The 236,189-nt window shown below is 59.9% G+C and overlaps 8 protein-coding genes across 11 annotated transcripts; 6 read left to right on the top strand and 2 right to left on the bottom strand.

Annotated features, from left to right (window-relative positions):
- Nucleotides 1-10,975: 10,975 nt before the first annotated feature.
- Nucleotides 10,976-18,578, top strand: PRDM12 (PR/SET domain 12). The gene is made up of 5 exons (XM_068156006.1): nucleotides 10,976-11,189; nucleotides 12,064-12,254; nucleotides 13,152-13,307; nucleotides 16,911-17,022; nucleotides 18,135-18,578. The coding sequence occupies exons 1-5, from the start codon at nucleotides 10,976-10,978 to the stop codon at nucleotides 18,515-18,517; spliced, it is 1,056 nt and encodes a 351-aa protein (XP_068012107.1). The 3' UTR covers nucleotides 18,518-18,578.
- Nucleotides 18,579-20,843: 2,265 nt separating this feature from the next.
- EXOSC2 (exosome component 2) lies at nucleotides 20,844-25,450 on the top strand. The gene is given in 10 exon segments (XM_068156015.1): nucleotides 20,844-20,873; nucleotides 20,876-21,027; nucleotides 21,117-21,218; nucleotides 21,308-21,353; nucleotides 21,590-21,679; nucleotides 22,404-22,469; nucleotides 22,629-22,697; nucleotides 23,432-23,608; nucleotides 23,788-23,916; nucleotides 24,691-25,450. Coding segments are annotated over 10 exon segments (942 nt in total). The 3' UTR covers nucleotides 24,772-25,450.
- Nucleotides 25,451-31,975: 6,525 nt separating this feature from the next.
- On the top strand, nucleotides 31,976-112,287 carry ABL1 (ABL proto-oncogene 1, non-receptor tyrosine kinase). Of its 3 annotated transcripts, none has more exons than XM_068155991.1 (12): nucleotides 31,976-32,527; nucleotides 32,749-32,998; nucleotides 89,012-89,185; nucleotides 89,772-90,067; nucleotides 93,525-93,797; nucleotides 98,372-98,456; nucleotides 99,296-99,473; nucleotides 102,001-102,185; nucleotides 104,561-104,713; nucleotides 105,432-105,521; nucleotides 106,025-106,189; nucleotides 108,841-112,287. In XM_068155991.1, exons 2-12 carry the CDS (start codon nucleotides 32,863-32,865, stop codon nucleotides 110,529-110,531), a joined length of 3,426 nt encoding a protein of 1,141 aa, XP_068012092.1. In that variant the 5' UTR covers nucleotides 31,976-32,527; nucleotides 32,749-32,862; the 3' UTR covers nucleotides 110,532-112,287. The 3 variants fall into 3 exon arrangements, with proteins under 3 accessions (XP_068012092.1, XP_068012091.1, XP_068012093.1); XM_068155990.1 differs by having other exon boundaries at nucleotides 32,746-32,998; XM_068155992.1 differs by lacking the exons at nucleotides 31,976-32,527; nucleotides 32,749-32,998 and adding an exon at nucleotides 78,857-79,695.
- A 6,337-nt stretch (nucleotides 112,288-118,624) lies between these two features.
- QRFP (pyroglutamylated RFamide peptide) lies at nucleotides 118,625-119,050 on the bottom strand. Its single transcript, XM_068155623.1, has one exon. It carries the CDS (start codon nucleotides 119,000-119,002, stop codon nucleotides 118,625-118,627), a length of 378 nt encoding a protein of 125 aa, XP_068011724.1. The 5' UTR covers nucleotides 119,003-119,050.
- A 2,703-nt stretch (nucleotides 119,051-121,753) lies between these two features.
- Nucleotides 121,754-139,011, bottom strand: FIBCD1 (fibrinogen C domain containing 1). The gene is made up of 7 exons (XM_068155987.1): nucleotides 138,884-139,011; nucleotides 133,757-134,233; nucleotides 132,358-132,517; nucleotides 131,443-131,579; nucleotides 125,853-125,949; nucleotides 125,343-125,522; nucleotides 121,754-124,439 (listed from the first exon to the last, which is right to left on the bottom strand). The coding sequence occupies exons 1-7, from the start codon at nucleotides 138,953-138,955 to the stop codon at nucleotides 124,180-124,182; spliced, it is 1,383 nt and encodes a 460-aa protein (XP_068012088.1). The 5' UTR covers nucleotides 138,956-139,011; the 3' UTR covers nucleotides 121,754-124,179.
- Nucleotides 139,012-153,467: 14,456 nt separating this feature from the next.
- On the top strand, nucleotides 153,468-173,495 carry LAMC3 (laminin subunit gamma 3). Its single transcript, XM_068155986.1, is given in 30 exon segments — nucleotides 153,468-153,539; nucleotides 153,542-153,608; nucleotides 153,611-153,979; nucleotides 158,066-158,370; nucleotides 158,526-158,656; nucleotides 159,544-159,710; nucleotides 160,144-160,332; nucleotides 160,508-160,625; nucleotides 160,705-160,803; nucleotides 161,092-161,228; nucleotides 162,712-162,828; nucleotides 163,187-163,385; nucleotides 163,598-163,710; nucleotides 163,973-164,191; nucleotides 166,023-166,211; nucleotides 166,302-166,547; nucleotides 166,943-167,096; nucleotides 167,206-167,348; nucleotides 167,430-167,608; nucleotides 167,707-167,845; nucleotides 168,249-168,454; nucleotides 168,735-168,811; nucleotides 169,110-169,232; nucleotides 169,554-169,698; nucleotides 169,805-169,966; nucleotides 170,284-170,386; nucleotides 170,499-170,698; nucleotides 170,813-170,959; nucleotides 171,150-171,249; nucleotides 171,919-173,495. Coding segments are annotated over 30 exon segments (4,848 nt in total). The 5' UTR covers nucleotides 153,468-153,485; the 3' UTR covers nucleotides 172,170-173,495.
- A 974-nt stretch (nucleotides 173,496-174,469) lies between these two features.
- AIF1L (allograft inflammatory factor 1 like) lies at nucleotides 174,470-188,633 on the top strand. Its single transcript, XM_068155985.1, has 5 exons — nucleotides 174,470-174,585; nucleotides 179,885-179,951; nucleotides 184,111-184,152; nucleotides 185,228-185,390; nucleotides 187,203-188,633. The coding sequence occupies exons 1-5, from the start codon at nucleotides 174,508-174,510 to the stop codon at nucleotides 187,288-187,290; spliced, it is 438 nt and encodes a 145-aa protein (XP_068012086.1). The 5' UTR covers nucleotides 174,470-174,507; the 3' UTR covers nucleotides 187,291-188,633.
- A 1,838-nt stretch (nucleotides 188,634-190,471) lies between these two features.
- On the top strand, nucleotides 190,472-235,760 carry NUP214 (nucleoporin 214). 2 transcript variants are annotated; one of them, XM_068155984.1, is made up of 36 exons: nucleotides 190,472-190,560; nucleotides 191,825-192,020; nucleotides 192,974-193,125; nucleotides 193,853-194,057; nucleotides 194,737-194,807; nucleotides 195,432-195,495; nucleotides 196,740-196,843; nucleotides 197,751-197,857; nucleotides 197,962-198,028; nucleotides 198,546-198,669; nucleotides 200,896-201,057; nucleotides 202,057-202,492; nucleotides 203,750-203,919; nucleotides 204,554-204,645; nucleotides 205,164-205,253; nucleotides 205,633-205,782; nucleotides 205,999-206,157; nucleotides 208,486-208,589; nucleotides 209,491-209,673; nucleotides 210,402-210,487; nucleotides 210,582-210,665; nucleotides 211,009-211,254; nucleotides 212,177-212,338; nucleotides 213,238-213,346; nucleotides 216,463-216,538; nucleotides 217,414-217,522; nucleotides 218,771-218,876; nucleotides 221,112-221,185; nucleotides 222,994-224,721; nucleotides 226,158-226,228; nucleotides 227,092-227,245; nucleotides 228,291-228,440; nucleotides 231,264-231,435; nucleotides 233,537-233,679; nucleotides 234,404-234,428; nucleotides 235,530-235,760. In XM_068155984.1, the coding sequence occupies exons 1-36, from the start codon at nucleotides 190,519-190,521 to the stop codon at nucleotides 235,561-235,563; spliced, it is 6,207 nt and encodes a 2,068-aa protein (XP_068012085.1). In that variant the 5' UTR covers nucleotides 190,472-190,518; the 3' UTR covers nucleotides 235,564-235,760. The 2 variants fall into 2 exon arrangements, with proteins under 2 accessions (XP_068012085.1, XP_068012084.1); XM_068155983.1 differs by having other exon boundaries at nucleotides 227,089-227,245.
- Nucleotides 235,761-236,189: the final 429 nt, after the last annotated feature.

Raw genomic sequence — 236,189 nt, 5'->3', positions numbered from 1 at the left:
AAACCCAGCCCAAACCTTTTTGGGTCCTGGGGGGGGTGGGGTGGGGGCTGTGTGTGTTCCTCACCTCTCTTCCTCTCCTCTCAGCCACAGACCCAAAGTTGTTATTTTTTCATATGAAAATGAACCTTTAAACCCCCTCCCCCCCCCAAAAAAAAAAAAAGACTAAAAATAGTAATTAATAAATAAATCATTAAATTAATTTTAAACCAAAACCCAAAGCAGTGTGGAACAGACTCAAACCTGGGGGGGGGACAAAAAAGCAAAGCTGGGACCTGCTTTCTGTGCCCCCCAGGGCGGTGTTGCTGTTGCTGTTGTTTCATTTTGCCTTTGGGGGGGTTGGGGATTTTTTTTTGGGGGGGAGGTTGAATTTCCACCTGAAATCTATTTTTTGATGTTGGTTTTTTGTGTGTTATCTAATATTTGTCAAATGACTTTTAGACAACTGATTTTTTCCCCCTCCCCCCCCTCCCCTTAGTCTTAACCACCCCTGGGTTTGGCTGCAATAAAAGGGAGGAGATGATTTCCTCCTCCTCCTCCTTGGTGCTGTCCCAAGGTGGTTTGTTCTTTTTAGGTTGTTTCTTGTGCAGAGAACCCAAAATGTTCTCTTCTAAAGGAGAAAAAGAGAGGGAAGAAGAAGAAGCCAAAGCCCCAAAAGCAAAGCTTTTAGGTTTTCCCTTCCACCAAACCCCTCCAAGCCCCCCCCAAACTCCCCCCACTCCTGCTGGAAATGTGCTGAAGGTTTTCCTGGCTGTGCTTGGGGGGCTTCAGTTGGGTTGGAGATTGGGCTTGGGGGGTTGGATATGTTTGGGGGGGTTGGATATTGGTTTTTATTGGGTTGGATATTAGGTTTTTTGGGGTTGGATGTTGGTTTTGGGGGAGGGTTGGATATTGGTTTTTATTGGGTTGAATATTTTGGGGGGGTTGGATATTGTTTTTTTTGGGGGGAGGTTGGATATTGTTTTGGGGGGTTGGATATTGTTTTTTATTGGGTTGGATATTGGTTGTTTGGGGGGGGTTGGATGTTGTGTTTTGGGGGGTTGGATGTTGATGGTTTTGGGGTTGGATGTTGGTTGTTTGGGGGGGTTGGATATTGGTTTTATTGGGTTGGATGTTGGTGGTTTTTGGGGGGGTTGGCTGGGGAAGGGCCTGGAGAACAGGGCTGGGGAGGGGGGAGCTGGGGGGGTTCAGTGTGGAGGTGACAAGGCTGAGGGGAGAGCTCCTTGCCCTCTGCAGCTCCCTGAAAGCAGCCCAGAGCCAGCTGGGGGTTGGTCTCCTCTCCCAGGTAACGAGGGAGAGGAGAAGAGGAAATGGCCTCCAGTTGCATCAGGGGAGGCTTAGGTCGGGCATGGGGATCAGTTTCTTCCCTGAGAAGGTTGTCAAGGCCTGGAGCAGGCTGCCCAGGGCAGTGGTGGAGTGCCCAGGTGTGCAGATGTGGTGCTGGGGGCCATGGTTCAGCACCAGACTCGGTGGTGCTGGGCCTGGGGTTGGACTCAGTGATCTCAAAGGTCTCCTCCAGCCAAAACAATTCTGTGATGCTCTCACCCCAGATGGATCTCTGCCCCTTGGAAACACCTCCAGCCGTGGGGATTCAGTCCTCTGAACTTGCTGCTTTGCTACAGCCCTGGGGCTGAACCCATCCAGGATTTGCTCCTACCCTGCAGCTTCCTTTCAAACAGGGTCCCTGGAGCTGGGACCATCCTCAGCCTTGGATCTGTTATGGAGCAGCAACCTCTGGTTGCAGCCAGGCTGAGTTTGGAGATGAAGATCTTACAGTGAGGGTGGCAGACCCTGGCACAGGCTGCCCAGGGAGGCTGTGGCTGCCCCCTGCCTGGAGCTGCTGAAGGCCAGGCTGGATGAGGCCCTGAGCAGCCTGGGCTGCTGGGAGCTGTCCCTGCCCGTGGCTGGGGGTTGGAGCTGGCTGATCTTCAAGCTGCCTTCCAACCCAACCCCTTCCCTGACTCCCTGGCCCTGGCTCCTCCAGAGCTCCTTTTCCTGACGAAAGGGGAGGCTTGTGCTCCCCCAGCCTGACTCTGCTGCCTTGCCTGCTGCCCAGCCAGCTGCAGGGGCTCACAGATGGGGCGGGGAGGAGGCAGCCAGGATCCCATCTGCAGAGCCGAGGGCTGGAGGCATGTTGAGAGCCGGAAGAAAAGGAGATGCAGCATCTCTAAATATACCTCCAGAGAATCAAGAGAGACAGTGAGAGATGGGATAGTAAAAGCCACTTGGAAAGAGGGGAGGGGGGGGGGTAGGGGAAAAAAAAATGGCTGGAGGAGGGCATAAAGGCTGCTGATGGGAATTGGGAGAGGGCATTACCGAGAAGACTTCCTTCTAATTCATCTCCCAAGCTCTGTGCCAAAACAGCATTTGGCATGGTTCACAGGGAGCAATTGTGTGATAATGAACCCAAAGGTGTCCCCTTAATTGAAGACTCTGAGCATTACAGCTCGTGCCAGTGGTCGTAAATGGCGCGGGGCTGGGGGAGGATGCATTTCCTCAAATGTATCTGTAAGTACAGATGAGAGGCTCTCCCCTCTGAGATTCCCCACTATAAATTATGGAAATATCTCTTTCTGATGCAACCTTTTATTGGGAGGGGAGGGGGAGGCAGCAGAAGAAAATAGTTTGCAAGCCTTTGGAAATTTGGCCTGTCATTAAGATGGTGCCTGCAGAGCTGGGGGTTCGGCAGCAGTCTGGTGGCCTGCGAGGATAAAGTGCTTGAAACCTTCCCAAGTTCAGCAATTTGCTCTCCATTACTGCTGCCTGCTCGGGGTGGAGGGGCCACAGCCATTAAACTTCTGCTGCTGCTGCTGTGAGTCCGTGGTGGGCTGGAGAGGGGCAGGGCAGGAGGGGAAGAGACTCCTTGGCACCTCCCGAGGAGCTGCTGAGCTCTGGGGTGCTCCAAACCCTGCTCCAGCCTGGCCTCTGGCTGTCCAGGGGGTCCTGGGGGCTGCTGTGGTGGTCAGTCCCTCCCCAGAGCACCTCACCTTTCTCTCCCGGGTCTGTAGGCAGCTCCTTGTGTCTTCTGGCCCCGAAGCTGCTGTGGTGCCTCCAGGCCAGGTCTGTGGTCTGCGAGGGGAACGGAGGCTCCTGCTCCGCTCCGGGCCAGTTCCATCCCCAGGCAGGTGCAGGAGGCAGCGACTGAGTTTCTGTGGCAGGGAGAGTTTGGCTGCCCCGGGGCAGGAGCTGCACACTGCAAGGGGCAGGACAGGTCCCCAAGGTGCTGGTGTGATGTGGGGCATGTCTGGGGCTCTGGGGTCCATGCATGGTGGTGGGGACAGTGCAGCCTATTCCACCTTGCAGGGGACCAGCTCCCAGCACAGGGCCATGCCCAAGAGGCCAGCGAGGAGCTCCCATGGGAGAGGGAAGGCTCTGCCTCTGCATCACCACAAGTCCATCCCAGGTGAGTGCCCTGGCAGGAGGTCCCCAGCCCTGGCTCCTGGGCTCCAGCTCTTTCCTGTCTTCTGCAAATCGAATTCCATCCTTCTCCTGCTGCCTTGGCTCAGGCACAGAGCAGCTTCGCTCCCCACAGCACAGTTCTGTCCTGTGGTGCACCTTTCACGGCAGGGTATGAGCCCCTCTGGCCCCCCAGGCTGGGTGGCACCCAGCTCGCCCTGCGGGCACAGAGATTCATTTCCAAGCAGACCTTTGCCGTGGTCCTTCTGCAAACCATTTCTGAGCAGCAGCCTGAGAAGCCCCAGCCCCAGAGCCCCTCTCTGGGCTCACCCTGCCCTCGGTGCTCTCCTGTGCTCTGCACTCGGGGTGTCTTGAGCAGGCAAAGGCTCTTCTGGGAGCAGAGAGAGACTTGAAGACAGTCAAAAATACTTTAATTGTGCCTGCTCCGAGCACCAAGCACATTATGGACGTGGAGAGCCAACCCAGAGCGATTATTGAAAGAGACAAGCAGGCGTGGGGCTTGGGTTTAATTCTCCAACTCTTAAATATTTAATTGCATCAAAGCAGCAGCAGAGTTACTGTAAGCTGGGTGCCAGGCACTGTGGTTGGAGGGAGGGCTTGGGAGATGGAACATGGAGCTTCTGGACACACACAGATAGGTGGTTGTGAGGTCCCAGCCGGGCTGCTGCTTCTCCAACCCCACCTTGGCTCCTGCCGCTCTTGGGCTGTGCCCAGAAGTGCTCCATGGAGGCTGTGGCTGAACACTTGGATGCCAGCTCTGCCCAGCCTTAGCTGCCACCTCCTGAGGTTGGCTGCTGCAGTCCCCCCATGGCTGTCAGCCCATGGAGCAGCACAGCCAGCATGGGGAGCAGAGAGAGGAGCAGTGGGGCTCATCCACACACCCCACCCCCTTCCTCTTGGGCAGCACACAGTGCCCTGGCTGCTGCCTTCCTCCAGGCCCTGTCTCAGAGCAGTCTCCACTGTGGGTCCCAGCCTGGCAGCTGGATCTGCTGCTGTGGGAGAGAAGGATGTGGGATGTGGGAGAGAGGGGAGTGGGATACAGGAGTGACAGTGGTGAGGTGCTGCAGAGAGTGGTGGAATGCAGGAGGTGGTGGTGGGACAGGACTGTCCCATCCCCAGCTCACTGCCAGAGGACAGGAAAAGGTGCAGAGGTTTCCCTGCTTCTCCAGTCCAAGTCCCCCCTCACTGCCTCCTGCTCTGCGTGCTCCAGGAGGATGCTGTAACACGGGAAGCACCTCTGGCATCCAGCCTGGGCTGCAGACACCTCGGAGGTGAGCGAAAGCAAGCAGGGGCTGAGGTTGGTCCCCTCAGCCCAGCCTCCCCAGGACCCCTGGGAGCACTCCCCTGCTCCAAGGAGGTTGCTCACCCCCGGCCATCGCTTCTGGTCGTGGGCAGGAACCCTGCTGGGAGGTTGTTTCACCCTCAGCGTTTCCCAGCAGCTCAGCCAGGGCCCCACGGTGCCAGGGCTGCCTCGGTGGGTGCTGGCATCCAGCTGCCTGGTGCCCCTGGCCCTGCTGGCCAAGCTGCAGCACCACAGCGGTGGCCAAGGAGCAGCCCCCAGGATTTGCCACAGCCAGGGTTGGTTTGGGGGTCTCCTGAGCCCTGCCAAGCAGCCGGCTGCAGCCTGGAGCCGTCGGATGCAGCAGGGAAGGTGATGCTTTTTCTTTCCTCCCCTCTTTGCTTTTGTGCTCTGTGACCCCTCGCAAAAATAAGCCTGGAACTGGTGCTTAAAAATGGGAAAAAAAGGCAAGGGAAAAAAAGGCAAGAAGGGGAGGGAGAGGCGAGGGAAGAGCACTCAGCATCGCTGCTCGCTCCGCGGCCTCCCGCAGAGTGAAATGGAGGCAAATAAAGCCCCGGAGCTCCTCTGCGAGCTACGCAATCATCCGCCGGGTTCCGAGGGCCTGCGGCGCTGACGGGGAGGGTCACAGCTCCCCCACACCAACCCCCCCTGCCCGGAGCTGCCAGGCACCCACCCAGGGGTCAGCACGGCTCAGGGGCACCCCAACCCCTCCCTGCTGTCCCTTAAAGGAAAGCAGGGACAGACAGAGAGAGCTTTGGAGGGGGATAAGGATCCCTTCAGCTCCAGCCCGGGGATGTGGCAGCTTGGGGACAGCCTCTGTCCTTTTTGTCCCTGGGGAGGTGGCAGCACGTCCTCCGTGCCACCCACCTGTGTGTGCCCTGCGTTGAAACAGGGAAGGGGGCTGCCAGGGGCTACCCTAGACTGAGGGATGTACTCATGGGGACCTCTGCTCGGTTCTCCAGGCCATCCAGGACCCCAAGCAGTGGGGCAGAGGTGCTGTGTGGGGCACAAAGGACAGGGTGGAGGCTCGGGGTGGGGGTGGTGTCTCACTCTGTGAAGGGGACATGAGGGAGCAGACAGCCCACTGAACTCCCCAGTGCAGGAGCATCATCCCCTCGTCCCCCCACGCCTCCTGCTCCGGCGCAGGTAACATTTGGGGACATTCCCATAACCGAGCGCTGCCAACTGCGGCGGCGGCAGGGCCGGAGCCCCCTCTCCAGCGCCGCTGTTTGCTTTGCAGCCTCCTTAGCCCCTATTGAGGCTTTTCAGCTCCGGCCCCTTCAGGGGGTTTAAGTAGGTAAAACCTGAGGAAGAGGCTATTTTCCTCCCTCCCTTTTGAGCCCTGCCTTGTGCCCAAAAGGCCCCCTTGTTTCACGCGTGCCAGTCACCTGGCTGGGCCCCCAGCCCCTTTCTCTCCCAGCCTCCCCTTTCTTTCTCCTTTCTCTCTTTTGACTTTTCCAGGAGCCCTCGCTCTCCAAACGAGCTTCAGATTGGATCCAGATTGAGGTCCCTTTGTCTTTCAAGGGTTGTACTAAGCTAATTAAATGTGATCCCAACAAATAAACGCAGATCTCCCCATTACATTCAGGCCTGCCTTTCAGGCAGCACCGGGCGGCCCCTCGCCCCCGCCCGCTGCGCGCAGGGTCCCCCTCATTGAGTCCCGGCCATTGAAAACACTGCCAGGATTTCTTTTGTGCCGGGGGTCTCCGAGCCCTTTTTCCATCAGAAAAGACCCCCAAACAGCAGCTCGGCCTTTGTGAGTTTGCAAGCAAACGCCAAAGAAAAGCCCCCTGAATGCTTTAATAAATGACACATTTAGCAACTTCGGAGGCGCCTGGCTCCTGCGGCAGCCGCAGGGGTGCAATGATCCCTCCTGCCCCGGCTCCCCGGCACCCGCGGGGCTGCCATGATCCCTCCTGCCCGCTCCCCCCGCCATCCCCGCCTTCCCTCCGGCTCCCGGGGCACTTGCAGCCGGCGTGGAGGTGCGGGGGCTGCAGCCGGAGCAGCTGAGAGCCCCTGCCCGCGGCCCGGCTCCGGCCGCCGCTGCCCTTCCTTCCCGCGGCGCTCGGCGGGGCGCTGGGGGCAGGTGATGAGGTCGGACCGGCAGCGCCTCGCCGGCCTCGGGCTCCAGGGCGCCGGGCAGCGGGCGGGGGGCGGCCGGCAGCGCGGAGCTTTTCAGCTCGGACCCCGCTCGTCCCTTCGCCTGGTGTTAGCTCTGGCAAATCCCAATTCGCCTTTAATGACACACACACCGCCGCGGGTCCGGGGGGGCTGCGCTGGACTTTTCTCAGCTCAACTAATATCTTTTTAATGACTTTGGGAGGGGGCAAAGCCCGGCTCTGCCCTAGAGCCTGGATTGCTCCAAACAGATGTTGGGGCAGAGGGAAGGGGGGGGGGGGGGGGGAGAGGGGGGATGCTCTTCCCTGCCAGGGACTTTCTTCTCGAGTTCAAACGAGAAGGGAGCTTTCAATCACCGCTAAAAATGTATTTCTAGAACCCCCCTGAACAATGGGCTCCTTTCTGCGCCCGGGGGGACTCGGCTGCGATCGCGTTTCTGCTGCCGGAGAGGAGAAACCTCCGTGTTTAGGGCAGGAAAACTCAGCTCCGCTCTTCCCGGAGCAGGTTGTTTCGCAGCTCCGCATCCCTCCTGCCTTCACCCCTCCCTTACAGACAAAAAAAAAACCAACAACCCACAAACAAACAAAATTGTACAATCCGTATATCGCAATAAGGGCAGAAATGATATTAATTATTCTCATTACTCCGCGGCAGCAGCCGCGCCCGGGAGGATCTTTTCGGTCGCCGCCGGCAGTTTGCAGCGGTACAGCAACGAACGTCGGATGGCAGCGCCCGGCCCCGCTCCCGGCCCCGGCCCCAGTCCCGTTCCCAGCCCCGGCCCTCGGCGGCGGCCCCACAAGAGTTAAATTTTAAAGCAAATCAAATTCCCATTGGCCACTGTATATTATCTCAGCAGTCTTCATTTGATACCTCTTTAATACAGAAAGGAGCTTTTCAAGCCCCTTTTCTCTCTTTTCTCCCCGCCACTCTTTAAGAGCAATAAATGTTCAACTGCAATAACTATAAATCAATCTCCGCTCTGTTCAAATCCTATTCATGGGAAGGGCTGGAAGAGGGGAGAGAGCTCCCCCCCTCCCCCCCGCCCCCCAAAAAGCAGCTGCTGGGCTCTAATCTCCTTTCTTGCACTGTCATTCACCCTCATTTTTCCTCCATCACCCCATCCCTGCAATCTTTTCTTGTTTTGCTTTTCTTTTCTCTCTTTGCTGCATTATGATCCCATGTCTCCCCTCATCAGACCCCAACCTTGTCCAGATCCTGACCATCCCCTTGTAGGCTGTGAAAGAAAAGAAGAGTCCATGGATGTCAAATTGGTCTCAAAAAGACCATGAAAGATTGATTTGCTCCACTTTTCTTCTGCCTGACATTATTTCTGAGGGTCCTGAATGGGAAACCAGAAAGTCTGGGACTGGAATAAAGATGTTCTCTCTGTAAGGGGGAGACGGGGGGGAAAAAATGCCCATTTACTCCTGGCCCATCAACCCTGCAAAACAGAGCAAAAGAAAAGAGGACTGTGGCTATTCAAAGTCAGACCAATATGTACACCTCCCAACAATATGCCAATATACTGAGGGCTTCTCTATTAACACCCATGAATATTAAAGTGCTCACTAAACGCTCAGAAGGAACTTTGGGAATATACACATGAAAATACGAGCGGCATTGTGCGGGGCTCAGAACAATGGGGCGGCGATAATGGCCCTTCTCTATTAACAGCCATGAATATTAAACTTGTTTCCTCTTAAATGTTAAAAAGGAGGGAGAGCGCCGATATTAAAAAAAAAGAGGAGAAGAAGAAGAAGAGAGGGAGAAACGAGAAGGAAGGGAGGGAGGGAGGGAGGGTGCGTGTGGGGTGGATACAGCAAAGCACCTTCCGAGGAGCGGGGAAGAAGCTTTGGGAAACAGCTGGGGATATTTAAAACCACGCAGAAAATGGAAGGGGTTTGGTTGTGTCTTGCTTTGGGGTTTTTTTCTCTCTACCTTTTTTTTCTCCCTACCTTTTTTTCCCTACCTATTTTTTCCCCTTCCCTACCTTTTTTCCCCCTTCCCTACCTTTTTTTCCCTCCCTACCTTTTTTCCCCCTTCCCTACCTTTTTTTTCCTCCCTACCTTTTTTTCTCCCACCCTTTTTCCCCCCTCCCCACCCTTTTTTTTACCCCTCTATCTTTTTTTTTTTCCCCTCCCCTACCTTTTTTTCCCCCCGCTCCCTTCCCACTCCATTACTCCCCTCCCCGCAGTCCCCCCCCCGCCCCGGCACTGGAGCGGCCAAGAGAGGTTTTAGAGCCTCTGTTTTAATTTCGTCCCGGGATAACTCGAGGCTGGCTGTGTTTCTTGATATAAATAAACAAACAAACAAACAAAAGGGACCCGAGGAGGATGTCAGAAGCTGCGCGGGGTGGAAGATTTCCACCTGATGCGTTTCAGGGAGCAGAGCTGAAATATTCCCACCTGCCCCCCGCGGCCAAAGTTAAGAAATAAAATAGAATAAAACCAACCCCAACCTTAAACCAAACTTCTGGTTTGTCTGGGTTTGTCGTTTTGTTTTGTTTTGCGTGGTAAAAGCCTCCCGCAGCCTGCCAGGTTCGTAACCTCCTCCCTAGGGCAGCGCTGCCTCTCTCCGGGCAGACCTCCTCGGAACCTGCAGATTGGGGCTGATTCCTGACATTTGTGCCTCTTCCCTGCTCGGGTTAATGAAATATTTACCCCCGGGCTGTGCCATTATTTTCTGCAGGTGGTCCCTGCGCCGCCCGGCAGCCTCACCCTATAAAATACCCACCCGGGAGCGGGCTGGGGTCCTGGCTGCGCCTGGCTCCTTCTCCTAGAGCGGTCTGGACGCAGCGGGGCTGCCTGGGGGGTTTGGGGGCACAAGAGCCGGCCTTGGAGCGCTGAAGGAATTTGGGGGCACCTCTTCCACCCCCCACCCTAGCCTTTTAGAGCCCCTCGTCCCCATGAAAATCAAAAGAACAAGGCTGAGGAGAGGGCTCTAAGCTCCGACACAGCAGGACTGGGTTTAAATCCAGGAAAGATTAACCCTTTGCTGAGCAGGCAAAGCTGCGGGCCCTGAGGGAAGGGAGCGTCGCGTTTGAGGGGATCGCTCCTGTGCCGCCTTCCTTGGGGACAGGGCTGGCTGCGGGGCTCGGAGGGCTCTGGTCGGGCAGGGTGATCTTAGCACCGTGTCTGGCCGCTGGGATATTTTTGGCTGCGGATCCGGGGGTGCTGCGGTAGCAAAGACCCCAGAGATGATGCAGCATCCCCCGGGGTGAGGATCTGGCCCTGGGGGGCCGCAGCAGGACACAAGTGTCATTGCGGGGATGTAGGGGGGGGGATCCGTTTCGCCACCCCCTTTGACTCGTGAGCACAATTCCCGGCCTTTGCCTCTTTGGCCGGGGAAACGCAACGAGGATTCGGTGTTAGGGACCAGCTGGTCGAGGCTGGCCCTGTGCGCAAGCAGAGACCAGTCCCGGGCGCTCGTAGACCCTCCTCGGGGTTTGGTGGAGCAGCTCCGTCTCCTCCCGGTGCCTCCGGTACTGCCGCTCCGGGCCGGGGGTACGGGAGGGCAGCTGGGAGCCTCGGAGGTTCGGCACCCTCGGAGGAAGCCCCGGTCGTTCCTCCGGGGCCTCGGGGACCAAACGCCGCCGTGCGCCGGGGGCTGGAGGCGTCGGGGCCACCGAATTCGTTGTAAAGCTCAGCGGCCCCGGAGCTCTGCGTTTAAAGCCCAAAACGAGTGCGGGGAGCGGGGCTGTGCGGGACCGTGCCCGAAGGTGCGGCCTGTCCGTGGGGCACCGGCGGGGGCATTTCGTTGTGGTTTTTTCCTACCCTGGGCGGGGGCAGGTGCTTGAGTTTGGCTTAGCCCGGGCCGAGGGTGCGGGGGTCGGAGGCGGTGCGTGTGTCTGTGTGTGTAGGTGTGTGTCTGTGTACATGTGCGTGTAGATGTGTGTATGTGCTCGCCGTGTCACTCCCTCCCTCCAACCACCCCACCCCCGGGGAGGGGAGGGAAGGAGGGGAAGGGGAGGGGGTTGTGGGGGGGGCTCCGACGGCTCGCCTGGCTCAGGCAGCCTCAGTCTCTCCGCCAACGTCAGGGAAGGTCATTAATAACCAATTAGGAGGGTCAATGAAGCTCATATATAGCCGGGCGGGAGCCGCCGAGCCTTACGGAGCCCGGCCCGCCCGCCGCCGCCTCGCCCCCATGATGGGCTCGGTGCTCCCGGCCGAAGCCCTGGTGCTGAAGCCTGGGCTGAAGCCGCAGGGGTTGTCGCTGGCCGAGGTGATCACCTCCGACATCCTCCACAGCTTCCTCTACGGCCGCTGGAGAAACGTCCTGGGCGAGCAGCTCTTCGAGGAGAAGAGCAGCCCCAAGACAGCCTTCACGGCAGAGGTCCTGGCTCAGTCCTTCTCCGGAGGTGAGTGGCAGAACCGGACACCCCCCGGACTCTCCCCGACCCCCTGGACCCTCACATCGAGCCCAGGGCCGGGCCCCCGGTGCCCGGTGCGGGCTGCGGCCGCCGGTGCCCCGCTCTCCCCAGGCGTGTAATAGCAGTTGACTGGGGAAGAAGGGGCTTTAAATTCATTTGGTTAACTTGGGCTTGACCTGAGAAAGTTCCCACTTAAACCGCGGGCTGAGGAGGGGGCCGGGGGTGGGGGGGGGCCGGGGTCGCCCCGCATTCACACAATATCTTTTCTCTCGGGCCGGCATCGCCGGGGCGTCCCGGCTCCCTTTTCCCCCTCTCGGATTTCTGTTCCTCTCTTAATTTACCATGAAGGCTAATTCCATTTCCATTCACGATATGTCAACCATCTCATCTCCCCATTTTGTAAGAGGAATTCCTGGGCCCTTTTAAACAAGCCCTTGCCCCATTCAGGCACAATGTAGCGCTACAGCATTCCTAAAGGACTAATGAATTTAGAATTAGCAATTTCTTTCTAGTTGAGTTTAATGAATGCAGATCACTTTAACAGCATGACAAATTGCTGGATGGGCCGAAATAGACACCATTTAACCTCCTTTCTCAGCCCCGCTCCCTCGCCCAGCCCGGGCTGCTTTTCCCAGGTACCTGCTCAATGCCCCCGGGGGGGACCTTGTACCGCTTTGTAGGAGCTCGGTTGGGCGTTTAAAAGGCTCAGTCCCGGGATTTGGGGAGGGGAGGCGGGGGGAAGGGGGGGTCCCCGCTGCTCTCTCCCTCCTGCCCGGGCACCCCGGTCCTTCCCCCGTGGAGCGGGGCGGTGGTGGGGTGGAAGGCGGAGGGTGCCTTTTGCGAGCCCTGTGCCCACCCGCAGAGGTGCAGAAGTTGTCCAGCCTGGTGCTGCCGTCGGAGGTGATCATCGCCCAGAGCTCCATCCCCGGGGAAGGGCTCGGCATCTTCTCCAAGACCTGGATCAAGGCCGGCACGGAGATGGGACCGTTCACGGGCAGGGTCATCTCCCCGGAGCATGTGGACCTGTGCAAGAACAACAACCTCATGTGGGAGGTAACGACGCCCCTCGCCCTCCCCGTACCCCCAGTCCCGGCTGGCCCGGGGTGCCGGGGCCGGGGGCTCTGTCCTGGGCGTTTGTGCCCGCGGGCACCCGTGCCGTGCCTCAGTTTCTCTGTTCACACAAAGATTTGGCTGCTTCCGGGGCAGGCGGGGTGAGGAGACCCTTGAGGTCAGCCCCCCGGGGTGCAGCCTGCTCTCGGAGGGGCCCCCCAAAAGCCGCTGCTCATGTCCCATGCAGCAGGATCACAGCTGCCCTGCACGGGGGTGAAACCTCCCCCTTTGTCCCAGCTCCGGTGTGGCTAACCCCGAGGGGAGCTGTGGCTTTTGGGGGGTCTGAGCCGCCAGGACACCCCACATCAGTGCTCAGCTAGCAGAGCTTTTCCTCAGGTTTTTTGTGGTGCCTGAGTGTCAGACTCACGCTCTGGAATTATTGTTTATTATCACAACTTCATGACTAACAGAAACTCCTTTCACCTTTCCTGCCATCCCGAAAAGCATCTCCCCCCGGGGCCAGCGCCGCCGGGCGCCTTCCCTCTGCACCCGGGGATGTCCTCTCCCTACAGCCAGCTGCAGGAAGGCTGCAGAGCCCCTTCGGGGCCCAGCTGCTGGTGAGGCTCTGCCGAGAAGGAAACTGAGGCAGGGAGCTGCCGGGTGGGCATGAGCCAGGTGTGCCCACCCAAGGACAGCAGAGCAGCCTTCTGCACCCCCGCTGCAGGCACACGGCCCAGACCCAGGCGCAGGAAGGGTTTGGGCAGCTCCTGGCTGCCGGCAGAGTCTCAGATCTGAAGCCACCCCGGCTGCGAGCTCGTCCCCAGTCAGGGACCTTATCCCCGAGGCAGGAGGTGCTCATTGTGGGCAGCATCTCTAGCAGCTGCTCCCTCCCCCACCCAGGTCTTCAACGAGGATGGCACAGTGAGGTACTTCATCGATGCCAGCCAGGAGGACCACCGCAGCTGGATGACCTACATCAAATGTGCGCGGAACGAGCAGGAGCAGAACCTGGAGGTGGTCCAGATCGGGAACAGCATCTTCTACAAGGCCATCGAGGTAAGCAGGGCCAGGAGCAGAGCAGGGGGCTGAGACCCCCCAACCCCCCAGACCCTTCCCTGTGCTTTGGGCTGGTGCTGGGGTGGCAGCTTTGCTGTCCCTGGCACCCAGACCTGCTGGGACAGGTGGCTGCCGCCGCAGGGCTCATTGAGCAGGCTTCAGGGAGCACCAGAGGGCTCTTCTCCCCTCTGCCCTGTTGTGGTGGGCATCATGGGGTGGATTCTGCTGCCCGGGTTGGGTTTGGGGTGCAAAGCATGAGCAGAGCTGCAGCCCTGGGCCAGGAGGAGCTTTGGGCAGCAGCAGGGCTTTGGTGCTCTGAAAAATGGCAATTTTTGTGCTTCTCTGTAGCAGGGGAAAGCCTGGGGGGGCCGTGGGGGGGGTGGTTCTGTGAAGCCAAGGTGCTGAGAACAGGCTGTGCCTGACTCTGACAGAGGGTCATGAGTGGCTCTGGCTGGAAAAGGATCATGAGAGGAGGGTCTTGGCTGCAGGAGCCAGGCAAGGACCTGCTGAAGTGGGCAGGGAGCCAGGCGTGGAGCTGGGCAGGGAGTGGTGCTGGTGCAGCTGTGCCTCAAGCTTTCCACAGCAGGGCTATGAGGAAGGGACTCATCCTGAGCAGCTCATCTGTGTGCTCCTGTGAGGCAGTGGTGGGTGCTGGCCCGGTGCAGGTGCTGGGTCCCAGGGATGTCCCTGGGCACAGGCTGCTGGGCTGAGGGGTGAAGGCCCCTGGGAGGTGCTGGGATGGAGGTTGGTGCCCAGCTCCCTGGCGGTGGGGATGCTCTGTGTGTACAAGTCAGGCAGTGCTGGTGCTGTGGCACTGGGGACCAGCTCTGCCTGTGAGCAGTGTCCCCACCAGCACATGCTGCTGCAGCTGGAGGAAGGTGGTGGCCTGGGCAGGTGGCTGGGCAGGTGTGTTGGCTTAGAGTCGTGTGAGGAGACCTCTCCCACCCCGTGCCAGGGGCCCTGTCCCTCTCTCGGGGCCAGGCTCTCACTCGCAGGGGTGCAGGGTCCCTGGCAGCTGGGTGAGGCTCTTGGCTGGGGAAGGGAAGTGCCCTGCTGGTTCCGTGGGCAAGGGCAGCTCCTGGATCTATCCAGGCTCCTCTGCTGGCTTGCAGAGGAGCAGATGCTGGAATGTTCCATGGCACAGGACCATGGCCCAGTCCTGCGTGGAGCCAGCACCGGGGCTGGGTGTGGGACTGCCGCAGTGGGATGGGACAGGCGAGTGGGTGGGGAAGGGGAGGGCAGCTCTGCTCTCCCGCTGCGGGAGACTCCTGGGTGCCTCCCGGGGCTCCGCTGCCTTTCCCTGTGCGGCCCTGCAAGAGCGCTGAGCGCTCCTGCGCTGCTCTCCCCAGCCTGGACACCCCCCTGCCGGCTTCAGCTGTACCCAGCCCCGCCGCTCCCGGCAGCAGCTGCGCCTGCGGTGACAGCAGCTTAATTGCTCTTTATTACTGCTCTTAAATTATGCAAAGAAGTAAAATGCTCCCAGGTAGCCGCGGTTTAATCGGCAGTAGAGGAGTCTTCCTCCCAGCTTGTGTGCGCAGGGCTGGGGCTGGGGAGGTGTGGAGGTCTCCTGCCGCCGTGGTAGAGCCACAGGCTTGCTCCCAGGGCTGCAGCACTGAGTGCCAGAGCAGGATGAGTTGAATTCCCTCTGCACAAGCAACGGCGTTGAGATGTTGGGAGTGCCCATGGGGTGGCAGTGAGGCTGCAGGGTGGCTGCTGTCACTCTCTCCTGTGCTCCCTGGGCACGGTGGGCACCTGGTTGTGCTCCTGCTGCCACTGCACCAGTGTGGATCTCTCCGTGCCAGGGGGAGCAGAAGGAGCTCTCTGTGAGAGGAGCTGGGTCACAACCAGACAGGGCAGGGAGAGGATCTGCATGTGGGGACACACAGAGTCCAAACCCAAGGCCTGGCTCAGACTCCCTGGGGTTTGTGCACCCAACCCAAAGGAGAAGCAGGAGAGGAGTTTTCTTGTGTGGCTCCCTCTGCTCCTTAACCCCAAGGGCAGTCACAGGCACAGGAATGCAGCACCTCAGAGCTGAAGCAGCTCGCCCCTGGCTGCTGACCTCTCCTGCCCTGTCACCTCCCTCACCCCAGGCCCTGGATGGGCAGCTCAGCACCAGCCAAGGGCAGCTGGGGCAGGACACAGGGACAGCAGCCTGAGCTTAGCCGTGCCCACCCTGGGCAGCACACCTTCGTGCCTGGGCACTGCCACCCTCCATCCCCTACCAGCTGTAAGGGAGCCTCACACCTCCTGCCCCACCTCCCCCAGCCTCCTGCCTCCCTTCCACAACCCCATGCCTGCTGCATGCCCTCAGTGGTGGCTCCCATGAGTATCTTCCAGAGCCTTGCCACCCTTGCAGTGAAGAGCTGCTTCCTAAGATCCAATCTAAACCTATTCTCATTTTGAGGGGGAAAAGAAGCCACAACACTGAGAAACAGCACCAGCTGGGGATGCTAAATGCTGTTGGCTTCCCCTGCTTCCCACATTCCTGCTTTGCAGCCTCAGTGAGGCCTTTCTACTTCAAAACACAAAGTCCAAACCCCCACTGCCTCCAGGGGCTTCCTGTGAGGCACATTTCCAGTGCCCAGCTGCAAGCTGTGCTTCCTTCTCCTGGGCTGCTCTGGGTACAGAAAGGGAGAGGTTGACTTCCTCACTTCTTCATGAGAATTTTTAACTCTAGGGACTGGAAAGGGCAGACTGTGCATTTTATTACCAAGTGCTGTAGTTATTGGTGTCCTCCATCCCCCCTGGCAGAGCCTCCATCCCCCCTCCTGCAGCAGCTGTGCTGAGGGAGGCTCCAGCGGCGTTCCCTCGGCAGTGCAGGAACGGCAGGGGAACAAGGGGAGGGGGAGTGGCATCATTTTGGGGATGCAGGAGTGTGGGAGGCCCTTCCCTGGCCCCGTGGCTCTCCTTGGGCTCTGCTCTGGGTTTGGTGTGGGACATGGGCAGCATCTTGCACCCACCCCATGCTCGCTGGTAGCAGCGGCTGAGCTCTGCCACCCCTGGGCTCACCAACCCTTTGCTGGGGCATCTGCACCTCCTGCTGCTCACACAACCCTCAGGGGGCTGGGGTGGGAGATGCTGTCCATGTCCTACAGCAGCAGGGGCTGATGGGCTCTGTCCAGAGCTGGAACACTCTGCAGGGGCGTGGAGCAGGGGCTCTGTGTCATGGCTCCCTGCTTTGGTCTCTGTCCCTTGTGCCATGCTGCAGTTTATGGATCCCTGAGTGGTTTATTTCTCTGTGTGCCACCAAGTCTTTGTCTCCCTGAGCTGCAGAGACCTCTGGGTCCTCCATCCTGTGGAGCCCAGCTCTGTCTCTCTGCCCTGCAGCCTGTCACATTTTGTGGCCCAGCCTGTGGGAGACCCCAGAGCAGGTTCGTGCTGGGGGTGCACGGTGCTGAGCCGTGCCAGCACCTCTAGTGCTGCAGCCTCAGCCCTGCTGTGCCTGCCCAGGGCTGCTGGGGAGGGTTGGCAGGTCCCAGATGGCAGCAGGGTCTCACAGGAGGTGGGATATGGCCAGGGCAGGGCTGAAGTGACCTGCTGAAGGTGCACAGAGGCTGCTCATCCCCTCTCCCAACACCTCCATCTGCATTTCTCTCTTTCTAGATGATTCCTCCAGACCAGGAGCTGCTGGTCTGGTATGGGAACTCCCACAACACCTTCCTGGGCATCCCAGGCGTGCCAGGGCTGGAAGAGGAGCAGAAGAAGAACAAACATGGTAGGTAGCATGGGAAACAGCCACGGGTGCAGCATCCCTGCCATGAGGCCATGGAGTGGGCATGGGGCAGGGACATTCCAGGGGCTGTGCCATGCCTCAACTCTCTGGGGACAAATACAGGAGCTATGAGACAGATCCATACAGCTTGATCAGGTCCCCAGGAATCTGGGAGGTGGCCTCCATGCCAGCTTGCCCATGACTGTTGCTGGTATGGTGCCCAGCAGCCATTGCCTGGCCCAGGAGGGCAGGGAGGAGCAGGGCAGGGGAGGAAAGGCAGCCCTGATGCAGTGGGAGCTGTGGGGTGGATGCAGCTCCTGCCTCCCCACGCTGCATTTGGCAGAGCTTTCCCCAGATCTCCACTGTAGGAGGTTTGTCTCTCCCTGGGCTTCAGCTCTCTGCTTGTCTTGGTAGTTCTCTAAGGGCAGGCAGCAGAGCTCTCAGGCACTTCTGGGGGATGCTGTGTTCAGAGCCAGACACCACCTGTGCTCTCCAGGCCCTCTCCCCGGTCAGAGAGAGCCAGGGTGGAGCCCAGCAGAGCAGCAGGAGAAGCTGGGACCAGCGCAGGGACAATGTGCTGCTGCTGCTGCTGCAGAGCCCAGGGCAGGGGGCTGTGGGCTGAGGGCTCCTGTGCTCATCCCTTCCAGCTCTGCTGGCAGCCCAGGAAGGGGAAAAGTGCCTTTTGTGCACACCTAGAGGGCAGACAGCTGGTCTCGAGTGGTGCCCCTCACCTAAGTGAGCTCCTTCCAGGCTCTGTCCCTGTCCCACAGCCCTCGGTACCAGCCTGCGACCCTGCTCTGCCAGGCTGGGCAGCCTCTGCCCCTGGGCATCCTCTGTGGGTGAGCAGCCAGCCAGGGGGCAGGGGGTGGTTATTGAGGGCAGTCACCACCTTTGGGGGGGGTCAGGATGGGGGTGAGATGCCATGCTGGAGGGAGGGCAGCACCCAGCGTTGTACCCAGAGAGCTTGTGGAGCCTCCTCCTCGGGAGACTTTCCAAACGCACCTGGATGCGTTCCTGGGTGACCCTGGTTTGGCCGGGGGGAGGAGGGGGCTGGACTCGATCTCCGGGGGGTGGGGGTGTCCTTTCCAAGCCCTTTACCGTTCCCTCATCCCCAGAGGATTTCCACGGGGTGGAGAGCGGGGCCAGCACGACGGGGCGGATGCGCTGCGTCATCTGCCACCGGGGCTTCAACTCCCGCAGCAACCTGCGCTCGCACATGCGGATCCACACCCTGGACAAGCCTTTCGTCTGCCGCTTCTGCAACCGCCGCTTCAGCCAGTCCTCCACGCTGCGCAACCACGTCCGCCTGCACACGGGCGAGCGCCCCTACAAGTGCCAGGTCTGCCAAAGTGCCTACTCGCAGCTGGCCGGGCTGCGGGCGCACCAGAAGAGCGCCCGGCACCGGCCCCCCAACGCCTCCCTGCAGGCTCACTCGCCCGCCCTGCCCGTGCCCCATCCCGCCTCCCTCGCCCACCACATCCCCACCATGGTGCTGTGAGAGCCCTGCCGCGGCGCAGACAGCGAGGACCGGCGCCGAGACCTGCGGTGGCCTGGGGGGTGCTGGCCCCTGGCAGAGGCGGCAGGGGCGTTTGGCGTGCTGAAGAGAGGGGCAGGTGCTGGTTTGTGTGGGGAGCATCGCTGCTTGCGTGGGGTGCGGAGGCTGTTTGGGAAGTGAGGGGACCCCCAACCCCCCCCTTCCCCAGCTCTGCAGGCTGCTGGTGCACCCCTGGTGTGTGGGGTCGGCCTAGGGTGGGCTGCCGGTCCCGGGGGGTGCCGGAGGGAGAGGGCTGAAGGGACACAGTGGCACCTCCCGGGGCAGACTCGGCGCCCGGGTGAGTCGCATCTGAGGCTTACAGACGGTTTGATCAGGGATAAAAAGGCTCTGACCCCTCCTCAGCTGCTCCAGCGGGTGTCCAGCAGACACAGGTGCCCTGCTGAGAGGCTGGCACGGCCCCTTGCACCCACCCCATTCGTGCCAGGGATACCCTTGGCCCCGGCGCCGCCTTCCGAGGGACACAATTCCCACCTTAGGAGCCCTGGTTTAGCAAACGGCCAAATTTTCACCCCAAACCCCTCTTGCCTGCCCTCCTCCATCCCGAGCCGCGGGCTGGGGTTTACCAGACACCTCCAAGCGGCGCCGTGGGCAGAGGGGACAGAGCCGGGGGCCGTCCCCAGCGTGTCGTGCCAGCTGGAGATGCCCATCCGCAGGCTGGTTTCGCGGAGGACCCTGCGCTCTGCCGGGCTCTGCCTGCTCCAGCGCCGGGAGCATCGCTCCCCGCAGAGCGGGAGGGACCCTTCCGGCTGCTGCTGCCCTCTGCGGACAGGGAACCTCTGTCCCTGGACCGTCCCCGTCCCCAAGGACAGCCCTAAGCGCCCTCTGGAGTCCTTCCACACGCGAGAGGAGGGCTGTGTACCATAGAGCTTAAACAAAACAACCCAGAGGAGGCATTCTAATGTTAATTACAAGTCTAAGATGTATAAAATCCTCACAAACGGTGTTTTACTCCCAGGAAGGGGAGGGAGGGAGGGGAGGGGAAGAGGGGAAGGCAAAGAAATAATAATAATAATGAATAAATAAATGAAAGCACCCAACTGTCACTTTAACTTTGTAAATATTTATGTAAACATTATTTACAGAACTTTGATATTCTATATTATTTGATTGTACAGGGACACAGTGTAAATAGCTTTGTACCTCTCTCTCTCTCTTGTATTCTAAATAAAAAAAGATGAGCTGGAACATTTATCATCCAGAAGCTGGAGAGGAGGGAGAGCTTTATTCCTCTGTCTGGGTGCTGGAGGGGAAAAAGGACCAAAGAGTGCAGCTGGGGAGAGGAGAGGTCAGCTCTGGGGATAAAACCAAAGCACTGTGGCAGGGTGGAGGAGGAGGGCTGGGTGCAGGAGAGGGTGGTGGGTTGGGGTTTTTCCCCCTCTCTCCCTGTGTGCCAGTCTCTCTTTGAAGCAACAGCTGTTGGTATCTGCTGATATATTCATGAACTAATGGCCAGGTTTCAGCTGTGCTGGGCTACAGGTGCAAATCTCGCTTGAAAGCAAAGCATTTGGTCCCAAGGAGGTAAATTATGTGCTGAAGGGCAGCGCTGGCTGCTCTTGCCTTGGGATTTTCTCAGCGGGGCTGGAGAACCTGTTGGAATTAAATGAATATAGTAATAAGTAAGTAAGAACTCCACACAAAGAGACTATTCCCAGGGGCAGGGGTGAGCTCCTGCTTGCTCAGAGATGTTCCAGCCCTACGGATTGCTGTCCTGGTGTGTGCTGCCCTGGTGTGTGCTGCCCTGGTGTGTGCCCTCCTGCAGCCCCCAGCTGTGGGCTGGCTGTGGCCAGCACCGGGTGACCTCCCCCAGCCCCCCCAGCTCCCCTTGGCTTCCCCGCTGGTGGGGCTGTGGGTGCAGCTCCAGGGCCCTGCTGCTCCCCTTGTGAGAGGGTTAAAGGATTATCTTCAGCACACCGGGGACAACCTGTCTGTGCACGCAGGTACCCCTAGAAATCGGGGGTGCTGCTTTCCTCCAGGGCAAGCAGCCCCGTTAGCTGCAGCGCTGCCCTTCAGCTGGGGATGGCCCAGGCTGGGCCCACGGGGGTCTGGTGCTGCCGTGGTGCAGCAGGGCTGGCTCCCAGGGACTGGCCCCGGCTGTGGGGGTCGCTGTCCCCGCTCAGACCGAGCGGGTGCAGCCACACTGCCCTCACTAAACGTGGCCCCCGGCTCACTTCACTGCCAGGAACCAAAATGGCTGCCCCGACACCACACCGCTGCCCCCACTCAATATGGCGGCGCCTGGGCTTCAGGCGCACTCTCGCCAGCAGTTAACATGGCGGGCGGAAGGCGCCTGTGGATGCGGTCGCCGCCGCCGCGCCGCTCGCGCTCAAGATGGCGGCGGTCAGCATGCGGCTGCCGGTGGCCCGCAAGCCGGCGAGGCCGAGCGCACCCCGGGGCGGCGAGAAGAACCTGGTGGCTCCGGGGGACACTATCACCACGGACACGGGCTACATGAGGTGAGGGCAGCGGCGGAAGGGAGGCGGCGCGGGGGGTCGCGGTGCGGCCGGCTTCCGGCTCTCTCCAGGCGGCCGCTCGCTCCCCGCAGGGGCCACGGCACCTACCTGGAGGAGGAGAAGCTGATCGCCTCGGTGGCCGGCGTCGTGGAGAGGGTGAACAAGCTGGTGTGCGTCAAAGCGCTGAAGACCAGGTGAGCGTGGCGGCCTCCTCCTCCTCGCAGCGAGTGGTGGAGCCTGAGGCGGTGGAAGCCTGATGGCTCCTTCTGCATCCCGCGCCCAGGTACAACGGCGAGGTGGGCGACATCGTGGTGGGGAGGATCACGGAGGTAAGGCTCGGCTTGTCCCGCTGTGCCGCCGAGGAGCGGGGTGGCTGCCGGGCGGCGCAGCCTCGGTGTGACCGGGGGCACGGCGGAGGTTCTGGTGCGGAGGGCATGGGGCTGGGGGTGGCTGCAGGGCTCCCGCTCTGCCCAGGGGCTGCTCCCCAGCCTCGGGGCTGCTCTCCAGCCTCGGGGCTGCTCTCCAGCCTCGGAGTGTACCTCAAGAGGTTGTTTTTCTCCTCCAGGTTCAGCAGAAGCGATGGAAAGTGGAAACAAATTCCAGGCTCGACTCAGTCCTGTTGCTGTCATCTATGAATTTACCTGGTGGGGAACTGGTGAGTGTGGACCAGGCAGAGCAGCAGCAGAGCCCTCTTGTCCTCAGCTTCCATGGCAGAAGATGAGGCCCTGGGAAGCTTCAGAGCCCTTCCCATGATTAGCAGCAGGGCAGTGGTGGGGGTGGTGAGTGGGTCTGTGGCACTCTGGTGTCTTTGGCTGTCAGCACCACTTGGACACAAAGATGTTGGTGAGCTAAAGGTGGGCTGGGCAGCCTGGTCCCTTCCAACCCAACCCATCCTGTGAATCATCATCATAGAACAGGTTGGGTGGAAGGGACTTTAATTAAAGATCATCCAGTTCCAGCCCCCTGCCAGGTGCTGGAGCACTTCCTTCTGGAGCAGCTTGCTCAAGGACTCCTCCGGCCTGCCTTTGGACACTTCCAGGCTGGGAGCCTCCACAGCTTCTCTGGGCAGCCTGAGAATCCAGCTTCTTCTAGTTTGAAGCTATCACCTCTCACCCTGTCACTCTCTGCCTTTCAAGCTTTGCTGTAGCCCCTTTCAAATCCTGGGAGGCTGCTCTAAGGTCTCCCTGGAGCCTTCCCTTCTCCAGGCTGAGCCCCAGCTCTCCCAGCCTGCCTTCATGGCTGAGCTGCTCCGTTCTGTGATTCTCCTCTGGTGACCTTGGTGTTTTGCAAGGCCTCTCAAGGTGCCCCTGCAAGGGAGGCACTGCTGATGCTTTCTCACTCTGAGCTGCACCTAACTGTTCCTGCCTGGTGCATTGCAGAGAAGGAGATCAGCAGAAGATGAGCTTGCGATGAGGGACTACCTGCAGGAAGGGGACCTCATCAGTGTATCCTTCCAGTGCTTGCACTCAGAGGAGCAGAGGGGCCTGGGGAGGGCAGGCAGCCCTCAGCCATCCTGGCTGGCAGGGGGAGCTCTCTGTGAGCAGCCAGCCATGTGTGGCACTGGGCAGCATTGGGCACTTTGCTTCCTTAAGTGGCACTGGCAGGCAGAGGTGCAGTCTGTGTTTTCTGACGGGGCTGTCTCGCTGCACACCCGCAGCCTGAAGTACGGCAAGGTGAGTTGGTCAGGAGCATGGGGCCGGATTCTGCTCCAGCTGATGGCACCAGGCTCTCTGGAGGGCTTTTGAGGACAAAAGCCATGGAGCAGAGCAGGTGTGCAGGGCAGGAGAAGCTCACCCCCTCCGTGGGAGCACCAAGAAGTTTCCCCAGAGCAGAGGGAGCTGCCCTGTGAGCTGCTTTCCTTGCCCACAGTTCCAGGGCAGTCCTGATTCAACCTTCATCACTCATCTTCTGCAGGCCAATGTCCCTGTGACTGGTTCCTGTCTCCAGGGCTCCATGTTAGGCTTTGCACAGCTGGTTTTGTGCATGGAAAGAAGGCAAAGGGCTGGTGGAGCACAGGCTGCAGTTTGGGATTATCAGAGCAAGGGAATTAGCTCTGAAAAGATGAAAGCCAAAGTGTGCTGCTTGCACAAAGGGTGAAGGACAGGGACTGGATTAGGAGGGGAAGTGTTCTGCTAAACTGGGCCTCCCCCCTGCTCCTTTTTCTGCAGGGCTGGGTGATGTGTGCTCCTTATTAACAGTCCTGCTAAGCACTTGAGTACTCTTCATCTTCAAAGGGCTGCACAGGCATTAGCTAATCCTCCCAGCACTGCCAGAGGCAGCAGGGTTTGTAGTCACTGTCTCACAGGAAAAGTTGCTAAGACTGCCTGGTTGCTGGCCCGGGAGGGGAGAGCGAGGCAGTGGCTTGGTGATGCCCACGGTGGCTGATGCTGAGTCCTGTGGTCCCCAGCTGGGCCAGGGGGTGCTCGTCCAGGTCTCGCCCTCCCTTGTGAAGCGCCAGAAGACTCACTTCCATGACCTGCCCTGTGGTGCCTCGGTGATCCTGGGCAACAATGGCTTCATCTGGATCTACCCAACAGCAGAGCAGAAGGACGAAGAGGCCGGGGGCTTCACCACCAACTTGGAGGTGAGGGGCGGGGGTATGAACCTTCTCCGGCCGGCCACGGCGTGTTGCTTGCATGGTCAGAGGCCTGTGCACAGCCTGGGGCTTCCCAGACTTGCTGCTGGGCTCAGGGCAAAGCTTTTTCATGCTGGGCTTGTGTTACTGCCCCGTGCAGTCACCCCTCTTGCTCTGCCCCTCCGCAGCCAGTTCCCCTGTCTGACCGGGAGGTGATCTCGCGGCTGCGCAACTGCGTCGTGGCTCTGGTCACTGAGAAGCTGATGCTGTTCGACACCAGCATCCTGTACTGCTATGAAGCATCCCTCCCTCATCAGGTACAGAACCACTGCTGCATCCCACCTGTGAGGAGGGGAGGGAAGGGCCCCATCCACTGCTGCTGCAGTGGGTGAGCCAGGTGGTGGGGCTGCTGCTTGGCTTTGCAGTGTCCTGCAGGAGGTGACAAGGTGAACTCCTCCCCTTCTGCACAAGTGGCCTTGCACGTTTTCAGGGCTGCTTTGAAGGGGGCTGCCTCTGGAAAAGTCCCAACTATGCCTACAGAAAGATAGTGCCCAGATTTGGGATGGTGTGAGGGCAGAGTGCACTTTGAGAGCAAAGGCAAATCCAAGTGCCAGGCACTGCACAGAGCCCAGCCCTCTGCCCTGCCCTGCTGGAGGACTCCCTCAGTTTGGCCTCTTGCTGTGCAGCTTCTCTCTCTGGTTTCCTGCCAGCTCTCTTCTCCTGAATGAGATCTGAATTGTCTTCTGCTTTCACTCACCTTGGCAGTGAAAGATCCCAGTGGATCCCAGCCTGCTCAGCTAGATGGAATGATTCTGTTTGAGTCATCTCTCCCCTTCCCACAGGCTGCTGTGGCCCTCAGGAGAGCTGAGGACCTGTCAGTAGCATCTCCTTTGATTTCTTGCAGTCCCTGTACAAGTTGCTGGCTGGCAAAGCTGACTTTGCCCTGGACCCTCTGCTGTGATCAGAGGATTGTGGTCATTCAAGATGAACTCCCTTGCTGCTCATTGTGGGGGGCTAGGGGCCTTGTCCCCACGGTGTGCAACGCTGCCAGTTGCACTCTGGTGCCAGTGTTCCCTTTCTTTCCACTCCAGATCAAGGACATTCTCAGACCAGAGGTGATGGAGGAGATCGTTCTGGAAACCCGACAGAGGCTGCTGGATGTGGAGGGCTAGGCCCAGCAGCAGTCCTCTGAAGTCCCAGCATGGCAGCTTTTGATTCTCAGTGTTACCTTTTCTTCCAGTGTTCTGGTCCCTAACCTCCATCCCACGCTTCAGAAGCCACCAAAGTTCCCCATTCTAACTCCCAGGAGCCCTCCTGGGCCCTTGCAGGACAACAGCATTCAGTAGGCCTTAGGAACAGCAAAGAGCCTTTGAGTGCAGCAGCCTCAACAGTTGGTTCCTGCCCTGTATGAGGGTGCAGAGGCAACTGGGACACTTCCCTCAGCAGCTGTTGCTGTGTCTGGTGCCCCTGGACTTTGTGCAGAGCACTGGGGAGCAGGGTATGTCTTTTGTGACCTCTCTCTGTCCCCAGAGGCTTTTCCTTGCTGGCCAGTCAGGCCTCTGGGTCTTTCCCTCCTTGAGACTGCAGGTCACAGGTAGAAGGCTTTAAGAGGACAGAGGTAACCACACTCCTGTTACCCCATTTTGGGTCTGGCTGTTCATGGTTTCAGAGCCTTATGGCAGGAGGTTGGCTGTGGCTGATGTGGCTGTCTCCAGGGGCCTTGGGTGAGCTGTGTGCATCCTGCTGGTCCCCTTGGGGTTTTTTATGCCTGATGTGGGGAGCTCCTCCTCTGAGGAGGCTCCAGGGCTGTTTCCTGTTAAAGATTTTACATGTCAATAAATGTTTGGAACAGATCAGCCAGTCAGCAGTGTGCTGCATTAGCTTGGCCTTCTCCAGGATGAGCTGGGGCTGGCTTGAGAGCTGGGGCTGGCCCAGGGTTCCTGGTGCCAGGACACTCAGAGTGGTTGCAGTGTTCCCTTAGCTCCTCTTCAGCTGGTGCTCCTCATCCCAGTCAAGCAGGACTTGACCTTCCTGTGTCAGCAGACCTCATGCAGCAGTGAGTCACACAGCAGCTGTGCTGGGAGGTGCCCAGCATGAGCTGGTGAGGGCCCTCAGGGCAGTGGTTGGAGCTGGGGATGCTGAGTCCATCCCCTGTGTGCAGAAGGGCTGAGGGAGTTTCCTTGGAGCATCCTCTGAGCCCTGGTGCCCTGCTGGAGCTTCCAGAGTTCTCTTTCTTGTGTTTGTGTCCTCCTGGAGCTGCTTGCACCAGGCTGCTGTGATTCTGCAGGAGGGTGACAAAGCAAAGTGTCCCCAAATCTGCCTCCAGCCTTGCAGAGTCTCTTGCTTGCCCCAGGCAAAAGGACAAATTCTTGGCTCCATCTTTCGCAGGGAGCTGGAGCTAAGCCTTCCCTGCTCAGCCCTGCACAGGGCACTAGGTGGCAGCTCCTGCTCGTGGCTCTGGTGCTTTCCTCGCCGGCAGCTCTGCCTCCCTGCCCTGCCAGACAGCCACTGGACGTCTGCCACTGCTGCTGCCACCCCAGTACTGGGGCAGCATGGAGCTCAGGGGCTGAGGACAAGCAAGGACATGGCAAATGCCTTCTGCTGTGGCACAGCTCAGACTTCTGCCTCTGTAAATGAGTAGTTAGCTTCCTGCAGGTGTTTCATCATAGAGGCACAGAATGGTTTGGGTTGGAAGGGACCTTAGAGGTCAGCCAATTCCAACCCCAAGCCACAGGCAGGGACACCTCCCACCAGCCCAGCTTGCTCAAGGCCTCATCCAGCCTGGCCTGGAACACCTCCAGGGAGGGGGCATTGAGAGCTGGGTCATGCTCATAGGTCCCAGGCATGAGCTGTCAGACCTGCAGTGCCAGGTTCCCATAACACAGCTCCTGGGAAGAGGCTGCTGCTGGCTGCAGGAGGCTGTGTGGGCTGCACAGCTCAGCTCTGACATTTCCTCCCCCCTCCCTTTTCACTCTCCCCTCTTTTCCTCTTTCCTTGTTCTCTCCACAGCAGTCTTTAACCATGCTCTATTTCCAGGCCTCTTAAGCTGTCCCTCTCTCCCCACTGGGAACCCTTTTGGACTATTTATGCTCAACAAGTGAGCATCCAACCTAAAAAGCAATGAGCTCAGGATCTGGACTGCTCCAGCTGTGAGCTTCCTGCCTGCTGCAGCACTCCTGGGCCTTTGGCCTTGGGGCTGTGTCAAACTGGGGCAGTCTGTGCCTCATCCAGTCCCCTGCCACTGCTGGTTTTCAGCCCGAGGAGCCCAGCAGCAGCTGCAGGGTTTGGTGGTGGATCCTTGCTGCTGGGGGGGGGCTGTGGAGGCCCTGGAGCTTTGCTGCCTGGCCACGAGGGGTCAATGCTGCTCTTTGCTCCTTCTGCTGGTGGCTTGCCAAGCCCAGACCTCGGTGCTGCAGCAGGGCTCCAGCGAGGGCATTGCAGGCAGCTCCTGCAGCCCATCCAGCACAGCTTGGCCAGCCAGCAGCCGACAGGAGATGAGCTTGGCAGACTCGAGAGGGAGAAGCTTCCTGAGCCCTTTCCAAGGTGTCAGAGAGGCAGCAGAAGCTGTTGAGTGGGGCTCAGTCCCTGTGACTTTTCACTCTCTTGACAAATGCTGAGGGCCACCAGAGCTCATCCATCTGGAAAGCAACTGGGTGTGCTGCTGGGGTCAGGGGTTCCAGCTGGAGAGCCTTCAGGTATCACTGTTCAGTCATGGCACACAACTAAGGAGTCAGGCAGGGGCTGGGGAGGCTCTGGCTTGCTGGGGAGTTATGGGGCTGGGGTCCCTTTCCCATAGGCAGGTCTGAATGGGAGTGGGGGTGGGCTAAGTGAAAAATGCCTTTGAAGACTGCTTTGGGTGGGAAGGGACCTTTAAAGCTCATCCAGTCCAACCCCCTGCAGCCAGCAGGGACATCCCCAGCTGCAGCAGGCTGCTCACAGCCCCAACCAACCTGCCCTGGGGTGTTTCCAGGGATGAGGCATCTCCCTCCTCTCTGGGCACCCTGGGCTGGTGTTTCACCACCCTCAGTGTAAATAAATTCTTCCTTCTCTCCAGTCTAAATCTCCCTCTTGGAGTCTAAACCACCTCCCACTTGTCCTGTCCTAACAGAGCCTGCTAAAAACACTGTCCCCACCTTCTTGGGGGGTGTAAGGAAGGACTCCAGCCAAGACAGTGTCCTCTTGAAACAGCCTGTGGGATTTTGCTAGGCCACTTTTAAGCAGGAAAGGTGAAGAGGAAGGCACAGTGGCTTCTGTGGGGTAAGAGCAGCACCACAGCTGAAAAGCAGGGTGGGGGAAAGAAAAACCCCAAACCAGTGAGTGTTAGTTTTGATGTGGGGAACTAAAATGCTCAGGTAGGCCCTGGACCAGCTTAGGCCAGCCTGGCTTGGGGCATGGTTTGGGTCAGCAGTGTCTGCCAGCGTGGAGCCTGTTTGCTGCAGGGTTTAGTTGATTAGGTGGTGGTGGATGATAGGTTGGGCATGATGATCTTGAAGGGCTCTTCCAACCTGCTCTGCTCCCCTTCTCTTCCCCCTTCTTCTTCTCTTCCCCCTTCTTCTTCTCTTCCCCCTTCTTCTTCTCTTCCCCCTTCTTCTTCTCTTCCCCCTTCTTCTCCTCTTCCCCCTTCTTCTCCTCTTCCCCCTTCTTCTTCTCTTCCCCCTTCTTCTTCTCTTCCCCCTTCTTCTTCTCTTCCCCCTTCTTCTTCTCTTCCCCCTTCTTCTTCTCTTCCCCCTTCTTCTTCTCTTCCCCCTTCTTCTTCTCTTCCCCCTTCTTCTTCTCTTCCCCCTTCTTCTTCTCTTCCCCCTTCTTCTTCTCTTCCCCCTTCTTCTTCTCTTCCCCCTTCTTCTTCTCTTCCCCCTTCTTCTTCTCTTCCCCCTTCTTCTTCTCTTCCCCCTTCTTCTTCTCTTCCCCCTTCTTCTTCTCTTCCCCCTTCTTCTTCTCTTCCCCCTTCTTCTTCTCTTCCCCCTTCTTCTTCTCTTCCCCCTTCAGCCCCTGCCTGTGCTGCTTGCTCCAGGGTTCCCACATGGCACAGAACCGCTGGAGAGCGGAGCTCCTCCTGGCTGGCGAGCAGAGGATCCCTCATCCGGAGGGAGAATTTCCCTCTTCCTCGGTGGCAGTGTTTGATTCATGGACTCCTAAGGAAGCGTGGCAAGCCTCCCTCTGCTCCCAGCAATAAGCAGTGGGATTTCCAATCTGTGCTAATGGGTTATTAATCCAATTACTGCTGCTGCTCGCTGGGCGCTCGCCCGCACGCCGCGCGCTTCGGGCAGGTTATTAATAGAGAGCTCTGGGCGGGCTCTGGAAGGTGCTGAAACCCCAGCGAGGCTGCAGGCAGGCTGGAAGTGCTCCTCTCAGGTTCCTGAGGGTTGCTAATGGATGTGCTGAGGGTTATTGTTTGGTGAAGAGGTTGAAGCTTTAGTAGATCGTTAGGGAGGGAAACACAGTATCATGGAATCATAGAATCAGTCAGGGTTGGAAGGGACCACAAGGATCAGCCAGTTCCAACCCCCCTGCCATGGGCAGGGACACCCCACACTAGATCAACCTGGCCAGAGCCTCAGCCAGCCTGGGCTTAAACACCTCCAGGGACAGGGCCTCAACCACCTCCCTGGACAACCCATTCCAGGGCTTCACCACTCTCATGGGGAAGAACTTCCTCCTCACCTCCAGCCTGAATCTCCCCACCTCCAGCTTCATTCCATTCCCCCTAGTCCTAGCACTGCCTGAGATCCTGAGAAGTCCCTCCCCAGCCTTCTTGTAGCCCCCTTCAGATACTGGAAGGCCACAATTAGGTCACCTCTGAGCCTTCTCTAGACTGAACAGCCTCAATATCACAGCAGCTTTTTCCTTGGGTGGAACAACCCACAGGGCATCACAGAATGCCAGCTTGGAAGGGACCCCAGGGAGCAGCTGCTCCAAGCTGCTGCAATCCACTGGGTTGAAGGCAAACAGCAACTCAGTCTTGAAGTGTCTTTGGTGACATGCATGGGATGGACCCAACTGAACAGTTTGTAGGGGGTTAACAATTTATTCTGCATTCACACCATCCTCTCCTCTCTGACCTCACTGGGCAGCTTCAGTTTGTTAGCATGACACAGAGAGGGGTAGGGGACAGAAAATGCAACACCCTTCAGGAAGGAACAGAGGGCAGAGACCTTGCCCTGATGTTTGGGAATGAGCAGCTGGCCCTTCTGCCTCTGCACAGCCCCACATTCACTGCTCTGGGAAACGCTTTGGAGCAGCTGCCGAGTGGAAGGAGGTGAGGCTGGGGGCTGCTGAGTGGAAGGAGGTGAGGTTGGGGGCTGCTGAGTGGAAGGAGGTGAGGTTGGGGGCTGGTGAGTGGAAGGAGGTGAGGTTGGGGGGTGCTGAGTGGAAGGAGGTGAGGTTGGGGGGTGCTGAGTGGAAGGAGGTGAGGCTGGGGGCTGCTGAGTGGAAGGAGGTGAGGTTGGGGGGTGCTGAGTGGAAGGAGGTGAGGTTGGGGGGTGCTGAGTGGAAGGAGGTGAGGTTGGGGGCTGGTGAGTGGAAGGAGGTGAGGCTGGGGGCTGCTGAGTGGAAGGGAGGTTGGGGGCTGCTGAGTGGAAGGGAGGTTGGGGGCTGCTGAGTGGAAGGGAGGTTGGGGGCTGCTGAGTGGAAGGAGGTGAGGCTGGGGGGTGCTGAGTGGAAGGGAGGTTGGGGGCTGGTGAGTGGAAGGAGGTGAGGCTGGGGGGTGCTGAGTGGAAGGGAGGCTGGGGGCTGGTGAGTGGAAGGAGGTGAGGCTGGGGGGTGCTGAGTGGAAGGGAGGTTGGGGGCTGCTGAGTGGAAGCAGGCTGGGGAGGGCTGGCAAAGAACCTGCCCCCACTGTGTTGCTTACACAGCAACAGAATAAATCACAGACTGGTTTGGGTTGGAAGGGGCCCCCATGGTCATCCAGCTCCAACCCTCCTGCCACAGCCAGGGACACCTCCCACCAGCCCAGGCTGCTCAAGGCCTCATCCAACCTGGCCTTGAACACCTCCAGGGAGGAGGCAGCCACAGCCTCCCTGGAAAACCTGTTCCAGTGTCTCCCCCCCCAGTACCTGCCTGCAGGAGCAGCCTGGCCCAGCAGCAGCGGAGGACCTCGTGGTGCTGCTGGTGGAAGGTGAGCAGTGTGCATCTGCTGGGGACCTTGACTGTGGCACAGGAGCCGTGGAGCGTGTTTGGATTTGCCACAAGGGAGGAGTCAGGACAAACAAGCTGCTCTGTGTCCAGATGGTTACCCTGAGCAGGAGGCTGCTGCACAGAATGGTGTTTGTGTGTTCTCTGGTCCTGTGAGGGGAGCAACCACAGACCTTTGACCAAAGCACCCTGACCTCAAGCTGCTGCCTCAAGCCTCTTCTATTCCCAAGGAGAACTGCAGGACCTATGAGAGACTGTCCTCAGAGTCACTGTCTGTGCTCTTTAGCTCAGGGCACCACACTGCTGGCTGAAACGTTTCTGGGGGGGGTTTCATGTCATCTTTGTACCAAATGCTGCATGGAAGTAGCTCAATGAAAGCTTTCCAGTGGCATCCATTGGCCTCTGTGGCTGCTTTGGGGCTCAAGCTTTGGACATGCTCTGAGAGCACTCATGAGGACCTGCAGTCCTTTGTGCCAGCAGGGTGACTGATGCCAGACTGGGGGCAGCCAGACAGGCTCTCTCCTCCCTTGCCCGGGGTCCGGGGCTGGCCAGGGACACCACGGGTGGTGTCTGCAGCTGCCTTGGGCGAGCTCTTCAGAGCAAGAGGGAACCAGCCCGGGCGGCCCTTGCACAGGTGTGAGGAGCCCGAGCTGAGCCCCCTGGGCCCTGGGCTCGCTCTTGCCAGTGCTGTGACAGCAGCCACCCCCCCTTCCACCTGCCCGCTCCACCACCTCCCCTTCCCTGCTCTCCATCTCCTCCTCTCCCCCCGGGCCCCCCCGTGCCCCCTCCCGGCTTGACCCCGCACCACCTCTGCGCCCCTCGGCCTCCCGCTGCCCCCAGCCGGCTCGGTCCCCGCTTGCCCTCCCCGGAGGCCTAACCCCCCAGGACGCCGTTGCCCCGGGCCGGTCCCCGTCATGGCGGCGGGCGCGGGGCCGGGGCGGGCGGCGGCGGGGCCGGGGCTGGCGGGGGCGGCGGAGGGGGAGGGGCCGGAAGGGGCCGTGCCGCCCGCCCCGCCGGCCGGGGACGGGGCCGCGCCGCGCCGGGGGTTCCGGGAGCCCGCTCGCCGCCCCCCGCCCCTCTGGCCGCGCAGCGCGGGTGCCCCCGGCGGCCGCCCCCGGGCTGCCCTGCGCTCCCGCCGGCGCGCTCCCGCCGGCGCGCTCCCGGGGCGTGCCCCGCCGCCCCAAGCCCGGCCCCCCGCGCGCGTCCTGCCGGGCCGGGCTCGGCCCCGCCGCTCGCCCGGGCCTGCCCCGCGGGGATGCGGCCGCCCCGCTCCCCTCCCCCTCGCCTCTGCTGCCTGCCGTGCCGGAACCGGCCCCCCGGAGCGCGGCCCGCGCCTCGCACCGCGGCCCCGGCGGCGGGCTGCGCCTGAGGCGGGCGGCGGGACGGCCACCTGCGCCGGCACGGCGGCTCCAGCGGTGCGGCTTCGACGCCAGCATGGCCGCCCCGGCCCGGCCGGGCTGGCTCGGCGTGCGGCGGAGCTAGCGGCGGGGCGGCCGGCCCCGGCCCTGCGGTGCGAGCGGGCGAGGCTTGAGGCCCCCCGGCCCCTTCCCTCGCCCCCGCCGGCGTGCGGAGCCTGCCCAGAGCCCAGAGCGTCGCCTTCCGAGCTGCCATGGTTCCGGTGTGCTTCGTCCTGCCGGACCGCAGCCGCACTTGAAGCCCAATACGTGGCTCTTTGGCCTTCGCTAACCCAATGCTATGCAAAAGAAAAGGAGGAAAAAAAAGAGGAAACCTTGAGCCTGGCCGCGGTGGGAATGGCTGTGCCCTGCCCGGGGTGAGCCCACGTGTGGTTTCTTGCAGGTGAGACGAATTCTCCTTCAGCCGGTGGAAGACAAACTGCGTGTGGCCGCCTGGGACCTGGATAGCGCTCGGTCGTTCCTGAGCGGTTGGGACTTTTACTTGTTTTGGGTTTGCTTTATTGCCTAAAGTCACCCGAGGAGCCTTGTCGTCGTCGTCAGGAGTGTTGGAGGAACCTGTGCTTGTCTTAATTCTTCACCTCAAGTGACTTTATCTCGCAGCAGCCTGCCCGCCTGAAGGACGTGCTCCTCCAAAGCTCCTGCTCAGCCTGGAAGATCAGGGACCACAGGCTTCATCCGAAACTTCTCGTCCTGGGAGAGGCTGCCCAGAGTTGCTTTATGGGGCAGCAGCCTGGAAAAGTTCTTGGGGACCAAAGGAGGCCAAGTCTGCCTGCCCTGCACTTCATCAAGGGAGCAGGGAAGAAGGAGTCATCGAGGCATGGAGGCCCGCACTGCAATGTCTTCGTGGAGCACGGTAAGAGAGAGGTCTCTGTTGGTGCTTTTTGCGGGTGGGTGGTGCTGAGCTGGATGAAATATGGATTTGCTCGAGGGTATTGCTTCCTGGGACTCTTCTTTCCCTCTTGCTGCTTAGTACAGGTCTGTGGATGTTGAAGAAGAAAATAGTTAGCTTGGGTCCAACTGCTTGGAGCCTGGGCAGAGGTTGTTGTACAGCTGGATGCAAACTACGAGGAAGTGACTTTAATCTGGCACAAGTTTGTGACCTCACCTTTGGATGTGTGAAGTTTAAAGCCTGGGAAAGCGTTCCACCCGTTCTGAGTGGTCTGCTTCACACCTGAGGGTGATGCTCTGCTCAGGGACAAGTGTTCTTCTTTGAAGCCTTTACCAAAGGGGGCTCTGATACTCTGTGGGAAAAAAACCCTCAAGAGGCTTCCTTTGGAGAGTTTGTGGATGCTGCTGTTGGGAAAAGTGGTTGGAATAAAGCAGTTTCCTCTTAATTGGCTTCGTGCATTTACAGCACTTTTGGTTAGTGGTTTCTCCTGGCTGGTTAAACCTTCATCTCCTGCTGTGCTGGATTGAAGTGCTTGAGGCTAAAAGTGGCCGAGTCAGGGGTACAGCAACCCTGTCACTTGCTGGGTGTCTGCAAGTTAAGAGGGGACTGAGAATCCCAGGGAAGAAGGCAGATGAAAAGCTGAGCAGGACTCAGAGGTAGGCTTTGGAGCAGCTGAGCGGGATTCGGAGGTAGGCTTGGAGCAGCTGAGAGGGACTCGGAGGTAGGCTTGGAGCAGCTGAGCGGGACTCGGAGGTAGGCTTGGAGCAGCTGAGCGGGACTCGGAGGTAGGCTTGGAGCAGCTGAGCGGGACTCGGAGGTAGGCTTGGAGCAGCTGAGTGGGACTCGGAGGTAGGCTTGGAGCAGCTGAGCGGGACTCGGAGGTAGGCTTGGAGCAGCTGAGTGGGACTCGGAGGTAGGCTTGGAGCAGCTGAGAGGGACTCGGAGGTAGGCTTGGAGCAGCTGAGTGGGACTCGGAGGTAGGCTTGGAGCAGCTGAGCGGGACTCGGAGGTAGGCTTTGGAGCAGCTGAGTGGGACTCGGAGGTAGGCTTGGAGCAGCTGAGTGGGACTCGGAGGTAGGCTTGGAGCAGCTGAGTGGGACTCATAGGTAGGCTTTAGAGCAGCTGAGTGGGACTCGGAGGTAGGCTTTGGAGCAGCTGAGTGGGACTCGGAGGTAGGCTTGGAGCAGCTGAGTGGGACTCGGAGGTAGGCTTGGAGCAGCTGAGCGGGACTCGGAGGTAGGCTTGGAGCAGCTGAGCGGGACTCGGAGGTAGGCTTTGGAGCAGCTGAGCGGGACTCGGAGGTAGGCTTGGAGCAGCTGAGTGGGACTCGGAGGTAGGCTTGGAGCAGCTGAGCGGGACTTGGAGGTTTTTGCTGAAATTTTCTGGAGCAATCCTTGCTTTTGCTGAATGCTCTGTGAAACTTTAGTCTTCCTGGAGAGGGCATCCTGCTGGCCACTGCCTGTGGCTGCAGAGTGGGGTTCTGACAAAGCTGCCTCAACAGTTTTGTCCTCTGGAGGAAGTTTATCTGTGAACACAGGCTGCATCAGTAATTTCCCTGTAACTAGAGGCTGCAGTGTTTGCTGCCTCTGAGGGCACAGAGTAGCTGCTGGAGGAGTTTTGATTCAGTTTCACTGGAGCTGGGCTGGCTTTCAGACTTGCCCTCTGTTTCTGGAAGGGCCCAGGGAACTCTGTGCAGTGCTCAGCAGAGCCCCAGCTCCTGTGTGGCTGTTGCTGTGCTGCAGGAGTGGTTTGAGTTCCACCCATGTTACTTGCTTTAATTTCTCCCCTCTCCGTGTTTGTGCACTGAGGAAGCTGAAGGTGATAAAGGGAAGGTCAGAGGCTGCAAAGGGCTCCTTTGGTTCTCTGCTGATAAACTTGCTGCTGGATTTTTCCAACCCCTGCTGCGAGTCTCGCTGCGGCCGCTCCTCCACCCCCGGCTGGGTCGCTGCTGTCTCTACTTTGGTCAGGGTTTCAAGGTCAGCTGAGATACAATGAGAACATGAAGCGGGAGCAGGGCAGCCTCCTGCCTACCTTTGGTGTTGTGATGTAGCAGAAGAGGCAGGAATGCTGCTTTTTGATCATCTAACAGGCGCAGGCAGATGGCAACTTCTTGCTAGCACGGCCTGGGGTCAGAAGATCCCAGCCCTTCTGCAGGGAGAAATAGCAGCTCTGATGTCCACAGACCATCTGTCCACAGAGACCTGCCTGACTCGGCTTGGGAAAGGAGAAACTTGAAAGGGGACATGGAGGGCAGGACATCTGTGAGGAGAGCTGCAAAGGATCAGCCTGGCTTCCCCACACCAGGAAGAGTTTCCTCCCTTGAGTGTGTGAGCTGGGGCTGTGAAGGAGAGGCAGCAGAAGGCTGCACCACTGCTGGTGGTTCTGCTCTGCTTTCAGTTTGGGTTGCTCCTGCCCTGAGACACTGGAAAAGCAGAGGGGACAGGGCTGGCTTGGGGAAGTTCCTCATCTCCCTCCTTTTTAACTGACAGTTTGCCCATGCAGTACAGAGCCTCACATGCTTCAGTGGGCAGAACAGTACTGACTGTGTTGAGGCTTGGGTGTATTGATTGATGAGGAGCTCACCAGGAGCTGGCAGTGTGCTCAGGCAGCCCAGAAGGCAACCATGACCTGGGCTGCAGCCAGAGGAGTGTGGGCAGCAGGGTAAGAGTGGGGATTCTGCCCCTTGACTCTGCTCTTGCTGAGACCTCACCTCCAACACTGCCTCCAGTTCTGGTGTCCCCAGCAGGAGAAGGACTCAGAGCTGCTGGAGAGAGGCCAGAGGAGGCCACAAGGATGATCCAAGGGCTGGAGCAGCTCTGCAGGCTGAGGGAGCTGGGGGTGCTCAGCCTGGAGAGGAGAAGGTGCTGGGAGTGGGACGTGATCAAGCACACAAATGTGCAGCTGGGGCAGTGTGGCTCTCCTGGGGTGGTTGTGTTTCAGTAGAGCTGTTTCATGACCCTGTTCCAGTGGCACCGCTACCTGCTGAGTTCTGCTGAGGCTCATTCAGGTTTCAGAGCACTGAGTTGCCTCAGTGGTGTTGAGCCTTAGCTAAAGGGTGTAGTGCATGCCACCAGATGCTAACAGGGTAAGGCAAAACAGCTTCCAAGGAAGTAATCCCACTTCTCAGGCCTGCACTCAGCAGCACTCAAAGCATCCAGAGGCTTCTGAAAAGCAGGGAGGCAACTGGCCAGGAATTGACTCTGCTGGTGGTCAAATGGGCTGTGAGAATAATGCAGAAAGGCTCTAAATTTGCTCCTGAGTTGACAATGGAGGAGTGCAGTCGGGGGGGAGGGAAATAATCTATGGGCAAGTTTTGGGTGGCTGTCTTTGTGCTGCTGCTTTCCCCACTAAGGGGGTTTGAGAGGCTGGAGTTCGTGCTGGGGTGGTTACCCTGGGCAGCAGAGGAGCCCTTGGTGGGATCTTAGAGGTTCCATCCTGACACAGATGACTCCAAGCTCTTGCATTGTTTGCAAGCTTTACATTGAGAGGCAGCCTAGAGGCCACGTTTGCCTCTCCCCCTGTGCTGCTCTGGGCTGACAAATGGCTCTCTGGTTGCTGCTTTCTGGGGACATGCAGCTGAGAGGAAAGCTGCAGTGGGCCAGACTCTGTCAGTCATGCTGGAGCTCACACCTTGGGCCTTCCCAGAGCATTAATCTCAGCAGAACTCCAACTTGTGAACAGAAAGCTCTGTTCCTGCAGGGCTCAGCTCCGAGCCCAGTGTTGGCAGCACTTCACTGGGGGGATCAGCAAGCCCCATGCCCTCTCCTGCTGCCTTGGGTAGGTGCTGCTGTGCTGAATGATGAGCAGGCTCCCTGGAGCACCTCAGGAGAGCAGCACCCCCATGCAGAAGCAGCCCCTGAAGGCTTGGGAGAAGTCAATTCTAATCAGCACACCCGGGGTGCTGAGGCAGAGGATTGATGCTGGGATAGCTCTGGAGTGAGGTGGTGGAGTTGGTCCACAGCTTTGAGTTCCACTGACTGCTGTGGTGCTGCTGGCTCAGCAGCAGTGTTCTGAGGGGTGGAATCCTGAGCAGGGTCTCCACCTGGGTGAGCTGAAGGGCTGAGATTTACAGATCCTCTCTACTGTGTAGATTGTAACTGGGAATGGGAACCATCCTCCCATGGCCACCTTGGGGGGGCCTGGGTGTGGCTTTTGATTTGACCATGCACAAGGATGGTAAATAAATATCTTGAAGTGGAAGTCTGTGAAATGATCCAGAGGAGTGTGGCCAGCAGGGCAAGAGAGGAGATTCTGCCTCTCTGCTCTGGAGAGACCCCCCCTCCAATTCTGCATCCAGTTCTGGTGTCCCCAGCATAAGGTATTTGAAGACAGCTCTCAGGGCCCCCTGGAGCCTTCTCTTCTCCAGGCTGCACACCCCCCACCCCCCCAGCTCCCTCAGCCTGTGCTCAGGGCAGAGCTGCTCCAGCCCTGGGAGCATCTCTGTGGCCTCCTCTGGCCTCACTTCCCCAGCTCTGTGTCCTCCTGCTGGGGACACCGGGACTGGAGGCAGCATTTGAGGTGGGGTCTCAGCAGAGCAGAGTGAGCACAAGAGATGTGCAGATTCATAGAGTGGTTGGGGTTGGAAGGGACCTTGAAGATGCACCTGCTGCCAGCTCCCTTGCAGCAGTGCTGGTGGAGCAGCAGTGCTGGTGGAGCAGCAGTGCTGGTGGAGCAGCAGTGCTGGTGGAGCAGCAGTGCTGGTGGAGCAGCAGTGCTGGTGGAGCAGCACCTCTGCTGGCAGCCTGCTGCTGCTCCTCAGCTCTGTGCAGTGCTGACTGCCTGCAGCCCGGGGAGGGAAAGGCCGAGCTCCAGGAAGCTTTGTTGGTGTGTTTGTGCTGAGGGAAATGGTAGCCACCACCCTGTGGCTTTGGAAGCTGCTCTGATCAGCTGGGGGCTCCAGAGCAGGTGGTGATCAAGCACTAGCAGAGGGTCTTGTGGTCGTTGTGCTTCCTCCTTCTCCCACACTGTGCAGTGCTCAGCTGCCCCTGCCTGGGGATGACTGAAGTGAGATTCCCTCCACGTGAGAGCTGCTCCTGTAAGCCCAGGTGGTTACAGAGCCTGCATCTATCCCTTCCCCTTGTTCCTCAGGGCTTTCTTACTTCTCCACCCCTGCTTCACCACCTGCAAAACCCAAGAGCTGGAAGTGCTTTGCCACTCCTGACTCTGCTCCAGGCCTGGGCCGGTGTCGTTAGCCTCGGCCTAATTGGAGGGGATTTCCTTCAGCAGCTCAGCTCTGCACTCTGGACTGAGGAAACTTCCTTCCTCCTTGGGCTGCAGACTTGGCAGCTCCCAAACTTTAATTTCCATCTCTATTAGGAGAGGCTTATCCCCAGCTTTTGAGATCATTGCTTCTGTATCCAACTTCAATATGCTTTGCTATTAGCCTGGTTAATGCTGACATCTGCTGCACACCACATGCAGATCTGTGTTTATTGCCTCCTCCTGTAGCTCTTTTCATCACACAAAGCCTCTTGCTGTATTCCTCCCTGCTCCATTTACCAAATACCAGTAGGTTTTGCTAAGAAGCTCCTCCACAAAACTCCCATCTAGGGTTGGAAGTTGTTAGGCAAGAGACCCAAGGCTTGCTAAACTGCTTTTCAGTGTGCTGAGGTGGAAGGTGGTGATGATGGAGAGAGGCTAATCCTTGTCCTGGGCACAGGCAGCTCTGTTTTGTGCACTAATCTCTGTGTTTAAGCAGTTCATCTCCTTGAGGATGAAGAGGTGGTGGCTGCTCATGCTTTCATTAATAGGTTGTGCTGGTTCTGCATTTTTATTTAGGGGTTTTAATAAGAAGGCTGTGTGAGGAGAGCAGGACAGGGAGGCCAGAGGAAGCTGCAGGGGATTAGAAGGGAGATCACTGCTCACAAGTGATCCTCTGAGCCAGCATTGCCCAGCAAACTCCCAGAGCCTTCAACTGGAGAGTTTCAATCTGAAGTTTGAAAGAGAGGAGCTGGCAGAGTCCCACTGCTGAGAGCTGGGAGTCCTGAGGTTTATCCCATCCCTCTGATGGCCTCTGTGGCCCTTGGCAGCTCATGAAGGTGCAGGAAGGTGCAAGTGGCCTTGGGAACTCTTGCCCTGTTAGCTGTCATGTTAGGGTGAGGATGCTCAGCTGCTTTGCCCCCCCAGATTTGGCTGCAGCTCCATCCACCTGCCCTGCTGGGGGGGTGGGCACTGGGGGTGTTGTCAGGTCTCATCTCTTCCTGTGGCACCAAATGTTCTGGCTGTGTCCACCCAGGCTGGGGGCAGTGTTCAGGATCCCCCAGTCCTGCTGCAGTGCTTGCTGCAGGTGGGCTTTGCTGTCCTGTTCCATGGCAGGGGAGGGGGCTGCCTGCAGCCTGCAGTGCCTGTTGCTGGCTGGATAAAGAGCACCAATGTCCTCACTGCCACTGCAGACCTCCTGGGCCATTCCTGGGAGAAGCAGTGAAGTCTCCTTACAAAAAGCTCTGTTGTGGCCCTCAGAAGTCCATTGCTGCAGGACTGTGCAGAGCAGCTTCAGCAGAGGCCAGAGTGACTCTTCTTGGTTTGCTTCTGCTGACTCTTACCCTGCTCTGTGCTGACTGAAGGCCACAGAACAGCTCAGGTTGGAAGGGACCTCGGAGCTCATCTACTCCAGGGACACCTCTCCACCAGCCCAGGCTGCCCAGGGCCTCATCCAGCCTGGCAGGAGGCAGCCACAGCCTCCCTGGGCAGCCTGTTCTCTTGCTGGGGTTGGGTGGAAGGTTTGGCCTCGACCTTGGGAGGCCCTTTCCAACCCTGCTGCCTGTGTGATTAGCTCCTCACTGTGTCCCTGCAGGCTGTGCAGAGCCTGGGCCTGCTCTGCCATGGGGAGAGGGCTGCTAATTCCTCCTGTGAGTGAGGAGCCTGCCTGGTGGCTGTGGTGTCATCCCCAGGCTCTGCTGTTGCCTAATGAATAGCATTTCACAGAGATTATTAATCATTAAGGCTTTGGTTTCCTTGTGTGCAGTGAGGAATCAATACTGCCAGGTGCTGCCTGCCTTCAGCAGCCTCTCAGCCATCAGTGCCACTTCTCTGAGGCCTGCTGCATTTATCTTCCAGACTGACTTCAGTCCCTACTTTATTCCTGCCACATCCACTCAGGACTGCTCCTGTGCCTTTCCAGGGCCTGAGCTGTGCCCAGGCTGCCTCTCCCTAAGCTCAGCCTTTGAAGTGCTGTCTGATCAGCAGCAAATCCTCTCTGCTCCAAGTCTCTCCTTTAAAGCTCAGGAAACACTGCAAGGCTGAATCTTGTTCTGCTCTGCTTTTCACTCCACATTTGCATCACAGAGGGAGTGGTGGGCTTGGAAGCCAGGGAGAATGTGTGATGGAGGCAAGAGGGAAGGAGATGCTCTGCTGAGGGCCTGGCTTTGGGGTGGCAAAGCTTGCTGAGGGACAGGATTCCCCCTCTGCTGCCCTGCTGTTTGCTCCCTGCCCATCTCTGCTGGAAGTGCAGGGGGGCCTGGGCACACTCCCTGTGGTTCTCATCACACTGATGCTGGCTGGGGGGAAACTGCACTTCGTCTCCACATCCAGAACTTCCCAGCACCTCCCTGGCCTCAGCAGGGTGCTGCACCCCTGGTGCAAGTGATGGCTTCTCCATGGCCTGCTTTCCTGTGGTGTGTTCCCAGGATGAGCAATGCTGCTGGGCCCTGCCAGGGGCTGCATGTGGCTGGGAGGGGACTCAGGACATGGATGCTGTAAATGAGAAGTTGTTTGGGCTTTCAGCTCTAGGGACAGGGAGCTGCTGGAGTGGGGCCAGAGGAGGCCACAAAATGGTCAGAGGCTGCAGAACCTCCCTGTGGGGACAGGCTGGGAGAGCTGGGGCTGTGCAGCCTGGAGAAGGCTCCAGGGAGACCTCAGAGCTGCATTTCAGTGTCTGTAAGGGGAGCTGCAGGCAGGCTGGGCAAGGGCTGCTCAGAGGGGGCTGTGGGGACAGGATGAGGAGCAAAGGTTTGGAACTGGAGCAGGGCAGAGGTAGGTTGGGCACCAGGAGGAAGCTCTGCACAGGGAGGGTGAGACACTGGCACAGGCTGCCCGGGGAGGTGGTTGGGGCTCTGTCCCTGCAGACATCCAGGCTCAGCCTGGCTGTGTCCCTGGGCAGCCTGCTCTGGCTGGAGCTGTCCCTGCAGGGGGCTGGACAGGATGGCCTTGGAGGCTCCCTTGCAACCCAGGGCATCTGAAAGGTTGCAGCTCCGTTTTCAGAGCCCTGTTTGGGTGCTGTCTCGTTGAAGGTGACTCTGAGGGGCTCCTTCCTGAGCGCTGAGTTTGCTCAGGTGCTGGCATGACCCCGGGGGGTTAGCCCCAGGCCCTGAGCTCCCTGCTGGCCTCTCGGCAGTGCCTTTGGCTGATCTCTGCATAGCCAGGCTGGAGCAGCTCCCAGTGTCGTTTGCCGCAGCGGCCACGAGGTGTCTGCTGTGGGGCTGTGAGGAGCTGTGAGGAGCTGTGAGGAGCTGCTCAGAGCCCTCCCTGCAGCGGCAGGGGCTTGGGGACGGGCAGGGGCTGATGGCAAGGACCAGGGTCTGCTGTGGGGCTGTGAGGAGCTGCTCAGAGCCCTCCCTGCGGCAGCAGGGGCTTGGGGATGGGCAGGGGCTGATGGCAAGGACCAGGGTCTGCTGTGGGGCTGTGAGGAGCTGCTCAGAGCCTTCCCTGCGGCAGCAGGGGCTTGGGGATGGGCAGGGGCTGATGGCAAGGACCAGGGTCTGCTGTGGGGCTGTGAGGAGCTGTGAGGATCCCTCCCTGCAGCAGCAGGGGCTTGGGGACGGGCAGGGGCTGATGGCAAGGACCAGGGTCTGCTGTGGGGCTGTGAGGAGCTGCTCAGAGCCCTCCCTGCAGCAGCAGGGGCTTGGGGACGGGCAGGGGCTATGGCAAGGACCAGGGTCTGCTGTGAGGAGCTGTGAGGAGCTGCTCAGAGCCCTCCCTGCGGCAGGGGCTTGGGGACGGGCAGGGGCTATGGCAAGGACCAGGGTCTGCTGTGGGGCTGTGAGGAGCTGCTCAGAGCTCTCCCTGCAGCAGCAGGGGCCTGGGGATGGGCAGGGGCTGATGGCAAGGACCAGGGTCAGAAGTGACAGCCGTGGATGTCGGGAATAGAGGCTGTCAAATCCTCTTAGTGGCTCTTGGAGGCCGCAGTCTCTCTGAGCTGGCTTGCTGGTGGCAGCAGGAGGCTGGGAGGTGAGCTTTGCTTTTGCTGCTAATGGGAAGCTCTTGCTCCCTGCCCTCCAGGCTCCGTCTCAGCCCACCCTTAATGTTCTAAACCAACAGAAGAGGCTCTCAGGGCTGTGTTCCTTTTCACTTAGTGCTGCCTTCTGCCTTTGAGCTTCTGCCTCTACCTCTTCTGTTATGTCACACTGACTTCTTAAGGTCCAGTTCTGGTGTCCCCAGCACCAAAGGGTCACAGAGCTGCTGGGTGAGGCCAGAGGAGGCCACAAAGATGCTCCCAGGGCTGGAGCAGCTCTGCTGTGAGCACAGGCTGAGGGAGCTGGGGGTGCTCAGCCTGGAGAAGGCTCCAGGGGGGACCTCAGAGCTGCCTTCTGAGAGCTGAAGGGATCCTGCAGGAAGGCTGCAGAGAGACTTTTACTGAGGGGGTCTGAGCCAGTCCCAGGGGGAATGGTTTGGAGCTGAGGCAGAGCAGGGTCAGAGTGGAGCTGAGGAAGAAGTTCAGCAGGAGGGAGCTGAGGCTCTGGCCCAGGCTGCCCAGGGAGGCTGTGGCTGCCTCCTGCCTGGGGGTGTTCAAGGTTTGGATGAGGCCTTGAGCAGCTGAGCCTGGTTGGGAGGTGTCCCTGGGCAGGGTTAGGGTTGGAGCAGAGGAGCTCTGAGCTCCTTCCAGCCTGAGCCATCCTGGGATTTTAATCCTTTTTAAATCTTAAGCTGTGGTCCTCTCAGTTTATGAATGCATGGACTGCTTTGGGTTGGGAGGGACTTAACCCAAACTAACTGATTCCCTGCATCCCCACCCAGCATTTCTGAACAGGCTGAGGTCTTGGGGAGGATGCTGAGGGAGGAGCTGTGCCCAGTATTCCTGTCTGTCAATATCTGGAGGGTGGGTGCCCAGCAGAGGCTGCCAGGCTCTCTTCAGTGGTGCTCTGTGATAGGGTAAGGGGCAACAACTGCAGGAGGCTCCACCTCACCATGAGGAAAAGCTGCTGGAGCCCAGAGAGGTGGTGGAGCCTCCTCTGGAGAGTGCAGCCCCACCTGGCTGCATCCCTGGGTGCTCCTGCTTTGCAGGGGGGTTGGCCTCACTCCCTGGAGGTCCCTTCCACCCCTTCCACGCTGTGCTGCAGCCTGTTGGAGTGCTGACACAGCGGGTGTCCTCTGACTGTCAGCATCGCCAGCAGGGAGCTCAGGGGGGAGTGGAGCTCCCAGCAGGTCCTCCCAGCGCCCCCCAGAGCTGAGCTGGGAGCCAGAGCTGAGCTGGGATCCAGAGCTGAGCTGGGAGCCAGCCCTGCTCTCTTGGAGCCGAATCTCTTTGGGGGTGGGAGAGTTTTGCAGGGGTGAGGATGATTTAGTGCACCTAGCAAAACAGTTTCAGCTCTGACTGCCCCATGCCCGAGTGGATTTTTATTACTCTTTATTAGGCCTAAGCTCCCTTCACATCCTCTGTAAATCTGACAACACCTAATGTTCATTTCAAAGGAGCATTCTCCTCCAGCCAGAATCACTGCCACAGCCATTAGAGCTTTTGTTGTCTGCCTGCACCTCATGTTTGCAAATAACTCAGGGAAGCTTGAGTGAAAAACCTTGAATTAATGCCAGGCTGTTATTTCTTCTTTAAACATCTCTGACTTGATGGCTGAGGAGATGCATTTTGAGTTCTGTGCAATCAAACCTTCTGTTAAGGCTGCTGATGGATTGCACTCAATGTGTTTGCTGTATACATTTGTTATTTCTTTCCCCCCCCCTTCCCCTTGCAAAATGTGGCAGAGATTTAATACAAAATAGATGTCCTTTACTGGAAATGAACTTGGAGGGAAGACAAAGCTCTTCCCATCGTGTGAGGCTGTGGAGCCCCATCTGGGAGCTGCAAAAGGCTTTGGGTTGTCTCTTGTGCCTAGGCAGAGCCTCCCAGGCTGAGGTCTGGGTGCTCTCCTGGGCCAGGTGTGAAGCAGGAATGGAGGTGATCACAGGAGGCAGAGTGAGTGGTGCTCAGCCCTTCACATCCCACATCACTGAGGGGGGCAAAGAAAAAACCCTGCTGGGGAAGCTGCAGCGTGATCAGAGCTGGCTGCCAGAGGTGCTGGGGCAGGCTGGGGGTGTTCTGCAGTGCTCACCAAGTACAGCTTGCTGAGGGCTTCTAGGAGCTCATCCCAGGGCTGCCACAGTGATGGCTCTGGAGAGGGCCAAATCCTGAAGGCTCCTGCTGGCTAGCAAAGCACACAGGGCTAAGCACACCTCCTTAGGTCACAGGATGGCTTGAGAGGGAGGGGACCTCTAAAGCTCACTGAGTCCAACCCCTGCAGCCTGCAGGGATGTCTGAACCTGGAGCAGCCTGCTCAGAGCCCCAGACAGTGTGACCTGGGCTGGGGCATCTCTCACTTCTCCCTGGACAGCCTGTTCCAAGTGACTTGTATTAGAGGGCTCACACAGCCAGGGGCAGACAAGTCTCTTCCATCCTCTCTGTGCTTGTTACAGCTCCTTGGACAGTTCTACTGCTTGTGAGAGGACAGGGATTGACTCCTCACAGCTTTGCTCTCCTGCATTCCTCCCTCTGGAAAGCCTGAGAGACACGAGGCTGCACCTCTGTTTCACACCAAAGCTGAAGAGCCCTCCCAGCTTCACAGACTGCTTTGGGTTGGAAGGGAGCCTCAAAGGTCTCCTTGTCCAACCCCCCTGCAGTCAGCAGGGAACCTCCACCTAGATCAGGCTGCCCAGGGACCCAGCAAGTTTGGCCTGAAATGTCTCCAGGGATGGAGCCTCAACCACGTCCCTGGGGAGCCTGCAGGCCTCCACCACCTCTTGGCTTACAGGGTCACAAGGTTTTGAGCCCAGCACAGGGATGAATCAGGAGAGTACAGGTTGGGGGCTTGGAGGCAAGCACTTGAAGTGCTCATGCAGCTGTTGGGGGTGCTGCAGCTTTGCCTCTGCACAGCCAAGGTCCTGCATGGCCTTGCACTGAAGGTCTGCTGCAGTGCTGAGAAGCCTCTCCTGAGGGTAACTTCCCTGAGCAGCAGCAGTGTGGCCTTGTAATCCTGGGCAAAACCCGAGGCTCTGGGGGGCTGGAGATGAAGAGAGTGATCAGGGCTGTGTTTAGCACCAGGTGAGGGCTCAGAGAGCCAGGCAATGTTAACATGAAGTGTTTGCCTTCCCCAGGGAGCCAGCAGCACAAAGCCAGGGAGGTGGTTTTGCTCTAGTTGGATACCTTGGGTTAGCTTTTGCCCAGCCAAGTGAAGGTTTCAGTGTGCTGCCCACATCCCCAGTGCTCAGCCCTGCACAGCCACAGGGGCAGGAGGAGCCCCAAGGTGAAGGCTGCAGACACCCCCAGTGCAGATTCCTTCCAGCTCAGCCACCTCCCTGCTCTGCACTGCTTCCAAATTAGGCAGTGGTGGGCTTCAGCTGGACCTCAGGAGCCGATGATCTGCAGCCCCTGGTATGAAACACGTGGCTTGGCCAGCAGATAGCCCTGAATCACCCCGTGCTGGGGGGGCTCAGGCTGAGTCAGGGCAGGGAGGCTGGCTGGCAATGGGTGGGTGTTGTGGCTGAGGGGGGAGACTGCTGGTGAGCAGTTTGGCCATTTTACCTTTAAGTGAGTCTGAAAAGCTCTGTGGCTGTCACTGGTTTCACATTCCAGGGCTGGGAGGCCAGGAGCTGTGCTGTGGCTGGGAGGCTTTCATCTGCTGAAGTTGTGTCTCAGAAAGTTGCTTCTGTGCTGCTGAAATGCTCCCCTAAGGCAACAGAGCGCCCTTGGGGAGGGAGCTGGGGGCTGGAGCCAATCAGGCAGGCAGCTGAGGCCTCAATTATTGAAGCAGGGCTGCTTGTGATGCTCAAAGTGCAATTGCTGGCAGCTGAATGTTAAAAATGTACCACTGGTGTAATTTTTAGAAGTCAAACTAACTCCATGGCAGTGAAGGTGCTCTGCTCCCCCCCAGAGACCTCCTTACCACAGCCTTACACAACCACCCCTGGCTCTGGGGCCTCTCTCCAGCCGTGGGGGTGCTGGCTCCAGGTGGGCTCCATGCCTCCATCAGTGAGGCAGACTGAGACTGAGGGCACCCTCAGCAAACCTGCAGATGATAGCAAGCTGAGGGCTGGGGCTGGTGGATGGCATCCAGAGGGCTCTGGGCAGGCTGCAGAGCTGGGCTGAGGAGACTCTGATGAGGTTCAGTAAGGCCAAGTGCAAGGTCCTGCACCTAGGTCAGGGCAGTCCTGGATATCAATACAGGCTGAGGGTGATGAGATTGAGAGCAGCCCTGCAGGAAAGGACTTGGGGGTGCTGGAGGGGGAGAATCAGGAGTCATTAAGGTTGGAAAAGTCCTTTAAGATCCTGGAGTCCAACCATAACCCAACTGCCAGGAGTGCTAAGCTGTACCCTGGAGCCCCTCAGCCATGTTTCTTGTGGAGAGCAATGAGCTCTCCCTTCAGCCTTTCCTTCTCCAGACAAAACACCCCCAGCTCCCTCAGCTGCTTCCAGCCCCCTCCCCAGCCTCATTGCTCCTCTCTGGCCATGCTCCAGGACCTCAATGTCCTTCCTGTACTGTGGCACCCAAAACTGAACCCAGTGCTCAAGCTGTGGCTTGAGCAGGGCCAAGTACAGGGGCACCATCACTGCCCTGCTCCTCCTGGGCACTGCTTTTGACACAGAGCCCCACCAGAGGCAGGGACCTCGGTGCTGGCAGCTGCCTGTCTTCATCTCCTTGCAGGGAGCAGCACCTTCGGCTCCTGCCAGGTCCGGCTCGGCTGTCCTGGCTCAGAGGCATCCCTGTGAGCTCCTGGCCTTGCTGCTGTGAGCTGCTTTAATGCAGGAGCCTGGAACCTCTTCTGAGAGGGCTGGCTGGAGGAGCTGGCCTTGCCAGGGGCTGGCCTGGGGGTGTTTGATGCGGTGCAGAAGTGACAGCAGCTGAGGGAGGCAGTGGCGATGTGCTGGGGGAGGCAGTGGCAGTGTGCTGGGGGAGGCAGTGGCGATGTGCTGGGGGAGGCAGTGGCAGTGTGCTGGGGGAGGCAGTGGCGATGTGCTGGGGGAGGCAGTGGCGATGTGCTGGGGGAGGCAGTGGCAGTGTGCTGGGGGAGGCAGTGGCAGTGTGCTGGGGGAGGCAGTGGCGATGTGCTGGGGGAGGCAGTGGCGATGTGCTGGGGGTCCTGCTGCGGGGGCGGCCGGCAGCCAGCCTGGGCGGGTGGCAGAGCTCCTCTGGTTGTGCAGGGCAGTGCAGCACAGAGAAACTGTGACAAGGACCTTGGCTCCTGCTTTCCCTTCTGCCACCTACACTCTTCCTCCCACATCTGGCTCCTGCAGAAATGAGGACTCTTGCTAACCAACCCCAAACAAACCCGGGAGGGAAAGCAGCTCTTCCTTGCTGCCTGCTCTCAGCTCCTCTCGTGGTTGGAATCACAGCACTGCTTCAGCTCTCTTAGATCACTGAGTCCAACCATCTGCCCAGCACCACCATGCCCATATGGTTCTTGAGCCCCTCCAGGGATGGTGACCTCCCTGGGCAGCCTGTCCCCACCTTCCCCTCTCCCACTTTTACCTCTTCCCTTAGCTGGGAGGTGCTGAGGCCACTTAAAAAGCCTCACAAGCAAGCAGGTTCCTCCTTAGCTGTGAGCATTAACCCCAGCTGCCTGTTGCACCTCTCCCCAGAGCCATTATCTGAGCTATGACCTGACACAGAGACCAGGAGGAACAGAACTATTCTGAGCATATTAGCAGCATTTCACATCTTGAAGTGGTTTGTGCAGATTCCTCTCTGCTCAGACACTGCTGGTGGACAAAACAGGGGGAAGAATTTCAAGCAGGACATTTGCATAGGTGCTGGGAAGCTGGGGGGGGGGATAAAATTAATTAAGTGTAATGAATTCTCCAGTGCAAGGATTTGCCACTGCAGCCCAGCTCTCATTAGCTTCCACCTGCCAGAAAAGGCAAATTAAAACATCCATCAAATGTAGTGATCCAGGTAAGAAGTCTTGAGCTGCATTTTCAGTTCAGTAGCAGCAATTACTGTGTCACCCTTCTCAGGTTGGGTTTGCTCCTCAAATGAGATCAGAAATGACTACAGCATCAACCCCTCCCTCCCCCAAACCTCAGCAATACTCTGAGCCACAGCACCTGAGTGGCACCTGAGTGCAAGCCAGCTGCCAGGGAAAGGAAATGCAGGGCAGGCTCTCAGCATTGCTGCTGTGAGAGGCAGGCCAGGAAGATCCAAACAGCAAATGCAGAGCTTGCCCTGGAGCAGAATTGTTCTGTGCTTCAAGTGGAAGTCAGGCTTTGAGAGGTGGGCAAACACTTGGCAGGGCAGGGGGAAACCTTGGATGCTGCTGAGACAAGGAGGTGCTGGCACTGGAAGTGCAGTGCTGGCTTTCAGCTGGCACAGGAGGAGATTGGTTTGGGTTGGAAGGGAGCTCAGAGCTCCTCTGCTCCAACCTCCCACCCTGCCCAGGGACACCTCTCAACCAGACTCAGCTCCTCAAGGCCTCATCCAGCCTGGCCTTCAGCACTTCCAGGCAGGAGGCAGCCACAGCCTCCCTGGGCAGCCTGTGCCAGAGTCTCAGCTCCCTCCTGCTGCAGAGCTTCTTCCCCAGCTCCAGCCTGACCCTGTGAGCACATCTGCCTTGGAGGAGCTGGGCCAGGACTAAGAGCTGAGCTGAGCTGCTGGCAGCCACACTGCAGTCTGTGGGGCTAGGGCTGGATTCTGTGAGCAGCTGAGACCTGTTAGCAGTAAGCAAATGACCTTCTCCTCCTCCTCCTCCATGGGGCCTTAGGTTCTGCTTTAAGCAGGCCTCACATGGCTGACAGTCGGTGTGGAAGGGAGCAGAGGCCAAGCACCCGGAGAGGCTGTTCTGATCTAGTTGAGGATGCTCCTGCTGACTGCAGGAGGGGTTGGACTGGATGACCTTTGGGGGTCCTGGATGACCTTTGGGGGTCCTGGATGACCTTTGGAGGCCCTTCCAGCCCAGCCCACTCTGTGATCCTCTCGTGGCAGGGCTGCCCAAGCAGGCAGCCTCTGGAGGGCGAGGCTGGTGTACGTCAGTGGGGTTTGGGGACTGAATGAGTTGAGCACGTTGCTCTCTGCAGTGGTTTGATTTGTTTGTGCTCCTGTTCATTTATTCCAAGCTGCTGCACCTTCCCTGGGAGAGGTTGTTAACTGCTCTGCTAATGGCCACCAGCACTCCTTTAATTCCTGCTAATGAAGGCAGCAGCCAGCGGCGGAAGCCCTTATGGAGGCCCTCGGAAAGGGCAGGCAGGACTCCCCCAAAATTTATTGCCACAGGCTGCTGCTTGCAGAGCAAATGAATGGTAATTGCTTGGAACAGGCAAGAGAAGGATGATAAAATGTCCCCAGACATGAGTGGAATAAACCCTTCCCCCCTCCAAGTGCTATGAACCAAAATCTCAAGGCTTGCCGGTGGCCTCCTCCTGGCTTTGAGCTTTTGTAAGCCTTAAGATGTTTTAAGCTTGAGGAGGGCAGATTGAGGCTGCAGGTGAGGGAGAAATCCTTGGCAGTGAGGCTGGGGATACTCTGGCACAGGTTGCCCAGGGAGGCTGTGGATGTCCTCTCCCTGGAGGTGTTCAGAGGCAGTTTGGACAGGAACCAGCCTGGTCTAGCAGAAGGTGTCCCTGCCCATGGCAGGGGCTTGGAACTAGATGGCCTTCAAGGACCCTGCCAACCCAAAACCAACCTATAAGGAGAAACTTCTTTGCTGTGAGGCTGCTGGAGCCCTGGAGCAGGCTGCCCAGAGAGGTTGTGGAGTCTCCTTCTCTGGAGACTTTCCAGCCCCATCTGGATGTGTTCCTGGGTGCCCTGCTCTGGGAGTGGGGTTGGACTCCATCCCCAAAGGTCCTTTCCAACCCCCAGCATCCTATGGTTATGTGATGTGCATGTGTGCTGCTGCCAGTGCCACCAGTGCTCCCAGGACAGCAGCAGCAGGCTCTGAGCAGCATCCTCCCCAAACACAGCAGGGAGGAGCAGCCAGGCAGAGAAGGTGGCAGAGGAGCAGAGTGAGTGGGCAGGGCCCCTCCTGCCCTTTACATGAAGGGGCAGGAGGAGGGCAGACAATTGCCAGGAGCCAGCTAATGCCTCTGAGAGCTGCAGAGCTGACCCCTGAAGGCAAACAAGATTAACTTTGCTCCTGGTTTCTTTTTTGCTGTTTGGGGCAGACAAAGCCCCTCTCAGAACACTACCATTTTTCATGCCAGCTTTGACCATCTTAAAACCAGAGAAAGAGAGGATCAAATCCAATTTCTCTCTCCTAAATCCCTGGCAGGGTCACCTGGCAAGTGCAGCCCAGCAGCTCTGCTAGCAAGGCACTAAAAAGTTATTATTTTCCTTTCTGAGCAAGGATTTGAGTCCCCTCAGCTCCCCAGCAGGATTTCCCTAGTCCAGGGGAACACAAAGCAATCAGCCAGGCTGCAGCAGCATCCCATTTGGAGGTGGACAATTGCTTCTCCCAGAGGAAAAGCAACAGTTTGGTAAAGACAAAAAGGCAGACAAAAACCAGAGAGATATTAAAGAAAAGGGGGAGGGGGGGAATCAGCCTTGGCAGGCTGGAGGACAAAAGGTGATCAGCTGCAGGGTGAGAGTGGAGAGGCAGGGGATGCACTGCACAGGTGGGGGTCAGGTGGGCATCTCCCAGAGAGGGGCACACAGAGGGGCTTCATCCTTCCCCACCCTCCTGGAGAATCCAAGGCAAATGACCATGCTCAGCACTCTGCACATCGAAGCACTGAGTCACAGACTGGAAGGGACCTCTGGAGAGCGTGGAGTCCCAGCCCCCTGCCCAGCCAGGGGCACCTGGGGAGGGCCACACAGGAGGAACACATCCAGGTGGGTTTGGGATCTCCCCAGAGATGGAGACTCCAGCACCTCCCTGGGCAGCCTGCTCCAGGGCTCTCTCACCCTTACATCCGAGAAGTTCCTCCTCATGCTCAGATGGAACTTCTGAGGTTGCAGTTTGTGCCCAGGACCTCTTGTCCTGTCCCTGGGCACCACTGACCAAAGCCTGGCCCCATCCTGCTGCCACCCACCCTTGAAGTATTGATCAGCATTGATGAGATCCCCCCTCCCAGGCTGTTCCCAAGTCCCTCCAGCCTTCACAGGGGAATTTCAGGCAGTCCTGGTGATGAGCTCCTGTTCTTCTGGGGCCACTTCCCTGCTGGGAAGCAGCAGCCTGGCTGATTCTTGCTGTTTTCCTGCCCCAGCTCCTGTGTGCAGCCGATGAGGCATCAAACACACCCAGCCAGCAGCCCTACCCCCAGCTCTCCTGCTGCCCACTGCCCCTTCCCTGCTGGGGTGAGCTGCTGGGGCGAGCGGCTGCTGGTGCTGGGGTGAGCTGCTGGGGTGAGCTGCTGGTGCTGCTGGGGTGAGCTGCTGGTGCTGCTGGGGTGAGCTGCTGGGGTGAGCTGCTGGTGCTGGGGTGAGGAGCTGCTGGTGCTGGGGTGAGCTGCTGCTGGTGCTGGGGTGAGCTGCTGGTGCTGCTGGGGTGAGCTGCTGGTGCTGGGGTGAGCTGCTGCTGGTGCTGGGGTGAGCTGCTGGTGCTGGGGTGAGCTGCTGGTGCTGCTGGGGCGAGCGGCTGCTGGTGCTGGGGTGAGCTGCTGGGGTGAGCTGCTGGTGCTGCTGGGGTGAGCTGCTGGTGCTGCTGGGGTGAGCTGCTGGGGTGAGCTGCTGGTGCTGGGGTGAGCTGCTGCTGGTGCTGGGGTGAGCTGCTGGTGCTGCTGGGGTGAGCTGCTGGTGCTGGGGTGAGCTGCTGCTGGTGCTGGGGTGAGCTGCTGGTGCTGGGGAGAGCTGCTGGTGCTGGGGTGAGCTGCTGGTGCTGGGGTGAGCTGCTGGTGCTGCTGGGGTGAGCTGCTGGTGCTGGGGTGAGCTGCTGCTGGTGCTGGGGTGAGCTGCTGGTGCTGGGGTGAGCTGCTGGTGCTGCTGGGGCGAGCGGCTGCTGGTGCTGGGGTGAGCTGCTGGGGTGAGCTGCTGGTGCTGCTGGGGTGAGCTGCTGGTGCTGCTGGGGTGAGCTGCTGGTGCTGCTGGGGTGAGCTGCTGCTGGTGCTGGGGTGAGCTGCTGGGGTGAGCTGCAGGTGCTGGGGTGAGCTGCTGGTGCTGGGGCAGATCTCCTTCCCTTTTAACCATGCTGGAGGCTTTGGTGCCAGGCTTGAGAGGCCTGAAGGGGCTGCAGCTGGCACATGGCTGCCCCTGTGCTAATGAAAGCTAAAAATTGTAATAATATCTTTATGGGTTTGAAACAACCTCCTGCTCTTGCCCTGCTCTCCAGTAATGCAAACCCATCCAGCCCCTGACATTTGATCAGGAGCTCAGGCAGCTTGCTAATGGCTTTCTGATTGTTCTCCTGGTCCATTCTCCCCCTGATGAATGGTGCAGAGTCGGCTCTGGCAGGCTGGGGAGCTGATAAAAGCACTTTGCCGTCGTGTCATTGCCGTTCTCCCGGAGAGGGGAAGAGCAGCTTTCCTCTGCTGTCCCAACGGCTTTGCTCTCCTGCTCAATTAGAGAGATATATAGAGGAGCATCCTCCCCATTTGGAGCTGAAATTAGTTTTGCAGCTTAGATGAGGTCGTTCCTGGGAGGTTGGTGGAATCCCTGCTTGCTCTGGGGAGGCTTGGGCAGGCAGTGACATTACAGAGCTGGCTGATGCAGGGTTGCTGGTGGGGGAAGTTTCTCTGCCTCCAGGGCAGAACCACCTTTTCATGCCAGACCTCACTTCAGGCAAGTGCAGCCACAGCTGCCTGGGGGCAGCACAGAGAGTCCCCTCCAGAAGTGTCCTCAGCTCAGTGAGGCCACAGCTTGAGGACTGGCTCCAGTTCTGGGTGTCAGGCAAGACCCTGAGGTGCTGGAGCATGTCCAGAGAAGGCTGGTGAGGGGGTTGAGGAGCTGCTGAGGGAGCTGGGGTTGGTTTGTCTGGAGAGAAGGAGGCTGAGGGGAGACCTCACTGCTCTCTGCAGCTCCCTGAAAGGAGGCTGGAGTGAGGCTGGGGTTGGTCTCCCATGTAACCAGCAGTGGGGTGAGAGGAAATGAGCCTGAGCTGTGCCAGGGGAGGTTGAGGTTGGAGGTTAGGAGGAGAGATTTCTTTGCTGCAGGAGTGGTCAGGGGTTGGAGGAGGCTGCCCGGGGGGTGCTGGAGCCCCCATGCCTGGAGGGGGTCAAGAGGCTGTAGGTGTGGTGCTGCAGTGGTCAGGGCAGTTGGGTTACACCTGGACTGGAGGAGCTTAGAGGTCTTCTCCACCCTTAGTGACTCTGCTATGGAGGAGCTTTGTGCTGCAGCCTGGGGGTCAGTAGCTGAGGCTGTGTGGGTTTGGGATGCCTGTTGGAGGGCTCGTGGGTGCTGGTGGGGAAACTCAGGGTGAGCTTTTGATTTCACTTCCTTAGGGGCTGACAGGCCCCTGGAAAATAAAGCAGCAGCATAGAAACCTCCTTCATCTAAGGAATGATTCATTAAAATGTCTTCACTGACTTAAACCCAGCATCTGCAGCCCCTTTCCCATCCCCAGCAGCTTCACCCAGCTCATTTCTCTCCCTTGAAGGATTGATTCCCTCCCTGCTACTCCTGGTGAGCTGAGAGAGTGAATTTTGGGCTTTGTAATTAAGAGCTCTTGAGTTATTTCTGATTTGTCAACATAACTAATGCAAGGGGTTATGCATTGCAGCTCCTCTCACTGCCCCACTCCTGCATGTGGAGGCTGTCTGGGGGGGGGCTGGGGGTGTAAATCAGCAGTTTGCCAGCCTGCAGGCTTCGATTGGTGGAGTAATGAAGCAGCTTAGCCCAGCAAGATCCCCCTCGGGCTGTGCAGCAGCCTCTCTTGTTCTCTGAGCCACTCCGGGCTCGGCTGGGCTGGGGCTGGGAGCTTGCTGGAGATAGCTGGTGATAAACTGGGTCCTAACAGCCCTGCCTAATAAACATTAATAATGGCTTGCATTATGTTTTCCTCCCATTCATCCTTGGAGCACCTGCTGGGTGATTTAGCTGCTGTTCAGGAGATCCATCTTCTTCTCCTCCCAGTTTGAGGGGACACAGGAAAAAAAGGAGGAAGAAAGGAACTGATGAATGGTTGGCTCTCTGCTGGTTTGTGGCTGAAAAGTTGAGGCTCTGGAGTTTTCTTCCCATCACACTCATCATCGTGTCCCACAGTGTTCTGCTGGCTGGGTTCAGAGGAGTGCTGCTAGCTTGTGCTGCACACAGCAGCTGCACCCAGGTGAAGTCAGAGAGTTGTCAGGGCTGGAAGGGACCTCAAGGCTCAGCCAGTTCCAACCCCCCTGCCGTGGGCAGGGACATCTCACTCCAGAGCAGGCTGCCCAGAGCTGCATCCAGCCTGGCCTGAAAAACCTCCCCGCAGAATGTCTCAGTGTCCTTCTCCCCTCGGGTTAGGAAGGACATTGAGAGACTTGAAGGTGTCCAGAGAAGGGCAATGAGGCTGGGGAGGGGTCTGGAGCACAGCCCTGGGAGGAGAGGCTGAGGGAGCTGGGGTTGCTTAGCCTGGAGAAGAGGAGGCTTAGGGGAGACCTTCTTGCTCTCTGCAACTCCCTGCAGGGAGGTTGTAGCCAGGAGGGGGTTGGGCTCTTCTCCCAGGCAGGCAGCACCAGAACAAGAGGACACAGTCTCAAGCTGTGCCAGGGGAGGTTCAGGCTGGAGGTGAGGAGAAAGTTCTTCACTGAGAGAGTTGTTAGCCCTTGGGATGTGCTGCCCAGGGAGGTGGTGGAGTCCCCAGCCCTGGAGGGGTGCAAGAGGGGATTTGATGTGGCACTTGGTGCCATGGTCTGGTCATGAGGTCTGTGGTGACAGCTTGGGCTGGATGATCCTCCAGGCCTCTTCCAACCTTGGTGATGCTGTGACACTGTGATACTGTGCTGGAAAGTCCTTCCCCTGCGGGCAGCTGCCTCTAGAGAGAGCTGGTGGGCAGCACAGCAGCAGCCTGTGCTGGGTGGGCTTTGGGCTCCTCCTCTGCCGAGTCTGCTCAGCACATGCTGGCTCTGGTGGGGTTTGGAAATGCTGCTCCTGTAGCTGGAGCGAGCTTTGAAGTGAGATCTTCACACAGCAGCTTGGGAGGGGATTCTCCTGCTCCCTTCTGCTCAGCTGAGACCCCACCTGGAGTGCTGTGTCCAAGCCTGCACCCCTCAACACAGAGAGGACAAGGAACTGTTAGAGTGGCTCCAGAGGAGGCCACACAGAAGGTCAGAGGCTGGAGCAGCTCTGCTGTGAGCACAGGCTGGGGGAGCTGGGGGTGCTCAGCCTGGGCAGGAGAAGGCTCCAGGGGGACCTCAGAGCAGCCTCCCAGTACCTGAAGGGGGCTGCAGGAGAGCTGGGGAGGGACTTCTTGGGGAGGCCTGGAGGGACAGGGTGAGAGGAGATGGCTTTGAACTGGAAGAAGCTGGGTTTGGATGAGCCAGTAGGAAGAAATTCTTTGCAGGGAGGGTGGTGAAGCACTGCAGCAGGCTGCCCAGGGCAGCTGTGGGGGCTCCAAGCCCGGAGGTGTTCCAGGCCAGGCTGGATGAGGCCTTGAGCAGCCTGGGCTGGCAGGGGGCTGGGACTGCATGACCTCTAAGGTCCCTGTTCCCAGTTGCCCTGTCTTCTGCTGGGGGGGCTCTAGCCAGCTCTGAGGGGGCTCTAGCCGGCTCTGGGGGGGCTCTAGCCGGCTCTCTGGGGGGGGGGGCTTTAGCCAGCTCTCGGGGGGGGGCTCTAGCCGGCTCTCTGGGGGGGGGGGGGCTCTAGCCAGCTCTCTGGGGGGGGGCTCTATAGCCGGCTCTCTGGGGGGGGGGGCTCTAGCCGGCTCTCTGGGGGGGGGCTCTAGCCGGCTCTCTGGGGGGGGGCTCTAGCCGGCTCTCTGGGGGGGGGGCTCTATAGCCAGCTCTCTGGGGGGGCTCTATAGCCAGCTCTCTGGGGGGGGCTCTAGCCGGCTCTCTGGGGGGGCTTTAGCCGGCTCTCTGGGGGGGGGGGGCTCTAGCCGGCTCTCTGGGGGGGCTCTAGCCGGCTCTCTGGGGGGGCTCTATAGCCGGCTCTCTGGGGGGGCTCTAGCCGGCTCTCTGGGGGGGCTCTATAGCCGGCTCTCTGGGGGGGCTCTAGCCGGCTCTCTGGGGGGGCTCTATAGCCGGCTCTCTGGGGGGGCTCTAGCCGGCTCTCTGGGGGGGCTCTATAGCCGGCTCTCTGGGGGGGCTCTAGCCGGCTCTCTGGGGGGGCTCTAGCCAGCTCTCTGGGGGGGCTCTATAGCCAGCTCTCTGGGGGGGGGCTCTAGCCAGCTCTCTGGGGGGAGGCTCTATAGCCGGCTCTCTGGGGGGGCTCTAGCCAGCTCTCTGGGGGGGCTCTAGCCAGCTCTCTGGGGGGGCTCTATAGCCAGCTCTCTGGGGGGGCTCTATAGCCGGCTCTCTGGGGGGGGGGCTCTAGCCAGCTCTCTGGGGGGGCTCTAGCCAGCTCTCTGGGGGGGCTCTATAGCCAGCTCTCTGGGGGGGCTCTATAGCCAGCTCTCTGGGGGGGCTCTATAGCCAGCTCTCTGGGGGGGCTCTAGCCAGCTCTCTGGGGGGGCTCTATAGCCAGCTCTCTACTCCTTGATTGAGGATGCAGAGACTGTGACTCAATGCCCAGCTCTCTCCTGGGGGTCCCAGCACTGAGGTTCAGTAGCTGCTCTGGGGCCTCCTTTGCTGTTCCACCCAGAGCCTGGTGGGGTTTGTCTCTCTTTGAGAGGCTGCCAGCCCAAGAGGGCACATTCAAATGCTGCCAAGCTTTCTCCATCACCTGGAAAAGAGTCCCAGTGCCAGCCCCACCGGGACACTCCTGTCAGAGATGCTTTCCTGCCTTGGATGCAGCCTTGCTGAAAGGCAGACGTTCCTCTCCGTGCTGCCTGGGCCGTCGCTGGGGCAGACCTGCAGCCCTCCTGTTTGTTCACCTGTGCCAGTGGCAGAGCTGGCACACAGCAGGTCCTTTTCTGCCTTTGTTCACTCCTAAGCAATTAGGAAGTTATGGATGGCTTTGTTTCTGCCTGGAGTGCCTTCAGAAGCTGCTGGGATGTGCCCAACCCAGGCCCCGCAGCCCTGAGAGCTCTGCAGCAGGGGGAGGCTGCTCCTCGCCCACTGGGGCACTCTGCTGCTGCTTTGCCCCTTTGGCTGTTACTTAAAATGAAATGAATAATGGATTTTCCCCACTCAGCCAGGAGTGGGGAGGTGGTAGCAGTGATCCACGTGCTAGATCCCTGCCTGGGAGCTGCTTTGTGCCTGAGCAATGGAGTGGAGTGGAGGAGTGCTGGCTGGCGTGCAGAGCTGTGAGGATGTGGCACTGGTAGGACTGAGGCCAGTCCTGGTGTCCCCAGCGTGAGAAGCAGGAGACAGAGCTGTGGAGTGAGGCCAGAGGAGGCCACAGAGATGCTCCAAGGGCTGGAGCAGCTCTGCCAGGCTGAGGGAGCTGGGGGTGTTCAGCCTGGAGAAAAGAAGGCTCCAGGGGGGACCTCAGAGCTGCTGCCAGGACCTGAAGGGATCCTGCAGGAAGGCTGCAGAGAGACTTCTGAGGGGTCTGAGCCAGGCCAGGGGCAATGGTTTGGAGCTGAGGCAGAGCAGGGTCAGAGTGGAGCTGAGGAAGAAGTTGTTCAGCAGGAGGGAGCTGAGGCTCTGGCCCAGGCTGCCCAGGGAGGCTGTGGCTGCCTCCTGCCTGGGGGTGCTGCAGGCCAGGCTGGATGAGGCCCTGAGCAGCCTGGGCTGGTGGGAGCTGTCCCTGCCCAGGGCAGAGGGGCTGGAGCCAGACAATCTGTAAGGTCCTTTCCATTCTGTGTCTTCAGGGTTTCTCTGTCCCCTCTCCTGGCAGGTGGTTGCTGCTTGTAACAAGGGATTGAGTTTTTATCCTGAGCCAGTAAAAGGTCCCTGCCTTGGGGCTGGAATTAGTGCCCAGCGTTATTGATCATCAATAGTGGTCCTGGGCTCTTTAACCTGCTGTAGGTTAATTAAGAAAGGGAATGGCCAACACAGCAGCCTTGGTGTTCATCTGGGGCTGACTGGGCAGAGGGGGGAAGTGCTCTGTGTGCTGAAGTGGTTGATCAGCCTTCTCCAGATTGTCTGCCCTCCCCCCTGCTCTGTGCCTGGCATTTTTCTCCCCAGCTTGACACAAACATTTGGCTAAGGCTGAAGGATGAACAGAATTTCCACCATCAGCAGAACCAGAGGGGAAGCAAAGTTCTTCTGCCAGTCACATCCTGTGCTGGGCAGGGCAAGGGCTTGGCTTAAAGCTCCTCATTGTGCCTGGCATATGCTGGGCAGGATGCAGCTGCAGTGGGTGAGGGTCAGCGCCCACTGTGCGTTTCCCAGGCTGGGCAGCAGCCTCCTGCCAGGAGCTGCAGCAGCTTGTGGGGGTACCCTCGCTGCAGCCCGACCTCTGCTGCATTCCCCAGCCTCATTCTTGGCATAACTTGGCCTCTCCAGCCTCGCATCCCCACCCCCAGCCCTGGATGGGTCATGGCCAGGCTGGAGACCCGTGGTAACCCCAGCAGCAGCAGCAGCCTCTGGGGAGACCTCCCAGCAGCCTTCTGTTACCTGAAGGGGGCTACAGGATGGTGAAGCCCTGGAGCAGGCTGCCCAGGGAGGTGGTGGAGTCTCCACCTCTGGAGAGATCCCAAACCCACCTGGATGTGTTCCTGTGTGGCCTCCCCTCGGTGCCCCTGGCCTGGCAGGGGCTTGGACTCCATGGTCTCCAGAGGCCCCTTCCAAGCCCTTCCACTCGGTGGTCCTGTGGCAGGAAGCAGCCAGCTGTACCCCCTTGAGACCTGTGCAGCCTCACCACCTGGGGATGCTTCTCCTTGTTGAGGGCAGAGCCACCACTGCCACAGCAATTCAGAGAGCAGAAGGGATCCCTGGTGCCAGGGTGAGTGTCAGGTACTGGGCTGTGCATCCTCAAGCCTGACCCTTGGATCCTGGCTGCGTGGCTGACAGGCAGGAAAGACCTCTGGCCTTGGGAGTTCCTCGAGGGTGTGCTCATCAGCCTGGGCCACAATTAAGGCTTGATTGGAGCTGCCAGTCAGTGACACTGGGAGGAGGCAGAGAGAACAAACTGGGAAGGCTTAAAAGAAGAAAGTTGAGGGAAGAATAAGAATCAAATGAGAGATGGAAGCTGCTGTGGTGGAGGAACAAAGAAAGGGCTGAGGAGCCAAAGGGCAGCAGAAGAGCTGAGCTGATTGATCAGATCTCAGCCATGCAGGTGCCTGAGTTACTCTGGGATGGAAGTGCAGGGGAGCTGAGGAACATCAGGGCATGAATTTGAAGAGGGCAGGAGTGGGGTTTGGATGACAGAGGCACAGATGGAGGAGGGCAGGAGGCCTGCTGGGCTGCAGTGACAAGTGGGGAAGTGGAGAGCCCTGAGGCTGGTGCAGGATGTGTGGATGGCAGGGGCTGAGGAGCTGCTGGCAAATGCCTTTGCTCCACAGCATCACTGCTGATCTATCTTGGTGTCAGGGCTGGCTCTCAGTACAAGCTTCCAGCCCTTGCTTTTGTCAGGTTGGAGTTTCAGGAGGGTTTGTTTCTGTCAAGTGTGTTTGCAGTGGCACAGGGGAGGTGAATTGCTCTTCAAGTGGCACAGGGCTGCGTGCCCCTGCTGCTGCTGCTGCTCTGGGGGGAGCAAACCCAAACCTCATCAATCAGACCCCTGCAGTCGGCCCAGAGGACCTGCTCAGCACAGCAGCTTGTCCTGGTGGGGCTGGAGAGGAGGGAGAAAGGCTGAGTGCCCACTCCTCATCTTCCTTGTGGCTCTGTAGAGGCTGAGGCATGGAGAAGTGCGATCTTAGAGTCACAGAATGGGTTGGCTTGGACGGGACCTTAAAGCTCTTCCAGTCCCAACCCCCTGCCATGGGCAGGGACCCCTCCCAGCAGCCCAGGATGCTCAGAGCCTCATCCAGCCTGGCCCTGAACAGCTCCAGGGAGGAGACATCCCCAGCCTCCCTGGGCAGCCTGTGCCAGAGCCTCCCCACCCTCATGAGGGAGACTTTCTTCCTCATCTCTCACCCAGGTGCAGCTTCTTCCAGTTTGAAGCCTTCACCTCTCACCTTTCACTTCATGCTTTAGTAAAAAGCCTCTCCCCAGCTCTCCTGCATCAGAGTGCAGAGCTGACCAGCTTGGAGGAGACCCTGGAGATCATCCAGTCCAACCCAGCACCACCTGAGCAACTCAGCCATGGCACCAAGGGCCTCATCCAGGCTCCTCTTGAACACCTCCAGGGATGGGGACTGCAGCACCTCCCTGGGCAGAACACCCCAAGGGCCAATCTCTCTTGCTGGGAAGAATTTCTTCACCTCCCCTGGCTCTGGTTTACAGAAAGCACAGGATGGGACCCACAGCCCCCCTGCCCTGGGCAGGCACACTCCTACCAGCCCAGCTTGCTCAGGGCTTCATCCACCCTGCCTTTGAACACCTCCAGGCTTGCAGCCTGCACAGCTTCTCTGGGCAACCTGTTCCAGTGCCTCCCCACCCTGATGGGGAAGGACTTCCTCCTCCTCCTCCTCCTCCTAGTGGTGCCCCAAAGCAGGCAGCAGCAGTGCCTGCAATCACCAATCACTCCAGCAGGCTGCCTGCCTCAGCACAGCCCTCCCTGTGCCACAGCAGAGGGATCTGGAGGCTCTGCAGCTCTGGGAGGAAATCTTGCATCAGGCCTGGAGACCTCTGGAAAAGCTCTGGCAGCAGAATGAGTTCTGCACAGCCCTGGTTGTGACAATGCAATCTCCATAAGTGAGACAAGATTGAAGGCTTTAAAACTGAGTGCTGATGGCACAGGGCCCAAGAATGTGTCCAGCAGAAGTATTGATTAGCTCCAGTGCACAGCCCCTGCAAGCACTCTGCTCGGAAGGGGAGGCTGCAGCCAGCAGAGGCTCTCTGGAGCTCTCAGCCATCCAATCCATTCCCATCCAAATCCAGCCCCCCTGAAGGGGGTTTGCTCTGGGGAGACCCCACCCCAAACCCTGCCCCCAGCTCTGGTGTCCCCAGCAGGAGGAGCACACAGAGCTGCTGGGGTGAGGCCACAGAGATGCTCCCAGGGCTGGAGCAGCTCTGCTGTGAGCCTCTAGAGGCTGAGGGAGCTGGGGCTGTGCAGCCTGGAGAGGGCTCCAGGGGCTCCTCAGAGCTGCCTCTGAGAGCTGAAGGGATCCTGCAGCAGGGCTGCAGAGGAACAGTTCCTGAGGGGGTCTGAGCCAGGCCCAGGGGGAAGGGTTTGGAGCTGAGGCAGAGCAGGGTCAGAGTGGAGCTGAGGAAGAAGCTCTGCAGCAGGAGGGAGCTGAGCCTCTGGCCCAGGCTGCCCAGGGAGGCTGTGGCTGCCTCCTGCCTGGGGGTGCTGCAGGCCAGGCTGAATGAGGCCCTGAGCAGCTGAGCCTGGTTGGGAGGTGTCCCTGAGCAGGGTTAGGGTTGGAGCAGAGGGGCTCTGAGCTCCTTCCAGCCTGAGCCATGCTGGGACTGCAGTGGAGGTTGGCTCTCTCCTTCTGGCTCTGAACAAAGCCACATCCTGCCTTGTCCTCTCCTGGGTGCCTCTGCTCAGCCCCTGAGGTGGCTGTTCCATACCAAACAGTGCTGGTTGACTTTGTTGTTAATGATTTTTGTGCTTCAAAGGCAAGGATCAGAAACCTTTGTAGCAAAAGAACAACCTCACAGTGATTGAAGTTCCCTTCTGAGAGCTCTTTTGTTCCCCCCCCGGCTTATTGGGTTCTGTTGCAGGATCTCTCCTGACCTCCCCTCTGCTGTGCTGAGCTGCAGGGAGCATCTCTTGGCACTGGATGATGTTTCAGGTCTCTGAGGGGTGGGTGTCATGAGGAAGGGGGCAGCTGCTTCTCAGTGGTGCCCAGGGCTAGGACAAGGAGCATGGGCTACAGGCTGGACCCCAGGAGCTTCCACCTCAGCAGGAGGAGAAGCTTTGGTGTGAGGCTGCTGGAGCCCTGCAGCAGGCTGCCCAGGGAGGTTGTGGAGTCTCCTCTGGAGCCTTTCCAAACCCACCTGGATGTGTTCCTGGGGGCTCCTGCTCTGGCAGGGGCTTGGACTGGGTGACCTCTGGAGATCCCTTCCAAGCTGTGGGGCTCTGGGTGGTTCTGTCTCCTTCCAGCCCAGACCATCCTGAGTATGATTCTGCTATCTTGGGCTGCTGTGGCTCTGCAGCTGGTGGCCTCCTTGCTGTGGCTCTGCAGCCTGTCCCTGACCCCAGCCCTTCGTAGCTCTGCCACTTGGTGACAGCCTTTCAAAGTGCAACCATCACCAGCAGGCCTGAACCTCCCTGAACCTCCCTGCCTGCTCCCTCTGCCTCCCACAGCAAATCCTGGAGCAGAGATCTGCTGCTCTACAGGAACCTCCCAGGGAGCAGGTGGGGGTGGATTAACCCTTGCTGAGCTGTGCCTGCTGGAGGAAGGTTTCTGACTTAGCTGGCAGGTGAGCAGGAGGAGCCTGGGCTGCCTGCAGCCAGCCCCTTCTGTGTCCATCTTGCTCAGATCCAGGCAAAAGGCCATCCCCACACAGGCTCTGAGGGGTTTGCAAGCTGAGCTGCTCCATCCTGGCCTTGTGTTCTGCTGGGCTCTGGCCCTGGAGGACAGCAGCTCTGCCTCAGCTGCCTTCCTGTCCCCAGCAGCAGCTTTTCCTCTGTCTGGGCACAGGACACTGTCTGCAGAGCTGCTTCAGGTCTGCTCTCAGACTCTGTCAGCTCTCACCCTGTGGTCCTTAATGGTTTGGAGAGGACAGAAGGGGGAGGAGGGCAGAGGTCCCCATTCTGAGGGTGATGTAGGGTGGGCTTCATGCTGTCTGTGTCAGGCAGGGCCCAGCTCCCTGCTGTAAATCTCCTGATGCAGAGAGCCATAACTCAAGGCAGATCTTGACTCCTGAAGGTGGAGGGTGCTGTGGAGAGACCTTGCTGAGCTCAGGGCTTCAGGCACAGTGAAGGATGCTCCTGAGGCTGTGGGTTAGCAGCACCCAAGGGCACACTCTGGCCAGCTTTCAGACACCTCCCTGGGCTTGTGCAGGTGATTAGTGCCATGGAGAGAGGGCTGGGAACCAGAACCTGAGCTTTCTCTCCAAGGGGCTGCTGCTGGGGGCTGTGCTGCTGCTGCTGGGGGCTGTGCTGCCTGCCCTGAGCTTGTGCGGGGCTGGAGTTGGCTGTGCTCACCCCACAGCCCACCCCTCAGGAGAGCTGCTGGTGATTCACCAGCCTGAAGCAGAATTCCTGCTGCTTCCCTCAGGCCTCTCCCCAGTGTGTCCTTGCTGCACAGGCAGTCTGAGGGCTAGGAGCAGGCTTCCAGGCTGCTTTCCTGCAGCAGCACAGGAGTCCTGCAGCACTGCTGCCCTGCTGGCTCCTTGCCCCCTGTTGTTTCAGAGTGCAGCAGGAGGGACAGAGCTTTAGAAGCAGCACTGCAGTTAGCTGCAGGACTGTGACCAGCCTGCAGTGGTTTGGTGGTGAGGAGGCCATGCTGAGTCTGTGCAGCTTTCAGTTCCCCACTCTTTGTAAAGCTGAAGGCATTTATCTGCTCAGAAGACTCTGCTGCTTGTCAGGGACTGGCAGGGCTCTGTCATCTCAGTGCAAGGAGATTCTAACTGTACATGAAGTTGTTGGAGGCATCTGCACTGGAGGTGGCTCCCAGCTCTCTTCTCCCCGGTTGCAGGTGATGGGAGGGGAGGGAATGGCCTGGGGTGGTGCCAGGACAGGCTTAGGTTGGAGATGAGGAACAATTTCTTTGCTGCAGGAGTGGTCAGGGCCTGGCAGAGGCTGCCCAGGGGGGTGGTGGAGTCCCCAGCCCTGGAGGTGCCCAGGATACATCTGGACATGGCACTTGGGGCCATGGCTTCGTGGCCAGGGGCTCTCAGGCTGGCTGTTGGACTTGATCTCAGAGGTCTCTTCCAAGCCAAACAGTTCTGTGGCTCAGGGTCACTACAGAGCTCCCAGGGTCTGTGCAGGGGGTGCTGAGCTGGGGCTGTTTGGCTTGAGTGCCTGAAAGTCAGGATTGAAGCTCATTGTCCCCAGAGCCTGCAGGGCATGGGGAGTAGGAAGGGAGCCAGGGCACTGCTTGCTGAGCTCTGCCTTAGCCAGGCTCCAGGAACCCTCCTGCATGTCACAGCAGCTCCAGCCCCTCTGCTGCTCTCCTGGGGCCTCCAGGCTGGCTGCTGCATGCTCTTGGGCACAGGCACTGGTGGCTGTGGCCACAGGCTCTGATGGGGCAAGGTGAGTGCTGGGTGCTGGTGGTGCTGCCCCTGCCAGCCTCGGTGCAGGGCTGGTGCTGCTGCCTCGGCTGTGGCTGTGCTGAGCCTGCAAGGCAGGGCAGGAACCCTCTGCTAGCCCAGGATGTGCTGAGGGTGAGTGTGGACAGCTCTGCCCTGGACACTGACCTTCCCTGGGCTGGCTTGGAGGGGCCTGGCAGGCTCTGCAGCAGGGCTGCCTCTTGGCAGGGGCTGGAATAGGCCTCTGAGGTGATCAAGTCCAGCCTCGTCCCCATCCCACTGTGGGTGAGCAAGCCAGACCCTCTCTCATCTTCCCCTCTGGTGTCTTCCCCTCCATGATGCAGGTGCACACTTCCCTGTCACTTCCAGCTCTCTTATCACAGCCACATCTCTCAGAGTGGAGGAAAGCTGAAGGCTCTGAGCAGAGACCCAAATGTTTCAGCTGCCTCTGCTATCAAGCAGCAAACAGAAGTCAGAGGCTCAGTGTTTGTTTTGCTTTTGTTGCCGTTCCTGTAGGGGGAAAAATGTACATAAAAGGTCTGTTTGCTGAGCTGCAGTGGCTGGGGGAGCACTGAGAGCTGAGCACAGGGAGCCAGAAGGGAGGGAGGCAGAGCTCAGGCCTGGCCCCTGGCAGATGCCTGCCCTGAGCCACTGTTCCTTGCTTCTCTCTGTCCCCATGGTCTCTCCAGGGGGTCCACCCACAGCCACAGCTGCTTGGCCTGTTGGAGCCTTCCCTAAACCTCCCCTCCTGGAGCAGATTCCTCTCCTTTGCCTGCCTGCCCCTGCTGGCAGGGGGCACTGTGCTGGGAGGCTGTGCAGAGCTGTGCAGAGGCTGTGCTGAGGCTGTGCAGAGATGTGCAGAGGCTGAGGCTGTGCAGAGGCTGAGGCTGTGCAGGGCTGTGCAGAGCTGTGCTGAGGCAGTGCAGAGGCTGAGGCTGTGCAGAGGCTGTGCAGAGGCTGAGGCTGTGCAGAGGCTGAGGCTGTGCAGAGCTGTGCAGGGCTGTGCAGGGCTGTGCAGAGCTGTGCAGAGGCAGAGGCTGTGCAGAGGCTGTGCTGGGGCTGTGCAGGGCTGTGCTGAGGCTGAGGCTGTGCAGGGCTGTGCTGGGGCTGGGCTGAGGCTGTGCAGAGGCTGTGCAGAGGCTGTGCTGAGGCTGGGGCTGTGCAGGGCTGTGCAGAGGCTGTGCAGAGGCTGTGCTGAGGCTGGGGCTGTGCAGAGGCTGTGCAGAGGCTGTGCAGAGGCTGTGCAGAGGCTGTGCTGAGGCTGGGGCTGTGCAGGGCTGTGCTGAGGCTGTGCTGAGGCTGGGCTGAGGCTGAGGCTGTGCAGAGCTGTGCAGGGCTGTGCTGAGGCTGAGGCTGTGCAGGGCTGTGCAGAGGCTGAGGCTGTGCAGGGCTGTGCAGAGGCTGAGGCTGTGCAGGGCTGTGCTGAGGCTGGGCTGAGGCTGTGTTGAGGCTGTGCAGAGCTGTGCAGAGGCTGAGGCTGTGCAGGGCTGTGCAGAGCTGTGCAGAGCTGTGCAGAGGCTGAGGCTGTGCTGGGGCTGTGCAGAGCTGTGCAGGGCTGTGCTGAGGCTGTGCAGGGCTGTGCTGAGGCTGTGCTGAGGCTGAGGCTGTGCAGAGCTGTGCAGGGCTGTGCAGAGGCTGAGGCTGTGCTGGGGCTGAGGCTGTGCAGAGCTGTGCAGGGCTGTGCTGAGGCTGGGCTGAGGCTGGGCTGAGGCTGTGTTGAGGCTGTGCAGAGCTGTGCAGAGGCTGAGGCTGTGCAGGGCTGTGCAGAGGCTGAGGCTGTGCAGGGGCTGAGGCTGTGCTGAGGCTGTGCTGGGGCTGTGCTGGGGCTGGGCTGAGGCTGTGCTGGGGCTGTGCTGAGGCTGTGCAGGGCTGTGCAGAGGCTGTGCTGAGGCTGAGGCTGTGCTGAGGCTGTGCAGAGCTGTGCAGAGGCTGAGGCTGTGCAGGGCTGTGCAGAGGCTGAGGATGTGCAGGGCTGTGCTTGCGTCATCCAGAGAATGCAGTGAGTCAGTGGAGTCCTGAGGGAGCTGTAACAGCTCAAACAGAAACTTGGACAGTGAGGTGGGGATGGATTTAAAGATGCAGCAGTTGTGGCTGCTGCTCTCCTCAGAGAGGGGCTGCACTCCTGGAAGGTGCTGGGGAGGAAGGGGTTCGGGGAGGGCTCTGCGGAGCCTCGGCACAGCCACCCCCCCGGGGCAGGGTGTGGAGCTGGAGGCTGTGAGCTGCTGCTTGCCATGGTAGTCAGGATTCTGGTATTCAGGGAATCTCCATGAATTCCTCTTTGATATGTGTGTTTGGGTCTGGTGGTGAATAACTGCTTGGGAGGGACAGGAAGGAAGGCAGGGGGCAGCCTCTCGCCTTGGCCCCCACTCAGCCTTGCCTTCAACCTTTGCAGCTCCCTTCAGCCCTGGGCTGCTTTCTGCAGCATCTCAAAGCATGCTGGTGCTGCAGTGCAGCTGGCTGGGGACTGCTCTTGGGCCATCTCATCTGCCCAGGGACGACAAGGTCCTGCTGAGGAGCTCCTGTGTGTGCCCAGCTGGGCGCTCCGTGGTGCTGCCACCGTGGGCAGGTTTGCTGCTGAGGGAGGCTGTTCTCCAGGCTCAGCCCAAACTCACCCTCAGGCAGAGCAGGGTCAGACTGGACCTTAGGAAGAAGTTCTTCCGTGGGAGGGAGCTGAGACTCTGGCACAGGCTGCCCAGGGAGGCTGTGGCTGTGTCCTGCCTGGGGGCCAGGCTGGATGAGGCCCTCAGCAGCTGAGGAGTCCCTGGGCAGGGTTAGGGTTGGAGCAGAGGAGCTCTGAGCTCCTTCCAGCCTGAGCCATCCTGGGATTCTATGAAATGAGTTCTCATTTTCCCTCCCATTGTCACCATCTGCTTGCTTTCCAAAAGCAGTGATCAATGACTTTCTGGCCTTGGCAGCCTGAATCACTGGTGAGGCACAGGGAAATACCTCTGCACTGAGCTGGGGGTGGCAGAGCCACAGCAGATGGCTTAGGCCACGCTCTGAGGGCAAGTGTGAAGTCCTGCATGCTAGGAGGAGCAACCCCATGGTGGTGCAGGCTGGGGGCTGGAGAGCAGCTCTGAGGAGAAAAGTCCTGGTGGATAACCATGAGGCAGCAGTGAGCTCTTGTTGGGATCCCAGGGCAGGTTCTCCTCCTTGGTACCTCTCCTGTTTGTACCCTTAGCAAGATCCAGCCACAGGATCACAGAGTGCACTGGGTTGGAAGGGACCCTCTGAGGTCTTGTTGTTGAACCCCCCTGCAGTCAGCAGGGACACCTCCAACTGAATCAGGCTGCTCAGGGCCACAGCAAGTTTGGCTTTGAATGGCTCCAGGGATGAGGCCTCAGCCCCAGCCCTGGGCAGCCTGTGCCAGGCTCTCCCCAGCCTCCCTGTGCAGAGCTTCCTCCTGGTGCCCAACCTAACCCTGCCCGGCTCCAGCTTCCATCCACTGCCCCTTGTCCTGTCCCCACAGCCCCTTCTGAGCAGCCCCTGCCCAGTCTCCTGTGGGTCCCCTGCAGGCACTGAAATGCAGCTCTGAGGTCTCCCTGGAGCTGAACAGAACCATCTTCGAGTGCCCCTGAGTTCCAGCACTGCCTTCCCCTGCTGCAAAGGGTTAAGACTCAGCTTTGGCCTCCCTCTCACTTGCCTTTTTTCCCTTTTTCTCCCTTGTCCTCCTTCCCTGAACCTCTTCTGTCACCTCTCTGTTGCCAGCCAGCCTTGTGAAAGCAGCACCCCTGTGATTCAGCTCGGTGTCTGGCACCCCGCCGCCGTGCGCGGGAGGACACAGCCAGGGCCTGTTGCCTAACCCCCTGCACGGTGCTGAGGAGGAGGAGGATGGAGCAAAGCTTCCCCCCCTGCAGCAGGGAGCACCCAGGACAGCAGCAGTGTTTTCTTGGCACCACAGGCTCTGGAGCTGCAGAGGTAAACTCCTGGCTGCAGCCTGCTGCCACCTCCGTGCTGCTGATTGATCCTGGGGAAGGCAAAGCCCCAGAGGGACCCTGGGGCAGGTCCTGCACGTCCAGCCCCGGCTGGGGTTTGACCTCTTGTGCAGCTGCTTTCACTTAATGGATTGGGTTTAAACAGTCCCTGTTCCTGGAAGTGCTTTCAGAGTGGGCTGGCCCTCATTGCTCTTCGTGTTTGCTTTTGTTTGTGGTGCTGGAAGCTGGAAGAGAGCAGCTCTGGAGCAGGGCACTGCTCACAGGCATCCCTGGAAGCCTTTCTGCTGCCCAGTGAAGGTGCTGCGACCTCCCTGGCTCCTCAGCAGCTTTCCAGCCTGAAGTGCTGTGGAGCAGCTTTGCTGTCAGGCTGTAGAGCTCACTGCACTCCTGTCTGGGTTAGAGACCCCGGGGGGGCAGCACTCTCTCAGTCTCCTCTCTTCCAGCTCGAGTCCCTCACCCTTGTCCTGGCACTGCCAGCCCTTGTCCAGAGTCCCTCCCAAGCTCTCCTGGAGCCCTTCAGGTCCTGGAAGGCTGCTCTGAGGTCTCCCTGGAGCCTTCCCTTCTCCAGGCTGAGCAACTCCGACTCTCCCAGCCTGTTCTTCAGTACAAGGGTGATGAGACCCTGGCCCAGGCTGCCCAGGGAGGCTGTGGCTGCCTCCTCCCTGGAGGTGTTCAGGGCCAGCCTGGATGAGGGCCTGAGCAGCCTGGGCTGGGGGAGGTGTTGGAACTGGGTGGGCTTTGAGGTCCCTTCCAACCCAAAGCAGTCTGTGATTCTGTGAGCTCTGAAGCAGTGCTGGGGCTCAGGCTGTGCTGTGGCTGTTCCTCGAGGGTGTGCTGAAGCTGAGCAGTTGAGTTCCCCTTGATTTGCTTCTTTCTTTTCCCCTACAATCACTTTCACTTTAATCTGAGGGGCTGACAGTGAAGGCAGAAGTGACCCAAGCTATGGTCAGCCCTTGCCAAGCCCATCACCTGCTGTGGGGAGCTGAGATCCTTCAGGTTCCCCTGCAGGTGCAAGTGAAAAAGGGAGAATCAGCCAGGCTGGAGCCTTCCCCTGGGCCTTTGTCTCCCCTTATAAACAGTGCAGTCCATGGCTTCAAATCCTCGTGTGTCCCCTGCTCAGTATCTTCTCTTCCCTGTGAAACACAAAGTGCTGCCTCAGCTCCACCCCCCTTGACTCCAGAGCTCTGCTGGAGCCTTCTGGTCCTGTTCCTTCCTCCAAACCTTCCTCTGCTTTGAGATTAATTGGAAAATAGGCTCTCCTGGCACCCTCCCTGCAGTGTGTGCTGGAGGCAGGGGCTGGGGGAACACAGCAGCCCTTTCACCCTCTGAAAATCCTCTGGCCCCCTTCCAGGGGAGAGGCTTGCAAAGGCTGAGCTGAACCAAGAGCAGGGAGGGAGCTGGGACCTGTGGCCCAACCAGAACCACTTGGCTTCTGCTGTGGCTTTGCCCACTGCCTGCTGCTGCAGGCCACAGCCTGCCTGCTCGGGTGGTGGTTCATGTCCTAGGCTGCTTTGGGCACTTCCCTTCCTCTGCAGGCTTTAGTCTTCATTCTTGCACTTACTGAAGGGCCACAAAGGTGATGGAGAAAAGGGCTGGGGAGGAGCAGCTCAGCAGCTGTTGAGTCTGGAGAAGAGGAGGCTGAGGGGAGACCTCATTGCTCCCTGGAAGGAGGTGGGAGCTATGTAGGGGTTGGTGTCTTCTCCCTGGTACCAGGTGATGGGAGGGGAGGGAATGGCCTGGAGTTGTGCCAGGGGAGGCTTAGGTTGGAGAGCAGGAGCAATTTCTTTGCTACAAGAGTGGTCAGGGACTGGCAGAGGCTGCCCAGGGAGGTGGTGGAGGCCCCATGCCTGGAGGTGCTCAGGACACAGGTTGATGTGCACTCTGGGGCATGGTCTCCGTGGTCCCGAGGGTGTGGGGTAGAAGGCTGGACTTGATCTTGGGCAGCCTCTGCGATTGCATGACCTGACCAGCCTCAAGGCACAGGGCCTGAGGTGCTCCTGGGTTTGATGGATTCTCTGTTTATTGATGGGTGATCAGCTGTCTGCCGTGCAGGATGTGCCTTCCTTTGCTTTCCAAGTGCTGTGGTGGCTCCCGTGGCAGCAGCAGGTCACTGAGCTGTGCCCCAGGTTCAAGGCTCTGCTTGGGAGAGAGCAGGCAGCACACTGCTGCGGGAGAGAGGAAGGAAGAGGCTCCAGCTCCTGCCTTCAGCAGCACAAAAGGCTTCTCGTGGTGGCCAGAGTGGAGCTGTGGGTCGGTGTCCCTGCGATGTGGAGCAGCAGCTGTGGGTCAGAACCGCGCTGAGAGCCGGGGGACGGCGCCGGCCGCCCCCTCCCTCCCTGCTCCATCCTCCTCCCAGCCCCTGCGGGGTCCCAGGCAGCAGTGGCTCCCTGAGGCTTGTTTGCTTTCCTTCTTCTCCCCTTCCACCCCCTCCTCATCTGTAATTCGAGCTCTCAGGCCTGGTCTTCTGCTTTGGCAGATTTCTCTGCGCTTGAGTGGAGGAAGTTAACCACTTCGTGTCGGGCTGAGCCGCCTGGAGCTGATCCTGCTGGGCTCTCCCTGCCGACCTGCTGAGGCTGCCACAAGGTAGCCATGAAGTCAGCAGCCCCGAGCTCCCTCTCTCAGCCTCTCCTCCTCGGCCTGGGATTTTTCATCTGCATCCCCTTGCCTCTTCATTTAAAAGAAATGCAGCAGTGCTCCCACTCAAGGTCTGAGTCAGAGCTTGGCAAAGGAGCCTCTCTGAAATGTCTTTCCTGCTCCTTTCCAAGTATGTATCTCTGCTGATTGTGTCCTGGCTGGCTCTCAGCCCTCTGGCAGCAAACCCTGAGCTTCAGCAGGCTGCCTACAGTGCTGGGACCCAACCTAGCACACAGACACCCTCAGCCCCTGCTCCCTCCTGCACAGCCCTGATAACCTGCCCAGAGGTTGCTGTGAGTTTGGGGTCTGTAGGTAAGCTGCTGCCTTTCACAGAGCTGGGAAGTGCAAGAAGCCTTCTCTCTCTCTCTCTCTCTCTCTCTCTGTCTCCTTCTTTGCCTGCAGATGTTTCAAGAAAAACCTTTTGGATGGAAGAGGCCCAAAACCTTTTCAGTGATCTCTTCAGAGCCCCTTTGGGCTTGGGTTTAACCTTGCAGGCTTCAGGTGTGGTTCCCTGTGGAGCTCCAACCCCATCCTGCTCTTCTTTTTGGCTTTTTAATGCAAGTGTGGGGAAGGCAGAGCTCTGTGGCAGGAGTTGAGCAGTGGCCTCTGCCTCGTTGCTGCCTTCTCCAGCAGGATTCTGTCCTGTTGCTGGGAAGGAAGGAATTCCAAAGAGGTGAAGATCCCCTCTCTGAAATCCTGGAATCACAGAACTGTCAAGGTTGGAAGGGACCCCAAGGCTTAGCCAGTGCCAACCCCCTGCCATGGGCAGGGACACCTCACACCACAGCAGGTTGCTCACAGCCACCTCCAGCCTGGCTGCAAACACCTCCAGGCAGGAGGCTTCCACCACCTCCCTGGGCAGCCTGTGCCAGGCTCTCACCACCCTCCTGGGGAAGAACTTCTTCCTCACAGCCAATCTCAATCTCCCCATTTCTGGTTTTGCTCCATCCCCCTGAGTCCTGTCCCTCCCTGACAGCCTCACAAGTCCCTCCCCAGCTGTCTTGGAGCCCCCTGCAGATCCTGCAAGGCCACAATGAGGTCTCCTCAGAGCCTTCTCCTCTCCAGCCTGCACAACCCCAACTCCCTCAGCCTGTCCTCAGAGCAGCTCCAGGCCTCTGCTCCTCCTCCTGGCCCTGCTCTGGACACCTTCCAGCACCTCCAGGTCCTTCCTGGCACAGAGGCTCCAGAACTGGACACTGCTCCAGGTGGGGTCTCAGCAGAGCAGAGGGGGAGAATCAAACCCCACAGCTCCTCAGCCTTCTCCTTCCCTCCTCCCCTCCTCAACAAGGCAAATAACAAACATCTGAGAAACCACAGAGGGGAAAGCAACCGACCAACAACTGCAGAAGGCTGCCTTGCAAAGTCTCTGTGTTGCTGTCTGCTGTGGACTTCTAACCTGGCTTTGTGTGTTCTGAGAGTTGCTTCCCCTGAGAGTGAGACTCTGCTAAGGCCAAGTGCCAGAAGTGTTCCCAGGGCATTGTGTGTGCAGATTATCTCTGGGCTCTAGCTGAGCCTTTCCTGCTGGGCTGGACGGCTTCTGAAGGAAGGAAAACACTCTGTGCCCTCAGGTGTTCCCCAGCCCTGCTTCAGATCCTTGTGGGGCTCCTCGGGCTTTGCTTGCAGTGCTGCTGAGGAGCTGGGAGGCTTTTGTTTGTAGCAGGCTGTGGGGAGCTTGTAAGCAGCCAGCTGGGGGCTGGGGAGGCCTTCAGTGGCAAGGTGGAGTGGTGAGCTCCGTGCAGATGTTGTGTTCATAGAGTCATGGAATGGTTGGGTTGGAAGGGACCTTCAAGCTCATCCAGCTCCAGCCCCCTGCCATGGGCAGGGACCCCTCCCACAGCCCAGGCTGCTTAAGGCCTCATCCAGCCTGGCCTTGAGCATCTCCAGGGAGCAGCATCCACAGCTTCCCCGGGCAGCCTGTGCCAGAGTCTCACCACCCTCTAAAGAACTTCTTCCTCATCTCCACTCTAACTCTGCCCTCCTTAAGATTCAGTCCTCATCCTATCACCACAAGCCCTTGTCCAAAGTCCCTTCCCAGCTCTCCTGGAGCCCCTTCAGGTACTGGAAAGCTGTTCTCAGGTCCCCCTGGAGCCTTTTCTTCCCCAGCCCCAGCTCTCCCAGCCTGTGCCCACAGGGGAGGTTCTCCAGCCTCGTGGTCACCAAACAGGTAGGGCTCAGAGATCCTGCAGTGTCTTGGCTGCTTGAGCTTTCCCCTTAGCCCTGTGAACACACCTGGAGGGTTTTGCTGAGGCAGTCACTCTGTGCAGCCACCAGCAAGGACTTTCCTCACCCTCTCCATTACGTGGCAGGGATTAGCCATAACTCACCGATGCCATCTCCTCTCTGTGTGCTGCTGGCACTGCCAGGTGAGTGAGGCACTCAGTCTGAGTGTCCTGGGGACTTGTTCTCACTTGCCTGGAGCAGTTACAAGATGTCAGTGAGCACTTAGTGAGACTGAGAGGTGACTGACTCTGGGGAGTTGGTTCAGTCTGTGGTGGCTTTTCCCAGGGTGGGTGTGGGATGCTCCCAGCTCTGACTCTGTGGCTCTGGGACTCCCATTCTGCCCTGCTTGCTTTGGCATTCCATGGGAAAGCTCTCATGGCTTAACATGCCCAGCCCAGTGGATCACAGAATGTTAGGGGTTGGAAGGGACCTCTGGAGTTCATCCAGTCCAGCCCCCTGCCAGAGCAGGAGCACCCAGGACAGGTCAGACAGGAACCCATCCAGGCAGGTTTTGAATGTCCCTACAGAAGGAGACTCCACCACCTCCCTGGCCAACCTGTTCCAGTGTCTCACCACCCTCACTGTAAGTGATTTCTTCCTAATCTCCAGTCCATTCCCTTCTCCCTTCCTTCCTCCACTGCTGGAGCAGGGTTTCTCCCATGGCAGCACAGCAGTTCCAAGACAGATCAGTTGCTCTGCTTGTTCCCTGCCTGGCTTCGGATGGGGCTGCAGCAGAGAACTTGTGCTGAACTGCACTGGAGAAGGGGGGAAAGAGGAGTTGAAAGCAGATTTGGAGGAGCAGGGTTACATAAATCACAGGAGGAGCTCCACCAGCACGTGTCCAGGCCCAGTGTCAGGGCTGGGGAACTGGGATGAAGTAATCCTGCAGGAGCAGACCGAGCATCTTGCACGCAACATCTTTTCCCTCTCCTGCTGCTCCTCCAACTGCAGCTGCAGGAATGTGGAATTCCCATAGCATTCCCACCCCCAGCACACACACAGCTCCCCAGGAGCACCACCCAGCCAGCCCAGCCAAGGTTGCTGCAGTGAGGGCCAGCAGAGTGAGTGTGGATCCCATTCCTCCTGAGCTCCTGGGGCTCCTGCCTCATCTCCAACTGAATTACCCCGCTGCAGGAGAACCTCACTGAGGAGAGAGGCATCCACTGGGGGCATTCAGCACAAAGAGCTGGCCTGGGAGAGCTTCCTCTGTAGATAAATGAGTGAACTCCCTTTATGTTTCCATGCAGACAAGCTTGTGTGGTCCCTCTGCTCCAAACACCATCCTTCTGCCTTTTCTCCTTTGTCTCCTGGCACAGCAGGCTGGAAAGGACTTGGAGCAAACCCTCTGCCATTCCTGCCAGCCATGAAATGAGCTGGTGATCCTTCTTGGTAGTGTCACCCAGGCTCTGCTGCTCCTCTGGCTGACTTCATCCCTCTCCTGTCACATCCCCATCCTGCAGCAAACCCAGGCATGCAGAGCGTGCAGGCTCTTGGCCTGCGGTGAGCCTGATGCTCCTTGGTGCAGAATGGCAAAACCAAGCAGACTCAGGTGGTCTCCAGCAGAACCTCCTGCTCCCAGGGCAGCTCTCCCTCTGCATCAGCTTGTCCCAGGCTCTCTGCAGCTAACCTCTCCCCAGGCCTGCTGGGCAGCACGGAGCACTCGCTGTGCCCTGACATCTCCCCAGCTTTGCCTTGCTGCAGGTTGTAAGGGTTGAGTTTTCCTCCTGCTGTGCACCTCTGGGAGGAGTCTCTCTGGTCACCAGGTAGGTGGTTACAACAGCACTGGGACTCCTTCAGCCCTCCCATCCCCAGCTCCCTTGGCCCTGGGGAGCTGCCTTCAGAGCAAGACACCCGTGGCCATGGCACCTGGGCATGGCAGTGTGGGGTTGAGGGTTGGGCTGCGTGATCTTGGAGAGCTTTTCCAACCCAAACAACTCTGTGATGCTGTAGCAACATCTGCTCCAGCCCCCAGCAGCTCAGCCATGGGTAAAGGATGGGCCTGGAGGGAAGGAAGGAGCTGGACTCATGGAGTGAGGGAAGGAGAGAGCTGGACTCATGGAGTGGGGGAAGGAGGGAGCTGGACTCATGGAGTGGGGGAAGGAGAGAGCTGGACTCATGGAGTGGGGGAAGGAAGGAGCTGGACTCATGGAGTGAGGGAAGGAAGGAGCTGGACTCATGGAGTGGGGGAAGGAGGGAGCTGGACTCATGGAGTGAGGGAAGGAAGGAGCTGGACTCATGGAGTGGGGGAAGGAGGGAGCTGGACTCATGGAGTGAGGGAAGGAGGGAGCTGGACTCATGGAGTGAGGGAAGGAGGGAGCTGGACTCATGGAGTGAGGGAAGGAGGGAGCTGGACTCATGGAGTGAGGGAAGGAAGGAGCTGGACTCATGGAGTGGAGGGAAGGAGAGAGCTGGACTCATGGAGTGGGGGAAGGAGGGAGCTGGACTCATGGAGTGGGGGAAGGAGGGAGCTGGACTCATGGAGTGGGGGAAGGAGAGAGCTGGACTCATGGAGTGAGGGAAGGAAGGAGCTGGACTCATGGAGTGGAGGGAAGGAGAGAGCTGGACTCATGGAGTGAGGGAAGGAAGGAGCTGGACTCATGGAGTGGAGGGAAGGAGAGAGCTGGACTCATGGAGTGGGGGAAGGAGGGAGCTGGACTCATGGAGTGGGGGAAGGAGGGAGCTGGACTCATGGAGTGGGGGAAGGAGAGAGCTGGACTCATGGAGTGGGGGAAGGAAGGAGCTGGACTCATGGAGTGGGGGAAGGAGGGAGCTGGACTCATGGAGTGGGGGAAGGAGGGAGCTGGACTCATGGAGTGAGGGAAGGAAGGAGCTGGACTCATGGAGTGGGGGAAGGAGGGAGCTGGACTCATGGAGTGAGGGAAGGAGGGAGCTGGACTCATGGAGTGGGGGAAGGAAGGAGCTGGACTCATGGAGTGGGGGAAGGAGGGAGCTGGACTCATGGAGTGAGGGAAGGAAGGAGCTGGACTCATGGAGTGAGAGAAGGAAGGAGCTGGACTCATGGAGTGGGGGGAAGGAGAGAGCTGGACTCATGGAGTGGGGGAAGGAGGGAGCTGGACTCATGGAGTGAGGGAAGGAAGGAGCTGGACTCATGGAGTGGGGGAAGGAGGGAGCTGGACTCATGGAGTGGGGGAAGGAGGGAGCTGGACTCATGGAGTGGGGGAAGGAGGGAGCTGGACTCATGGAGTGGGGGGAAGGAAGGAGCTGGACTCATGGAGTGGGGGAAGGAGGGAGCTGGACTCATGGAGTGAGGGAAGGAAGGAGCTGGACTCATGGAGTGGGGGGAAGGAGAGAGCTGGACTCAGGGAGTGGGGGGAAGGAAGGAGCTGGACTCATGGAGTGGGGGAAGGAAGGAGCTGGACTCATGGAGTGGGGGGAAGGAAGGAGCTGGACTCATGGAGTGGGGGAAGGAAGGAGCTGGACTCAGGGAGTGGGGGGAAGGAAGGAGCTGGACTCATGGAGTGGGGGAAGGAGGGAGCTGGAGGCCCTACTCCAGATGTGGCTTCACAAGTGCCAAGAAGAGGGAAATAATCACTTCCTTCGACCTGCTGGCTCTGCTCTTGCTAATGCAATCCAGTATCCATTAGCCTTTATTGCTCATGCTCATACAAGAGCATAAACTTATTTACTAGCCAAGTGCCTTCATGGCTGAGCTGCTTCTAGCAGCCAGCCCAGTTATTTACTTTCTTAGAGCTACCCAAAAGCTGAGGGCAGGTTCTGCCAGAGGAGAATGGTCACACAGAGGCACCGCAGCAGCAGGGAAGGGCCTGGGCTCCATGAGCAGAGAGTGAGGCTTGGCACAGCCCCACAGCCTGAGCAGCTGGAGTGAATTTTGCTGTGATACCATTAAAAACAGCTTGAGTGCTCCTCACCCTTTCAGAAGCAGAGCTTCATTTCAGCTTAAAATCCTGGTGAAGGTAACAAGAGTTTGGAGCCCCAAATGCTGGGCGTTGTTTTGGGGTGGAAAAGGTCATTTGAAACAAGCAAAGGAGAGAGAAACCAGGGGGGTGTGGGGGGTGGGTGTTGGAACTGGATGGTCTTTTAAGGTCCCTTCCAACCCAAACCAGTCCATGAATCCATGAACTGTTGTCTTGCAGGCTGCCAGGGGTGGGGGGATCAGGTCTGTGGCCTCTCCTCTGGAAGCTGAGGAAATGTTGAAGTTGTTTTGCTCTTTCCTGCTTGGGAACAGGAATCTCCAGTCAGAGAATGGCTTGGGTTGGAAAAGACCTTTAACATCACTGAGTCCAAGCTTGGCCTGACTCTAGCATCCACCCTCACCTCTCCTGAGAGGAAGCATGAAAGCTCTGTGACCATCACGCCGTCCTCCTGGGATCATTTCTCTGCTAGGAGTGAGCTCACTTGTGGTATTTCGACACAAGTCCAGCGCTGGCCGGGGGGAGGGAGCAAGGCTCCGGTTCCAAGCTGTGTCTCACGTGTCCAGCCCATGGGTCAGAAAGCTGAGGCAGGGCAGTGCTGTGAAGCAGTGTTCAGAGGCTGAGCGATGTTTGGTGTTTCAGGGGCGTGCTCCTCAGATGCTGGAAGCAGGCAGAGATCCCTCTGAAGTCCTCAGTGTTTGAAAACGTTGGAGGGCAAGAGAGCACTGAGCTAGTCAGCCAGCCTGCCAAAACAAACTGTCAGAGGGGAAGGGAAGTTTGCAGGGACAGAACGGGAGATTTCCTCCCCCCCTTTGCTTTGTTGATCCTGTGAGGGACACACCAAGAGCTCCACATGTCAGGGTCACCTCCCTGTTTTGCACCCCTGATGAGGAGGGTACCCTTGAGCATCATTCCCCTCCGAGCAGCAACAGCACCCCAGGCTCTGAGAGATGGAAAGGAGGGGTTGGGAGTGGAGAAAAATACACATTTTTCCCTCATTTATATAAGACTATACTAAAAAAATATATGAGATATATGTATATTAACTATAGGCACAGATACTCACTGTGGTGTGTGGGTGTTGGGTTGATGGTTGGACTCCATGACCTTAGAGATCCTTTCCAACCACAACAGCCCTAGGAGTCTAGATATTAAAATAGACACAAGATAGGATTAAAACAGACACAGGTAGCTCTTGATACATTTAATGTGCTTGATATCTATTTGTAGACACCAAAATGTGTGTGAAACCTCCCTGCCTTTGTTGCCTGTCCATCTATGCACACAGGTGTGGAATGTCACAGCGGGGGGGGGTGGGGGTGGGGTGTGTGTTTAAAAAGGAGAGACACAATAATGCTAGAAAAGGGCCTCCAAAAAGTGGAGGCCAGCAGCCAAGGTGTGGCCTTTGGAGACCTGGAGGATGAGGCAGAGTGTGGAGGTGAGGAGCTGGCAGTGGGAGAGGAAGAACTTTTGGCCCCTCGTGCGGGAGGGGCAGCACCCCGAGCGTGGCTGCGACAGGAGGGTCCTGGATGCCTGCAGGGATTAGCAGGGGGATGCCAAACCAGCACCTTTGGGGGAGCTTCCCCCCAGCTCCCCTGGCGTGCTGGGCACTGGCCAGCGCTGCCTTTGCCTCTCCCCAGCAGCAGCTCCCCAGCAGCGCTCTCTGCGCGCAGTCAGCGGAGGCTGCGCCCAGCGCCCGCGCCGAGCCCCGCAGCAGCCTGCTGCCCTCACCCTGCCTCCCCTGCTTCCCAGGCCGAGGCGGGCGAGGGGAAAACTTGTTGATTTTGGGAGCAGAGGCGAGGCAGGAGGAGGGTTAAGGAGCGAGGGCGTTGCTGGCTGCCTGATGTCATGGAGGCAGGCGGCTGAAGGGGCCCTTTGTTGGCAGCCGAGTCCCAAGCAGCTCTGCCTGCACCCAGCGCCGGCGGCATGCGGGCGGCAGCCGCCAAGCCCGGGCAGAAGTGAGCGCCCAGCTCGCTCGGATTTGCTTCTTTTCCTCCTTCCTTTTGGACTTCTTTTGGGCTTTTTTTTTTTGGCCTTTGCTTTCTGTAATCCCTCCCTCCTCTCCCCCAGCCCCTCCCGCCAAAAGAGTTGGGAAGGAGGGAAGATGGCTGGAGTGAAGTCCCCGGGAGACGAGATGCGGGGCCCCAGGATTTTCCGCCTCCCGGGCTCGCCCTTGTAATGGTGTTCAGAGTGCCGGATCGCTTGGATTTTCCCCGGATATTTTCTTTTAAGACCTTGCCTGGATTGTTTCAGACTTTTTAAGGGTGTTTTTTTTTTCCCCCCTCCCTGGATTTTCTCCCCTCCCCCTCCCCCCCCCTTATTTTTTTCCCCTTTCAAACTTTTCCTGGGCTTTAGCCTTTGCCTGGATTGCTTTTTCAGCCTCTCCCCGGAGGAATCTTTTAAGGACTTTTCCTGGATACTTAAAGGACTTTTCTTGGATATTTTTTTGGGGGGGGATTTGTTTAGACTTTCCCTGGATTAGTTTTGTTTTGTTTTTCAAGACTTCTCTTGGATTCTTCTTTCCCTGGGATCATTCAGCAGCTCCAGAAGAAGTCGGGAGGGGAGGAGGAGGAGAAGGGGGAGGAAGGGGACAGCAGAGAGCCGAAGCCAAACTCTAACAAATGAAAATGTTGGAGATTTGCTTGAAATTGGTGGGTTGCAAATCCAAGAAAGGGCTTTCCTCCTCCTCCAGCTGCTACCTAGAAGGTGAGTACCCAAAGGGGTCGAGAGCAGGAGGTGCCCCACGGCGGGAGCCCCAGAGCCGGAGCCTGCCCGGCTGGGCACTCTTGGGCTGCCGCCATGGGCACCTCCTGCCTCCCATCACCATCCCAGACACTTCCCTCCCTTATTTCGAGGCTTGAGGCCTTTCTCCTGTGGAGCTTGCTGGAGCTGAGCAGCCTGGAGGACACCCCAAGTGCCTCCCATGAGCTGCAGTGTGTACAAAGGGAGTGCAGCTCTACCATTTATGGTTGTAGAATGTCAAATGATCTTCTCGGCTGAGCCCATCAACAAAGCCTCATCTCCCAGCCTCAGCTATTTGGTTGTTAACCCTCCCATCCTCTGTGGAGGTGAGGAGAGGGTGGTGGAACGGAGATGAGTCCATCAGTGGCATATTTTCAGCCTGTGGTCATCGCTTTGGTTGTCCCCCTGTGAGTTTGCTTTGCAGAGGCGTTCCTGGAGCTGAGCTTCCCTGGGTGTTTGCCTTGAAGAGGTGGTGTTGGGGGGGCACACTCCTGGTCTTTGGAGCTGCTGAGCTGTTAAACAGATGGATCCAGCTGGTCCAGAGTGAAAGCTGGGTGACAGTCACTGTGGTGGGCTGCAGGGGACTTCGGGTGAGGGTTTGCTCGGTGTGACCTAGGGTTTGGAGCTGAGGTTTTGCTTAGTTTGGCCTTGAGCTTTGGGCTGAGATCTTGTTTGGTGTGGCCTTGGTTTTTGGGCTGAGGTTTTGCTTGGTGTGGCCTTGAGTTTTGGGCTGAGGTTTTGCTTGAAGTGGCCTTGAGTTTGGGCTGAGGTCTTACTTGATGTGGCCTTGAGTTTGGGGCTGAGGTCTTGGCTTGGATTTGGCCTTGAGTTTTGGGCTGAGGTTTTGCTTAGTTTGGCCTTGAACTTTGGGCTGAGGTCTTGCTTGATGTGGCCTTGAGTTTGGGGCTGAGGTTTTGCTTGGTGTGGCCTTGAGTCTGGGGCTGAGGTCTTGCTTGGTGTGGCCTTGAGTCTGGGGCTGAGGTCTTGCTTGGTGTGGCCTTGAGTCTGGGGCTGAGGTCTTGCTTGGTGTGGCCTTGAGTCTGGGGCTGAGGTCTTGCTTGGTGTGGCCTTGAGTCTGGGGCTGAGGTCTTGCTTGGTGTGGCCTTGAGTTGTGGGCTGAGGTCTTGCTTGGTGTGGGCTGAGGTCTTGCTTGGTGTTGCCCCTTCCCTGGCAGTATTCAAGGCCAGGCTGGATGAACAACTTGGGGAGGTGGGAGGTGTCCCTGCCCATGGCAGGGGGCTTGGACCTGGATGATCTCTTAAGGTCCCTTCCAACCCAACCCATTCTGTGATTCTCTGCCCTCAGCCCATGGGCTGAGGTCTTGCTTGGCATGCCCTCAAGCAAGTTCTTCACCCCAGTGTGGCTTCATGCCCCATCTGTGGAGCACCATTATGCCCCTTAGTTGCCCTCCTGGGGCCATGTCCACCCCACTGGGGCCACGAACACCCCACTGGGGCCATGTCCACCCCACATGTCCATCCTGGCTTCCTCAACCTCCTCTGTGCTGCTGGGGGTTGCTGTGGTGAGGGCAGCCTGCGTGCCAGCTGGGCTCTGCTCCCTGCTCAGCGAGGAGGCTCCACAGCAGCAGCTGATTTCCTGGGGCCTGGGGAAGTGGCTGTTGCTCAACCCTGGAATATTCAGTGGAGAAAAAGGTCCTCGGAAGTTCAGAGCTGAGGAATCTGAACGCTGACAAACAGCTTCTGGTGGCAAACCCCTTCAAAGAGCTCTCAGATCAAGGGGCTGTGTTTATCAGAGGCACTGAGAGGCTCTGGAGAACTTTCTGCTGTCTGAAATCAAACAACAGTTTCCAGAGGATGATTTCTTCCCCTCCCCCCCCAACTCATTTCAAGTTTCAGAAACCTCCCAGTTGGGTGGATGCACACAAACCATTCTGATCTGAGTCCCTGGGTGATCTCCTAGGGCTGGAGAACCTCTGCCCTTGGCGCTGGCATTGCTGGGGCACAGCCAAGCCTTGAGCTCTGAGCCCTGCTGGACCTCTGCGTGCTGCACCCTTGGATCTTTCAGCACAGGCAGACAGAGTCTGGGGCCTCTCTTGCCTGCAGGAATGGAAGCTGAGGGATGATGTTACAAGGGTGGTACCCTGCGAGTCTTCTCTTTTGTGTGTGTGTGACAGCCACTCCCCCTCCCCAGTGGCCCTGCAGTTGTGTAATAGGATTAGAGCAGGAGCTGGGCCCTGTGGGCAGCGTGGAGCTAAGAACCTGGTCACTGACCCAGGGAACGTGGGGAGGATTCCACCTTCGGCTTCCCCTAGCCCCGGGGGGAAGACTTGGGCTTTGGGATAGGGTTGGAAAGGAGCTTTGGAACAACTCGGGAATGCTCTTCTCTCAAAGCAGCTTGGTCTCAGTTCTCAGCTCAGCAAAACCAAAGGCAGCATCCCAGGGATGTGGAGGTCAGCCTCAGGGCTGGGGCTCTTGGAAGAGAGGCAGCCCAGGACCCACTGTCAGCAGCTGTGGGGCTCCTGGGGAGCAGGATGGGAGGTGGTTGGTTGAACACCTTCTGTTGGGGCTGGGTTTGATCCAGGGCTGACTTGGAGGTGGGCACATGGTGCCCTCAGAACTGCTGGCTCTCCGTGGTGGTCCTCTTCTGAGAGGCTTTCTTGCTCTGCTGGGCTGCAGGAGGGAAGGTTGTCTGCAGAGCTGCTGCTGGTGGTGTGGGGGGATGGCAGGTGCCACATCCCATGGATGCTCTTAACTTGGCCCACAAGAAGTTTGGGCTGGTTCTGAGGCTGCTGAGGTCTGGCACTGATGTTGGAGCTGGCCAGTTGCTGCCCCCCCCAGTTCTGTTCCCACCAGGAAACAGCCTGCAGGGGAGAGCTCTGAGCTGCTGTTGCCTGCTTGCTCCTTTCTGCCCAGGCCAAGCTGAGGAGCTGCCTGCCCACTTCACACCAAGAAAGGGTAAAGAGGAGGAGGGAGAGAGGCACAGCAAAGGCTGCTGCCAATCTGATCTGGGTACAGAACGTGTCCCAAATAGGGCTGGAATGGTCCTGCTGCCTTTTTGGGCTGCCTGAGGGGCAGAAGCTTTGTGTAAAACCTGTCAGAGTTCTCTGGGATGTTCAAAAACCATTCTGGGGGCACTAGGGAAGTCCTGTGCTGGCTGCCTGCAGTGGTTTCTCCCCTGGCTCTTTTCTTTTCCCCTCTGTTTTTGGACACTATGTCTTGTCCCTGCTCCAGGAGCCAAGCCTGGGGAGGACCAGCAGCCTGCAGCTATTGCCCTCTCCCTGGAGAGTTTCTCTTCATGTGCTTGGGCACACAGCTGTGCCAGAGCCAAACCTGCAGTGCCAATGGCTCCTGCTGTCCTGGCTCAGCAGGCAGCCTTTGGTGCTGGCCTCCTGGCCAAACCATCCCCAGGATTCATCTTGAGAGAGGATCAGAGGAGAATTCTGCTCTCTGGGTGGTTCCCCAGCCTGGAGAGGTGGTGCTGTGTTGGGTGGGGTTCTGAGGCACCCTGATACACAATCATGGAATTGTTTGGGCTGGAAAAGACCTCTAAGGTCATTGAGTCCAAGCATCAACCCAACCCCACCATGGCCACTAAAGCATGGCCCCAAGTGCCATGGCCACAGGTTTCTTGAGCAGCTGCAGGCTTGGGGCCTCCACAACCTCCCTGGGCAGCCTCTGCCGGTCCCTGACCACTCCTGCAGCAAAGAAACTCTTTTAATCTCCAGCCTGAACCTCCCCTGGAGCAGCCTGAGGCCATTAGCTCTCGTTCTGTCATTGATTACTGGGGAGAAGAGGATCCCTCAGGGAGGGCAATTGCATCCAGGCAGCACTCCTGCCTGCCAGGGAAGAGCCTGCTGCTTGCTTCCTCTCTTCCTTGGCTATTTTTTGCTGCTCACCTCCTGGCCTCTCATCTCCCATCACTCAGCAGTGTTCTCTCAGAGCTGGCTCTGCCTTTCTCTGCTGGTTATCTGCTGCTTCCAGGCCTTCTCACCTGCCTCAGCCTCATTAAAACTCTGCCTGCCCTTTCTCCTGGGCTGTGGGGAGGAAAGGCTCACTCTGACTGTCCTCAGGCCCCAAACTGCTCATTCCCCAGACACATTCCTCCTTCCCTGGGCAGTCTGGGGGCTGCTTATGAAACCAGGGAGCTCAAACAGGAGATCTTGATGATTTTTTGGGGGGTTTGCTTCTGCTTTCTCTCCCCACAGCTCAGAAATGGCCACATTTCTCTCCCTGTGCTCCCTGGTGAGGCAGCCAAGGTGTCAGGAATACACCAGGGTCACTGGAATTCCCTTGGCTCTAGGTTCCCTTTCCCCTCCTCTCCCAGGGGTCACAGCTGAAGGTCAGACAGCAGGTTAGGAGCAGATACAGGACTAAAATCCACACTTGTGCCTTCCCCACTGCTGCTGGGGGAGCTGCTGGAGGAGGATGATGATCTTTACTGTGCCACCAAGGGCCTGGAGATGGAATCAACTCAGAGAAGGAGCTGGGGTGGAACCTGCAGGCTCATCTGAGAGAGCACAACCCCCACAAAGCCCCCCAGACCCCAACCAAAACCAACAGCACCAAAAGCCTCCAGATGACCAAACCATCTCAGGGAGCAGTGGGAGAAGCCTCCTGCTCAGGGTGCTCAGTGTCAGCTGAGATGAAGCTGTGCAGCTGGACCTGTTTGGGCATGGGCAGCGCAGCAGGAGCCATGGGGTGGCCTTGTTCTCTCCTCCCTGCATTCAGCAGGCTTGGCTGCCAGTGCTGGCAGTGCTGGGGGCTGCTGCTGGTGGCCACATGGGGAACCCAAGCTGCAGGGTGAGGGAGGAGGTCTGGATGGGGGAGGCTGGATCTGTCTGGGCACTTCTTCATCCCTCTGCAGAAATGCACAGTACTGGAAAGTGGTCATCTGGCCTCAGCTGCCTGTCACAGAGCCTTGGAACCAGAATGTCCTGAGGTGGAAGGGACCCCTAAGGGGGATCAAGTTCAAGCAGCCCAGGGCAGGAGCAGCAGGCACTGGCCCAGGGAGGTGGTGGAGTCCCCATCCCTGCAGGGCTTCAGGAAGCATCTGGATGTGGCACCTGGGGCCGTGGTGGTGTTGGGTTGGAGGCTGGACTGGGTGGGCTTAGAGAGCTGATCCCATGGCAGCAGTGGCCTGGGCTGCAGGAGGTTGTGAGGCTGTGCTGTGGGTGGCTGACAGCAGAGGCCTGGCCTGGGTTAGCCCCAAAGCCTTCTGCTGTTGGGAGAGGTCTGCCCTGCAGGTTTTGTTTTGTCAATCCATCTTCCATCAGGCTTAGAGAATCCCTGAGGACCCCTGGGGACAGCCTGGGACAGGGGCAGCTGCTGCCTGCTGTGTCTCAGTCAGGGACACTGAGCTGGATGCTTTCAGTCTGTAGCTCTGCCTTTGAGCAGGGGGGGTGCAGGGGAAGGAGCAGCTCTGGGCAGCACATGCTGTGCCCCCAGAGGGGTGCCAGCCTGTGCCCTGTGCTCCCCCACTCTGGAGACCTCATGGCAGAGGTGCCAGCAGAGGCTGCAAGCTCTCAGGATGTTTGCTTTGTGGGACACAGGAGGTCTCCTTCCCTGGGACTCTGTAGGAGCTGAGGCTGTGCTGTGCCTGTGCTGCTTTCCAGCCCTTCCCTGCCCTCACTTGAGGGAATTTGCTTCCCTTGGTCTGGAGCAGAGCTGTTGATGCTGAGAGCTTCTGCCATGGTCCCTTGCAGTGGCTGGTGGCTTGGTGCAAGCAGCCAGGAGGCAGGGAGGCTGTGAAAGCTTTGCCTGTGCAAACACAAACAGCTCCTGGGGAAGGCAGTGTGAGGGGGGATGGAGGAACTGCTGTGCCTCAGCATGGGAGCTGCTGGAGCCTGCTCCACTTCAGCCTGGGCTGCTGGGAGGTGTCCCTGCCCCTGGCAGGGGGGCTGCAACTGCAGGATCTTCAAGGTCCCTTCCAATGTAAACTGTTCTGTGGTTCCTTAAGGGTCAGCAGGCAGCTGCTGGTGGTGAGCTGGGGGCCAGCACTTCCCAGGAGCCCAGGTGCCACCTGGAGCATGCTGTGAGCAGAGTCCTGGCTTACAGAGGTGCTGGGACACAGCACAGGACAAAGAGGATGCAGGGCAGGAGTCAGAGCACAGAGATCCCTTGGAACTGTGCTCTCTCCCTGCCCCACAGCTGAGCCAGGCCAGCCTCCCGTGGCTGCTGCAGCCAGGCTGGCTTACTGGGAGGACTCCAGGCTGCTGGGGAGCTCAGCAGGGCTGCAGGGCTGGAGTTAGAACCAGCAGCAGGAGGTGAGCAGCTGCAGTGTGAGAGGGACTCTCATGGACAGCAAGCTCTGAGCCCTGCTCTGGGGGACTGCAGCTGGGGGGGATGGGAGCTGCTGGCAGCTCTGCTCCCACATGGCCACATCCTGCCTGCTCCTCCAGCTTCAGAGCTCTGTCCAGAGCCTGGAGGCTGTCCTCCCAGGCCTTCAGCAGTGTTTGGTCATGGTCTGTCAAGCTGCTGCTGCACTCAGGTCACCACAGCTCTGCTCTTCCCTTTACTCTCCTCTCTGTGTTGATTCAGGGCCTCATCCTGCCTTGCCCACTGCCCTTCAAGCTCCTTCTGGAAGTGCCAGGGTCTGGGTCTTGCATGTCTCCTGCCCAGCAGTGTCACACATGGGTGCCCTTTCCCAAGGGCTGGTCGGGACAGGACGAGAGGAAGGGGCTGGAGCTTGAGGAGGGCAGAGGCAGGCTGGAGGGTAGGAGGAAATCCTTGGCAGTGAGGCTGGGGAGGCTCTGGCACAGGCTTCCCAGGGAGGCTGTGGATGTCCCCTCCCTGGAGGTGTTCAGGGCCAGGCTGGGTGAGGCCCTGAGCAGCCTGGGCTGGGGGGAGGGGTCCCTGCCCCTGGCAGGGGCTTGGAGCTGGATGGTCCCTTCCAACCCAACCCATTCTGGATCCATTGGGGTGCTGGTGGCTGAGCAGGGCAGGGGCAGTCAGCTTGGGGGATTCAGAGGACAGGACCCCCTCTGTGTGCAGCATCCCTGGACTCACAGGGGAGGCCTGGGAGGTTCAGCAGATTCTGATACCTGCCTTTCACATCCCTTGCTCCTGCTGGGCTCTGGGTTCCATGGAGTCATAGAATTGTTAGGGTTGGAAGGGACCCCAAGGATCCAAGCCCCCTGTCTGCAGGGACCCAGCCCTGCCTGACTGTCCCCACAGCTGCTGGGGGCTGCTGGTTTTGGAATGGTGATGCCTCCTGGTTCACACCAAAGCATCTGTGTGTGAAGAGCCAGGCCCAGCACTGCTGGGGCACCGGGGAGGGCTTCTTGCAGGGCTCCTGCCTCTCCTCCCACAGCCCAGGGCTGGGGATCCCTGCCCATGCAGCAGCCATGCTTCCCCCTGCTGCAGCTGGAGGGGAGCCTGCCTGGGGTTTCCTGCCCTGCTGCTGGGTCAGTCCCCCCTGGGGGAGGCATTTCCCTTCCCAGCAGAGCTTCTGGTCCACCCCCCCTGTCCTGGTGTGTCCCATGTGTGGGGAGAGCCTCACGGGCTGGGGTGGTGTCTGCTGCAGCTCTGCTGCCTGCTCCAGGGGGGTCCTGAGGGGGGAACTCCTTGGAGTGTCTCCAGTCACTGCAGCACCCTCTTTGAGGAGGGAGCTTAATGGGCTTGAGAGCATCCAAGTGTTTTCCCGGGGAGATGATTACAGCTTCATTTGCTGTCTCTGTGGCTCATTGTTCCTCTCCAAGCAGACTCAGGCTGCTAGAAAACACATTCTGCAGGAAGCAGGCTTGGAGTGGTGCCAGGAGAGGTTGGGGCTGGGTATTAGGAAGAATTTCTCCCCTGGAAGATTGCTCAGGGACTGGCACAGGCTGCCCGGGGGGGTGGTGGAGTCCTCATCCCTGGAGGTGCTCCTGGACCCTGTGGCCTTGGCTCTTGGGGCCATGGCTTGGTGGCCATGGTGGGGTTGGGTTGATGCTTGCACTCAATGATCTTAGAAGGCTTTCCCAACCCAAACAATTCTGTGGTGCTCTGTCAGGGTGCTTTAGAAACCTTCAAGCACAAGGTTCCACTGCTGCCTGTCCTGGGCTGGTGGCAGCACAGCTGGAGGTGGCACCCTGGGGGCACAGCTCCCTGCAGTGGCACTGCCCCAGCTCTGGAGCCATGCCCAGAGGGGAAGCTTGGGCCTAAAGCCACAGAATGGTTTGGCTTGGAGCAGTCCGTTGAGCTCATTCAGTCCAACCATGATCTGACTCTAGCAAGGCTGGGGCTGAGCCCTGGCCCTCAGCACCACATCTCTGCCTCTTGGAAACACCTCCAGGGCTGGGGGCTCCAGCAGCTCCCTGGGCAGCCTGTTCCCATCTTGGAGAAGCCTTAGGGTGAAGAAGTTTCTTCTAATGGCCAACCTGAACCTCCCCTGGGGCAAGTCGAGGCCATTTCCTCTCTTGTCCTATCCTTTGTTACTAGGAAGAGACCAACCCCACCTGGCTGCAGACTCCTGTCAGGGAGCCACAGAGAGCCAGAAGGTCTCCCCTGAACCTCCTCTTCCCCAGTTCCCTCAGCTGCTCCTCCCCAGCCCTGTTCCCCAGGAGCTCCTCTTTGCAGCAGCCACTGCAATAAATCTTCTCTGATGTGCTTGGAGTTGTTTGATGCTCCCTGAGTGTCACACACCTCTCGGGCTGCAGTGTGCAGAACCCTTTGGGGCTTGGTTTTCCCTCAGCTGTGGAGCTCAGTTTTAAGGACGCTGTGTAGCTGGAGGTGTCTCAGGGTTCCTGAGGGTTCCTTGGGGGAAGTGTGCTCAGCACTGGGCTCCTGAGCAGCAGGCAGGAGAGAGGGCAAGGAAACCAAGCACAGCTTTGTGCTCAGAACAAGAGGAGAGCTGATTCAAAAGGCTGTGAGGAAGCCGAGGGCAGGGCTGGTTCTCAAGTACCACCTCTCCCAAACCCCCTCCTGCCTGCTGCTCCCTGCTGCACGTTGTGGCCATTCCATTTAGAGGCTAATTAAGGGATTTATCTTTGAAAGGTCTGGGGTTTGTTTTCAGATGTAACCACTCCAGCAGTTTGCCAGGAGCCAAAGGATTTGCAGGCAGCAAACAGCCGACGTGAGCAGCATTCATTTAGTGGAGGGAGGGAAGGAGGAAGGGAGGGAGGGAGGGAGAGAGCTTTCCCTCTCTTGCAGCCAGGGGAGGCAGGAGCTGAGGGACAGCGCTGGGACAAGGCTGCCCTGCCTATGTGGCAGGAGAGCTGCCTTAAAGAGCCAGCCTGAGCTGTGCTCTGAGGCTTGAGGAGCAGCCATGTCAAGAACCACTTGTGTGGGTGAAGCAGGTGGCTCAGCAGCAGCAGTGACCCTGCCCTCCCTCTCTGCTCCTGCAGAAGCCCTTCAGAGACCTGTGGTGTCCGACTTCGAGCCCCAGGCGCTGAGCGAAGCAGCTCGCTGGAACTCCAAGGAGAACCTCCTGTCCTGCCCCAGTGAGAATGATCCCCACCTCTTTGTGGCACTCTATGACTTCGTGGCGAGTGGGGACAACACCCTCAGCATAACCAAAGGTAAGGCAGCTGGGCAGAGGGGCCGAAGGAGAAGTCGCCCTGTGGTGACTCGGCTCCCCACCAAGCCCTGAGGGCTTCCTTCTCTAACCCATGCAGATGGCTCACAAAGCCCTCAGCCATCCAGGCCACCTGAGCTTGTTGCTCTGGGCAAGGAACTGGCTGCCAAAACTCCATTAGGAGCAAGAAATGCTCTGAGCTGGGCTGGGTTTGGATGCTGGCCTTGCTCCCTGCCAGCCAGCACAGGGCCTGCATGGAGGAGAGCTGTGCAGCTGCTGTGCCCTCCCTCAGTCCTCTTCCTGAGCTGTTCTCCCAGTCACACCTGCTCACCTTGCTAACCGAAGTGACCGGCTTAATGGCTTCTCCCCTCCTGGTCTCTCCCAGCCCCACCGAGCCGGCTCAGCTCAGCTGAAGTCTGCTGGCTCCCTTTCCCAAGCTCCAGCGGGCTGCAGGAGAGCCTGGCAGCGCCCCGAGGCTTGGCTCTGAGGGGCGCCTCCTGTGGCTGCTCAGCGGGTCCCCGCTCCCGGAGGCGCCGGCTGCCGGCTGTGGCAGCGCCCGGCCGCGCCTGAGCTCCCCTTCTCCTGCCCAGGTGAGAAGCTGCGCGTGCTGGGCTACAACCACAACGGGGAGTGGTGCGAGGCCCAGACCAAGAACGGGCAAGGCTGGGTGCCCAGCAACTACATCACCCCTGTGAACAGCTTGGAGAAGCATTCCTGGTACCACGGCCCCGTGTCTCGGAACGCCGCCGAGTACCTGCTGAGCAGCGGCATCAACGGCAGCTTCCTGGTGCGCGAGAGCGAGAGCAGCCCCGGGCAGAGGTCCATCTCCCTGCGCTACGAGGGCAGGGTCTACCACTACAGGATCAACACTGCCTCTGATGGGAAGGTAGGCTGGGGCCCCCCAGGCCTGGAGTGCAAACCTCACTGCTGCGCTCTGCCCGCTGGCTGCGCAGCGTCGAGCGGTAGGAGTGGAGCTGAGCAGCTCTGGGCAGTGAGGCTGGGGAGAGCCTGGCACAGGCTGCCCAGGGAGGCTCTGGCACAGGCTGCCCAGGGAGGCTGTGGCTGCCTCCTCCCTGGAGGTGTTCAGGGCCAGGCTGGATGAGGCCCTGAGCAGCCTGGGCTGGAGGGAGGTGTCTCTGCCCATGGCAGGGGGCTGGAGCTGGACGAGCTTGAAGGTCCCTTCCAACCCAACCCATTCCATGAGTCTGTGACTCTCTGAATTGTGCCTCCTGGGCACTGTGTTTCTCCTCTGCACTCACAGTAAACTCTGAGATTCAGCATGGCTGTGACAAAAGAGCTCTACACCTTTTAGCTCACATCTGCTGGGGTCTGATACAGCTCAGCAGTGGGACACTCTGAGGTAGGAGATACCAGAGCTGCATCAGAGCTGAATGCTACAGACACCACTCGGAAGAGGTTCTGAGGATGAATTCTTGTCCTGTGTCATAGAATGGTTTGAGTTGGAAGGGACTTGAAAGATCATCCAGGTCCAACCCCCTGCCATAGACAGAGCCACCTCCCACCAGCCCAGGTTGTTCAAGGTCTTATCCAACCTGGTCTTAAACACTTCCAGGGCTGAGATGTCCACAGCCTCCCAGGACAGCCTGTTCCAGTGTCTCCCCACCCTCCCTGTCAGGAGTTTCTTCCTAATGTCCAATTTAAATCTCCCCTGCTGTAGTTTCAGTCCATTCCCTCTCATCCCATCACCACATCCCCTTAGAGGAATTCCCTCTCCAGCTCTCCTGTAGCCCCCTGCAGGGATGGAATCTTCAGCAGACAGTCTCTGCCCCTGCCAGATCAGAAGAGTCAGTGCCTGCTGCTAACAGCTCAGTGAATACCAGGGACAGAGAGCTTTTTCTGAGCTCTCCTGCAGTATTTGTAACTCCCCTTCTGGTTCCCCTGCAGTACTCCAGGGTGAGCAGTGGAGGCTGTAGGCTGCTTCCCTCCCCTCCCCTCCTCCATGGGCCCTGGCTGTAGAGCCTTCATTCACTTGCTGTGTGCCACGGCAGTGGTGCCAGGCCATGCTTTGGGGGTGCTGCAGAGAAATGTCTTGGCCAGGTTTTGGGTTGAGTTTCATGGAAACATTGCTGCTGGCACTGGATTCCAGAAAATCTGCCCCTGGCTTGCCCCCAGGCTCCTGAGGTGCTGTGAACCATGGGGCTGGAGCATGGCTGTGCTGAGGCTCTGCTTGCCAGACTCCAGCAGGTAGAATCATGGAGTCAACTGGCTGGGAGAAACCTTCAAGTGATGGAGCCATAGAATCACAGGATGGCTTAGGCTGGAAGAGACCTTAGAGATCATCTAACCCAACCTCCCTGCCGTGGGCAGGAGGCCAACCAGAGCCTAACATCTCCCTGCACACAGCTGTTAGGCCCTCAGCACCTCATCCAAACATCATCTGAGCACCTCCAGGGATGGGGACTCCACCACCTCCCTGGGCAGCCTGTGCCAGTGCCTGATGACCCTTGCAGTGTCATTATTCCTAATATCCAAATATTATTATCCTATATCCTATATTATTCCTAATATCCAAAGTGAACCTCCCCTGGTGCAGCTCGGGGTGAGGCTTGGCCTTGATCTCAGAGGTCTGATCCAGCCTCAACAGTTCTGTGGTCTGCAGCTGATGGGGGTTGGAAAGACAGCACTGAGAAGCTGCACTGACCAAGAGCTGTGGCTCCTGGGCTCTGGCTCTTCATGCAGGGCTGAGCCAAGAGGCAGCCAGAGCCCTCCCCACCACCAGCACCCCTCAGCAGGGGCCATTTGCCAGGGGCATGCATCAGGTGCTGGAGCCTGCAGCCTGCTCCCTTCACCCCCCTGGGCAGGAAACTGTGACACCAGTGCTGCTGGGCTGGGGTTCACCGTGCTCTTCCCACCTCTAAAAGCTGAGGAGCTGGGGGGAGCAGAGCTAATGGCTTTGATTTTCCCTGTGTGGACTGGAGGCTGCTGCAGCAGGCCCCTGGCTCCGGGCCGCTCGTGTCACGCTCCATTAGCTGCGTCGCAGCGGAGCGTGGCTCTGCTGGGGGAGAGCTCTTACCTTCCACTCCCTCAGCACCTGGGGCCTTCCCAGCCAGCTGGATCATTACTCAGCCTGTCCAGGGGATTTAGTATCTGCTGCTGCTGCAGTGAGGATGAATGGTTTCTGTGGGATCGTGTCCTGTAACTAAGAGGAGAGGCTGGCAGGAGAAAGAGGTGTTGGAGAAACGTGTGGAGCAAGTGCTGCTGGGCACAGAGGTGTGCTGTGGCCAGGCTGAGCTCCTGGGGAGCACTGGAGGCTCCAGGCTTCCTCCTGGGGAGCACTGGAGGCTCCAGGCTTCCTCCTGAGGAGCGCTTGAAGGCTCCAGGCTTCCTCCTGGGGAGCACTGGAGGCTCCAGGCTTCCTCCTGGGGAGCACTGAAGGCTCCAGGCTTCCTCCTGGGGAGCACTGGAGGCTCCAGGCTTCCTCCTGGGGAGCACTTGAAGGCTCCAGGCTTCCTCCTGGGGAGCACTGGAGGCTCCAGGCTTCCTCCTGGGGAGCACTGGAGGCTCCAGGCTTCCTCCTGGGGAGCACTTGAAGGCTCCAGGCTTCCTCCTGAGGAGCTTGAAGACTCCAGGCTTCCTCCTGGGGAGCACTGGAGGCTCCAGGCTTCCTCTTGGGGAGCTTGAAGGCTCCAGGCTTCCTCCTGAGGAGCACTGGAGGCTCCAGGCTCCCTCTTGGGGAGCTTGAAGGCTCCAGGCTTCCTCCTGAGGAGCACTGGAGGCTCCAGGCTTCCTCCTGGGGAGCACTGGAGGCTCCAGGCTTCCTCCTAGGGAGCACTAGAGGCTCCAGGCAGAAGACCAGGGTCTTTGTGTCTGCAGTTTTCATGTTAGCCTTCTGTTGGAGTGTTAAAAAGGCCCCAGGGAGGAGGTTCTGTGCCTCACAGCAGGTTTGATTCGCTGCTAATGATTTTACTTCTGGGTTATTGATCGGTGCCCATCAGCAGGTGGAGCTGGCCAGCTGCAGAAGGCTCTGCAGGAGCCTGGGCCAAGAGCCCCTGGTTTGTTAGTGGCACTTGAAGGAGAATTCAGGGAGGTGGAAATGTCAGCACCCAGGCAGTGAGGATGGAATTGAGATGCCAAGGGTGACAGCTCCCTGCTGCCCAGGAGGTGTCCCAGGGGCTTCTGGGAAAAGGCACTGCCACCCTCCCAGCAGGCTGATGCTCTTCACACTCCTCCCTGCCCCGGCTCCAGCCCCACGCAGGGGTCTGCCCCGGGGTCGCTGCGGCGCTCGTCCGCGGCGCTGAGCCGCTCAGCCCCAGCCGCAGAGCTGCGGGGAGGCTGCCTGGGCGCGGCCTGCAGGGAGCTCTCTCTGTCTCCTCGGTCCCCAGCTGTACGTCTCCTCGGAGAGCCGCTTCAACACGCTGGCAGAGCTGGTGCACCACCACTCCACGGTGGCCGACGGGCTGATCACCACCCTGCACTACCCCGCGCCCAAGCGCAACAAGCCGACCATCTACGGCGTCTCCCCCAACTACGACAAGTGGGAGATCGAGCGCACAGACATCACCATGAAGCACAAGCTGGGGGGAGGGCAGTACGGGGAGGTGTACGAAGGAGTCTGGAAGAAGTACAACCTCACCGTGGCCGTCAAGACTCTCAAGGTAGGGGCTGGAGGCTCTGCAGCCTCCCTCTGTGTCCCAGCGGGGAGCCAGGCCGGGCTGGCTGCTGGCCTGGTGAGGCACCGGGGTGGTTGGGGTGTGGGTCCGTGGAGTGGGTTGGGTTGGAAGGGAAGGGAAAGGAAAGGAAAGGACAGGAAAGGTCATCCAGTTCCAGCCCCCTGCAGTGGGCAGGGACACCTCCCACCTGACCGAGCTGCTCGAGGCCTCATCCAGCCTGGCCTCCAGCACTCCAGGGAGGAGACTTCCACAGCTTCCCTCAGCAACCTCTTCCAGTGTCTCCCTGCCCTCCCTGGAAAGGATTTCTATAGAATAAGAATAAGAACAGACCAGACCAGGTTGGAAGAGACCTTCAAGATCATGGTGTCCAACCCATCAACCAATCCAACCCACCTAAACAACTAACCCATGGCACCAAGCACCCCAGCAAGTCTCCAGTCTTCAGTCTCAATCTGCCCTCCTCAAGCTTCAATCCATTCCTTCTCATCCTGTCACTCCCATTGCCAAAAGTCCCTCCCCAGCTCCTTCAGGTTCTGGAATCAGAGAATCATAGAATCAGCAAGGTTGGAAAGGACCTCAGAGATCATCAAGTCCAACCTGTCCCCCAAGACCTCCTGACTACTAAACCATGGCACCAAGTGCCACATCCAGTCCCCTCTCTGAGGTCTCCCTGGAGCCTTCTCTTCTCCAGGCTGAGCAGCCCCACCTCTCCCAGCCTGTGCCCTGTTCCCTGCCTAGTGGGAGGTGTTCCTGCCCATGGCAGGGGGTTTGGAACTGGATGATCTCTAAGGTCCCTTCCAACCCAACCCAGTTTGTGATTCTCTACCTCCTCTTTTCTGTGCTGCAGACCTGGGGCTGAGTGGTTTGGAAAGAGTTTGATCTTGTGGTGTGCTGTGGTGCCTGAGACCCCTGAGGCCATCCCCAGTGCCAGGGGGGTAAAGCTGAGTAAGCAGTGCCCTGGTGTGCAGGGGCTGGCAGGGGGGAGCTCTCCAGGGAGGAACACACCACCCCAGCTGGGGTTTGGAGGACAACTGGGGACTGGGAAATCCAAGGGCTGTGCTTCAGGGAGGCTTCAGATGGTTTGATCTTCTGCCTTCTGTGGGGTGTCTCCCAAAAGCCAACTCCCTGGGTACCTGGGAGTCCCCAGCAGCTCTTCCCAGCTGCTCCTTAAGCAAAAGATCCAAGAGGAGGAAAAAAGTGGAGGCAGGCTGAAAGCCATTAGAATTCATTAAGTGGCTTTAATGAGGAGCTGGGTAATCAGCTGTGTTGCTGGCTCTGCTCCCTGCTTTGTGTCTCCTGCTTGCCTTGTCTCTGGGAATGCAAATAGTGCTCTGTGAGTTCAGGAGGTCACTGCTTAATTCATTTATGTTTATGAAAACGTCTGGAGATCTTCTGGCACCTTCCACACGCATCCCATTTGATTGCTTAACAGCAGCTTATGCTAACTTGACACCAGGCTCTCCCTCCTCCAGTGGGGATGTGGTTTGGGCTGGCAGGAACAAACAGAGCTGGGGGGGGGGTGGTTGTTGGGGGTTGTTTGCTTCTTTCCTGCAATGGAAATGTTGAAGTGGAAGGAAGTGTGGAGATGCTTCGCTCTCGGGGGAGGAGCAGGTCCTCGATTTGGGGGAAAAGATCTCCTCTTGTGCTCCCAGCAGCAGCTCCCTCAGTGCTTCTGGGTTGCTATGGTTGCAGAAAGTATTTTCATGTTGGCCTCTTTTGGACTCTGGAGGTTCCTGCTGCTGCTCCCCAGCGGAGAGTCCGAGTGGCAGCTTGCGCAGGGAGCCAGTGACACCTAGTGTTGTCCCTGCTTGGGGACTGCGGGGCGTGCTCGGGGGCCGTCCCGGGGCTGGGTGGGGCTGGGATGGGAGCAGCTTCAATGGCAAATGGCTGTTTACAGCGGAAAGCAGACTCTGGCTCTTCCCTGGAGGGCTGTTTGCTGTAGCATCCCCGCTCCTGCCGCTGCTTGCGGGGCGAGGGTTGGTACCTGCTGCCTCCAGCTGCCTCCTTTGGCTCCCAGCTGTAGCTCGCTGCTTTCATTCCCTCCCCTCTGAACCCCCTCAACAAAAGCCAGCTGAATGTTATCCCATCAAATCTGTTTGTGCACAAAGAGAAAGCTTAACACAGAGCATGACTGTTTCAAACACCTCCAATAAATATTTGATGCAACATGACTCCAGGTGGCTCAGAGCCTGCCGAGGAGCAGCCACGTTCCACCGGGGACCGCAGGGAGAACCCAAGAGGAGAGCTGAGGAAGGCTTCAGCCCACAGTTATGCAGCCTTGAAAGCACATTGCTAATCTGCCTTCCCTAAACCCATCAGCCTGCTGCCTGGCAGGTGGGATTAGAGCTCCCTTCAAAGTTTTGGGAAACACTTTTCAAATCCCATTTAGATCCCAGGCCCCCCAGGGGGAGCACAAAGCCCTGGGCAGGCTCTGCGCAGCCCTGCAAGTGACTCACTTTTGTTTGCCTCTGAGAGCATCACTTGCAAAACTTTCTAGGGCTCCTCTTGTTCCTTCCTCCTCTTCTTGTTCCTTCTCTCCTCCCCCCACCCCACCTGCACCTCTACTTCAGGTATTGCCACAAGGAAGATGAAAGGGAGGGGAGGGAGGAGGAGAAGCGATGCTCGCTGCGGCTTCCCGGGGAGCAGCGCTGCTTGCGAACGCCCCTGCGCTGTTCAGCGTTCTGTCAAGTACCTAAATGGAGCTCCTGGCTGGCTCTCAGGGCTCTGGGTGCCACAAGGAGGCTCTCAGAGCGGCACAGCCTGTTCCTCAGCTCTGGGAAGTGCAGGGCAATGCTTTGCTGCTTAGATGCTCCCCATTAAAATCCATCCCTGGGAGCTCAGCGAGCCACACAGGACACATCGGCTGTCGTGAGGCTCTCATCCCACAGCACAGCTCTGTAGGCTTGCAGCCGGTGCTGGTGGAAGGGGCATGAGGTGGGCAGTGGCTGCAGCAGCTGATGGTGGAGCTTTGAGACCTGCTGGACTAAGCAGAGCCTGCTGTGACCATGGCCAGAGGTTGCTCCCCGTGAGGGCCATTCAGTGGCTGGGCTGTTGTGAGCTGGGCAGCTCAGCACTTCCTTAGTGCACACCTGGAGTCTGCAGGCAGCAGAGCTGCTGCCTCTTTCTTTTGCCCTCTTGTATTTGACATTTCCCCTCCCCACCCCCAGCAGAGAAGCTGGATTTGGAATCAGGCAGCTTGCAGCCCTGGTGTCCCTTAATGCCAGGGCTTGGTCCTGTGCTCCCCCAGGACAACACTCCACAGCCAGACTGGTTTGGCTGCTTCCCTGGCTTTGTGCAGGGGAAGCTGGAAGCTGGTTGAGCCTGGCCCTTTGCATGAGACCAGCTTCTCAGAGGTCACTGTTGGAGCTCCCTGTGGCCTCCCTGCCCCTCTGGGTGCTGCTCAGACGGAGGAGCAGCGGCGCAGGGAGCAGCCTCTCAGGGCTCACGCAGCACTCAGGGCACCGATGGTATTTAGGGTAATTTTGTCAACCTGGATTCATAACCTACTTCCCTCTGCCAAGGAAAACAGTTGAGGCTGTGCTCACCAGGCCCTCTGGGCGACTGCCTTGGAGGGGCTGTGCCTCAGCACGTCACAGCTGCCAATCAAGCTAATTGGCAAGGAATGGGCAATGATTGAGTGGAGCCTTGGCCGCCTGCTCGCGCCGCTAGCTGCAGAGCAGAGCTGGCTGAGCCTCCAGCAGCAGCCCACTGTTATCATTCTCACCAGCAGCAGTAAATCCTCTCCAATCCTGCCTTAAAACACTTCGTCCATGTAGCCTGTCAACATTAATCCATCAAGGAAAATAAGACAGGAGAATACAATATGGAGGTGGAAAGAAACCTCGCTGCAGGGAGAGCTCCGTGGGGTGTGCGCCGCTCTGAAGTGACCTCCTGGCCATTGGGGGCTTTGTGTGCCTCAGACAGGATGGCTTTGGAGCAGGATGGGCTCCTGCCTGGCTTTGTGTCGTGCCAGGCAGCTGTCTGGTGTTGAGCAAACAGGCAGTGACAGGTCTGCCCCGCACGGCTCCGGCGTGGGGCAGCCTCTAAATGCCAGCAAGGAAGGCTCAGACCTCAGGCTCTGACTCCTGCAGCGGCTGCCACTGCTCCTGCCTGAACTGGGAGACCTCCTACTCCCACCCAGTGCAGCTGGGCTGCCCACATCTCATCAGCCTCTGGGGCATTTGGCTGTGGTGTCCTTCCTTTGGTGCCCATCCCTTGCTTTTCCTCTCCTTGTTTCATCTTCTCTCCCTGTTTTTATTCCCTGGCAGGGACAAGTCCATTTTTCCTTTTCAGCTCCTGAGTGGTCCTGTGAGAGGCCCTTCACAAAAGGGGTATGGATTTTCCTGCCCTACAAAAAGCCTCCCTTAGAATAAGAATGAGAGCAGTATATGTTTTTCAGCTTCCACAGAGCCTCAGCCACAGCTCCTTGGCCATTGTGCTGGGGCTGCAGGGAGAGATTGCTTTGAAAGAGCTGTGCTGGATGCTGTCAGTTTGCAGCTCCAAAACTTCCCCCTCCCCTGTGCAGTGCCCTTGCCAAAGCTTTCCCCTTTGTGCTGCAGGAGGACACCATGGAGGTGGAAGAGTTCTTGAAGGAAGCTGCAGTAATGAAGGAGATCAAGCATCCCAACTTGGTGCAGTTATTAGGTAAGTGATAAATACCAAGCAGAGGGATTTGGACTAAACCCTTGTGCAGTGATAGGGATGTTAAGGAGCAGATAAGCTGCTTACCACAGCAAGGCTTTAAATACAGACACTCATTGTCTGGCAAAATTCACCATTTGTACCACTAAGCCATGAGTTTTAATGAGCTCTTCCCCATCCTGTTCAACTTGCCACAGCCTGGAGAGGAAATTAAAGCCTTCTGTTAACCACTTCTGAGCAGGATTCCTCCTCTCCTTCCCCAGCTCAGGAGGGACAGGGATCTGCTGAGAGAGTCCAGCAGGGGCTAGGAGGGTGATGAAAGGAGTGGAAGATCTCTGCTGTGAGGAAAGGCTGAGTGCCCTGGGGCTAGGAGAGGAGAAGGCTGAGAGGGGATCTGATCAGTGCCTATGAATATCTGAGGGGTGGGTGCCAGGATGGAGGTGCCAGGATGACGGTGCCAGGCTCCTCGTGGTGGTGCCCAGTGACAGGTCAAGGGGCAGCAGGTACAAGCTGGAGCAAAGGAGGTTCCACCTCAGCATGAGGACAAACTTCTTTGGTGTGAGGGAGCTGGGGCCCTGGAGCAGGCTGCCCAGAGAGGTTGTGGAGTCTCCTTCTCTGGAGGGATTCCAACCCCCCCTGGCTGTGTTGCTGTGTGCCCTGCCCTGGGTGGTTCTGCTCTGTCAGGAGGGGTTGGAGTCAATCATCTCCAGAGATCCCTTCCAACCCCCTGCCATTCTCTGTGAGCCCCATCCCTTCTGGAGGTCAAACTTGCCCTAGAGAGCCAAAGCTGGAGGCTGTCTGGCATTCTGCAGCCCTCACTGTGAGCATTCTGCTGTGCCCAGGGGTGTGCACCCGGGAGCCTCCCTTCTACATCATCACCGAGTTCATGACCTATGGGAACCTGCTGGACTACCTGCGGGAGTGCAACCGGCAGGAGGTCAACGCCGTGGTGCTGCTCTACATGGCCACACAGATCTCCTCAGCCATGGAGTACCTGGAGAAGAAGAACTTCATTCACAGGTAGGAAGGGAGGCCTAGCACCCCTGAACCTCAGAGCAGGAAACACTCCTGGTTTAGGGCTGCCAAGCTGGTCGCAGGGCCGGAGAACCTCTCCTACAAGGACAGGCTGAGAGGGTTGGGGCTGTTCTGCCTGGAGAAGGCTCCAGGGAGACCTCAGAGCAGCATTTCAGTGTCTGCAGAGGACCTGCAGGAAGGCTGGGGAGGGCCTGTGGGGGTGGGACAAGGGGCAGTGATCTGAATCTGGAGCAGGGCAGAGTTTGGTTGGACATCAGGAGGAAGCTGTGCCCAGTGAAGGTGAGACACTGGAGCAGCTTGCCCAGGGAGGTGGTTGAGGCCCCATCCTTGGAGCCATTCAAGACTAAACTTGCTGTGGCCCTGGGCAGCCTGATCCAGTTGGAGGTGTCCCTGCCCATGGCAGGGGGGTTGGACAAGATGACCTTTGAGGGTCCCTTCCAATCCGATGCCCTCTGTGCTTCTGTTTGTGTCCCTGCCTTTCAGACTACCATGGCACTGCCTTAGCTGCACTTGGTGCCCTGTGTTTGACACACTAGGGCATCAGCCTGGCTGCAGGATGCTCTCCTCATGCCTTTCCTTTCACCTCTGGAGTAGCTGCAGGGGAAAGCCCTATCAGTACTTCTGGATTTGGGGCAAGAGCCTCAACTGGAAACGCTTCCCCAAGTCCCCAGAGCACATCAGCCCAGCTCACCGCTGCTCTCCCTTGCTTCTAGCAGCCCTGAGACCCTGCTGCAGGTGCTCACAGACCCTCTTACTGCCTTCCCAGTCCCTGGTCCTCCTTGTTGCATCCTCTTTCCCCTCCCAGCTCTGTAGGGGTGGTCTCCCACCGTTGTGCATTGACTTCACCGAGCAGCTCTGCGCTGGCTGAAGCCTCAGAGTCTCTGACCTTTAAGTGTGCAGCAATTATGGCTGCAGCTTTGCATTCTTCATCGTGTGCCAGTGGCCTCCTAGCAATGTAATGACAACGTTCTGCACCGAGCCTGGAGAGCCACTGAGCTGCCTACAAGCCTCTCTCTGTGCCAGAGCTTGACCTTTCCTGCCCAATTAGTGGGAGTAGGAAATTAGCAGCTGCTTCTTCGTGGAGACCAACATGCAGCTCGTGTGGAAAGGGTTCTGGGTGTTCCTCTAAGCCAGGCCTCGTCCCTGCTGCCTGAAAGGGCTGTTGAAGTGCTTCTGTCAGTCAATAAAGTGAGGGCTGATGCTGCCAATTAAGATTCCCAGCCTTTGATTTGCTCTCTTCAAAGTGTCTCATCCCTGAGGCTTGTAGCAAGTGGACTTCCTGTCAGTCCCCTCCGCCTGCTCTCCTGCTCACTTGGTTTCTCCTTCCTCCTGCTGACCTATTTCTCTGAAATAAAAGGCTTGCCATCTTCCCTTATCACACACCCCCACACCCCACCCCCCCATTATCTTAGGAGTCAGCATTCCCATCCCTGGATTCCAGAGGCTTGGATGTGACCCTGTTTAATGACTTGGGGAAGGAGGAGGGGCTTGCTTCTGGAGAGGAGCTTTTGTTTAGCCCCACAGTGTGGTAATCAGCATTGATAAGGAGGTGTCTTCAAACCCAGGGAAGCTTTAATGGGCATCCAGTGAGACAGACTTGGGGGGGGGGGGAAGGGTTTTAATTTATTCTGATAGTGCAGAACAAGGCAACAGCAGCCTCTGCCTCCTATCTGAAGATCTCACTGGAGCTTGCTGTTGGAATCAATTTTGAGTCCAACCTGACATAATCTGGAAAAGTGTTTTTAATGAAACCTGTTATTAGGAGGGAGCTGCTTTGTGCTTCATGCTTTTTTATCCTCCTGAAGCATTTCCCAGGCTGCCAACAAGCCAAGGAAGTGGCAGAAGCAATGTTCACATCTTTCATCTGCCAGGCTTGGAGGCAGGTGATGAAACAGGGAGGAAAAGCTTAATTTGGACTTAATTTGAAGCTTAAAAGGAGAAAAAGGGAAGGCTGAGAGCAGAGCCTGCAACAGGTTGGGAAAAGGCCAGAAAGGTGGCAGGAGAAAGTTGGGTGCTGAAGTGTGGTGTGCTCAGGGGGAGGGGGGAAGCAGAGCTGGGAGCTAAACGTGGTGCTTGAGAAAGGACTGGAAAAGGAGTTCTGGGGAGCAAGTGGTGTTGCCTGGGGTGAGCAAGGTGTGAGGGAGGTGGGCAAGAAGTGAGAGGCTGCGAGCTGGTTCCTTCCGCGCCCAGCCCCAGCTATTGATAACTCCAGCAGCTGACATTTCTTGGCAGTATTTTTATCCTGAGGGTGGCAGCTTTTATTGAAAGTGAGGGGGCTTCTGGAAGCTTTCCCTTCAGATTTCAAACCCCCAAAGTTTGGATGACAGTCCTGCAGAGCCAGGGTGCAGAATAACTTTCCCTCTTCCCTCTGTGTGTGTGTGTGTGTGCATCACCACATCCCGCCTGGGGCAGGCTCTGCTGAAGAGCCATCACACCCTGCCCCAGCTCGCCTTGCCCTTGCTGAAAGTGAGCTGGGGAAGCCTCCTGCTCAAGGTTTTGTTGTTCTTTGCAGGGACCTTGCTGCCAGGAACTGCCTGGTGGGGGAGAACCACTTGGTGAAGGTGGCAGATTTCGGCCTGAGCAGGCTGATGACAGGGGACACCTACACTGCCCACGCCGGAGCCAAGTTCCCCATCAAGTGGACAGCACCAGAGAGCTTGGCCTACAACAAGTTCTCCATCAAATCTGATGTCTGGGGTAAGCCTCTGCTTGGAGCAGTGGAGCCTTCTCTGGCCTTCTTCTGCAGGGCTGTGAAGTGAGGCCGTTGTGGAGCAGTGCAGGAGGGGGCTCAGCTGGAGCCGTGCTGTTGAGAGGGCTTGGAACTAAGCTGTGCTAAGCCAGGCTTTGGGCAGAGCACTGAGGATGCTGACTTTAGAGGTTTGAGCTGGGGCTGTTCAGCCTGGAGAAGAGAAGGATCCAGGGAGACCTTAGAGCAGCTTGCCAGTACCTGAAGGGGGCTGCAGGAGAGCTGGGGAGGGACTTGTGACAAGGGCTGGGAGTGATAGGATGAGAGGGAATGGATTGGAGCTTGAGGAGGAGAGATTTAGTCTGGAGATGAGGAGGAAATTCTTGACAGTGAGTGTGAGGAGGCACTGGAACAGGTTTCCCAGGGAGGTTGTGGAGGCTTTAAGCCTGGAAGTGTTGAAAGCCAGGTTGGATGAGGCCTTGAGTGACCTGGGCTGGTGGGAGGTGTCCCTGCCCGTGGCAGGGGGGTTGGAAGTGGATGAGCTTTGAGGTCCCTTCCAACCCAACCCATTGTGTGAAGTGCTGGCAAGTGTGGAAATGAAGGAAACTGGGGGGTTTGGAGAGACTTTGGTGTTTAGAAATGCATCAAGTGGGGCTGGGGGGGCAGCAGTGCCACTGCCCTGACAGAGCTGTGGCACAGCACTGAAGCCACAACGTGGTCCATGGGCAGCAGCTTTCTAATTACTTGAAGGAGGAAAGTGCAAATCTGCTTCATTTGGTGTTACAAGGGGGGGAAAAGGAAGAATAATAATGTGTGTATCTGTCTGGTGATAGCTCCAAGCTCATCTCTCTGCATTCTGAAATAATCATCTTTGGAATGAGATGAGGAGAAACAGAGGGAAAATTTGATGACAAATGGTTATTGAGGAGCCCTGAGGTGCTGGTGATAAGAGGAGGCTTAGTGAAATGGAGCTGCACTCCCTCCAATCTGACCCCAGAAAAGCTCATTGAGCTTTTTATCAGCTTTTCTTGGGGGGTTATATCTCTGTTGGTCACATCCTCTGAGGTGCCCAGTGACATGAGATAGAACTTTGTGGGCCATGGTCCCAGAGGCACTTGCAAAACGTTATCCTGAGCTTGTTCTGACGAGAACAACCCAGCAGGGAGGCAGAGTCTGGGGGAAGCTGTGCAGAGAAAGGCTTGGGCTGGAAGAAACTTTCAGGCAGTTGGCTGATGCTGTTTTATAGACAGGAGGAAAACCCAAAAGAGCCTCCCAAGGAGTTTGCTCAAGGTGTTTCTTCTGCTGTGGCCTTGCCTGTGGTGGTGTGGGCTGCTGCCAGGCCTCTGCCACGCTCTCGAGGATGCTGCTGCGGGGCCTGCAGGATCCCTGCCTGGTGCAGACAGCAGAGTGCCCAGGGAGGACGGATCCCAGAGGGGCCCTGGATGTCTTTAATCAGGGTTAGTGTAACCTTGCCTGGTGAGAGCTGGGGCAGTGGACTCTGGGACCTGATCAGAGCAAGCCAGCTGTCCCCTCAGGCCACGGCTGCTGCTGGGCACCCTGGGGTTTAGCTGCTTTCACCTCGCTGCCTCCAGACAGCAATCAAAGGAAATTGTGCACAGAAATGTCTGATGGAAATTGCCCTTGGTGGTGTCACCACATAATGGGATGTGATTTCCTTGCTTATGCAGAATTGTAATGGCTTTCCCTTCAGGTTAAGCAGAGAATGGGGTGACTGAACTCGTGCCATGGAGGCTGCTGAGCTGCTGCTGGGGCTGCTCTGCCCCTGCTCCTCACCTGCATCCCCAGTCTCTGCCACCCCAGCGCCTTGCCTCCTTCCAGGGCCCTCTTTTGTGCTCACACACATCTTGCCCTCCCCCTGTCGTGTTGGCAGCAGCTGCTGCACCTTCCCTCCCACCTCTGCCTCCCTGGTTTCCCCTCCAGCCCGTGCTGCAGCTGAACAAGGGCACCCCAAAGCCAGCGAGCTGTTCAGAGCGAGTCCCCCGGGAGAGGCTGCGGTGAGCAGAGCTGTCAGGGCTGCACTGCAGCAGGGACACGGCTCCAGCTAATCCACTCTGAAGTCTCTTAATTGTGCCTTTAATAGGACTTGAAGGATCTCAAGGAGTTCAGGTTTAAGACAACTGATACATTGAAAATTAGTCTAATTCTCCCCTGTCACATCGTGGGAGGCCGAGGGGTTCGTTACGCTGCTTGAACATCTAAGCTGCTGCTGAGCCGCGGCTCTGAGCCACCCAGAGCTGCTTCCAGCCTGCAGCACCCAGCAGGGACTGCTCCCACCAAACAGCCTCCCAAATTCCAGATGAAAATCAAGCTCTATTGATTTTTTGTGTGTGTCTGTGTGTCCCTCCCCTTTGCTCCTCCGCTGCAGCCTTCGGTGTTCTGCTGTGGGAAATCGCCACCTATGGGATGTCTCCGTACCCTGGGATTGACCTCTCTCAAGTCTATGAGCTGCTGGAGAAGGACTACAGGATGGAGCGTCCTGAAGGCTGCCCAGAGAAGGTTTATGAGCTGATGAGAGCCTGTAAGTGTTCCTCAGCCCTGCAAATCACTGGATCACTGAGGGTGGAGAAGGCCTCTAGGGTCATCGAGTCCAACCCCTTCAGTAACCCAACTGCCATGGCCACTAAACTGTGTCCTGGAGCACCTCCAGCTTCCTGAGCACCTCCAGGGGACTCCACCAGCTCCCTGGGCAGCCTGTGCCAGTGCCTCTGCACCCTTCCAAGAAAGAAAATATTCCTGATAGCCAACCTAAACCTCCCCTGGCACAGCTTAGGCCTCCTTTCCTCTCAGCCTACCCTCTGCAGTGAGAGTGCCAGGGTCTGGCCATGTCCAGCAAGGAGCCCCCTGCCAGCTGTGCTGTGTGGAAGGGCACACTGTGGAACCAGCCCTTCTCTGCTGGCAGCACACAAGCCTGGCAGAGAGATTTGCTGCTCAGCTGAGGGTTTTCTTTGTCTTCCTAAAGAAAACCTTGGTCTCTGAGGGTGAGGCAGGAGCTCTTGAGGGAGCAGCTGCTTGTCTTCCACTGTGGCCTTTGGGTACATGACTCAGAGACATCTTCCTTCCAGCACTGCTTTGCCTCAGTGGTGGTCACAGATGCCCAGCACCCTGCAGATGAGGTTTCAGGTCATTGTGTTCTCTCACCCACATTGTAGAGAAGGAGCTGTGCTCAGCAGCTCCTCCTGGCTCAGTGCTGAGTGTCTGCTGCTGGGGCACAGTTCTGAGTGGTGATGCTTTTCCAGGCTGGCAGTGGAGCCCCTCTGACAGACCTTCCTTTGCTGAGATCCATCAGGCCTTTGAAACCATGTTTCAGGAGTCCAGCATTTCAGATGGTAGGTCTGGGTCCCCCTTGGGGTGGGAATTCCAGGGGTGGGGAAAGGGCCAACTGCAGCCTTAACTCTGCAGGTGGTTCTGGGGCTGCTTTGCAGTGAAACTCAGTCCTGGGCTGTTGTGCCCACTGTAAGCAGCCTAGAAAGCAGAGACTCACTGGGCATGGAGAAGACCCCTGAAATCACCAAGTCCAACCTGCTGCCCTGTCACAGAGTGCCACATCTCCCTTTCTGAACACCTCCAGGGGTGGTGACTGCCCCAGCTCCCTGGGCACCTGCTCACAGAGCAGAAGTCTCTTCAGCTGGGGCTTTTTCTGGGCACAGCTCAGCTTTTAGGGGGCCAAAGGGCTGAACAGCCTCAAAGAACCTCTGCTGGCTTCTGTTGGCTTTCCTCTGTGCTGGTGACTCTGAACAGCACAATAGTTCTGTTGGGGTTTTTTTGTCCTCTGTTGATCTCAGTGATTGCTTTTGGTTGTTTGTTTTTCTTTTCCTTCTGTGCACTGCAGAGGTGGAGAAGGAGTTGGGGAAGAAGGGGATGAGGAGTGTGATGAGCAATTTCCTGCAGGCCCCAGAGCTGCCAACCAAAACCCGAACCACCAGGAGAGCTGCTGAGAGCAAAGACACCAACGAGGGCCTGGAGGCTGCACATGCTCGAGGCCAGGGGGAGTGTGGTAGGTTTTAATTGAAGTCATTATTCCTGCAGGAAATAGAAGGGGAAACCAAAATGCACAGCCAGCTCCAGGCCCAGCTGTGCCTAGCAGCAGCTGCTGCCACCCTGCTGCACCACAGTTGTGTTTCTGGGTGACAGGCTGCTGAGTTTGCTTTCCTGGGTTCAGAACCCCTCTTATTGTTTCTTCCAGAGCCTGGTGGTTAATCTTGGGGCCAGAAACAGGCAGCAGCTGGGAGTGTGAATCCTCCTCTGGCTGAGGGACTGATGCTTTACCTGCCTGTGCTGAGAGGAGCCCCGGGAGCTCTTTTAGCTTAATGGCTGCAGCTCCCTGTAGACCAGAGCCCGAGCACAGAGCTCTCTGATCACATCCTCTCCCCATTCCCTGGCAGGAGCTATCAGAGGGATCTCCCACTGCAGCTGAGTGCTGGGTAATCTGCTGTGTTCAAGCCACTTTACACCATCACACTGCATAATTTAAGGCAGGCTGGTTGCTGGGGCTTAGCAAGCCCCAAAAGGGAGCTTTCTGCACTCTTCCCTCCTGCCAGATCTGTGCTTGCAGCACTGGAGGGGATTACTCTTGGCAGGTACCAAATATAATTTCAGCAAGGGACAAAGAGGTATTTACAGAATCTTCCATGAAATTAAGCTCTCAGGTTCCTCCAGAACTTCCCCTTCCACTCTGAGGCAACAGAAGCAGGGGGGAGCTGCTGCAGGGCTGCAGCTTGGTGTAAACCAAGGAAGGGAAGCAAAGTCCTGGGGGAGAGGGAGCTGCCTTGCCTGAGCACTGCTGTCAGTGTCCTTCCCTGGGCAGTGTCAGCTCCTCCTGGCAGGGCAGGCTGCAGCAGCAGATGTGCACAGATCCAGACACAGGGGGGGAAGCCAGGGGAGATGTCAAATGCTGGGCAGAGGAGGTGGCAGAGCCTGAGGAAGGTTATTTACCACATCTAGGAAACAGAATTGCCTGCCTATTACAGGCTTTGAAGTAAAATCACTTCATTTAAATACTTAAGGGCTTTGAGAGCTCCAAGTGCAGCAGGGATAATAGGAATTGAACATTATGCTGGGAGTCACTTTGCTCTTCCTTGTGGAAGGAGACCTTCCCCATTGGAGCTGCCCTTGCCAGGGCTTCTCTGGCAAGTCCAGCAGCTGGGGCAAGCTGCTCATCCTCTCTGGATCCTCCACAGCTCCCCTGTGTCTAGAGATAGAAAGGCCACAGCCTCCTGAAGAGCTGAGAGAGCTCTGCTGGCTGTCCAGGTCCCCATAAGCCTTGTGGGAATGGTTTAAGAGCACCTGGAATCCTGCTGCCCTCTCAGCTGGTTGTCTTCTGATTCTCTCTCCTCAGCCCAGTCCCCTTCCTCAGCCCAAGTCCTACCCACAGCATGGTGATCACCACCATCTGACTAAGAAGCATCTTCCTTTTCCTCTGTGACTGCTTCAGCTCCCTCCTTACTGCCTAGTGGAGCTGGCAATGCATCTGCTGCCCTGAGGGCATTCCTCCTTGGGATTAGAATGCCAGCTGAGTGCCTGGCCTGGGAATGAGCCCCCCAGTCAGTGAGGCACAGGCACCTCCAGGACTCTCTCTGAATTCATGATGAACCTCTCTTCATTTTTAAAGAGGCAAAGGGTCAGCCCTTCATCTCCTCCTGGAGCTGGAGCAGGGCTGCTGAAGGAGGCTCTCACTCCCACTTTCACACCATCACAGCTTGCATCAGCTTGGAAGGGACCCTCCAAGGTCACCTTGTCCAATGCCCCTGCAGCCAGCAGGGGCACCTCCAACCAGAGCAGGTTGCTTCCCCCGTGGTGCTACAGAGCTGGCAAAGGCTGACATCAGGAAGGCAGGTTTGGAGCAGCAGAATCTGAATGAAGGAGGAGGCAGGGGATGGAGGTGGGTTAGAGAGATGTCTTATTAATTCAGAGGGTTGGCTGTTCACGTGGCAGCAGCAGCTCAGGGGCTCCAGCAAAGGCCTCTTCATATTTATCTTCCTCACAGTGTGAAGTGCAGACAGGTCTCCAGATGTGAGGGTGGCAGTCTGAACACAAACAGTTTGTGTTTGTGTGTCACTCTTCCAGCCTGCAGCCTGCAGGGAAGGTGGCTTGGCAGCAGAGTCCTGGAGAGGCCACCTCACAAATGACCGTGTGCAGGGCTGGGGAGCAGGCTGGGCCTGGGCTGGAGCGTGGCTGTCCTTGCTTCAGTCCTGCTCTGAAGTTCTCTCCACCTTCTGGAGGTGCTGCAGTGGTTTGATCCTGCAGCCACATGAGGAAGGGCTGAGAGAGCTGGGGCTGTTCAGCCTGGAGAAGAGGAGGCTTAGGGAGACCTTATTGCCATGGACCAGGACACAGAGGGTGGATAGCAGGAGGGTGGAGATTCCCTTTCTGCAGGGAGTCCCTGGAGGTGGTGGTGGGGACAAGCTACTGCTGGGGAGGTTCCTGCTGGACTCCAGAAGAGAATTGTTCCCCATGAGGGCAGCTGGACACTGGGATCATCCCCCTGGGAAGTGGTGGGGTGCCCTACATTGCTCAGCGTGGCAGGCTGCTGAGCCAGCTCATTTCAACTCCACCATCACCTGGAGGTGGTCCCTGGGGCCCCTTCCAGGCTGGCATTGTGACCCCACCTGCGGCGCTGCTCAGCAGCCTCTCCTCTGTCCCTTGCAGACCCCCTGGACCCCGAACCTGCCATCTCCCCCCTGCTGCCCCGCAAGGAGAGGGCGGCCCTGGAGAGCAGCTTGAACGAGGATGAGAGGCTGCTCCCCAAGGACAAGAAGCACAACCTCTTCAGTGCCCTCATCAAGAAGAAGAAGAAGACAGCCCCCACGCCCCCCAAGCGCAGCAGCTCCTTCAGGGAGATGGACGGGCACCCGGAGCGCCGGGCGGGCGCCGAGGAGGAGGGCAGGGAGCCCGGCCCCGCGCCCCCCGCCGACCCGGGGGACCCCCCCAAGTTCCAGAGCCCCGGCAGCGGGGCCGGGGTGACCAACGGGGTGGTGCCGGGGGGCTCCGGGCTCCTGTCCCCACACCTGCGGAAGAAGTCCAGCACCATGAGCGGCAGCCGAGGGGCGGCCGCCGAAGAGGAGCCCGGCTCCAACGCCAGCAAACGCTTCCTGAGGTCCTGCTCGGCCTCCTGCGTGCCCCACGGCGCCAGGGACACGGAGTGGAAGTCCGTCACCCTGCCCCGGGACCTGCAGTCCGCCGGGCGCCAGTTCGACTGCTCCACCTTCGGGGGGCACCGCGGCGAGAAGCCGGCGCTGCCGCGCAAGCGAGCCGGCGAGGCCAAGGCAGACCTGGCCGCCCGGGGCACGGCCACCCCTCCCCCGCGGCTGCTCAAGAAGAGCGAGGAGCCCACCGACGAGGTCTTCAGGGACGCAGAGTCCAGCCCCGGCTCCAGCCCTCCCACTCTGACCCCCAAGCTGGGCCGCAGGCAGCCCGCGGCGCCCCCTTCCTGCGGCGCGCCCCACAAGGACGATGGAGCCAGAGCCAGTGCCTTAGGTACCGCCGTGCCGACGGAGCAGGGCTCTGCTGCCAAGCCCACCCCCCCGGGCTTCGCGGGCGCCGGCAGGGCCGCTGCTGAGGAGCCCAGGCTGAGGAGGCTGAAGCAGAGCTCGGAGTCGGCGGGGAAGGACAAAGGGAAGCTGTCGAAGCTGAAGCCAGCCCCTCCGCTCCCCCTGTCCGCATCCTCCACCGTCAAGCCCGGGAAGGCTGCTCACAGCCCCGGCCACGAAGCAGCAGCAGCAGATGTGGTGTCTGGGCCCAAATCCAAACAGTCGACTCAGGTTGGAGAGGCTGCGAGCGGCGATGCTGTCAAGCCCAGCCCGGCTGGGGAAGGTGTGAAGAAGCTGGGGGTCCCCTCTGCACCAAAGCCCCAGGCCTCTGCCAAGCTGCTGCTCAGCACCGCCGCCCCAGCCGCCGCCTCCTCCTCCCTCCCCTCGGCCCCAGGCGGGGAGCAGCCGTCCTCCACAGCCTTCATCCCCCTCATCTCCACCAGAGTGTCCCTGCGGAAGACTCGGCAGCCCCCGGAGCGCATCGCCAGCGGCGCCATCACCAAGGGGGTGGTGCTGGAGAGCACCGAGGCGCTGCGGGTCGCCATCAGCAGGAACTCGGAGCAAATGGCCAGCCACAGCGCCGTGCTGGAGGCCGGCAAGAACCTCTACACCTTCTGTGTCAGCTACGTGGACTCCATCCAGCAGATGAGGAACAAATTCGCCTTCCGGGAGGCCATCAACAAGCTGGAGAACAACCTGCGGGAGCTGCAGATCTGCCCGGCCAGCGCCGGCGCCGGCCCCGCCGCCACCCAGGACTTTAGCAAACTCCTCAGCTCGGTGAAAGAAATCAGCGACATTGTCCAGAGGTAGCAGAAGCCAGGCTGGGAAACAAAGGAGGAGAAATCCGATCCCGATGTGGAGGGAGGGGACTGAGAGGAGCCCCCCGGGGGGGGACGTTCAGCCCAGGGCTGTGCGGAAGCCGCAGACTGCCAAGGGCCACCCCGGCTCCCAGGGGCGAGGGCTGGCACTTCCCACCCTCCCGACTCAGCCTCCCTGTGTTCCATACCCCCTGTAATCATCTTAATCTGTGGAGTTCTTTGCCTTGTGGACTACCGAGTCTGAGTGCCGATGCCACCCCCATGCCTTTCGATTCGAGCTGTGTGGTTCTGGACTGAGCCTTGAGACTGGAGCCAGAGCGATGGCCACGGAGATGCCATCCTCCTCGGGAGGACTCTGCTGCATTGTCACCCCCTGCCCCCCTCCCTCCGCCCCACTCTACCTGAGGATGAGCCTTGACTAGCAATACCCCAACCCCACCTGCCTTGGGGGGCTGCAGCACAGCTCCCTGCCCCGAGGCTGGCACTTAGCTGGCAGCAAAGCCACAGATTTGGTGCTTGGGAGGGGGCAGTTGTTGGGTGCTGTGCTGCAAGTGATGCTTGCCCAGGTTCTCCACCTGCTGCCCCCCAGCTCTGGCCTTGTCCAGGAATTCCTTCACCTTGTTGAGCCCAAAGGAGTCCCTCTGAGTTCAGAGCACTGCAGGTGTAGTGGCAGAGGAGCCTGCTTGGGGACCTCCCTTGGTAGCAACTGGAGAAGGTCTGAAGGAGGACATTGCTGCTTCCCTCCCATGGTACCCAGCAGCAGTCAGGCTGGGGGGTTGGGGGGTTGCAGAGGTTGGGGAGCAGGAGGCTGGTGCTGAGCAGGGCATCACTCCCTGAGAGCCAGGAGGGCTGCAGGCAGGGGGATAGCTTAGGAGGGGTCCAGAGACAGCACTGTGCCTGCAGCAGATGGGTGCCCACTGCTGTTCCTCCAGCTCTGTGCAGGGGGGACCTGGCTTCTGCCCTCCCCATGAGACCTGAGCTGGGAGGTGCTGCCCCAGGGCTGCCCCCTCTCCCGTGCCAGGGCTGCCCCCCCTCCCGTGCCAGGGCTCAGGTTGCCAGTTCTGGGGCTTGGAGGCAGCACTGCCAGCCTGGCTCCATCCATGTGGGGTCTGCAGAGGCTTCTCCTGGGTGCATCTCCCAGGGAGGGACACCACGGAAAGGCTGACAGGAGGACCCTGAGCTTCCTTCCGAGGCCCTGGGACCTTCCCCACTAATGCAGCAGGACTGGGAACTAACTGTGACTCCTGACCGTAGCGAGAGCAGAAGGCTTAGGGCTATTAACAGTGCAATTTAACTCCTCCTAACAGTTCCAAACGGGAGACAAAGGCATTCCCCACCTCCCCTTGCCCTGCTGCCCCCTCTCCTCTAGCTCCAGACACTAACTGCCTTCCATTGTATCTCACCCTGCTCCCCTGGGGAGCTCCCCTGGGGCCTGGGTCGTGTAATGATCGCCAGTAGCTCCCCCCCCGCCCCCTGCCCTCCCAGGCAGCACCTGACAGAGGTGTTCAAAAGGAAACCCACAAGTGCCACAGGCTGCCTTGGGGAAGCCCTGAGGGGGAAGGGGAGGGGAGGCCCCGAGGCCCCTGGCCTGGCTCCTTCCTGGAGGTACTGTTTTTATCTGATACCATTTTTGTGCCACTATATTACCCTTTGTATCTTGGTATTACACTTTTGTAGCCTTGTCTTTTTTACAGGGTGTAAATAGCTCTGTCCTGCAGCTCTCTGATCCTGCAGGGGCTTGGGGTCTCCCCCCTTCCCCCCCCCCCCCCTTCCATTTGCTCCAGTACAGATTGGTTCTGTGCATGGCTTTGGGTCCCTTCTCCTCTCCCTTCCTCTCTCCTTTTTTGTTTTGTTGTTGTTTTGGGGTTGGTTTTTTCCCCTCCTCCCCCCCCCCCACCCCCTTTTTGTGTTTATTTTTTATTCCACTCTCTCTCTTCTGTAGTGTATTTAAAAATAAATCAATGGTGAGGAAAAGCCTCTCTCTGTCTCTGGCAAAGCTGCTTCCACCCCTGGCACCTCCCCTTACACTCTCAGAGAGCCTTTCCCTGGCTGAGTGTCCCTGCTCAGAGCCAGGCAGCAGCCTCCACAGCCTGGCTCTGGAAGAGAGAGGAGGAGGATGCTCAGGATGAAGGCTCTGCCCTCAGCTCTCCTGAAGCAGAGCCTTTGCTGCTGTCCTCACCCAGGTGGAAAGCAACCTCTCAAGCACAAGGTTCCACTGCTGCCTGTCCTGGGCTGGTGGCAGCACAGCTGGAGGTGGCACCCTGGGGGCACAGCTCCCTGCAGTGGCACTGCCCCAGCTCTGGAGCCATGCCCAGAGGGGAAGCTTGGGCCTAAAGCCACAGAATGGTTTGGCTTGGAGCAGTCCTTTGAGCTCATTCAGTCCAACCATGATCTGACTCTAGCAAGGCTGGGGCTGAGCCCTGGCCCTCAGCACCACATCTCTGCCTCTTGGAAACACCTCCAGGGCTGGGGGCTCCAGCAGCTCCCTGGGCAGCCTGTTCCCATCTTGGAGAAGCCTTAGGGTGAAGAAGTTTCTTCTAATGGCCAACCTGAACCTCCCCTGGGGCAAGTCGAGGCCACAGGAGCAGAGATGACTTTGCCCTGTCAGTCAGGTGGACTCTTCAAGGTCCTTTCCACTCCCTCTGTGTTCCAGCTCAGCTGCTGCTGTTCCCTCCTCTGGGAGGTGACCCATGAGCTCCTCTCCTCAGACAGCTCTGGCTGCTCCCTCCCCCATTCCTGGTTGTCCATCCTGATTTTCCTCTTTGCAGTCTCTCTTCAGCCTGCTCAGCAAATTGGGAGGGAAGGAGGAACCTACCCAGGTGCTCAGCAGGCTCTGAAGTGAGGCTCTGCCTTGATTCATGAAGATGAAGCTGAAGAGCAAAGAGGGGAGAGGAGGAGGCAGGGCAGGGGGCAGTGGTGGTGTGCCCCAGGCCCTGCAGCTGCCTGGGCTTGTTCTAGGGCTGTGACCCAGCTCTTGCAGTGCCTAATCCCCTCCACAAGCCCCTGGTGAGCTCTCCAGTCCTGCATGGGCTCACTGGTGGGCCCTGGGAGCAAGGCTCAGCAGGAACCTTTCTTGTCCTGCAGCAGTTGCATGGAGCTGCTTCTGAATGAGCCTGGAGGAGAGGAAGCTGTGGGCAGCAGCAGTGCCATTAGTGGCCTGCACTTGGCAAGGCTCAGGCTGGAGCCAGGGCAGGTTGGTTGGGGCTCTGAGCAGCCTGCTCCAGCTGGGGATGTCCCTGCTGGCTGCAGAGGGCTTGGACTGGATGAGCTTCCAAGGTCCCTTCCCACCCAAACCAGTCTGGGATTCCTCCCTGCAGCAGTGGTGCTGTCTGCTGGAGGTACCCCAGGGCTGCAGGGGGCTCCTGGCTCTCTGCTGGTGACTCTTGGCAAAAGCCAGGGGCCAGGCTGCTCCTGGGCATGGTGAACAGCTGTGGGCTGAGCAGGGTCACAGAATCACAGGGGCTGGAAGGGACCTTGGAAGCTCACCCAGTCCAAGCCCCTGCCAGAGCAGGGTCACCCAGGGCAGGGCACCCAGGAGCAGATCCAGGTGGGCTCTGAAAGCCTCCAGAGAAGGACTCCACAACCTCCCTGGGCAGCCTGCTGCAGGGCTCCAGCAGCCTCACACCAAAGCTTCTCCTCCTGCTGAGGTGGAACCTCCTGGGGTCCAGCTTCGACCTCTTGCTCCTTGCCCTGTCCCTGGGCACTACCACCCAGAGCCTGCTGCTGGGGAGGCTGAAGCTGCCCCTGCCCCTCCTGGTCAGCCCCAGTCTGCTTGCCTAGGCTGAGGCCCACGGTGGGGTGGGGTGGGATGGCAGAGCTCAGCTGACCTGGCTGGGGCGAGTCCCAGGATCTGCAGAGCTGGGAGAGGGGCTTGGAGGCTAAATTTAGCTGAGTGCAGTGGGAGTTGATTTAACAGATCGATGCATTTAACAGGTTGATTGCAACCATTTTCAAGGCTATTGAGCTTGCAGGTGAGAGTGCTCTGGGGGAAAAATCGCTGTGTTTGGGGTTTTGTTGTGGCTCCTGTGCCTCTGCAATTACCATCTTCCCTCTCCTGACTTTGCCTTCCCTGTCCTCCTGCCTTTGGCTGGGAAGCTGCTGCTCATCAGATGTAAAACGTGGTCAGCAGCTGGCAGCCGGAGCCTGGCTGCTGGGGGTGGGCTGGAGGGGGAGCCTGGCTGCTGGGGGTGGGCTGGTGTGGACCCCTGGCTGGTGGGGGTGGGCTGGAGGGGGAGCCTGGCTGGTGGGGGTGGGCTGGAGGGGGAGCCTGGCTGGTGGGGGTGGGCTGGTGTGGACCCCTGGCTGCTGGGGGTGGGCTGGAGGGGGAGCCTGGCTGGTGGGGGTGGGCTGGTGTGGACCCCTGGCTGGTGGGGGTGGGCTGGAGGGGGAGCCTGGCTGCTGGGGGTGGGCTGGAGGGGGAGCCTGGCTGCTGGGGGTGGGCTGGTGTGGACCCCTGGCTGGTGGGGGTGGGCTGGTGTGGACCCCTGGCTGCTGGGGGTGGGCTGGAGGGGGAGCCTGGCTGGTGGGGGTGGGCTGGTGTGGACCCCTGGCTGCTGGGGGTGGGCTGGAGGGGGAGCCTGGCTGGTGGGGGTGGGCTGGTGTGGACCCCTGGCTGGTGGGGGTGGGCTGGAGGGGGAGCCTGGCTGCTGGGGGTGGGCTGGAGGGGGAGCCTGGCTGCTGGGGGTGGGCTGGTGTGGACCCCTGGCTGGTGGGGGTGGGCTGGTGTGGACCCCTGGCTGCTGGGGGTGGGCTGGAGGGGGAGCCTGGCTGGTGGGGGTGGGCTGGTGTGGACCCCTGGCTGCTGGGGGTGGGCTGGAGGGGGAGCCTGGCTGGTGGGGGTGGGCTGGTGTGGACCCCTGGCTGGTGGGGGTGGGCTGGTGTGGACCCCTGGCTGGTGGGGGTGGGCTGGAGGGGGAGCCTGGCTGGTGGGGGTGGGCTGGAGGGGGAGCCTGGCTGCTGGGGGTGGGCTGGTGTGGATCCCTGGCTGCTGGGGGTGGGCTGGAGGGGGAGCCTGGCTGGTGGGGGTGGGCTGGTGTGGACCCCTGGCTGCTGGGGGTGGGCTGGAGGGGGAGCCTGGCTGGTGGGGGTGGGCTGGTGTGGACCCCTGGCTGGTGGGGGTGGGCTGGTGTGGACCCCTGGCTGCTGGGGGTGGGCTGGAGGGGGAGCCTGGCTGGTGGGGGTGGGCTGGTGTGGACCCCTGGCTGGTGGGGGGTGGGCTGGTGTGGACCCCTGGCTGCTGGGGGTGGGCTGGTGGGAGAGCCTGGCTGGTGGGGGTGGGCTGGTGTGGACCCCTGGCTGCTGGGGGTGGGCTGGTGTGGACCCCTGGCTGCTGGGGGTGGGCTGGTGTGGACCCCTGGCTGGTGGGGGTGGGCTGCAGGGGGCCAGTGCCTGCTGGGGCTGTGGCTGCAGTGGTGATGTTGGCAGCAGGGGTCTGCAGCGCTCTGTGCTGCCGGGTCCCAGGGGTGCAGATGAGTGCAGGGCCAGCCTGATGTGCCCCTTGGTGGGCTGGGCTGTGTGGCAGGTGGTGGTGCCCATGCTCCAGGCAGCTTGTCCTGCCCTGTGCACGCTGCACTCCGCACTGCATGGCCATCCACGGCAGGTCCAGCTCCTGCTGGGGCTGGGCTGGGAGCTCTCTGGCTCCCCAAGGGGCTGGGGGGGTCTGGGTGTCCCCTGGGAGCTACCCCACAAAGGGAGCTGGGAGGGGCTGTAGGCTGCCATGGGAGCTGGATGGGGAGCACCGTGCCCAGCAGGCAGGGGGGGGTTGCCAGCCTCCCAGGGGTCACTCCTGGTGTGTTCCCCACTCCTTCCTCCAGACTCCCCCAGACTCCCCCAGACTCCCCCAGACTCCAGGCAGTTCCTTTCCAGTCACCTTTACCTCCCTCCCCAGGAGCCTGGAGCGCTGCCTGTCCCCAGCTGCATCAGCTGAGGCGTGCTGCAGCCCCCTGCCAGCCCCACCACAGGCTCCCAGGACCTCTTTTCCTCCCTGCAGACAAGGAGGGGGCTGGCATCCTCCCCGTGGCACCGAGCTGCCCATCAGGAGCCCCAGGGCGCAGGGGCTGGGCCCAGCTGTGTGCCCCCTGCCAGGTGAGTGCTGGGGGGGCTCTGCCTTCTGCTTCCAGGTAAGGATTATTGAGCTGCAATCAAAGCCTCCTTAGGTGTTGGCCTTTATCCTGCTGCTCTGACCCTGAGAGCAGGAGCCCAGGTGTCCCCCCCAGGCCCCAGCAGCTTTCCTTTCCCTGCCCACAGCCCTGGAGCCACTCTGCCCTGCAGCCATCCATCAGGGCAGGGCCAGCCCTGTGGCCTGCACCCAAACTCTTTCCCCTTCCTCCCTCCCCCCGACTCCAGTGCAGGGTAAAATTGATCAGGGCTTATTTATTGATAGGCTGAACACTCCAAAGGAAGGGGGGGGAGGGGGGGAGAGGTTGCCATAGAAATATTGATAAGGCTTCCATCTCACTGCCTGACACCAGCGCTGTGTCTGTGTCCCCCCAGCTGCTGCCCTTTGGGGGGGGACTTGAGAGGAACAGGAGAGGGCTTTGGGGGTGCTGGGGTAAGGGGCTGCATGGGCTTAGCCCCCCCAAGTGCCACCAGGTTTGTTGGTTGCTGCTGTGGGCCCTGTGGGGCGAGATGCAGGGGGAAGGAAAATGCTCTTCCTCTCCTTGCCCTCACACCAGGGCCCTCAGCAGAGCCTCTCCCACTCTGTGTGACCCACACAGAGCTCCTTGGAGCCTCCATCCCTGCTCCCTGGACCTGTTGCCCCACAGCTGGTCCTTGGCTGCAGCTCTCCTCCCTTCTCCCACGGCTGCTGCTGTGCTCCCAGCTCCCCCCAGCCCGGCAGCAGGGTGTGCAGCGCTCTGCCTGCCTGATGGATTCCACAATGCAGCTCCTGGAGCTGGATTTCTCTCTCTTTTTTTCCCTCCCCCCTCCACCCCCTCCACCCCCAGCCAAGTCCTGCCACGGTCTTTGATTCTGAGAGTGCAATTTAGAGCTTGCAAATCATTGCTCTGCTTCATTTTTGTGCCTGCAATGAAATATTAGCAGTCGTTAGGTGTCGAACTCGCCCTCGGTGCCTACAAGCCAAGTAGTTGGACCTCTGATTACTGATGGCTCTGCCTGCAGTGGCAGGCACAAAGCAAGCCAGGAGGAGGAGGAGGCAGAGGCTGAAGAGTGGGGCTTGTCCTTTGCAGCCGTGGCTTTGGATGCCCCAAGCTGCACCAGTGGCAGTGGAGGGGACTGGAGAGCAGGAAGATGCCAAGCATGGCACCGGTGGCCTTGGGGGGCTGCAGGGGTCCCTGTTCCAGCCCCTCTGCACCCAGGCTCCTCCAGCAGCTCCAGCTGGGAGCAGGTGGTGATGAGGCCAGGAGGGTGCTGGGCAGGGCCAGGCCTTCAGGCAGGAGCTGGGGTGCTGTGACAAAGGATGCTGGAGGTTGGTCATCGTCATCTGATGCTGGTTGGAGCTCTGCTGGCACCTGAGGGTGGGCCTCAGGGTCGGGCTGTGAGCAGGATGGTGGTGCCAGGGCAGGTTCCTGTGCTCCCTGTGCTCAGAGATTTCTAAGCACAAGGCTTCCTCCAGCCCTGCTGCTCTGTAGGCAGGAGCTGGCTCTTGCAAGTGGCATCTTGGCACTAAGCAGAATTTGCTGCCAGAGGGACTTCTCAATAGGCAGCAGAGCAGCAGCTCTGTGGAGAGCTCTGAGGGACCTGCACCTCCCTGGCAGCCCTGCCCTGGCTGGCAGCTACAGACAGTCCCCAGGGGATTGCCACCAGGAGCATCCTGCTGTGAGCCTCCAGCCTCAACGCCTGGTGCAGGATCCCAGCACAGCAGGGCCCTTGCCCTCTGCCCCAGCAAAGGCTGTGTGTGACCAGGGAAGGGACAGGGGGGCAGCCTTGGAGGGCTGCTTCCATGGCACCAGCTGGGAACGGGGAGAGGAGATCTGGAGCAGGGCTGCAAGTGGAGCAGACATGGTGAGCTCCTCCAGGGGCAAGCCCAGCAGCAGTGCCTGCTCAGTGCCCTTCTGTCCCAGGGGGGGTGGAAGGGGAGGGTGGGAGCAGGTGAGCTGCAGGACGGGGAGGGGCCAGCCCGGGCCCTCATCTCCCGAAGCGGAAGGTGAAGCCTCCTCTCCTCCTGTTGTAGCCATTGAGCTCCTCGGCCAGGCTGCCCAGGGCCCCGCTGCGCTTCTCCCCCGCCGTGGGCAGCAGCTCCGAGCCCCCCTGCCCGCCCAGCTGCCTCCTGGCCCCCTGCTTGCCCAGGCCCCGCAGCTCCCTGGCGATGCCCAGCAGCGAGCTCAGCTCCTGGCTTCGCCTGCGCTCCGCCGCTGCCCTCCGGCCGCCCCAGTCCTCGGCCGCCAGGCGCTGCCAGCTGGGCTTCAGCGAGCTCCCGTGCCCAGGGTGTGCCAGCTCACCACGGGGGAGGCAGGTGCCCAGGCTCAGGAGGAAGAGGCAGGACAGGGAGTAAGGTGCTCGCATCTGGGGAAGCACAGGGAGGGAAAGACACAGTGGTAAGACATGGAGCAGCCTTGGGCAGCAGCTGAAGCTCCTGGGTACAGCATGGAGCATCCTTGGGCAGCAGCTGAAGCTCCTGGGTACACCATGGAGCAGCCTTGGGCAGCAGCTGAAGCTCCTGGGTACACCATGGAGCATCCTTGGGCAGCTGCCCTTGGCCAGCACCCATTCCCCAGCCCTGCTACCCCTGCACCCTGACAGGATGCCCCCCCCCCCCCCCGAGCAGCCACCACCTCTCCAGCAGCCTCCACACCAGGACCCAGCTGCAGCAGGGGTGCTGGGGGGATGCCTGTGCTCCCTCTGCCCCTCCCCTGCCTCCCCCAGCCCTGCTGCCCTTCATCTTCAGCAGCTCCACGCTCACAAATCACAGCCCTGCAGCTTCTCCCCTGGTTGCCAGCCAGGAGCTGGGCTCTGCTTGGCTGGGGCTGGCTGATGGACTCCTCTTAGAGGCACTGCAGGGAGGACTAAAGAGCATCCACCTGAGCCGGCCTCGTCTTGCCCTGCGCAGCTCCTGCCTGGCTGCTGAGGAAGGTCCTCCACACTCCTCTGCTTTATGGGGCTCAGAGGTGCCCTGCTGGCAGCAGGGTCTGCTGAGCAGAGCAGGGGGGGAGCAGGGTCCTGGGCTGTGGGCAGCAATGCTGCAGGCACCTGGGGTGACCTTGAGGCTCAGGAAGGGGAAATGGATTTGTGTTGTTTTCTCATTGTGGTCTATCTCTGGAGGTGTTGCTTTGGAAGCCTCTGCAGGTGCTGGGGGGCAGGGGCTCTGCCCACTGCTTGCAGCCTGGGGGGGTTGCTGTGGGTGCTTCTTGCTCCTCTGCTGCACCCAGCTATGCCCAGCTCCCCACCTGCCCTCCCCAGCACTTCCCCTGCCTGTGGGCTTCCCTTTGGGGTCCTCCCTGGCTCTTCACACCTTGCCTCTGTCCTACTCTCTCCCCTTTTGCTCCCAGCTGCCCGTCGTGGAGCCAGGTCCCTGGGATGCATCCAGAGCAGGGAGAACCTTCCCAGCACCAGCAACTGGTGCTGCCAACTCCCATGGCTGGGGTGCCAATGGGTACCCAGCCCTGCCCCCTCTCCCCAGCAGCTGCCTCCCATCTCCTCACTGCTCCTCAAGGCAGGGTGCAAAGCTGGCACACGGAGACAGACAGACAGACATGGACAGACAGACAGATAGACAAGACAGACAGCTGCCAGCCACTCACCTCTCTGCCTGGGGTGCTGCCCCAGTGCCGCCCGCCCTGGCCCTGCTCCGTGCCGCCCTGTGCCCAGGCTGAGCTGGCCAGTCCCCTTCGCCCGCCCTTAAATAGCCTCCAGCGCCAACCGCTGTCCCCCCTGGGCTGGCAGGGCTGCGGCTGCCGGAGCAGAGGCTGGGAGGGGGCTGGAGAGGGGCTGGGGGCTGGCCGAGCTGCCACAATGGGAGCTCGGCATCGCCGCTAATTAAGGCACCTCCTTCGTTTGGCTGCGCCTTCGGAGGGGCTGGAGCTGGCCTTGAGGCAGCAGCCGCTGCTGGGGGTGCTGGTAGGAGGGAGGCTCTCAGCCAGGGGCACAAATGCCCTCCCACCAGCTTGGTGGCTGCAGGTTTGTGTGTGCCAGTGGGGGGTGTGTGCAGACCCCTGCACCCCCAAGCCTGCTCAGGAGCTGGCCCCCCATGCACAGCCTGAGTGCTTCCCTCCTCCTTGGCCACTGCACCGGTCCTAAGCGTGGCCCCAACGCCTGGCACTCAGCTCTGCTCTCCTGGGTCTGTCCTAGGCTGGAGCAGGGCAGGGTGGAGGGTGGGCAGCAGCCTTCTGCTCTGCAGGAAGGGGCCAGGGGCATCACTCCTGCTCTGAAGGCAGCAGGGAGCAGGTCCCCTGGGCACTGGGAGCTGTCACCACCCTCTCTCTGAGGTCTGGTACTGCCTGGGTTTGGGCTTCAGCCCCTGAGAAGCCTCTGCTGCGCCATCCTTGCCCTGCCAGGACTCCCCAGCCCTCCCTGGCAGATGTGCAGGGCGGTTTGGGCAGCCCAAGGCCACAGTGGGCTGCTTCCCGGGGATGCCATGAGCCTGGCGTGGGGAAGGAGCTGTCCCTCGCGTTCCCTAGGCTGTCACTTGTGGCAGGTCCTCCCACCAGCCCGCGGGCAGAGGCTTCATCCCCCTGGGCAGAGGCTCCCTCCCCCGGGCAGAGGCTCCCTCCCCCGGGCACAGGCTCCATCCCCCGGGGCACAGGCTCCATCCCCCGGGGCAGAGGCTCCCTCCCCCGGGCACAGGCTCCATCCCCCTGGGCAGAGGCTCCCTCCCCCGGGCAGAGGCTCCATCCCCCGGGCAGAGGCTCCATCCCCCGGGCAGAGGCTCCCTCCCCCGGGGCAGAGGCTCCCTCCCCCGGGCAGAGGCTCCATCCCCCGGGGCAGAGGCTCCCTCCCCCGGGCACAGGCTCCCTCCCCCGGGGCAGAGGCTCCCTCCCCCGGGCACAGGCTCCCTCCCCCGGGGCAGAGGCTCCATCCCCCGGGCACAGGCTCCATCCCCCGGGCAGAGGCTCCCTCCCCCGGGCACAGGCTCCAGCCGGCAGCGAACGATGAGTTCCTTTTATTGAGGAGTTGGCAGAGTCCAGAGGGAGGTCGCCGGGCGCCGGGCGCCACGCAGACACCGCCGAGACCGCAGGGCACTGCCACCGCCACCAGCCAGCCCCGCAAGGTGAGTGGCCAGCTCCTGGACCCCCTTCCCTCCCCCCCACTGCCCCTGGCCACCCCTCTCTGGGTCGGTGTCACCGGGGATGTGCTGCTCCTGCTGCAGGGCTGCGGAGCGCTGCGTGCCCGCTCGGCAGTCGCCGCGGGCAGTGCCGCCTCCCGGCGGGGCTCCCATCCCCTCCTGTGAGTCACAACAAAGTCATTAGGGAGTGCTGGGTGCCAGGGCACTGGCACTAGGGGCTGCGTGTACAGTGACCCCTCCCCAGCACGGAGAGACACCGGCGGGGGGGTCCTGAGGGGGCACAGGGCTTGTGGCTCCGTCTGCCGCCTCGCCCTACAGACAAGCACAAGACAGCCAGCTACAGCTAATCACTGAAACCAATCAATGAGGAGACAGGAAGGGCTCTGCGCTCCCTGCCTGCGAGGGACCCTTTCTGGAGGGGGCAGTGGGGTGCAGGGAGCCCCAGGGCAGCTGCTGGGGGGCTGCTGCTCTTGTGCTGGCTGGGAAATGGCATCGCTGAGCTCCCCAGGGCCCCGGCCTCAGACAGAGCCTGGGCACAGCCAGCGCCTGTGCTTGGGGCTTGTCCTCACCCAAGGGCTCCAAGGAATGCCCCCGGCAGAGGGGAGTGCTGGGTGCCCCTCAGTGTGTCACTTCTCCCTGCTTCCCGGGCAGGACAGAAGGACAGAAGCACAGGAGCTGAGGTGGTGAAGGATCAAAAGCCAGAGAAGGAGGCAGAGAAGTAGAAACCAGCCCCAGGCAGGATGCTGAGCCTTTGATCCCCCCCGGAAATGGGGCTGGTGGGAGCTCTCCTCCCCTCCTTGGGCAGTCTGTCTGTCTGTCCCATGGTGCTGCCTGGGCCCAGGGTCCAGTGTGGGGCTCTGCTCCCCATGGCTGCTGCAGCACAGGTGTAAAGCAGCACAGAGGTTGGGCAGGATCCTGGCTGCCCCCCAGCCTGTTCCTACATAGCCCTCTCAGGCTTGGCTCTGGGGCTGGGGGGGTTGGACCACATCCCCCCAGCTGAGTCCTTGCAGGCAGCCCCACAGCCCCTGGCAGCTCCTCCTGGGCTCGGCTGGCACAAGGCAGTGCCTGCTGCCCACTTATCAGGGCCCTGCAGATGCTAAGCCCCACTCAGGGCTGCTTTTGGCAAACCCTTAATGAGATTTGAAGCAAGGAAGAGCTTGGAGGCTCTGCAGGTGCTGGGCCAGAGCCTGGCTCACCCTGGCTGCAGACCAAGGAGGGTGCCCAGGCTGGGGGCGAGCCGAGGGGGCTCAGGGCAGGGGCACACAGGTGAGATGCCCAAAGCCAAGGGCTGCAGGACAGGTCACAGCTTTTGGGGGCTGAAAGTCCAAAGTGAATCCAAGAAGGTCTGGTTGGGAGGGAGGAGCTGTGGGATGCAGGCAGAGCTGTGCTGGGAAGTGAGCCTTCCTCGCCTCTTCCTCCTTCTCCTCTTCCTCTGCCTCCTCCTCCTCGCTCTGCTCCATTTCCCCAGCACTGCCAGCCCAGCTCCAGGCCGTGCTGGGTGCTGGGTGTGTGTCCCTGCAGCACCACACTGGCTTGCTTTGGGCTGTCCCAAGCTGCTGGGAGGCTCCAGGAGCCCCGGCAGGGACAGAAGAGTTTGCAGCTGTCCCCTCCCTGCTGCGCTGCCCTCGCAGGGCTGGAGGAGAGCAATGTGCAGAGCAGAGAGGAGTCTCTGGCACAGGCTGGGCTCTGCCAAGCCCTCCCCGGCCCCAGTAGCACCATGGGCTGAGCTGGAGCTGTGGAGCAGCAGCCTCATCCCAGTCCTGGGGGCTCTGTGGGGCTCCCCACAGCGAGGGGCTCCCAGTCTTGTGCCAGCTGGGTGAGGTCCCTGCTGGGTGTCTGTGTCTGAAGTAAAGAGGAGTTGGAGGTGGCTCAGCCTGCCCAGGCTGCTGCAGCCCTTCCTCCCTCCCTCCAGGCAGCCTCTTCTCTTCCTTGCTGGACCCTGCTGGGCACTGCTCCCCAAATCCCTGCTGCAGCACCACCTCTGGGGCACACTCTGGCCAGGAGTCGCATTGTGGCAGCAGGAAGCCAAGGTCTGGTGGTGTCCATGGGTGCCCAGGAGCCATGGTAGTAGGGAGCCAAGGTCTGGTGTGGTCCATGGGTGCCCAGGAGCCATGGTAGTAGGGAGCCAAGGTCTGGTGTGGTCCATGGGTGCCCAGGAGCCATGGCAGCAGGAAGCCAAGGTCTGGTGTGGTCCATGGGTGCCCAGGAGCCATGGCAGCAGGAAGCCAAGGTCTGGTGGTGTCCATGGGTGCCCAGGAGCCATGGCAGCAGGAAGCCAAGGTCTGGTGGTGTCCATGGGTGACTGTGAGCTAAATCACCCTCCCCAGGGCAGGTGCTCCCCAGGGGCCCCTCAGCGATGGGCCAGCCCTTGGGGAGGAGGGCGAGGATGGCATCTGAGGGCTGTGGGGCGGTGGGGAAGGGCAGGGGGCTGGGCAGGGGGCGGGGGGCCGGTGGCACCCAGCTAGTTCTCCTCGCGGGCAGGCCGGATCTTCATCTCGGTGAACTTGAGGGAGTATTGCCAGCCGGTCCAGGAGGACCACTCGATGCCATCGGCGTAGGAGCTGTGGTGGCCCTTGAGGTACTGCCCGTTGAGGTTGGAGGTGTGGCAGTTGCGGTACCACCAGGCCCCGTGGTAGAAGGCTGCGCAGTTGTTCTCCGAGTGGTCGTTGTCCAGGTCCTTGGTGGTGAACTTCATCCCATTGTGCTTCAGGAAGGAGTCCCCTGCCCGAGGGGGAGCAGCCCAGCTGAGCCCCCCCTGCCCGAGGGGGAGCAGCCCAGCTGAGCCCCCCCTGCCCGAGGGGGAGCAGCCCAGCTGAGCCCTCCCCTGCCCCGAGCGGGAGCAGCCCGGCTGAGCCCCCCCTGCCCCGAGGGGCAGCAGCCCGGCTGAGCCCTCCCCTGGCCGAGGGGCAGCAGCCCGGCTGAGCCCCCCCTGCCCCGAGGGGGAGCAGCCCGGCTGAGCCCCCCCCTGCCCGAGGGGCAGCAGCCCGGCTGAGCCCCCCCTGCCCCAAGGGGCAGCAGCCCGGCTGAGCCCCCCCCCTGCCCCGAGGGGGAGCAGCCCAGCTGAGCCCCCCCTGCCCCGAGGGGGAGCAGCCCGGCTGAGCCCCCCCCTGCCCCGAGGGGGAGCAGCCCAGCTGAGCCCCCCCCTGCCCCGAGGGGGAGCAGCCCGGCTGAGCCCCCCCTGCCCCTCACCCTGCCCTCAAGCTGTCTCCCACTCCCCTGGGCACCCCAGTGGGGCTCCTCTGGTGGTGCACAGGGCACTTGGCGTCACCCACTCTGCCCACCCACCCAACCACAGCCTCTCTGCTGCCTCCAGCTCCCCAGGGCTGCATCCCTGCACCAGCAGCTGGAGGACACCGCTGGCAGGCCAGGGAGAGGGTTTGGTGTCCGTGGGCTCCCCATCACAGACTCACTGAAGGGTTTGGGTTGGAAGGGACCTCAAAGACCACCCAGTGCCAACCCCCTGCCATGGGCAGGGACACCTCCCACCAGCCCAGGCTGCTCAAGGTCTCATCCAGCCTGGCCTTGAACACCTCCAGGGATGAGGTATCCACAGCCTGGGCATCCTGTGCCAGTGTCTCTCTCTTCCTGGTCTCCAGGCTGAACCTGCCCCTGCTGCCAGCCTACCTGCCGTGCCCGAGTAGTCAGCGATGGAGATGGGGTACCCATCCTCCTCGGGGTCCACGGAGAAGAGTCCCACGCCGAAGCTGCCGTAGTGGGCGAAGGCTGTGCCGTTGTCGAAGTCCTCCAGGTCGATGCGCAGCTCGTAGCTGCCCTGCACCGTCAGCAGGTGGATCCTCTTCAGCCCTGCGGCAGGGAGAGGGGAGGGGTCCGGGGATGGGTTGGGGTGGCTGGGGGGGCCCTGGGGAGGGGGTTCAGGGTGGGACAGGGAGAGGTTCCCACCCTCCAGCCCTCGCTCTGCTGCTGCTGCGCCTGCAGGCAAACAGCTTCATCCCTTCCCTGCCCTTCTGCAGCCGCTCGGGGGACCAGCCCTTCCCTGCCCACCCAGGCTGCCGCTCCTAGGGCCTGGCGCCGGTCAAGGGGGTCTCAATGTCCCTTCCTTTGATAGGAAACCCCAGACCGCCCCGGGGGGGTCCCCAGGCTTCGGCACCCCGCGGCACTGCCGGCCCCACGCACCTAACCAGTGCTCTCCAGTCAGCTTCCCGAAGCCATCCCGGTAAGCTTCCCAGCCCCGGAAAAAGTTCACAGTGCCGTCCTCCCGCCGCTGGAACACCTGGGGGCACACGGGGAGGGGCTCAGCTGGGGGGCTGCTCCCAGCCTCAGCGCCCCCAGCAGCCCCCGGGATGCCCAGTGATGGAGGGAGGGAGAGAAGGAGGGAAGGAAGGGAAGGGAAGGAGGGAGGGAGGCAGGGAGGGAAGGGTGTGTGGCACGACTTGAGGTGTGACCCACAGCACATTCTGCCCAGGTCAGCCCAAGCCATCCTGCAGCCCCCAGGGTGCTCAGTGCTGTGCAAACCCACACAGCTGATTTCCCTCTCCCTGGGCAGCCAGCCCAGCACCCAGCATCATCCCTGTGATGCCTCTTTAGTGTCCCACAGAAACTACCTGTGGGGACCTGACCCCCTCAGCTGCAGCAGAGCCCCCAGATCCCAGCAGGATCCCCGGGGCTCAGTGTGGCTTTTCTTCTCCTCTGAGCCTTTCCCTTTCCCTCTCCCACCTGCTCAGTGCCTTGTGGTGCCCTGCATGTTCCATCCCTGTTTTGGCTGCAGTTTGGGGGTTGATTTGTTGACAACGATCCAGAAATTGCTGCTCCACCTCCCACCGTTTGAGCTCAATGAAGCCTCCAGCCCTGCTTCAGTGCCATGAAACCTGGCTGGGCCAGGCTGCCTGATTGCCACCAGGTGCCAGGGTGAGCAATGTGGTGCTGGGTGATTTAGGAGCAGCAAGGGGCTTGAGCACTCTGTCCTTGGGGCTGGGCTATGCCACCAAGCCTGACCACCCCAACTCCAGCATCCCAAGCTCGGGCAGTCCCACCAAGTCCCCCCACACCAGTGGGGAAACTCCAAGCTTTGCTCCATCACAGGGCTGTTCCTTTGCAGCCTCCCTCCAGCTGCTCCTGCCTGTGCAGGATTTCATCCCTGCAGCTCCTGAGTCCCCCAGGAGGAGACCCAGCTCCTGAGCTCCCCGGAAGGAGCCCCAGCTCCTGAGCTCCCTGGGAGGGGACCCAGCTCCTGAGCTCCCCAGGAAGAGACCCAGCTCCTGAACTCCCAGGAAGAGACCCAGCTCCTGAGCTCCCCGGGAGGAGCCCCAGCTCCTGAGCTCCCTGGGAGGAGCCCCAGCTCCTGAGCTCCAGAGCAGTTTGCCCCTCACCAGCTGGGCACTTCTTGGGATGGGGATGCCCAGCGCAGGCTCTGGAGCTCTGATCCTGCTGTACTTACCTTCTAGAATTAGAGCCTTGCCTTTTATCCCTGCATTGAGCCCTTGAGAAGCTGCTGTTAAGCCCATTTCAAGGGGCTTTCTTTGGCCCTGCTGGGAGAGGGGGGTGGTGAGGCTGGCTGGGGGCCCGAAGCTGATTTTCCCCGGGCAGTGCCGGCTGCGGCGCTGCCGTGCGGGGAAGGGGCACCCATGGTCCCTCTTAATCGGCTTTGACCTCTGGTGGTAAATAGGCCAATTGCTGAGTGGTGCCCAGGGAAGCGTGTGGGACACATCTCCATGGCTCAGCAACCATCCAGGGCACCACAGGAGCCCTCAGTGCTCCAGTGCCCACCGGGCTCAGCACCGAGCGGCTCAAACCCAGCCGCGAGCAGCTGGTGGGTGCTGGAGGCTCTGTGTGCTCCTGGGGCTCCTGCTCTGTCCTCCCTTGGGCATGGTCCCTTGGCATGCTTCACTCTGTGTGCAGGTGGGTATGTGGCAGCTTCCTCCTCAGCCCCACTCTGGGATGCTGCAGGCCCCAGGATGCTGCAGGCCCCAGGATGCTCTGGGCACTAGGATGCTCTGGGCACTGGGATGCTCTGGGCACTGGGATGCTGCATGCCCTGGGATGCTGCATGCCCTGGGATGCTCTGGGCATTGGGATGCTGCATGCCCTGGGATGCTGCATGCCCCTGATGCTGCATGCCCTGGGATGCTCTGGGCACTGGGATGCTGCATGCCCCAGGATGCTCTGGGCACTGGGATGCTGCATGCCCTGGGATGCTCTGGGCACTGGGATGCTCTGGGCACTGGGATGCTCTGGGCACTGGGATGCTGCATGCCCCAGGATGCTCTGGGCACTGAGATGCTGCATGCCCTGGAATGCTGTGGGCACTGGGATGCTGCATGCCCTGGGATGCTCTGGGCACTGGGATGCTGCATGCCCTGGGATGCTGCAGGCACTGGTGACCTTCAGCCTTGCTGCCACGCTCCCAGCCTTGCCTCACTGCTTTTTTCCTCCTCATCAAAGATGCATCACCCCCTCTTAAGCAAAAAGGATTTTCTTCCCTTCTTTAAAGGCAAGGCTGAAATATTTATCTCCCCTGCTCTCTGCCTCCCTGGGTCGTGCTGAGCTCACAGGGCAGGGACAGGCTCTGGCTGAAGGCAGCAGGACAGGAAAATGGGTTAAAACCAGAGGAAAGCAGGAGTGCCAGCCTGTGCCAGTGGTGAGGGAGAGCTCTTCTCCTCCCTGCAGACCCCGGATACCAGCACCCCCGAAGCCCCCAGTGGGCTCCAGACCTCGCAGCAACCCCAGCCTGGGAGGTGCTCAGCCACTGCTTTTCTGCCCCTGGCCCCACAGCATTCCTCTGAGTGCCCATCACAAGTGGGCACAAACATCCTTGGGTTCAGCCATGGAGAAGACAAAGCTGGAGCATGGCAGGAGCCAGCCTGGGCCCAGGAAGTGCCAACCCTGTGTGAGAGCTGCAGGCCCCACAGCTGGCAGCGCTGCCTGGCTCCTCCTGCTGTCCCCCCCAGCACGAGTGTCACATCCCTGTCCCTGCTGACACACAGATCACCCCCCCGGGAGACAGCAAACATCTCCCCAGGCTCCACTGCCTTCAGCTCACCCCAGCCCAGCACTAAATGCATCAGTGTCTGCTCAGGCCCCCCAGCCCACACCAGGACCCCTCCGGTGGGCGCTGAGGGGGCTGGGCAGAGCCATGCCCGAGAGCATCCCTGGCACAGCAGGTGCCTGGGAAGCTGGAAGCTGTCACTTAACATCACCACAGTCCTCATCCTGCCTGCACAGCCTCTTCCTCTGCATCCTTCAGCCCTCCCAGCGCTTCCCCGTGCCTGCTGCACACCGCAGCCATGGTGACAGCATCACTTATGGGGACAAGATGCTCCTGCCAGGAGGCTCAGGGGCACCAGGAGGAGCTTGCAGAGGCTTCCCAGGACAACAGCACACCAAGAGGCAGCTTTGAGAGGCCTCCCCCAGCCTGTGCCAGGCTCTTATTGCTTTAATCAAGTGCTGGAGGTGAGTGTCAAAGGTGGGGCCAGGGTCAGGCTGGGCAATTACACAGCTGCAGCCTGGCGCTGCCATGAGGTCAGCCCGGGCATATCACTGCTCTTAAAGCTGGTACTGAGCACGGGGCATGGACACTCCCATTGGCACTGGTGGGCACCAACCTGGACCTGTGCCCCAGCTGGCTGCAGATGTGGCCCTGCTGCTGGTGGGCATCACAAAGGGGGACAAAATGGACTGGGGGTGCGCTGGGGGCTCCCTGGGTCTTCCTTCACACTGTTTCCCCCCTTCCTGTCACCTCCCTCGCACAGGCACTGGTGCTGCCTGCCCCATCCACCAGAGTCCTGCTTTTGGAGATGCAAACCAGGCAGCAAACAGCCCCAGGGCTGCAGTGGCTCCCACAGAGCTGGGGGTGGGAATCTGGGGGGGGAGGAGGCTGGTCCGGTGGGAGCTGTGCCTTGCTCAGCCTTCCTGGCAACCAGCAGGGACGCTGCCTGTGGCCAGGGCACAGGGTGACACTGCAGATCGTGCCATGGGGACAGCATGGTGCTGAGCAGCACCCAGTGAGTGAGCCCAGCTGGGTACCTCCCCGATGGGACTCCAGGGTGGCTCTTCCTCTGCTGCCCCTGGCCCCTAAGCTCCATGCAGACCAAGGCTCAGCTCAGCAGCTCCCAGGCTCCCAACTCAGAATTGATTCAGCTGCTGCTGTGGCTTCCACCCACCTGCAGCTCAGCCAAGTGCCAGGGATGGCTCCAGAGGAGGGGAGGCACATTTCCCAGGCTCTGCACCACGGTGCCCACCTGTGCCACGGCTTACCTGGAGCGAGCCAGTGCCCCACAGCCCCCCTGGCATCCCCAGCCCCACGGAGATGGCTGAGGCACCCTCTGCACCCCAAGGTATGTTTGGGACCCTCTGCTGCAGAGCAGCCCTGAGAAATGGGAGCTTGAGCTGAGCAGCCCTGGCCCTGCTCTGGATGCTGCCACCTCGGGAACCCCAGGCTCTGGCCCCTGGTTTGGTTCCTCTACCCCCGGCTGAGGCAGGGCAGAGCTGTGCTGCTCCCGGGTGTGATGCCACAGGCACTGCCCTGCCAGCCTCGCTGCCCAGCCCCACGGTGCTGCTGCCTGTCAAATCATTTGCTTTGCCCCCTCCCCAGCCCTGGCCGAGCCCCCCCGCCCCCGGCTGCAGCAGCTTTAAATAAGCCTCTGAGTGTCTGGCTAATCACCTTGGGCTGCTCTTCAGGCAGCGCCGGGGCTGCCAGAGGCTCTGCAGAGGCACCCTGGGGAGCCCACTGAGGTTCCCTCTTTTCCCTCGATGAGCCCCCCAGCAGCTGCGGCCCCCGGGGCTGGGCTGTGCCTCAGTTTCCCCATGGCAGCTGCTGGTCCCAAGCTGTGCACCACAGGTCGCTGGTGCCGGGGGTGGGCTCTGGGCAGCCCGAGGCCGAAGGCTCATCAGCCCCTCGGGGGCAGGGGGGCTAAGCTCCCTCCTGCTCAAAGCTGCTTAGGGGAAGCAGCTCGTGGGGATTTCTTTCCTAGAGCACCCAGCTGGAGGGGTGCTGGCTGGCTCTGCTCACACAGTGTCCTCAGGGGGAAGCTGCCTGCCCTCCCCTCCCTGCAAGCCCTCCCCCACCTCTCTGGAGCCCCCTCGCTGCCTGCCACCTCCCAGGCAATGCCCACCTGGGCAGGGGCTGCTCACACCGATGTGGAGCCCAGGTCAAGGGGGGTCTCCAGGCTTGGGGCTGCCAGCACCACGTCCCCCTGTGCCCCCTGCCCCCATTACTGTGATTAGAGAGCTGCTGCCTCCACCGTGGCAAAGCGAATTGGACAGAGCAGCTGGGGAGCCAGTGAGTCAGCCTGGCACCAGAGGTGCCCCTGGGCACCCCGTGTTAGGCAGGGCAAAGCACATTGGGCTTGGGCTCCATCCTGAGCCCCAGCACCAGCTCACTGCTGGGCAGTGACTGGGTCCAGGGCAAAGCACCAAAGCACCTCCTGGCACACCCACAGCTCCACCAGGCACCAGCACTGCCAGGAAGGACAAACTCCAGCCCTGGCACCCAACCACCCACCCAGAACCACCCTCTAAGGTCCAGCCAAGCTCCCCAAGCCCTGCTCAGGGCTGCTGGGCCCTGTTCAGGGCTCAGACTGGCAGCACTGGGCAGCTCTGCCAACGCTGCCAGCAGGGCTGTGGCAGGCAAGCCTCCTTGCTTGCTTCCCTGTGCCCACCCAGACCCCCAGGAGCACTTCTCCCCCATCCCAATGGCACAGCCGAGCCCTGAGAGCGACCTCTGCCACCCGCAGCGTCCCGGCCGGGGCCCCGCCGGCCGGCAGCTCACCGTCCAGCCCCCGCCGTCGGTCGTCATGTCGCAATAGACCTGGAAGCCCGCGGGGGAGTGCGTGGGGAAGATGGAGTAAATTCCATCCTCCTGCTGTCCGCTCGTGTAGATGTCAAAGCAGTCCCGGGGCCGGGAGCCTGCAGCGGGGCGTGGGGATGGGGTGGGGTGAGAGGGAAGCTAATTAATGAATGATCTAATTGAATGGGCTGCCATTTCTTTCAGGCTCTCTCAACCTTGCTGCCGGCTCCCTTGCTGCTTTTTGCTCTTTCCCTCCTCTCCCCTCCGATGCTCAAGGCAGGAGTTGGCCAGGGGGGACGCAGCCACCGTGGGGACCCCAACCCCCCCAGCAGCCAGCACAGCCCATGCCCGTGTCCCCGTGTGACAGCAAGGGCAGGCTGGGCCCCGGCTGGCAGCAGGGAGCCGATGCCCAGGGGCTGCAGCAGGCAGCGTGGGCTCACAGCCCCAGGACCCTCTTACTCAGCTTCATCTGAACCAAGTGCTGAGGAATTTGGCTCAGATTTAGTGAGGATGAGGCTGCTGAGCTGTGGCAAGGCTCTCTCTCCCCAGCCCCATGCAGCACTGCCAGCTGCACCCAAGTGAAGGCAGCGAAGACTTCTGGCTCTGCTTTGGGCTCCACCGGTGTGGGGGACAGGTGGGTGTGCAGGGCTGGGAAGTGACTTCTGAGCTGCCTTTGTAGGCTGCTTGATGGACCATTTGGGGCTGAAACACCCCTTCTGGGACTCAATTTTCCATCCCCTGCCTGCCCCACATCCCTGCCAGCCCCCTCCCTTCTCCGGGCTGCTTTCTCACATCTTGGTTGGTTTTCTCCCTTCCCTTTCCCTAGGCAGAGCCCTGCCGAGAGCAGCCCCAGGAGCATCCCTCCCTCCCTCTCTTCCTCCCGGGGACGTCTCTCACCGTTGGAGCAGCCGCGGGGCCGTGCTCCCCTGGCCGGTGCCCTCTGCAGGTCAGCCTTGAGCCGGGGCCGCGCACCCCCGCGGTCCTTCTGCAGCGTGTCCAGGACGTCGCTGACGGAGCTCACCAGCCGAGCCATGTTGGTCTGGCTCTCCGAGAGCAGCTGTGGGCAGGGCAAAGGACGTGGAGGGAGAAGGTATTGCGGTTGAATGTGATTAAGCCCCTTCCACACCTCAACCCCTCGACCCACCCCACCATGAGGATGCTCTGCACGCTCCCACGGCACCCCCAAGGATGGGCAGCAGTGCCCCCTGCCAGCTTGTGGGGCCAGGTGGGGGCACAAACCCCACAGCAGATCCCATACAGCATACATTCATCCTCTGGTGCTTTTTGCCCTGAGGTCAGGGGTCTGGGGCCAGGGTCGGGGTCCTGGTTGTGCCTATTGCCACCAGGGCTGAGAAATGCCCCCACGTGGGCCCTATGGTGCCACCACCCCGAGGGATAAGGAGCATCTCTGGGCAAGGGCTGGGATTGTGGAGGTGGCAGGAATAGCTGTGTCCTGAGACAGCCACCAGCTCCCTGCCATCCCCTGAGGTGACCCAGGCCAGGCAAGTGACAGGAGGTGGCTGCAGCAGAGCAGCAGGATGGGGAGCGAGGCGAAGCAGAGGGATGGAGCAGCTCCAACCAGAGGGAGGTGAGCACCAGGAGGGGTGGGCATGGAGCTGAGCATGGAGCTGTGCCCCAGGTCCTGCTGTGGTGCAGGGCAGGAGCCCCACATAAGCTTCTGAGGCAGCTGGCTGCTGGAGGAATTTGGGGAATGGTGAATCGGTGGGGGGCTGATTGCTGCAGGAGCCACCCTTGGGATGGTCCTGTGCTGTGCTTGGCTCTGCTCAGAGCCCCCAGGCTGGACCCAGAGCCAGGGACCCACAGCGGTGTGGGGCTGCACACCCAGCTCCCTGGCACTGGGGTGGTTTGGCAGCGAGAGGCAGGCAGCTGCTGAGCTGGAGCTGGAGTTGTGCTGCCTCAAACCTCAACTCCTTCTGCTGGAGGTCTCCTCTGGACACAGCGGGCAGGGGCTGCAAGCAGCCATACCCCCAGGGACGTGGTGGTGGGGACGGAGGGTTCTCTCCACAGGAAGCACCCTGGAGCACCCCCAGCTCACCTGGATGAGCCTGCCCTGCTCTCCCTGCAGGGTGCTGAGCTCCTGCCCCATGGCACTGCCACGGGGCACCCCCAGCTCACCTGGATGAGCCTGCCCTGCTCTCCCTGCAGGGTGCTGAGCTCCTGCCCCATGGCACTGCCACGGGGCACCCCCAGCTCACCTGGATGAGCCTGCCCTGCTCTCCCTGCAGGGTGCTGAGCTCCTGCCCCATGGCACTGCCACGGGGCACCCCCAGCTCACCTGGATGAGCCTGCCCTGCTCTCCCTGCAGGGTGCTGAGCTCCTGCCCCATGGCGCTGTGCCCCTTCTTGAGGCTGTCGCAGTCGCTGCGCAGCTGCAGGGCGTGTGCCAGCAGCTTGGCCACCTCGTCGGCCACCGTGACCAGCAGAGCCTTCTGCTGGCTCTTGGTGGCCTTGGCCTCGGTGTCGTGGTCGGTGAGGGTGTGCAGCAGGGAGGTCTGCAGCCCCTCCAGCCGCCCCAGGGTGCCAGCCGCGTCGGGGCAGTTGGGGTCGATGAAGATGTTGATGCGGGAGCTGTCGGCTCGCTCGATGGTCACCAGGGCGTTGGCTTCCTGGGGGTTGGTGCTGATGACCGGGGGCGGCTCGGTGCCGGGCGTGTGGTAGTGGTTCATGAAGAGGATGGCCCCGGTGACCGTCACCGCCAGGAGCACGGCCACCGAGAGCAGGACGGTGCAGAGGATGTACCCGCAGCTCATCCTCTGCCGACAGACAGACGGACAGACGGCATCACCTCCCGTCCGGCCGGGCACATCCCGCTCCCCCTCCTCCCACAGGTGGGTACAAACCCTCCCGGGCTTTGGGAGGGTCCAGCAAGGAGGGAGGAGATGTTGGACGTGGGGAGGTGGTGGCAGAGGAGGGGCCGTGGGGAGCCCTGTGGCCGCGGGCGAGAGCGGAGCGGGAAGCAGCTGAGCCCCCCGGGAGCCAGGGCATGAAATAGTAAAGAGGGCAAACGCCTGGCAGCAGCCGGCTCCCGCTGGCATCTTTTATTTAAGGCACTCAGTGGGAGCTGGGGGCGGGGGGGGGGGGGGGGTGTCCCTACTGCCCTGGGCACAGGCCTGGGGAGGAGAAGGGAAAACAGCCCAGAGTGGGGACCGCGGGGAAGAAGGGAGCTGAGGGAGTGCAGCAGCAGCAAGGGGGAACTGGGGGTCAGTGCTGGGGCTACTTCACCCTGAGCATCGTGGGGTGTGCGCTGCATGGGGCATCTCCCAGCTCGGGAGGGGGGCACACATCACAGCCCCCCTTGCAGCCTCCCAGGGCTGCTCCCAAAGCCCTCGGACCTGTCCCTGAGCTTCCAACTGATGTGGGAAAGGTCTCGACCCCCCCCTCCAGAGCCCTGCTGGCGGCAGGGATTCGTGGGCTCAGCCCCTGGGAGCTGCTCTGTGCACTCCAAGAGCCTTTTCTCCTGGCAAAGCATGAGGTGACAACGCTGGAGCACGGAGGGAGGGAGCTGCCACCCCCCCCACCAGCCCCCCGGGTCCCTCCCCCTGCCACCTCTCTTCTCATTACACCTGCAGGACAGAGGCTGTGATTTTCCCCTGACCCTGGCCAAGGCTGTCAGAAGGAATTGCTGGGCTGCCAGAAAACTGCAGATTCGTGGAGACAAAGACTACTTCCCCAGAAACGAGGGGAAATTGCTGCATCTGCAAAGATCTCCCAGGCCCTGTCCCCTCCTGTGCACATCTATCTGGAGTGACACCTTCCTTCAAGCACCCTTCACTTCACTCCTGCTCCTGCAACCATTTGCATTAAGGTGATCCCTGCTGGGGGGTGGGGCTGGCTGCCCGGGGTCTGGGGGCCCAGGGCTGCCCCATCAGCCAGGGGGGGATGCCCGTGGAGGGAGGCTGGAGGGGCAGGTGGCTCTGGGCTGAATGGAAAGCCACCCTGCTGGGATCTCCCTGAGGAGGCAGCCCCAGGCTCAGCCCCTGGGTGTGCATTTAGAGATGTCAGAGACAGGCAGGGGAGCTCTGGGCAAGCAGGGGGTGAGGAGTTTGCCCTCTTCTTGGAGCTCTGGCTTGGGGGGCAGCTGGGAGCAGCAGGAAGGTGGCAGATGGAGAGGGGAGATGCCCACTGCTGACACCTTCATGTGGACACCTGGGAGCTGGACTCATCCCAACCCCTTGGCACCCTGTGAGTGCAGAAGGGACAGGAGGGGCAGCTGCTGGGCAGAGACCAACATCCAATGATTTGGGATCTGTAGGCTGAGCAGGGATCTGTTGGATGAGCAGGGACCCTGTCCCTGCAGCTGCCCTGACTGTGGCAGCACCTTCAGCTCCCCAGCTCTGCACCCTCCTGTCCCACACTGGCATCCCCAGCCTGAAGCATGCCTGCTGGGACACACAGACAAGCTGGGACAGCCGAGGGATCCCTCTGAGCACTAAGGGCTTGGGGGATCAGAGCCTGTGCCTGGCCACTGCTCCCTTCCCTGCAGCCACACAAATCCCAGCTGGGCTTTAACACCAAAATCCTGCAGCTCTGCCCAGTAGCTGCATCCAGCTTTTTCTTCCAGTCTTCAAGCCCTTCAGCACTGGGAAGTGGGGCAGGAACTGGGGGCTGGCCCCCTCTGCACTGAACCAAGCCCTGCCTGTGACCTGCCAGATCCCCAGCAAGGATCCCGAGCCGAGCTCAGGAGCGGCGGCAGCCTTACGAGTCCCACGGCATTTCGCTGGCAGGTTGTGTTACCTGGCAACCTGCATTGGGGAGAGGAGGGAAACACTGCCAGCAGCACCAGCAACACTCCAAACTGGGGTGGGGGTCCCCCCAGACCCTCCCAGCACAGCAGCCCTGCAGCTGCGTGCCCGGCTCCTGGCACAAAGCCATCAAATACCTCTGCCCACGCTCCTGCCCCCACCACGGTCATGGCTTTCCCGGCTCCAGGGGGCTCTGCCCTTCCTTGCATGTCCTCAGGCTCCTGGATCTTCTTGCCAAGGCTTCCAGGCAGCTGCAGGACATCCCCCTGCCCTGGGTATTGATGTCCCCCTGGGGACATCCATCAGGCTGGGGGTGCCCCTGTGCCCTCCCTCCTACGGAGAGCAGAAGCTGTGAGGCTGGGAGATGCTCAGGACGAGCAGAGCTTCACTTGCAATCCTGCTCTGGAGCTGGGGCTGGAGCTCAGGAGGGAGGAACCAAGGCACTGCTGTGGCTCACAAAGCTGACCTGGACTCTCCATGCCCTGTGCTGGCTCAGGCAGTGTCTCTAAGCTCGGCCACTGTGCCCCCTGGGGTCTGGGTCCTGTGAGCTGTCCTCCACTCTGGGACCTGTGTGTCCCTGCAGCTCCAGTGCCTGTCACCCCCACCCTCGGTGTCCCCCAGCCTCCCCAGCCAGCTGGCCAGGCGAGTGGCTGTGCTGGGCACAGGAGAGCAGCTCTGGCACACCGCAAGGAGGGAAGGACAGAAGCTGGCTTGTCCCCAGGGCAGCTGGAGGTGGGCTGACCCCCCCCGAGGGAGCACAGATGAAGAGTGGTGGCAAGAGAGGCTGAGCTGTGCCCTGGGAGGTGCCCCTGGAGGAGATGTCCTTTGCTCCTGCTCTCTGGCAGCTCCTCAGGCAAGTTCTGCGCTGCGGGGCGGTGGGCAGCGGTCGTGGGCAGCCCTGGGTGCTCTACCCCTGCACCATGTCCCCAGCCAGGGACAAACCAGGACCCCACTCGTGATTCTGAGCGAGGTGGGCACTGTGCTTTGCATCACCCAGGCTCAGCAGCTGGGGCAAACTTTAGTCCAGGTACCCTCCCCCCGTTACTGCTGGGGTCCACCAGCCCTGGCCAGGGCAGCAGGGGCCAGTCCCTCACCCCCTCAAGCCTCTGCCTTCTCCAGAGCTGCTCCAGCAGCTCCTCTTGCGCTGCCCTGCACAGCCCCTGTCCCTCTCCACCCTCCCTGCTCGTCGAGCTCTGCTCCTGCTCAGCTCTGCACAGGGCTGCAGCCCCCAGCCCTGCTCACTGCGGGGCAAGGGCTGCACCCCAGCCACCCCCTGCACCCTGCTGCTCCCCACAGGCATGGAGGCAGGTGGGCTGAATCCCACTCTCATTGCCTACCCTCCTCTGTCCTCCTCCTGCAACACGGCTGTGGGGCTCGGGGGGCAGAGAGGAGGAGGCTGCTGGCCACACCAGAGCAGGCTCGGTGGGGAAGCAGGCAGGAGGGCTGGGCTGGGCTGGGCTCCCACTGGAGCTCCGGGAGCTGGGAGCCCTTCGCGGGCTGCCCAGCAAACTCTGTGCCTCCTTTGCAACCCCCTGCGTGCCCCCACCAGGGATCCCCAAGGAGCTGGAGCCCTCCTGCTCAGCTCATCCTTGGATCCGTGGTGGGCACAGAGCTGGGTGGAGAGTGGATTCAGCTGCATGGCACCACTCGGCCCCCTGCGTGGAGGGGCTGTGTGCCAGGCAGCCAGCTTTGCTGGGAAGGGGAGAGGAGAGAGAGGTCTGTCTCTGGGGGGTGGGTTTCGGAGCCTCCCGTGCCTCTGGGGTGGGCAGCGGGGCGAGGGAGCCGCTGGGCTGAGCCGGGGGGCAGAGGAGAGCTCAGAGGAGGCTGTGCAGGAGGAGAAGTGTGGCAGAAGTCCCTTCCCTGCATCGCTGCGGATGGAAAGGGGACAGGGAAGTGGCAGACCTGGGGGCGAGCCTGTCTCACGGCTGCCCCCCACCCTATCCTTGCCCAGGGCACTGCCAGCTCTTGGCTGCTCCTGGCTCACAAGCTCCATGGCAGACTCGCGTCCCCGCCGGGCTCTTGCCAGAGCTGCCTGCCCGCGCTCCGCACCCCTTCTCCCCCAGCACCCGGCATGCCCCGGCCGCCACACATGCTCACCCCTCCCTGCCTGCTCCCTGGCACGGGGGGACGGGAGGCACTGGCACACGTGTGGCAGGGGGGCTCAATAGGCTCTGGCGTGTCCCCGACCCCCGCACCTCGCCACTGCTTCACCGCACCTCGGACTGCTCCCCATAAAACAAGGGGTGGGGGGGTGGGAGGGGGTGCTGGGGGTCAGGTCGGTGGAGCCCGTGGGTGCCCATCCACGAGGGGTGGCTCCGGCTGCAGCAGGACCCGAGGTGCCACATTCCCTTCCTGAGGGTTATTTAAGCAGTAAGGCGAGTGTGGCACCCCGGAGCGTCGCCCGCTGCCCGGCTGGGGGGCAGCCCAGGCGAGGGGCTGGGGGGCTGGGGGTTACTGACTGCAAAGAAATCCCCCCAACAATTTAGGGGAGGGGGTGATGAGAGGAGGCAGCTTGGGGGGCTCCACGCTGCGGGGACAGCTCACCCCACCGGGCTGCACTGGGAGAAAGGCTTACTGTGGAGAACTGGGGGGGTGCTTCAGTGGGACCCCCGGGCTGGCCCCTTCCCTGCTGCCCACCCCCTGCCCCCCCCAGCCCCGTACCTGCGATTTCTCCTGCTGCCCGTCCTCAAGTTGCGAGGCTCCTCCCATGGTTTTCCAACGCTCGTTCCCCATCTCGCCGCCAACTTCCAGCCCAAGTGCCCAGACACCCCTCACCCTCCTCCTCCTCCTTGCAGACCCCCCCCCCTCCCCGGCAGCGCAGCCCCCAGCCCGCCCGCGCTGCCCGGCTGGCTCCGGCGGGAGGACGGGCGGCGGCGACGGCGGCGGCGAAGGAGGAGGAGGAAGAAGAGGGAGGGAGGGAGGACACGGACACGGGGGTGGATCCTCCCTCCCTGCCCGCCCCGCTCCCCCTGCCCCGGGGACGCTTCTCGCTGTTCCCCCCCCGCCCGAGCCCCGCCCGGCTCCCCCGGGGCTCCCCCGGCCCCGCTCCGGGGACGTCGCACGCTGATGCCTCGGGGATTGTCCCTGCCCCCCGCCCCCAGCTCTGCCCTAAACCCCCAACCCTGGACGTCCCAGCGGCTCCGGAGTCATTCCAGAGCGCTGTCCACAGCCCCTCCTGTCCTGGGGCTCCGCAGCTGCCCAGATGTGCGAACACATCTGGAGGAGAGGCATCCGGTAAGGCGGGGGCTGGTGGCAGAGGGTCCAGGGGTGCTACAGAAGGACAGACGTGCTTGGGGGTCCCCCGAGGACCCGTACCCCTCCTTTCCAAAGCCACAGTTCATCATCCCAAGGCTGGAGAGGCTTAGTCCTACCCAGCGGGCAAGGATGGGCAGGGAGAGCGGGAAGGGGGGGCCACTGGCATCAGCCCCCCCAAACCTTTGTGCCAAGGGTAGCCGAAGTGCTAGCAGCCTTTTAGCACAACCCAGCGCACGGCGGAAAGCTGATGGCGGCTGGGGGCGGGGGGCAGTGGCCAAGGTGTCCCCCCCCAAGCACTCGGGGTCACCCCGATGCCCACTGGAGCATCCCTGAGGGGTCTCGGGCCAAGCCCAGGGTTGCCAGCCCAAAGCAGTGATGCTGTCCCTCCCCAGCCTGCTTTTCACAGCCACTCCTCCCCCACCCCCTCCCCTTCGCTCCCCTCCCGGCTGTGGTTTTTCTTTCCCGAACCTTTGCAGCACCTCCCTTAAATCTTTGATTTGCCGCTTGTCTGACCCGCGGGCAGCAGCGCTGCTGAGAGCCTCTCCGGAGCGGCAGGAGAGCAGCGACGGCTCAGCTCAGCCCTGCCGTAAGCCGGCCTGGGGTGGGGGGCCAGGGCTGGCTTCTCTCTCCATGCTCAGGAGCCCCCAGCAAACCTCCTGAGGGGTCCTGCAGCCCCCCTGCACTCTCCTCTCCCTGCAGTGCAAGGCTGTCCCCCAGGCAGGTGGCACAAGGGGGCTGGGGGCTTGCTCCAACCCTCCCTCAGGCTCTGTCCTTGGGGTTCGCTCCCAGCTGGGCTCCCCCCAGCAGCTCCCAAGTGCCACCTGGCTGTGTCCCTGTGTGCCCTGCCCTGGGTGCTCCTGCTCTGGCAGGGGGCTTGGACTGGGTGACCTCCAGAGGTCCCTTCCAACCCCTGCCATTCTGTGTGGCTTTTTATGAGGTGGGGGCTGCCACCCTGCACTGGCAGACAGGGCACAGGGGTGGCAGATTGTGGGTGCTGGGGGCCACAGGCTTGTCCCCAGGACAGCCCCCTCCCCTCGTTTTGGGAAGAACTGGGTGAGTGCTGGGCTGGCACAGGGTGCTGAGGGCCTCTTGGGGTGGGGAGGGGGGGAGGCACAAGTGCCATCCCAAGCAGGCAGTGCCCATGTGTGCCATGTGTGCGTGAGCTGCCTCCCTGCCAGCTGCCCCCCCTGCCCTTGGCTGTGGCCATGCCCTGGGGATCTCCTGGGCAATGCTGAGGGCCAGCAGCCCAGCTCCTTCCCCCGGGATGGCTTTCAAGGACTTCCCTCGATGGCTGAGACTCATCCAGCTCATGCCACCAGTGGGGTGTTTGGCTCAGCACCGCCCCTCCCACCCTCCTCCCCTCACCCAGCCCCCTCCAAGCGTGGCCATTCTGGGAGGGGGGTGGTGCTGAGCCCCCCAGGAGGCTGCTTTTAAGCTGAACTCCAAACAATAAAAACTTATCATTAAAAAGAAATGTATCTTGGCTTGGTGTGGCCTGGCAGCACGGGCAGGAGTGATTCAGTGGCTTGTCAGCCCTGGGTGTTAGGCACACCAGGCTGCACAGCTGGACCCTCTCCAAGTCCAGCAACTCATTTGCTGCAGATGGAGCCAGGACCGTGCAGCAGAGCTGAGCTTTAATTTGCAATCCAACATACCTTGACACAAGCCACAGCTGGATCCTGCAGGCTGCTGTGGGATGGGAACACAGAGACAGGCACTGGAGTGGGCTGGGTGGGGAGGGACCCCCAACCTCAGCCAGTTCCAACCCACCTGCCATGGGCAGGGATGCTTCCCACCAGCACAGGCTGCTCAAGGCCTCATCCAGCCTGGCTTTGGGCACCTCCAGCCAGGGGGCATCCACAGCCTCCCTGGGCAACCTGGTCCAGAGTCTCCCCACCCTCACTGCCAGGAATTTCTGGATCCTGGAGGCTGGGGTGGGATGGGATGCCCAGAAGGCTGCCAGGCAGGGCTGGGGTGCCCCCCTTTGCACCCTGATGCTGGGTGTGGGTGCAGGGTCCAGCTCGGAGGGTCCCAGCACCATTCCCAGCGGCCAGGCTGGTGTGTGGCTCTCCAAGCTGTGGTGAGCAGGACCAAGGGTGGCTGCCTGGCAGGGGGTTGTGTTCCTGGGAGCCCAAGTGATGCTCAGGGTGAGTCCCACTCAGGTGGGCCAGGGGCTGGGGGTGCTCTGGGGGGAGGTGTCCCTGCACATGGCATGGGATTGGGACTGGCTGATCCTTAAGGTCCAAACCAGTCTGTGAGTCTCTGATCACTGACTCACACTGAGCTGTGTCACCTCCTGTACCCATCATGGGCTCTGGCTGTAGCTATGGCACTGGGGTTCTGGGAAGGGGCACCCCCAGCCCCACAGCTCCATCCCTGCCATCCCTGATTGTCCTGTAGCTGTGGATCCAGCCCCGTGGGCTGTGCTGGGAGGGATTGAGCAGTGCCCAAGGTGCCACCAAGGGTTTGGGCACAGGCTGCAGCTGGTTGCCATTGGGCACAAGTTGCCCTGGGTGATGCCAGCAGCTGGGCTGGCTGAGGAAGGGGCTTCTGCCAGCAGCCCAGCCCAGATCGATCGGCAGGCAGCAGGGATGATTCATGTCTCAGGCTGTGGCCCGAGGGCTAAAATGGAGAGACAGAGAGAAGTTTGATGTCAGGCTGCCGGGAGCTGCTGCGGCTGCAGGTCCTGCCGGGAGCTGCTGGAGCTCCTGGCAGCATTTCCTCTCCCTGGGCCATCTCTGCCCACGCTGCCCAAGGGTCCTGGCTTGGCCTGGGGGCAGAAAACCATTGAAGCAACATGGGATCAGACCCAGGCACTAAAAGCTGTGCTTTAAAGCAAATTGCAGGCACTGCCTTCTGTTCTGTGGTCCAGGGCAGCGAGCAGAGCTGCAGCAGTGGTGGCAAGCAGGGGCTGGGCTCTGTGTCCCCTGCAGGGATGAAACCCTCCATGAGACAGAGCCTTGGTGGCACTTCACCCACCTGGTTGTGTTCAGCCCACACTTGGGTCTGCCCAGAGAGGTGGTGGAGTCTCCACCTCTGGAGACCTTCCAAACCCACCTGGATGTGTTCCTGTGTGACCTGCCCTGGGTGACCCTGCTCTGGCAGGGGGGAGGTTGGCCTGGATGATCTCCAGAGGTCCCTTCCAAGCCCTCCCATTCTGTGACTGGTTCTGTGATGCCCAGGGTCGCAGATGGGACCAGAACCAGCACGAGGACTGATGCTCCACGGACCCAACCCAGCAAAAGGAGCTGCGTGGGGCAGAGGCACTGCAAGGTGCAGTGCTGGGGCCGGGGCCGGGGGAAAGGCTGCCAGGGAAGGAGCAAGCCCTGGCTGGGGAGCAGAAGGAGCTCCTCCTGGCAGGGTTCCACCCGAGGCAGAGCCGTGGCTGCGCACACAGGGCGTCAGACATCATCATCATATTAATAATGAAAGGGCAGCTCAGCTCCTTCAAAGCTCCTCGCCCTGCGCCGGCGAGAGCGCGGAATGCAGAGGAGCTGCGTGAGCCTCATCCCAAGCAGCCGTGGGGAGGCCCTGGCCGTGCCTGCCTGGCCCTCTGCTGGGACACTGACCCGAGGTCCCCCCCTCCCCTGCCTCAAGTGACACTCAGAATGCTGGAGGGGACCTCCAGAGATCATCCAGTCCAACCCCTCCCTGCGAAGAGCATCACCCAGGGCAGGTCACACAGGAGCACATCCAAGTGGGGCTTGAATGTCTCCAGAGAAGGAGGCTCCTCAAGCTCTCTGGGCAGCCTGCTCCAGGGCTCCAGCAGCCTCACAGTGAAGAAGGTTTTCCTTGTACAGAATCCCAGAGTGCCAGGTTGGAAGGGACCCCCAAGAACCACCTGGGCCAACCTCTCTGGGTGATGGTGGAGTTGGGACGAGCTGGCCCAGCAGCCTGGCGAGCTGAGTCTTAAGGCTGCCTGGTGCAGGGGACTCCACTGCTTCCCCTGGGAGGTGATTCCAGTGTCTGACTCTTCCCATGGTGCAAAAACCTCCTTGTTGTGAGTTTGGCTGTTGGGGGTCTCTGTATGGGCTGTCCCCCAGCTCCTGACCCCACCACAGCCCCATGCAGGGTCTCCTGTCCCCTTGTCCAGTGGGGAAAGGTCATTTTGGCTGCCAGGGAAAAAGCCTCTGTCGGGAGGCCAAAGCTTCCTGCCCATCAGCTGGTGACACCGCTGCCTGTGCCAGGGCCTTTTCTTTCCACGGGAGGAATCAATAGCTCAGACAATGAGACAAACGAGCTGCAAAGAGGTCTTGGGCAGCAGCCAGAAGTGGCTCCCTGGCAGCAGCTCCTGGGGCACCTCTTCCGCTCAGCCCTTTGCAAGACCTTTGGGGTTCCAAGATCTCTTCTTCAGCAGCCCCTCACACTTTGCCCAGAGCCTGCTCGCCCTGTCTGAAGGTCTCAGCAAGACCAAGCCGGGGGCTGGGCATCTCTTCACTTCTCTTCCCTCTACCAAACCACCTCCTCCACCTTGTTTTGAAGGGTCCCACTCCACGGCAGTGCCCCAGGGAGCAGGGGGCCCCTACTGTGTCCCCCCGAGCCCTTCCTGCCCAGCCCTTTCTCATGCTTGCTTTCTCTTCCTCCAAACACAGCAACTCCCCCCCCCCCCCCGCCCCGCCAAGATGCTCCACAGCTGAGAAACCTCTTTTTTTGTTCCTCTTTTCCCTTTGCTTTCTGCCGCGGCAGAGGATCGATCAGAGCTGATGCTCTGTAATCCGCTGCTTCTGTGAGAAGTTGGCATCCCGGAGCCCCTGGAGGGGTCAGATCCTGCTCCCACGTGGCTTTTACTCCTCTGCTGGGCTCAGAATGCAGCAGGAAGCCTGAGTCCCCCCTGTCTCATCCCGTCTCACCTCAGCCCAGCCCAGCTAAGCCCATCCCACCCCACAGAGCCAGGGGCTAAATGTCTGCTGGGGGGCTAGAAGTGCTGGTGTGGAGCAGCTCCAGGCTGGATCCCGCTGGGATGGATGCTCACAGCTCCGGGCTGGATCCCGCTGGGAGGAATGCTCACAGCTCCGGGCTGGATCCCGCTGGGAGGAATGCTCACAGCTCCGGGCGTCTGAGGAGCCCTCCAGCGCGACGGGGGATGGTGGCCCTGGGGGACACTGGAGCTGAGGAGAGGGATTTGGTCTGGGCTCTGCGAAGAGGAGAGATTCAGTTTCCCTGTAGCTAAGGAGGGCTGCAGAAGGTAGGGGCTGACCCCCACCTGAAGGGGGCTTATTATGGGTTGCACGATGTCCTCCATGGGGCAGGACGCAGGTGGAGAGCCTCTTGAGCCCAGCCCTGTGCCTGCAGCCTCACCTGTGCCCACTCTGCCTGCTCCATTTATAAATGCGATGATGGCAAAGGAGGGAGAGCTCTGGGAAGGGAAGGGAGAGCCAAGAGCCCTCCCCAAAACACAGGCAAGGTTTTAATTTAAAACCTTTCCCTTCATGAGGAGCAGCAGCAGTTCCAGCCATCTGGAGGAGCATATGCAGGTGAGAGGGAGGTGGGGGGGATGCCTCCTCCAGCTCCTTTCCTATCACCCCCCCCCCCCCCCCCAAAAGAAAAAGGCTTTTGGCTGGTAAAAACTAACCCCAGTGGGGGCAGGTCAAGCCAGTCCCAGCCAGCAGCCTGGAGCAGCCCCGGGTTGCCCTCCTGAGGACCATTTTGCAGGAGCAGTGATGATGGATCCCAGCTCAAACTGCCATAGCAGCTGGGTTTATTGCAGGAGATTAATTCAGCGGTTTAATTGAATCTGGAGGAGCGGGAGGGGAAAACCTCAGTCCAGGGCTGGGAGGAGGAGGAGGGTCAGCCGTACCCACCTCCACCCCTAACCCCCGGCAATCAATGAAGCCCAAATTAGCAGATTTACTGTCGGGAAACTCCTCCATTGGCTGAGCAGCGCATCCAGCATCCCAAAGCCCCAAGTCTCCTAGCAACTCCCCGGCGCTGCCTCTGCCCACCCATTAACCCCTTCCCTGGAGGCCCCCACGCCACATGCGGCACCCCCGGGGGCTGGGAAGGTGCCACTGCCAGGCTCGGTGCGAGCTGGGGGTTCATCTTCTCCCCAGCAGATAAATCTGCAGTGGTAGCCGAGCCACGCTGCTGCTGCCCAGCCGGGTGGGTGAGCAGAGCCGGGCTGGCTGGTGAAGGCTTGGAGGGGTTTATTTTGGGTGGCACAGAGAAATGCTCCAGTTTGTACACTGAGACAGAAGGTTGTGCTCTAAATGCCGTGGCAGTTTGGAAGGTTTCCCCTTCCTGGCTTGTGGAGGTGCTGGGGAAAGGGCAGGGAAGCCCCAGCTTGTGCCAGCTCCTCCCTGGCACCATTGGCACCGGGAGGGGCAGAGCATGGGCCACCCTCTGCCTCTAGTTCCAACCACAGCACCTCTCTGGGAAGGGGAGGAAGGTGCTGCAGGCCCCCTCCTGACCTCCCTGCAAAGGAAAACATCCTTGGAAGTGTAAAATCAGAGCAGGGCCTGAGGTGATGCCCAGGCTCAGGGCGGAGGGCACGGAGCTGCTCCATGGCCATCAGCTGAGTTCAGGTGGCCTTGGGTTTGCCTTTGGAGATCATAAAGCTGCAAACAACGGTTGGGGGTGGGAAAAATATAGAGGAGTGTGTGTGTGTAGCTGAAAAGTAATTGCTGGTGGGGAAGAAAAAACCTCAACACCTTCATTTGGGAGAGCTCCTTGCTCCCTACAGCTCCCTGAGAGGCTGGAGCCGGGGGGGGTTGGTATCTTCCCTTGAGTTTCAGGTGATGGAGAGGCAATGGCCTGGAACTGCGCCAGGGGAGCCTTAGGTTGGAGAGGAGGAAAAACTTCTTTGCTGCAGGAGCGGCCAGGGACTGGCAGAGGCTGCCCAGGGAGGTGGTGGAGTCCCCAGCCCTGGAGGTGTGGGCCCAGGACCGCTTGGCCGCGGCGCTTGGGGCCAGGGTTCAGTGGCCAGGGCGGTGCTGGAGGTTGAGGGTTGGGGCTGGATGCTCCTGGAGACCTTTTCCATCCAGGACAGCTCTGTGGCTCCAGGATTTGATTGATTTTTTGTTTGTTTGTTTGTTTGTTTAAAAGCTGTTTCAATATTCACAGGCTGGGGAAGCACTTCCCAAAGATGCTGTGTGGCACCAGGAAGGATAAATCACTGCTCCTGTTTCCAGGTGCTTTGTGGGGCTGAGGCACAGCCAGAAAATGGCCAAATTGAGACTTTTTTTTTCCAGAGGAGCTGGGGAGAGGGGGGCACAAAATACCCAGAGGCTTTCTTGCTGCTTCTGTTGCCTTATTGCCAAATAAAATACAATTAAAGCAACATTTTCCATGGCAGGCAGCAGAGCCAGGGCTGGGCTTCTGGCAGCACTTTTTTTGTCCCCCCCTCCCCTGACAGCCAATGAAAATAAATGATGTGGGATTGCCAGAGAGCATCCTGTGCCCTGGGGCACCGCAGCAGCGGGAGCTGGGCTGGGGAGCAGGGGGATGGGAGGTGGTGGAGTCCCCGGCCCTGGAGGTGCTCAACAAACCTCTGGACGTGGCACCTGGGGCCGTGGTTTGGTGGCCAGGGTGGTGCTGGGTTGCTGGTTGGACTCGATGACCTCGGAGGGATTTTCCAGCCCCAGAGAGTTCTCTGGTTCTGTGTCACCCACAGAGCCCTCTGCCACCTCCTGCAGCTCTGCCTCTGCTGCTCTCCTGCTCCCCCAGGCCCATGCTCCCCCACCCAGCCCACGGCACAGCTCCTGTGCCTGGGGGGAGCAAACGACCTCAGCACTCCCCAGGGCTTTTGGGGTGGCCCTGGAGCAGCCTGGGGCTGCTCTCCCGTGGGGCTCACTGCTGTGCAGGGGGCTGTGGGTGGCTCAGCTGCTGCTGCCAGCACCCAAATCCCCGTGCTAATGGGATGAGGGCTCTGGTTTCCATGAGGATGTGGAATCAGAGCCCCAGTCCCTATCTGGGGTGCCATGCCTGGGGATAGAAGGCCATGGTAGATCACATTAGGGGAGGTTATTTCTCCTGCTTTAAAGTCAAAGGTATCAAAACAATTTCTTGTCACGGAGTCTATTGGACCAGGTCCTGGTGATGGGAGGGAGGGGAAGGGGGGAGGCTGCTGCTGCAGAAGAGGGGCTGAGCACTCACAGCTCATCACAGCGATGGTTCCTCAGGGGGCTTTGGAAAAGCAGGCTTGGCTTAAGCACTTCCTGAAGCTGCTTTTCCAAAGCCCCCTGAGGAACCATCGCTGTGATGAGCTGTGAGTGCTCAGCACCTTTCAGGAGGGAGCTTGGTGACTGCCACCCCAGAGTGTTGTGGCAGCTGCCATGCAGGCTGGTGCCACCCTCCCAAGCTTGCTCCCACGTCCCCATGGAAGCAGGGCAGGGAGGCACTTAGGCACTTAGGCACTTAGCAAATGAAGGGGCTCCAGCACCCTCCCTGCCAGGGCTTTAGCTGTGTCCCTGGACACAGAGACCATCTGGTGGCATCTGCTGCTGCTCAGCTGCCACCCACCCTCCCGGGCGAGGGGATGCTGAGGGCACCCTGTGGCTGGGGTGCCCAGCATGTGGCTGGGGCATCCCTGGCACATCCCATGGTGAGGGCAGGGGAAGATGGGCAGACGGACTTCTCCCCACCCACAGCAGGGAGGCAGGGCGGGATGGACAGACAGACAGATGCCTCCCGTTAGCCAATGGGGTAGCCTCAGGTGATGCTGGCAAGCCCATTAAGGGGCTTATCAAGGGAGGCGAGGGCTGCCTGCCAGTTTCATCCGAGACGCCGCTTTTGGGCTGGGGGAGCCTAAGCTCCTGCTCGTTAATTAGAAGGGCTTGGAGGTGGTTTGTACCGGCTGGCCTGGCTGGTGAGCAGCCCTGCTACGAGGAGCGATTAGGGACTCTGCAGCCTTTTAGCGAGTTGTCATTAAGCTCCTGATGAGCTCAGGCAAGGAAAAGACTCTTTTGGCTGTGCCTCACACCTCCTGCTCCTGCGCTGACCTGGCTCTGCCTCCTCTCCTGCTCCCCAGCCTCCGGAGCCCAAATGAAGAGGGCGAAGAGTGTGTCCTGGGGATGATGATGATGGCTCAGCTGTCACCTCCTGTCCTTGGGCTCGGGCAGAGCTGGTGTCCTTCAGCTCCTCTGTGAGGTGATCAGCCTGTGGTTATGCATGAGGGAAGCTGGGATGTTCCTGCCCTCGCTGTCTGCCAGGTGCTGAGAAAATCTGGGGCTGATTAGCTCTGAGAAGGAGGCTTCCAGACCGTGTGTGCAGCAGAGGAGAGGGCTTGGCAGTTGCTTTGGGAGCACCTTGCCCTCAGCTCACTTCCCAGCTGTGGGCTTTCCATCAAGGAAAAGCTTCTTTGGTGTGAGGCTGCTGGAGCCCTGGAGCAGGCTGCCCAGAGAGGTTGTGGAGTCTCCTCTGGAGAGCTTCCAACCCCCCCTGGCTACTCTGCTCCTGGGCAAGCTGCTGTGGGTGCCCTGCTGGAGCAGGGTGGTTGGACTGGGTGATCTCCAGAGATCCCTTCCAACCACACCCTGCTAGGGTTCTGTGCTTCCTCCCTTGGCTGGGCACTGATGATGGACCCCTCTTGCTCAGGGCACATCCTCCCGAGGGGCAATGTCCTTGCCCCATCCTCCCCTTGCCTCCCAGGGCTGGGGCGAAGGAAGGAGACTCAGAGCAGGGAGGGAGGAAAATCTGCTGGACTCTCTTTTTCCCTGCCCTCCCTTATCTCCTCCTGTCTGCCTTGGCAGAACCTCCTGCAGCTGGGCAGCCTCCTGCCCGCCGTGGCCTGCCTGGCAGGGCTGGCTCTGTATTTATGGCAGCCTTAATTAAATGCTTGCTGTAATCAGCGCCGCGCGTGACCCGTTCCCCGAGCAGGGCTGGGCTCTGCCATCAGCGAGCCAGAGCACAACTGCCACCCTCCCAGGGAACTCCTGATGGAGATTTACTCGTCCCAGGCCTCCCATTCCTCTGCTCTGTGGCATTTTGCAAAGTTCAGGTTTACAAAAGCAGGCAGCGAGCAGCAGAGGCTCCAGGCCCTCTTTACGCTCCCTGCACCGCTGCCTCCCTGATGGGGTCTGCACTCCCTGCTGAGCAGCACCAAGGAGGGGGGCTGCCAGCTGGCCCTCTCCTGGGATGCTTTCCCTCTGCCCAAGTGGATGCTGCTTTCCATCATCCTGCTGTGAAGCCCTTGGAGCTGGAGAGCTCTGCCCCTCGCCCATCCCTGCGTGCCAGCAGAGCTCGGGAGGCTGTGGCTGTGCTGATGGAAATGCTGCTGGCGTCGTGGGGCTGAACCTGCCTCCAACTCCTGCCCCAGCCTCAGAGTGAGGGAGTGCTGAGGGTGTAGAGGGGACCTGGCAGTGCTGGGCTAGCAGTTGGGCCTGAAGGTCATGGAGTCATGGAATGGTTTGGCTTGGAAGGGACCTTAAAGCTCATCCAGCTGCAGCCCCCTGCCATGGGCAGGGACCCCTCCCACCAGCACAGGCTGCTCAAAGCCTCATCCAGCCTGGCCTTGAGCATCTCCAGGGAGGAGGCAGCCACAGCCTTCCTGGGCAACCTGTGCCAGTGCCTCCTCACCCTCATTCCTCCTCATCTCCAGTCTCAGTCTCTCCTTTTCCTGCTCAAAGCCACCACCTCTTGTCCTATCACTTCAAGCCCTTGTCAAAGTCCCTCCCAAGAAGGACCTTGAAGGTCTCTTCCAACCATAACAATTCCATGGGGTAGGAGCAGCTATGGCCTCACAGGACCAGGCAGGGCTGCTCCAGCCTTGGGGAAGTTCAGCTGCTCTGCTGACCAAAAGAAGCTTGGGCTGGAAGCTGGTGAGGAGCACAGGGACAGCAGAATCTCTTCAGTCTCTGACAGCCTCCCAGGGGCTCAGCTCTGGGCAGAAAAGCCTTTTTTTGGTAAGTTTGAGTTGTCTGCTCCAGGAGGGTCAGGCAGTGTGGGTGCCAACACCTGGGGGTGGGGATGAGGGTGCCAGCAGGGTGCAGATGGCCCTTGCCCCACCTGTCATGGAGGTGCACTGGCACAAAGTGGTTCCTGGCGGCTTTCTGACCTGCTCTGTGTAATCTGTGCCCAGCTGCTGCAGGCTCTGGTGGTGGGACATGGAGCAACCCACTGAGCTGGGTGACCAAACCTCCTCCTCTTCCCCAGGATGGAGCCAGCCAAGGGAGACCTCATCTTACCCAGCACTACAGCAAGGGCAGCTCACCCCCCCGGGGAAGCTTCTGCTGGGAACCGAGCGTGTGCCCACCTCACACCAGCCTGGGGTGCACCTGGGCTCAGGAGCACCAAGCCAGCTCCCTCCTCAGCCCCCTGGGCCGCCAAGGCAGGTCAGTGGGTGATGGGTGGCCGCAGGTCCCACGGCCCAGCAGCCTGCTGAGAGCTGTCTGTGCTGGGCTGTGGGAGATGGGGGCCGTGGGCTCGGGCACACCTCGCTCCCACCCCGCGCCTGCCTTGTCAGGTCTGATCAGGAGGAGGATCAGTCGGGCCCAGCTTTCTCTCCAGATTTAATTAACAGCCCTTTCATCTCTACCCTGAAGGAATCTGCTATCTTCTGTCTTCTTAATTAACGTTCATTAAGCAAATCAGGAGAAGTTTTCTCCTCACCGCTTCCACTACTCTTAACCCTTGCAGGGTGCCCAGGTCTGTGCCAGGGCAGGAGAAGGCTCCTGGGCTGTGATGGCAGCTGGGCACTCAGCACAAGTCTTGGCCACCATGTCTCCACCGTGCTTGGACCCAAGTCCTGAGGCAGTGGATGAAGCTTCTCCAGGTGCAGAGGACTTCAGCTGACTCTTGGATGTGATGAGCTCTTCCCTTGCCCATGGCAGGTAGGGCTGGCCCAAAGCCCTTGGCTGCCCTTCCTCCTCCTGCTAGCCACATCAGGGTGGTTGCCAGTCACCAGGACTGGGGTGGCTGTGTGCAGAGCTGGGGTCTCCCACCCCTCAGAGATGACTCCAGGAATTGCTGTGCCTGGGAAAGGAGCTGAGCTTCCCCAGCCAGCCTTCAGACACCAGCAGCAGCCAGCCCCAGAGCAGTCCCAGGCCATGACCAGATCCTCTCCAGAGCACCCACCCCGTGGTCAGCAACTGCAGGACATCTTGTGCAGGCCAGGGCTAGTGCCCAGCACCCAGCAGGAGCCTCCTGAGGGTGCAGCTGGATCAGTCTGGGGACGTGCAGCTCCCACACCAGCTGCAGCATCCCCTCTGCTCTGTGTGGAGGTGTCACCACCCATTCCCATCAAGCTCTGGCCCGTGGGGCAGCTCCCCATGCTGAGTGGGCTGTGCTGCAGGAGGAGATGGGGTTGGGACACTCATCAGCTCTGATGGAATCTGCTGTGCATCCCTTGAGCAGCCACCCAGCCTTGGCTGTGTGGCCTCATCACCAGCATGGACTCCTCTGCAAGAAGGGAAGGGCCAGGCAGGGGAATCATCTTTACAGGGAGGCTGGGGAGAGCCTGGCACAGGCTGCCCAGGGAGGCTGCAGATGTCCCCTCCCTGGAGGTGTTCCAGGCCAGGCTGGATGAGGCTTTGAGCAGCCTGGGCTGGGGGGAGGTGTCCCTGCCCCTGGCAGGGGGTGGGAACTGGATGAGCTTTAAGGTCCCTTCCAACCCAACCCTCTCTATAGATCTATGAATCTGTGAATCTCTGGGGTGTGTAACATCCTGAAGAGAAGGAGGAGGAGGTGGCAAACCCATGGCAGGAGAGAGCCTCTCCTGCCCAAAGCTTGCAGCCTCAGCAGCAAGAGGAAAGCAAAACACCTGGGCAGCTTCATCCCTGCAGGACTCAAATCCCTTCCAAGGGGTGGTGGAGCTGCACAGGGCAATTACTTGAGCTCAGATCCCTTCTCTTCCTCCCTGGAGGCCGGCAGGGGGTTTGCCACCGTCTGCCCGCTCCCAGGCAGCTGGTGCACGGCTCCCGGTGCTGGGAAACTCTCCCTTCCCAGCGGACCCAGCCCTGGCTGTCAGAGCCGGGTCAATAAATGGTAATGGGGCTTTGAAGCGGCGCTGCCGCGGGAGCCGCGGCCCCTGCGGCCCCTGCCTCTGATTCACAGCCCCCCCTGGTGCCCTCCTTCCGCGGCGTGAGCCGGGAGGGGAGGAAAATAAATAAGAGTGGAAGGGAAGGGGAGGAAGGAGATAAATTATAAATGAGGGCTAAGCTTCCAGGCCTCCTGTGGGCAGCTGAGCTCAGCGGGGAGGGGGGCAGGGACAGCTCTCCCCTGTGTACCCCACTTTGCAAACATGCCCCTGCAGACTGGGGGTCAGGGTCTGCCCGGGGGGCAGCATCATTGCCAGCCTGCCCCTGGCCCCATTCGCTGTCCCTCTCCTTCTCAGGAGGCTTCCGAGCCCCATCTGGCTGCGTTGCTGTGTGGCCTGTAGGTGACGCTGCTTTGGCGGGGGGGGGTTGGGCTCCCTGATCTTCAGAGGTCCCTTCCAACCCCTCCCATTCTGTGCTCCCTGTCCCCATGGGTCAAACCTGCAGGGTGCCACGGCCCCAGGAGAGATCCCCCCTGAGGAGCTGCCGCTGGGGTCCGGTGAAGCTCTGGGTCTGTCCCCCCCCGGGGGATGCCTCCACAGGGATGTGTCCCGGCCCAGGACAGCAGCAGGCAGGGGTAGGACCCAGACTCGTGGGTGCTGCCATGGAGGTGCTGGAGGGCATCACAGACCCACAGCCCAGCCAGGCTGGGGGCAGTTGGGGAGCAGTGGGGTCCCCATAAATCAGTCCGGGGGGGGGGAAGGGAGGTGGTGCCGAGTCTGCTCCAAAGCCTTTCCCCAACCCCATCCTGATTTTGGGGATGTGAGAAAAGTGGGGACCCCCACGGACTGAAGGCAACCCCCCCGTGTGGGGTGTGCATCACCTTGGGCTCTTCTCTGGGGCTGAGAACTGGAGGAGCTCAGCTCCATCCTTGCAGGTAAAATCTCCCCCGCCCCCAAAGCAAAGGGTCTGGGGGGCATCCCACTAGAGGGGTCCCATCCTGCCCGGCCCCGCTGCCCCAGAGTGGCCTTGGGGAAGCCCAAAGCACGCTCCCTGGGCTCGCACACGAAGCTTTCGACATTCCCAGCAGCTTCCACAAGATGGACCTCGGAGCGAGAGGAGGTGCCGGGCAGGGGGACCCGACCCACCCCATCCCAATCCCATCCCACCCGAGCCCGTCCCGCCTGCTCCCGCCGTGCCATCCGCAGCAGGCTCAGAGTCCCGACCATGGCACAGCCTCCCGGGCTCTGCTTGCTGGTCCTGCTGGGGCTGGGCACTGGGGGCTCTGCCTCCTGCTACGACCCCCGGGGCCAGCCCCGCCGCTGCATGCCCGACTTCGAGAACGCTGCCTTCGGCCGGGCTGTCCACGCCACCAACACGTGTGGGTCTCCCCCTGAGGACTACTGCCTGCAGATGGGCGCCCGCCACGCCAGCACCCTGTGCCACCGCTGCGACGCCAGCGACCCCCAGCTCCACCACAACTCCTCCTTCCTCACCGACTTCCACAGCCAGGAGGAGAGCACTTGGTGGCAGAGCCAGTCCATGGCCTTTGGCATCCAGTACCCCAACTCTGTCAACATCACCCTCCACCTCGGTGAGTGCCACCGGCACCCCCCGTGGTGCCCTGAGGGAAGCTGGGGGGCAGGCATCAAGAGCTGGGTGCAGAGGTGAGCAGGGTGAGAGAGCTTCTGCACCCCCTGGCTCTTGGTTATGGTTTGGGGATAACGACAGGATTGCCCCCGGGGCTTTTAGGGGGTGCAGGGGTGGAGATGCCCTCCATGGAGAGCTGGGGGTAGGTCACTGAGAGGGCACAGGCAGGGTCTGCCCTGTCCATCAGCCCAGCTCTGGTGCTTTTTGGGGTGAGGATGCCCCCAGCCATGCCTGCTGTGCCCCCTCCCAGCAGCCCTGCCTGGCTGTCTGCTCTGCCCATCACCCCAGGCTGCTTTTCACCCATGATGTGAGTTTGTGGAGCAGGAGCCAGGCAGGTCCCTACCCCTGTCCCTACCCCTGCTCACCCTCTGGCACAGCCCTGCCCGCTGCTGGCACCCACCCCGCTGTGGCTGCCAAGCCAGTGCTGGTTTAGCCCTGTGGACTGCTGAGGATGCCCAGGATGTCTCTGGGGGTGCAGGTTTCCCCAGCCCTCTGTGAGCTGCCTGCTTGGAGGGTGCTGCAGCCCAGGGGGCATGCCTGGCATTTTAAAAAGGGGTTTGAACATTTTCCTGCCATCCAAACTCTCCCTGGCTCTTGGCCAGAGCTCTGAAATCCTCATTCTCTGCAGTCTCCTGCCATCTGCATGCCACGGGGGGTAGCAGGGGGGCCGAAGTTGGAGCTGGTAGGGGGACAGGAGCTCTGGAGAGGCACAGAGCTGTGCTGCTGGCACCCCGGGGTGGAGAGTCTGTGCCTGCCCCAGCAGTGACGCAGGAGCTGCCTGGCTGGGGGGAGGGCTCTGCTTTCCCAGCCCCCTGCAAGCAGGCAGACATCTGGCCCTTGTCCCCAGGCTGGGGCTGGGCTCCCCACCAGGCATGAGAAGTGATGCTGGAGGAGCCTGCCATGCCAGCTCCTCTCCCTGCCATCCCCTTTCCTTGCCATCCCTGCCATCCTCCCTCTCCCTGCCATCCTCCCCTCTCCCTGCCATCCTCCCCTCTCCCTGCCATCCTCCCCTCTCCCTGCCATCCTCCCCTCTCACTCCTGCCCCAAATTCCTTCCATGCTAGAAGTGCCACTTTGGTGCCCAGCACAGTGCTCTCTGACCTTTCCCATAGCCACCAGCACCTGCTCTGGTGCCAGCTCGAAGACCACCTTCTTGCTCCCTTAATGTTTCTACTTGAGTTATGAAGCAGAAGCCCAGGTGGCCCCTGCAGCCTCAGGACACTGCCCAGGATGAGTCCTCACTCCTGGGCTCCACCAGGTGATTGGGTTTTGACCCCCCCCAGTGTGTCCTGGCAGCCCTCAGTCAGATCTCTGGTGGGCTCTCCAGCCTGGGGAGCTTATCAAATGAGCTGCCCCATGGGCTGGACGAGCCCTGTGCCTGCCTGCCTGCTGATTGGCATTAATTAGATCATCCTGCCTTAAATCTCTCTCCTCAGCTGGGGCTGTTGCAGTGCAGTGGGCTGGGAGCTGATCAATAGCCCTCAGTGCCTCTGGCTGCTGCCTTTTCCCTGCCAGATGACAGGGAGCAACCTAAAATATCTGCAGGCTTACAGAGGCAGCAGGACTGCTCCTGGTAGCTCTCTGGTCTTCAGGCCAGGCAGGGTCTGCCTCTGTGGCTCCAGCTCTGCTTTTCCTGTGGGCTGTGGTGGGCTCCCAGGGCTGAGGTTTGGGATGCTGGATGTGGCTGGGGGCCTGTGGTGGGCTCCCAGGGCTGAGGTTTGGGATGCTGGATGTGGCTGGGGGCCTGTGGTGGGCTCCCAGGGCTGAGGTTTGGGCTGCTGGATGTGGCTGGGAGCCTGTGGTGGGCTCCCAGGGCTGAGGTTTGGGATGCTGGATGTGGCTGGGGGCCTGTGGTGGGCTCCCAGGGCTGAGGTTTGGGATGCTGGATGTGGCTGGGGGCCTGTGGTGGGCTCCCAGGGCTGAGGTTTGGGCTGCTGGATGTGGCTGGGAGCCTGTGGTGGGCTCCCAGGGCTGAGGTTTGGGCTGCTGGATGTGGCTGGGGGCCTGTGGACACTTTGGGACATGGTTTGGTGGTTGTGGCAGTCTAAGGTTGGATTCAATGATCTTTAAAGGTCTCTTCCAAGCCAAACAGTTCCTTGATTCCATGTGGATGATGTGACCATGCTCCTCTCTCCTCTCTCCAAAACCCTCTGTCTGCAGCCTCTGGCAGGGTAGGAGCTGCAGCCTGGGCTCTGTGGGAGGCAGGTGAACACTTTGTTCTGAGAACACCACAGCTGGGAGAGCATCCAGGGCTCCGGGGGCTGTCACCCTCCGCTGCTTCTGCACCCTCCCAGCAGCCCTGTCCCACAGCAGGCCTGGCTTTGGGGTACACCCCACCCCCAGACACCCAGCCTGGGTTATTTTCTGGATGTCTGTTTTGTTTCCTCAGCAGAGTTTGGCTGATTCCAAGGCCTGTCTGGGAGAAGCACATGCTCCCTCAGGATGGCTCCCCGGGGCAGCAAGTCTGCCCCATCCCAGCTGCAAGCACCAACGTGGGGCTCCCCCAGGCCAGCCACTCCCCCTCCTCTCGTGTGGGGCTGCCTGGGGCTGTTTATTGATTCAGTGCCGAGCTCCCTTCCTCTCCCAGAGGAAACTGCTCCGGGAGGTGACAGCCCTGACCCCACTGTTTTGGTTGACATCCCCCGGGGACCACAGTGTCTGGGAACGGGCGTCTGCCAGGCATCCTCCTGCTCCCACCACGGGATGCAGGGCAGGGGCACCCCCAGCCTGCACAGCTCCTGGGGGGAGGTGGATTGGAGTGGGGGCACTAGGGGTGGAGGGACAGCCCTGTGGCAGCCCCTTCTTGGCCACCAGCAGCTCCGGGTGGGGCTGTGAGCGGGGCTGGCCCCTTCCCCGGGCGCTCTCCGTGGCCCTGGTGGGAGGCAGCTGCCGTCCCGGTGCCGGTAGCCGGGCTGGGCTCTGCCCCTCCCAGCACAGTGGCGGCACACATGCGACACCATTCATCTGGGCCCAATTAAAGCCTTGTTTTCCTAGTCCTGGAATAACCCCTCCAACATTCCCAACTCATTATCTTCTCAAATAAAGCCAAAACCTTCCAGCTAATTGTTTTGCTCTGCGAGGAGCGGCGCTGTGCTGGAGCAATCCAGGCTTTGAGCTGGTCCTTCATCTCTGGCAATTAAGTGGCTCTGATGTTCACTTTGGTGTTTTCTGCTCCTCTCGTTGCTGATCCTTTCAAGTGCTTCCAGAGCTGTGCCAGCCACCCCAGGGACTGGTGGCCTTCCTTTGTCTTCATCCCAGCAAAGACAGCAGCGATGGCAGCTCCCAGCATGCAGGTCCCTGGGAAGGGACTGGCCTTGACTCTTTCCACTTCTTGCCACCCCTGTGGTCCTGGGGATGCTCTCAGTGCTGTGGGCCTGACTCTTCCCCTGTGGCTGCTGGCCAGAGCCTGTTTTGCAGTGGCTCCTTGCCTGTGCAACCAGCTTAGTGCATCCATGCAGTGGGTGAGGGCCAGCTTGGACGTGGATGGGGTTTGGGCTGGAGCTGGTCGAGGGCAGCTGGATGGTGATTTCTCCTCTTAGCTGTGGTAGGGAGAGTGGGACAGCAGGGATCAGGGAATCATAGATTCACAGAATGGTTTGGGTTGGAAGGGACCCCAAAGATCATCCAGCTCCAAGCTCCCTGCCATGGGCAGGGACTCCTCCATCAGCCCAAGTTGCTCAAGGCCTCATCCAGCCTGGCCTTGACCACTCCCAGGGAGGAAGCATCCACAGCCTCTCTGGACAACCTGTTCCAGTGTCTCCCCACCCTCACTGGAAAGAGTTTCTTCTTAATCTCCAGTCTCAATCATCCCCCTTCCGACTTCCATCACCCCTCATCCTATCACCCCTTGTAGAAAGCCCCTCCCCAGCTCTCCTGTAGCCCCCTTCAGGCATCGGCACGCTCAGGTACCGCACACTGGAATCACATCCTGCTGGCAGCCAGGACAATTCCACCCCTGGCACAGGCTGTGGTGCCCACTGGGTGGTCAGGGCAGGGTGATGAGGTGGTGGTGGTGGTGGTTCTGTCCCTAGGCAAAGCCTATGAGATCACCTACGTGAGGCTGAAGTTCCACACCAGCCGCCCCGAGAGCTTCGCCATCTACAAGCGCAGCAGCGCCCAGGGGCCCTGGGTGCCCTTCCAGTTCTACAGTGCCTCCTGCCACAAGACCTATGGCAGGCCCCAGCGCCACTTCCTGCGCCCGGGGGAGGACGAGCAGGTGGCCTTCTGCACCGAGGAGTTCAGTGACATCTCCCCTCTGAGCGGGGGCAACGTGGCCTTCTCCACCCTGGAGGGACGCCCCAGCGCCTACAACTTCGACACCAGCCCTGTGCTGCAGGTGCTGCGGGGCTGGGCGTGGGGGTGGGGTGATTGTGGGGTCACCCAGGACCAGGTGCCTTAATGCCCTGGCACCCCTCTGAGAGAAGGTGCAGGATGCATCTGGGGCTGGGTGGGGAGCTGCTGGCCAAGATGCTCTGCCCGTGCCCCCTGCAGGAGTGGGTGACTGTCACCGACCTGCTCATCTCCCTGAACCGGCTCAACACCTTCGGTGATGACATCTTCAAGGACCCCAAGGTGCTGCAGTCGTACTACTATGCCATCTCCGACTTCTCTGTCGGTGGCAGGTGAGGGGCAACCAGAGCAGGGTGAGGGCAGGAGTGAGGAGACCTTCCCAGGGCCGTGGGGCTGGGATCTGGATCAGCTGCTTCCAACCTTGGTCTCGTTGGGATGTGTTTTGGGGGCAAAGTGCTCAGATGTGGCTTCCTCCATCTGCAAACCAGAGCTGGTGGTGCAGAGCTGGGTGGTGAAGCTTAGAGCCTTTGAGCTGTGCACAAAGGAGATCTTTCCCCCCAGGCCCTCTCCATTTGTCACCACCTGGACTTGATTTGCCCCCTCCCAGCCCCATGGCTTTTAATGGTTTGTGTTTCTCCTTCTGTGGTGCTGCTTGGTGCCTGGGTATGGTAAAAGAGAGGTCCTGAGGTGCTAGCAGAGCGATGCCTTGAGGCTGCAGGGGCTGGTGGAGGAGCTCGAAGTTGGCATGGCCACATCCTGAGGAGCTGGAGCAGCTGCTGGCAGGATGGGAGACCTGATGTGGGACAGAGAGAGTGGTGGCACTCGCTCGGTGCTGCCCATGGGCAGTGCTGCCCATGCCCTTCCCAGGCTGGGAGGAGTGGGAATTGTCCCTCCCAGCGTGAGCTGCCTGCCCTGCTCCCAGCCGGCCAGCAGCCCCCATCGCTGTCATCTCACACCCCCGGGCCCCAGCAGCTGGAGCTGGTTAGCCTCTCACAGGGGCCACCCTCAGCGTGTGACCTCCCAGCTGGCCGGGCTGGGAGCGCCTTGGGGACCTGCCGGGGGTGGCCCTGACACCAGCACGGCGCAAGCTGCTTTCTGCCCCATGGCCACCCGAGGCGATCTGGGCCCGCGGCAGGCACAGCCTGGGCATCACCCTGCAGCCGGCTCCTGCCCACGCCGGTCCCGAGTGGCTCATCCCCGCGCCGGGGTCTCGCCGCAGGTGCAAATGCAACGGCCACGCCAGCGAGTGCGCTCCGGACGGCGCCGGGCAGCTGGCGTGTGTGTGCCAGCACAACACGGCTGGCATCGACTGCGAGCGCTGCCAGCCCTTCCACCAGGACCGGCCCTGGGCTCGTGGCACCGCCCAGGCTGCCAACGAGTGTCTCCGTGAGTATGGCCCAGGCTGCCCGACCGGCCCCGAGAGGCTGTGCTGCTGCTGCCTTGGCTCACCCCGCAGCTCACCCCGCAGCTCACCCCGCAGCTCACCCCGCAGCTCACCCCGCAGCTCCTGCCCTGCCTGCAGGGGCAGCAAGCTCCAGCTGCGCTCTGTAAGGCTGCTCTGGGCAGGGAGGGAGGATTTGCCCAACCCTCCCCCTCCCACCCCCCGCTTCACAGCATCACCCCGAGGTTTCTCCCCCATTTCCTTACCCCGTGGGTGCTGCTCTGTGCGTGGGGCACCCACCTCTGCCCCCGATTGCCAAGAGCTTGCACCGTTGAGCCCAGCAGCCCCTCCGGCTCATGAGTCCCTCCTAGGAAGGCTGCTTTAACCCCCTGTGCCCCGCCAGGTGCCAACCTCTTCTTTCTGCCTTCCCTCCCCAAGCTTGCAACTGCAGCGGCCGCTCGGACGAGTGCTTCTACGACCGGGAGCTGTATCGCCGCACCGGCCACGGGGGCCACTGTCTCAACTGTCGCGACAATACGGCCGGACCCCACTGCGAGCGCTGCCGGCAGAACCACTACCGCTGGGAGCAGAGGGCAGCCTGCCAGCCCTGCCACTGCCACCCCGCAGGTGCGTGGGGCTGAGCCCAGCCGGGCTCCGGCTGCGGAGTCCCTGCCCTGCTCACGGCTTGGCTGGGAGGGATGGGTTCGGTCGGTTTGCCCTTGCCCAACGTCTCCCCATCTCCCCTCCCCGCGTCTCTCCCTGGCTGGGGCTGAGCCTCAGGGGCTGGCCGGGGTCCCCGCAGGCTCCCTGCAGCCCCAGTGTGACAGCTCCGGGACCTGCCTCTGCAAAGCCAACGTGACGGGCTGGAAGTGTGAGCGCTGCAAGGATGGCTACCACAGCCTGAGCCAGGGGGGCTGCAGGTGAGCAGGAGCCCAGCCCCGGCAGGAGCAGCAGGACAGGACCAGGGCTCACCTCAGACCTTCATCTCACCCCATCCAGACCCTGCAGCTGTGACCCCGCGGGCAGCGTGGGCACCTGCGACCCCAACACAGGGCACTGCACCTGCAAGGAGAGGGTGGAAGGGCACTTGTGCAACAGGTGAGCACCACGGGATGGGCACAGCACCACTGCTCTTTTCCAGGCTGGGATCAGTCCTGTGGGGCACTGCTGCTTCCCCAGCCCCTACACACGACCCCTGGCAGGAGCTTTCCAGTGGGGATCCTGCTGGGGCTCTGGCTGCCTGGCCAGGCCATGGGGCTGTATTCCTCTGGGCTCACTTAGAGCTGCCACTAATGTTGTGTGTCCCCCGTGCCCAGGATGCTGCTGTGGTCGCCTGTGGCTCTGCCTGGCCTGTGTCACTTGCTCCTGTCTCCTCCCTGTGCCCAGGTGCCAGCCAGGCTGGTTTAACCTGCAGCCCCACAACCCTGCTGGCTGCAGCAGCTGCTTCTGCTACGGTCACTCCAGTGCCTGCACGGTGGCAGAGGGCTACGAGGTGACCTACATCCGCTCTGACTTCAGCCAAGGTATGGGCCCTGGCCCTGGGCAAAGCAGGGGAAGAGCTGTGCCAGCTCCAGCCAAAACACCTCCAGCAGTTTGGGGAGGCTGGGGCTGAGCATCCTGCTCCAGGGCTGAGCATCCTGCATCCCCCTTTGGAGCTAACTGGTGGTGATGGTTGGAAGTGGTTTGCACTGCCTGGCTCCTACTTTGTCCCTAACTTTTGTGGAGACAGGCTGTCCCTGGCACCCCGTGCCATCCCTCCATGCCAACCCTCTCCCAGGGCTGTGCATGGCTCTGGGAGGGCTGCAGGGCCAGGCATGTCCCTCCCACCACCTCTGGGACTTCTGGAGCACTATAAAACCAGCTCAGAGAGCTGCAAATGAACAGGGTGGAGCCGGGTGGGCACTTTCCCTTTTATTCCCTCCTCTCCCCACCCTCGGCCGGGACGGCAGGGCAGCTGGAGGAGCGGATGCGATGCCCCCGGCCGGCTGCAGCCGGGCTGTGCGTGGCAGGGCTGGGTGCTGCGGGATGCTCGGGGAAACCCTGCCATCTGCCGCACAGCCCGACCTGTGCAGCCCTGCCCGCGCACCCACCGCGGCCACCGCCGCGGCCCGCGGCTCGCCAGGACCCCCACCCGCATCCCGGCGGGGGACGGGCACCCCTCGCCCAGCTCCCTGCCTGGCCTGCAGCCCGGCGGGGAGTGCACCAGCGAGCAGATGGATGCCGGCACAGCAGGGAAAGGTTCATCTCGACTGCCTCCAAACCGCTCTGCCAACTGCTGCGATGCTGGAAGCACTTCCACAGCCTTGAGACGGAGCCAGGCTTTAAACTCAGGCTTTTTTCCCCACCCTTCACGCAGCCAATTTGGGGCTGCTCCTTTAGGGACAGGTTTGGCAGAACCCTGGGCTGGGTTGCAAGAGGCTGAGCACCGTGAGGCACAGCCCCCCGCACCCCCCTAAAGCCCTAGCCCCAAACTGCTCCCCCAGCCGCTGGGAGCTCCCTGTGCTGGGTGAAGGGGTCCAAAGTCGGGATGATTTGATTCTTGAGTGCAGCCCCCTCGGGAGATTTCCAAGTGTTCATCCTGCAGGCGCCTGGGGCTGGAAGAAATACCCCTGGGGAGTCGGGGAGAGGTTAAGCCACTTGCAAAGGAAACTAAGTTCATGCAGTTACACCCCGGCTCCTCCTGGGCTTCCTGCGCTCTCCAGCCCCCAGCCAGGCTGGAACCGCAGCCCAGGCAGGGGGCAGAAGTTTAAAGATAACAATTTCCTCCCAATCTAAGAAAACAAACAGCTGGGGGGTGGCTAAGGCCACTCTGCAGTGACTGAGAGCTCAGAGCCCCAGCAGGGAGCAGCAGGTTACAAAGTGCTGGCCCCTTGCAAGACCCTGGAGAGCCTTGGGGGGAGGGACAGAGGCCCCCCCCAAAAGCAGCACCCCACTGGTGGGAGCCTTGCTGCTCCCTTCAGCCGTGCACCACCAGCGTGTGCCACCCACCCATCCATCATCCCCCAGGGCTGGAGGGCTGGGCTGCCAAGGCTGCGGGCACCAGGGACCTGCCTCTGCGTTGGGCTGATGGGGAGATCATCACCGACGGGGATGGGGAGGAGCTGGTGGATTTTCTTGCACCAGGTATGTTGGGGGGGGTCTCTGGGGTCCTGCTCTGCCATGGGGAACCCCTGATGCCCAGTGGGATGCACTGCTGCCATATGGGTGTGAGAGATGCTGGGCTCCAGCCCAGTGCTGGGGATGTTTCAGTAACACAGGATGATGGGGGGTGGGGAGGGGATTGGAGTGGTGGCCCAGGCCACTGGGAGAGCAGATGGGAGCTGGCCCAGCTCTAGGAGGGTGACTGTGGCTCCTGGGGATGCTGGTGGTGGCTCCTGGGGATGCTGGTGGTGGCTCCTGGGGATGCTGGTGAGAGCAGCACTGCACCAGCAGAGTTGGTACCTCCACGTCCTGTAGGCTTTGCTCCTCTCTCCCCTCACAGAGAAGTTTCTGCAGAACCAGCAGCTCAGCTATGGGCAGCTCCTGTCCCTGCTGCTGGGTGTGGAGGAGAGCAGGATGGAGATGGAGGCCGAGGTGCCCCTGCTCCAGGTCCAGCTGGTGCTGGAGGGTGAGGGGATGGAGGTCACCATGCCCAGCAGTGAGAGCCAGCCCCAGCATGGCAAGCAGGCTGTCACCTTCAGGTACCTGTCACAGTGCTTGGGGACCCTTGGCTGGGTTTGGGACCCAACATCTTGCTTGTGCTGCCCAGTGCTGTGGGGTCCAGCCCCGCACCCTGCCCTCCCCTTGGGTTTGGCTGTGTCCCCATCACTGTGCCTGGGTCTGGTTGGGCTGTGCTGCAGCACACGGCTGTCAGCCTGGCCCTGTCCTTCCTCCCATGCTCCTTCTCCCACAGGCTGCAGGAGGCAGAGGAGGGTGTGGAGCCTTCTCTCTCAGCCTTCAGCTTCCAGCGCCTGCTCTCCAACCTGACCTCCCTGCGGCTCCGTGTGAGCCGTGGTGCTGTGCCCGGTGGGTGCCTCCACGCCCCGACCCCGTGGGGACCAAGCTGGGATGGGGCTGGGGACATGGAAGCAGCATCAAGCTCTTGGGGACAAGGGGCACGGGAGGAGGCTGTTGGGGCAGGGGCTGGGTCCTCTCTGTGAACCCCCCAGGGCTCTCCAGGAGGTGTTTTGGGGTCTCCTGCCCCTGGCTGGAGCATCTGCAGGCAGGCTGGGGAGGGCAGGGCCCGGGGACGTGGCCTGACTTTGTCACTCTGCTCTCTCCTCTCCAGGCAGCCTGGCCCTGAGCGAGGTCCGGCTCAGGTCTGCTCGGCCGGGGCCGGGGGCACGGGCAGGGTGGGTGGAGGAGTGCAGGTGTCCCCCGGGGTACACTGGGCACTTCTGCCAGTCCTGTGCTCCTGGCTTCACACGGGAGGTGCCCTTTGGTGGCCCTTTCACCAGCTGTGTGCCCTGCGCCTGCAACCAGCATGGGGACTGTCACCCCCTCACGGGTAGGTACCCCCAGCCCTGCCACTTGCACAGGTGACAGGCTGTGGCTTTGCTTGTCTCTGAGGGGTGCTGGAAACATCTCTGAGGCTGTGGTGCCCAAACCATCCCTGAGGCTGTGGTGCCCAACACCTGCAATGGTCTGCTGCAGGGTCTGGGCTCTTGAGCACAAAGCCAGAGGTAATTAACCACAGGCAGTAATGAGGGGCAGCTTCCATGCTGCTTTATGACCTGCAAGGAGGAGACAGGAAGGGTGCTGATCCTCAGAGGGGTGAGGAGGCAGGGGCCAGAGCAGAAGAGAAGCAGAGGGTTCTGCTGGGAGGGGTCTCACCAGCACCATCAGTGCCCAAGGAGTGGAGCAGGACTGGGCACAGGCCTGGCACCAGCAAACTGGGGGCAAACCTGAGGCAGAGAAACAGGTGAAAGAGCAGGAAAATAGAGTGGTGCCAGGCTTGCAGGAGGCAGCAGAGCAGCTGGCTCTTGTGCTGCCAGCCCAAGTCTTGCTCTGCCTCCAGACCCAGCTCTGAGGGCTGTGAGTGCAGCAGCGACTGGCTGGAAAGGAGGAAAAAGCAAAGGCTCCAGGACAGCTTCATTGCATCTGGGGTGGGTCAGAGGCTGTTGGCTCTCTCCTCTCCCACCAGGCTGTTGGCTCTCCCCTCCCCCACCAGGCAGAGTCTGGATGGCTTTGGTCAGGGCTGGGGCCCAGGCCTGCAAACTGCTGTCCTGAGCTGCTGCATGAATCCAGCTCCAGCCCCCGGGAAAGGCAGATCAGAGCCATGAGCAGCTCATGAGATGTTGCCTTGCTCTCTGTCCTGCTCCCCACCAAAAGCAGCAGCTCCAAGGAGAGCTGGGGAGGCAAATGATGGATTTGGTAGCTGGACAGAGCTGGGGGTCCTTGGTGGTTGGCTCTCCTCAGTGAGGGAGGGACAACAGCTTTGGGAAGGGCTGGAAAGGGCACTGTGCTCAGGAAGTGCCACTGCCCTGGCAGCAGAAACATGGCAGCAGCTCCATGAACTCGCCCCTCAGCTGGCAGAGCTGGGGCTGGCAGCACCCCCAGCACAATCCCCAGGGATGGGGCCAGGCTTCTGCTGTCCCAGCCCAGGCTCTGCCAGCCAGAGGCAGCCCACACACTTCCTTTCATTTATTTGTCCTCTCCTTCCTGCCATTCACTTTCCCTTTCTGTTCCACTGTCCAGCTCTGCCCGGATGGGGGGAAATGGGGGCGGGGGGAAGCCTCATTCCCTCCTGGATGAGCTGATCCCACAAATCATGGGGGAAAAAAATCCTCCCCCTGGCTCCTGGTCTCTCTCCAGTGAAGCAGAGCCTCTGCCTGGAGCCGAGGGGCTTCCCTCAGCACCCTTCCAGCCCCTCCTGCTCTCAGCCCCTCCTGGGAGGCTGTGACTCAGCGGCTGGGCTCGCAGGGGCAGGCCGGCTCCGCGCTGGGTTGGCCTGCGGGGAGGGTTCGCCAGGACAGGCTTCAGACCAGGCTCCTGGTGGCTCCGAAATGTGTTACCGATTACGGCAGGCGCCGGCGGACTCTGTGCGTGGCGATGGTGCTGCCAGCGGCGCCTCCTCCCCGCGCAGGGGGCTGGCACCGGGGCCCCGCTGTCCCCTCCAAAGCTTTCTCCCTTGAGTGAGGATGGGGCAGGGAAGGAGAAGATTCCAAGGCCGGGCTGGGGATGAGCAATCCCAGCCTGGTCCCTCGGCTGGGCTCTGCGTCCCTCTCGGCCCCTGTGCCGTGCCACGCTCAGCAGGTGGCTCTCCATCCTCCCGCGGTCCTCGCTGCCCTTTGGGGCTGGGTTGTTGCAGACCCTCAGCTCTGCTTTCCCTCTGCCAGGGCACTGCCAGTGCTTGCACAACACGGAAGGTGCCTCCTGCGAGCGCTGCAGCCCCGGCTTTTATGGCAACCCCTTCGAAGGGCGCTTTGACGACTGCAAGCCCTGCCCCTGCCCCGGCGGCTCGCCCTGCACCGAGGTGCCCGGCACTGGGGAGGTGGTCTGCACCCACTGCCCCCCGGGACAGAGAGGTGAGGCTGGGGGCCGGCTGAGGTGAGGCTGAGGGGGCTGTGGGCAGCGCTGGCACAACCAGACCCTCCCCACCTCGTCACCTTCCCCAGGGAAACGCTGCGAGCTCTGCGACGATGGCTTTTTTGGGGACCCCCTGGGGCAGAGGGGTCCTGTGCGCCCCTGTGTCCCCTGCCAGTGCCACGGGAACGTGGACCCCAACGCCGTAGGGAACTGCGACCCTGTGTCCGGCCGCTGCCTGCGCTGCCTGCACAACACCACCGGGGAGCAGTGCGAGAGCTGCCGCCCAGGCTTCTACGGGGACGCGCTGGCTCCCGGCCCCGCCGGGAAGTGTGCTCGTACGTACGGCCCCGGGGCTGGCCCCGCTCCCCCGGGGGTCCCGCTGCAGGCAGAACCCTCCCAGCAGCGGAGGCAGAGCGTGAAGGGGGATGCCCGGAGGGTTCAGGGGCTGATGGATGGTCCAGGTCAGGATCGTTAGGGTTGGAGAAGAACCAAGTCCAACCATCAGCCCAAGCCAGCACCACCGTGCCCACCTCTTGCTCAGGAATGGGCTCTGCCCCCTCTCTCTCTCTCCACTGTTGTCCGTCCCTGGAGGCATCCTGGTCTGCAGGGCTCAGCCTCAGAGCCCTGTCTGATGCGGGGCATGTGGCTCTGCCCACTGTGCCCGTTCCCCCTCTGCCCCCCTGCCAGCCCCGTGCTGGATGTGAGTGTTTGGTTCTTTTGTCTGCTGTAGCCTGCGACTGCAACCCCAACGGCTCGGCCCCGGGGCTGGAGGGCTGTGATCCTGGCACGGGCCAGTGCCACTGCCTCCCACACGTGGTGGGCAGAACCTGTGGGCTCTGCCAGCCTGGCTACTACGGCCTGCAGCCTGCTGTGGGGTGCCAGAGGTATGTGTGGCACTGCATGGGGCTGCCAGGGGGCAGATGTGGCTCTGTGCCACTCACTCTGCTCTTTGCCTCCCTCACTCACTCCTCACCCTCCACTTCTCGGTGCCAGCTGCGAGTGCCACCCAAGGGGGTCACGAGAGCCTGGGTGCCAGGCAGTGACAGGGCAGTGCTCCTGCCAGCCAGGTGTCACAGGGAGGCAGTGTGACCGATGCCACCACGGCTTCTTCGGCTTCTCTGCCAGGGGCTGCCGAGGTACTGGGGGTGGGGGCCGCATCTGGGACCCAAAACTGGGGCTGGCAGCCATGGCATGACACCTTTCTGCCCCCCCTGCAGCCTGCAACTGCTCCCCACTGGGCTCCATCACCCTGCAGTGCCACGAGAACAGCACCTGCCTCTGCCACCCTGGCTTTGTGGGCTACAAGTGTGACCAGTGCCAGGCCAACTTCTTCCTCGACCCACGGAGCTCCCGCTGCCAGCAGTGCCCTGCCTGCTACGGGCTGGTGAAGGACGAGGTACAGCCTGTGCCCTGTCGAGCTGGGCACGGCACCCTGCTGCCCACACTGCCTCACTGTCCCACTCCCCTCCCCCCTGCTCCCTGTCTCACCCACAGGCTGCCCAGCTGAAGGCCAGGCTGCAGGAGATGGAGGAATGGCTGCAGAAACCAGGCTGTGATGCCCACCCAGGGCAGTTCCTGCTGCTGGGAGATGCACCCCGGGGAGATGGGCTGCCCAGCCCCCACCTCCTGCAAGGTACAGGGACCCCCATGTCATGGGGGCACCCCTTCTCCATGGCACCTCTCTCCCTGCACATCACCCCTCCGGGGACTCCCTGCTCCCACAGGGTGCTGTGATGTGCTGGGTGGGTGCCAGGAGGTCCCAGGGCAGCACTGGGCTACGTGTGGGCAATGAGGTGACTGAGAGTGGGAGGGGGCAGCTGTGGGGGTCGTGCCTCTCTGTGAAGGGCAGGGCACCCCAGGGGTGCACCTGTGAGGCTTTGGAGCAGCTGGTGATGGGCATTACTGGGGTGCCCTTTGGGTGCTGCATCCCTGAGCACCTGGGGGGCTCTGTCCTCTCATTAGCAGGCAGCAGAGGGGGTGCTGGGGGTGCTTGGGCATGGGGCAGCTCTATGGAGTGCTGCTTGTGCTGCCCACAGGTGCCCGGGCTGCCCTCCTGGCACAGGCAGGGTGGCTGGCAGGGGCGCTGGGCACTGCACAGGACCATCTCAGCAATGCCAGCCGGGCCAGCAGCTGCTCTGGTCAGGGCCCCTCCAAGACCTGCGTGCTGCTGTGGGAGGTGGGGGCCGCGCTGCGGTCGGCGCAGCAGGAGCTCCTGCACGCCGCGGACACCCTGGCTACCATGGTGAGAGTCCCGCTGGCCACGGGCTCCTGGCGGGGGCGCTGGTGGCCATCCTGAGGGGCAGAGTGGGCAGGACCGGCGGGGTGGGATGTGGCCAAGCCTGGGGTCCGTGGGGGCACAGCCCTTCCTCAGCTGGGTCAGGGGGAGCCACTTCCCTTGCTCGCTGCTCCTCTCCTGCAAATCTCCTCCAGCCCTGTGGGGAGGTTCTCGGTGGTGCTGAGCTGCTGGGGTCTGGGGGTCCTGCTCCCTGCCCGGGGCTCACTGCTGCTGTTTGTGTTTCAAGGAGATTCCCCAGGAACTCCCTCAGCTGCCCACCAACTGGAGCCGCCGGGCCCTGGAGGCGCGGGCGCTGGCCGAGAGGTTTGCCTGGAGCCCCACGCCGTGGGCTGTGCCAGCCAGGACAGCCCCCGTGCTGGGACCCTCCTTCCCCCCCCTCCAGCTCTCTGCTCAGCGATGGCAGAGAGGGATGGAGATGTGGGAGCCCTGAGCCTGGCCTCGCTGGTCCCCGGTGCAGAGGGTCTGCCTGAGCCTGACCGTGCCTGGGTCCGGGGTGCCCAGGCAGAGGAGGCTGCCTGCCCGGCTGGGGCTGCGGGCTGGGGCTGCTCTTTTCCCAGGAGGCCAACCCTGACAGCAGCTCTGATTGTCCTTGTCCCTGCAGCCAGGAGGACACCGTGGCACGGGTGGAGGCGGTGGTGGGGAGAGCCCTGCGTGCCTCCAATGCCAGCTGCCAGCTCCTGCAGAGCCTGCTTGAGGGCAGTGCCACGGGGGAGCTGGAGACTGGGTAAGAGGCTGACAACAGGGGGGGTGGCAGCGAGGAGAGGGGTGGGAGGGCACCACATTCCCTGGCTTCTGGCCAGGTTCCTGTCACAGGACTTGGTCATTGTGATTTGGCATCTGCCCAGCGGGGCCTTGCTGAGCCTTGTCAAACTCATTGCACCACAGCATGGCAAAGCAGAAGGCCAGGGCCGTGCTGGGGATGTCTCAGGCCCTTTGCCCCAAGGTTTCCCCATCCCTCTGTGTCTGGGGCCGGGCCCCAAGCTGTCATCTCCATCCTTCAAGAGAGCAGAGGGCCCCAGGTGAGCACAGAGTTCTGTCTGGGCAGGTATGAGGAAATGCAGCGGGCACAGGAGGAGCTGGGTGCTGGCGTGGTGGAGGTGGCAGCAGAGGCCAGGAGAGCCTTGACAGCTGTGCAGCAGGCAAATGCAGACATGGCCAAGAAACTTCTGCAGGTGGCTGCTCTGGGGCAGGTGAGCAGTGCCCACGCTGAGGCTCCTCCACGCATCCCTACCCTCTGCTTTGTCCTCCGGGCTGGGAGATGCTCTCATGGAGCCTTTGGCATCCCTGACCCCACAGCAGGCAGTGCCAGTGCAGGCTGGAGCCCTGGCACAGGAGCTGGCAGCGCTGGAGCTGGCAGTGGATGCACAGGAGCCCTCAGCTCGGGAGGCTGTGGAGGTGTCCCAGGCTCTGGCAGCCAGGCTGCAGCAGGAGCTGCAGAGGACTGCAGCCTTCGAGCAGGTAGCTGCTGCTCCCTCCCCTGGGCTGTCCCTGAGAGTAAGCCCTGGGGGCCTGCTGTCCCAGCTGGAGCTGGGGGTGTCCCTCTCCTGCCTCCCAAGCAGGGCACAGTGGGGTGGGTGAGCCCCATGCCTGCTGCTCCAGCGACAGGAGGGACCACGCCTGCACCCAGGGGCTTGGGAGTGGATGTTTTGGGAGACACTTTCCCTCCAGCTCTTGGATCTCCCAAGGAGGTCTCCTGCCGAGCTGGAGCAGGCTGGGACCTCAGCTGGGTGCAGCTCTTTGCCTCCTCCCCAGCCTCACTTCCCTTCTCTCCCCAGCTGCAGGACCGGGCTGGCTCTGCCCATGGCACAGCCACCCTGGCTGTCTCGCATGGCAAAGCTGTGCTCTCCGACACAGAGTCCCTCCTGACCAGCTTGGAAGGTAAATGGCACCAGCCAGGGCATCTCCAGCCACAGTCTGCCTCTCACCACACCAGCTGTGGGCGCCAAGAGGAGACAGGGACACTTTGGTGGCAGCTGGGTTGTCCCCACAGGCATGAGGAAGGTGCTGGGGCATCGGAAGGGCCAGGCTGCCCTGCGCAGGAGGATGGCTCTGGTACGGAGCAGGGCACTAGTGGAGGCCCAGAGGAAGATCAAACAGGCAGAGAGGGCACTGGGAAGCTCCCTGTCCATCTCCACCGCAGCCCAGAGGACAGCCAGGGAGGCTGAGCAAGCCTCTGGCGAGACCACCAAGGTCTGAGCAGGGGGATGTGGGGGGTGGCCAGGGGGATGAAGCCAACCAGGGCCCCTGAGGCTTGGAGCCAGCCACGGCGCCCCTGCATGTCCCCACGCCCCCCCTGCTTTGCAGAGGGCACAGGTGGTGCTGCAGCAGAGCAAGCAGGGCCAGCAGCGTGCCCGGCAGCTCGCCAGGCGTGCCAACCAGACCCGGCTGGAGCTCTCCCGGCAGCAGCGTCAGGCTGAGAAGCTCAGCAGGGACCTGGAAGAAGCCCTCCAGGTAAAGCAGGTCCCCTGGGGCAGGTCCTGTCCTCCAGAGCCTGCCTGGGGCTCTGCCCACAGCCCGAGGCACTGGGAGCAGCCCAACCTGCATGGGGAATGCCTCGGGGGTGCTCCTGGGATCCCCTCCCTACTCCCACCCAGCCCAGGGGCAGCAGTGTGGCTGAGCTGGGCTCTGGCTGTGTTGGAAGGTGGGGACAGAGGTGAGTGAGATGGCAAAGAGTCTCCAGCAAGCCCGGGGGGCGCTCCTCTCAGACATTGAGACCCTGAACAACCTGCTGAGCAGCCTAGGTGAGACCTGGGTGGGAGTGGGGTGCAGGGTGCTGGGGAGGGCTTGGCTGGCAGGGGCTGGGGCTCTCCTGCCCACTGCTGCTGGGCTCTCCTGCCCACTGCTGCTGGGCTCTCCTGCCCACTGCTGTTTGTTTGGTCTCCTGCTTGCCTGCCATCCAGGCTGAGCTGGCTGCCCTTTAGCTGAGATCCCTCAGGCTCCTGGCAGAGCTTCTCGAGGCCTCATGCCTTGAGGAAAGCCCTGGTGCAGAAGGGCCTGGGGCTTACTCAATGTGCCCATGGTCTCCCTCGGCATCTCCAGGAGGAGCAGGGCTGGGTCAAGGGCTCAGGACCCTTTTGCAGCTGAGGGATGTGCTGGGCTGGGTTCCCTCCCTGTTGCTGGTTGGTTTTGCTCCAGCTCCTTTTGCTTTGATCACCTGGGTGCACTTCTGAGCACTGCAGCAGCCCAGGAGTTTTGCCAAGGGCTGGAAATCTTCCACCCATCAGAGAGATGGAGCCAGAGCCCTGTTTGCTTCTCTGTGATCGCTGGGAAGCTGCAGGGTGCCTCCATGCCCCACTGCATCTGCTCCCTCTAACAACTCAGCCGATGCCAAGGGCCTGATCCCCTGGAGCACATCCAGCAGCTCTCCTGCCTGGCTCTCAGCCTCTCCCCACGTCCTCTCCCCTGCCCAGGGGAGCTGGAGCAGTCGGCACAGGCGGAGGTGGTGCTGAGCGCCGGGCAGCTGGAGCTGGCGCGGCTGTGGCAGCGCCTGGGCAGCCCGGGAGCCCTGGCTGGGCAGCTCAGCCTGCTGCAGGAGGAAGCAGAGAGGCAGCAGGAGAAGATCCAGGCCGTTGAGAGAGACTTGGCTGAGATCAGAGCCGACAAGAAGAACCTGGAGGACATTCTGCGGAGCCTCCCCGAGGGCTGCTCCCAGGGGCAGTGATGGATCCATGGCTGCTGCCCCATCACCTCTGAGCAGAGGGAACAGCAGAGTGCAGGGCACCCCATGTTCACCAGCACCCCTCCCTCCTGCTGCTCCCCACGCTGGCCTCCATCCCATACCACTCCCCAGGTCCTCATCCACACCGGTTCAGGCTCAGCATCCCAGGGCTCTGCCCTCAGGGAGGGACAATCAGCTCCCAGGGACTGCTGCTGCACAGGAGATGGAGCTCACAGGGAAGGAAGAACCATCACACACCTCCTCCACACCAGGTCCCTCCATCCCTCCTTTCCCCCCTCAGCACAGCACAGCAGGGAGGGGCAACTTCCCAGGATGTGACACCCAGCAGGACCCTCCTGCCCCGGGAGGAGGTGGCAGAGGCCACCACACACATGCTGGAAGCTGGTCCTGCTGCACAGCACTGGCAGTGCAAGGCTGCTGTGCTGTGGTCACAGAGGTGCAGAGCTGAGTCCTGGTGAAGCCAGGCTGGGACAGGGGCTCCAGGAGGACACAGAGCTTGCCTGCTTCCCAGGGGAGGGAGCTCCCAGCAGGGAAGGCCAAATGAGCCCAGCAGCAGCAAAGCTCCTGGCAGGCAGGTGGAGACATCCTCTGCCTGCTGCAGGCTGAGAGCAGCTCTGGTCCTGCTGCTCCCCTGCCCCAGGGCACTGCAAGATCACAGCAGTGCAGCAGAGGGCAGGCAGAGCTGCCACTCACAGTGGCATCACCCACAGCCTGGCAGCAGCACCCCCACACCCTCCCCACGGGAGAGGAGCTGGCTGGTGGCACCAGGGTAAGCAGCTGGACAGGGCCAGCTCCTGCCAGCGTCACTCCCACTGGTGGCAGAGGTCAGTGGCTGCATGGCCTTGAAAGGAAAGGAATGTGCCTGCCCCCCCCACCCCCCCCGTGCTCCCACGGGAGCCACGCAGGCAGCAGAGCCAGCTCCTTGCCCAGCCCACCCTGTGCTGTGGCTCCAGGTAGCAGCAGAAGCCACTGCTGGAGGAGCAGGAATGAGTCCCCAGGCTGGAGCCCATGGATCATCCCAGAGCAGCTGCCCCCTGGCTGCCCACAGCCAGCTCTGAGAGAGCAAAGCCCCACAGCAGCCAGGGGGCACCAGGGTCTGGGGCAGGGGATCACAGCCCCTTGCCCTCTCCTGTCTCAAATCAACACCCGGGGCTGCTGCTGCTGCCACAGCACTGCCAACCCTCTGCTTTGTGCCCCTGCTGCTGTGGCTCATGCTCCCTGCTCCTGCTCTCCCTCCAGCTCTGTCTCTTGGTTGGTTTCCACCTGGTGCCACCTGCCCAGAGCTGCACCCATTAAAAATGCCTAACAGAAGAGACTGCTGCCCCCTTGGAAAGCGTGGCACAAGGGGGGCACACGCTGTGGCCACTCTTGCTGCCTTCTCAGAGAGCAAGGGGAGCTGCCCCCTGGGGTGGGGTGAGATGGGGCTGGCTCTGGGGAGGTGTGGGGCAACTGTCCCCACTAAAAACCACCTTAGCCAAGGTCCCTCAGCCCAAGGTGCCCATCTGAGGCTGCAGCAGTGAGGGGGCTGGGTGCACCCACCCTAGCCCCTGGCCTGGGCACACAGCAGCATGCCCCTGGCTCTCCTGGGGTCGGTGCTGTTCCGTGCTCCGCGGCTTGCTCAGCATCGATTTGTGCCGGCACAGCTCGGGGGTGCTGCCAGACAGCCCCCCAAAACCTCTAATGGGAACCAGGGCTGGGCACTGGGGCAGGGAGCACAGAGATGAGAGGTGCAGGGGAGATGCTCCTGCCCTGGATCCCAGGGGATCCCCGAGGTGGTGAGTGCCAGGGGGGTGCTCCTGCCCTGGATCCCAGGGGATCCCCGAGGTGGTGGGTGCCAGGGGGGTGCTCCTGCCCTGGATCCCAGGGGGTCCCCGAGGTGGTGGGTGCCAGGGGGATGCTCCTGCCCTGGATCCCAGGGGATCCCCGAGGTGGTGCGTGCCAGGGGGTGCTCCTGCCCTGGATCCCAGGGGATCCCCGCGGCGATGGGAGCATGGGGGGATGCTCCAGCCCCGGGGTGGCTCCGGAGCTGACCCCCGGGATACACGGTGAGTTAGAGGGAGCCTGTCCCTTCCCTTCCCTTCCCGTCGGGGTCCCGGTCGCTGTTTGCCCCCGAACCCCCCCGCCCCGTGCTCTTGACCTTGCCAAATCCTGCTGCTGCCCCCCACCCACCCCCGGGAGGAGCAGCCCGGAGCGGGGCGGGCACCGTCAGCAGCTGTGGGCGGCGGGCGGGACAGGGAAGGGGTTAAGGGTGGGGGCGGAGGGCTCAGCCCGGCCCGGCCCTACTTAAGGCGGCGGCGGGCACCGGAGGGGGTTCGGTGCGATGGCGGCTCCGCGCCGGCCGAGCGGCGGGGGGCTGCGGCGGGCCCCGCAGGACGGGCGGCTGGAGGAGATCAACAAGGTGGGGCTGGGGTCGGGAGAGTGACAGCGACAGAGATTAGAGACAGTTTTCCCCTCCACGCCCCGGGAAAGAGTCGAGACTTTGCCGGGTGCAGCCCCGGGGGGAGGGCTCCGGGGGGACAGGATGGGGGTGGAAGGGGCTGCACCGATGGCTGCTGGGGATGGGGGCTGCGGAGAGAGAGGGGGGGAAGGCAGGGGCAGGTGGACCTGCACCCCCTTCCCTTTGCTTGCGTTTCCCTCGGAGGGAAATCCGGATGGAATACGCACCGGGGGCTCTGCGGGGGGGTTGCCTCCATCCTTTCTGCTCCCCTCGCCCCTTCTGCGGGAAGGGTTTTGACGCCTGTTCCCTCGGCAAGGGCGGAACTTTTGCCCCCTCATCCCCTCTGCAGGCTGAGGTGGCTTTGACTTCTGTTTTCTCTTCAGAGCTGGTGTGGTTTTGCCACCTTGTCCTCTGCAGGAGAGAGTTTTGTCCCCCCCTGTGCCTTCTGCAGGGGTGAGAGGGTTTTGCCCCTGCCCCTACTGCAGTAGGATTTGCTCTCCATCCCTCCCACAACAGGCTTTGCTCCCCCTCCCTTCCACTCGTGGTCTCCCCAGCACCCCACATCCTGGGCAGGTCCGAGAGGCCCTCTGTGTGCTGGGGGGTGCTCAGCCCCCAGCTGCCACCCAAGCCCCTTGGGGAACGTGCTCCGGGAAGAGTAGGAGCTATTGTTCTCCCCGAGGGCTTCCACCTCCCCTCAGCTGCATCCAGTGCTTTGATTTCTCCTCCCCGGAGTGAGGAGTTTCTGCTGCTCGGCAGAGCTGGCTCCAGCCTCTCTGCTTCCCAGTTGTGCTGGGTGAAGGGTTGGATGTGCCACAAGCCTTGGGCAGGGGGAATGGCAGCTCCAGGATTAGTGCAAAGTACATTGGGCTTCGTGCCCTTCGTGCTGGGGTCAGGCAAGGTCCTCTCCTGGAGCTCTGGGCTTGCCCTGTCCCTTGCTTGGCAGGAGCTGTGGGGGGCAGCTCCATTGGCATCCCTCCCAGCCAAGAGCACTTCTGGGGGTGCAGAGAAGGTTTTAACCTTGAAAGGATCAGCAAGGAGGTTTCCAGGATGATTTCTGGGCGAGGTTGGTGGTCACTTGGCTGAGGGAGCCTGAGGCACCTTGGAGTTGCAGGTGCAGAAACCAAAGGTCTGCAGCACATGAGAGCCTCAAAGACTTGGTGGGCTGGGCTTGCCCTCACGCTGGGCCATAAGGAGTGCCCATGAGCTCTTCCTGGCAGGGGTGAGAGCAGAGGTGAGCTTTCTGTAGGTCACTGGAGAGGGAATTTTGCCATTAGAACCCAGGAGGGGCTGGAGGATGAGCAGGACAAGAGGTGGTGTGGCCTAAGGTGACAAAAAGGAGCCTTTGAAAGCTGCTGCTGCAAGGTAGGCACCACCCCATCCCCCACCCCCCCTGTGTCAAGGTGGGTCCAGTGCCACCCCATAGCCACCGTGGTGCTGCCCATTGGGTTGGGGAGGAAGGGAGAATGTGATGTACCCATTGTGTCTGGGGGCTCTTCCTCCTCCCCCCCGGGATACAGGCTCCTCTCTCTCCCCCTCACAGCCATCCCTGTGGGCAGCCTTTGTCTGGGTGACAAAACTGAAACAAGCTACAGAACTTCCCTCTGAGGGAGGTGGGGGCTGCACGTTCTGAGCCTCGCTGCCTTGGCTCAGTGCTAGGAGAGGGAAGTTGGAGCAGCTAGGAATGAAGCTGCAGACAGCACAGGTAGTGACCACCCACGGATCCTGAGCTCCTCTTGTGGCTCTGGGCAGCAAACCTCAGGCTGCTGAGCTGTGCTCAGCCTGCCGGCTCTGCGTGGTGCTGCCGGTTGGGATGCTGGCTGTGAGCAGACCAGCGGTGAAGCAGCTCACACCTCCCTCTGATATGCAAACCTGGGCTGGCTGGAGTCAGGGAGGGGCTTTCCCAAGCCCCAAAGATGCCTCAGGGCTGCGAACCAGCAAAGTGCTCCTAATAAAACCAATCAGGCCAAATTCCTATCAGGCTTAATCTCATTGTCTCATCCTAGCACTTAGCTCCATCCCAGCCCTGTTTTCCTGGCTGGGTTCTACCCAAGAGCTCTCCCAGGGATGAGGCTCTTTGGCAGACAGCATCCTGAGTGCACACATGCTGCTGGAGGACAGCTGGGTCCTAGGATTGAATTCTCTCTTCTAGCCTGGATCACTCCTCTGGGATCCCCTCTTGGCCATCCCCTCCCTGCAGGGGCATGGCAATCACATCCTTCAGCCTCCTGCACCGAGGTGGCAAATTTAATCCAGCACAGATTAGTTTCAGACTAATTTTACCCTCTAATACTCTGGGCTGCAGGAAGCAGTTTGGCTTGTGGGAGAGCAGGTGCCTGCTCCTGACACTGGAATAGTTCATCATGCCTGGAATCATCTCCCAGGGCAAGCAGTGGATTCCCCTACCCTGGGCAGTCTGAGGGCTCAGCCTGACAGGCCACCTCGTTGCAACTCCACCAGCACCTAGAAAGGTTGGACCAGAGCATCCTTGGGGTCCCTCCCGACCTGGCATTCTGTGATTCTCCCATCCAGGGCAAGCAGAAGCATCCCTCAGCCCCTTCCCAGCCCCAGCAGGCAGGGTTGGCACTGAAACAGCCCCATGGGAGCCTGACCTGCTGGTTGGAGCAGCCTGCTGGGGAAGGCAGGAAGGACCTGGCTCAGGCTGACAGGTAGCTGGGGCTGGCGTGGATGGGTTGATTGGCTTAGGGAGGTCTCTCTGCCCAGGAAAGGCTGCTGGGGGCAGGGGTGGGGGAGAGGCTGGGGCCTCTTAAGTGGCTCTTAAAAATAGAACATGGCCCTGAAAGTGGAAGCTGTAGCAAAGGGCTGGAGGAGGAACTTCAGGCGCTGCAGGAGGAACTTCAGGCGCTGGGGCTGAGGCTGAGTCACTGGCCCTGGGGACTGAATTCCAGGGCTATTGTTTGCCTTATCGCAGCCCCAGCCTGCCTGGAGACAATGTGGAGGGGGCAATGCCTTTGAACTGTGCTCCCCTCTTGCTTCCTTTGGTCTAGAGCAGGGCTGTCCAGTTCCTCTCCAGCTGAAATGCAAGGGGGCTGGGTCCTAGGTGTGTGCAGTGTCACCCAGCTGCCAGGGGCTGCTGGACCCTGGGGTCCCTCGGCTGTCCTGCCTGGATGTGGCATTCCCTTTGGCCTTCCCAAGCAGTTGGGAAGTTGTCAGCAGGGACAATTTCAACTAGAGCCAGTTGCTCAGAGCTCCATCCAGCCCTGGGATGGTTCCAGACATGGGACATCTGCCACCTCTCTGGGCAACCTGGGCCAGCCTCTCGCCACCCTCTGTGTGAAAGAGACTTTATCTAGTCTGAATCTTCCCTCTCTGTCTGTGCTGCTTCTTGTTTCAGGAGAAACAGTGCTGTGCCCTCACCCCCCCTGCCCTGCTGGGAGCTACAAGCTGCCTGCTGCTTCTGGGGGGCAGGAGTGAGGCTGTGAGCCGGTGGCCAGGAGCTGCTCTGGCCCTGCTTTGGTTCTCAGTGATGCTTGGCAAGTTCCTTCTAGAGAGGCTCTTGAGGGGCAGTAGGTAACAGCACTCTGCTCTCTGGCTCTCCAAGCTGAATTGGGCTCTTTGTGTTGGGCTGGCAAATGATACCCCTGGGTAGAAATCCCTGAGAGAAATGAAATGGAGCTGGCAGAGGAGAGCGAAAGAAGGAACTGGGAGCACTGCTTTTCACCACAGCTCCCCACTTGGCCTGGTGTCCATGGTGATAAGGGAAGTCTGTGCCATGCTGGTTGGGTGGGTATGGTGTCTGGTCTCCCTGCTGGAGTTTGTGAGAGGGGAGGGGATGACAGCCACCTCTGTCCTGCAGGGCTTCCTGCAAAACCCAAGCTTAGCTGCAGGTAAAAGCAGCAATTAACTGGCAGGTTAATTGCAGTTTGAGGCAGTTGGACTCCCTGGAGCAGGTCCAGGTTCCACTGTCCCAGCAAGGGAGGAGGGGGCAGCTCCAGGAGTGGGGGCTGCAGGGACCTGGAGTGTGGGCTGCAGGCTCAGTGACCAAACTTGCAAGGCTCAGGGCCAGCTGTGGCAGCAGGAACCAGGAGTTAGTTTGGAGCTGCAGTGCTCTGGAGCTGGCCCAGGAGCCAGCCTGGCACAGCTCATCACACCTGGGGAGTGCTGCTGCTTTCCTTCTGGAGGGCATCTGGGTTAATGGTGGCAGTGTGGACCCCCTGCAGTCCTGGTGCCTGCAGATGGGGCTGCTCTGGGGGGTGGCCTCACTACTCACAAGTGAAGCTGCCCCAGCCTTCTGGTGACCCCGGAGATAGATCTTGGTCCCTCGGTGTCCCACTCCTGTCTGCCCCATGAGCGTGGAGGCATCAGCGGTGAGGAACGTGCCCAGAGCAGGGAACAGCTCAGGCCTCTCTCTCTAAGCCCTGGGGGGGTTCTGCTGGCCAGGCCCTGCATCAGCAGTGCAGATGTTAATGATTTCTGCCCTGAGGAATGTGGAGTTGTTGCTGAACACAGATCGAGTCATTAAGCTGCGCTGGGCTCGCCGGGGCTGGGCAGTGTGGGAGGGTAGGGACAGGAGCAGGACCCTGCTGCTCCCAGCTGGAGGGGGTGCTGCTGGCAGGGCAAAGTGGTGGAGCTGGCTCTGCAGGCTCTGCTCTGTTCTCTCGGGGACCTGAAGGGTTTAGAGGTGAGGCTAGGGACAAGTGGTTAGAAGTGACCCAGGATTTCCTCTCCAGCCTGAGCCAGCTAGGGGGAAGAATGGATGGCTGGGCTGAGAGAGTGGGAGCCTGCTCCTTACCCCCACACCCTTGTCCTCTCCTGGCTGCATGACGTTCTGCAGCCTTCTCCTGCTCTGTTTGCCAGGCCTCTTGAGTTTATCCAGGGGTTGGAAGTCTGAGATCAAAGTTGCTTTGCTGCAAGGACTAAGAGCCCTTGCTGGGAGTAGGTGCTTGAACCATGTGCTGCAGATGCTGAAGTGGAGATCTGAGGAGCTGAAACCTGGGGGAGGGAAGGGGGAAAGCAAGAAGAGAGGGCTTGTGCAGTTATGCCAAATCATATGGGGTCCAAGCTTCCCTCAAGCTGTTGGTGGGAGGCTTGAGACACCAGAGGCATTGCCCTCGTACTGGATTGTTAATGACAAGGTGTGGAGGGATTCAAACCATTTCCAAGCCTCCTGGCCCCGTTCAGATGTGGTCTTCTGGGCCATGCTGCCTGGGAATGTGCCCTGGAGGATGCTTTCCTTTATATCTCTAACCTTGAAGATACTCTTTTTAGTTGTTGGGCTTTTTTCCCCCTCTTTTTGCTTTAGGAATTTCTCTGTGACCCCAAGTTCAGTGATGAAGAAGATCTGGAGGAGAAGCTGGCAGTGTTCAAAGGTGAGGACTGGAGGCTTTCCCTGTCCTTTCAGCCTGACTGTTTGCTTTGAACTGATCCTTTCCTCAGCACTTGGATCTCACCAGCCTGAGCTCCTCTGCCAAATCCAAGTGGCTGAGCTGGGATGGATGCTTCCTCCTGGAGAGGTGGTCTTCCCACCCCAGCCTTTGTGCTTGCAAGGCAGGGACCCTGCAGACATCCTGCCTGGAGGCTGCAAAACTTGCTGCATGGGCAAAAGCCCTGGGGAGCAGCAGAGGAGGATGGTTTCTGCCTAGCTGCTTAGACAAGCAGCTGTGTAATGGATGGTGCAGGAGCTGGGCTCTTTTTTTTCCAGTGAGTAGGAGGATGACTTCCCACACAGCAGAGGTCTCAGCTGCTTCCTGAAGGATCTGGGGACTTTCTGTCCCCAAAGGTTTCTTCAGGCTGATGTGGTCCTTCCCAAAGCCCTCAGCACTGGAGGCAGCAGCAGAGCTCTGTCTCTAGCCCTGGCCAAAGCCTAACTCAGATCTGGGGCTCAGGTTTGGGTCATTTGCTGGGATGGGGATAGAGAAACAGCTCAGAAGCTGTGGGGCTTGTCCCCAGAGTGGTTACAGGAGAAGACTTGGCAGGGCTGCTCTGGCTGCAGTCACTTTCTTGCCAAGCAATGGCTGAAGGCAGTTGAAAGGCTTCTGTGCCACAATGCCCTCAAGGTCTGGCCCCAGCCTGGCTCTAACCAAGTCAAACCTGACCTTGCTTCCCCTGCAGGCGTTGCCAGCTCTGTCCCTTTGAATCCTGGCTCTGCAGTCCAGCGTGGGTAAAGCTGGCTCTGGGGTTCTGTGATCCCTGCCCCTGCTGGGCACAGAGGAGCTCCTGTGCTCCCTGGGCTTTTCTTCTGCTGCCTTTGGTACAGCTTTGGCTTTTGGCTGCAGCTCCAAATTGTTTTTCCCCATCACAATCGGGGCTCTTCAAACATTGCAACTGGAGGTCACAGGCACAGAATTCCCTGAAACGAGAGCCCCTGGCATCTCCTGCTGCTGCCTCGTGAGTTTGCCTCCCGAGCCTGCCCTGCGCTGCGACGCCTCCTCCAACAATCAGCTCATTGTGCGATGATGATGGGAGGGAGGGGGGGAGGAAGCATTTTCTTCTCTGCCCTCCTCCCCAGCCCGGGGAGCCCCTCTGCGGTGTTTGTGTGAATGCATTTGCGAGGGGAGGGCCCAGGCGTGGCTTTGCCTTACCCAACCCCTGCAGCTGGGACGGGAGGGACAGGAGGGACAGCAGGGGGGGGCGAGGCGAGGCGTGGAGCAGGGGGCTGCGTGGAGCAGGGGGGCTGCGAGGCGAGGCGTGGAGCAGGGGGCTGCGAGGCGTGGAGCAGGGGGCTGCAAGGTGTGGAGCAGGGGGCTGCGTGGAGCAGGGGGCTGCGAGGCAAGGTGTGGAGCAGGGGGCTGCGTGGAGCAGGGGGCTGCGAGGCGTGGAGCAGGGGGCTGCGAGGCGTGGAGCAGGGGGGCTGCGTGGAGCAGGGGGGCTGCGTGGAGCGGGGGGCTGCGTGGAGCAGGGGGCTGCGAGGTGTGGAGCAGGGGGCTGCGTGGAGCAGGGGGCTGTGAGGCAAGGTGTGGAGCAGGGGGCTGCGAGGTGTGGAGCAGGGGGGCTGCGTGGAGCAGGGGGCTGCGAGGCGTGGAGCAGGGGGCTGCGTGGAGCAGGGGGGCTGCGTGGAGCGGGGGGCTGCGTGGAGCAGGGGGCTGCGAGGTGTGGAGCAGGGGGCGGCGTGGAGCAGGGGGCTGTGAGGCAAGGTGTGGAGCAGGGGGCTGCGAGGTGTGGAGCAGGGGGGCTGCGTGGAGCAGGGGGCTGCGAGGTGTGGAGCAGGGGGCTGCGTGGAGCAGGGGGCTGTGAGGCAAGGTGTGGAGCAGGGGGCTGCGAGGTGTGGAGCAGGGGGGCTGCGTGGAGCAGGGGGCTGCGTGGTGTGGAGCAGGGGGCTGCGTGGAGCAGGGGGCTGCGTGGAGCAGGGGGCTGCGAGGTGTGGAGCAGGGGGCTGCGTGGAGCAGGGGGCTGCGAGGTGTGGAGCAGGGGGCTGCGTGGAGCAGGGGGCTGCGAGGTGTGGAGCAGGGGGCTGCGTGGAGCAGGGGGCTGCGAGGTGTGGAGCAGGGGGCGGTGTGGAGCAGGGGGCGGCGTGGAGCAGGGGGCTGCGAGGTGTGGAGCAGGGGGCGGCGTGGAGCAGGGGAGCTGCGAGGCAAGGCGTGGAGCAGGGGGGCTGCGAGGCGTGGAGCAGGGGGCGGTGTGGAGCAGGGGGCGGTGTGGAGCAGGGGGCGGCGTGGAGCAGGGGGCTGCGAGGTGTGGAGCAGGGGGCGGCGTGGAGCAGGGGAGCTGCGAGGCAAGGCGTGGAGCAGGGGGGCTGCGAGGCGTGGAGCAGGGGGCGGCGTGGAGCAGGGGAGCTGCGAGGCAAGGCGTGGAGCAGGGGGCTGCGTGGAGCAGGGGGCTGCGAGGCAAGGTGTGGAGCAGGGGGCTGCGTGGAGCAGGGGGCTGCGTGGAGCAGGGGGCTGCGTGGAGCAGGGGGCTGCGAGGCGTGGAGCAGGGGGCTGCGTGGAGCAGGGGGCTGCGTGGAGCAGGGGGCTGCGAGGCTGCCTCTCTGCTCAGTGCTTTTTGGCTCCGTGTCAGCCGAGAAGCAAAGCAAACATGCTGGGCACGGGCAGGGCTGTGCCCCTGGGCACATGCTGGGCTGCCTGACCCCTGCCCAGGCAGGTGGCAGCTCCTTTGAGCAAGGTCATCATGGTGGGGGGGGGCAGAGTGTGAGGGGAGAGCCAGTCTGCCCCAAGCATGGCTTTGGCCCCAGAGCACATGTGTGACAGCTCCAATTTCATCCGGAGCTGGCTGCTTAATGCTTGAAGGGAGGCATTTATCCCTGCCTGAAGCATGAGCAGGTTTGGGTTGTGCATGGAATCCCCCCAGGGCTGTCCTGGGCAGCTCATGACGGCAGTAATCCACCAGCTGGGACCTCGGTGAGGACGTGCCAAGCCACTGCTCTGCCTCCTGCCATCGCTCCACTTAGCCCTTCAGAAACAGCAGTCCTGGGGAGGCTCTGATGTGGGAAATGTCCCCTTTGGCTCCTCAGCTGAGCTGCCACTTCTCTGTTCATGCTCACCTGCTTGCTGGTGTCCCTGGAGCAAAGGGAAAAGGCCTTTTGCCTCCGGGGGAAAGGAGCAGCCTGGAGCTCTTGCTTGAGTCCCCCAAGGCTGCTCTAGGGAGTGCTGGGGAGTGGAGGCTTCTCCAGCTCCGGGGGGGAGGGGGGGCTGGGTGGTGGCAGCAGGCATCTTGCTCATCTCATTTATTAGAGCTGAGCTGATGGGAGGCCCCTGCAGTGCTAGGAGCTGTGCTGCCTGTCAGACAAATCCTTGCCTGAAGAGCTTAAAGTCTAAATGAGGAACAGCCAGCAGGGGAGGGGGTAGGAACCACACAGGTGTGCCACTCCCAGGGGCATGAGCAGCACAGGGCTGAAACCCTCATTTCTCCAGCTGAAATCAGGGTGGAAGGGACCAGGTTTGGTGCTGCACAGCCAGCCAGGCCTGGAGCAGGCTCTGCCTTGCCCTGCAGGTGCTGGAGCTGCCCAGTTCAGCAGCGTCTGGCAGCAGGCTGGAAGGGCAAACGGCTTGCTCCGGTGGGACTGCTCCTGGGCATGTTCTTGGCTTTGCCCTCTTGATGTGGTCCTTGAGCTTAGCTGCTGGCAGGTGCTGCTCTGGGAGCACAGCACAGCGCTGGGAGGACTGCAGAGCCTGTCCCTTGCCATTGCAGGCAGCTGCTTCACCTAATCACCCTCCTAATCCCATCAAGCTTCATCTTGGAAGTGCTCAGGGGTTTTGTTTTCCTTGCTACTCCTTCTGGGAGCCTGTTCCAGAGCTTTGTTTTTCTGGCTGGAAGCCTTTTAAGGCTCTCCCTGGCTAGCTGATACCTTGTTCTCATGCCAGTGTTTTCCTTCAGCTTAAATGAAAAGCAGCCACAATTAAAGAGCACTTAACTCCAGAGCCCTGGAGTGGAGATGAGGCTGCTGCAGTCGGGGGCTTGAGATGTTCTCCCTCTCTGAACTGTTTGCTCTCAGCAGTGTTATCAATCTGAGCCCCACAGCCTTAATCTCACTGCCCTGAGCTGGCAGCCCTGCTCTGGGGTCCTCCTAACCTGCCTGTGTGTCTCTTGCAGAGAAGTACATGGAGTTTGACCTGAACAACCAAGGAGAGATTGGTGAGTGCCCCAGGGGTGCTGGTGCTGGGCTGGATGAGCAGCAGGCTGCTGAGGTGCTGTCTGCTGCTTCCCCTTTCCTGTCCCCAGCCTTCCTTGCATCTTCCTGGGCTCACCAGCCCCTGCCTCTCAGCTTCCTCAGGCTCTTCTCACCTCCTTCCAGATCTAAGCTCTCCTCAGTCCTGTCTTCCTCCTGACTCACTGCTTAGCTCCTTCTCTTCTTTCTGCTCTAAATGCCTTTTCTTTCCCTTTTTTACACCTTTTAACTCTTTTGTCTCCCCTGAGGTCAGCTTCTCAATCCCCAGCATTTCCAGAGGGCTTGGACAGTCCTGGCTGGAGGCAGCAGCTGTCTAAAACCAGGAGCACTCCAAGAGCAGAGAAGCTCTTTGCTTTGCTGGGAGAGGGGTGGAGGGAAGCAGAGGACTTGGATGTGAGTCTGGCTCAGCTGGTCTGGGCCCAGAAAGCCCCAGTTACATAAACCCCAGCCTCCTGGAGCTGACACTGGAGTGCAACCACACTCTGCTGTGCCCTGCCAGGAGGCTGCTGCCTCACTCCCCTCCTCCACCAGCCCTGGAGATGAAGTAAAGCTGCGGGGAGCTGGAGGAGGCCTGGCCCAGGGCTGCTCTGATGTTTCCTGGAGGGAAGGGGCCACAGCAGGTGACAGCAATGGGAGGAAATGGCCTGGGGTGATGGGCAGGGGCACCCCTCCCCACAGCCTCTTTGCCTGCAGCTTTAACCCTGGCCTGGCTTCCCTCCTCCCCAGCTCTGTGGTTCTTGGCACTGTGCTCTGGGCTGGTGAAGAGTGTCCCCACGTGTCTCTGGAGCTCTTGGAGAGTTGCCCCTCATGTGTGTGTCTGTGGGGAAGGCTTTTGTCCTGAGCTGCACACAGGGGCAGTGGTGCTCTGTGCTGGGCAGTGCCTCACTGGGCTGGGCTGGACTGGAAGGCTTCTCTTGGCTTTCAGCAGCAGCTTAATGCCACCAGCCCCAGAGTCCCCAGGTGAAATGGTCTGAGGTGGGGAACTCACACCTCTGTCCCCAGGCTCACCTCTCAACAGCACTGACTGCCTTGCTCTTGCAGACCTGATGTCAGTCAAAAGGATGATGGAGAAGATGGGAGCTCCAAAGACCCACCTGGAGCTGAAGAAGATGATCTCAGAGGTGACTGGAGGGGTCAGTGAGACCATCTCGTACCAGGACTTCGTCAACGTCATGCTGGGGAAACGCTCTGCAGTGCTCAAGCTGTGAGTGCCCAGGGAGCAGCAGATGCTCTGCCTGCTGCAGCTGGAGCTCTCTGTGTCTTTGGTGCTTCTGGAGGGGAGATGGGGACCCTTGTGAAGGGTTTGCAGCGAGGCATGGGGGTGTAGAAGCCCATGCCTGGGCTGAGCAGTGGTCAGTGCCTGCTGTGTTGGCACAAGGCTTCCTCCAACATGATGCCACCCAGCACTGGGGCACTCCTTCCCCTCCCTCCCCCATGGCTCCTGCTGGCTCTGGGGACACAGCCTTCCCCTGGGAATGGTGGCAGGGCTGGAGTGGTGAGTGCTGGTCCTGCCAACACCAGCAGTGCTGGCTCCTGTTTCCCACAGGATGCTCCCTCCCTGCCTGGCCTTGGAGAGCCAGGCAGTAGCTGGGGAGAGGACTCGTGCTGCAAACAGCTGGCTGGTGCCTGGAGAGGTTTTGTGCAGTGCAGGCTGCCAGCACCAGCCTCCCATGGCCCCCTCTGCCCTCTCACCAGGGCTCTGAGAGTCCTGCTCTAACAAACAGCTTCCCAACACTTGCTTGGCTCCATCTGCACCCCATTGAAGCTTGGCTTTTCCTTTCACAGCCACAGAGCTGGCCCTGCTCTTGTGTCTGGAACCACCATGAATAGGAGCTGCTCCTCTCCATCCTCCTTGTCCTCTTCTGAGGGCAGCTTTAGAATCCCAGCCAGCTCTCCAGGCAGGCTGGGAGGGAAGGATCTTGCTCTCACATGGTCCCTGTGGAGCAGTGCATGCTTGCTGCTGATGTGTCTGGGTTGGGATGTTCCTCTTCCAAGCACTCCCAGGCTTCTGCCCCCCTGCTGCTTCTTTCTTCCTCCATGGCAGCAGGCTGAGCCTGCAGCCTGTCCCCTCTCTTCCAACTTCCCTCCCAGCTGCAGCAGCTTCCACAGAAGGCTCCCTTCTGCTAACAGACACCCCATTGTCTGTTGGCCTCCTCAGAGCAGGAGCAGAAACACAAACCTCATGCCCAGAGCAGTGCAGCCCTTTGCCCTGGCGTGGCAGCTGCTGTTCCCTGCCTGGCTGCAGCCCTCAGGGAGGAGGAACCTGCTGGTGGCTGCAGCATGCTTGGGATTCTTCTAGCCAGTGCCTTGCTCCCCATCCCTGCCCTCTCCCCTGGCTCTAGCTGCTGTTGCTTGTGTGGTGTTGGCTTTGGAATGCTGTGCACAGGGTGAGCCAGGCACTGTTTGCTTGGCCTGCAGCTTGTGCCCAGGGGGTTTGGAAGGACCTTGTCCAAGTCAAAGCAGTGCTGCAGGGGGGCAGGGAGTGAAAGGACTGGGGGGGTTGGAGCAAAACTTGAAGTGGGGAGATTGAGATTGGATGTGAGGAAGAAGTTGTTGCCCATGAGGGTGGTGAGAGCCTGGCACAGGCTGCCCAGGGAGGTGGTGGAAGCCTCCTGCCTGGAGGTGTTTGCAGCCAGGCTGGAGGTGGCTGTGAGCAACCTGCTGTGGTGTGAGGTGTCCCTGCCCATGGCAGGGGGTTGGGGCTGGCTGAGCCTTGGGGTCCCTTCCAGCCCTGGCAGTTCTGTGACTCTGACACTCTGGGCTCAGAGAGGCTTTGGGAACCTGCTCCTGTAAGCTGCTGGGAAAGCAGAGCTGCCTGCCAACCTGGCAGCACTGCCCTCTGATGGCTTTCCTTCCTCTGCTAATTATGGGATGGCCTTTGCACGGGAGGCAGATGCTATTCTGCAGCAGGTAAGCTCCTCCAGCGATTAGGCAGGGGAGATTTAGCAGTGATGGGCAAAGATGCTCCTGCTTTGGGGTGGGGTTTTTCACTGGTGTTCTCTGCTGTGTGTTGCAGGGTGATGATGTTTGAAGGCAAAGCCAATGAAAGCAACCCAAAACCTTCTGGGCCACCTCCAGAGAGAGACATCTCCAGCCTGCCCTGAGCAAGCCAGGCTGAGCCCCTGGCACAGTTTGCTTTGCTGGCCTGCGAGGGAGGTTTCCTGTGCTTTGGTACTCTTCACTGTGGACTGTCCCAGGTCTCAACTAACCTGCCTTAGAGGAACACCAAGGGAAGCTGGAGCCCCCCCAGCTTGTGTCTTTCTGCTGCATCCTTAGCTGACTTCATCTGTTAGACAGAAGCTGTAGCACTGATTGCAATGAGACCCAAAGCAGTGATGCTGTGAGCCTGCTCTCTCCTCTGCCTCTCCTCCACTTCCCAGGCCAGGAGCTACTTTCCTCCCTGTGCCTGTCACAACAGCTTCCTCAAGGGCCTTGCTGCCAGCCACTGAGTGGTCCTATGGCCAAGCCCCTGACAGCAGCTCCCTGGGTGCAGCCAAACAAGTGCCTTCTCTGCTCTGCCCTGCACTTCCTGACTCTTCCCCTCCTGACCCCACCAAAACACCAGCTGGGCTCCCAGCTCTCGTTGGGTGCTAGGTGAACATGGGCTGTGGTGCATGGAGAGAGCTCTGCCTGCAGGACCTGCGTGTGGAGGTGAATGTGGCTGCCTGCAGGGACAGCTCTGCCTGCTCCCTGGGGGCATCCTGCAGCCAGACCTTGCTGGGTCCAGCAACATCCTCTGCAAGTGAGGAAGGTTAAAACCCCCTTGGGTGGTTAAAGCCACCTTAGGGTGCCCCTTCCTGACAAACCTCTACCTGGATCCAACGAGGTCCCTTCCAACCCTGACAGTTCTCTGACTCACCTGAGCCCTGCCAGAGCAGTTTGCAGAGGATCTGTCCTCACACAGCTGCTCTGCCCCTCTGAGTTCTGCAGCCCCCCTGGAGGGTTTCAGAGTGGTCCCCTGGGGCTGTTGAGGTTTCCCTGGTGGAGAAGCCCTCAACTCTGCCCCAGGAGCACGGCCCCAAGCATGGAGTGTGAGCTGGGACCCAGCTGCAGCCAGAGCTGTGCTCTCCTTACTCTTACTGTGGTGATTCCTGCTCCACACACCCTTTCTGGAATCCAGATGTTTGCTCTTTGCCCTTTCCCTGCTCTTTTTCTTTAATCTTCTTGACAGCTTTTAACTTTGGGTTTTTTTGTTGTTGTTTTTAATGATGATTGTTTCATGATTTTAATCATGGTTTAATAAGTTGTTCAAGGAGATACAGCTGAGTAGCTCCACTGGTGGCTCCTGCCAAAGGCTGCACAATAAAACCAAAACCATTCTCACTACTGTTTGCATGAAAACCAAAACTATAATGGAGAGAGAGAGAGAGAGGGAGGGGGAAAAAGTCTGAGCAGGAGCAGCAGCAGTCTGCTTTCAGGACTGAAAATAAACCTCCTTGAAGCTACACCATGTGTCTGTGTGCTCAGCTGAGCTCCTCTGAAGCTCCAGCCAGAGGATTGGTTGCAGATTAAGCGAGCTGCTTTCCAAAGTCTGTTAATATAAACCCTTAAATAGATGCTGGAGATAGGGCTGGACTGTCTCGGTCTGATCTTTATCTGACTGACCCCTGGGTGGGGGTTTGTGTTGGGAAATGCAGAGGTCACCCAAGAGCTGCTTTTTTCCCTTCTGACTTGCTGGAAGGAAGCAGGTGGTGCTGCTTGTTTTAAGGAAGAACTTGTTTATCAAGAGCAGACACTTGTAATTCTGCTCCTGAAAAAGGCTTTTTTTCCCACCCCCCCGCCTCCTCCTCCATCCTCTCAGCTCTTGAGGCAATTGCCTGAGGTTCTTGTCTGAGTTACCAAATGGAGAGCAGGCTTCCTGGGGGAAAGACTGGGTACACACTTGCCTTGTGTTCCTCTAAAGGAAAGAATTTCCCTTAGATCAGAGCCCTGTGCCTGCTCTCTGCTGCCTCGCAGCCCCTGGGGATGCACCTGCTCTTCCAGGCTGTGTGTAACAGCCCTCGCTCAGCTGGAAGATAAAGGGAGCACGTGGCACAAGGGAAATCGGGATGTGGTTTGCCACAGTTCAGGTCACTGCCCAAAGCCATCTCTGCTTTTGCTTCTGTGGAAAAATCCTCCCCCTTCCAGTCCTGGAGGAGAGCAGCACAACCTGCTACAGCTGCAGGCTGCCCTTGTCAGCACGTCCTTGTCCCCACAGGGCTAAGTGCTGCGGTGGTGCAGCCCCTGTGCTGGCACTGAGTCGGGGCTGAGCGCTTGAGCTTGCGGCAGGAGGGAGCGAGAAACACTCTCGGGTCCTGCTGTGACTGAAAAAAAACCAGATGCTGCTGGAGTGGGGGCCTGGAGCACCAAAAAGCCATCCCTGCTCACACAGCCTCCACTGATCCAGCTCAGCCACGCAGAAGCGCACAGGGACCAGCCCAAGGGACCCTGCGCCGCCGCCGCAGCCCACGCTCGGGGGCTGGGGTTTGCTTCCAGCTGCAGCGACGCTGGACCTCTGCTGTGCCACAGGCGCCCAAACCCCTTCCCAAAGGCTGACGAGCAGGGGGCAACAGCTGCTTGCTGGCCTCCCCCGCCCTGCAGCTGGGAGGAATCCCCAGCCCAGTCTGAGAGCCTCCAGGAGCAGCACAGATCTCCTCGGGTCCTCTAGGGGCAGCCCCGTCGGGCAGGACCCCCGGAGAGCCTGCAGGAGAACCCCCTGGGGCTGGACCCCGAGAGCTTTTGAGGGATGCCCATGGGGCTGGATGCTCTCGGAGCAGCCCCATGGGACAGGACCCCCGGAGAGCCTGCAGGAGAACCCCCTGGGGCTGGACCCCGAGAGCTTTTGAGGGATGCCCATGGGGCTGGATGCTCTCGGAGCAGCCCCATGGGACAGGACCCCCGGAGAGCCTGCAGGAGAACCCCCTGGGGCTGGACCCCGAGAGCTTTCGAGGGATGCCCATGGGGCTGGATCCTCTCGGAGCAGCCCCATGGGACAGGACCCCCAGAAAGCCTGCAGGAGAACCCCCTGGGGCTGGACCCCGAGGGCTGCCCATTCATGGCTGGATGCTCTCAGGGCAGGGCCGACCCAACCCAGCCAGCCCCCGGCTCGGAAAACAACCTACAAAGGTTTATGGGCACAGCCTGGCTCCCCCTGGCGCGGGAGGGGCTGCCGCTCTCCTTCGCACCGGGTGGCCGCTAGGGGGCTCCCTCTGGAGGAGCTGCGGCCGCCGCGGACGATCGAGAGCCGAGGCCAGAGCGGCTCCGCCGGAAGCGGAAGCGAGCGCCGCGGCGGGCGCGCGGGGGTTCCCGGCTGCGCTGAGGGGAGCGCGCGCCGCGGGGCTGCCGCTGGCGCCATGGGGGACGACATGGACGTGATCCCCGAGCGGGAGATGAAGGTGAGGGCAGGGGGACGGGCAGGAGGGCCGGGGGAGAGCGGCAGCCGGCCGGCGGAACGGCTCCGGCCCTTGGCTCCCGCCCCGGCCGGGGGGCGGCTCGGGCCGCGGGGAGAAGGGGGCCTGGGGGCTGTGCGGGCGCTCGGCAGGGGCAGGGACGCGGCTCGGGGCCGCAGGCTGGCGGAGGCGGTGCTGCTCGCTCGGCCCAGGTCGGTGCTGCTCGCTCGGCTCCGGTCGGCGCTGCTCGCTCGGCTCCGGTCGGTGCTGCTCGCTCGGCTCAGGTCGGTGCTGCTCGCTCGGCTCAGGTCGGTGCTGCTCGCTCGGCCCAGGTCGGTGCTGCTCGCTCGGCCCAGGTCGGTGCTGCTCGCTCGGCCCAGGTCGGTGCTGCTCGCTCGGCCCAGGTCGGTGCTGCTCGCTCGGCCCAGGTCGGTGCTGCTCGCTCGGCCCAGGTCGGTGCTGCTCGCTCGGCTCCGGTCGGTGCTGCTCGCTCGGCTCAGGTCGGTGCTGCTCGCTCGGCCCAGGTCGGTGCTGCTCGCTCGGCCCAGGTCGGTGCTGCTCGCTCGGCCCAGGTCGGTGCTGCTCGCTCGGCCCAGGTCGGTGCTGCTCGCTCGGCCCAGGTCGGTGCTGCTCGCTCGGCCCAGGTCGGTGCTGCTCGCTCGGCCCAGGTCGGTGCTGCTCGCTCGGCTCAGGTCGGCGCTGCTCGCTCGGCCCAGGTCGGCGCCGTTCTGCGGCGTCCCTGCGGCGGTTGTGAAGCACCTGAGGAGCTCTCGGCACGCTCGGGTGCGAGTCCGTGGGGGGGAAGAGGAAGGGGCAGGAGTGGCCCTTGACGACCCCTGGGGGAGCCTTGATGTGGGGAAAGAGTGATGAGCTTCTCAGTCCTCCTGCCAGCCTGCCCTGTGCTTGGAAGTTCTGCTCTGGGCAACGGCTTCCTCCCCTCCTGTCCTCCCCTCCTGTCCTCCCCTCCTCTTTCACTTTTCTGCACTCCTGGCTGGCTTTGTCCTGCTTCTGAGCGGATTAGAGGTGCTGGGCAGATTCAGCTCTTCCAGGCTTTATGAGCAGAGGCAGTGGGCAGAAGAGGCTCAGCCAGGGGAAGGATGTGTTGTGATCTGAGTTTCTTGGCTGAGACAGCAGGGGATGGCCAGGGTCGGTGTGGGTGTGGGCTGTGCCCTGGCTCTGGTGAGGAGAGAGAGCTCTCCCTTGCTGCCTCAGGGAGGCTGCTCCTGCTCGCCAGCAGGGGTGCAGCTGCTTCCCGGCCCTCTCCCCGCAGGACTTCCAGTTCAGAGCTCTGAAGAAGGTTCGCATCTTCGAGGCTCCGGAGGAGCTGCCCAGGGAGCGCTCCAGCCTGCTGGCAGTGTCCAACAAGTATGGGCTGGTCTTTGCTGCTGGAGGAACCAGCCTGCAGATCTTCCACACCAGGAACCTCCTCATGCAGAACCAGCTGGGAGAGGACCCCAATGAAATCGGTAAGGCTCTTCCCAGGGCTGCCTCTGGGTGCTGTGGAGCTCAGCCTGCTTCCCTGGGGGAGGAGGCAGGGGCAGTGTGTGCTGCTGGGATGAAGTGCAGGCGTGAGGGACGCAGCCCCAGGCTGCCCTGTGCTGGCTCCTGTCCAAGTGTGGCTCGAGTTTGGTCACCTGTGGTCAGGGCTGTAGGTGGAATCAGTCCCTGACTGGGCAAAGTCCATCAGTGTTGACCTTTCCAAGCTGAACCTTCCCCTCCCCTCACAGCCACATGTGGTGGTGGTCAGGCCTGGAGCTGTCAGTCTGTGCCTGCAGGAGGGGGAGTGTGAGTGGAGGGACAGAGTTACCCCCCCTGAGCTATGCACTCTGACTGAAGGAGGGTCCTGTGAGAGGGGGAGCAGTCCCTCCTCCACCACCTGGGTGCAGGGTGGGCTTTGGCCCTCCCTGGCCCTCGGCTGTTCGCCCTCGAGGTGTCCATGCACAGGCATGAGGAGAATAAGAATCCACTCATTTTTCCTCCAGGTTACTGAGGAAGGGAGGTGCAGTTTTCTCACCAGAGGAATCTGGCAGCTCTTGAGGCTGTGGTGGTAGAGGAGAGAGAGGAGTTTGTTCCCCCTCAGTTTTCCTGCATCAGCTTTGACAGAGCCACAGAATTGGTTGGGTTGGAGGAGACCTCTGAGGTCACTGAGTCCAAGCAGCAACCCAGCACCACCACAGCCAGCAAGCCATGTCCCAGAGTGCCATGGGCACACCTCCAGGGGTGGTGACTCCACCACCTCCCTGGGCAGCCTGTGCCAGCCCCTGACCGCCCCTGCAGCCAGGAGATTCTTCTTGCACCGCAGCGGCGCCGGCGGTGACCTCCGCAGCGGCTGCGGCCGGGGCAGCTGCTCCGCGGGGGCCTTGCTGCTGCCTCTCTTTGTCCCCTGCATTCCACCTTCCTTTCCTTTCTGTGTTTCAAGTGGAGAACGTTCAGAGCACCTCAGTGCCCCTGAAGTTCCCTGTGCAGCACCTGGCTCTGAGCTGTGACAGCCTCACTCTCTCTGTCTGCATGATGTCCTCCGAGCTCGGGGCCTTCATCGGCTTCTTCGACGTCCGCACCTTCCTCAACCAGGTGAGGCAGGCCCGGGGCATGGCTCTCCAGCACACTGCAGCAGCAGAGGCATGGCCTGGGGGGGGGAGGGGAGATTTTCTGTCTCTTTGTGGGAGATGTGTGGCAGAGAGAGCAGAAGAAGGGCATTGAACTGTTGGAGCAGGTCTAGAGAGGGCGGTGAAGGGATTAGAGACCCTCCCCTGTGGGGACAGGCTGGGAGGGTTGGGGCTGTTCAGCATGGAGAAGAGAAGGCTCCAGGGAGACCTTAGAGCAGCCTCCCAGTGCCTGAAGGCAACTGCAGGAAAGCCAGGAAGGGACATTTTACAAGGGCTTGTAGTGACAGAAGAGGGACAGTGGCTTGAGCTGGAAGAAGGGAGATTGAGACTGGAGATCAGGAAGAAATTCTTTGCAGTGAGGCTGCTGAGACCCTGAAAAGGCTGCCCAGGGAGGCTGTGGATGCTCCCTCCCTGGAGGTGTTCAAGGCCAGGCTGGATGAGGCCTTGAGCAACCTGGGCTGGTGGGAGGTGTCCTTGCCCATGGCTTGGAACCAGATGATCTTTAAGGCCCCTCCCAAGCCAAACCATTCTGTGTCTCTGTCCAGGAGTTACTCAGCAAACTCAAAATGTGCTTTGTGTTTTTGTTAGTCAACAAGTCCTAGGAAGGTCAAAACTGCCTTGACTGAGGACTCTGGGGGAGCTGGGCTTTGTGCTCAGCTTTGACTCTCTCCTGCATTTCTCTTCCCTGAAAGGCCAAGCAGCAGAAACGTGCTTTTGCATACCACAAACTGGCCAAGGACTCAGGGAGTGCAGCCGTGGTCAATGACCTGAAGTGGAACCCTGCCAGCCCCACCATGGTGGCCATCTGCCTGTCTGATGGCAGCATCTCTGTGCTGCAGGTCACAGACTCTGTCAAGGTGTATGCCACCCTGCCTGCCTCTGTCGCTGTCACTTCTGGTGAGTGGGGGCAGAGTGCTGGGCGCTGAAGGGGAGGAGCAGGTGGATGGAGAGCAGCCCTGAGGAGGAGGGCTTGGGGGTGCTGGTTGGTGAGAAGCTCAGTGTGAGCTGGCAGTGTGCACACACAGCTCAGACCCAGTCATGACCTGGGCTGCAGCCCCAGCAGTGTGGGCAGCAGGTGGAGGGAGGGGATTCTGCCCCTCTGCTCTGCTGAGACCTCATCTGCCCAGGGAAGTTCTGGAGGCTCCAAGCCTGGGAGTGCTCAAAGCCAGGTTGGATAAGGCCTTGAGGAGGTGGGAGGTGTCCCTGCCTGACCTTTGGGGTCCCTTCTGTGCTAGGACTCTGTCATAGCTGTTTCTGCGGGGAGGAGATTTCTTACCCCTCTCACAGAAAGGAAGGCTTCAGGCTGCTGGAAACTCAGGCAGTGTGTTGCACTGCAGCTGCTCTTCCCCAGCTGATGGAGAAGCTGCATCTCCTGAGTTGTGCCCACTGTGAGCTGTGCTGTCCCAGGCCTGGCTCTCATTTCCCAGGAGTCCTCACCTGTTGGGGTTTGAGCTGTGTGACTCCCTCAGTGACTCCATGGTTTCTCTTAATAGCAATTCTAGCTCACTGGTCTTGACTTTCCAGGCCCTTCAACTCCATTTCCTCAGTGCTAATGAGATTCTCTTACTTTGCTTAGTGTGTTGGAGCCCAAAGGGAAAACAGCTTGCTGTGGGGAAGCAGAATGGCACTGTGGTGCAATACCTGCCTGTAAGTACTGCTGCTAGGGAAGCCTTTGGCCTCTCTGCTTCCTTGCAGCCTGCTTCAGCAAGCTGTGGAGTTTGGTCAGTGGCACATGGGCTGAGCCATGGGAACCCCCCAAGCTCTTCCAGGATCTGCAGGGGGCTCCAGGAAAGCTGGGGAGGGACTTGTGAGGGTGTCAGGGAGGGATAGGACTGGGGGGCAGGGAGCAAAACTAGAAGTGGGGAGATTGAGATTGGCTGTGAGGAAGAAGTTGTTGCCCAGGAGGGTGGTGAGAGCCTGGCACAGGCTGCCCAGGGAGGTGGTGGAAGCCTCCTGCCTGGAGGTGTTTGCAGCCAGGCTGGAGGTGGCTGTGAGCAACCTGCTGTGGTGTGAGGTGTCCCTGGGCATGGCAGGGGGTTGGGGCTGGCTGAGCCTTGGGGTCCCTTCCAGCCCTGACAGTTCTGTGCCTATTCAAGTGCCTCAGACCAAAGCTTGCTTTAGTTAAAGCTTTGCACCTGCCACTGGAGGCTGGGGAGTGGCACCTGATGAGTGCTAGAGGCTGATTGTTGCCCCAAACCCTCTGGGCCTTCTGCAGGGAGCTGGCTTTCTTTGTTGGCTTTCTCTTTGAGTTAAGAGGAGTTCTGTTTGCAGAACCTGCAGGAGAAGAAAGTGATTCCCTGTCCTCCCTTCTATGACTCAGACAACCCTGTCAAAGGTACAGCTCTTCACTTCTTTTTACCTTGGCTTTTCACTCATTTTCCACTCACCCCTCCTCCTGCTCCTCATGTTTTCATCTGTGGCAGCTGTGCCCTGCTCTGCTTCTGCCATTTCAGTGTGATTGGGAAATACTTGGCAACAAAAATCTTTGCTGCTGCTTTGGGTTTAGAGAACTGCCCAGGCTGCCTCTGGAATGGTTGAAATACTCATCTCAAAAGCTGTGTTTTGCTCTCCCAGGTGGCAGCCAATGCTGCCATGGGGAGCTGCAGGAGGCACTGGCACAGGCTGCCCAGGGAGGCTGTGGCTGCCCCCTCCCTGGAGGTGTTCAGGGCCAGGCTGGATGAGGCCCTGAGCAGCCTGGGCTGGGGAGAGGTGGAGGGAGCATCCTGTGCTGGCTGAGCTTGAAGGTCCCTTCCAACCCAAACCATTCTCTGCATCCCTGGCCTCTACCCTCCACAGGCAGGAGTTGTTTCAGCCCCTGCCTGCTGAGGTGTTGCTTGCAGGGCTGAGCCAAGCCAGCCCCCTGAGCTCCCTGCCCTTGGGAGACAGATGCTGCTCCTGGTCTCCATAGTAGCTGCTGGAGCAGCTGAGCAGCAGGCAGAGGCTGGTGGTGCCCAGGAGCCTCCAGGCAGCACACAGCAATGCAGCAAAGGCTCTCCCAACCCAACCCATTCTGTGGATAAGCTTTCAGGACATAAATCTCACTCTCATCTTTTGCTTTGAGTTCCATCTCAGCATTTTGACTCAGCAGTAAACTGTCACAGCAGAAAGCTTCCTTCAGGGGGATGTGGCAAAACTCTCTCCATGCTTGGAGGCACTGATGTGACCTCTCCTGTGGTGTCATCAAGCACATCACAGACTCCTAGAATGGCTCAGGTTGGAGGGATCTCAGAGCTCATCTGCTCCAGCCTCCCCTACCATGGGCAGGGACATCTCTCCTGCAGGATCCCTTCAGGTCCTGGCAGGCAGCTCTGAGGTCCCCCTGGAGTCTTCTTCTCTCCAGGCTGCACACCCCCAGCTCCCTCAGCCTCTGCTCACAGCAGAGCTGCTCCAGCCCTTGGGTCATCTTTGTGGCCTCCTGGACTCACTCCAGCAGCTCTGTGTCTCCTCCTGCTGAGGACATCAGAACTTCCAATAGATTCTTCTGGGTTGTGTTGGAAACTCCTGGGACAGTTCCAGTGGGCAAGGGCAGTGTCATCCTGGAGAGTTCCTGCCTGAGGTGTCTGTTTCCCTCTCTTCCAGTCCTGGATGTGCTGTGGATTGGCACCTATGTCTTCACTATTGTGTATGCAGCAGCTGATGGGACCCTGGAAACCCCTCCAGAAGTGGTCATAGCCATCCTGCCTGTAAGTGCCAGCAAGTCACAAGGACTGAAGCATTGCTGCTTGTTCTTGGCCTGTTTGTTGCAGTGGGATGGAGAATTTTGAGTGTGGTGCTGCTGTAACTGATGGGGTTGGGAGGATTGAGTGAAGGAAGTAAGGTTCCACTAGCAAATCAATCCACAGCCAGCTCTTTGCTGAGGTCAAATCAGGGCATGAAGGCTTCTGGCCTCTGAAGTAAGCACTTGGGCAGGAAAACTTAGCTGATGAAGAGTCCTGAGGGATTTGTGTGGATCTGAGTTGTTTGCTTTGGGTTAAGGAGGTTCTAGGCCTGGTGATGTGCTCCTCTTCAGTATCAGATAATTCATTGCTGGGGGGAGTGAGCTCTGGGAGTGGTAACCTCTGTGTTGCTCCTTTGCCTTTTGGAGAAGGCTTGGGGGTGGTTTGCTTGTCCCTTGTTACATGTTTCAGGCTAGAGAAGAGAAGGCTCTGAGGAGACCTCATTGTGGCCTTCCAGGATCTGCAGGGGGCTCCAGGAAAGCTGGGGAGGGACTTGTGAGGCTGTCAGGGAGGGATAGGGCTGGGGGGGATGGAGCAGAACCAGAAATGGGGAGATGCAGATTGGATGTGAGGAAGAAGTTGTTGCCCAGGAGGGTGGTGAGAGCCTGGCACAGGCTGCCCAGGGAGGTGGTGGAAGCCTCCTGCCTGGAGGTGTTTGCAGCCAGGCTGGAGGTGGCTGTGAGCAACCTGCTGTGGTGTGAGGTGTCCCTGCCCATGGCAGGGGGTTGGAGCTGGCTGAGCCTTGGGGTCCCTTCCAGCCCTGGCAGTTCTCTGGTTCTGTGGCAATTCTTGGTGTCCCCTGGTGCTGCCATGCCTGGGGGAGGCCATTTGAGCTGTGCATGGGGAGGTAAATTCTCTCTGTTGGTCTCAACAGAAAAAGGAAGAGAAGAGACCAGAGAAGTTTGTGAATTTCATGGAGCCTTGCTATGGGAGCTGCACTGAGAGGCAGCACCATTACTTCCTCACCTATGTGGAGGAGTGGTGAGTGGTGGCAATCATGGCAAGGGCTCTCCCTGTACTGCATGTCTGAAGGGGCTGGGGGCCTTGCCATGCTGGGTTTAACCTCTTTGTGTCTGTGCTTGCAGGGACCTTGTGCTGGCAGCTTCAGCAGCTTCCACAGAAGTCAGCATCCTGGCCAGGCAAGGGGACCAGGTAAGACTGCTGCTGCTGGTGCATTTGTGGCTCCAAGATCCCAGCAGGACCTGGGGTGTGATGAGCTGACAGACATGCAAAGAACACCCCAAACCCAAGTGGAACTCCTTTCTTTTTGCCTCTGAGCTGGGCAGGATCTTCAGCACAGTGTTTAGATGAAGCAGAGGTTAGGCTGCCAGGAGCAAGGAAGGGCAAGCAGCAGCAGTGCTCTGTGAGCCACAGCCCAGCACTCTGGTTGTCCACCATGCACTGTGGAAACCTCAAAGCTTGGTCACTGCAAGGAGGTGACTGATGTGAGGTCATCAGTGCAAGCCAAACACTGCACCTGCCTGACCTTAGCTCTGGCCTGCAGGGGTGTGTGAGCTCAGGGCTGGGCTGGCTCCTGCTGCTTCTGCCACTGGCAGGTTTCAGTAGATGCTCTCCAGCTGGGGCTTTTGCACCCTGGCTGTCAGCTGGGGGTCTGAAGGAGCTGATCACAGGAAGGCAGCACTCAACATAACAACCTTCCTTTTGGCAGAACTGGGAATCCTGGGTTTTGGAGGACTCCAGCAGAGCAGAGCTTCCTGTGACAGACAAGAGTGATGACACTCTGCCTGTGGGGGTTGCTGTGGACTACACTAGCAACATGGCCATCCCCATCAGTAAGTGCTCTCTGTCTGCCCTGTGGAGCAGTCCAGTAACAGCAACACCTGGGAGAGCTCTGGGGAGCAGCCTGGGGCTCAGGCTTCTGGGAGGTTATTCTGAAAGGGAAACCAGCACAGAGAATCCATCCTGCTGCCTTGTGCCAAACCCACAGCACCTGGGGGCAAAGGGTTCAGTCCAGTTCTTCCCCAAAGCTTCCAGCGTCTGGGATGTTGCCCTGGCAGCCAGCCCCTGAGCTGGGGGTGGGTTTCACAGAGCTGGGTGGCAGTGAGCAGGACTCCTGCTGTCAGCAGGGGTTTCAGGCTGCCTGGGAGGGTTTCCTTGCTGCTGCAGCTGCTGGCAGCCTGCAGGCCTGGTTTGTGTGGAGTCCATTTGCAAGGGTCTGAAGGAAAGTGGGTTAGTTTGCAAGCCAGCAAAAGCAAAGGTCACTGAGGTGAAGGGAGGGGTTTTGATTCTGCATCAAAGCGCAGGGCTGGGCTGGGGGAGCCCTGCTGTGCTCTGCACCCAGCCAGCTGCATTAGTGCTGTACCTCCTGTGCTGCCTCAAGGCTCTTCAGAGCACCTCCTCAGAGGCTGAAGAGCTCTCTGAGCTGTTGTGTTGTCCCTTCAGTGACTTCTGCAAACCCTCCCTCCAAGCGCAGAGACAGCTTGAGCTAGAGCTGCCTTCGGGCAGAGAGGAAGGGACTGCAGTGGGGAGCTGCCGAGGAGCACAGGAGGGGGCCATTTAACTGAGCACTTGACCTGCCTGGAAGCCTACAGAAGAAAATGGAGGTCAAGCTCTGTGCTTGAATGCAAAGCTGAGCTGGGAGCATTTTCTCTGCTAATCTGTGCAGTTAGTGGATTAAGGAACTTGTCAGAGCAGAAGCTTCTAAAGCCCAGGGTGTGCTGCCTTGAGAGAGGGTTTTGGGGAAGGTGTTCTCTCTTTCTTTGCTGCCACATTCCCTGAGAGCACAGAATGCAATCAGCTTGGGTTTGGCTGCACACTCCTGAGCTCTGCACTTCACAGCCAGCTGGGACTGCAGAGGAGCCTCACTGGCCTGCAGCTGGTTCCCATCTGGAACCTGCCTTTCCCTAGCATCATCTTCCTGCAGAGCCAATGTGTTGGGGAGTGTGGCCACCCAGCAGTGTGTGCTGGCAGCAGGGCTCCCCTGCAGCCTGCCTTTGCTGGGCTGCCTATGTTTCATTAAGCACAGTTAAACCATCACTGATTGGTTTTAATCAGAGATGATCCAGGGGCTGGAGCAGCTCTGCTGGGCTGAGGGAGGCTGGGGAGGAGAAGGCTCCAGGGGGACCTCAGAGCTGTCTGCCAGTACCTGAAGGGATCCAGGCTGCAGAGAGACTTCTCCTGAGGGTGTCTAGAGACAGGCCAAGGGGGAATGGTTTGGAGCTGAGGCAGAGCAGGGTTAGAGTGGAGCTGAGGAAGAAGTTCTTCAGTACCAGGGTGGTGAGAATCTGGCCCAGGCTGCCCAGGGAGGCTGTGGCTGCCTCCTGCCTGGGGGTGTTCAAGGCCAGGTTGGGTGAGGCCTTGAGCAGCTGAGCCTGGTTGAGAGGTGTCCCTGGGCAGGGTGGGAGGTTGGAGCAGATGATCCCTGAGGTCCCTTCCAACCTGAACCATTCTGTGAATTACAGGGAGTGGTCTGGGGGCTTTAACTGTGCTGGAAACACTTCAGCTGAAGCAGGCTCTAGGCTGGAAGCTGCAGCTGCACAAATCACAAGTACTTGATCCCAGAGGTTCAGATCATCAGGCAGTTTGTTTGATGTTAGCTTTCTTTAAAGTTAAAAAGCTTCCTGTCTGGCAGTTCTCTTCCCTCCTTGGTGCAAGTGAATGTTAATGATGGGACAGGACCCAAAGGAGGGTGAGGATTGCTGACAGGCTTAGAGGATTGAGGAGGGGGCAGCACATAGATGAGGGAAAAAGGGCTGCTGCAGAAGCTGGCAAGGCTTGGCTCAGGAATTCCAAGGTGAAAGTTGGGCTTTGCCAGTCTGGGGCTGGCATTGGATTCTCAGAGTAACCATCTGTGGACTGGGAAAGGTGAAGCTGTCAATAGAAAGGGCTAAAGAAGGGGGAAAAAAGAGAGAGTTGGAGCACTCCTGGAGCAAGGTGAAAGCACAGAGGGAGATGTGTGAAGGAATGCTGTGCTGAGCAAGGGGGGGGAAGGTGTCAGTGCCAGCAGGGGCAGAGCAGGGAGCTGTGGCTGCAGGGTTCACCTCTGTGCTCTCTGGCAGGTGATGAGAAGACCTTGGCTCCAGCTCCAGTTCTGATCTTGCTCTCCACGGATGGAGTCCTCTGCCCCTTCTACATGATCAACCAAAACCCAGGGGTCAGGTCCCTCCTGGTCACCCCAGAGCTGCTGCCCCTAGTAGGGGAGAGAGTTCCAAAGTCAACAGGTAAGAGCTCTGCTGAGCTGGGGCAAGGCAGAGACTCCTGGATCCTTGTCCCCTCCATCTGTGCTCTGACAGTCAGAGGTGTCAGAGGGCACTTGTTCTTGTTCTTTGTTCTTTGCAGTGGTAGTGAGGAGCAGTTCCTGCTGCTGTGGGCTCCCAGGACTGCTCTGTGCTTGCCCATCAGTGGGAAATTCCCCACTCCTGCTCTGCAGGCTCTCCAGCACCTTGCAGGCTGTGCCCTTAGACTTGGCTGTGCCATCAGCCTCTGGGGAGCAGGGCCAAGGCAATTCTAGGAGGCCTTTGCCCAGCTTTGGGCTGCATGGCTGAAGCTGCAGCAGTGACTGCAGGCTCTGTGTAGGCCAAGGATCAAGCCCTCTGCAGAGCCAGAGTGTGAGGTGATGGTTTTGCTCTGGGAGGCCCTGGAATGAGCTAAGGTTGTAGCCAAAGCTTATTTACACAACAGCTTTCTGCAGCACAGAACCTGTGCCAGCAGGTGAGGAGCAGTTGTCTGTGTGCTGCCTTGTGCAGTGTGCAGCAGGCAGTTTGCTGTGCTGGGGAGGCAGGGGAGCTGACTGCTCTCTGCATGCATGCAGGAAGAGCTGCAAACCCACCTCATTTCTTCCCAAAGCCCAAATGTGCTCCTCCTTCCCCAGAGAGTGCTGCTGCTTGGCAGCCTGCCCCTCTGCAGCACAGGCAGCCTCTTTGATTTGAGGAGGCAGGAACCTCCTCACAATCCATGGCAGAGGTGAAGCCTTCTCCCAGGAGATTCCAGGCAGCATCAATCTGCTCAGGCTGGGGCATTGATCGTGGCTTGTGCAGTTTCTGTCTCACCCCTGGCTTGGGGGCTGGGAGCTCAGCTCTGCCATCTCTCTTCCTCACCTGTCCAGTGAGCAAGGGAGTGCTGCACTGTCCCCAGCAAAGAGTCTTTGGCCTGGAGACATCTCCTGCCATCCATCAGAGCAGCCAAGTGAGTCTCTTCCTTCCCTGTTTGTCTCCCTGCAGGAAGTGCTGCCACAACTCCAACCACTCCCCCAAAGCCTGACACAGGACCTGGTGCTGCTCCTCCTGCCTCTGGCCAGCCTCCTGGGCCTGGGGGAGCAGCTTTCTCCTTCACCCCCCCAGCTGCCAAGGCTGCTGGCCCTGCAGGCTCTGATCCTCCTCCTTACCCCTTTGCCAGCGAGGCCTCCACGCAAGCCCTGGCCCCCAGCCTGGCTGCAGCAGCGACCTTCTCCTTCACCTCTGCTTCTCCTAAGGCATCCACCACTCCTGCTCCTTCTGTGGCCACCACAGCTGCTGCCACCTTTTTTCCCTTTGGATCCATGAACTTTAAAGCAGCTGCAGACAGCTCCCCTGGGCCACCACTCTCCTCAACACCTCTTCCACAGAAGTCATCTTTTTCCCCTTCAGCTTCTTCAGTCAAAGTGAACCTCAATGAGAAGTAAGTAGATGCTGTGGTTGGATGCTTGTTGAACTGCTGCAGGCATGGACCATGTGTGGTGGTTCTGAAGGTGCTTTCTGGCTTTTGGCCCTGCAGCTGTTCCCTGTGCCCCCAGGAAAGCCCTGAGCAAGCCTCTCTTGACCTTGGCTGTGACAACCCTCAGTGCTCTCCATGCTGCAGGTCATGGGCAAAGTGGTAGTGAAGGGATGGTGCCAAGCATCAGACTGGTAGCTTGCCAAGCTGCCAGGGACAGGGATTGCCATGGCTTTGCCTCCTGGGGATCAAACAGTAATTCCATGCCTTGGTTTGATGCTTTTCATGGTTACAGACTCTTGGGGGTGTGAAATCCTTTGGGTTTGGTGCAGTGTGGTGGAGGCAGCACAAGTTCCTTTGACTGTTTGTTGGAGGTTGCTTGCCCACAGCCTGGAGAGTCACTGGCAGAGCTGAGGGGCAGCTGCAGCCATAGCTGCTGGGTTGCTTTTCCTTTCCCCTGCTCAGTGCCAGGCTTCTTGGGGGTTGTTAAATGGATGCTTGCTCCCTAAATACAGGATCTGAAATCTTCAAAGCTTGTTCCTGCCAGCTGAAAGAAAACCAATATTGATTAGGAGCTGTGCAGGATGGGTCTGAGTGAGGAGCTGTCTCTGATTTCACAGCTCCACTCTCTCCCCTCCAGCTCCTGAGGCTTGCTCTCTGCTTTTTAGACAGAGTGCTTTAAAGCAGGGCTGTGTTAATTAGAGCTGCTTCTGTAAGTGCTTTGTCAGATGTTTCTGATGGTCCAAATGAGTCACTTTTTAATTAGAAAACTCCTCAGAGCACCAGGAGCTGAGGGGAGCTCTGCTGGCTGTTGGAGTTTGATATTGAGTGTGCAAGGCAAGTGCTGTGCTGGTCAGCTGCCTGCCTTGAGGAGCTGGCTTAGAGCTGCACAGAAATGCCTGTCCTCTTGCAGCAGCCCTCCTTGAGCCTTGCTGCAAGGGTGACACCAAAGGGCAGCTCAGACCTGCTGTGGTTGGAGCTTTGGTGCATTTTGAAGCAGGGACATGTTGCTGCCATTTGACTTCCTGCTGTCTGAGTGGCTCTGGGGTAGCAGTCCCCATGGTTCCACATGCTCAGAAATGGTCCTGAGTGGCTGCTTCCCACTTGGAGTTATTGCTGACCCCAGAGGATGCCAATTCAGTAGGACTCAGAGCTTTGTTTTGGATGGAGGGAAACAGCCAGGGCCCAGTTCAGAGCTGAAGGATCTTCTGCTTTCCCTTGCAGGTTCACTGCTGTAGAGACCTCCACTCCTGCCAGCAGCAGTGGTCAGTGCACTGCCACAATGTTCTCATTCTCAACCACATCCAAAACTACTGCTGCAAGTCCCTTGAGCCAGTCCACAGCCCTCACAGCCTCTACTACCACAGCACCAAAGACTTCAACCCCTGCCCCAGGTAGGACTCTGATGCCTGTTGTTGGGGATAATCCCCTCCAAACAACCTGCTGAGAGTTCTGGGACGTGGTGAGCCTCATTTGGCTCCTTGCTGCTTTTCCTGCTGCAGCAGGCCTCCTGCTTTGCACACCAGCAGGGTGTGATGGACTTAGCAGTCAAACTGAGCAGCTTTTCTATTTGTCTTCCCCTGAGGGCCATATGTGGAGTGAATAAACTCAGCTTCTGCAGCCCAGCCAGAGCTGCTGGCGGCTTCAGTGCTCTCCCTGTGAATGCCCCTGGGCAGTCTCACAAACCAGTGCCTTGTCTGGCATCTGGAGTGATTAAAGATGGCCACAAGTGAATTTAAATGAGCTAGCAGTCACTTGTTAGCAGAGTGATGCTCCATCTGCAGTGGTGGTGTGGCTGGGAGCCTTGAGGCCCTTCAGCAAGGCCCCAGCCAGGTGCCGGGCAGTGACAGCTGCCAGCAGGGAGATTGGAGTAGAGCAGCACCTGAGGAAGGTGTGGCCTTGCACTGGGGCCTGCACCACCACTGCTTTGGGACTTGGGGGTGGTGGTTATGGCTGTGGCTGATCACAGGCTGATTGCTCAAGCTTGGTCTGAGCTCCTCCATCTCTCTTCCTCCTCGGGACCTCCAGCGACGCGGCCTGCTCCGAGCGCGCCTGCGGCTGCTTTGGGGCAGAAGACAGCCAAGGTCACCCCTTCTGCAGCAAAACCAAGCCCTGCTCAGGTAATGGGGGCTGGGGTGGCAGCTTCAGAGGGTGAATGTTGTACATGGGTCACGAATTGCTTGAATTCCTTGGGCAGAAGGACTTCTGAGGTCAGAGGATTGAGTAGCTCTTAGCGCTCAAATAGCAGCAAAGCCATGGGACTGAGGCTGGCTGTGGAGGCCTCCTCCTCCCTGGAGATGCTGGAGGAGCCTTGGGCAACCAAATCTGCTTGAGAGGTGTTAGAAATGAGAGCAGAGCAAATGTAGATTGGCTGTTAGGAAGAAGTTCTGCACCATAAGGCTGCTGGAACACTCCAACAGCTTGCCCAGGGAGGTGGCTGGGGTCCCATCCCTGGGGATACTCAAGGTGAGGCTCCACAAGGCTCTGAGCAACCTGCTCTAGTGGAGGATGTCCCTGCTGGGGGCTTGGACTGGGTGAGCCTTGGAGGTCCCTTCCAACCCAAAGCATTCTGTGGTTGTATGATTCTCTGTATCCCTAATGCTGCTGTGGGATTTGTCATTCTTCTGCTTTGTTTCAGGGCAAATCAGCAGTTCCCAGCACAGCTTTAGAGAAGCAGAGTCACCAGTGGAAGGACTCAGACCCTGTCATAGCAGGGATCAGAGAGGAGGTGAGATTTGTTTCAAGCACTTTTCCCTCAGTTTCTAGAAGCTGTGAGCCCACACAGGGTTCCCAGACCCTTCTCTCCAGCTCACCTCTGTTCTGATGCTCTCTGTCAGTATCTAGGAATGGGAATGGAGTTGGTTTTTTTTCCCCCCAGCCTGGTTTGTAACTGCCATTGGTGTCCTGTTCAGCCATCTCTGATTGCAGCTGCTGTGCTGGAAAAGCTGAGTGCTCTTTCCTCTTAAAATTCCAGAGGAATTTCCTGCTTTGGCTGCAGGCTGACAAACATTTGCCTCAGAGTGGGAACATTATCCCAGAGCTGCTCCATTTGTTGCAGGCCCTGCTGTGTCTCAGGGGCTGCACTTTCCCCTTGCTTGCCTTTGTAGATTGCACACTTCCAAAAGGAGATGGAGGAGCTGAAGGCCAGGAGCTCCAAAGCCTGTTTCCAAGTTGGGACTCCAGAGGAAATGAAGATGTTGAGGACTGAGTCAGATGATCTTCACACTTTCCTCTTGGAGATCAAAGAGACCACAGAGGTGAGCAGAGTGTCTTCAAACTGCTGAGCTCCTCAGCAGTTCCTCAGCTGCTGCTGCCAAGGCTGGCCTGGGGCACCTGAGTGTGCAGCTGGCCTGGAGAGGTGACTGCTGTGTTGGTGCTGTCAGGCAGCTGCCTGCAGAAGTCCCTGAGCTAGAGGTGACAGTGAGAAAAATGTTGTTTTCCCCCTTGTCCATCTCTCCTCTTTCTGTTGGCAGTCACTTCATGGAGATATCAGCATTCTTAAGACAACCTTGCTGGAGGGATTTGCAGGGGTGGAAGAGGCTAAGGAGCAGAATAATCAGAGTCGTGGCTCAGGGTATTTGCATTTGCTCTATAAGAAACCTTTGGATCCCAAGAGTGAAGCACAGCTGCAGGTATGAAGCATGTCAGCCAGCCTCTGCCTTGATTTCAAATGAAACAGGCTCTGTGTGCCACTGCCCAGCAGGTTTGCTCTGCCCAAGCTTTGCTTTGCATGAGTTTGCAAGGCCTGCTGAAAATGCCCCCCCTAAAGCTCCTCTGTGCTGGAGTCGTTTGCAGTGATGATCCCAAACTCCTGAAGGGAAGTAGATCACCTGAGGCCCAGCTCTGCCCTGGGCTTAGCTTGGAAGAGGGAGGCCCAGCTCCCAGCTCTGCCCTGGGCTTAGCTTGGAAGAGGGAGGCCCAGCTCTGCCCTGGGCTTAGCTTGGAAGAGGGAGGCCCAGCTCTGCCCTGGGCTTAGCTTGGAAGAGGGAGGCCCAGCTCGGCCCTGGGCTTAGCATGTGACTCTTGCCATCCTGTTCCTTCCCATCCTGGAGTGTTTGCTCAGGAATTTCAGTGGGGAGAATGTGGTTTGGGTTGGGGTCCCCCCCTACACTTTGTGGAAGAGTTGCTGGAATTATTTTTATCTCCAGCAAGTGCCTTCTGGAACAATTTGATGCTGTTATGACTTGCAGGATGGTGTGGTTAATTTCGTGGCTGGTGGAGCACAAAGCCAGATGAGATTCTAAAAGCTGGAGCACAAAGGGAAATAAGCAGCAGTAGATAAAGAGGCTTTCAGAGAGATGAAAGGAAGGAGGAGTGAAGCCTTCTTTGTTACAGCCCTGGTGATGAGAGGGCTAGTTAACCCTGAGCAGAAGGAGTGAATGTGCCTTGCAAATCACATTTGGTCTTTCCTCCACTGCTAGGTTCCCCTCCAGAAGTTTGCCAAGCTGGCTGGAGGCACAGCTCAATGTCCTCTTTGTTACAGACACTTAGTGGAAATCAGCTGAGTGGAAGCCTTCTCTTTCAGGGCTGATCTCTAATCTTCACCTGAATCCTCTAGATGGGTTCACTGCTGACTGTGTGCCTGCCTCATGTCCTCTCTGTCTCACTGCTTTCAAGCTTAATGCTCTAGAGAGAGGATCATGAGGAGGATTCATGGAATGGTTTGGCTTGGAAGGAGCCTGAAAGGTGATTCAATTCCAACCCTCTGCCATGGGCAGGGACAGCTCCCCCCAGCCCAGGTTGCTCAGGGCCTCATCCAGCCTGGCTGTGAACACCTCCAGGGAGGGGGCAGCCACAGCCTCCCTGGGCAGCCTGTGCCAGTGGCTCCCCAGCCTCACTCTGAAGAATTTCTTCCTCATCTCCAGTCTCAATCTGCCCTCCTCAAGGATCACAGGGTGGGAGAGAAGTGGAAGTGGATTGAAATGGAAGGAGAGCTTTCAGGCCTTGAGCAATCAAGTTGAGAGGTGTCCCTGCCCGTGGCAGGGGGATTGGGGTAGATCTCTGAGGTCCCTTCCAAGCTGAGCCATTCTGGGGTTCTGTGTTAAAGGAAAGCTGTGCTGTGTGGCACTGGGGCCAGAGCAGGTCTGGCTCTGGTTTCAGGCTGTGTTTCTCAGGTTAGTGTCCTGCTGGATCTCAAAGACAGCTGCAGTGGATTTCCCCCTCCCCAAGCTGTGTTGCTTGGCTGCTCCTCCTCTCTCTTGAAGGGAGCATGCTGTTGGGATAAGCTGAAACCAACTCCACTTTCCATTGCCCTTGTATGAGAGCAGAGACCAAGACATGTTTGTGCCAAACAGGCTGGAGGGATGACAGCAGTGAGACCAAGCCCTGGTTTGGTTTAGGGAGCAGGGCTTGGAGCCAGAGCTCTCTCTGGCTTAGTTGTGCCACTTGTGCAACCCTGTGGTTGTGGCTCAGGCTCCTTACTCCCTGTGCTTTGCTTTTTCTTTCCTACCTATAAAAATCCAGTGAATTCCTTGCCTCAGTGTGGGAGTTGTGAGCATTTGTTGAGTGCTTTCATGAATCACAGCCTGGGAGGGCTGCTGTCCCAGGGCCATGTGAACAGCCTGCAGAGCTTTGATCACCTCTTCATTGTCAGAAGTTTCAGCGTTGTAAAATGGGAGCAAATGACTCAAAGCTCTGGAAAAGAGAGCTGAACTGAGGCTTGTTTTGTATGTGATGCCTGAGGTTTGTAAACCCCTTTCTGGAAGGTTTGGCAAACATTATGGGCAGTGCTGTTTCTGGCTGAGGGCTGAGGTGGAATTCCCAAGCTGAGCCCTGTGGGCACCCCAGGAGTGCCCAGCAGAGTTCCACTGCGTTGGGTTCTGTTGTGCTGATCAAAATTCCCAGGGAATGGGGAAGTGCTGCCTGGCTTGGACTGAATGAACTGAAAGGATCTTCAGCTTCTTGAACTGCAGCTGGGGTTTCTGAGGTGAATGAGAAGCTGACTTGACTTTGCCTGGCAGGAGATCCGGCGCCTGCACCAGTACGTGAAGTTCGCTGTGCAGGATGTGAATGATGTCCTGGACCTGGAGTGGGATCGGCACCTGGAGCAGAAGAGGAAGCAGAAGTGAGTACCTGGAAGGCAGAACAGCTGTGAGGAAGAGAGAATCATGGAATGCTGTGTGTTGGGGGGGACCTTAAAGAGAGAGCATCTAATTCCAGCCAGGGACTCGTCCTCCTAGAGCAGGTTGCTCCATCCAGCATAGCTTTGAACAGGCTTGGAGCCTTTACAGCATCTCTGGGCAACCTGTTCAGCCAGGCAGACAAAAGCCATTGTCCATTTACCATCATGAGGTTTTTCAAGGGGTCTCAGAACAAAGCTTGACTAAGACACCTGCTGAGAGCAAGAGGTTTGGCTTTGTGCACGTTCCAAGCTGGCTGCCTCGTGGTGTTCAGTAGTGCTGCTGGCAAAGAAAATCCTGCTGCAAAGCAAGCTTTGTAGAGACCAACTGCAGCCATTGGTGGTAGCTAATGACACCTCATAAAGAAAACCTATAGAGACTCACAGAATTGTCAGGGCTGGAAGGGACCTCAAGGCTCAGCCAGTTCCAACCCCCTGCCATGGGCAGGGACACCTCACACCACAGCAGGTTGCTCAGAGCCACATTCAGCCTGGCCTTAAGCACCACCATGAGGCTTCCACCACCCCCCTGGGCAACCAGTGCCAGTGTCTTCACCACCCTCCTGGGGAGGAATTTCTTCCTCACAGCCAATCTGAGTCTCCCCATTTCCAGTTTTGCTCCATCCCCCCAGCCCTGACACCCTGAGCTTGCAGTCAGTGAGCTAAGGGAATAAACCTGCAGCAGCTCCAGTGGAGAAATACATTTTGGGATGATCTGAGCTGCTTTGGGGCTCAAACCAAACCACTTCTGACCTGGTGGAGTTGAAGCAGCAGCAGCAAGCTGCTCCCAGCTCGTGGGCAGGTGTCTGGAAGGGTCCTTGTCCCTCTCTCCGTCTGCTGTCCCAAGGCGGCTGCTGGTCCCCGAGCGCGAGACGCTGTTCAACACGCTGGCCAACAACAGGGAGATCATCAACCAGCAGAGGAAGAGGCTCAACCACCTGCTCAACAGCCTGCAGCAGCTGCGCCTCTACAACCAGACCTCGCAGTGGAGCGTTCCCGCCGAGCCCTCTGCCCTCAGCAGTGCTCAGAGGTAAGTGAAACCCCCTGGGTGCTGCTGCTGCTCCCTCGCCCCCAGCAGCGCGCCAGGCTTCACCCTCTGGAGCCACGTGGGGTGGGTGTGGGGTGGGATGTGCTGGGGTCTGCCTGGGTAACAGGCTCAGGGGCTGGTCTGGGTTGGAAGGGACCTTAAACATCATCTAGATCCAGCCCCCTGCCATGGGCAGGGACACCTCCCACCAGCCCAGGTTGCTCAGGGCCTCATCCAGCCTGGCCTTGACCACCTGCATGGAAGAGGCATCCCCAGCCTCCCTGGGCAACCTGTTCTGGTGTCTCCCTACCCTCACTGGGAAGTCTCCTCCTAATCTCCAGTCTAGATCAACCCTCCTCAAGATAGAATCATAGCATGGTTTGGGTTGGGAGGGAAACAGAGAAGCTCATTGGTTATATTCTGTGACCCACTGTTGGATGCTGATCAGAAACTTCCCCTACACTGAATGGTTTTGGTAGCAGAGGCTAATGGAGCCTCCAGGCTGCTTCTCTGAGTTCAGGGGAAGAGGAGGATGGCTCTTGGAGCTTCCAGAGGCATTAAAGATGCCTGTGTTTAAGTAGCACAGCATCTAGAGGAGCCAAATGTTCTTCCAGAGAAGCCAATGGTTCTGGTGGCTCCTCCTCTGGCCTCCTTTTTGGTCCTGCTCTGGTTGGTTTTGTCACTGCTGCTGATGTGTTGGTTTCTTTTTCCCCTGCTCTGCCTTGTCCCAGTTTTGACAATGACCTTGAAAGCCTCCGCAGTGCCCTGCTGAAAACCACTCTGGAGTCTCACAGCAAGCCTCTGCCCAAAGTACCTGGTAATGCCTGCTTGCTGCCTGGCGTTCACACCACGGCTGTGGGTTGTGACTGGCAGTCAGGTTGTAGGCTAATGAATATCTTTGGCTTTTCCAGCTAAATTGTCCCCTGTGAAACAGACACAGCTGAGGAATTTCCTAGCCAAGAGGAAAACTCCACCTGTTAGGTCTACAGCTCCAGGTAAAGCTTTTAGTCACCCCAGAGGTCTGCAGTGCATTCCAGGAGGGTGACTTTGCGCTGTGGGAATCAGTCCTGGACTTAGCTTTTGGTTTCTCACTCCTCAGTCCTTCCTCCTCCTTTCCTTTTCCTCCATCTGCTCTCAGTAAGCATTTCCTTCAGTTGCCACCTTTTTTGAGGCTGCCTTTCCTGGCAGTTAAGAGGTGAAATCCTGCCCATGCAGGGCTGAACCAGGCAGGGTAAAGGCAAAAGCATCCCACAAGAGGCTGTCTCTGTCCTGGCTGCCAGGCTGGGTGGTTCCCTCACCCTAACACCCTCCCCCATGGCTCTGTTTCTGACACTGCAGCAAGTTTGTCCAGATCTGCCTTCCTGTCCACAAGATACTATGAAGACCTGGATGAGGTGAGCTCCACCTCCTCAGTGTCCCAGTCGCTGGAGAATGAGGAGTCCCAGGCAGTGGACCAGGAGGAGGAGGCTGCTCCAGCCCCGGCGCCGCGCCACGCTCCCGTGGTCCGAACGCCCTCTCTCCAGCCTGCTTTGATGGCCCAGTCCCCATCCTTTGGGAAGCAGCACCTCTCCCTGGGTACTCTCTGTGAGTTGTCTTTGCAGCCTCCCTGCTGTTTTGCACGTGGTGGGCTTGGTGTCTGTGAGCACTGTGTCTGCTGCCAGTGCTTCAGGTCCTGGGGAGGTGAGATTGCAGGATGCAGGCCGACACTGCCAGGTCTCCAGAAGCAGCTTAGAGTAGCACTGAATCCTGATGGACTTCAGCTTAAGAGCACTGAAGCATCTTGGCTCATTGACTGGGGGTTTCTGGCAGCCTGTTTGTCTCAGGAGCATTTTGTCTTCCTTTAGTAACTTGCCTTAAGTGTATGCCATCCCTTCTGAAGGTAATACCCAAAGCCCAGGAGACTGAAGCACTCTGCTGCATTTGGGGTGGCCAGGGCTGGGAGTTCTGAGCCCAGTGAGTCACTCTGAGAACTGTATCTCCATGCAGTTCTCCCTGTGCTAGAGAGGTTTGTTCTCTCTCTGTAGCCAGAGAGAAAGATGAGGTGTCAGCAATAGTGTCTGCCACAGCAACCTGAAACTCATCTCATGCTTTGAAGTGACAGCTGCTGAGACTTGCTGAATTCATTGGGAGGTAGGAAAAGAAGTAAAAAGAGTGGCCAGGCCCTGGAAGAGGCTGCCCAGGGAGGTGGTGGAGTCACCATCCCTGGAGCTGCTCAAGAAATGAGTAGATGTGGCACTTTGGGGCATGGTCTAATGGTCCTGGAGGTGGTGGGTAGAAGGTTGGAGTTGGTCTTAGGAGGTCTTTTCCAACCTTAGTGATTCTGTGACAACACAGACTGCCAGGGATGAGTTGGGTTGGGTTGGTTAAGAGGCCTGCACCTCAGCCTTGTCTGAGGGAATCTGTGCTTAGAGGAACCATAGCTCAGCAGTAGCTTTCCAGTCTCCCTGGGGGCTGCCAGATTTTGGAGGCTGGAATATTGGTTTGTAATGTTTCTGTTTATTTGTAGTGCCTACCTCTTCAAACAGAATCATCCCCCAAGGTGCAGACAGCACCATGCTTGCAACAAAGACCGTGAAGCATGGAGCCCCTGCTCCCACTGTCACTGTTCCAGCACCGCAGGCAGCTGCTGCTGCAGCTCTGAGGAGGCAGATGGCTAACCAGTCCCCAGGTAAAAGGATGGCTGAGTGCCCAAGTGACCTCTGAGCAGCTGAATGTGGCTGTCACAGGAATTCAGTGCTCTCCAAGGAGCTCATCACACAAAATGTGACACAGATGTGGTGCATCTCTGAGCCTACCCAGTGCTGCTTTGTCTTCCTGTATGCTGCTGGCACAGGATGCCTGAGAGGCTCTCACCTCTGCTTCCTTTGTACCTCTTCTCACCTGGGCAGTGGCAGAATTGTCCATGGCTCTCAGGAGATCCTGGCATGGCCATTGGGCTGTGTGCAAGGAGCTCTTGCAGAGCAGAGGCTGTCCCTGCCCTCTGTTAGTGACTCTTCATGACTAACCAGGCAGTTAAAGCTCTGAATTGTGAAGCAGTTTTAATAGGGAAAAGCTGAAGGTGACCTGGAGAGTCTTGGGTCTGCTTGTGAGGTTTTGAGCTGGCAGGAGAAAGGTTCCCAGTTCAAGCTTTTCCTGTTGGGCTTTGGACATTTCTCAGTGCTGCAGCAGCAGTGCAGGAGAGCAAACTTCAGTTGCTGGTAGAGGAATTGGATTCCTTGGCTTTCCTTGCCCCAGTGCAGCACAAGTGCAGGGGGTGGCCTTGGCAGAGGTCACAGTGTGACTACAGAGGTCACTGCTGTCAGCCTCAGGTGTCAGAAGGGCAGGAAGGGCAAGTTCTGCAGGTGTCAGATTTGGTCAGGTAGCAGCAGTATCCCAGCTCTGTAGGCAGGTGAGCACTTCAGGGACACCAAAGGGCTGAGATAGCAAATGTCCTGGGCCAGACACACCACATCCCCCCTAGAGGCTTGGGTGGACTTCTGGAGCTACTGCCAGGCAGCCTGTGGAATGCAGTGCTGAAGGTGGGGCTCCTGCTCACCTTTTGCCTTGCTTGGCTTTCATTCCCTGCAGCTGTGAGCACCTCCTTGACCGAATCCACCCTGAAGAACGTTCCCCAGGTGGTGAATGTGCGGGAGCTCAAGAGCGGCGCTTTGGCCCCAGCGGTCTCCACCGTCATTGGGTGAGTGGGGGCTGCTCTGCTGCCTGGAGGCCTTCAGCAGCAGCTGCAGTAGGGGACAGCAGCCTCTGGGGAGCAGCAGTGGTGTCCTGCAGACTGCAGGCCCTCCAGTGGATGCAGTGAAGAGAGGCTTTGTGGGCTGAAAGGAAGAAAGATTTCTCTTTCCAGGTCATTCAGGGCTCTGCTAAAGCAAGTTTGCCCTGACCAAATGATGAGAGCAGTGGGAGGCTCCTGCTGCAGCAGCCTGTGAAATGCCTTTTAGTGCAGCTTTCTTCTGGAGACCCAGTGGGTTTACTGCTAGTGTGGCTCTGGGATCTCTCCAGTCACTGCTTCTCCCCTGCCTCTTTCTGTGAGGGCAGTGCAGCCCTCTGGCACTGAGTGCAGGCTGTGGCCTTAAGCTGCCCAGATGTTTTCCCTTCTGTTTCCATCATCCATTACAGAGCAAAGCTTCTCTGGGATCATGCTGCCTCTGTGTGTCCTCAGACTCTCCCCCTCAGGGCTGGAGAGCTGTGCTCTGGCTCTGCTGGAAGCTTGTCCCCAAGGTTTTGACTGCAGCAGAGTTTGTGCTGGGTGTCCTTTGGGGCTGATCACTTTGGAAGAGGAGCTGCAAGGCTGTTCCTCCTGAGGAGTGAATCAGGAATGGTTTCTGCTGGTATTTAACCTTGAATTTGTGGGGATTTCTCCTGGCTTAGCTCTAACATTTGGCTTTCCTCCTGCTCTGCCTCCTACAGACAGCAACCAGCTCAGCTCATTCCAGAGATTTCTGCCTTATCACCCAGCTCTGTCACCAGCCACAGCAGTGTCCTTTCCCTGGCATTGCCATGACCTTGAAACTCTTTGCTTGAAGTTCCTACTGTTCCTGAAAGCCCAGGATGATGCTTGGCCCTTTCTGGGCTGGGGAGGGAAGGGCACCACTGAAAAATGTGGGCAAAGGTGGCCAGAAAGATGCCTACAGTAGAATCAACTCAGCAGGTCCATCAGGCCACATGGAGCTGTGATGCTTTGTCCCCATAACTGTGAGCTATACCTGCAGCTCCTGGGCCCATTTCTGTTCACAGAGTCATGGAATGGCTTGGGTTGGAAGGGACCTTGAAGATCATCCAGTTCCAAGCCCCTGCTGTAGGCTGGGACACCTCCCACTAGCCCAGGTTGCTCAAGGCAGCATCACTCCTGATTTCCATCCATGTGGGTGTGCTCTGCACTGCCAGAGGGAGAAGGTGAAACTCTCTTGAGGCAGCTTCCCAAAGGGAGCAGAGAGTGACAGTGGTGGTGCTCAGCTGACCTTAACACTTTGCTTCATGCTTGCTTTTGCATTTGGATTGCTTGGGAGCTTTCCATTTTATTTCCCCCTAGAAGGGCTGAAGTGAGGCAGGGAAGGGCAGTGCTGCACCTTTGGAAAGTAACCTCTCCAAACAGCTCTGCTTGGGAAGTGATGCCAAAAGCAGTGGAAGGGTTCTCCAGCTTTTGTTTCATCCAAGCCATGATGGAAAAGTAGAGTCCTGGCTGTACCTGGACAGAGATGTGAGCAGGAGATAAGGGCTCTGAGATTGGCTCTCACTTGAGCTGCAGTTAAAGACCTGCCTCACTTTAAGCAGTTTTAACCTGGCAGTTATTGATTGATCTCCCTGGCTTACAGAGCACAGCCAGCTTGAGACCTTGAAGGCTTTTTGCAGCCTGATTTTATAGCTGAGCCCATGACACTGTGCTCCTCAAGAATCCTGCCCAAATGAGCCATGCCTGCCACTCAGACTCAGCTCTCAACAGCATTCACCCAGCAGAGTTCATTCAGCAGGGGCTTTGCTGCTCCAGGCATCCTGGCTCCCTTCTGCCACCACAGCACACTCCATGGCTTGTTAAGCAGGAGTGATGGCTTGCAGTTGTTAGCAGTTGTTCAGTGGCCTGGGCCTGGGCTTTCTTTCCCCAGCTGAGGTCATAGAGACACAGAGTGGTTTGGGTTAGCAGGGACCTCCAAGGCTCACCCAGTCCAACCCCACTGCACTCAGCAGGGACATCCTCCCCTGGATCAGGTTGCCCAGAGCCCTCTCCAGCCTCACCTGGAATATCTCCAGGGCTGGGACCTCAGCACCTCCCTGGGCTACCTGCTGCAGTGTTCCAGCAGCCTCCTGGTGCAGAACTTGTTCCTCACATCCAATCTCAATCTCCTCTAGTTTCAAACCCCTCAGTTGTCACTGCAGGCCCTTGCAGACAGTCCCTCTGCAGCCCCCTTCAGGTACTGGAAGGTTGCTCTAAGAGCTCTCTGGAGCCTTCTCTTCTCCAGGCTGAACAACCCCAGCTCCCTCAGACCCTTCAGCAGCTTTGGGAAGCCTGGCCTGGGTCAGGATGGAAGGAGCCTGCTGGGGCAAGGGAAGAGTGGCCCTTTGCCCCCAGGGAAATGCAGGCAGTGCTGACTCTGAGCTTCTGAAGGCTTCTGAACCTGGTGAGCTGCAGGCTTGAGGAGATGCTGCAAGTGGAAGGCTGTTCCCAGGTCATGGTGATTTGGTCTGCATGCTGTAGGTAGGATGCTCCATCCCCTGCTGCAGCAATGGTCTGTGGGCTCTGGTGTCCAATCTCCCAGCCTCCTGCCAGGTGAGAGAGGTCAGTTTGAGCACAGCTCTTAGCATGGCTTCAGCCATGGCTGTGCTACACTTCAGAAGCATGGGATGCTTCCAGGCTTTGTCTCCTTGCTCAGCATTTCAGAGGGTTTCCTGTACTTCTCTGGGCTCCACACTGGCAGGGAAGCTTCTTACATGTGTTATCCATTAGGCATAAAGTTGTAATCCCCTTACCTGCTGATGTGTTTAGTTCTTTTTCCCTCCCTCAGCTCCCTGTGAAACAGCAAGGCCTTGAGGAGGCTCTCAGGAGACAAGAGTGGAGCAGCCTTGATCACTTCAGTCTGGGGCTTTAACCACATTTGCAGCCTCCCTTTGTTAAATGTGGCTGATTCATTTAAGAGGTTTAGTCTCTAATCAGATTTGGGCCTTTGGAGTTGTCTGTGGAATCCCTACCAGAGGAGGAGGGATGTGGTACAAAGCTGCTGGAAGCTGTGCTCTGAGAGCTGAGGAAGACTTCTTGGAGCCTAATCTTTCATTTCATGCTTTCCTTTCTCTCTTCTTGTAAAGGTCATCTGTGCCCCACTCTGCAGCCCAGGCAGTCCACCAAGTTCTGACAGCTGTGGCTACCAATCAAGCCAAACAGGTTTGTCAATCCAGAGCCCTTTCCCTGGTGGAATGCTGCACCTGGGCATGCCCAGCACAGTTTGGGGGGGTCACTGTTGATGAGCATCTAGAGATGGTCATTTGCATCTGAGAGTCTCTTTCCTCAGCTTGCCCTCTGGTCCTGGCAAACCATTTACTTACCTGTGCCCAGGAGTCCACTGAAGAGCCCTCTGTGCCCCAGGCCCCAGCTGGGGACAGCAGCTCTGCAGGCTCTGCCACCCTGCCAGCAGCACCTCCTGATGCTGCTGCTGCCTCCACGAGTGAGCTGAAGGCAGCAGTGCCTGCAGCTGGCTCTGCCTCTGCTCCTGCTGGCCTCAGCCACCACCTCCACACCAAACCTCTTGTGTCTGGCCTTTGTTTTTCCCTCCCTCCTTTGAGGACTTGCAGCTTTCTACTGGCCACAGCCTTGCAGCCTCCTCAGGGTTGCAGCTAACAGCCAAGGAAGCTCTGTTGGGTAGATACACCTCCATTTCACCCCCCAGAAATGGTAGCAGCCAGGGCATAGAGTGCTTTATCCTGTTTCTCTGCTCAGAACAGTTCTTACTGGTCAGCCAGCTGCTGGGGTTCATGTGCACACAGCAGAACACCAAGCAGAGGTCTTTGTCCCCTGGAGTCATTGAGCTGTTGCCCACAGAGCCTTGCTGGCCTCTGCAGGTTGGGTCCTGCCCTGCTGCTTAAGTGTCAGGGCATAAAGAGCCTAAGACTGAAGGGCACTTCAGCCACCTTGGGCACTTCAACCACCTTCCCCTGGCTTGTCCTTGAGTCACTGCATGACTCTGATGATACCAGGCCAAGGCCAGGGGCACTCTGGTGGTGGACAGACTGCTCTGACCTGCAGTGGTTTTGTGTTTTCAGGCACCTCTGGCAAACTCCCTTAAGGGCCAGACTCCACCTTCCCCAGTGTGTGCCCCCTGCCCTATAGCCTCTGCAGCTGGGCCAGCATCACCTGGCAGCAAACTCTCAGGTAAGTTGTCTTTGCTGGAAGTGGAAGTGAGGCCTGGATGTCTCTTGCCACCTGTCAGGGTGCTGGAGACACTGAGGGTGAGGGGAAAATCTTTCTCACTGAGAGGCTCTGTGCTGATCTTGAGGGAGGGAGATGGCAAAGGCCAAGTGCAGGAGATCAGGAGTGGGTCTGTGAGCAGCCCTGAGCTTTGTCTCATTGCCTGCAGCAAGAATTCAGTGCTGCAGCTCCTCCTTCAGAGTGGGGTCAGGATGTAGAGCCCTCCCCAAGCAGTGCTGAGGGCTCACCTGCCAGAGTCTGCTGTGCTTCCCCAGCAGGGCCAGAGCAGCTTTGCTGCTTTGCTTGCTAAACCAGAGGAGTTGCTGTGTTTGTGCAGGGAAGTGATCACATCCTGAAGGACCAGGAATAGCTTTTCCACACCTTGATGTCTGCCTAGAACACTTCATACCCAGGAGGACCCTGACCTAGCCTTGAAATGAGCCAGTTGAGGTGCTGGGTGTGTTGGGCACTGGGCTGTATGACCATTTCCAAAGCCAGCTCAGCCCCTGGGGTCTGCTGAGCAGAGCTGAGGAGTTTCTAAGGAAGGGAATGCTCAGCCTCCATCCTTCAGTGCAAAGAGGGGAGAGGAAGTGCTTAGGGAAGCAAGGAATTGATTTGGAGTGTGTGTTAGCTAATGATGCTTGCATTGGGCATGGCTTTGTAAGCCTCTTGCATAAGTGGCTGAAATCCATTTCTGTTGCTCTTCTGCCTTTAATCCTTGGATGTAGGCTGCCTCTTAGCCAGGGGGGAAAAAGGCAGTAAAAATAGCTGGGAATCACATTTGGCTTGGCAAATGCCTCTGAAAGTTTGGGTGGTGGGAAATGTCAGCTCCTGGATTTGACAGCACTTCCTTTCTCTTCCCAAGAGCTGCTCATGAGGGATTACAGAGAGGAGCTCTTGGTCACTGGGGGGGTTTATTGCTTCATTTTTATTGTCAAGGTGGTGCCATCTGGCACTGCCCTTATCAGGAGCTCTTGCCTCAAACCCCCAAGTTCTTGCCTAAAGCCTTGGAGGTACTCTTTGGCTTGAGACAAGAACTCCTGCATCCTCTGATGTTGGAACAGCAACAGGAATGTTTCTGCTGACTCCAGACCAGGTGTAAGTGACAAACAAGCTTCACTTCCAGCTGGTCAGATCCCAGCCCAGGTGTGTGGCTTGGTAGTTGGGTGCCACAGTGCTTTGTACTCTAATTCTTGTTCTTGTGACTTACAGGACAAGGGACAGTGAAAACAGTGACAGCTGTGACGACCTCTACCACCCCATCAGTACCAGCCACAACTGCACAGCTGAGCAAAGCCTTCTCCTTTACTTCTGCAGGGTCTGTATGAGCCTCAGGCTGTCTTTGTGGTTGATGTTGAAGATGAGTGTTGGCTGCTGCAGGGCTGCCTACAAGCTGACAAAACTGTAAGAGCCAGGCTGAGAGAGTTGGGGTGGTTCAGCCTGGGGAAGAGAAGGCTCCAGGGAGACCTCAGAGCTGCGTTTCAGTATCTGCAGGGGACCTCCAGGCAGGCTGGGGAGAGGCTGTTCAGAAGGGGCTGTGGGGACAGGACAAGAGGCAAGGGTTTGAAACTGGAGCAGGGCAGAGTCAGGTTGGAGCTCAGGAGGAAGCTCTGCACTGTGAGGGTGAGACACTGCCACAGTTGCCCAGGGCTGTGGTTGAGGCTCCATCCCTGGAGACACTCAAGATCAGACTCTTGGTCCCTGGGCAGCCTGCTCTGGTTGGAGCTGTCCCTGCTGGCTGCAGGGGGTTGGACAGGATGGCCTTGGAGGCTCCCTTCCAACCTGCTGCACTCTGATTCTGTGACTTGCAGGGTGTGCTGATGCTCAACCTTGCTGACTTCCTTACTGCAGCACAGCAGAGCAGGTTCCATGTGTTGGCTTGCAAAGCCAAGGTCTGGTGGTGAAGGTGACTGGAGAATCCCCACACCATCTGCTCCTCTACACACCACCACCACAGAGCCAGGCACATGCTCTGAGCACAGCTATCCTCAGCCCTCTCTTTTGGAGTGCTTTGGTCAGGGATGACAAAGAGATCCCTTGGCTCATACCTTGTGTTTGGGGGAGAGGGAGGACTCCTTGGAGGTGGTGGTTGGAAGTTCTGCACATTCACCTAGCACTGAAGTGAATTTCCCTCCATGAACTGGTCCACAGCACACAGGCTCTCAGATCACAGAATGCTAGGTAGAGGTTGGAAAGGACCTCTGGAGATCATCCAGGCCACCCCCCCTGCCAGAGCAGGGTCCCCCAGGGCAGGTCACACAGAGCACATCCAGGTGGGTTTGGAAAGGCTCCAGAGCAGACTCCACAACCTCTCTGGGCAGCCTGCTCCAGGCCTCTGCCACCCTCACAGGGACAAAGTTTTCCCTTCTGTTCCTGTGGCACCTCCTCTGCTCCAGCTGGCACCCAGTGCCCCTTGTGCTGTCCTTGGCCATCCCTGAGCAGAGCCTGGCTCCAGCCCTGCACAGCTTTAGCCCCAGCAATGAGGGCAGCCCTCAGGCTGCTCTGCTCCCAGCTCCCTCAGCCTGTGCCCCCAGGGAGATGTTCCACTGCCTGCAGCAGCTCTGGGGCTCTGGGCTGGACTCTCTCAAGCAGTTTCCTGAGGCCCTTCTTGAACTGAGGGCCCAGAACTGGACACAACACTCCAGATGTGGCCTGACCAGGGCAGAGGAGAGGGGGAGGAGAACCTCCCTGGAGGTACTGGAGAGCAGATGGCTGCTTGCTTTCAGCCTTAATGGTTTCTGTAGGAGTTTGTCAAGTGGATGCTGCCCAAACACCTTGCTGTGCTCTTCAAAGGGCTGAAATAGTCCTCTTGAGAGGTGGAAATTCAGATGCAAAATGCAGACAAGCTCTGCCTTTGTCCCAGGCTGCAGTGCCTCTAAACCATATGCTACAGCCAGTGCTGTTGTCAGTGATGTCTTAGTTACACATCCTGACTCCTGTATCAGCAGCTGCTCTCTGAGAATCAGAGGGAGCTTAGGAAGCCTCAGGGAATGAAGGTCTCTGGAGGCCCCCAGTGCTCATTAGGAAGGATCACAGGATTTCTGCAGGGCAGAATGGGTTTGGTGGGGAGCAGGGATGGAAAGCTTTGGGTTCTGTCTTGGTGTGAGCAGTCTGCTTTGTGAGAGGTGCTGGCACCCAGTCCCTCCCTCCTGGGCACTGCTTCACCTTCTAGGTGCCATGAATGAGCTCCTCTAGGTGCCATGAATGAGCTCCTCTCAGTGCTGTGGCTGCTGCTCTGCCAAAAGCTGTTAGGATTTGGTGTGAGCTGCTGAGCTGAATGGGGCAGAAATACACAGCAGAGAGGAAAGAACACAGGAGGGTGGCCAAACCACTCTGAGTTCTGACTCCCTTTAACCCTCTGAGGGCCTTGCCAGAGGGAAGCCAATGGTGGAGCCCAGCCTGTGTGCCAGCTTCTTGCAGCTTGGTTGTTGGAGAATCTCTTCTAGTGCAGGGCCCTCTGCAGGCCTGGCCTGGGAGCCTGAAGTCTGAAGGTTGTGTCAGTCATGGGGTTGGAAGCTGAATGCTTCTCTTTGCCTTTCTCCTCTTTTCCCAGGTCTGGATTTACCTTTGGTGCTGTCACATCAGCTGCTTCATCACCAGCCCTGCCCAGCCTTGCCTCCTCACAAGGTGAGCTTGGAAGAGTGTCCCAACAGCTCTCTCTCCCCTGCTGAGGGGACACTTCCTGCTCCTGGGTTGTGCAGCTCCTGGGCTGTGCTGCAGTGCTGCTACCAAGGCTGCAGCCTCTGCACCAGGATTCTGTACCCCTGCTGGGTTGTGCCCTGGAACCCACAGGGGTTCAGCCCAGCTGCCCTTCACCTGAGAGCAAGCAAAGCATTTGCTGCCAGGAGGCAGTAACTTAAGGTCAGGGCAAGGCCTGCAGCTCTTTCCTCTGCTGCAGAGGTGTGGGACACAGGAACAGGTTACCCAGAGGTGGTGGAGACCCCACCCCTGGGGACATTCAAGGCCAAACTTGATGGGGCCCTGGGCAGCCTGCCGTAGCTGGAGATGTCCCTGCTGCCTGCAGGGGTGTTGCCTAAGATGACCTCTGATGACCCTCCCAAGCTGATGCAATCTGTGAGTCTGTGCTAAGTGGAAGCAGCATTCAGTAAGGGAGGGGACTGCTTGGGGTGGCTTTGTGCTGCCTCTGAGAGGGAGCTGACAGCCTAAAGGCTGCTTTCCTGTTCCAGAGGTAGCTCACCCTTGCCCCCTCAGGACAAAGGGCCCTGCTGTAGTTGCTCTGTCATGCTTGGGAAGCTTCTTGGCCTCTATTTTCAGTCCTGCAAAAGAAGCTTTGGTCCAAAACTCACTTCCAGTGCTTCTGGTTGCTCTTAACTCAAGCTGTCACCTCTGCTTACAGTCCTGGCTTGCTTCTGCCCTTATACCATCCCAGCCATGCTGCTCAAGCTGTGTTAGCAGAGCACTGATCTGGCTTGGAACTGGAAGACTCAGTTAACAGAAGAGCTTAGGTAAAGAGCAGTGAGCAGAGGGAGGTGCAGGAGGAGGCAGCCCTGTAACCCTCAGCCTTTGGAGGGCAGTTGCTGCTCCTCCATCCAGTGCTTGGAGCACCTTGGCTGGTGATGGAAGAGCAACAGAAGGAATTTCAGTGCCTCAGGAGGAAATAGATGCACAACTCAGTGTCTGTTGCTAAAATACTTCAGCTCAGAGTAAAACCTGAGGAGAATCCCAGCTGTGTTAGGAAGCTTCTGCTCTTTGTTACTTCATGTGCAGGTTTCCTGTCCAAATCAACCCCAACACCAAGGCAGTGCCTTCAGGTCACAGCTTGTGTGGATTTTGGTGCTCAGAAATCAACTGCATCAAATGAAATGAGTGCCCTCTGCCTCCAGTTGAGCTCTGTTGTGTCTCTGACGAGGGGAGCTGCTTGGGCACTTTGCTTTGGAGAGCTTCTCTCTCTCCCTCAGAGCTGAAAGCAGGCTGCCTACAAACTGCTTGGTGGTCTATAAATAGTTGAGGTTGTAAAGGAAGATTTGGCTTTTCAAGTGCCAGGAAAGTTCTCTTTATGACCCAAACTGTTCTGAGCCATTGGCTTAAACAGTTTTCTAGTGACTGTTGGGGGGCTGCTTAGCTGAGGCCTGGCAGGAGTGAAATGCTGCCAGCAGCAAAGGGTCTTTTATGTCTTGGAGTGGTGAGGTGGGAGCCAAAGGCTGCTGCTGTTTGTACTCCAAGAGAAGGATGGTTAAGTGGAGGCTGTGACAGGAGAGTAGCTGTGACTGTCACTGCAACCCTGTCCCCAAGGGCCTCAGCTGTCACTGCTGCCTCCTGAGTGCAGATGGAAGTGGCAGTTACCTGATGGTCAGGAGCCGGGAGGGGAGAGCGGGGTCTGACGCTCTGGGAAGCACTAAGGCCTGGGGATGATGTGAGAGTGAGGAGCCAGCATGGCTGTAACTCACTGTGGAACTTCTCTCTCTCCCTGACAGCTCCTGCTAAAGAATCCAGCCAGACAGATTCACCTCTGCTTGCTGGGACTCCCAAGTTTGGGATGGTGCCTGAGAGCTCCTTCGCCTTTGGCTCGGTCAAGCCAGCGAGCGCTCCGGCAGCCTCAGCAGGGAGCAGCACCTCGGCAGAGGGCACCCAGTCAAGCAAACCTGCTGCAGCAACATCCTCTGCTCCCTCCACAGCCCCTGCCAAGCTGGACACCCATCCATCCAAAGCAGGAGAACACTTGGTTCAGGGCAGTCTGGCTGGGGAAACTCTTGGGAGCTTCTCAGAACTGCGGGTTGGGCAAGCAGATGACAGTGCCAAGGCCAGCACTAAAGCAGCAGCAGCAGCAGCTCCCAGTGCTGCAGGAGCACAGCCAGCTAAAATGTCTGCAGTGGCTTCTGGCTTTGCTTTTGGTGCCCCCCTGGCCCTGGGAAAAGCTGGAGAGGCTGCTTCAACATCAGTCCCCTCTGCTGGCACAGCAGCCCCAGCCAGCAGCAGCAGTGCCACAGGCAGCCTCTTTGGCAGCGTCCAGATAACCAACCCAGGCTCCTCTGGGGTGTTCAACCTTGGAGGCTCTGGTGCCAGCAAGCCCACCTTTTCCTTTGGGCTTCAGCCAGTAACCAGCCTGAGCACATCCACCTCTGCCCCTGCTTCAACCTCCATCTCCTCTGGGAGCTTCTTGAGTTCACCACAAGCTGCTGCCCCTGCTGCAGCTTCTGCTAAGGTTGCAGGGGATGGCAAATCAGCTCCTGTGTCAGAAAAGCCACCTGAGAGTGAAGCTGCAGCAGCTGGCTCTTCACCTCCAGTGACACAGCCACCACTGGAGTCCATGAAAGAGGCCTCTGTGCCCCAGGCCCCAGCTGGGGACAGCAGCTCTGCAGGCTCTGCCACCCTGCCAGCAGCGCCTCCCGATGCTGCTGCTGCCTCCACGAGTGAGCTGAAGGCAGCAGTGCCTGCAGCTGGCTCTGCCTCTGCTCCTGCCCCAGCAGAGCAGAGTGTCTCAGCCACCTCCTCCACAGCCAGCCTTGCCTCTCCTGCAGAAGCCACCAGCGTGCTGGCTGCCACCTCAGAGGCTGCAGCCTGTGCCCAGAGCCCAGCTCTGGGGGCCTCTGTCTTTGCCACCTCCGCAGGCTCCGCGGTGTTCTCTCCGCCGCCCAGCTCCAGCTCCTCTGGCTCAGCCTTCAGCCAGCCTGCTGCTGACACAAGTGCCACTCCTTCCACCCCCCCTGTCTTTGGGCAGCTGCCAGCAGGTACCACAGCCTCCTCTCCCTTTGGGCAGCTGCCCACCAGTACCTTGGCCACCGCCCCTGCCAGCACCCAGGCTGCCGGCTCCGGCTTCGGGACCTCCGCCTTCGGCACCACCGCCGCAGGGGGCTTTGGGCAGCCAGCCTTTGGGCAGGCCCCAACCTTTGGGCAGCCAGGCAGCAGTTCTTCAGGTGGCTTTAACTTCAGCCAGTCTGGCTTTGGGACCATGCCAGCCTTTGGGCAGCCAGCAGCTTCCACAGCAGCCTCCAGCAGCGGCAGCGTCTTCGGGGCAGCAGCCAGCAGCAGCAGCTCCTTCTCCTTCGGCCAGCCCGCTGCCAGCACTGGAGGCAGCCTCTTTGGCCAGAGCAGCCCTCCTGCCTTTGGCCAGGGCACTGCCTTTGGGCAAGGAGGCTCAGTCTTTGGCAGCACTGTTACCACCACAACCTCATCTGCTGGCTTCAGCTTCTGCCAGGCCTCAGGTAAGGGCAGGCTGATGGCCCAGCAGTGCTGGCAGTGCAGCCAGCAGAGGGGCCCTGGGGAGAGGAGGATGGGCTTGGACTCAACCTCTTCAAGGTCTCTTCCAACCAAAGTGATTCTGTGACCATCTGCACCTCTGAGTGCTTGCACAGACCCAGGGGAGCCTCCTTTTGCTCTGGGGGGGTTTCTGTGTGGTAATTTTTGGTTCCCAAAGCTTTTCCCAGCCCCCAGAGACTCCCAGAGCCCTTGGGGATGATAGAGGCTGTGGGTTTCCAAAGAGGAAAAGCTAATTAGGCTCCTTTAATTAAACCTGGTGGCACTGCAGGCAAACTGCTTGCTGCTTTTAACTACAGGAGCTGGAGAACAGCTCCAGAGGAGGGAAGGGAACTCTGCTGGGGCTGTTGCTAATTCCAGAAGTGGTACAGAGTGCACCCTGCAAGTGCAGTGGGGCCTGGAGTGGGGGGCTCTGGGGTTAGGCAAAGGAACCTTCAGGTAGCAGAGGAGCTGGGATCTCCTGCATGAGGGTGATCAGAACAGCAGGCTGCCTGTTCCTGCCTTGTAGCATGGGCAGAAAGCCAGCCCCTGGCTTCACTAGCAGCAGTCCCCAAGGCAAAAGTGAGAGAGGTTCTAATGTTCTGTTTGATCTGCAGCTGGCCAAAGAGCAAAGGAGGAGAGGGCTTTCAGCTGACCTTCCAGTGAGGTTTAACCTCTTGGTCTTTGCCCAGCCTAGATGGCTTTGCTGACTTCATTTCTGTCCCTGTGGTTTGGGGTGGGAGACCTGGCCTGGAGTCCCCTCCCTGTCTCCTGTCTCCTGCACATCATGCTGGGGATGAGTCTGCTGGCATGCATGAAGAGGAGGGTGGCCTGCAGGCCAGGGAGCTGCTCCTCCCCTTCTGCTCTGCCCTGCTGAGACCACAGCTGAGTATTTGGTCTAGTTCTGAGCTTCCCTGTTCAAGAGGGACAGGGAACTGCTGGAGAGAGTCCAGCAGAGGCTGTGGTGGTGCTGAAGGGACTGCAACATCTGCCTGAGGAAGGGCTGGGAGCCCTGGGGCTGTTTGGCCTGCAGAGGAGAAGGCTGAGAGGGATCTGAGCAGTGTCTGTAAATATCTGAGGGGTGGGGGGCAAGCAGCAGGGGCCAGGCTCTGGTGCCCAGCAGCAGGACAAGGGGCACTGGACACAAACTGGAAGCCAGGAGGTTCCACTTCAACAGGAGGAGAAGATTCTTTGGTGTGAGGGTGCTGGAGGCCTGGAGCAGGCTGCCCAGAGAGGTCATGGGGCCTCCTCCTCTGGAGACTGGAGACTCACCTGGCTGTGTCCCTGTGTGCCCTGCCCTGGCTGACCCTGCTCTGGCAGGGGGCTTGGACTGGATGACCTCCAGAGGTCCCCTCCAGCCCCTGCCCCTCTGTGACTCTCTGCTTTCCCTTTCTTCTCTTAACAGGATTTGGTTCCAGCAACACAGCCTCTGTGTTTGGGCAGGCAGCTAACACTGGAGCCACTGTCTTTGGCCAGGCAAGTCCTGAGAGCAGGCAGAGGACAGAGCTCAGGGCTGCCTGCCTCCTCCTGAGAGATTAGCTCAGGCTTTGGCCTGCTCAGGAAACCTCTCCCAGGCCCTGGAGGTGTTTGCCATTGTGGTGAGCACCCAAGCAGCACCTGGGCAAACCTTTCCTAAGGGCTATGGGAGAGGCAGGGATTCTATCCCATGCAAGGTAGAGCTGTGGAGAAGTCTCCTTCCATGCCCCTTGGGGAGTGGGCACTGTAGGGCAAGCTTCCAGTCAATCCTGTGCCATAAACAAGGTCTAGGAGAGACTAAAATGGAGTCCTGGGTTCAGTTTTGGGCCTCTCACTCCAAGAAGGACATTGAGAGGCTGGAGCAGGGCCAGGGAAGGGCAACCAAGCTGGGGAAGGGTCTGGAGAGCAGGGCTGGGCAAGAGGAGGCTGAGGGAGACCTCCCTGCAGGAGGCTGCAGCCAGCTGGGGTTGGGCTCTGCTCCCAAAGTACCAAATGATAGCACAAGAGGAAGGAGCCTCAGGTGGCATCAGGGGAGGCTTAGGGTGGACCTGAGGAACAGTTTCTCAGTGCAGGAGAGGCTAAGGCCTGCAGCAGGCTGCCCAGGGAGGTGGTGGAGTCCCCACTCTGGAAGTGTTCAGAGCAGCTGTGGCTGTGGTGCTGAGGGACATGGGTTGGTGGGGGCTTGGCAGGGAGAGCTTAGCTGAATGATCTCTGGAGGCCTTTTGCAGCCTCAGTGATCTCTGCAGGTTTCACTGCAGGATGTCTTGAAGCTTCCTGAGCAGGCAGAGCAGAGCCACCAGCCCTGGGGGCATCTGCTGCTTTGACCTCAGTCCCTCTCCTTGGATCTTCTTCTGTTCCAGCAGCCTTCTTCTTCCACTGGAAACCTGTTTGGAGCTGGAAGTGGTGGGAGAAGTGGAGGCTTCTTCAGTGGCTTGGGAGGAAAGCCAAGTCAGGATGCAGCCAACAAGAATCCCTTCAGTTCCTCCAGTGGGGGATTTGGATCTGCAGCTTCCCAGAGTGAGTGAGCAAAGCAAGGGCACAGAGTGTGCTGTGGCTCCCATCTGCAGCTCATCTGCTCTGCTGCCTGGAGCTGTCCTTCAGGAGAGGCTGGGATGCCATGGGAGGCCTCTGAGGGGCTAGCAGGGCCAGGGGTGTGCCCCAGGTGGGGACCCCAGGGTGAGCCAGGGGCTGCCCCAGGTGGGGACCCCAGGGTGAGCCAGGCCTTGTCTCTGGGTGGCTGCAGCCCAGGATGCAGCTGAGTAACCCTCCAGCAGGGTTGCAGCAGGAAAGGCTTGCTGGGGATCCCCCTGCCCCAGAGTGGAGCTTGCAAAGCCCTTCAGGAGCAGGGGAGAGCTCTTCCCTCTGCAGGGAGCTGCTCCCAGTGTGGAGCTGCTCTCAGTGTGGAGCTGCTCCCAGTGTGGAGCTGCTCCCAGTGTGGAGCTGCTCTCAGTGTGGAGCTGCTCTCAGTGTGGAGCTGCTCCCAGTGTGGAGCTGCTCTCAGTGTGGAGCTGCTCCCAGTGTGGAGCTGCTCTCAGTGTGGAGCTGCTCCCAGTGTGGAGCTGCTCTCAGTGTGGAGCTGCTCTCAGTGTGGAGCTGCTCTCAGTGTGGAGCTGCTCTCAGTGTGGAGCTGCTCTCAGTGTGGAGCTGCTCCCAGTGTGGAGCTGCTCCCAGTGTGGAGCTGCTCTCAGTGTGGAGCTGCTCTCAGTGTGGAGCTGCTCTCAGTGTGGAGCTGCTCTCAGTGTGGAGCTGCTCTCAGTCTGGAGCTGCTCTCAGTCTGGAGCTGCTCTCAGTCTGGAGCTGCTCTCAGTCTGGAGCTGCTCTCAGTCTGGAGCTGCTCTCAGTCTGGAGCTGCTCTCAGTCTGGAGCTGCTCTCAGTCTGGAGCTGCTCTCAGTCTGGAGCTGCTCTCAGTCTGGAGCTGCTCTCAGTCTGGAACTGCTCCCAGTCTGGAGCTGCTCCTGTGCCTGGGGGCTGGGCAAGTGAGAGCTGTTCCTCCTGGTGCAGTGGATGGAGTGTGCTGCACATTGTTTGGAGCTTCTCAACTCTTCTCCTCCTCCTCCCCAGATTCTTCCAACTTATTTGGCAACAGTGGAGCCAAGACTTTTGGCTTTGGCAGCTCCTCCTTTGGAGAGCAGAAGCCTGCAGGGACTTTCAGCTCTGGTGGTGGCAGTGTGGCCTCTCAAGGCTTTGGCTTCTCCAGTCCAAGCAAAGCAGGTACTTTGCTCCCCCCAGCACCCCCACCCTGCCCTGTCAGGCACTGAGCTCTGCCACACAGAGCTCTGCAGCCTGCCCCTGGGACAGGGACAGGGAGCAGCCAAAGAGCTGCTGGTTAGGGAGTGGAACCCCAGCTGGGGGTGGGTCAGGGCAGGGATTTCCAAGCAGAGAAGCATCCAGGCAGCTGCACTCTCAGGTGCTCACCCCAGGAGTCTCCCCTGCAGCTGCAGAGCAGAGAGCTGCAAGAGTCAGCTGTGGCCTTGTGTGCTGCACAGTGAAGAGTGCAGAGCATGGAGCTGGAAACCTTCCCCTGCTGCAGATGCCTCCTGGGGATATTCTCTCCCCAGCTGCCCTCTGGGGGCTTTGTAACCCTTTTTGTGTCCCCAATTTCATCCTGTGAGTGGATGCTGAGGAGGCTGCAGTGGGAAACATCCTCCTGAAGTTCCTTCCAGGCAGGCTTCAGGTCCTGCTCTTGACACCAGGCTGCCCTGCCCCCATCACTTCCTCCTGTGCTGTTCACCAAGTGAATCAAACCAGGTGCTGGAAACCTCTGCCCAGAGGGAGAGCACAGAGGCAGTGGTGGCTCTGAGCTGCTCACTGCACCTGAGCTGCCAGAAGTGGAGGCACAGAGGCAGGCAGAGCAAAGCTTTTTCTCCTCCATCCTCAGCCTGCTCTGGCAGTGGGCACTGAGGAAGATTGTTCTGCTCCCAGCTTGGCTACTGAGATGCCTCACTGGGGCAGGCAGGGCAGGCCTGGATGGGCTCTGGGATCCCTCACTGGGGCAGACAGGGCAGGCCTGGATGGGCTCTGGGATCCCTCACTGGGGCAGGCAGGGGAGGCCTGGATGGGCTCTGGGATCCCTCACTGGGGCAGGCAGGGCAGGTTTGGTCATTCTTGAAGTTGTCTTGAGGCAGTGGTGCTGAGGAGCTCCCTGTGGAGAAGCTCTGAGAGGAAGCCCTCTGCTGTGACAGGAGCTGTGCCCTCCTGCTGCTGAGGTGCCTGGGAGCATGGTGCTGAGGTGCCTGAGAGCATGGTGCTGAGGTGCCTGGGAGCATGGTGCTGCTGCTGCTGAGGTGCCTGGGAGCATGGTGCTGAGGTGCCTGGGAGCATGCTGCTGCTGCTGAGGTGCCTGGGAGCATGGTGCTGCTGCTGCTGCTGAGGTGCCTGGGAGCATGGTGCTGCTGCTGCTGCTGAGGTGCCTGGGAGCATGCTGCTGCTGCTGAGGTGCCTGGGAGCATGGTGCTGAGGTGCCTGGGAGCATGGTGCTGAGGTGCCTGGGAGCATGGTGCTGAGGTGCCTGGGAGCATGGTGCTGAGGTGCCTGGGAGCATGCTGCTGGTGCTGAGGTGCCTGGGAGCATGCTGCTGCTGCTGAGGTGCCTGGGAGCATGCTGCTGAGGTGCCTGGGAGCATGCTGCTGCTGCTGAGGTGCCTGGGAGCATGCTGCTGCTGCTGAGGTGCCTGGGAGCATGGTGCTGCTGCTGCTGAGGTGCCTGGGAGCATGGTGCTGAGGTGCCTGGGAGCATGGTGCTGCTGCTGCTGCTGCTGAGGTGCCTGGGAGCATGGTGCTGAGGTGCCTGGGAGCATGGTGCTGAGGTGCCTGGGAGCATGGTGCTGAGGTGCCTGGGAGCATGGTGCTGCTGCTGCTGCTGCTGAGGTGCCTGGGAGCATGGTGCTGAGGTGCCTGGGAGCATGGTGCTGCTGCTGCTGCTGCTGCTGCTGCTCTCAGGTCCTGCAGCCCACCTGGCAGCAGGCTCAGCCTCTTGCCCTGGGCAAACCTCCTCTCTCTTGGCTTTGCTAGAGCAGGAGAGAGGCCCTGCTGAAGGAAGCTTCTCTTCCCCTCTCCCAGTGACTCTCTCTTTGCTTCTGGTTGTTTTGGTGTCAAGAGCTCATGCAGGGAGCCTCAGATCCTCTGCTCAGTGCTGCAGGGAGGGCTCTGTCTCCCCCTCCCCACTCCAGGCTGGTTTGATGTGGTCCTGGCTCCACTGCTTCAGGAGGCAAATGTGTGCTGGGCAAAGCCCCAGCCCCTGCTGAATGCTCTGCCTTCTGGAGCCAAGGGGCAACAGGATCCCTGCTCTGGCTGTGAATAATTCAGGCCTGGCAGTTCTTGCCTCCAGACCTCGGTGCCTGCAGCCAGGCAGTGTGCATTACCTTGGCAGGGGCTGGAATTTCACCCAGGGGACTCAGGTGTGTGCTGCTCTGCCAGCCTCAGCCCTGGGCAGGCAGCAGGGCAGCTGTCCCTCAGGTCCCACTCTGGCAATGAGAGACAGGCCAAGGCTGGCACAGAAGGAAATCATCTGGGGGGATGATGACCCCCCCAGAATGTCTCCTTGGCTCCCCCCTCCCAAAAGCCTCCTGGACCCCACCAAGAGCCTCCTGGACCCCTCCAGTTCTCCTTGCTGTCCCCCCAGAGCCTCATGACCCCCCCAGGATGCTTCCCTGACCTCCCCTACAGCCTCTTGAACCTTCTTAAACACCAACCCAATACAAAAGCCTCTCAAACCTCACTGAGCCCCCCCAGAAAGCCTCAGGGTGCAGCCCAGGCCTGTGTGCCCAGGCTGTGCCCCTGTGTGCCCAGGCTGGGGGCTGCGTCCCTGCTCTGGGGGCTGGGGCAGGGGGGGTGGGTGTCTCTGCTCTGGGGGCTGGGGCAGGGGGCTGTGGGGGCTGGGGCAGGGGGCTGTGGGGGCTGGGGCAGGGGGCTCTGGGGGGCTGGGGCAGGGGGGTGGGTGTCTCTGCTGCCCTCCTGACCTCTCCTCCCCTCCCTCTCTCTCTGCTGTGTGTTTCGCCCTCCTGTGTCTGTCTGTGTTTGCCTCTGTGTTGCTCAGGTGGCTTCGGTGCTGCTCCAATGTTTGGCAGCCCTCCCACCTTTGGGGGGTCCCCTGGGTTTGGAGGGGTGCCAGCATTTGGTTCAGCCCCAACCTTTTCAAGCCCTCTGGGCTCAACGGGAGGCAAAGTCTTCGGCGAGGGCACGGCGGCCGCCAGCGCCGGAGGCTTCGGGTAAGCTGCCCCCGGCCCCCCCCGGGCCCTGGGCTCCCCCTGGCTGCCCACAGCAGCCCCAGGCACTGCCACAGCCTGGGCACACAGGGGCTGAGAGCAGCCAGGCACAGAGGGAGCTGGGAGGGGGGTGGTGGTCAGCAGCTGAACAGGAGCCAGCAGTGTGGCCAAGAAGGCCGAGGGCCTCCTGGCCTGCAGCAGGAGCAGGGAGCTCATCCTGCCCTGTGCTCAGCACTGCTCAGGCCACACCTGCAGCCCTGTGTCCAGCTCTGGGCTCCTCAGTTTAGGAAGGACACTGAGCTGCTGGAAGGTGTCCAGAGAAGGGCAACAAAGCTGGGGAGGGGTCTGGAGCACAGCCCTGGGAGGAGAGGCTGAGGGAGCTGGGGTTGCTTAGCCTGGAGCAGAGGAGGCTCAGGGGAGACCTTCTTGCTCTCTCCAACTCCCTGCAGGGAGGTTGTAGCCAGGAGGGGGTTGGTCTCTTCTCCCAGGCAGCCAGCACCAGAACAAGAGGCCACAGCCTCAAGCTGTGCCAGGGGAGGTTGAGGCTGGAGGTGAGGAGAAAGTTCTTCCCAGAGAGAGGAATTGGCCTCTGGGATGTGCTGCCCAGGGGGGTGCTGAAGTCCCCAGCCCTGGACCTGGGCTTGGTGCCCATGGTGGTGCTGGGCTGAGGGTTGGCCTGGATGATCTTAGAGGTCTTCCCCAGCCTTAGTGCTTGTGTTTCCTGCCTGCACACTGGAGTCCAAGCCTGAGAGCTGCCTGAGGAGGCTGACTGTGGTGTCTGAGCCTGGGAGAGGGTGCAGGATCCCCAGGCAGCCCTGGCTGCAGCTCAGAGCAGTGCCCAGGCAGCACTTCCTGCCTGCATTGCTCCTCAAGCACCCCAGGCCCAGGGCAGCTGCTCAGCAGTGTGGAGGAGCTGCCAGCTCCACCTTGCTGGGCACTCCCTGCTGCTGCTTTAGTGCTGCCTCAGTTCTGAGCAAGCTGCAGCCCTCAGCAGCTGGCTTGGGGAGCTCAGAAACTGAGCCCCAGCCACTCCAGCTGGGAGCACATCCTGTGTGGCTCCATCAGCTCACCTCCAGTGCCTCTCAGTCCTGCTCTGCACAGGAGCCTCACAGAGACCTGCAAGCTGGGCAAGATAGGTTTGGCTGAGTGGCTGCCAGGCAGCTGCTGCCTCCTGGCCTGGGGAGGGTTAACAATAATCTGCCCTCAGCCTGAGCTGCTGCCTGAGCTCTGCTCTGCCTTCTGCTCCCAGCTGCAGCTGAAAGAAGAAGTTTGAGCCACAAGTTCCCTTTGTCACTTCCCTTTCATGGGGCAGAAATGATTGGTGTGCTGGCTGGCTGCAGCCTGAGGAGGTGGAGCACTGGCCTGAGACAGCAGCCTGGCCTCTGGAGCAGCCTGCCCAGGGAGCTTGGGGCTGCCCTTCTCCCTGGAGGTGTTGAGGGCCAGGCTGGATGAGGCCCTGGGCTGCTGGGAGCTGTCCCTGCCCATGGTTGGAGCTGGTTGAGCTTCAAGGTCCCTTCCAACCCAAAGCCTTCCCTGAGTCTCTGCCTCCTGCTGCTGAACAGGAAGCACAAAGCCAGTGCTGCCCTCCCTGGGGAGGCCACTGAGCCACTGCTCCTGAGCTGAAGCTGCCTGCATGCTGCATGGTCAGCAGCCAAGGCAGGAGGCCCAGGGGTGGTTGGCAGCAGCAGAGGTGCAGAGCCCTGGGGGGGCAGAGGTCACAGGGCTGCAGGGGCTGCCTGTGGAGCTGTGGTTTGCTGTGGGCTCTGCTGGGGCTGCTCCTGCAGCCTGGGGGGGGCTGGGGCAGGGCTGCCCCCTCCTGCCTGGGGGCAGAGGGCACAGGAGGCTGTGAGAGGCAGAGCCTGGCACAGCAGTGTGACTGCAGCAGCTGGCAGCCCAGGGAGCACCTAGAACCACAGCACCTGAGGCTGCAGAGGACCTTGCAGATGATCAAGCCCAGCCCAGCACCAAGCCATGGGCCTCAGCACCACAGCTCCAACCCCCCTCAGGTGGTGTCCCTAGGGAGGGTGCTGTGGGGGTGGGGGCAGGCTGGCAGCAGCAGTGGGAAGCTGCCTGCAAACACCAACTGCTCTCCTTGGCACTGCAGGTTTGGTGGCACCAGCAGCAACACAGCATCCTTTGGCACCCTGGCAAACCAGAACACCCCCAGCTTTGGCTCCCTGTCCCAGCAGGGCACAGCCTTTGGCACACAGAGCAGTGGATTCTCAGCCTTTGGGACAGGTGGAGGAGGTAAGAGAAGCTAAACTGTGAGGAACCCAAACAGGCCTCATGGCCCCACCCCTCCCTGGGCCTCAGCTCCCTGCCCCAGGCCTGCTGTGGGCAAGGCAGTGTGTGCTGGAGGGCTGGGCTGCAGGCTGGGCTCTGCTGGCCTCTCAGCCTTCAGCCCCTGCCCCATCACTGCTCTGCTGGCTGCAAGCCAAGGGCTCACTCATCTTCCCCTCCACACCTCCTCAGGCTGTTGCTTTGCCTCCTTTCTGTGGAGTTTCTTTCTCCTCAGAGGCAGAGGGGGACCTGTGAGCAGCATCCCCTGCACAGCTGAGCTGCACCACCAGCCAGGGCTGGGGCTGAGGGAGCTCTGCAGCTGCTGGGCACAGGGCTGAGGGCAGGGCCTGAGGCTCCTGGCACTGCTGGGCTGTGCCTCACCACCTGCACTAAGCACAGCTCCAGCTGCAGGGAGCAGCTCTGCTTCCAGGGGGAGGTGGACACAGCAGGCAGGGCAGGCTGTGTGTGGCTGCTGCTGGGGAAGGGCCCTGGGTGCTGAGCAGGGAGGGCAGAGCCTCTGAGCAGCCTGGGAGGGCACCAGGCTCCCATTGTCTGCCCTGCTCCCTTGCCCTGCCCTGGGGCAGTGTGGAGATGTTCTTCCCTCGGTGTGGGGCAGGGCACAGCTGCTACAGCTCCTGCAGAGCCTCTCTGCCTCCTAACAGTTCCTTCTCCAACCTTCCCTCTCTTGCAGGCTTTGGCTTTGGCTCCTCCAGCACGTGAGTACCACCCTGGCCTGAAAGGTGCCAGCAGGGGCAGGGCAGAGGAGCTGGGAGGGCTTACAGCAGCAGCAGCAAACCACTCCTGTGCCATGCTCCCAGCAGCAGGGAGGGGATTCTGCCCCTCTCAGACCCCCCCTGCAGTGCTGGGGCAGCTCTGGAGCCCTCAGCACAGCCAGGGCCCTGGGGGAGCAGGGCCAGGGGAGGCCACAGGAGAGCTGGGAGGGCTCTGCTGTGAGGCCAGGCTGGGAGAGCTGAGGGTGTTCAGCCTGGAGAGGGAAGGCTCCAGGGAGACCTTCTGCTGGGGACAGACTTTTGAGCAGGGCCTGTTGTGAGAGGACAAGGGGCAGGGTTTGAACTGAGAGAGGGAGATTGAGCCCAGAGAAAAGGAAGAGTTCTGCTCACACTGAGGGGGTGAAACACCAGCCCAGGGTGCCCAGAGGGGTGGGAGATGCCTCCTGCATCCCAGGGCAGGTTGGTTGGGGCTCTGAGCAGCCTGCTGCAGCTGGGGATGTCCCTGCTGGCTGCAGGGCCTGGGGCTGGGTGAGCTTCAGAGGTCCCTCCCCAGCCAAAGCAGTCTGGGGCCCTGCTCAGGGGGGGCAGGGAGAGCTCCCAGGGCAGGCTCCTGCTCTCTGCTTCCCCAGGAGCTTCATCTGGCACACCAGGGAGACCTTGCAGCTGGCTCCTGCCCTTTGCCACCTCCCAGGCACACAGTGGCTGTGCTCAGCCTGGCATCAGCTCCCTGAGCTGAAGGGGACTGAGCTGAGCTCTGTCTCCTGCCCTGCTGGCTTAGTGTGAGCAAGCTCCCCAGCCTTTGCTTCCCTCCAGGGGCAGAGTGACTGGCTGTGCCCTAGGGTAGGTGTAATTGCACCTGGAGGAGCTGCTGCTGGCCAGGAGGTGCTGATGCTGGCAGCACCAAAGTGCTCACAGAATGCTTTGGGTTGAAGGGACCTTAAAGGTCATCCAGCTCCAGCCCTCTGCCCTGGGCAGGGACTGCTGCTGGTGGGAGGGGGTCTGGGAGCTTGAGGGCTCTGCTGGATTCCCTCTGCCTGAGGCAGACTCCAGCACTCACTCTGCTGATGTCTTTCCCTTGCTCCACAGATCCTCCTCTGGATTCAGTGCATGGAGAAGCTAGGAACCTCCTGAGCTCCCTGTGGAGCTGTGCTGTAGCTCCTGCCTCCATGAGTCACCAGCATGCTCAGCACCCCAGCACTCTTCCTTTCCAGCACACTTCTGGGACTGCTCTGGGGTTGGGATTTGTTTTCTAAGGAGAAGATTTGGGTTATTTTTCTGTGGCTCTGTTCTTGCTCTCTATTAAACTATTTGTCTTCATGCTCCTGGTCCTGCTGAGGTTTCTCTCCCACTCTCTAATCCTGCTTCCAGTCCTGCTGTCCCCAGCAGGAGGAGGACCCAGAGCTGCTGGGGTGAGTGTGCTGTGGCCCCCTCTGGCCTTGGCTCTCTCTTGGTCAGCCCTTGCCTGGCCAAGGAGTGGCTGGGGCTGGTTCCAGGTCTCACCCTGCACCTCCCCTTGAGAGGCTGCCTGAGCCTCCCAGGCTCTGCAGCAGGGGCTGGGGCTTGCCCTGCTAATTTTAAGTCCAGGATGGGGCACATGCTCATCTCCCTCAAGTGCTGGAACTGAGTCATGTGTGAGCCAGAGGCTTGCTGGAGGAATGGGAAATGAGCTGGGGAGAAGCTGGCAGCCTGCAGGAGATGTTCCCATGGCAGTGGCAGGCAGCAGGGAGGTGGGAAGGGAAAGCTCTC

The sequence above is a fragment of the Melanerpes formicivorus genome, unplaced genomic scaffold (assembly GCF_026170545.1).
Source record: "Melanerpes formicivorus ecotype bairdi unplaced genomic scaffold, bMelFor1.0.p_v2 SCAF_33, whole genome shotgun sequence".
Taxonomy (NCBI): domain Eukaryota; kingdom Metazoa; phylum Chordata; class Aves; order Piciformes; family Picidae; genus Melanerpes; species Melanerpes formicivorus.
This window is presented reverse-complemented; position numbering and strand designations above follow the sequence as displayed.

What these genes read in the sequence shown, in the direction of transcription:
- AIF1L (XM_068155985.1), top strand. Translation starts at nt 174,508, where the DNA reads ATGGCGGCTCCGCGCCGGCCGAGCGGCGGGGGGCTGCGGCGGGCCCCG. An exon ending in GGCTGGAGGAGATCAACAAG is followed by an intron (nt 174,586 to 179,884) that starts GTGGGGCTGGGG and finishes TTTTTGCTTTAG; the next exon opens with GAATTTCTCTGTGACCCCAA. An exon ending in GAACAACCAAGGAGAGATTG is followed by an intron (nt 184,153 to 185,227) that starts GTGAGTGCCCCA and finishes TTGCTCTTGCAG; the next exon opens with ACCTGATGTCAGTCAAAAGG.
- FIBCD1 (XM_068155987.1), bottom strand. Translation starts at nt 138,955, where the DNA reads ATGGGGAACGAGCGTTGGAAAACCATGGGAGGAGCCTCGCAACTTGAG. An exon ending in GGCAGCAGGAGAAATCGCAG is followed by an intron (nt 134,234 to 138,883) that starts GTACGGGGCTGG and finishes GTCTGTCGGCAG; the next exon opens with AGGATGAGCTGCGGGTACAT. An exon ending in GACTGGAGAGCACTGGTTAG is followed by an intron (nt 125,523 to 125,852) that starts GTGCGTGGGGCC and finishes TCCCTGCCGCAG; the next exon opens with GGCTGAAGAGGATCCACCTG.
- NUP214 (XM_068155983.1), top strand. Translation starts at nt 190,519, where the DNA reads ATGGGGGACGACATGGACGTGATCCCCGAGCGGGAGATGAAG. An exon ending in TGGCCAGGCAAGGGGACCAG is followed by an intron (nt 198,029 to 198,545) that starts GTAAGACTGCTG and finishes TCCTTTTGGCAG; the next exon opens with AACTGGGAATCCTGGGTTTT. An exon ending in AGAGTGAAGCACAGCTGCAG is followed by an intron (nt 206,158 to 208,485) that starts GTATGAAGCATG and finishes TTTGCCTGGCAG; the next exon opens with GAGATCCGGCGCCTGCACCA.
- PRDM12 (XM_068156006.1), top strand. Translation starts at nt 10,976, where the DNA reads ATGATGGGCTCGGTGCTCCCGGCCGAAGCCCTGGTGCTGAAGCCTGGG. An exon ending in GGCTCAGTCCTTCTCCGGAG is followed by an intron (nt 11,190 to 12,063) that starts GTGAGTGGCAGA and finishes GCCCACCCGCAG; the next exon opens with AGGTGCAGAAGTTGTCCAGC. An exon ending in GCAGAAGAAGAACAAACATG is followed by an intron (nt 17,023 to 18,134) that starts GTAGGTAGCATG and finishes CCTCATCCCCAG; the next exon opens with AGGATTTCCACGGGGTGGAG.
- QRFP (XM_068155623.1), bottom strand. Translation starts at nt 119,002, where the DNA reads ATGCGAGCACCTTACTCCCTGTCCTGCCTCTTCCTCCTGAGCCTGGGC.
- ABL1 (XM_068155991.1), top strand. Translation starts at nt 32,863, where the DNA reads ATGGGGCAGCAGCCTGGAAAAGTTCTTGGGGACCAAAGGAGGCCAAGT. An exon ending in GGAGTCCAGCATTTCAGATG is followed by an intron (nt 105,522 to 106,024) that starts GTAGGTCTGGGT and finishes TGTGCACTGCAG; the next exon opens with AGGTGGAGAAGGAGTTGGGG. An exon ending in TCGAGGCCAGGGGGAGTGTG is followed by an intron (nt 106,190 to 108,840) that starts GTAGGTTTTAAT and finishes TGTCCCTTGCAG; the next exon opens with ACCCCCTGGACCCCGAACCT.